The sequence below is a fragment of the Vanacampus margaritifer genome, chromosome 9 (genome assembly GCF_051991255.1).
Source record: "Vanacampus margaritifer isolate UIUO_Vmar chromosome 9, RoL_Vmar_1.0, whole genome shotgun sequence".
Classification (NCBI taxonomy): Eukaryota; Metazoa; Chordata; class Actinopteri; order Syngnathiformes; family Syngnathidae; genus Vanacampus; species Vanacampus margaritifer.
Window position 1 is genome coordinate 6077730 of NC_135440.1, and position 255898 is coordinate 6333627.

At 39.6% G+C, this 255898-nt stretch overlaps 4 protein-coding genes across 11 annotated transcripts; 1 reads left to right on the top strand and 3 right to left on the bottom strand.

The window, feature by feature from the left end:
* Positions 1-4481: 4481 nt before the first annotated feature.
* On the bottom strand, positions 4482-60853 carry LOC144058062 (zinc finger protein 516-like). 3 transcript variants are annotated; one of them, XM_077576285.1, is made up of 6 exons: positions 60608-60853; positions 26027-28250; positions 22390-23598; positions 16103-16207; positions 12900-12970; positions 4482-9062 (listed from the first exon to the last, which is right to left on the bottom strand). In XM_077576285.1, exons 2-6 carry the CDS (start codon positions 27759-27761, stop codon positions 9003-9005), a joined length of 3180 nt encoding a protein of 1059 aa, XP_077432411.1. In that variant the 5' UTR covers positions 27762-28250; positions 60608-60853; the 3' UTR covers positions 4482-9002. The 3 variants fall into 3 exon arrangements, with proteins under 3 accessions (XP_077432411.1, XP_077432410.1, XP_077432412.1); XM_077576284.1 differs by lacking the exon at positions 12900-12970; XM_077576286.1 differs by lacking the exons at positions 4482-9062; positions 12900-12970; positions 16103-16207 and adding an exon at positions 21609-21699.
* Positions 60854-90643: 29790 nt separating this feature from the next.
* On the top strand, positions 90644-145578 carry LOC144058229 (zinc finger protein 236). Its single transcript, XM_077576567.1, has 32 exons — positions 90644-90792; positions 93751-93884; positions 95196-95360; positions 95440-95618; positions 95812-95942; positions 99551-99723; positions 102573-102695; positions 102825-102992; positions 103138-103318; positions 103440-103712; positions 105892-106095; positions 106243-106375; positions 106626-106886; positions 107067-107299; positions 108296-108397; positions 108533-108675; positions 109396-109499; positions 124875-125026; positions 126366-126542; positions 129099-129414; positions 129933-130036; positions 131651-132085; positions 133166-133305; positions 133724-133955; positions 134041-134226; positions 134405-134557; positions 134969-135126; positions 135254-135379; positions 137088-137282; positions 140335-140464; positions 141967-142140; positions 144657-145578. The coding sequence occupies exons 1-32, from the start codon at positions 90741-90743 to the stop codon at positions 144776-144778; spliced, it is 5559 nt and encodes a 1852-aa protein (XP_077432693.1). The 5' UTR covers positions 90644-90740; the 3' UTR covers positions 144779-145578.
* Positions 145579-148049: 2471 nt separating this feature from the next.
* Positions 148050-168768, bottom strand: LOC144057678 (myelin basic protein-like). Of its 4 annotated transcripts, XM_077575514.1 has the most exons (7): positions 168619-168768; positions 157133-157237; positions 156968-156994; positions 155922-155951; positions 153595-153678; positions 153486-153504; positions 148050-149191 (listed from the first exon to the last, which is right to left on the bottom strand). In XM_077575514.1, exons 1-6 carry the CDS (start codon positions 168736-168738, stop codon positions 153502-153504), a joined length of 369 nt encoding a protein of 122 aa, XP_077431640.1. In that variant the 5' UTR covers positions 168739-168768; the 3' UTR covers positions 148050-149191; positions 153486-153501. The 4 variants fall into 4 exon arrangements, with proteins under 4 accessions (XP_077431640.1, XP_077431642.1, XP_077431639.1 ...); XM_077575516.1 differs by lacking the exon at positions 155922-155951; XM_077575513.1 differs by lacking the exon at positions 153486-153504.
* A 58-nt stretch (positions 168769-168826) lies between these two features.
* LOC144057677 (myelin basic protein-like) lies at positions 168827-220810 on the bottom strand. Of its 3 annotated transcripts, none has more exons than XM_077575510.1 (4): positions 220532-220810; positions 197926-197984; positions 184075-184159; positions 168827-169131 (listed from the first exon to the last, which is right to left on the bottom strand). In XM_077575510.1, exons 2-4 carry the CDS (start codon positions 197968-197970, stop codon positions 168827-168829), a joined length of 435 nt encoding a protein of 144 aa, XP_077431636.1. In that variant the 5' UTR covers positions 197971-197984; positions 220532-220810. The 3 variants fall into 3 exon arrangements, with proteins under 3 accessions (XP_077431636.1, XP_077431637.1, XP_077431638.1); XM_077575511.1 differs by having other exon boundaries at positions 184068-184159; positions 220532-220809; XM_077575512.1 differs by lacking the exon at positions 197926-197984 and having other exon boundaries at positions 184068-184159.
* Between the last annotated feature and the right edge of the window lie 35088 nt (positions 220811-255898).

Consider the following 255898-nt stretch of genomic DNA (forward strand, 5'->3'; position numbering starts at 1 on the left):
ACACACACACACACACGCACACACACACGCACACACACACACACACACAAACACACACACACGCGCGCACACACACGCACACACACGCACACACACACACACACACACACACACACACACACAAGTGGTCGGCTGCTGCCATGCAAAGCGCTGCCAGGTCAACTGGGAGCAAATCGGGGTTTAGTGTCTCGCTCAAGGACACTTCGACATGGTCACCAGGGGTGAGGATCAAACCCACAACCTCACAGATGGGAGACAACCACTCCACCACTGAGCAATGCCGCCCCAATATTCCTGTAAGTCTGTGAGCAAACGGTAGCCGTAGGTGGATATGTAAATACAACATGGGTACTCGAAGAGATGGTAGTGAATGACTTATGTCGTTGTGGTAAAAATTTCAACGATGATGTTCATGTGATGATAGACTTCCAGCGCCGAAAAGTGACGTTGCTCATGAAGAATAGTAACCATGAGCATACTATTGAAAGTTGTATTCTCTGTTATGCTGTTATTTTAGTTTTCAAAGCTTGTAACAATTCCACCTTAGTTTTTTATTTACATATATGCACATTTATTATTATTATTATTTTTTTTTAAGAAAACGGGGATCCTGTTGCTCCGAAAATTGACATGATGGCGAAAAACTGAGACCAGTTTTCAATTCCGCAACTAAAAATTAGTTGAAAACAGCTGTCACACCTACCTCTAACAAAAATTGTGTTCCCTAGTGTTAGACAATAAATGAATACAAGTGAATATATTAAGATCCCAAACAGCTGTCGCTAAATTGCATGACTCTACCAGATTCTGTGGAGATTGTCGGTGAGCATGTTGAGCATGATCTACGACTGAAGGATTATGGCAACTGGCAAAAAACTGGCTGTAAAAGTTCTGGTGGTGGCCATAATTTTTGCTCTTTTGGAAGCTGCGATGTTTGTTTGTTAGTTGTTTTTTTTTTTGGGGGGGGGGGGGGTGCAGAATGCATATGCTATGTATGCAGTCCAACACTTTTTTTGAGGAAGCCAACATGAAACTCTCATCTGTGATTTTTGTTTCTGGCATTTCAAAAAATGTTTACACCTTCTCCTTGCCATAATCACCGTTATTTCATCTTAAATTTTATAAATCTTATTGCACATCGTGAATTATTATTCTTTTTGCATCTACTTTTTCCAAAAACATGCACGTACAATGAATTGTGTGGCAATTTTACACATTTGGCAAAATAATGGGTGCACCCGTTAGTAGGTCAGCCACCACATCTTTTTGCTACAAGAGGTTTGCGCCTGGTTTTGTGAGCGCAAACCTTAAAGGGCTCAATTTTTGTGTTCAGTGCAAGTCTAGCTCAAGGTGCAGCATGAATCTGTGCAGGGGCAGGCTAGACTGGATTTTGGTATTTTCACAGACGCACACAGCTTGGTGCAGTTTGTTTAGTATTGTTCACCTCTACTGTATCTCACACTCAAAAATAGTCAATTTACCACTAATTAGCTTGTTTGACCCAATTGTCCAACAATTCTGCAAAAATTTGGTCGCACCCCCCCCCCCCCCCCAAAAAAAAAGAATTTGGTTTAGCTCGTACAAAAAAAACCCACAAATAAATGTGTTCTTTTTGTAGAATACAATGCATACAGTTTGGTCAAATTGACCCAAATAGTGGTTCGGTCAATTTTTTGACACAAATTGTGTTACTTCTGTTTTTAGAGTGCCCTTCTGAATACTTACAGAAGTGTAAAAATAACTTAACAAGGGTTAATATGAAACATTAAACAATAAAGCATCATAATTTTGATGTCACATTATGACACTATACTGTATGGTGCTGGCGTCTTTATGCATGTAATTCATGTAACGACTGTGTAGAAATTTCTTCTTCTCCACTCCTTGTCGGGGCTTGTCTTTTTTTGGGATAGGTGTTGCAAAAAATAGAAATAAAAAATAAGCAAAAGAAAAAGCAAAACGTCCATTTACATCGGACCATTTCTAATTATGGATCCATCCATCTGTTTTCATTTCCGTTCTTACTTCAGGTGCTGATAGTGGTTTGTTTGTATGTTCTTGATCTAAAGCGCCTTATTTGTTTGATGCATGCTGAACTGCAACTCATTCTTGTGTGACTTATTACTCATATCTCAAATGTAGGCCCTACACGGCTTTCACATTTAAAGATGCCATTATATACAGTATACTGCCATTGTCATTATGGCTTCAGCAGATCTTTGTAGCTTTACAAAATCAAAGAGAACATGTGAAGGATTGTTTTCTGCATCACATCTACCTGTCACATCCATACCAGACTGACATTTGGCATATTTTCCACATCATTCAGTCAGTCACCCTATTTCACTGTGCTGAGTGACAAAGAAAGGAGATGTCAGCCAACAGGTTTCAGGGAGCTCAGGGCCGTCAGAGTGACTGATGAGGTTGGAAAGAGTGACGGGCAGCTGCAGTCTTTTCTCAGCCCGCGGGCCTGCCTGGCATTAGCGTTATGTGCCATGTTCTCAGAGGGAACCCGTCACTCTGCCGTCACTCAAGCTGACAGACAAATGGTGCACATTGACATAGCACATGAAAGAGACTGGCAAAGTAGCAACAAATCCCTATGTGGTCCTTCAAAGTTGAAGGCTATGGGTTTCTCATCACTGCCGCATGGCAAGTCCCCTTCAAGCGCACGGCCACACATGGACATCAAGGTGCCAACAGTGCAGGCGCCATCAAAGTCCACATCCATCAGATGTGTCACATGCTATGAAAGGGAACAGCTTCAAGTGGAGCTTTGGTCTCATCTGTGTTCACCTCATCTACACCAGTCATGACCATATTTACTCCATTTTGCAGGTGGAGCTGACCCAACCATACGTTATAATTGTGTGGAGTCCCATCACTGCGGGAAATGATCACTTTTGTTTGCTCATGAAAACAAAGTCATATTTTCAAAGAAATATTATCCAGAGTTGTCAACTCAAGTCTCTATCCAGTTATAGCTTCACATAGGTTCACGATTTTGTGATCAGAGGTGGCAAATCCAGGCCCAGAAAGTACAAACCCTGCCACAGTTTGGCTTTAGTCCCAGGTGCTAGCTAGCTAGCTCCATTGGTACTCGTTTACCTGCTAGGCAGCAAGCTAGCTAGCTAGCTAGCATCAGGGGCTAAAGCCAAACTGTGGCAGGGTTTTTACTTTCTGGACCTGGATTTGACTCCTCTGTGATATTGTTTTGAAAATACTACTAATTTATACACTCGGCAAAACTGGGGATTGAATAAGCATGTTTTTAAATTTGACAATTGTAAAAAAAAATTATAATCTATATTTTCATTTTAAAAAAAAAATCTGATCCACAGAAGACACTTGCTAACTACGGTACAGTACTTAGTCATGTGCATAATCTAAAAGAGCTGGAAAGATATATTCTTTCCCTTTTTTTTGACCCATGTAAATCAGGACACTAATTAGCTTCCCGTTTAAATGGATTGTGACTCTGAAGGTAAATCCTCGTGTGTTTTTACATACTTGGCCAATAAAGATTATTCAGATTCGGTTAATACTAATATTGGGTCATTTTCCATAAACAAAAAAAGTAGCCTGGCATAACAAAGAGAAGACATACAAAAACATTGGGCATCAAAATGGAAATAAATATAACTTTCACATTGAATGCACTTACAATTGAATCTACTTTTGTTTTGTTCACAGTTCAAACTTGTTTCGTCTGCTAGTTTGTCACTGTTCAGCTCGTCCATCATTTGCTGCCCCATTTACATCTTGTGTACATCATTACACATAGTTAATTATTTTTGTTATTCATATCTGAGGATTCAGTCACTTCAGGTTCAAAGGGCTGGCTCGTCAATGGACAGTATGCTTTTTCAGACTTTATGCCCTACACTCACGGCTCTCAGAGAGTCAGTGAACACTACATATACAGTATGCTGATATGGAGCGAGTGTAAATCAGGAACTCTAAAATTTGGTTTGGTTTTATTGAATATATAAACTTGAAGAAAACACAAAATACATTACAAGTATAAAATATAAGTTGAAGTAAAAAGAAAAACAATAATAGGAATAAAGAAAAGAGTTTATATGTTCCAAAAAATAGGAAAAATGATTTTTAAAATGTCATAATAATGAGGTTGACTGCTCACCAGTTTAAAAGTTATGCTGGCCACAGAGGAATAGTTGTCCATGAAATATGCTGGTGTGTGAAGAAATTGTTTAATAATGTGTGCCCAGCTGATGACAGTGAGTGCTAATGGCACCAAGAGGTCCTGTGAACAGCAAAGCAGTGTACAATACATGTCATGTCATTTGTGATTCTTACATGCACTGAAAGGTTCTTGGCAAAGTTCAAACCAGAAATGTGAATAAGAATAATAAATTAAATCTGAACCTTGTTTCATCTAAATGTGGATGTGTTCCATCACAAGCGGCTGAGGAGTAATTAAATCTAGCGAGGACAACAAGATGAAACGATGGCAAGAGTTATCATTTTGTGTGTCTTTATTTTGGACATGACAGTACATGTTTTTGAAATTTACAAAAGTCAAACAGAACTGAGAATGGCTCAGACGAGGTAGAGCTTTCACGTCGGCTTGCTGGCTTGAAAATGACAAAACCAAACAAAACAAACAAAAAACACACACACACACAAAATAATGACCTAGAAAATCAAAATTACCAAACACACCTGTCCTGCCTCTGTCCTCCTGTCCTTTTTGAAGTGATAATAAATACAGATTTCAACCAAAACAATTGTAATAATAAGGTCTTGTTAGGTACATTAATCATGAGGTTCAATACAAATAAAAAGCTCACTGACACAAAAACACAATTTAAAATCTGTAATAAACCCCCAGCAAAAGGGGAAAAAAACAACCCCTGTGGGAGGCCAGACACGACCAGCTAATGACAAAAGTCCTACAATTTAGCAGAGAGACTAAAAACAAGCTCTTACATCTTCATGAAAAATAAGCACTGCTGCACCTCCACTTGTCAAACTTTCCATGAGGAAAAATTACTAAAATGGTGTGACACACACAACCATTACAAACAAGATCATCTGTCATTAAAAACCTATGCAAAAAGCCAAAAATTACAAGTATATTAGCTGTAACTGCTATAATAACATTCTCAATGTAACCTTGACTAGAATTTAACAGAATGAAAGGTTAAAGCTGTAATCTAGTCTAAGTGCACTATTAATGCCATTTGGTTTCTACTGCTGTATTTATATAAAGAGTTTGATAAGAGTGGATTACAAATAAACAGTTTATTTTACAGTCATTCCATCTTCACACTTTCACTAAGTCACACTTCGGAGTATAAATTTCTAACTGAGGAGTTAATCTTAAAGGGAATTCTGTACAATGTGGGTATTATTAGTATTATTCTATACTACAAGGCTAGAATGTCCATTTTCAAGTATTTTCACTACCGACACCCATCAATACACACGTTTGTGTATCATTAAACATAAGGTACGAAACATAGTATGCATATCTCAATAACTAGCTGGTATTACATCCATTGTTTGTTTTTGTAAAAAACTACTGAGGTTTCAAAATAGACGAAAAGTTTCGTACTCGGTATGTTAACTGGTTGGAATAGTTTATGCGTGCAAAAACGTACCCAATACTTGACAAATGACGTTCTGCTTATATCCAATGAGTCAAGGCATGGCTTACTCAATTTAGGGGTTGCTGAAAAGACACGCCAAAGTAGAGGATACAAAAAAAAAACCTTCTGTGCAAAGACCATCATTTCCTTCATATTAGCATGCTAATGTAGAGGAGGTAGGCACAAACACATGGATGGATGTTAATCATCCTTTTCAGCAGATTTTAAAACGACGTGAAACCACTTCTGTGTTAAAACCATAACTACGTTTACATGCAGTCAATAGGCCTTTCAAAAACCAGAATATAGGCAATATTTGGGTTTTGAAAAACCATGTAAATACAAGCCCCCAAAAAAAGAAAAGGAAATATGAACGGAACTTTAATTTGTGTTCTGCACACAACCTATTCACAAGGAATCTTGGTCTGAAGTACTTGTATGAGCAGCGGCCATCTTAGCCACTTTCTAAATGAGCCTAACTTGAATACATTGATTTCTCCGCAGCGTTTTTGCATTTTCTATATCTATGTTGAAAATGTCACAGTGTGTACATACACACACACACATACTGTATAAGTGTGTATACAAGTCAGTAGGTCTGGTGCACAGCCCACCAGAAACACAAAAGCAAAGGTAAACAAAAATGGCAAAACATGGCGAGGTAGGATAGAACCACCACTTAGTGTGGTGTGTGACATGATTATCTCATTGACCATAGAAAGTTAAAAGCGGAAATGACGTCCATTTGTGTAATGATGTTGTCTGTGTGTCGCGGTTTCAATCTGAATATGTGTGCGGGAGTAACTCTGTACACTGACGCATGAAAACGGGATCTTCCAAATGTTTCAAAAATAGAAATTTTAACCCGATCCTGAATATTGACTGCATGTAAACATAGTCTGTGCCTGCTCTCTAATTCAGTAGGGTTCAACATCATCATTTGGTAGCAAGGCTGCTAGACTGGCCCCTCTAGTCATGAAGTTGTAAGCATGCTCGTGGAAGATCCTGGAGCCCCAATGTGACTTTCCCCACTGTAAGACTAAGAAAGAATATCTTGTAATACGTCACTTCACCAATCTACCAGTTGAAAAATCATTCAATACAAAATGCTCTATTCTGAGAATTGCATTTAGTCTCTTCAGTTATAAAACTGACTCTGTGATCAATGGTTTTGTCCTGTGCCAATATACAGTGCAAATGGTGATAACACAAAGCAGATTAAGCTACAGTAACCCAGAACAGTTTGATAGAGGCATATTGAAGTGGCCGTATGTTGCACTGATTATATGTCCTTAACTCATTTGCTCCCAAAAACGTATTAAAATGTTCTATTTTAAATATTGTCATGGTCCCAAAAACGTATTTATATGTTTGTTTGTTTGTTTTTTTTAATGCTAGAGCATACAGATGGCTTTGATGCAGCCTCTGACCTGAAGAGGTCGGTTAAAGCAGTAGCAGTTATTACAAAAAATGGCCAGCAGGTGGCAGGATAGTATAAGAGATCAAGCAGGGCCATGTTGCAATAAGCTCTTTTTTTCCAGTGTTTTCAACAGGTTTGTGAATAATGATGAAACTTTATAATGATGAAAAATTGCTGCAAACCGGAAACAGATACAAATATACTTTTTTTTCCTGATGAAAGAAAAGACTCAAATCTTTCTTTTGGTAGGTTCCATGTTTTTATAGCACGGACGTGTCGTTTCCGTCCGTTTTCCAACACTCGCACCCCCACCCCTGCGCCCTCCAACCGCACGCCAGGAAGTCGGAAGTCCCGCCTCCTCTGTGGCATGTACCCCATTGAACACAATATTCTGTGGGCCTTGCAAAATCCGTCAAAATCCAGTAAAACAGCCGGGAGTGTAGGGGGTTGCTTCAGTGGAAATGGCTGGGAGTGCATGAGTCAAAAGGCCAAATAGAACATATTTTTGGTAGTAGACTAGAAACCTTTGAAAAAAATGTCTGATGGTGTGGGCTACAGCTTGTATCCTGCTGTCTCAGCTGTGACCCATTTGGGGGATCGGCCTTTTGGTTACAAAAATTAAAAAAAACAGCTTTTAGCACAGAGCAAGCACATTGGCTAGCATTAGCAGACATATTTGCCTCCAAAAGTGCACCAGCTGGCCTTTACTTTGTGTAATTTCAATCGGAGTCTTCAGGCCCCTCCCATTGTAGGTTTGCAGTGTAAATCAAAGTCAAAGTGTCAGTGTGAGAAAGGCTCAGTAATATAAAGGAGTTATATAGATGGAAAGTGCCGGCACTCAGCCCCTTCCTCTTCAATTGACAATAATTGTATGGCCATAAAAATGGTACACTCATTTATAATGGCTATTAAAAAGCAACTCTTTTTAATGAGCATTAGAGCAGTCTGCCTCATTTTCTCTCCCTTTCTCTCCCTTTCACTCCCTCTCTCTCTTTCTCTCTCTCTCCATTCTCGCCTCCCTGCCTCTAATCATCTCCTTCAGAGTGGTCACTCTTAAGATTTCACTAAAGAGTGGAGCCAAGTGACTTTACCCCATTTGCACATGCTGGCTCACACAAGACACTTTAATGGCTTTTAGCCCAGAACAAGAATTCTTTATGGCTGTGATGATTAGTCGATTAATCAGTTATACAATGTAGATAACATTTATCGGCCACTATATCGATAATCATATAATCACTTCAGTCAATTTTACGATGGTTTGCTTTTGTGACCTCTCAAATATTTTGATTCCTATCCTTTCTGCTCAGATATTTAAAGGGAACATCATTCAATGTGATAATCCGTTATTAACAAATTCATTAAAATAGAAAGTAATTAAAGTAATTAATTTAAAAAAAATGTTACTTACAGCAGATTATAGACAACAGCATAATGCCGTGAGCGATGAGATAAGTACAATAAAGCTAAGAAGAGGAAAAAAATAAAGAGTTTGGCCACTAAAGTAGCATGCCACAGCAGTTTCAATTTCCTATGCCACTGACCTCAGAAAACATTATTTGACCTTCAATTCTAAGAAGTGGAACAAAAAAAAAGGTTTGTGACTTAATTTTACTTTTAGTATTGTGAAGAGCAGCCATTTGTATTTATTATTACAAAACGTCTCTGTCAAAACTACAAGAAATACATAAAACCCTCATTAAAGGATGTTGCCTGAAGTGAGGAAAATGTTTCACATTGTCACCCATGAAATCCAACGTTGATCAAATCCTCCTATTTTTCCCAATTGATGATGGCCTTTTCAGTTGATGTGAGTCCCTGACTCAAAGAAAGGCCTTAATTCTGATTTTGTGAGGTTGGTGATGGTCCGAACTCTCCTGGCTCCTCGGGGCTCAGCAACAAGTTCCTTGAATCTGGATACTGGCTGTTGTCAAAAGGCATGTGGTGGACACTCTGGACATGTGTCTTCAGGTTCCCTTTCTGAGAGGCTCTGTATGGGCAGAGCTGGCAGCAGAAAGGCCTCTCTCCTGAACAACAAAACAAAACACATTCCAAAAGGTCATGTGGTGACAACAAATGATTCAGTAATATGACATCAACAATGTAAACCACAGATGAGAGCGTGGAAATAGAATAGGGAGGAAAAGACACACATAAGCCACATTCAAAAGGAAGACTTTGCATACACAATATGGACTCAAATATTGGAAGAGCTACAGTGACTGTAAATATAATAAAACATGGTCATTTATTTCTTTGCTACCGAAGTGCATTGCATTCACTTGAAAAAAACCGTCCTGCCTTTCTGACAATTTTTTTGGGGGAAGCTTTGTTTTTTTGTGTATTTTTTCCTCCTTAATTTTCTGTTTTCCTGAATATTTTTGTTCTGTTTTACTGCATATTTTTTTCTGCCATAATTTTTATTTCCGGAAAAAGAGGGGGTGGGGGGTATATTCAGAAAATCTGGATGAAAAAATACTCAGAAAAACAGAAAAAAAAACATTCAGAAAAACGGGGAAAATAGTAAAAAAAGTAGAAGAAAAAAACAGGAAAAAAAAGTATTTAAAAAAATAATATTTTTTTTTTCTCTGAAACACAGAGCACCAGCTCACCAGCTTCTGTTTTTCTGAGTTTTTTATTTTATTTTTATTTTTTAAAAACCTATGTACTCCAAGTGACTTCTTGCAGACTCGCTTAGGCTTTCCCGCATGCAATACGCATCCGTAGAAACGTAACTGTTAGCTTACTAAAATCATGCCGATTGATTGACATGTTCATATACTTCCCTTAACTGAACCAGTAAGTGATATAGTTGAAGTTACGTTGGAGGTATGCAGGAAAGTATCTGGCTGCCATTAGAGAGTCTGCAACAAATCACTTGGAGTTCAGAGGTAAAAACAAAACAAAACAGAAGCTGGTACTCTGTTTTCCAGAGTAATTTTTTTCTGTTTAAAAAAAAAATATATGTCCCCCCCTGTTTTTCTGAATAATTTTTTGCCCCCGTTTTTCATGACAGAAAAAAATATTCCGTAAACCAGAAAAAAATAAATTAAAAAAACTGGGAAAAAAATACACAGAAAATAAAGCTCCCCCCAAAATTTGTCTGAAAAACAGGTTTTTCTTCCCACAAGTGAATGCAATACACTTCTGTACTGTACTTTGTTTTAAAATCTCTTTAACTTTGTAACTATGTGAAGCATATTGAGTCACATTGATAATCAAACGCGTTACAAATCAGTGATTCTTTTCGTTTTCCTTCTTTTTCTTTTTTTTTTGAAAAGATACTGCCTAGGTACTGGTAAACATCTAAGCAATGTATCAATGTGAAAAAAAATAATTTCTTAATAATCCACCTGTGTAATAGACCCCATCTTTTTTTATTCACAACATTTTACAGTAATTAGCCAATAAAGAGGTGTCACAATACTTGTGTCCATATATATAGTGTACGTTTTATTTCACTGCAACTGCTTTTTGGAAAAGTAAGCCTCACAATTCTGTGTAAATCATCATTTTATCTCCATGTACTTTCACTCCATCAACCCAACTGCCCGATGACCCCAACCCCCCAACACACACACACCCATTCTATCTTCTAATTAGACTGACCTACAATGGGACAGATATCAGACCTCAGCAAAAAATAGAAAAGAATGATAAAAAATAAGCAACTCACACCTGAACAAAACAAATGAGATTGCCATTTAATTGCACCTAATTATCATTTTGATAAATGGATGAATATCACAGCAGGAAAACAAATGACTCGCTGTGCCCCTCCCCCAGTATCTTCCCTAAAGAAGACGTCGGGAAATATAGCAGTTATCATACATCATCAGAAGCACAAGAGATAGAAAGAAAGAGGGGTGTTTGAGGAAGAGAGCGATAACAACAAAATAGGTATAATTAATCATAAAGGAAAATAATAAAACAGCAGGAAAAAGAAGGTGAGGGTTAGACGAGCGAGGAAAGCAAGAACCTGGGCGATATCGTCCTGTGAGGAAACACGGCTGACGGGACCGCTGCACTACATTATACTAAAGGTTATCGTCACCGTAAAGCAGCGTCAACACTGCATCTAATTGGACCCCTCCGCCAGACGCCTGCGACCATCACTCATATACTGGCCGCTAAATCTCAGTCATGTGTGTATGTGTGTGATTAATAAAGTTGAGGTTGCACCGTGCACATGCGAATGTCAATGCCGAGCAGATTTACTTCTGTTTCTCACTCGGCCTCAATTCTTGTGTCTGAGTGACTCTGAAAACGGAGAGAAGGCGGTAACAAAATGAATATGTACACTCTGATATTTTGTTTTAACATTTATTTATTTGTTTCCACCTGTGACCTCCGTGCACAATAAATGTGATCATGTTGATTGATTGCCGACTTTGTATACAGATATAACATCATTTAAATAACAAACTAGCTGAGCCGACCGCTCAAGTGGCTCAGTTAAAATTAAACATTGTTGGTTGAATACAGCAACTTTAGGTTACCTCTTGCTTATACTATAAAATCCAGATAAAAAATCCAGATAAAATTGACAAATGTTCAACATCACCGTGCTTGGCAAACTAGCTTCACTTTAGTCAATATTCAAATGCATTTAAGAAAATGTCCAAAAAATTATGTAATGAATTACTTTTGTCCCTCTAAAGTAACTAAATAAGAGAATAGTCAGGTTTCCATCCACCTATTTTTATTCGAATTTTCAAGAATTGCGAAAAATAAACTGAATGCAGAAATCGTAAAGCACGGCCCAGAGAACTAAAATGGAAAATAATTTATTGTAATCATTATTGTATTTAATTTTTTCAAATTTTTCTTATTTCTTCATGTGTGATTGGACAGGGAGGCCAGTTTGTACTCAAGTAATCTTGTGGTATTTACACAATGGCGGCGGAGTTGAAATAACTTAAAAAGATGGATGAAAATTGTTACCTCAATTTTTCAAGTTGAGCCGACTTTTCAGTTTTCAGTGTTATTTATGAATATGTGTGTCAGTAATAGAAGTGGTTGTTGGCTGTCAAGATTTGATTTGGAAATTTATGTGAATTAAAAATGATTTATAGATCATAAGTGTTTTATAAAAGTTATGAACAGCATATAGATCCAGATCTCAAGAATATTGGTCAAATTTTTGGTTTGTTTGTTTTTAGTTTTTTTTATGCTAGTGCATACAGAAGGCTTTGATGCAGCGTCTGACCTGAAGAGGTCGCTTAAAGCAATGGTAGTTATTACAAAAACGGCCAGCAGATGGCAGCAGAGTATAAGAGATCAACCATGGCCATTTTGCAACAAGCTCTTTTTCCCAGTGTTTCCAACAGGTTTGTTAATAATGATGAAACTTAGCTATACGTAGTCAACAGATACAAATATACTTTTTTTTCTGATGAAAGAAGAGACTAATCGTTCTTTTGGTAGGTTCCATGTTTTTAAAGCAAAATAACACACTATTCTGTGGGCTTTGCAAAATCTGTCAAAATACAGTAAAACAGCCGGGAGCGCAATGGATTGCTTCAGTGAAAATGGCGGCGAGTGAATGAGTTAATTAAGCCACCAAAATTTGTCCAGTTTATAAGTTTGAGGCCTTATTATAGTGTATATGAAAAGCAAAACCGTTGCCGCATTTGACAGAAGTTGTGAAAATGTACGATTTGTACAAATATGATTCCACATGGAAACATCTTTTGTAAGGATGCCAGGTGTGGAGTGTGTGACATAGAATAAGAAAATAGACACGCAGCAGGGCTGGGGAGCAGAAGTTGACAATATTGCACAACATGCAGACAGGTGCAACAAAAAGACGACACATGCAAAAGCCATGGTGGAGCCGAGTGATTAGCCATTGTGCCACATACTTGCTTGGGAGCTTCAGAAGCGGTGCTGTGAGCGTCAGTACCTCTGTGGAGTCCATTAAAATCAAACCCAACTGTGGGGTGAGAAGGAGGATGGGGGAGGGGGAGGAGGAGGAGGAGGAAGGGGGCATCCGGTTAAAAGCTCTATCAAGACCCACACAAGCATTTGGTTTTCTCCTTGTGCCACCAGCCGCACAATAAAGTGCGGCGTTCGCCACCAGTGCCCATGCTAATGGAGGGGAGCTAGCAGTAATGATGATGGCGGTGGTGAAGGTGATGATGAATGGCGATGGAACTTGGTTGAGCCAAGTCGGTGATTTAATATGACGCATGTTAATAGAGGCCTCGGGGGTGGATGGCCTTTTCGATGTGTGTACGTCCATGCTGAGGACAATCGTCGGTGACAACATTAATTACAGTCTTGGCTAGTGTTTACAGAGCCTGTGTATGGGTGTGAGTGTGTTAATGTGCTGTGTGTGTGTGTGCATGCGTGTTTACAATTGGGCTTAGGGGAAGCTGAGCTTTGCATCACTTACCATTTGGCCTCTGTCACTTAGAATCACTGGCGATGCCACATATCATTCACACTCTCTGTAAAGAAGCTACTTATCTCACTGTCTGCTGTGATCACTGCACGCTCACATGATGGATGTGACACGACAGGAGAGGGAACAGAGGAGCCCGAGACAAGTGAGGTAGGAGGCAGAGGGAGGAAAGGATACAGGCATGGGAATCCAGAGGGAGAGGAAGATTATGTACAAGTCAAGAGTGAGAGATTTTTTTTGTAAGAAAAAGCAGTAGAAAAAACTGGAAAAAAAGAAACCACCATGTTTTCTTTAATTTCTTGTTAACTCTTAGCCATTTTTGTCTTCATTGCTCCAAACAAATGCAACAGTAAGCTGAAAAAACAAGGGTGGTCTCTTGATTTTTTTTCCTGTGAAGATAGATAGATAGATAGATAGATAGATAGATAGATAGATAGATAGATAGATAGATAGATAGATAGATAGATAGATAGATAGATAGATAGATAGATAGATAGATAGATAGAAAGATAGATAGATAGATAGATAGATAGATAGATAGATAGATAGATAGATAGATAGATAGATAGATAGGCTGTCTAAGGCACGCCTGTGCACTTATCATGGTGTCTAATCAGCATCTTGATATGGCACACCTGTGAGGTGAGTTGGATTATCTCGGCAAAGGAGACGTGCTCACTATCACAGATTTAGAATGGTTTGTGAACAATATTTGAGAGAAATGGTGATATTGTGTATGTGGAAGAAGTTTTCGATCTTTGAGTTCCTCATAAAAAATGGAAGCAAAAAAAAGTGTTGCGCTTATATTTTTGTTGAGTATAGGCAGACAAATAGAGAGAGAGAGAGAGAGAAAAGTGTTGCGTTTATATTTTTGTTGAGTGTAGAGAGACAAATAGAGAGAGAGAGCGAGAGAGAGAGAGAGAGAGAGAGAGAGGATAAAATGGGAAGAGAGCGGGATTAAAGAGAAATGGGAAGGAAAGGAAGGGAAACGAATGGCAAAGTACAGAAAATGGGAAAAATATAAAGCAATATCCACACAAACATGTACAAACAGGTGAAAAAAAACTAACACTATACTATATAAATCAAGTCCATATAATATGGGAATAAAGTTGGAACAACAAAAGAAAACATAAATTTACCGTAATAAAGTGGCAGTATTACTAACGTAAAGAAAGTCTCGTTACGTTATCTTCAATAACAATGAAACGCATTGTTTTGGTTCATCAGTTTAATGTGATGTAGAAAGGAAAATCACCTCTTTAGTTAAGTTTGTTCAACCGTTGATACAGAATATATCCGTCCATCCATTTTCTATACTACTTCCGTAATATGGGCTGTGGGTGTGCGGGAGCCTATTCCAAGTGATTGTGGGTAAGAAGCCAGGTGCACCCTGGGCAGGTCACCAGTCCATAGAAGGGCGCATATTGAAAAACAAACATTCACACTGGCATTCGCATCTATGGACAATTTAGTGTCTTCAGTGAACCTACCATGAATGTTTTTGGAATGTGGGTGGAAGTCAGAAGACCCAGTGAAAACCCTTGCAAGTGTGAGAAGTATTAACATGTATTATTATTATTTTTTATTTAAATTTCACGGTATTAACTGTTAACAAATAAACACAGATTTTTTTTTCATAGATAAAGAGCTGTGACTTTATTCTCATAATATTTGGAATTTCAATAGGGGTTATTGTGCCACCTGTTGCTTTGGCACAAGCTTGACAACCTGAACATTTGGCAAAGGCTTCTTATGAGAGTTTGTAGCCCAGAGTGAGGAATCATATCGTTAAAAAAAAAAAAAAAAACATGTACATGTACATGTGGATATAGCCTTCGTCACATTGTTTAATAAATGGCACTGGAGCACATGCAAATGGACTCATGAGACTGGTGTGAATAAATGATGGTCCGCTTCATTGGAATGCACAATTGCATCCCTCTAATTGACATGTGATTAATAATGTATACAATTTGTCACAGGTCAGTATCCTGAGAAAACATGTTTCAGTTTAAAAAATAGCGACAGCTGCCCAGCCCAGGGCAAGGAAGGACTCACAGACTGGCTGTCACACTCAACTGAACAAAAAGATCTGCTTTGATTTATATGGCTACATGCAGGAATGTCCGACAATGAAATATTGTTGAGAGTGTGAATCCTTCCATGCATATATTCTCTATAACTCATGGTAGTGCCTCTGAGTGGATAAATCGCTGAGAAGGTGATGATGTGTGTGCACAGGTGTCATGACTGAAAATGTGCTATCCGATGAATAATTACAAGTTGGGTGGCTATGTTACAAACTAAAGAAGGATATTGGTCTTTTCTTACTTGTTGACTCAACTTTCTGTGCTGTTCCTCTTGCTTCATGTGGGATTGCTTTTGTTTTATTACCAACTCTTAACATGGGACTAAACTAATTAAATATAAGAAACAGTATGATTAAAGTACGCTTATTGTTTACCAAAAGTTTAGTTAAATATGTTTCAACTGAGCAGCTCTGTAAAAGCACATTTTCTGCGGTATTTAACAACTAAATCTTTGACTCAAGGGTGTGCACAGTCTACAGTACAAATATGATGTGTATCAGCTCAATCAAAGAAATGGCAACCATTTATGTTAGGGAGTACTAGTGTCAAAGTATAAAGCGTTATTTACCTGTATGGGACCTCATATGAGTGCGCAGGTGGCTGGGCTGACTGAAACTCTTCCCACACTCGTGGCAGAAATGTTGTCCCTGCCGCATGAGAGACCTCAGCATCCCTGAAACAGACACATAAAAGTAATTTGTGGGACTAGCATGAATCACATAACATATCAATAGTTTATTTTACCGTCCCATTAGACAGATATCCCAAAATAATAATGGTCAATTTTTAACAGTCATAGAGATATTAAAATAACAATGTTTATTGATCTACGATACCGCTACTACTGCAAAGCATAATCCTGGATTTTGTTTTTTGGATACTGTATACCAGGGTTCCCAACTAAACCGGCAAGAGGTCCAGTAACTCCATCAGCCTAGTAGACCAGGGTCCGAACATGCAACAACATTCAGACGATAATTAATTTTTCTGTTCTTTTATTAAATTGCAAACATGCTGTTACATTGACAATAATACAACTTGTTAAACTTACTCTCTTTCATTCATTTCAGTGTAAATATATTTGAATGTAAATCACAGTGTAACAAAAATGTATTGCGCATTAATTAACTCCTATTCTTATATTTGTATACTGCCTAGAAGTGCAATACGTGTGCTCTTGCACAAACCTTAACATTGTGATTGAGTATTTCACTTAAAGTGCAACAGGTGACATTAATGTGCCTCAAAAAGCATTTCACTTATCTAGTGCAAATCTGAACTTTTTACCACAACAGTGGATTGCAAATTATTCATGTTTAACATTCAATAAAATAAAATAAAATAAATGTATTATTACCATTCAAAAAATAACTTTGGCAAGTGCAACTGCTTTCTGAACATAAGAGTCACATAAACTGCAAAACACGCTTATTTAGCTCAGTGTGAGAAATTTGCATGAGCACTGGCAGCACAAATACTTTCACCAGCTAAATGAGAAGGCCATATATCTTTTAAAACAGAAATGGCATCATATGCACAGTACATGTACAAAAAAGTCACCTGAAAACAACCCAGGAACATTTTTGAAGTATCACGTCTGGTTGATAGTGCTCATGCTTCAACGTTATTTATGAATATTATTTAATCAATAATCATTTCTGTGGAGAAAAGACATGGGCATCCTCAACAGTTCATTCCAGGGTTATAATAGTTTTGATTTTTTTAATAGTTTGTTTTTGTTTCATTTAGATTTTTTTTAAATTCAGTTAGTTTTAATTATTTTTCTAGGGCAGGATTCTTAGTTTTAGTAATAGAGCTTTTTTTAGGCACAGTGACCACTAGATGTCGCTATAGCATAGAATGCAGCCAAAGCGCATGCAGTAGAGGCACACACACTACGGTGACTCAAAAAGGTGGTTTAAATTGAATTGTTAGTTCACCATTAGATGGTACTAAATATTACACACTGGGGCTTTAATATATGGAGTATTTGTCTAGTGCAAGATAAACAATAAACAAGTATTGCAAGAAATAAGAAAATAAACTACAATTATCAAATGACTGCTAGCCTTTCTTCTTCTGAAATAAATAATTAAAATAAAATTTAAAATGAAGCCCGAAAGCTCATCTACGATATAAATTTTAGCTAATTATAGGTATTTCATAAAGTTTTATTAGATGTAGTTAACGTTAGTTTATATTGTTTTTAAAGCACTTTAATTTTTATTTTACTTTGTTAACAAAAATGTTATTTCAATTTTATTACGCTGTAAAAAACAATCGTTCAGCCATTATGTTATTGTAACTTAAGTGCATATGTTTTCACACATCAACACGTGTTTTCAATTGTTAATGTATGTTCAAAGGTGAATAACTCTTTCAGGTGAGTTGTTCAAACAAAACAGTCAAATTTGAATATGTGACTTAATGTGCTAAGTTTAAAGTAGAAGCCTGATCTTGGAACGACAAAGCTGCAAATATAGTGCCTGCAAGTTACATTTGTTATATGGGCTATAGTGGAGTCAAGGTAAAAGTAAATAAATCATTTTATAAACACTCCATCATCCTACAAGTTTTAAAAAAAAAAAAAAGGCTATTGAGGAACCTTAACCTGAATAAAAGTGGTGTCTTGGCGGAAGAACACACCAGATCAGTCTGCTATCTGCCGCTTATTGCTGGTGAAACAGTCACCTGTGTTAACATTCTGCCATTCTGTTATGTTGGAACAATTTATAATTATAACTTATGGACGATGTACAACTTTGTTTGCCTCATTTGATTAAACATACATCGGTGTATGCAAAGAACTTTTTACAGTGTATTTGCCATTTTGATATTTTTCGGTAACTACAATAACCTAGGTTCAATTCCAAAATCGTGTTGTGTTTGAGGCCAAATAAAGTCAGAGAGGTCAGTAGTGTGCACACCCTGAAAAGGTGCACATTCGCACAGAAGCATGGCTGCAGTGGTGGAGGTAGGCAGCATGAGTAGTGGACAAGTGCAGGCATCATTAGTATGTCTAATGTGTCATTATGAGCGGCTAGCTCCAGGGGCTGGACTGCTGCTGTCACACAGCATCATCTCACAGGCTGACAGCCAGACACACACACCGCATAAATTACAGGCAATTAAAACGCCCCGGCTGTGATGTGCCCGCTCCGCTGCCCGTGTGTCACATGTCAGGTGTGTGTGCCTGCCTGCCTGCCTGCCTGCATGTGTATATGTTTAAAGAATTGTATATTGCTCCAGCTCAGGTCAGTAAAGGCTCGGGCCGGGGCACACGCTGACCACCTTAGTAAAAAATGAGGATAACAATTGTCACTTAGTGAATATCAATTGCTTCCAAAGCCATCAGATCAGTTCCGTAATATGACAAGGCTTGGGTATATAGATTGAGTTGATGTATTTTCCTACATGATCTATCTTATACTGCCACTATTACTATTCAATGAAAAACAGATTCTACAAATTCCTTTTATCATCCCATGCCTCTCCATAACTGTGTGATGACCTATTTGCTGAATCAGAATAATTATTTATTGCTTTTGTTACTTGTTGCACAGCTTGGGAAATAACTGCTTGTTAACACTGTATGAAGAGACCCATAACTGGATCATGGTTATGCAACCCAAACTCAACTTTTTGGGGAGAAAGGTGGTTACGCTACAGCAGGAGTCTGCAACCTGCGGCTAGGGAGCCACATGTGTCTCTTTAGTCTCTCCTGTGGCTCCCTGTGGACATCTAAAAAAATTAGTAGAAATAATTATTTTTTTTACTTTTTTTTTGATCAAATATTCTTTAAATGAATTAATGATTAAATAAATAATAATAATAAAATATTCAAACGATGTCAGAGTCCAAATTTTTAGACTTGTCCTTAATATATATATATTTTATATATATATCTAAAAATGTCTAGAAGTGACCATAAAATCTACAAAAAGTAAGAGGAAAATTCCCATAAAATGACCATGAAATTGCAAAAAATGTCAGAGAATTTCATATACAGTAAAAGGCAAAAAAGAAAATGTTTAAAAAGCAACCATAAAATTTTCCAAAACAAAAGAAATCCAGAAAATTACCATAACATGTCCACAAAATTACCAGAAATGTCAGAAAATTTATAGCAAAAAAGGCACAAAAATAGACTTGAAATGTCCATAAAAGAAGAAGAGAGGCAGAAAATGGCCAAAAAACGTCAGAAAGTTGACAGGAAGGCAGAAAAGTCTAAAAATGTATGAAAACAAATCATGAAAAATTATATCACACACACACAAACGGAAGACGGAAGTTAATCTCAAAGTATTCGTATAGCTGCTTTTTTTAACGTTTTTATTACATCGATAAAATATTATTTAAATGAATTAATGATTACATAAAAAATTATAATTATATAGCAATGTTCGAGTCCAAGTTTTTAAATTGTCAGAAAAAGAGAGATGAAAGTAGATGATTTAAAAAAAAACAACAACCTAAAAATGTCTAGAAGTGACCATAAAATCTACAAAAAAAGGAAAAGCTGAAAATGTCCATAAAATGTCCATGAAATTGCAAAAAATAAAATAAAATGTCAGAGAATTGAATATGAAAGACATACAAGAAAATGTTCAAAAAGGTAACCATAAAATTTCCCAAAAGAAAAGAACAAATCGTGAAAATTACCTTAAAATGTCCACAAAATTGCCCCAAAAGTCAGAAAGTTGACAGAAAGGCAGAAAACTAAGTAGTATGAAAAAATTATAACACGTACACACAAAATAAAAAAAACGGAAGCCGAAGGGTAGAAGAAAATACATCTCAAAGTATTGGATGCTGCATATTTTTGCATTATGGTGCAGCTCTAATTAGCTCTTGGGCCCCCTCAGTACATTTGACAACCATAACACACAGATTTTTGGTTATTTATTTGGCTTAAAATGGCTCTTTTGACAGTAAAGGTTGCTGACCCCTGCGTTACAGTCACACAAGGCCCAAGAAGAAAGCTGCTGTAACCATGTCCTCTTCCCATTTGTTATGAGTATTTCTGCATGTTTACATGTGAGAAGCCGGACAAGAAAGTAAGGGCAGGGTGGGGGAGTAGAGGTGACGGAGAGCATCTCTGGCACCCCGACTGCTGGCTGGCCTCTGGTTACTTCACTTGGACGATGAGCTGCCAGCCCTTCTCATTGATGCATTAATGAAAGACAAGACAAGAGCTGGATGGAAAACGCAGGCAGCCGAACACACACATACAATGCGGAGGAAAAGAGAGAAAGACTTGCTGCTCAAAAAAGGTCACTTTATAGCATGTGACTCAAAGGGCTAAGGCGGATGGTGACGATATGCGCCTGGACGGGTGACAGTGATGTCATGCGTCTGCTCTAGGGCTGTTGTCTTTGACCCCTAGCTCCACACAGCCCCACTTGACCTTAGAGACACAGCTGAAAATGGGAAAATAATGTTGATGTTCGGTAATGACCATTTCCAAAGCAGCTGGTGGGGTAATTATTCTGTCTCATCTTTCTCTCTCTCTCTCTCTTTGCCTCTTCTGTTTTGCTCGTGCCCTGTTTTGCCTCCCCCATTTGCATCTGTGTGAGTCTCTCATCAGGCAGAGCCGTGACCTAAACAGTTTGTGACAGCTTTCTGGGAGAGTAGAGCTGGACACGCAGGCATGCCTCACAGACCTGAGCGCACCAGAGGTTCTCTCACGTCTTTCACAGACAAAATAGAACATTTTTTTAAAAGAATGCAAAACAACAAAATACACAGCTATTTCGAAGCGCGCATGCTGCCCCAGATGCAGCCTTTTATCATACCTCACAAACATGCACACATGTTAACGTGATCATTTTAAGACATCGTTTGGCAAAACTTTGTCAAGAATATCCGTTAATGCACCACGTGTGGTGACACTTTGATAGTGGTTCCGATATTGTCTAGTAGCTAAACATGAATATTTACCTCTTAGTAGAAACAGCTCTTTGTTAGATTTATTTAGTAGGGGTGTGTCAAAAAAAAACAATTCTAATAATTCTAATTTAGTATGATTCAAAACCAATTTCAAATGTCCCAAAATGTATTTTATTCAAGTTGCTCTTGGTTGTGTGTGCCTTTATTGGGAGCGCTGTTCATGTTGTACAGGATTTGGCCACTTAGGGGTAGTGTGGTTCCGTGCATTGTCATACACTGTTAAGTTGTAGCCACATTAGTAGAAGGAAAAAGTTACGATCAAGTTCAAGCCCTCAATAGAACCACTGTCGAGTCTAAATCCAATTCAAACATAATGACCAGTCATGCACGCTAAAAAGAGAATTGTTGACCAACTTAATTGAATTGCTTCAAATGGTAGCACATAATTGAATTAAGTTAATCCAAAATTAATAAATTGAACTCAATTAATTAAACTTAATATATTAACTTGGATTAACTTAATTCAATTGTGTGTTACCACTTGAAGCAATTCAATTACTGGGTGCGTAAGTTGGTCAACAGTTTTCTTTCTAGAGTGTAGAAAATATATATATATTTTATAGCGCTTAACCCTATAAAGCCAAAACATATCATATTAAATACAAGCGATTTGAGCCCTCGATTTTATGAGTATAATATTTTTTTTCCCATTAAAACATTGACGTATATGATCTGACACATGTATTGCACGGATAATTCATTAGAGAGCAGTATCAGGCTTTTCCATTGACCTTGGAAGATCGCCCCAATTGAGAAAGGAGAGACACCTATACTTATTAATAGTGGGAAATGTTCTTTCTGATTTTTGGAAATAATAATATGTTTGAAATGCCTGTTTAGCGTTTAGTATTATATTTGTATTATTATGTAGTAAAAAAAAAAGAAGAAAGAAAAATAGTTACTTACCAGATGGATCCAAAAGTGAATTGGTGGCACCCCAGCGGTGGTACAGCGCAGCCACTTCATGGGGACTGTAGTTTTTGAGGAAGCTGAGGATGTGATTTGGCATTTCCGGGATCTCTGAGGTTTGCTCCTGTTTCACATTCCCATGAACCTCTGAGGGCAGGAAGGATGATAAAGAAGTTTGATGTATGCCTCCATATGTCTGCATCGCTCCGTAGTGCCCCGTTGCCGAGCCTCGCTTGACGCTACTCGGCCTCGCAGCATTCGTTGGTCGCTGGCCGAGGGAGTTGGTGAGCGGTTGATGAGAGGAGCCTCGAGCTCGGTTGTACTCCGCTTGGCTACCGTACTTGCTCGAAAGCATGAAGCCGAGTCCCTCCTGAGGCATCATGTAACATTCTGGCCTTTTGCTAGCTGTAGCAGAGTTGAGGCTTGGGGCTGTGGAACGGGAGAGGGTGCTGGTGATCTTCTCATTAGAGTTGGAGGATGGCAGCAAGCTCCTCCGAGAGGAAATATCCACTTTGGGTCTGGAGCGCGCTGGGTGACTGTGAGCGACTCTCGCACCATGCGATCCTGAAGTGGATGTGGAGGGTCTCGATAGTAAAGATGAAGAGTGAAGGGGTGATGACGATGCTTTGTTCTTTTTAAGTACTTGGTTGGCCTGGGATGGGGGACGCGTGCGTTGGCCACGCACAACTGTTGGCAGCGGTGGACATTCGTTACCCTCCAAGAGTGGTGGGGGGCCAGTGCGTCGCCTGGAGGACAAATCGCGTGGCCCTTTGGTGTTGTTTCTCAGAGCCCATTTAGGCACCAGATTGGAGCTACTACTGGTCATGCGGTGAGCCACAGTTTGATGCATCCACAGGACCTCAGGATAGAGGGTAGAATGGGAGCAGAAGGAACACTTGTGCTTCGGGAGGATTTTCCTATCGAGGGTTATGGGGGCTTGGCCCCTGTGACCCTCAGCCCTCATACATAAATCCACAGGGGTACAAACATTCTCGCAGGGAGAAGAGCAAGTTGAAAGAGGAGCAGGAGGGGATGGAATATTTTCCAGACCTTGCAGAAGGGCCTTCTTCAATTTGGGGGTGACTCGAGGAACAGGGCTGGTTCTGTCTTCGGAGGCAGCTGGATGCTGGACACGGACATGAGCCAGGTACGTATGTGACTCAGTGGTAACAAAGTCACACATGCTGCAGATATAAGGCTTTTCATCTGCAACAGAGAAATGTCAAATCAGAGGTTAGTCATAAAAAAAAAAACATAAGACTTTGCTTTCAAATGTTTTAAGTAAAACAGAAAATTGTCAAATATTTCACTAACTTCTCATTACCACAATAACTTTTTTTTAAGCATTGGTACACACTTGAAACATCTAAATTCTATAAATAATAATTCAAATATTATTTTTAAAGATAACATTGGTACTGAAGTAAATTTAGACTGTTCAGGTGTGTTCTAACATTGAGTAAATAGACAACAGTAATATAGTGTTGTGTGCAGTTTTAAAATGTGTCCACTTGATGGCGATAACGCACTCTTTCTAAGAAAACACTGGATGTATAGTGGAAATTAACTCTCCAATACAGTAATTTTATTTAGCATGTCACAAAACCAAAACAATAAAAAATAACTTTTAAAAGCTAAAACACAGATACACATACACACACACATCTAGTAATTAAGACATTACACTGTATTGTCGCAGCTACAGACACACACAGGGTCACAAAACCCAATACAAGTACTCTCAGTACCATTTTCCTCTACCCTTTCTCTTGCACACGAGTAACATAACATCGGTTTTTGATTTGGCTACTTTTTGGAATAATGACCAACAAACACAATTCACACACTGCCAAAGTAAAACGCTACATTGAATTGGAAGTTTAGCAGTCTGCTGATTACATGGACATGAATTGTTTATCAGGGCAGCTTTGATTTTTTTCCCCCATATCATTTTACGTCACTGAAACCCAAATTAACAAATATAATCTTTTATTTTAACCACAAAAAGTAATTTAAGAAAAAAACAATGATTAATAAAAAAATATATATTAATAATAATAATCCAATATTGACTTGATTTGCCATCACTGCTAGTGATATTACACAGCATCCTGAAAAGAGGAGTGTTTTCTGTTTCATGGTCCCCTGTCATGTAGATAAGTAAATTATCTATACCGTACCATGATGTAATGTATTTCTACACCACGGTAAACTACATTTGTATGCTACATTAAAAATATTTTTCCATTCTTGGGTCCCCTTTTAATGATTGAAAAACACACTTATATTTTGCAACCATTCACAAGAATATACATTTCAATATTTCAATCTTATCATTTTAGGATGAATACTCCAAAGTACATACAATAGACATTGAAGTAAAAGTAGTTTTTATAATCTGATGCTTACTGGGTGTTGCTAAAGAAACTAAATCAGCGGCCATGATAGTTAAACAAAGCATAAAGAGATAAACCCAACCCCATAAAAATCCTACTAACACACAGGAGGATAAGGGGGTGGGGTGGGGTGGGGGGGATGTTTCCTGAGACAGGAAGACCTGAAAAAGCTCACAACTCAATCATGCCTGAAGAGATGTTTCTGCTATTTTTGATCATCACTCTGAGCAGGGAGGACTAGGACCAATCACTGCTAATGTCAATACCTCTTTACAGTTGCAGGCATTACAGCAAATGCATCCTTGCTATTTATTATGTTTTAAAAAGTTTAATGAGACTGCCCGCTCATATGCTGTGTACACAGAAAACATTTCATCAACATGATTAGTAGTAGAATTCGTAGAAGTACCTGCTCTTGCAAAGGATAGATTAGATAGATAGACCATTTTTTGCTTTGCAGTACAGTTTATACACTTTTTGGTTATTGATGTGACAAAAAATGATTAAAAAAAAAAAGAAGAACATTCCCACACTGCAATGTCAATAAAATGCACATAATTTCTTTACTGTTTAACTGCAAATATCACATCACAGTGATACAGAGCAGTTTATTTATTTATTTGTATTTTTTTTTTTTTTCAGAGCAGTATTTAGAGCAAACCAACAGAGCCTCTGTAGTTTTGGTATTTGGCCACATGGTGTCATCTGTTCCCACGCCACACAACCTGAAGAGCTGAGGGGGCAAAAAATCTCAAAGCCCTTTTCATGAACAGACATTTACTACCCGTTAGTGGAGTCATGAGACTGTAGTGGGTGGTTTGAAATGGGCCACAGTCATTTAATTCCAGCGTCTGCTTATGATGCTATGCCAGAAAATTAAGTTAACATATTGAGAAAAGTAGAGTGGCTGTTATAGTACTGTCATAAATGCAGGCAATAATAACCCTATATAGCCAATATTACAACATGTTATAACAATTATAATGTGATTAAGCACACACATTTATTTTGTATTCATTTTTTTTTTTTTTTTATCAGGGATGGGTAATTTAAATGCTGGAGGGGGGCACATTTTTTCATCAGTGCTATAGGGGGCCACATATAGGACCATAGACCAGTTCCTATGACGAAAAATACAATTTTAAACATGGACAAAATATGTGCATACATGCAATATATAGTGCATATATGCGCTGTTGATATATTTATATGGATTTTTATGGATAGTCATTACTAACCTGGAAACTCTCCTGAGTTAGCAGTGCCCATCTCAGATGCCTGGTCTCTAAAAGTGGAGGCCGGTGGAGAATCTCCATACCCCGGGGTAAAGGGTCGGTTTGGGGAGCCGGATTCTGGGTCACTGGTGCAGCTCCACAGGTCTTTACTTGCGCTTTTTTCCTTGTCGCCCATTGATGTCCTGCCCCCATCCTTTCTATGGACTCGCTGGTGGACAATCATCTGGTGGCGACTGCGGAACACCTTCCCGCATTCAAAGCACTCAACGGATTTAGAGGGACCTTGAGACTGGGATGGCCGTTTCCGTTCCTGGCGAGACGATGGTCGGTACTCGGAATCGCTGAGGCTTTCTGGTGTGTGGTCTCCAGAAGAAGCTTGGGTTGCCAAACCAGAGCTGCTGCGGCGACCTGTGCTGCGTTTTTCTTGATCTTGAATGTCATAACTGCGGTTCTCTTTCTCATAAACTACAGCAACTGTAGCAATGTGTTCCTCTTCAATACTTCCTCCGTCACTGGAAGCCTTGCTGTTGTCTACTGGTTCTACAACTTTTCCTTTTGTAGCTAAATGCCATGCCTGGTAGCTGCAAAGTGGATCAAGCTCTGGGATTCTTTGACCCAATATCATATCACGTTCATCCTCCTTAGCCTTTGCCGCAACAGGATGAAGGCCTAAATAGTCAAGTAAACGTTTCTTTGTGGCTGGTGAATCATCGTCATCACTGGGTTGTGACTGGTTCTGAGATATTTTTCCATAACTGAGACTGTGGACTTTATCATGAGCCCTTAGGCTCTCTTTGCTAAGAAACAAGTTCCCACATTTAGAACACATTTGGTAAACAGACGCAACAGAGCTAACAATTTCAGGATCCTGTGCTACATCATTGATAGTGGCAGGATGTTCAGCAGAATCCGATTTTGCACGAGACCGTGATCTGGTGTTGTGTGTTTTCATGTGAGATTTAAGAAACCAAGCTTCGCGGAAGCGTCTTCCACATATTTGACAGCAATGGTCCAGGATGCCAGCATGTTTCTTCATGTGTGACTTTAAAAACCAGGCTTGGGTGAAGACCTGGCCGCAGGTTTCACATGGAAAGGTCCCATCACCCTGGGATTCAAGTGTTTCAGCCACAGCTTCCTCCTTAACACTTATCTGCTCGCCTGTGTCTACAGTGATGTGGACCTTCTCAATGTGGCTCAGGAGCTGGTCCTCCCGCTGGGCCTCATAGCCACAAAGACGGCAGCAGTAAGGCAGCTGATCACTCGCAGGTTTCTCTCTTTTCAAGCTCCTCACAGTTACTTTCCTGCGACTATCTTCTGCGCTCTCTCTACTGATCATCCGATTACAAGCTGAGCTGCTTTTGGTTGGACTCGTACCTCCATCAAGACCCTCTGAAACAGTCATCTCCTCTTCCTCTGCGCCCCCCTCTTCGTCCTCATTGGAGTGGTGGCTAGAGAGTGTGCCCAGTTTGTGGCTGCGTATATGAACTTTGAGGTTGCCCTTCTGAGAGGCCCTGTGGTCACAGTAGGGGCATTTATAAGGGCGGGCACCAGTATGCCGTCTCATATGCTGTGACAAAGAGCTCAGGAAAGGGAAGCTGCGGCCGCAAACATTGCAGACGTAAGATCCCGGGATTTTGTCATCCTCACTCTCAATATCGTGCTTGGAGTTGACCTTGTTGGGAGTCAACTTTGCCCTCTGATTTCTCGCCTGAGTATCCATCATCCTGGGATTCATCATGGGATTTAATCTACCCTGTTTACTTGGCCTCTTTCAAGCAAAAAGGAAAAAAGATCAATCTACTGCTATCTGTTGTTGCACATCTAGAGATGTCAAGTAGGTCTTTGTTAGTTAATTAAAATGTTATCTGCCTGCAGTCATCCAGAGATGAAGCTGCTATCACAGCAACTCATTTAACACTGTCCGGTTACAGGAAACAATGCCAGTTTGCCATCTTCATCCATCGCTGTCAGTAAAGTTATTATGTGCTATCAATACCATTATATAAAGAAAACAGTTTTACGCCTAAAAATGTAAGCATTATGAAATCCAAATATATTGAAAAAATCGTATGTTTATCTCTGGAAAAAGAAATGCTTCAAATGTTTTTTAATTCTTCATCTCTCCAGGTACTATTTCAAAAAGTCCCAATATCATGTCCGTTCTTCATTAATTTGTTTGGCATCAGTCCTCCATCTTCATTCTTTACACATATCAGCAAACATCCACCTGAGAATGAAAGGAAAGTGGGATATTGAGGTGGAAGAAACGTGGTGCAGGAGGAGGAGATGGGGAAAGAGACAAAAAGAAAAGTCAACAGAGACATTCCCCAAGTATTACTGTACATTTGATCATTCACTTTATATAACATTTGTCTTTGTAGGGTCACCGGTAACTGGATTTTTCCAGCTGACTTCAGGAGAGAGGAGGGTGCACCCTAAACTGGTTACTTATAGTGAGTCCATTAATCAGAGGTGGGCAATTTACAAAATTTTGCTGATCCATCATTCGTCTGCGCCCTAGGCACCTGTCCGTCATTGTCAGTCTATTAGTTTTTCAAGCCAAAACAAACTGTCGTCAGTCCGTCATTTTATTTTAACAATGCTTCAATCATCACTTTGTCATCAGCTATTACGGTACCGACAGACAGAGGTGGGCATTTCATCAGTTCTCTGTCGTCTATCATCAATATAAGGGGCGTCCATCAGTGACAGACTGACAAACCTTCTGTCAGTGCTGACAGAATGCCCTTCTGCAATTATTCAATCAATTAATTAAACTAACTAGCTAGTCAAAAACTAGATCGGAGGCTATGAATGTTATAGATACAATATAAAACTGAAACAGGAAATATGTTCCAATTTTCTTTCTAATGAGTCATTGAGTTTTTTCAGTGTGTCAGATGAAAAGAAAAAAACAAAGAAAAAAACAACGTACACTCACTTCTTTAGGTACAAACTGAGCAGATTATTCATTCATTTATGCTAATCCCTTTCAATCTAACTAATCCAAGATGACTGCGCAAAAGGCAGAGGACACCTTGGATTGATTGCCAGTCAATTACAGGACACATACTGTGTTGACAAATAACCATTCATAAAGATACGTCACCACTTTTAGAGGATTCAATTAACCTAACATCCATTTTTTTCAATGTGAGAGGAAGCCCCAGTCTGTTAACTCCATGTAGGTAAAAGTAGAAATTTGAACCCAGAATCTATTGACTGTGAGGATGACCTGCTGACCACATACACAGTAAATGCACAGTTGTACTTTACTTGGTATCCACTGAGTGTGTACGAAGTGTGTCGTTGTCCATCCCTTTTAAATGTATTTACGCAGAACATCTATCTGCATGATTGTGCAATGATTTGTGCAGGCTTGGGGGGGCTCTGAAGCCACACCAGCTGAGTTGACACTTTACACAATCGTGGTGGGGGGAGGGGGGTTTTGTTGCGGTCACATCAGCAAGATCAGCAGGGCCACCATATTCCCTCCCCGTAATGGCCTCACAAACCCACCTCCACTCACATGACAAGGTTCTTAAGTACACAAAAGGAAGTATCGTTTCAGACAATTTGCCTTCTATCCTCAAACTGGAACTGGATGCTGTCACAGTGAGGGTCAAAATAAAAAATAAATAATTAGGATGGTATTTTGATACTGTGGACAAATGTGATGCCACAGTCTGTGTATTTATTTTAGGCATGGTCACTGAGCGAAATATTTTCATTATTTGCATAGTTGTGGTTGAAGTTATTTTTCTTTTTTGAAGTAATGAGACTTCTGCTTCACTTTATATGTCTATGATATTTACAACCTTAAATTAGCTCCATTAACTCTGCTGCTATAATACCTAAATCTAAACAATATACTGTACTGATGAGCAAGGTTTTGTATTGGAGCATCTCTGTCAAAATCAGGGACATTTGAAAACATGTAAACTGTTTTATTTAATTTTATTATTAACGGGAGAGAGTCTAGAAAGTTATAAGAACTTAGACTGATGCAATTGTTAAAGACCATAGTAGAGCTATTCCCAGGCTCTAATTATGAGAGGATAATTGATCTTTACCACAAGAGGATTTTAGTACTCGAACAATTGTACGTCCTTGTAACTTGCGCTGAAAATTAATACCCTGCAACAGAGCCACCTATTTATGTCGACTCTTTATTCTGTTGAAATCAGTGAAGTCTTAAAAAGGTTCATACTGATTCCTGCTCAAATCCTTAAGAATTCTTCATAAAAAGTAGACTATGTGAGTTTAAAATATACAAAACACAACAATAATAAAATGTCACTGAAATTTGATGCAAGCCCTTAGACTCATATGCTGGTGATAGCTGATGTAAAGTTTAAACAAGCTTTTTAATTCTGTACTGTAATACTATGAAGGTTATTTTTGTTTGTAGGGTTATTTGCAGTTTTGTCTCATCTTTTCAAAGGTCCTTCTCACAGAAGGTTTGTGGCTTGCCAATACTAGGGTGTCCATATTTTGATTTTCAAAAAAGAAGACACTCGGCCCAGCCTCGAGATACGTAAATGATGCTCAAAGTTTACTCAAAGATGCCATCCATACATTATAACTAACGTTTGCCGCCTCTGTATGGGTAGAAAATAAAACAAAAAAATACAACTCCCTTTTGAAGTCTTACTTGACAAATGAATACACAATGACCTAATGTTGTAAGCCCAAGTTTTTTTGGATGCCCTCTGTTTCGCAAGGCAGAGCGCTACCAGTGAGCTTAAGTTCTGGGCCGCTGACACAGCTCGGGACATTATTTGAACGCTTAGGAAGTGAGGGAAGTCAAACGCTGAACTACATCTTTCTTTAAAAAAAAAAAGAACAGAAAATACAGTACTTTTTTTTATATATGTCAATAATAACACACAAATACACAAACACACATAAAAACAACCTTCTTTTTTTCCCCCTATGCCCCTCACGATCGACTTGGAAGCGGTCAGTGGTCTACAAGTTGCGGTAACACAGTAAACTCTGCCTCTCATTTGTTGCGAAATGAAAACGGGACGTTTTCATGAATTTATTTAAAAAAAAAAAAAAGTGGACATGTCCGGACAAAAATGGACGCTTGGTCACCCTAGCCAATACACAATTTGATCTTGTCAGTCATAAGCATTGAAGGGTCTTCTTTCTAACTTCTTTTTTGCGGGGCTCAGGCTCACGTAATGTATTCCTAAATAAATAATGAGACATCTCTGACTTATTTATTGATTTCAGTAACCTGACACTCATATAATTGTTGAATACTTAAATTTCTACAAAATAATCTGGCCTCACAAAGGCATTTTTTCTATAGTATTCACTGTGTTTATCACACGAGTAAGCAAGAACAAAAGAAGCTGTGACAACATGGGCTTCATTTTTTTAGACAGGCGCAAGTGCGTTGGGAGAAAAAACTGGCGCATCTTTTCATTTTAGTGCCGGGCAAGTCTAGTATATACCATCTTCTGGAATTTGGCAAACGGCTGGGCGTTCCGGCGGGCCAAAGCCATTTTCAGGTGGTGTATCATGATTTTGGTGGATTTCATCAAAGTGCAGGCAGACAGTAATGTAATAAAATTAATAATAATATCCATTGATCCATTATCTGAACCGCTTAACTGGAACTGGTTGCCAGCCAAATGCCTTTACTGATAATAGTGAATTAATTGAATTAATAATGAAAAATCACAGGGGTTCAAGCCACCCCCTTTGATGTCTATGTGTGCACGGGCCTGCTGTGCTGTCTGTAACAGAAAAACAACGTCATCAAGCCAACTAACACATTAAATACGAGACCCAAACAGTGGTGTAGTCCAGGGTATACGCGGATATACGGAGTATACCCACTTCTTTTTCAGTCAGTATTGAGTATACCCACATCTAAATCCGCCCAGATACACACCATTCAGCCATTCACTATTTTTGTTTATTGTTCACTAAATATTGCGATTTGTTTTATGACATATACTTTGTTTGCCTCATGATAAATACATTTTACATTATTTCAGGCTGCTTGTGTTACCAAACTGTTCTTAACAAGTCATGATAATTTATTATTGTGAGCAAATACAAATGACGGATTTTTAATTCTTACATGTCAAAAAAAAAGAGAGAGCAAAGATGATGTCATGTTGAATTGGTAAGATTACCGAATGAACAATACTGAGCTCTCAAAAAATAAAAAGGTCTCAGAGAAAGTGGCCGTGTGTTTAGTCCGCAGAGGCTGTGCGGGGTGGGTCCGCACCTAATGACGTCAAAGATTGAGTACCTGCTCCTTTTGGAGGAAAGTTGAGGAATTAGCATTTTAACATGGCTAAAAGCTCCAAAAAGTTGATTTTTCACGTTACTGTTCCTTTAAGTACTCAGAAAGCTACGAGAGACATTGGTGATGATCTGTGATGCGCTGAGGTTTCATAACAACCACAGAGACATCTGATTTGAAGTTAGGGACAAAAAGACACCATGAAGAATCAAGAGTGAACCTTCTGTTTGAATGCTGACACACACCTGCACACAAGCAACTGTGGAAGAAGCAAAACAGAGGGCCCCTTTTAAATTTGCCCACACATCTTTTGGAAGCCTGTGCACACTGTGGGGTTTTAACAGTGTTCCATACAGGCAGTTTTCAAAGTGCAACTGTTTGTACAGAGGGTCGCTCACAAACTCATACACTCACTACTTGACAGAGGAGAGCATACAGTGAGGGCTTTGCCGAAAAAAAATCAAATCTTGCCTGCCTCCGCACAGTTGCTCATGAACTGGAGACACTAGCTGCTCAGAGTGGGACAAATAAAGTGGTACTGTGCCTAAAATGCAGTGACACACAAACACACATGCATAGTGTGTATTCTCAGACCAATCAATAATCCATTATGGACAAACTGCTCCTCATCCCCCGCCCCTTCCCTGCTCTAAACTACCAGACAAGGGGGTCTGCTGTTGCTGTTATTAAGAGCAAGAGAAGTAAAGCTCAGCTGGATGTATGCACACACACGTACACACATACACTTACTGCTCATCCAAAAAATATACACAGAAGAATTACAGTTTCCAGGTCAGCTGCGGAATGAAAGAGTTTATAGACTACAAAACAATGTGGATTTAGTTTTACTACGCTTCAGAATTTTTTTGTCAGCAGCTGAAAAGCAAAATCCATTGTTACATGAGAAATATAAAAATACATAAGACAAAAATAATATAACATTCTGCCTGTATTAATGTCTCTCGCCGCTATGAATTTATTCACTCGCAGCCATTTTCACTGAAGCAACCCCCTTCGCTCCTGGATGTTATACTGGATTTTGACTGATTTTGCAAGGCCCACAGAATATTGTGTTCTATTGCTATGAAAACGTGGAACCTACCAAAAGAAAGATTAGAGACTCGTCTTTCATTAGGAAAAAAAAGTATATTTGTATCCATTTCCGTTTTCCAGCAATTAGCAATAGAATATAGCTCAGTTTCATCATTATTCACAAACCTGTTGAAAACACTGGGGAATAGAGCTTTTTGCAACATGGCCCTGGTTGATCTCGTATACTCTGCTGCCACCTGCTGGACGTTTTTTGTAATAACTACAATTTCTTTAAGCAACCTCTTCAGGTTAGAGGCTGGATCAAAGCTTTCTGTATGCTCTAGCATTTAAAAAATTAAAAATTAAAAACATATAAATACATTTTTGGGACCATGGTAATAATTAAAATAGAATGTTTTTTTATGTTTCTGGGAGCAAATGAGTTAAATAGTTCCATAAACTGTACTTTAATACAATCAGTGGGTGTAGCGTAGAATTAGATTTGCCACATTAGAGAGTTACATTATGTTAATTTGAGGTAAGTAATTCATTTGGTTTCCACTTTTGCTTCATTGTGAGTCGAATTTAGGGAACTGGTGTTGGACTAGTAAATAAAGGGGTTGTTTAAAAAAACACCTTTACAAAGATAGTAAAGCTGCTCAATGTAGAAATTTGCCCCAAAATATCTTTACAATAGCCTTTTTATTTGACCATTTATGACAAAAAAAATATTAAATTAGCTGATTAACACCTTAGCTATTCACAATGGGTACTCCTGCGAGCCTCTGGCCAATAGCTTCCAGACTGGATTTGGGTTTGGATTTCCCACCATCTCAGGTGATGGCATGCATACGTTGCGTACTGAATAAAGGAGTGTGCCGTTTTATTTTTCGACCACGCGTGGCAGTAGCGGTTCAAAATCAAATTTCCTGCATTGAGTAACTTTATAATGTTCAGTTTTAATTACCACATTGAGATGAATATTCACTTCACAATCTTTGATTATTGTGGTTGCGGTTTCACAGAGGTGTAGGTGTCTATTTTTGTTTCCTTAATTACCAAAATGACAGCTGCAAAAACTATTAAAACATCTCAATTTATGATGAAGTACAGATCAAAATAAATTCCTCAAAATGTGTGACAGTTCCAAGTAGTACTGCTAATTATTCATTTGTGTAATGCAACACTTCACCTTATGAAGGTAGCTCTAATGGAATGTCAGTGTACTTATTGCTTTGCAAGTATTAACTGGCCTCAGTTTCAAGTCTGAAACCTTAAAATTCATATTTACATAACATAAAATGCATACATTGAATGAGTTTGCCTATCCTAACTAGTTTCATGTACTTCAAACTCTGGATTACTTCTCATTTACAACAATTAATCGGCTTCGGTCCCCGGACTGTCACAGTAGGTCATGCTCATAAGCAGGAAGAGCCGTGGGGGGTTTCGCAGCATTGTTGTGCTCCCCAATTCCCATACTATCCCCAGTTCTATCAGTAACCCCCCACACATTAAACCAAACCAGGACAATGAGGGGGCTGCCTCTGTTCTGTCCCTTCTCAACGCCCACCCCAACCTATTTGCGTGAGAAGGGCCATTAGATAAAGAGTCCGCTGGGTTTGTGTGTGTGTTTGTGCAGGAAGTGGCAGGTGTTTAGGTCAATACTGTCATTTTATATTTTGGTGACCGCTCCATGCTAGTGGGATTACTGGACAGGCCACAAGGGGAAAAGGATGGTTTCTCAGTCTGAGGTCATTTTGTCACTCATACAAATGTGATACATGGACCTTTCTGTTGGCTAAATGTTCTTCACGCTTCCTGATAATCACCTGCAAGTTAAACTCCAGTATCAAAATAAGAAATTGAGCAATGTGTAAATAATTATCTCCGTGTAATCAAGTAATCAGAATAGAGTACAGCTGTTTTAATTGCCATTTTATTCCGCTCCCACTTGTGCTGCATACTGTATGTGTGTTGTTTGATTGTGTATACTATAAGTGTTTATGCCTGTCTCTGTGTTGGATGTGCATGCTTCCCTCCCCCTACGTCTCAAACTCTGCCTGTTTTTCTCACACTACTCGTTAACCCCAGGGTGCTCCTGTCTACAGAGAGCCCCCCCCCCCCCCCCCCCCCCTCTATTCTATGTCCCCCTGCAGCACAGCAGCATTCTTCTCTCTCTCTCTCTCTCTCTCTCTCTCTCTCTCTCTCTACTTTTTGATGTATTGTTACACTACGCTGTAACGATACATCAAAAATGTATTTAAAATTAATTTAGACTGCTTGAAATATGCAATGATGTAAAAATAAATAAATAAATAAACACATTGATTTAAAAAAAACTATTTTACAAAAAGTTACTGTTGGTAGCAAAGATAAAATGCAGATGTTAAAATAAAAACATCTCTTAGTTATGAGTAATTCATTTTGTTAAAAATTTTTTAAAAAAGACTCCAAAAAATAGAATAGTATCAAAGTTGGTAACTAAAAATAATTATTATTTTTTAAAAACAACTATAAATCACCTAAAAACTAAGAATCCAATCAAACCAGGGCTTGAGTAAATCGCTACATCCATGTTAATCATCTACGACATTCACTTTTCAATAGTGTATATGTCAAAATCTCTTATGTAGTTAGTAGCAGGACAAGTCCCATCTGTCAAGGAGTAAACTAGCAAAAATGAGTAACATTTGGACCACTGACTCAAGCCATATATTCCAAACGTTGTGTGGACAAAGAAGTGGATTACAGCATTTCTGTTCCTCAAGATACAGTGTACCGTACCGTACCGTACCGTAGGCCTAATTATTGGTCTCCAAAGCAACTTATTGCACATGTTCTGTCACCTGGAAAACAAAACACCATCTTGTCTACAAGAAGGTTATAATACTGAAGACTGCTATAAGGGTAATTTCTCAATGAAATAAAAATAAATTGACAGATGACGACCACCAACTTCCACTTTGTCTGAAGAAATAATATTTCATATAGATAATGCGGTTCTAAGTCACCTCACTTAAATATTGTCTGAATCTGAAACGAGGGAGGTATTTTTTCTGAAATCATCACAAACTGCAGTATCAACTCTCGAGTATTGTTTGACCACAGAAAACATGAACAAACCCTCCGATTTTGCTGCCCTAAAAATTCACTTCTACATCTAAGTCCAGTGCTTATGCAATATTCACCTTATTTCTGAGGGCTCTGACGTAGAAATGATAATGTAGGCAACTTCCTGAGAAACACCGGAAATAGCAGTAAGCCATTTGTTACAGAAGCTTTTGTTTTCCGGAAGAAATATTAGTTTTTTTAATATTCTTTTCCAAACGATCATCAGTCCCCGTAGCATTTGAAAATGGCTTGGACAGCTTGGCAACTTGTGCTGTTGTTATACTAACAACCAGAAGATATTGAGCCTGTGGCTACAAGAGCAACATTTTGAACATGCACCCCGAACAAAGGGAGAAGGTTATTCTGTACAATACAATCTTCAAATTTCACTACCTACCTGGAGACGAGGGACACAGAAGGATTAGGTTGACAATCTGAATGTGAAAAGACCACCACAGAATTTTGTGACTGATTAAAAAAAAAGCCACCTGAGACGATTCACTGTGGTGTCAAATAAAGATTGACAGCAGTGTCATAATTACATTTCCTTTACCTTTCTAAAGAAAAGCAGTCTTGGGCTATGTTCACAATGCAAGCAAATGCGACCTGGATCGGATTTTTTTGCACAAATGCAAACTATATCTGACTTTTTTATGTCAGTCTGAACGGCTCAATTCCGATTTTTTCATATGCGACCTGGGTCGCTCTCATATGTGGTCCTAGTTCAGATAAGTATCTGAATTTTCGCAACGCGGCCACAGTCTGAACGTCCAGGTCACATATATCCGACCTCAACATCATCAAAAGTCCAATTGACGCAACCGCGAGGTCCGCACGGCTCGGGAGACGTACGTGGATCGGCAAAGTTGTTTCGAGTAACAGTTGTGACTATATTTGACATTAATTTAATCCCACTTGAAACGTGAAGTATAAAGATGACATTTATGGTGGTGATGTTAGTAATTTGTGACGTCATTGTTAGGGAGGAAAAAAAGGAGAGGCCTCCGTTAGATGAGGAGCTCGAACAGGCTATATTATTTCTACCTTCTCCTGCAGCACTCCTCTGTAGATATGAGACGGTAAAAATATGAGCCCCGACGACGGACTTAGAAAATTCGGTGGCCCTGACACGCTGGACCATACGTATTTACTTCCGCAAACACAGCGTTGTGAGTGACGTTGTATCCTCTTCTCCGCAAGCTGGTCACTTTGGGGACGCATTACTTCCACACAGCAGACAGACTGAGGCCGCAATTAATAGGAAGTGTGGACGCTTACGCAAAAAAAATTGGATTTCACCAAAAAATCGGAATTGAGCATTAAGACCTGCAGTGTGAACGTAGCCTTGATGCCACAATATGAAACAATAACCCATGGCAAACCTACACTCAAAAACAAGATCCTTGAATTGATTAAGTCAAGTATGTACTGTACACAGGTTGCACATGATTCAAGTATGTTTAAATAACACATTATTTTCAAGAAGAGAAAAACATTGAATCAATTCACTACATTATAATCATGTGCAACCGATGTTCAAGTACCCTTTTTCCAGACTTTTTTTTTCTCAGTGTGCCATTCTTAGGCAAAATCCTGCAAAAAGTTGTATACCAACAACTTACTGACGTTACCCTGTCTAATTAATTATTTTGAAACTTTTCAATTAGGATTTAGACCACAGCACTGCGACAGCTCTGATCAAGGTGACAAATTTCCGCCGTAAGGCAAAGTCTCACTTGTAGTTGTGCTGGAACTGAGTGCTGCCTTTTACACAGTAGACCATGTGATCTCATTTTAGAGGTTTAAGACAGGGTGGAAATCTTTGTTACTTCTCTAAACTAATTCAAGTGCAATCCTGGGGCGTACTTGGCTATAACCTGTGGGGTTTCCCAGGGGTCAGTTTTGTGTCTGTAGATTTACATGACTCTGTCACTACATCAAACCCATTAGTGTGAATGTGAAACAATTTTCTTCAGTTAAACCCAGACAAAACTGTAATCATTATCTGTGGCCCACGGAAACAGGAAAAAGTGTTATCAGTCACCCTGAGATTCACCCTCTAAAACTTAATAATCTAGTTAGAAACCTTGGGGTAATATTGGACTCAGACCTGAATTTGAACATTCACATTAAATCAATATCAGCCGCAGCTTTTTAACATCTAAAACGCATTGCCAAAATCAAAGGAATAATGTTGAAAGGAATAGTGTCTCAATTCAGATAGACTAATCCATGCAATTGTCTCCAGCAGCTTAGACTGTTGTGACAGCTTTACCTCTAAATTAACTGTAAGACAGCAGCAGTACATGCAAAATGATGCTGCTCAAGTCCTGACTAGAAAACCAGGAAATGCCAACATATTAGTCCAGTGCACAGGTCTTTGCACTGGCTTCCTGTTGCTTAGGGAATAGACTTTAAAACAGCACTGTTTTCATGGTCTAGCGCCAAAGTTAATCTCTGACATGTTAGAGCCATATGAACGTTTTCAGGCTCTGAGAACGCAGACAGCGATGTTCTGCTGGTGCCCAGTCAGGACTAATAAACACAGCGAGGCAGTAGTATGCTGATAAAATATATAACAGTATACTAGAAGATGTGAGACAGACCTAAACTCTGACAATGTTTAAATCCAGGCTGAAAGCAGTTCTATTTAGCTGTGCATACGAAAGCTGAAAGTATTTTACAGTATGTGCACACACAGGGCTATTGCATAGGGAAAAACAACATGAATTAATCTTCAGTAATTGTGTGAACTTCTAAAGCAAAGGCAAGAGAACATGATTCACAAGGAAGTTTCTTCATGAACCATTACAAATATATTGATAGTATAAATGAAAATACAAAACTAGCGAAACATAGCTTTTTTATGTGTTTTTGTATTTTCTCCATGCCCATATTAAATTTAGTTTACTGAACACAGAAAATGTTTTTTTGCTCAGAAGTAAGTTAATCCATTTAAATTAATTTTTAAAACTTAAATTTCACATGTATGTACATTTATTTCACGATACTGAGTTGTGTCCAATCAAGGCAAGGATTTTCTTTACCTGGATTGGTAAAAGGTGGGTCAAAAGGAATGTTTTAATTTGAAGAGATGAAGGGCTTTCTGCTCTGTGACATACCTCCATTTAAAAGTGGTTTAAAGTGGTAGCTTTCAACAAGTGCTTTAGGGTTACGTGACTTTTATTTTTCACCTGAATAATACACGCGATGATAGCATCACGTTTTGCTTAGTTGCCAAATTAGGCTGGAAGATCGAAAACGTGACAGTCAAAATAAGATCCAAACAGATGTTATATAAATTGCAGGATTTGTAGTTAGTTGATTAACTAATTAACTAATCAATTAATTTTGTGTAACTATAATGAAACTAGTTCAGTTTAAAGGTCACGATTAGTTTTAATGACTCTTGCACAATTGGACATACACCAGACATGAGCAAAAGAACGGTGCTTTCCTTAATTATTTTCAGAAGGTGTCTCTCTTGAATGGGGTAGTCTCAAATTTCTCATGTATTGTAGTAGTTGATTGGTTGGGTGGTCCATGCAACAAAAAAAAAAGGTTGAGACCAACTTGATTATCAATTACCTATTGTGAGTTTATGGAAATGATTGTTGATTAATTGCGTCTTAAAACAATTGAAGCAAAATTGAGTGGGCTACTTCGCTGCAACCAACAGATAGGTTGATTCTGTTTTAACTAATTTGTCAAAAAAAAACAACATGATGTCACATATGAGAGCTGCATCCCCTACAGACAACATCCATTCAACCATCAATTGTCTGTAAAGCTTATCCTCTTTAGGGTGTGCTGGAGCCGAGGCAACTTTAGGCGATACATGGGGTACATCCTGGACTGGACGCCCATCGATTGCAGGGTATATGACAACATTAATTTGATTAATAGAACACTGGCACGGAAACAGGAGTTCAGACTCTCGTATTGAGACAGAGATTCTTCCATTCTACCTGGAATAATCAATAAATACAGGGAAATGACATTTATATATTGTTGAGTGCTACTGTATACTGTATACTGTATACTGTATACTGTATGAGTGCTAACTGCATTTTGGTGACGTTAGCAAACTCTGTAACATTCCAATGCAGTTTTCTTCATTAGAATGTCTGACTCATCTGTTTTCTGGAATGCAGCAAAACAGACAATAATAGCCCTATTCTCGCGTTCCCAAATAAGTCTCTTTTTTTTTAAGGACTTGGACTTGCATGCTATTCATTTACGCAGACTCTACTGTCTAGATATATCCATCACTGGTAGGCTGTGATGAACACCAACGCGGCGTGATTCATTGACAATGAAGGCTGTCTGGGAATGCTGCAACACTGAATTTTCCTGAGACTTGTGAACATCATTGAAGTGAAAGAGGCATAATTAAAGCATACTTAAAAATTGAAAAGGCCTTACGTTGTGCATGCAGTACAGTCACGACACGCTGACAGCTCTGGCGACACATGGGGGCCAATTCTCCCATTCCCACGCAGGACTTTTTTATTATTATTAAATGTCTGGACTAGTGCACATTTAATTTACGTGGACTTTCATGTCCAGACTTCTGACACACCTACTGTGCGTAAATGTGTGAATAAGCGGCACACCCAAGGGGTGTGTGATTCATCAGGGATTTGTGAATGTCCGTTTTTGAGTGCCTTTGACATGATATGTCGTCAACTAAAATCTAGACGTGAAGTGCCAGTGACAACAATTGCCGTCAACTACGTTTTTATGATCTCAGTGTGTACCAAATACAGAAGCACAATAACATGGCGGATCTTTGAAAATCCGACCATTACAAGGTACAATCTTGTGATTGACTTAAGTGCTTGTATCGGTAAATCTACTACAAAGAGTGGCATAAATGTGAAAAAAGAGGACAGAGATCATTTAAATGACACAAACACACACACACACACACACTACTACATATAGTGTGTGCCAATACTTTGCGAAGTTTTGCAAGCGTAAAATTCTTACACATGATAGGAACAAATGTTTTTGTGATGAAGTGAGTGTAATCTTTCATTTGATATTCTCAATCTTGAAATAGTCATAAAAAAGAATATTCTGTGAACCTTGAAAGATCAGTCATAAAACGGTCTAAATAAGATGGCACTGAAAGGTTGACTTTTTGAAAACGGTTTGTGGAGCCCGGCTTGCGGAGCCCGGCCCAGCGGACGATGAGCCTGGGAGAAGTGCGCCGACCCACGGCACAGACAATGGCTACTGAAGCCCCGCATTCAACGCTGTACAGCAGATGTTGCCGAAGCACAATACTAAGTCACTCCGGAGTATCAAATTTTGGGGGAGGGTGGGAATTTATTTTACAAAAGCCGAGTCCAAGAAGTATAGAATAGACTCACTCCCAAAATCCATATTCTTTAATCATGGGTACGTTCAGAAATATGTTCCAGGCACGTACTGCTTCAATTTAACCATAGGAAAGCTGAAAACATTGTTGAAACGGTTCAAGCATATCTGCTAATTGCTTTTTAACATTTAGAAGGGGAGGATGTTCTGCGTCTTTAAACACACACACAGTGTGGTGTTAGCTTGTCAGTGAATTTGTCGATCTTCTAACTATAAAGAAAGTTTAGCATGCCATAAATAAGGTGGCTAGGGCATGACTACTTTGGTAAATACTTTTGGTGTAACACTGAACATGGATTCGTACCTGAGTATAAGTCGTATAGGACCAACCAAAGTATGAAAAAAAGACTGTGACTTATAGTCCAAAATTTACATAAAGAGATTTTTTGTTTTTGTGAAAAATTGACCATCTTGGCCAAATAGTCCCTTTACATTGATAGGAGAATACGCAGATGGTAGGTTTTGACAGCATATGAGTATATTTGAGGCTTGTTCCACCCACGCCAGTATCAGGCATGAAGGTGCATATGTGACAGAGTTGAGCCAATGGGAGAATCTTCGCAGCCAGAAAGCACAAAACTGCACATTTCCCTCTTGCACACGTTAGAATATGGGTCTCAGTAAAACGACATTCACAGTTCACACTTGTGCAAATGCACAACGATCTTGGTTATTTCCTGACAAGGATATATTGTATATTAAAGACCACAATGGTCATGTTCTATACATACAGTAAGTAAGCACATACTGCAGAGGAAAATTCAGAAATGCACTACTAAAACTACAGCTACAATATCATCAATGTTTTATTTTTTTCTATTTATCCAAGCACTTTCTTCCTAACTGTAAGCATTTGCAAAATAAATAACATGGTTAAATAAATAGGTCAAGAAAAATAAAAAAATGTTTTCGCAAATGAATGATAAAATTAACGTGAACATCAGGTAACAATGTTTGATTTCAATCTAAATTGAAATTCCTCTATCTCTTGCCACTCAATGTCAGAATGTCCGCTCCTCTCAGAACTCTCGTTACAATCTCCCTCCTGTTCCCTACGCTTCTCTGCTGTCCTCCATCCATCTGCAGTCCCAACAACCTCTGAAAGACCTAAATCAGTCTCTGTGAAGTGTAATTAAACTGGTGACCTCAACACTACCCACCACTCTTTCACACTCTCACACTGATGTAACCATTTTATTTTACTCGTCATTGCGCCAAGACGGCCCGGTCAATGCCATCAGCGAAGACATATACTCACATGCACAAGTATACACACATCTGTCCTTCACAACATTAGGAAACGGTTTTGATGCCGTAACGTGTCTTTTAGCGGGAGAATGTGCACTCTATTATATATATGTATATATATATATATATATATATATATATATATATATATATATATATATATAGAGCGCAATCACAGTCTATACCATTCTGACATGTCAAGGAAGCTGAAACATACTCAACGTAACACGCTAAGCCTAACTTCAAAATAACGTTTACCAAATACAGTAATACATTGAAGGCAATTCAAATAGCCTTAGTAGACTTTTACTTTGAAGGTGGCCCACGTCGTGGTGTGATGGCTAGCTTGACTTGCCTTTCAGACGTTTAGGATTTCTTTATTGTAGTTTTGATTTACATTGTATTTGCGATCAACACAACGCTAACCCAAACTCATGTTCAATCGCTATTTAGGATGCTTAGAAACCGCTAATTAATTACGCCGTTATTGTATGATAAGTCTCCAACGTAAGTGGCTAGCGGCTAACTGTTAGCATGACAAATGAGTGTCTGGCTGCTGGCTGGTAAGTAAGTTTGAAAGCTGTTTCCTGGCTTACCTTAATTATTTTTCAATATTCTGGACCAAGGCTACTTTGTAATTAATTCTCCATGTTTAAAGGAAGGGTATGTGCCTTAAATGGCACGTTGAGGATTTTTTTTTGTCTTCATTTATTTTCTAAAAAAATAAAAACATTCAACTCAAAATGTCAAACTTAGCCGTTTTAAATTAGAGGAACACAACTTGAAGCCGTTAATACCATGTTATTTTACACATGGACTATATATAAAAAAAAAAGAATGTTTCTGCCTCATATTGCACTTAAAGTTGTGTTCCTAAATCCTAAACGGTTATATTAGACATTCTGAATTATTATTTTTTTGGTTAATGGAAAAGGCGTTAGGGCGGCGCGGTGGAAGACTGGTTAGCACGTCTGCCTCCCAGTGCAGAGAACGTGGGATCGAGTCCGGGCTTCGGCCTTCCTGAGTGGAGTTTGCATGTTCTTCCCATGCTTGCGTGGGTTTCCTCCGGTTTCCTCCCACATTCCAAAGACATGCATGGCAGGCTAATTGACTCCAAATTGTCCATAGGTGTGGTTGTGAATGTGGATTGGGTTTCGTCTCTGTGTGCCCTGCGATTGGCTGGCAACCAGTTCAGGGTGTACCCTGCCTACTGCCCAAAGCCAGCTGGGATAGGCTCCAGCACCCCCCGTGACCCTTGTGAGGACAAGCGGTTAAGAAAATGGATGGATGGATGGAAAAGGAGTTAATGAAGACACTAACAGTACTATTTATCTTTTTTTTTTTTTTTGCTGATTCCGAAAAACGTGACTGAAATCCGTGATTCGAACCGGGACTTTTGTGATTTGTTGCACTAACATATATATATATATATATATATATATATATATATATATATATATATATATATATATATATATATATATATGCAGCAAAGTGTGAAGTGGTTGGGATGAAAATCTGCACCACCAAATCTGAAACCACAGTCCTCAGTCGGAAAAGGGTTGAGTGCTCTCTCCGGGTCAGGGATGAGATCCTACCCCAAGTAGATGAGTTCAAGTATGAGTGAGGCAGGGATGGAGGAGGAGATGGACAGGCAGATCGGTGTAGCATTTGCAGCTATGCAGCTGAACAAAAGCGAAGCTTTTGATTTACCGTTTTTCTTGTCACAAATGTTTAAAAATTCTCTGTGAAAAGAAAAACGGTTTGAGAGCTATAAAAAGGTATGAGAGAGTGTGGCAAGTGGCTTTACAACATTTTGCAACATTGAACTCAGCTTTATGTCCTCAGCTTTATGTCCTCAGCTTTATGTCCTCAGCTTTATGTCCTCAACTTTATGTCCTCAACTTATTGAGTGTTGTTAAAATAAAAGGTGATGTGGTAAACATACCCCTGTCCAAGTTGTATTGGAACATGTTGCAGTCATCAAATTCTGCAAAAAATAAAAAAAGTTTAACAGTTGGAAAATTAAATGAGAGTTGTTAGGTGCATTTAACAACAATCAGTTAATTTGAAAAAGTTAACATCTAATAGCAAAAACTTCTTTATTTGAAAGCTGGTTCATTACGGGAATTTACAATATTATGCACATACTAGACCTGATTTGAAAAATTATTAATAATGGTCAAATACAATCCAAAGTTTTTAATTTCATGATATCAGGCTTTAATTGAAAAATGTTTGAATCTTGTCTGATTACCCCAATTTCCATATTCACAACGGTGCCAAGGCTGGATGTATTTATGTATTTATATTAGATGTCTATGAGTACCATACCACATAATCAAGATGCCAGGCTGAATACAGTCAGTGAAAACAAGTGTTAAGAAAGTGTGGCCCTATATAAGACATACATATTAGTATTTAGTTTCTGGCCACTCATACTGTAGACATTAGTTACTTTAAATAGTAGAAATAGACCGATATGCTTTTTTCAGGGCCGATACCGATTATCGGTAGTCAGGGAGGCCGATAACCAATATTTGAAGCCGATATACATTTGAAGAAAAAAAAAAAAAGTTGGTGTCAACATTTTTTATAATAAAATAATAATAAAAACTGATTTGCAACATGTTAAAGGTTTTTTGTTTGCCATCAGCTTTTGCACCAACTATAATGTGACTTCCGCATACTAACTCCCAAATAGATTCTAATTTGCGGGCTAACTGTTAACTCGCGGGCTAAACATTCACCCACACGCTAACCCCGGGATAACTCCCAAATAGCCGCTAAAAAACGGCTATTAGGTTAGCTCGCATTAATTCGCAAGCTAACAGTTAGCTCACGGGCTAACCGTTCACCCACACGCTAACCCCGGGATAACTCCCAAATAGCTGCTAAAAAACAAAACTTTTTCACACTGCTGACAAAATGACTTGTCAGAATTCTTACATTTTTATAGTAGTCAAATACACAATAAACAAAAATGTATGTTGATTTGTCAAGTTTTAGATGAATGATTTCAGTTTCATGAGATGTTTTTGTATTATGAAAATGATAAGTGAGAAATAGTCCATGGTATAAATAAAATAAAATGTCAACTCTTTCCATTTGTTTTCAAATGGTAAATTTAGGTGGGTATCTGAGTACAGGAGAGGGCAAATGTTGCATCAGTCATGTTTATGTTGCTTCCCCTGGTGAGACACTTCCAATGGGAGTTACTAACTGTACAACAGGCAGGCAGCAAAATAGTCATTAACTCAGCCAAGCAGCCATTCATCCACCACAAAGACGACAGGCCCAATAAGCACTGCAGAAATACAGACTGTCATTCTCTCAACATCGCTCCAGTGGATAGCTTTACACACACACACACACACAGTTTTACTTTATGATATGGTTAATAAAAATGGGGACTTCTGTAAGTATAGGATAAATCTGAGAGTGCATCTGTCCTTCATTGTCAAAACCATGTCACAGTAATTATTTAATGGCAACAACATGAACCTTTACTTTACGTTAGAATGCTTCTCACTCTGATTTGTCTTCTGTTATGTAAATAAATTCTCATACAATATATTTAATCTTATTCATTATACTTGTTCAATTAAATGATACATTAAACATAGAGTGGTTGTGTAAGTATGTAGTGTCATAGTTTCTATGTTCCACAAATACAGTGTATATATGTATGATAAAATGATAAAAGTACAACTGCACAAGCAGTTCTTTTACCTTGACCACGTTGCATGATGTACTGTACAAGTACATTTTATTGAAAAGTGTGTGTGTGGGGGGTATCAATATTAAATATTTCAAACTGAAAATATTAATTTTGTCCCAAAAAATTTTGGGGTCTCAAATGTAAAGTTTTCTCTCTCTCTCAGGCTAAAACCCTGGATACATATATCCTGGATACAAATATCCACACATACACGCACAGCACACCAATCTCCACCTCAGATCTATCTGGGATAATGATGCCTGTGGAGACACTTGCCCAGGTATTTAAATTCTGGCCTACCAGCTGCTTGTGGGACTTGTGTCTCAGTTCTCACAATGAAGACAACATATAACATTAGGATGTGCACAGTGCCCACTCTATAGCTACGTGTAGTTAGTTCCATGAGTATAGAGGACTAAAAAAGACGACATAATGCAGACTTCATCCCCCACAGAAGAACATATTTGGATGGGGAGTTTAATTCCACTGTTTTCTATCTGAGTATAGGCTCTCTCTCGTATACGAGGCTAAATGTATGTGATTATGTTATCATAAATGACTCATATCTTACTTACAAGGGTTGTTTTGAGGGAAGATTACCTTTTACTGCCCTCCTTTGGACTACTAATTGTCTGATTTTGTTGGGTTGGTCAGGTATAATCTGATGGGATTAGCAGATATGCTCTTTAAATAGAATTCAGCAGGCAGGGATTAGATAGATGATCAGAGTTAGCTAGAATGAAAGCATTAGATTTTCATTAGGGATGCACCGAAATGAATTTTTTTGGGCCGAAACCGAAAAACGAAAATGAGAAATGCTTGGCCAAAACCAAAACGCCGAAAAAAAATTAGGCCAATTTTGTATTATCATTGCATTTATTGCAATTAATTAAAATTATAATATTATTATAAAACATTTAGGCCTATTTAACACGGGCATTTTAACAAAGCACAATATAAATTGAAATGCGTCCACACCAGACATCAGAGACATGTTGGCGAATGGTACATTAAACACCAAATGCGGGGTGAGCAACTGAGCATTTTCTGGCGGTACAATTGCACTTTATAGTCAATGTAAAGTAGTTCGCACCGGCGGTGCGGATGACGCATTTGTAGGCTATTTGGAGGGGGACACGCGCACTTAAAATCGGCACATCCACATATTCACCAACGTTTAAAAATAAATACATTTCTTCGCACCAGCCAATCGGCTTTGGGAACAGACTGCAGAGTCACACACGGCGTCCTGTACAGATGTGTAGTCACCCGGAGATAGTGCTAAGTGTTTACTTGTGTAAAACTGTTGATAGCAATAGTGCTAACATTAGCTAAAGTATTTAGCATGGCCACCAGAATGTAAGTGAAAAAGTGGAAGCGCTCGAGGGGCTTTCATCAAAGAAATAAAGGAAGGCGCTGCAGGAGAAAGAGTAGCTCACCTGTAGTGCAGTACTCTGCAGCGCTCTCTTTTTTGACACAGTTTACCAAGCGACCCTCTCCTTCTCCGGTGTGCACAATGAAGCTGCCGGTGGCCAGCGAGCAGCAAGGCGGACACTCATTCCCCGTGTTTGGTGTTTAATTCAAACAGACACTCGCTTGCAGCGAGTTTTTTTCCTTTTTTGCTTGCGTCACCACAACATCCTCTTTCGGCCATATTTTTTCAGCTTGAATTTTATTTCGACCGAATGCCGAAAATGCATATTTTGGACATTTTCGGTTGAAAATTTTTTGTGGCCGAATATTCGGTGCATCACTCATTTTCATCAAGTTTAAATGGAAAGATAATTAGATGAGAGTATGAGCTGTCAAACAGTTTTGTGTATTCCTTGAATCCTGAAAAATATATATTTTTTTGTGTTGATCAGGAAACCAAATCATCTTCAAATGTGATTTATTGGCACCATTTTTTTTAACGAGCCCCCCTTTTTTGGAAAGCCTCTACTAATAAGGGAACTCCAGTCGCAATGCAGTTGAAACGTTCACGTCAAAATTACCCAATAGAAATGCACTGTACTGCACTGGAGCTACAATACACAATGTTCAAGTGGAGGAGCCATTTGGACTGTGTAGCACTTCCACCGATTCCCTGTTCTGACAGAACGCACTCAGTAAACGCCGGTGTTAGCGATTAGCACAGAGCTAGGTTGCTACAGCTCTCCAAGAGGTGTCCACTCTCAACCCCTGTGAGAGCCAAGAGTCGAATGGATGCTGTTTTGTCACCTGGAGTGACTCCAAGCCACTTGATCTTTTGATGTGAGGCGTATTTTATTCAGTAACTCCAAAATAGCTCGTTGAATGTAACATTGATATTGTCTTCTGGTTCATTGCAGAAAAGCATGAGTGTCACTTTACAATGTGAATCCGAGAACTTAACAAAATAAAAGCATTCAACGTTGTTCAAAGGAGTCACTATAACACAATTTAGCAGTAATAAATGAATGCATATATTTGTGGGGACTGGCGTCATGTTGTATTTTACCATTTTAAAAATGTGCAGAATTTCGCAGGTTCATTCATGTAATTTTTTTTTTAGAAAGCTCTTAATATGAAAAGAACACAATGGTCTTGTCTGGTTCGTATGCAGTAAAGTTGTGTCATTTTACAATGTGCATCCGTATTGAACTTAACAAGATAAAAGCATGCATATATTTGTGGGGACTGTGGTCAAGTTGTTGTTTTTTACAATGTAAAAAAAAATTGCAGAATTTCACAAGTTACTTTATTTAAAAAAATAGTCAGCTCTTAATATGAAAAGAAAAAAGCACTGAGCTGTCACCATTGTCTTACAAACACCATTACGCCATGCAGTGACAGAAAAATGACCAACACAAATCAATGTCACAGTCGTTTTTTTACAGTACAGTACAGTACATATTTTCCAATTTAAAACAATTTTATGAATTGTTATGAACTTACTGTATCAGTGAGCAGTCAGCACCAAACTACAGTTATTTTATTAGAAGAAAATGAAAAAGAAGAATATGAAATTTTAATCAATTAGGTGGTATGTGCCTATCGAAAATAAAGTAATGGGAAAATATAAGAAAATATTGACATAAAAAGGTGGTGGTCATTACAGTGGGCCTTGCCTTGGGCTTTCTCTCAATTTTATGAATTGTTATGAACTTACTGTATCAGTGACTAAGAAATGCAACCATGTTTCTATTACGTTAACATTTCTTCCCACTTTTATGTTAACAAGAGTATGAAAAATTAGGGGGGGGGGATATTGTACATTTAATTGTAAATTAAATTAAAGAGTATTTCTGCAATTTAGTAGTGAATGACGCTCATTGCTCCAACATTACCAAGACACCCAAAGTCAGCACCAAACTACAGTTATTTTATTAGAAGAAAATGAAAAAGAAGAATATGAAATTTTAATCAATTAGGTTGTATGTGCCTATCGAAAATAAAGTAATGGGAAAATATAAGAAAATATTGACATAAAAAGGTGGTGGTCATTACAGTGGGCCTTGCCTTGGGTTTTCTCTCAATTTTATGAATTGTTATGAACTTACTGTATCAGTGACTAAGAAATGCAACCATGTTTCTATTACATTAACATTTCTTCCCACTTTTATGTTAACAAGAGTATGAAAAAATAGGGGGGGGGGGGGGAATATTGTACATTCAATTGTAAATTTAGATATGAATTGAGATATAAAATGTGTGATTAATTTGCAATTATTCATGGTTAATTAATGAAGTAATGTCATAAATTTACGATTTATATATATATATATAAAATAGAGCAATTGAAGTAGAGGAAATTACATTTTGACCTTATTTTTATTTATACTTTGAAATGGCACACTGACCAGACAGTTCTCATAGATCTTATTTTGTAATCCCACTTTTGTAATCCCTCAGTATTAAGTCACTGACATGTCTACATCAGTCCAGTATAAGGAAATCTAGAGTAGTTTTTTCCAGACATCCTTTAATATAATGAGTGGGGGAGGCAGACACACTGACTTACAATTCAAAAGTTTATTTTGTAGTTAGTCGGGAACTGTAAAAACACAGTCAAGTAGTCATGATTATTGCTTTTAGTATCTTGTCACAGCTTGTAAGGATGGTTGAGATTGTGAATACAGAGTTGACAAAAAAACCTCAATCTTTATTAAATGCCTCAAAATTTCCGCAGTTTCTTTGTATCTGTCACATAAGTAAGTACACATTAAAAGATTAAATAGAAGTGCTGTAAATTCTGCTTTTACAATGACAATATTGTAATACAAATTTTTGATAAAACAGTGAGGTAATTTAAAAAAATATATATTTAAACAGCGTCAGCGCTGTCAACCCCTCCAAAGAGTCCAGGTATTCTAGTGGGCTTTTCCTGCAATTTTTTGTAGTCACATCTTACAAAACAAGCCATGGTTTGCAGAGAGCTTTTGCAGCAACATACTGTAGAGATCTCATTGTTCAAGGGTATTAGTTAGAAGAAGGGTTAAAAAATAATAATAATAATTTTTAAAAAGCTTTCCAAAGCTTCAAATGATGCTTACTGAAAACAGTCATCAGAAAAACTAAGTATGACAGTGACAAGAACCACAAACTGGACGCACGCAACTGGTCATTTAGAATGAATTGTGATTCATCAAGAAAATGGGGTTCATTGTACTTATGTTGTGAATCCCATGGTGATTTTGCGTGAGCGCTAAGTATGAAGAGTATTTCTGCAATTTAGTAGTGAATGACGCTCATTGCTCCAACATTACCAAGACACCCAAAGTCTGCACCAAACTACAGTTCTTTTATTCGAAGAAAATGAAAAAGAAGAATATGAATTTGTAATCATTTAGGTGGTAAGTGCCTATCGAAAATAAAGTAATGGGAAAATATAAGAAAATATTGACATAAAAAAGTGGTGGTCATTACAGTGGGCCTTGCCTTGGGCTTTCTCTCCCCAGCGATCATCCTCACATCTGGATACAATGTGGGAACAGGGCATGGAGGCCAAGGGGATAGCTGAAGGGAGGGCGTAAGTGTGCTGGGGAATTCTTTAGAAAAGATTTAAGAGCCACTGGGAAAGGTGGTGGTGGTGCTGATGGTGGATGTGGGGTTGTGTGTGCTGCGGTGGAGGTGGGGAGGTGGGGGGCTTCTACTAAAAGGCTCCCTGTCTTTGGTCTCTTCTTTCCTGTGTAGTTTGACTGCAAGGCCCCCAAGCTACAGACAGACAGGCAGCTGGGAACTGGGGTGAATAGCAAAAAGCAACCCCCAAAACACAATCTTGAAGCTAAAGTATATCTTTTGTAGAGTTGTCTTGTGGTAGCTTAGATGTACATGTTTCATTTCCTTGATAGTCAGCCAAAATTGCTACATCACTATGTTCTTAAGCATTAATTAAAGTATGAAGTGTAGAAAACACAAACTGTTCGCTTATTTATAATTCTTGTTTACAAAATAAAAGTCATAATGCTTATATTTAGATTAAGATCTTGCAACACCAAGACACGTGTGGCACGAAAGCTGATTGGAAAAGATCAATGGCAAAACACAGGTGAAACCAAGTAGCCAGAGTATGAATTATACTTTGCATGCATTGTGTGTGTTGTCTTTTTCAAATGGTTACGCTTCTGTAAATTATTTAATAATCTGCATTTGCAATAGTTTTTTGGGGAGGGATTCTCATGCAATGGAATAGTTGGATGAGGTCCAATTTTTTGTTCACATGTTTTCACATATACAGATGCACTCATGCATGCACACATCCACTAAAAAGCATCATGGCAAGGTTAGGCTGACATCGGGTGCTAACGATTAGTTCTTCTGTGGACTGAATGATTAGCTGCGGTAGCCTGGAGACATTTCCAGCTTGTTTCCCTAAGTTAGTTAGACAGGCAACATCATTGGCCTTCAATCTGCACTACAACCATCTTCTTACGAGCCTAAATAAGAGAGTCGACTGAAGGATTATGGGAAGAGACAGTGTGGCGTATACTGTATTTTTTGTTTATTATGTTATGTTCATATTTAAAGGGTGACTACAGTAGTGGTAGAAGTAAAGTTGCTGTAGAAGTTTGCCAGCATGAACGCATATATTAAGCGAAATACCCAGGATACCAAGATATTCTTTCAATAATAATAATAATAATAATAATAATAATGATGATGATATCTGGTCTTAAAAACGTCCTAACTAGGACATACATATAGAGGGAGTCCTCAAGTTATGGCGGAGTTCCGTTCCTACGCTGGCGATGTAACCCTAATTTCGATTTAAATCGGATTTCCCCGTTAAAGTTGATATTTACATCAAAATACTTTGTACAGTAATTTTAAAAAACATATTTGCGCAGCCCAGAAGTGCCGGAACCAATATTTTGTGTTTCCGCACGGACATTCATTGCTGACGAAGGGAAGAGTGGAGATACGTAAATGTGACGCACCTGATGGCGAGCCGACCTGCTGATGGACACAACTTTAAAAAACGTAAAACTGGTGTGATTACTGTGGGAAATTAACGAAAAAGACGGTGCTACGGCCGAATCACAGGCGACGTAACTCGAGGACTCCCTGTATTTTCACAATAATCTTTGATTTGATCAATACAACAACAGTTCTGTAAGATATAAAAAGTGACTTGTGGTAACTTTTGCTATGACTTAGCTTTATGAGCTAGCCAAAATTTTGTTCCAACTGTCTGTATCTGTGAAATAGTGAGGCATACAACCAGTGTAAAACTGTCTAAAACAGCTATGAAACAGGAAATGGCAACCTCACTGTTGATACTTACTACTGTACATCTTCATTTCAAACAATATATTATTTATAGAACAAACGCCACATTTGTTCTATGGGCATTTTATTGATCGTTTAAAAAGTGTTTATCAAGTGCAACAAAGCGGCAGATGCAAAAAAGCGTGAGCCTCTCTGCTTAAGAATTTGTTCCTCCAACCCCCACTCACCCTTATTGCCCTTTGGGCTGCTGTGAGTTTGGATTAAGTTTAGGTGCCATGTCGCATCCCTAAGAAAGGCCATCCTAAATATATATGGACTCGTAGGCCCCCACTTATGAACAACAAGACAAAACATTGCAAAATATAATTTCATTTATCTATATGATACGCTAAAGATATAAACTGATTAGAACTTTTAATATTCTTTGTTGTGGGGGAGGGGTTCGGGAGTGGTGGGTGTTATGGGGGATCTCCACCTGCTCTTTCCTGATTGGTGGCAATCATTTTAAATATAATAAAGGACAAATAGAGCTTTCATCTAAAACATTGTGAGCTTGTTTTATTATATATTAACTAATAGTTATTTTGTGATCAGAAAAGAAAATGAAACAAAATGTATTGTTTTCAGATTCATTTTCTCAATGTAAACCGATACAGGGTCTATGCATACGTGCATGTGCAAAGCAGTGGATCAATTGTGCAAGTCCACGGCAGTGACAACTGGACTGGATGAGGAATGTTGTTCCTTCTCCTGGCCGCTCTCCCCTTCTATCGCTCTCTTTCAATCCCTGATCACAGCCACGTGGTTCTCCCCCAGCTAAGCTTATTTCTCTTCTTTAATCCTGCAGCAATCACCGCAACAATGGCATGCGCTGGTCATAGATGCAGGCTGAAATCTATTAACTATATGTCATTTAAAACTGATTAGCACGGTTAAAGAAAAAGTCAACCCAAAAATCTTCTTTACATTAATATGTTGTATTTGCTCCCACTAATCCAAACATTCTGATTAATATTTTTTGTGGAATATGAAATAAGCCGCAAAATCCACTTAAAAAAAATCCATCTAAGGAGGCGGCCCTTTTGTCACTTGCTGTTGACTATGATGTTGTCTTCATGTGGTATCGAAATTATGGTAAAAACCACATGTCGAGTAGAAAATTGCACGTGAACGCCCTCATGTCATATTTTCTACTGGACGACTGGGAATTTATTTTGACACCCGAGTTTCCGAGTTGAGAAAACTATTCAAGTTTCAACATGGCAGAGAGCGCCGAAGGATTTGTGAATGGCAAGAAATATTAACACTTATAAGGGCGTTAACGTCCGCTAGCACAGCAGGTTGTTTACGTAGCATACACAATTTTGCTAAAACAACAAAATCACATGAACAGAACAGATCGTACTTAGGAGTTTCCGAGTGGTAAGGTCCATCTTTCCCATACCACGTGAAGGCAGGGTCATCTCTGTTGCTCAGAGCTCAGGTAACGACCAATCACAGCTCAGCTTCAGAAAACAGGTGAGCTGTGAGTGGTTGTTACCTAAGCCCTGAGTAACTGCGATGTCATTTTAAGTCGATAATAAGTGGCAAAATGGCCGCCTCCTTGAGATGTATAAAAACGGGTGGGCAATTTTAAACATAAAGCAAATTTTGGGGTTGAATTCCCCTTTAACTAATTTGCTCCAAAAAATGTATGAATACGTTCTATATTAAATATTACCATGCTCCCAAAGATGTATTTCTATGTTTTTTTAATACTAGAGCATATAGAAGGCTTTGATGCAGCCTCTGACCTGAAGAGGACGCTTAAAGCAATGGTAGTTATTACAAAAAAACGGCCAGCAGGTGGCAGCAGAGTATAAGAGATCAGCCAGGGCCATGTTGCAACAAGCTCTTTTGCCCATAAAATGTGAAATTGTGAATAATGATTAAAAAAAACATGGCTATATTCTAATGCTAATTGCCGCAAAACGGAAACAGATAGTAATATACTTTTTTTCCTGATGAAAGAAGAGACTCCAATCTTTCTTTTGGTAGGTTCCATGTTTTTATAGCAATAGAACACAATGTTCTGTAGGGCTTGCAAAATCAGTCAAAATCCAGTAAAACGGCCGGGAGCGAAGGGGGTTGCTTCAGTGAAAATGGCTGGGAGTGAATGAGTTAATTAATCATTTACATTCAAATGCCTGCTCTGTGGTCACAATTGCTATTTCACTGTATGATTAATAATGTTGCATGACAATAAATAAGCAGTGTTCGTGATGGGCAATGCAGATGATCAATGTAAGATTGTCCCCTTTTTAAAATGTCATTTTATGCAATCAAATAACACAAAGTATTTCTCGTCACAGGCTGACAAGGAGCTTGCATCACAAGTTACAACAAAAGTTCATCCCTTGGAGATGTCGCAACTTGAAACAAACACTGCAATGATAAATGGGGTTGATACTTAGCAATCCACTCATTGAGGGTCATCTCCTGTTCCGTTTCCATAAATACTTGTATCTTAAGTTACCATAAATACATGTATCTCAAGTATAGCCATAGTCATAGGAGTGGAAATTGTGTGCTCGCCAGGCGAGTTATTCCATTGAGGTTATTTGTAGAGTGTTCAAACAGCAAATATGTCAAATTCACACCCACACTAAGGTGCAGATGACTGTGGAAAACATCAGCATAGCTCAAATAAGCATTGCTCACTTTAAACATACTTCTCTGTCATCAGAGGTATTAATGAGGCATACCAGTAAAAGTAAGATAATAGTAAATGGCTGTTAGGTTACAATTATATTGCACAGGATGCAAATAAAACTGGATCAATGCAGTTAGCTACAGTATAATAGGCCACATTCATTGCTTAGGTTCCTTCCTAAATGATGCCTGTTACCTACGAAAATCAACAATGAGTAGCTGTGCTCAAAACATGCATACACTGCTTTTTGGTATGTGACAGATGAGACCAAAACCACATGTTCAGACTGTGCCCTTATTTCCTAATTGATGCTGTGTTTCAATGTTTTGCATTTAATTAGTAATATTACACAATTATGAATGTGTATAAAGCTGATACGCTAATGTAGCCTTTAGTGCATTAGACAGGAATATAATTGCCAAAACACATTTGGTAAGGAATAAATAACACTGGTATTATTATTTTTTTTATTGGTTGTATTGATTCATTTGTTTAAAGTTACTAATAACAAAGATTGGTTTCTTCTCTTTAAAAAAAAAACAGGATCAATGTCCAGTTGTACTCTTACTATGCCCCTTACCCTGAGCTATGCTTCGGTTTGTTCAGACCCACTGTTTGTTTTCATGCTGGCTAGTAAATGTGATCTGTTTTGTAATTAAAGACACTTAAAAAAAGCAAATTCAGCATTTACATGTTATTTTTTGAAATTATTCTCTCACAAACGGTATAGCTGTTTTTGTTCTTCATTAAAAACTTCATAAACAAAACATCTAAATGCTGCACTAATTCCCCAAAATAATTGATAAGCATAACTCATCAAAGAAACACTAAGAATATGAACTACTCATTTTGCTCCTCCCTCTTTCATGCAGTATGAGGAAAATAAGTCAACTCATTGTTTGTACAAACTAAATTCATTTGAGTGGATTCCTTGCCTCACTGTTTAAGATCATTCCAGAGCTAACGTTCAACTTTTGGCCGCACTGACTAAACAATAGTAGTATTATCAACAATTGGGACCAACACAACACATTCCTCTTTCCCCTCCCTGCCAGCAAGTGCGAAGACTAAAATGTGCCTGTGCCTGAATCCCCGCAGCAGCTCCTCCCCTGCCACCCAGCAACTCCAAACCCTCTGCTATAATAAGCCTCTGATTACTGCATCAATTTCTTGGACTTTAATTTAGACAGCACAGCAATGCGACTTTACAGTGTACTACCTGCCTTGCTTGCATAAGTTATGCAAGGGTAGGGGGCAGATGCGACCCAAATAAAGAGATTACCTGTTAATACAGTTTCCAAAATTTGCTATCTAAGGATGATGTAGTACAGTTACACACAAAACTGCATACAGCACACACAAGTTGTAAGGTGGTAGATGCATCACATTTTCATTCCATGGCATTAAGCCGTGTTTCCCATGGAGGGCTCTTTTATTATTTAATCCAGGGAGGGTCTTGGTGCTTCTAGGTTAACGCAGTGAGATTGCCCTTTAAGAGGGGAAAACCCCACCATGCAGCAGAGGATCAATGCCATCACTGCAAAATAGACAGCAGACCTTGTATCATAATAGAGTCGGAGAGCTGTGTGGTATATATTGATGATTTTGAGGTGTCGTAAAGTGAATTTCAAAGGCCAAAACGATCAAATCGAGTTGAGATCAAGTTGAGATCAGGGACAAGTAGGGCTAGGCGATATGACCAAAAAAAAATGTTTTTCAATCAGTCTGGACGATTACGATTTTAACAGATTTTAATTGAACTAATAAACCCAACGAACATTTAAAGGTTTCATTTATTCAAAAATGATTCCTGTGCAAAATGTTCAGACAACGTATGCCAATTTTAAATCAGTTTTAACATAACATTAATTATTATTATTATTATTATAAATGTAATATATAATAATAAAAAATATATATTTATTACTATTATTATATTTAATATATTTTAATGTATATGTAATTTATAATAAATGTAAAATATTTATATGCACCTCAATTTCACAATTTAGTTAATTTTCTACAATTCGATTTTTAAAATGACGATTAATTAAATGAATTCGAATTATTGCCAGGCTCTATGGACAACCAGATAAACGCTTAGCGCAAAGTGGAAGAATAGTCATGCCTATACTGAAGTGGCGGGGATACCGGTAGAGGGAGGTCCTGAAAATGACACGCAGGTCATAAGAAAGCCTCCACACTGGTAGTGTGCTTTCTGTCCCCCTTTTCCGGCTTGAGGTCAGCAAATGCCAATGGCGCTCATTAGCAAACACACAGGTCTTGAACTAATGACACCACTGACGTAAATTAAGTAAAAACTAAATTAAAATAAGTAAAAATGATCAAAATTGTAACCACTCACTTAAAAAACACTCCCATACTTCCAATATTTAGGCATCTTTAATGTAATAAAATGACTTTTAAAGCACAGGAAATGCGAAATAGACTATTAAGTTCTCTTCTACAAGGTGACTAACTTCAAACAAATTCATTTTTTGTTAAGAAATGTGCACTTTCAATCAAGTACTTTATACAAGCCTGCATACAAGTCAATGAAATGGGGAGGGGGTTTGCATGGCTGTATGGGCTTTGATTAGGAGTCAAATGTATGCTATAGTTACCAGACACAAAGTTTGTTGGAAAAATTCCCTCTACTGTAATATCACCATAGACATGTTATTTTGTTGTCTTGCGACAATCGAGATCCTCAAAGGTAAATGACTACTGATAAAGACACAAGGTAGTAATGAATGAGTAATGAAAACAGCGGTTAGTGCAGCCGTTCAGCAAAGGGGCTGCCGCTCCGGAATGTGAGGCTCCATTCATTCACATGGGTTAAACATGCATTTCTACCATCACAAAGCCCTGCCTTGTCCTCATTGTTTCTTGACACATCACTAAAATGCTCTCTTGCTGAAAGAAAATGATATTAACTATGTAAGAAACTTTACACAGCGACAAAATGTGTTTGTGTAAGTTTGTGGGTGAGTGGGAGTGGGAGTGTTGGGGGGTGGGGGGTAGCTTTACAAAAGTCAGGTCTGTGGAAAAGAGTCATAACAGAGTTGAAAGTTCATGATAAGCCCACAAACTACTTACAAAAGACAAACGGTTCCACTGTCAAAACCGAAATATGTTTATATGACACAATAGTGGAAGATAACGTCACACATCTTTCAGGTCCACATCTTAAAACATCAAGTTGTGTTCTTTAAAAAGTTGATTATAAAACAAACAGTGGCATTGACTTTTGGTTATTAGTCAACTTGTCACCACAAAAAGCTTTAGTCGAACGTGTAATATTCCTTTCTTCTACTAAAGTCTCTATCTTCACAATGCATAACAAGCACTGTGTTATGGAGATACCTGAGAAAACAACACTGCAGGAAAATACTGTGTCCATTGTGTGTGTTTTTTTTAACTGAATCACATTTAAAGATGTAAAATATCCCAATCTAGTCCTTCACATTTTCCATAAAGCTTAGTGACTGACTAAACATGACCGTGTTCACGACTGTCATTGACTCAGTCACCTTGGCTGCGATAAATCATAAATTACTGGTGTGTCGTGTGGCAGGTTGTTTTGTGATTACACAGTGAGAGCAGCTGCCTGTCGATGGAAGGGGAAAAAAATAGCATCAAATAGTGTCTGAGATCTACATGTAATCCTGTCTACGAAGCTACACAGGCTCCCTCCTCCTTTTCTCTCTTTACAGTGACGATAATAAATAAGCCTACTACTTCTCACACCAAGTTCAGGTAAAGGAGATCACAAATAAACACGTAGGAGGCTACCGGTACTTGAATTGTTATTTTTACATTATTGTTGTTTTGAGTGTGTAAAATGCACGCGCGTATGTTGAGTGCGTGTCATAAAGGCTACTCAACAAAAATTCCAACAACACAAAAATTGGACACGCCTAGATTCTTGATCATTCTTGTTAGATTAACTGTAAAACAACATCCAGTGGAACTGCTTTGGCATGCATGCACGCGCACAAGCTTTTTATCGTTCTCCCTTCTATTTTACATAACTATTATGATAAATCTGCCCCGGAGGGAGGATGCGGCCACATAGAGTATATTTAATCGTCAACTGTTATTAAGACCTTGCATTTATTTTTAACTTGACCAAGTGTGTGTGCTTTCCTTCTGTCCGTTTGCACTATTGCTCTAATATCATAACTTAGATACACAACGGTATATACTGATAGTTTGCTCTTGTTCAGTGAAGTTCCAGTTTCCTATCAGCCAAGCATTGCTCAAAATGACTCTTTATCTCTACTGTAGTAAATGCACTTTTATTTCTCACTCTTATAGGAAATGACTTGTTAAAAGGAAACACACGCTCGAAGCGAAACGTCAGGCTAACGGCAGCAGCGCAGCAAACACACCATCAAAATAACAAATAAATATCTGCAGTCACTTCCTTACCAGTTGAAACACCGTTGAAGCCCCAACACACGCACACACAAAAAGACCGGTGCGCCGCTCCAAAAAACAGATGTCAAGAGTCCGGATCCAGCCAAGTTATACATGGATTACAGTATTATGTGTCTTTCCTTGAAGCCTTTGACAGCCTACTTTGTAGAAATCGAGCAAAAATGATTCTTATCTGTTGTGGATTCCTGTCTCCTTATGTTGTGGAAGAGTACAGGTTCCTCTCTCACTCCACTCTTGTGTGTGTCTCCCTGGTCTCTGTCGTTTCACCGGTGCTGCCTTCGCTGACCCTACGGAAAGTTCAACTTCTTCAAGTGAGCGGCAGCAGAAACGTCGAAGATACCGTTACTTGTGTGTCTGAAATTAATTGCACACTGTGTAATCGGACCGTTGATTAGACTGTGCTTGACATTAGTTATGTCGGCAAGAATTGCAATTATTTCCTCTCTTCTCTTTGCCCTCGCAGTGGGTGACTAAAAATTGTACATAATAGTATCACTATAGGCTACATCAGCTATCTAGATGTTGTTGTTCTTTTTGTTTTGTTCGTTTTTTGGTGTTGTATTCAAAGACAGTAGATTTGTAACTAAAGTTGACTTTGTGACGAAACGTTTGTATGAATTGTTGTTAACTTGAAAATGTCGCAGTTTGGAGTGAGTCCATGAATGTCTCACAAATTGAAAGGAGCCCTGAGTGAGACTTGACGCTGTAATGGAGAAGCACACAAAGTTTGTCCTCGAAGTAGTCATACTTGTAGTCGTGGACAATGACTCACTACACGTTTTGCGGGTATTAATTAATTTAAATATATCTTAGAAATGATCGGCCTGCCTGGAAAATGTACATTCACGCGTATTTTTATTTGAGAATATAGTTGCATAAATGCACGCCCTGGGTTGTTCACCATTCCAGTTAGCCTGGAACAGTTTCCCCCTAACTTGATCTCCAGGGCTCCTGAGCTAGGACAAGCCGGGACTGTACATTTTTGGTGACATATACATCATATACTGTAAATTGTAGCCTTATTTCTATGAAGATTAATTTGCCAGATCATTATGTTATCAACTTTACGACCCAGTTTCTCACCCTTTTAAGTTGCTATTCATCTTGACTTTTTTTTTTCAACCATGTTAAGATACAAATGCCTTTTATTTATAACTACAGAGTGGCTCAGCCTCCTCTTTTTTTTCTTTTTTCTTTTTTGCGTTTTATTCATTTTGATTTTGAATGGACTAATTCAGTAATTCAACATTATATGTATAATCATGTTCAAGCAAATTTTCCACCTCCATAGGGATGCCTAGGGACTTCACGTCCACCAAGTGAGCACTCTGAGGATGACTGAACAATGCAGCACCCACAGAGTTGTTCCTCAGATGGTTCTCAATTTAAGCTATACTCAGATTTGTGGCTGTGTTGCTTAAAATCCGGTATTTGTAGAATGTGTAAAAGTCGTTTGACTTGTCAAAGCCATCCTCTAAAAAAATGTGCCCAACACAGCACAATTCTGGTTTCAAAATGTGATGGAGTTCTCCAAAATCCAACAGAAGCAGTTTTTTCCCCTCAACTCCTCTGAGTTTGGCTGCTGATGCTACATTTTAAATGCAGTGCGTTGTTGCCATCAGTCATTTTTCCTGAGATGAGTGAGCATGTACTTAAATAATGAGTCACAATCCTACATCACAACGGCGCCAAACTCAAATCCGCTAATTTCTGCACGCTTTCGTACAGACCACATGGATGTGAACTTTAAACCATGTCACAGACTCATTTTATGACATAGGTTTATGCATAAAACAGTGGAAGAAATTGGATTATCGTGGAGGGATGAAGTACTTTATTTCCATATCACTTCATTCTGACATAAAATGTGTAAATGGGGAAAAATTTATTCCAACCACAACTCTGTCGTACTTGTGTGGCAGACTGTGTCCCCCCCCCCCCCCCCACCTCCCATATGAATGGTTTTGTTAGCATTAAATTGAACTATCAGCGCAAAGCAGATGTTACGTTAGGAGACGTCAAGTGCGACATTACTTTGTCTGGCTAAATCAACATCATGATTTCATTCAAATAAATACTATGTTAAAAAGATTGTGCTGCCATTTCATCTCGGCATCAACACAATCCGGTAGTGAAAATTATACAGATTTTATTTTTTTTAAACACGCACCCTTTCAAATAATTACATGCAGATCAAGGAAGGGAACGCCACTTCCTCATGTTTACTTAATGACGTAAAGACACAAGACATAATTACGTTGTTATTGTCTTTGTAGTAAAACAACATTTTGTTGGAGACTTCGAACATCAGAAACAGAATAAAGTAACTTAAGCAGAGCACCCGCTGTATTATAACAGCAATTTTTATTCATCATTATGTATGCTGCATCTCAGAAAATTTAAGTTTCCCTTACTATGTCTTACAAACTAGACGACCCGGTCGGACTCAATATTTTCACTGTACAACAATTACATGTCACATAATTTAGATTCCTGCATCCTTCATTTAAAATACTGACCATAGCTGCTTAAGTAATTTTACAAAAAACAGTACTGCTCAATTATGTTACCAGGGTCTTAAACCTTGTTGTGGAAAACAGAACTTAAGCCTTCTTCTGGTTGCAGGTCTTATATACTTTGCTTTGGGGTTCACCTTGAAAATATGTCTTTTAAGAGAACCTACCTAAAATAACCAAAGGAAGGCGATTAATTAGGTCGTTTTTGCCTCGAGCCTCACGAGAAGCAGGCAGAAAGGGGTTAAACTGACTTTCTTGGAGGACTGGAATTTCTGGAGAAACAAGGAAGATAACTGTGATAAAGTATGATGTGGAAACATGGGCTCATATGATTAAGAAAAAAAACATGTGCGTTCCCAGGCATTTAAACAAGTATTGTTGTGTTCTCCAGTGTGTCTGTGCTGCGGTGATATGTAATAAATGTCACTCCATAGGCTAAGGGGTATTTTGCAAAAGGCCTGTTTACTCAGCATGTGTGCAATGAAAGTGAGAGAGTGAGAGCCAGTGCCATGCCATGAGAAAGGCAGAGGGGGGGGGGGGGGGTGACTGCTGATGCTAGTGACTTGAGAGTCACATCTTATCAGTGACCAGCTTTTAAATTGTAACGGCAGGCTGAATGCTTCATAGCATTCCACCACACAGTTATGAATACAGTGTACTGTATATAATGCTAATAGTATATATAGTTAGCATGCTGTGTAAACAAGACTTTAGAACACATCTACAAGCAAGGCCTATACAGATCATCAATCCCACAAACAACTCTGTGATACATTGACGTCTTATGATCTGCACAAAAACACAACCACACACATCTTTATGGAATTTGCTTCCATCTACACATTCTATATTGCACTTCAACATCCATAGTTATAACAGATACTGTTCAATTGTTAATGACTCACAGGAGAAAACAACCCCACTCCCCGGAATGACAAAGGCACAAGTGTTAGTTGCATCATAGTCGATAGTCACCCAGTTCTCCATCCTTGCAGTGTGAGTCACTATTCAGATACTTCCTAACTCCTGTTATACGTGAACAGTCTTTATGGCTAGCATCTCTCTCCCTCTCTCTCTCTCTGAATGCCAGACACAACATACACTAAGGTGTCCTTTCTCTGCTTCTTTTGGAATCAATCAGTGAAGAAGCATCTCTGTCGTTAGCACATGCCCTTTTCTCTGATGATCACTCATAGTATTTTAGAAGACATACCCCGCTGGACCCCTCACCTTTATAAAATAAAATAAAATACTCCCTGAGCACTTGTCACTGCACTAGTAGCAAATATTAAAGATTTATCCATGCATTGGCACCTTTTAGCACAAAAAGGCTGCATGTGAATGAATTAAAGACACATGCACACTTGAGGGCAAATCTTTGAAAAGCTACACAGCAAATCGGTCAGTGTTAAATTTCCAGTAAGCAGTGTTATTTTAACACTGTTAGGATAAAAAGGTACACTGTCGGAGTAAATTTCCTTGAGTGTTGGGGTGGATGTTGGGTGTAACCTGAATATCACTACCTTGAGTGTTAAATTGACCACACCCTCATTTCCGGTTCCAGAAATTTTTCAGCGCAGTTGACATTTCAATAGTAATACATCCAGTTGTTGTTGTTGTTGTTGTTGTTGTTGGTGGCATGGCTCAGTGGTAGAGTGGTGGTCTCCTGACCCTGAGAGTGTGGGATCAATCCCAGGCTAGTGTGAGTATGTCAAAGTGTCTTTGAGCAAGATACTGAACCCCCAGTTGCTCCTGATGTTGTGTCATCAGTAGTCAAAGGCCACTTTGAGCGCCTTTTTAACATTGATACTAGAGCAATACACTCATAAGTGTTTTAACACCAGAGTTAAGTGTAGTTTGGCAGAATTAAATGTTTAACACCGACACTAGTGTGGAGTACTTTCAACACTACTCAGTGTTTACCAGTGTAAATTTTTAACAAAATACAGTGTTGGAGTAAGTGTGAAAAAATTAACACTTTGAAAAGTGTCAGATTTACACTCATTGGTGTGGACACATAAACACTTTTCTGTGTGTTAGATTTAACACTCTCAGTGTTAATCTATCACTGACGATTTTGCTGTGTACCTGTGTTATCAAGGCCAATAATGTGTACTGCTGCCGCACTAACAAAGAGATAACAGTACAACTTTGCATTACCTCAAAGGATCACAAAATTTACTGAGAACAGAGCACAAGCCTTCACTCTGGGTCTTGCAGCGGAGTCAAGCTCACATCACACCCATTGTTTTTGTCAATTTGAAAATTGTTTGGTCCACCAAGGTCGTCCTTTGTAAGTAGTGGTGTTCAGTTACGGAATATGCCGCTGTGACAAGCATTTTACGGTGACTGACACCTTCAGCCCCCTTGTGTTCAATTAGCTTGCAGTGCATTAGAAATTGCAGGCTAATTGTCAGCTGGCAAAGAAGTGCAAGACAAGCCCTCATGTTGATACCTCAGGGAAATGGTGAGATTGTGGAAACTGTGTGTGGGGGGAGTGCACTTTGCTGCTAACCCAGACCATAAGAGCGTGTATACAGTATGTATGCCGTGTATAGTGCATAGGACAGCCCACATCTTGGCATCCTGCATTCAATATTTATAACATATCACATTACCTGTGAACATGACAAATCATAACACCTCTGTTGCTGTGTGTGTAAGTGTGGTTGATCTGGGCAGAATTAATTTGAAATAAAAGTGTATAATTCAGTAAAACCGCAGAGCAAATATCACCTGCATATTTATGTTGTTGTACTTGTCTTGTTCCCCTGAGAATTCAAAATGTGTGTTGAAACTGCTTCTCTTTACTTCTTTGTCCATTTCCTGACTCTCTCGCCCCTCATCTTTTTGAAATGCTAACATCCCTTTTATTTTTAGCCTCTTCCCATCTCCAGTCTTTGTCCACCTTTCCTTTCCCATCTTATTACATTCCATGGGGGCGTGAGGGGAGGGGGGTGTATCCACCCACATAGAAGATCATCGTTCTATTCATGCTATTTTAGCAGTGCTGAAAAAAACAAACATCTGATCAGACAGAAAAGTTGTTGGAGCACTGAATTTTCATCAAGTCAAAAACATACATAATGACAATACATCACTGTGCAAACATAATTACACCATGCTGATAATAGCTAATTCAACAGCAGCTGGAAGGACAAAAGTAAATTGTTTAATTCTGGTATTATTCCAAAGTGTGTACAATGTGTGAAGCAGGGAGGGGTTGATGAAAAGTCTTCTAGATATAAAGCGAAGGTGAATGATTGAAATGTTCTAGGTTGTGCTCTGTTGTTAATATAGTTATGTGGCGTAATCGTGCAATAATAACATCATAATCCCATCTGGAATGAGAAACTGGGGCTGTGTTCTACAGTGATTGAGGCCATTTCCTGTGTGTGTGAAAGTGAGAGAGAGAGGGAGAGAGAGAGAGAGTGAGAGAGAGTTTGTGCATGTGTGTAGCAGTGCATTTTAAGCAGCTGTGACTGCAGGAGGCAGATACAGGATCATACTGCAGCGCTGACATTGTCTTCAGTCCTCCTCCTCTTCCTCCTTCACCCTCCCCTATACTCTCTGTCGGCACCTTGGCAGAATTATTGCTTCAAACACACACACAAACCAGAAATGCAGTACTGTATAAAGTGTGATTATATGCAGCCTCAGTCACATTCAATACATGCGATGTGGAAAAAGACATACACGTTCAAGAGGATTCATGACCCTCTGTCATGTAAAAAAAAGAAAAGAAAAAGGCAAACATACTTTCAGACTTATTTAAAGGCTGCTGTGCATGTTCAGAGAAAATTGGTTTCTAGAAGGAGGCAACAACCGCTCAGAACACACACATAGTATTACAAACGTAATGTCATTATGAAATCATGTCCTTCTGCTGGTGTAGTGCACCTTTTCATCTTAAATAAGAATGTCCTGTGTATTAATAGTAAAACAGGAAATTAGCTGTAGATTAACCTTGCCACACATGATTTATTTTACAAGTGACAATGACCCTTTCACAGACAGCTGTCACAAGGCAAGTAAAAAAAATACACCCTGGGTGATGCCTGGTACTGTACATCACACACAGGGAAGGCTCTGCGTCTCCTCACATTTCAAAGAGATTTTGTTTATGTATATGATTGAGGGCAGAAAAAGGCACCATCAGCTACAATAATTATTGTATACATTACACTCATTGGCCACAAACATAGGGTTATATTGAGTGCCTTGGAAACCTTTAAAATTGTAATCATACAATACAATTCATCATAAATGACAACTGCAATCTCTACTTATTGCATGTAAAATCATATTCATGTGTTCTTGCCATGAATGTTATGTTGAGCAACAACAAGCAATGTTTTGTTGTGGTGAAAGCTGCCATATTAGAAGAGTGTGTTTTCCGTCATGATGGTGTCATAATTAACACTGTGCCCCGGACATGTTGCCTTTCTGACATTGTGTCTGACATTGAATGTGCTGATAGACAACTGCTCAGAGGCATGTGATGAGTACGCCGGGGAAGCTGGCCTAGACTCGAGGCCATGCACCATATGATATTGATTATCTTTTGTTTGGCTATCTGTGTAGCTCCTTACCTTCAAGGATTTATCTCGTAATATTGTTTCAAATAAAGCACTGTTACTCAAATTGGCTTAACTCGCCAAGTCGTACAATGAAGTAACAGCGCAAAACTCTAAATGGCAAAGACGATTTGGTTCGTTTTAGGCAACTATTTAAAAGTGAGTTTGGGATAATGAAACTGAGATGACTGTCCCTACCTTGAACTTTTGAAACTTTTATAGTACCGGTAATTCTCAATGAATTAAATGAATGCCATGGCTAAGATGGCACTGATGCTTCATTGTATGGTTAGACCAATGTGGCTGCATGACAAATTTCATTTTGTCAGCCAGTAGTAAGTATTGATGTCTTTATTAACTCTATGGCTGCTAGCCATTTTCAGAAAATATCACCTCATAGTGCCAGCTGTTTTAGAGCATTTTGACTGGTGTTTCAAGGCCCACAGAAAATTGTGTGTTAGGACTATGCAAACTCAGCCACTACCAAATGAAAGATTGAACTCTCATCTTTCAACAGAAAAAAAGTGTCCTGTATTTTTGACAAAAAGTCTGAGAAAACAAACTTGTGAAAAAGATGTATTTCATGCACATCAGTGATTTTGATACCGTTTTTTTTTCCTTTTGTGACACCACAAACACCTGAAGAGTGCTTTCCTTCTGTAAAACACTAACACCAACAATTTAAAAACATGTGTTTTGATGGCAAATAAACCATTTAAATGCAGTAATCATTATAACAATTTGACTAACAACTTGAAAAACTATTTACAAACTAACTTGCAGTGAAAGGTAAGACTGTTGGTTGCCATCCCGCTTCATGCCAGCCAGAATTTTTCCTGCAATGATCTGCAAATACAATTTGAAATTATCACATTATATTACAAATAAATTACATTTTATATTAAATAACAGGTGTAGTCAATCAATTCAATGCATTGTTCTTTTTTTTCTTCTTTTTTTTTAAATCAATTGTGTTGTCAAAACTTAATTAAAATGAGTTTTGGGTCAATTCATGTTGGTGCAAAAGTAAGTGAACCCTAAGCTGCATTGCTTTAAAACAAGCTTGCTAGGTAGAAGCCTTTGTTCACAAAAAAGATCAAGGCTGTCCATTTCAACTATACCAGAGAGTACCTGGACAAACCTGAAGCTTTTTGGAGTCCAAAATTGAACAACTAAAACAGTCATGTTTGGTGAAAAGTCAACACTGCATACCAGCAAAAGAACATTCACCCGAGAGTGAAGCATGGCGGTGAGAATGTTTAATTCTGGGCTGGCTTTTCCTCCTCAGGACCTGGACAACTCCACATAGTCCAGGGAATCATGAGTTCAGAGGAATTTTGTGAAATCCTGGATCATAACCTGAAGCCGTCCTTTGTGAAGTTACAGCCTGGTAGAAGATGGATCATGCAACATGGCAATAATCCAAAGTATTCCAGCAATACAACCAAGGAATGGCTGAAGAACAACAAGATTCATGTTCTGGATGTGCCCAGTCAAAATTCTGACTTAAATTCTTTCAAAATACTGTGGCGGGACCTGAAGCGGGCAGTTTATGCTAGACGCCCATTCAACCTCTCTCAATTGGCTGCATTTTGCAAGGAAGAGTGGCAGAAATTCCCCCAAAGTAGATGTGAAAGACTGATAAATCACTAAAGAAAGTGTTTGGATAAAGTAATCATTGCAAAAAGAGATGCAATGTCCAATTAAGTGAGAGGTTCATATACTTTTGTACTCATGAAATCTGACATTATTATTATTATTTTTGTTCAAGTCTATTATTTTCAATGTCAGCATTGTTGATTTGGGTATGACTAAACATTTAATAAGGCTATTTTAATATTTTATACAAAAAATCTGAACATGCCTGCAGGGTTTACAAACTTTTGAGCAGCACAACAGATTTTTTTGTATAAAATATTAAAATAGCCTTATTAAATGTTAAATTAACATTAAATGTTTAATCATATCAGTTTTATGATCTTTATTGCAAAAAAACAATTTGTTTACATGAATTAAACAAGTTCATCATGGGCCTTACCTAACTCAACGGCATACTGGAAGTGGCTGTGGTGCATCTCTTGATGAGGCCTTGTCCACACGTAGCTGGGTATTTTAAAAACGACTATTAACCTCCCTCCCCATGGGGAAAAAAACTAAAATTATCCACACTGCCTCATTTGTTTAAAAAAAATAACACACACAGCCACAAAAACGCACAAAAACGGAGGACTGTGTTTTAAAGCTGATTGACATGCATGCCAAGCCTCTAGGTGGCAGTAGTTAGACAATTACTGCTCGTCTCTTGACGTCACTTCCACAATACGTCACACAAGCACGGACTGTCAGCGCAGACGACTTAAAAAAATTATAATTATAAAATAAACACATAAACTCACAAAGTGTGAGTTCATCATAAAGGAGCGTAGAGGAGAAATACAAAATAAATACAAATACAATAAGACATTTAGAGAATAGCTTCACTTGTCTTTTAACAACTTTATGGACTATGCCACGGAGAAGGTGGGACTTCCGCATTTTCACCCATCAACTTTTTCCGGTTTGCGACGTGTGGGCCGCGTCCTAGTACTTGCGCTTCCGCCTTTGTGCCTCCGTCGACGGGTGCGAGGCTGCGAGTGTGTAGTGTCTCAGTGTCCGAAGCATTTCAGATAGCCGATGAGCAGGAGCGCGCAGTTAGAGGGCGGGTGTTGGAACGCGGCCGGAAATGGCGCTGATGTGTAAAACACGGAAGTCCGTGGCATCTACCCCATTCATGCAACTTACAATAACAAAACAAATTGCGAAAGCTTTTAGGACCTGGGGGGAGATAGCTGGGGTTTACTAGCCTGACACATTCTCCTTCCACTGCTAATCAAATCACTCGCGCACATTGTTAAAACAACAACAAACAAATAACAACAACAAAACGTTTGGTGTCTGGAGCCAACGCCACAGAAACTAAGGCTATAACAAGCTAAAATTACCTGGCAGTGGATAACGGACACAGGAGCCATCTCTGACGCATTCCGCCCGCTAAGTGTGGAGCTCCAGACGGACGCCCAGGGGCTGCCGTCAGCACCGAGGCTTTGCTGTAGCCAGCCTGAAGAAGTGCTCTGTGCCTGCATGATCTAAGGAATAAGTAAGGAGGACTGGTTGACGATGAATTTCTCTTGCTGGAAGCTGAATAAAGTCACAAGAATGAACCACAGGTTGATTCATTTGAGGACATAACAAATTGGCGACAAGGATGGCGGCTCAAAACTTGAGCCAACCAACACCTTTTCTACAAACGGTCGAGGAACCGCCGGTGCCATTCAAGGCATGGATACGAACTTTCGAGAACTGCTTGCTGGCGATTTCTGACTCAGAATTGCCGGAGGCGCGTAAAAGTGCGCTGCTCATCCACTGCTTGGGTGCAGGTCAGAGACTTTTTTTTACACATTAACGGTCACTGATGACAAATACGGTACAGCGCTGGAAGCGCTTACAAATTTTTTCTCACCAAAGGTAAATGTTGTGGCTGAACGTTACCGCTTCAGATAACGGGGTCAACGCCCAGGTAACAGCACAGACCAGTTTGTTGCTGTTTTAAAGGAATTAGCTACGACATGTCAATTTGGAAATATGGAAGAGGAAATGATTAGAGACCAGATCGTTGAAAAGACTAACTCAGCACGCATATGGGAGCGTTTACTACTGGAAGTACCGCTCACGCTCACCAAAGCTGTGTCTATTGCACGTCAAACTGAAACGGCCGTATCTGAGGCTAAGGCTATGTGTGAGGGAGCACCGGACAGCGACGTACATACTGTATTGTTCAACAGGGACCTTCGCTACAGGGTAACGGAAACTTCAAGAAGCGAACCCAAATGCAATCTTCACTACCGACAGTATTAAGGAAAGCATGCAACAGATGTGGCTCATTACACCACACTGCCAGGTTCCCAGGATGCCCTGCAATTCCTGCAAAAAGAGAGGACATTTTGCCAAAGTTTGTCAGGGACGTACACAGGTGAGCGAAGATGAAACTCTCCCAGAATTGACTGTATTGAATGTGGACACTAATTGCGCTGATCAAACACGTTGCACTGTTTAAGTCAGCATTCCAGGATCAGAGTTCCATGACATTGAGTGGATGTTGGACACAGGATCAAAAGTGTCCATAGTACCAGAATCTGTAGTCCACTGGCTTCCTTCATGAAACCAAAGTACCGGTTGAAGGATTATAACGGCAATCCTATACCTGTTAAAGGTTGTTTGGCAGCCAACGCGGCATTTACAGATCTCACTATAAACGCAGCACTTTATGTTGTGAAATCTGGGTTAGCAGTTCTAGGCAGGGACTTGTTTCGCGCTGCAAGATGAAGAAGATGCAAGTGAAGGATAGTCAAGTTTTGCCCACCAGTAGGCCACCCACGTTATCTATAGCCAGTATAGATGAAGCACCCCCAAAATTGGGACATGCTAAGGGGTTTGTCCACAAAGTCAAACTACGCACGGATGTCAAGCCAGTACAACAGAAACTGTGGAGGCTACCATTCTCAGTTAGAGAAGCAGTGTCTAAAGAATTGAAAAAAATTGGTGGATCTTGATTATAGAACCAGTTGAGTCATCAGAGTGGATTTCGCTGATTGTTGTCACCACAGGAAAAGATAGACCTGATCCGAAACTGTGTGTGGACTTAAGGGAACCACATAAGTCAGTTGTTGATGGATTCCCACTATCCCACATTAAAGAAATGTTTGCAGAGTTGAGGGGAGCAACTCTATTCTCCACTTTGGACCTTCAGAGTGCATATTATCGGTTGGAGTTACACAAAGACAGCCGCACCTTAACTACATTCATCACACAAGATGGTTTGGTCCGTTTCAAAAGAGTGCCATTTCGACTGGCATTCACACTCAGCTGTTTCCAGCGGATGATGCCAATCATCCGGAAAGGTTTGAAAGGAGTGCAGTGTTACCTTGATGACATCACTGTTTAGAGCGCCACAAAGGAAGACCATGATGAAAGACTGACAGCTGTGCTTCGGTGTATACAAGAGGCTGGACTCCAACCGAATCATTCCAAATGCAAATTCAGACAGACAAAACTGTCCTTCCTCGGACACAAAGTATCCGAAAAAGGTTTACAGCCTGACGACTCCCATGTGACGGCTATTTCTGATGCACCACCACCTACTGACCTGCCCAAACTGAGGTCATTCCTAAGACTCACATCATGGTATTAAAAATTTATACCAAACTATGCTATAATCGTTGAGCCTCTAAGAGCACTTCTCCGGGGAACAGAACCTTTCAAATGGACTTCAGAGGCACAAGCAGGCTTCAAAACAGTAAAATGTCTCTTCATATGCAGCACTGGCCTCTCGATGTTCAACGCAAACCTGCAAACTATTGTTCCTACGGATGCATCTGACTATGGACTAGGGGCGGTCCTGACACAGGTTCAGGAAGATTTTTCTGAAAGAACTGTTGCTTTCGCGTCACGCACACTCACCCAGGTGGAGATGAAGTACTCAACTGTTGAAAAGAAGGCACTGGGGTGTGTATGGGCAACAGAAAAGTGGAGAACATACATGTGGGCAAGGCATTTCATATTACACACTGATCACAGTCCTCTGACCACACTTCTCGCTTCAAAAGGTCAAGGACGAGCAGGTATGCGGATAGCAAGGTGATCATCCAGATTGCTGTCCTTCAACTACTGTATAACATCCAATATAAACCTGGTAGGGAGAATGTAACTACAGATTATTTGTCTCGACTCCCTCTGTCGACCTCAGAACCTGGTTTGGATGATGACACGGAGGTGGCACCAATTAATACATTAACAGCCATCTCTGACGTTGACTTTAAAACTGCAAGTGCTTCATGTCCTGTGCAAACAAAACTACGAGAACAGCTAACGGCCGGCTGGCCAAAATAAAAAAAATGCCCTACCATCAGAGCTACGACCATTTTTCAAGATTCGGCACAAGCTCTCACAAATTGAGGACTTATTTGTGCGCGGCACGCACAGACTCCTGGTGCTGGCGAGTCTCCAAGCTAAATTGATCTCTCTGGCACATGAAACACATGAAGGCATTGTGAGAACAAAACAGAGACTCAGGGAAGTGTACTGGTGGCCAGGCATGGATGCCCAGGTCGAGGAAGCCATAAAATCATGTGTTATATGCCAGTCACATGACAAGTCAGCAGTTACTCACACAACTCCACTACAACCTGTGCCATACCCCAAAGGACCATGGGAAAAGGTAGCAATTGATGTGGTCGGGCCCTTTGATAACGCACCCCTGGACTGTCGCAATCACACACAACCACAACCAACCACAGCAAGTGGCCAGAAGTGACTTTTGTTCCACAGGTGATGTCAAAAACTGTAATTCAGTTTCTGCATGCAGTCTTCAGCAAAGGAGGTGACCCAATAGAGCTTGTGCCTGATAACGGCTCTCAGTTCATGTCACGTTCATTTCTCAATGATAGAGGGATTGTACACTTAAATTCCTCAGTATACTACCTAAGCGCAAATGAAGAGATTGAGCGTTTTAATCGCAGCTTGAAGGACAGCTTGCAGACGGCTACGCTGGAAGGAAGGCCGTGGAAGGAGTTCACAAGGGAATTCCTACATGTATACAGGTCAACACCTCACTCTACTACCCAGCGTTCACCGGCTGAACTGTTGCATGGGTGACCCATGCACACCAAACTCCATGTGGTTGGTCGTCCACTTCCAACATACAAATCACAGTCTACGAGACAGGTTGCCCTCAAAGTAAGTGAAAAGCAGAAAAAGACCAAGGCTTACACAGATCAGAAACGTTGTGCCAAACCTGTGTTCTTCAAATGTGGATCTTATGTGCGGGTGAAGAAACCTGGCATTTTGCCCAAAACACAGTCTAAGTTTTCGAAACCTCTGAGAGTGATGGAAAAAAAGAGCCAGTACACATATCTGCTCTCAGATGGAAGACACTGGAACGCCTGGTGTTGCCTCTGGACGTTGTGAACACACTAGAGGTACCAGCAGAAGCAAACGCACCACAAGTAAGACCTATCAGGGTCAGAAGAGTGCCTGTTTGGACTAAAGACTACGTGTGCTGAAATGTGAAAAAGAGTTTAGTGAAAAAAAATAATCAAGCATTATTCTTTATGTAAGTGTTAATATCTTGTTTTGTAAAGTATATCATAGAATTAAGGAAAGTGATAATTACAGGTTAAATAAAGTTTGAGTAAGCGTTACATAATACATGTGGCTTATTGAGGGGGATATGTGGTGTCTGGGTGTCACCACTAGAGGGACCTGGGAGACTAGTGTTAAAGGAATAAGGAAGAAGGCGGAGAAGAGAATAAGTAAGTATGTCGTTAAGCGACGGGACCGACACTGTTGTCTGACACAGAGCAGTTGAGCAGTACACTCGCTGTAAACAATGGCTAGAGTTGCTTGATGTATGTGCGTGTGTGATGTGTGTAGAGCGATGACGTAAAACTCAGTTTACGACTGTTTTACGTGAATGCGGATCAAGAGAAATACGCAAATCCTCACTTTGGCCAGAGTTTTTTTAAACCTTAGTTCTTAATGGGGGGGGGGGGGGTCTGGGGATGTGTAGACAGGGCCTCACAATGATGACGCACAACAGTATGTCTTTATCTATATGCTGTGGTTGGGTAGGGACATTGACAGCCATTCAACTTCCCCTTCTTTCTCCCAGCTCCCTCACAAAGCATCACTCAAGCCTCTCATTTGTAAATCACTTAAAAGCATGACAAATGCGCATTGGAAGTTCCCGAGCGTCCCCACTGAAAGCATTTGCTAACCTCCCATTCACACCCTTCTCTAAAACACAACTAAATTCTGCTAACTGGACATACATCTGGGTAAATATTCACTGTTGCTTAATTAATTTTCTCATACCCTCAATCTGTAAATGAAATATTTACTGTAACAAAGAACAAGTGACAAGGGGATGTCTTTGTTTTCTCGATTGCTTTCATGTAGAATGGTGTTTCAGTTGGGGGAGTTGCATTGTGATGTGGCTGATCACATAAAGTGTTTCTGTTTACTGGTAAGAAAGGAGTTCTGTGGTTGCAAAGTGATTTCAGAGCAGAGAAGCTGTTAGACTGAAATCCATAACAAAGAACTCTTGTCCACAGCACTAATCACATAGTAACATTTCTGCCACAGACTGGGAATTACTGTGTATTTCAACCATGTGATAGGCCATCAGCCATGGTTGTACACCGCTTGTTTTGAATCTTGGTGAGAAATAAGATATGTTTTACACTGATAATTTAGTGGGGATCATATTTCAGCATGCACAAATATGCAGGAAAAGTGGCATATTTACAGCATTCCTCTTTAAGGTATAGGTCACGACCCATTCACCATCATTTCTAAATCTGTTGCATTCCATGTCAAATTACAGTCATTCATGACATGATGTTAATCACATGGCTACCACCACAAATGTATATATATATTTTCATTATTATTTTGTTTTTTCATGCACAAATAAATAGGGTTCTTCTTTTCCTTTTGGCTTTGCCCTTCAGGGGTCGCCACAGCGAACCAGTTGCCTCCATCTAACCCTGTCCTCTGCATCCTTTGCTCTCACACCAACTACCTTCATGCCCTCTTTAACTACATCCAGAAACCTCCTCTTTGGTCTTCCTCTAGACCTTCTGCCTGACATTTGGAAACTCAGCATCCTGCCAATATACTCACTATCTCTCCTCTGGACATGTCCAAACCATCTCAGTCTGGCCTCTCTGACTTTATCTCCAAAGCCTCTAACATGTTCTGTCCCTCTGATGTACTCATTCCTTTTTTCTTTTTTTCCCCTTCTCTTTCTTCTTTTTTTCTTTTTTTTCTGGAGAGCTCAGTATTGTTCATTTGGTAATTTTACCGATTTGACATGTCATCATCATTGCTCTCTCTTTTTATATATATATATATATATATATATATTTTTTTTTTTTATTATTAATTTTTATTTTTATGTGGGTGAGTATGTGTGTGCGAGTGTGCGTGCGTATGAGTGTGTATTCATTAGTTCACCTAAAACCTACTAAAAAATCCCATACTGTTCACCTAAACCGAACACTTCAGAACCCAGCTAGAGCTGTGAGGCCGTCAGGAGACCCGAGGAAGGACCAACGAAAAGAAAGGTGATGTACTCATTCCTGATTCTATCCATCCTGGTCACTCCCAAAGAGAACCTCAGCATCTTCATCCATGCCACCTCCAGCTCTGCCTCCTGTCTTTTCCTCAGTGCCACTGTCTCCAGACCAAACAACATCGCTGGTCTCACCACAGTTTTATAAACATTTCCTTTCATTTGAACTGAAACTTTTCTATCACACATCACACCTGACACTTTTCTCCACCCGTTCCAGCCTGCCTGCACACGCTTCTTCATTTATTTTCCACAGTCTCCATTGCTCTGGACTGTTGACCCAAAATAATTAAACTCCTCCACGTTCTTGGTCTCTTCTCCCTGTAACCTCACTCTTTCACTTGGGTCCCCCCCATTCACACACGGCTTGCTACGGCTAACCTTCATTCAAGAATCAAGAATCTTTATTGTCATTATGCATGCAGAACGAAACTTTGTTCCAGCAGCTTAGGGTTAGGGTGGGGTCTGCAGCTATGCGACTAGCCCTCCTCCGCACCCTGCCGTCATATATAGTCCAGTAATGGGATAGGACTGCTCACAATTCTCTGTGCAGTTTTCACTACCCGGGACAAGTCCTTCCTGTCCTGTTAAGTGCAGCTCCCATACCACACTCTTGCACCAAGTCCAGTCCTTTTAAGCTTCCTGAGGAAGAAGAGTCTTGGGGGCCTTCTTCATCAGGTGCTGTGTGTGTATGGACCAAATGAGGTCAGATGTAATGTGGATTCCTAGGAACTTCATTTTATCCATTTGCTCCACCTCATCCCCATGAATAGCTGCTTTTCCACCAACAAGCCCGGGATCTTTGAGTTCTGGGTAACAGGAGTTCTTGGTTGTAAAAGTTCCGCAGGGAATTTAGAATTTGTGTTTCCACAGTGTCATAGAGTTCTCGGTAATTAATTCAAATGTGTTTGATGACGTATGAGTTTGCTGAGCCCAGCCGATGTAAAAACAACAACATCCCGAAATTGACCATCTAATCAGCCTTGGTCAGTGCATATGGAGGATCAAAACTGCCAAAATTGAAAATGACTAAATAAATAAACAAATGATTAAAAGTGAAAATAAAAACAGATATAAAAAATATAATTAAAACATTTTATTCAAATGAGGGGGCGGTCTTAAGTGTGTTTTGGGTGGTAGTCGTCCATTGCTGGAGCTCTCCATGTAAGCCAGCGAGACTTCCTTGTTCACCGAGCCGCTCACAAGACCAATGAAAGGTAGTTTGCAACGCGGAGTCCAACCTAAGACACGCTTAGGACCGCCCCCTCATTTTGAATAACATTTCGTCCTGGCAGAGCGTCTGCAGCATGAAATAAATAAATGTGAGAGCAGAGCATTTTTATTTATTGATTGATATTTAATTCTATTTATATATTTATTTTTGTATTTATTTCGACAATTTTTATATTTATTTCTATTTTTTATTTTCATTTTTTTACTTTTTTAAATGTATGCATATATGTATTTTTTTAATTCCATTTATATTCATTTTTTTATTTAATTTTTGAGTTATATATTTTTATACGTTTTTTTTTTTATTCACTTTTAGTCTTTTATTTATTTAGTAATTTATTTTAAATTTTTGCAGTTTTGGTCCTCCATAAGTGCAGCCCGCCCCCTCAAAGTTCCAGCCTGGCTCAGCAAGACCCTGCTACTGAGAGTACTCGGATGCCCCCTGGGGAATTTAATTATCCTGGAAATTGTTGTTGGTGAAAAAACGCGCAAACTGAATTTTACCGAAGTAAATTGAAAAAGTTCTCCAAAAGTTCCAGCGGTGGAAAAGCCCCCAATGAGGAGAGGGGTGTATTCCATCCTCCGAGATCTCCTGAAATTTACAATGACCTCCTTGGTTTTGCTGGTGTTCAAGACAAGGTTATTGTCTGAACACCAGTATGTCAGGTGTTGAATCTCCTCTCTGTCGTGGGTCTCATCATTGTCTGATATGAGGCCCACTACGGCGGTGTCATCTGTAAACTTCACAGTCATACTTGTTGGATGAATAGCAGAACAGTCCTGTGTGAAGGGGGTGAAGAGAGTGGGGCTGAGCACACAGCCCTGTGGTGTGCCTGTACTCTGGATTAATGTGGTTGATGTGCAGTCCCCAATTCTCACCACCTGAGGCCTATTGGTGAGAAAGTCTTTAAACCAGGGAGACATAGAGGAGCAGACAGTCCTAGGATGTGGAGTTTCAGTATCAATTTAGAGTGTTCAATTAACTTACCATGAAAGCGGAGGACCCGGAGAGAACCCACGCAAGTACGGGAAGAACATGCAGACTCCACACAGGAATGCCAGAGCCGGAATCAAACCAGGATGTGCTAACCAGTCATCCACCGTGCCGCCCCACATTAAAGAACTTGATCAATATACAGTAAATGAAATTAAGATTATGGTAAAGAATGGGTGTTGTAGGAAACATATTTATTTTCTTGTTGAGATAAATGAGATCAAATATTTTTAGTAGGTGATACATTTATTTTAAATTAGTCAGAAAGAGAATGTCTGAACAAACACATTTATTTTTTGATTTCCATTTTCCAAGAACACAAAATTTACGAGTTAGAAGATGACATTGTTCCTCCAGAGAAGCTTACATTACTTGTACAGGTTTAAAAGTGACAACATTTGGTGATTTTCATACCTCAATTAAAAATTACTCATTACTTCATCTGGCCTGCGGGCAAAAATGCTGCAAAAATTATCTTCCTGAAGGAACACCGTTACTGTGCTTTTGCCAGCCCTGTCCGCGCAGCGCTGTGTGTTCGCGCATGCATGGTCAGTTTCTCAGTAGGAAAGTCCTTTCACGCAAATAGGCAGATCGCTACGGAGCCTTTTTACTTCGCTGTATTATTCCTATGCAAACGTACGTTCGCACAGTGCATTCGTGAATTCAAAACACACTTAGTGCACAGTACGGCGGTAAGATGACGCCACTCTGGAGAATATAAAACTATTTTCACGCCTTTCTTTTGAGGAAAAACGTCAGCTTTTGAAGGATGGGAAACCATACCTTAGCTGCCGGATCTTCAACAAAGTAAGGGACAGAGAATTATTTGTACTTTTCACATAGAATGGTACAAAAGGACTTTGTGGATGTACTTTGATTAACTGGCTGTTTCACTTGACATGATGTTTGGCATTGCTATTGCTAGCTTGATTTTGTGAGGAATTAGGCTGTTTTACAGGGAGATATCCACTTTATTAAATTTTTTCCGGGTGTCCGGGCGGGTTTGAAATATTCAGTTTTTCGGTGTGCGGCAAATGGAAGGCGGAGTGCACTGCAACGTTTACCGTGGCTGGCAGACCGCGCACTGGCTGTTACGGTGGCCCAGAACTTAAGCTGACCGGCACCGGAGGAGAACCCAGCTCGAAGTAAAAAAAAAAAAGATCGCGGAGCAGAAAATGTAAGCCTTCAAAAGAGAGTAATGTTTTTTATTTTTTTATTTTCTACCCATACAGAGGAGGCATATGTTTAAATAATTTGAATGTATGTCATCTTGTATCTGAGTATCAAGTATCTCAAGGTCGGGCTGAGTGTCCTCTTTTTTGGGAAATGAAAATATGGTCACTGTAGGATACGTTGTACACTCGCCTGCCGACACACAAATTTGTAATTGGTGTGTGCGTCTCAATTTGCGATTGCCTGCCTACCCAAACCTAGAGCTCACTGCACGAATGGACGCTGCAATTAATTCTGTTCTCGCAGATTCCCGAACATATCAACATGTAGCAGTCCCAGAGATTGATAATGTGAAGACCTCCCTTGAGTGAATCACAATCATCAATCTGGTTACACTGCCTCGTTTGTTTGTTTTTTACATAATAAAAATTCAATTTTTAAAAATCCACAAAAACTGAGAAATTGATTTCGGCTTGTTGTACATCTTATTGGGTGTTTACACATAAATAAATGTCATTGATGACCACATTGTATCATGTTATTTGATAATGATTTTATAAATCTTAACTAGATTTAATGTTGTTATTAAATACAAACAATAATAAGTCAACATAAATCATAATTCTGAATGAGCCCCGGGTCAATTTTTACAGGAAATGTTGGGCCCCAAGGTAAAAAACCCCCGTTAAGTTCATAATCTTTGGCAGTAGACTATTAAACATCAAGTCAAAATCACTGTCGACTCAATTGAAATTGAAAGAGTAGATGAAATAACATTTCTTGGAATTGTAATTAATGCAAAATTATGCTGGAAATCTCATAAAGAAAATGTTAAAAGAAAAACATCCCAAACCCTAGGTATTCTGCAAAGATCTTTTGAATAAGAAGTCATTATTATCATTATTATTGCCTGGCATACCTGAAAGGTTCAAAAAGATAATGTTACAAAAATACATAAATCAGATATCAAAAGTTCAAAAGTTTGTGAACCCTGAAGGCATGGTCAGATTTTGTGTATAAAATATTAAAATAACTTTATTAAATGTTTAGTCATACCCCAATCTACAATGCTAACATTGAAAATAATGGACTTGAACAAAAAGAATGATAATATTGTCATTCATTATTGAGCAAAAGTTGTTGATTTGAGAAAAACTCAATTTTCGATTTAATGGGTGCAAAAGTACTGTATGTGAACCTCTCACTTAATCGGACATTGCACCTCCTTTTGCAATGAGAACTTCATCCAAACACTTTCTTTAGTGACTTATCAGTCTTTCACATCTTCCAAGTGTAAATATTAGCCTACTCTAAAACTAAGTCTATTTGGTCCCACACTAAATAGAGTCAAATTTACTCTACAGAGTTTACTATGTAGCCTACTCAATGGCCAAGTTTTTGGTGAGGGCTTGTTTATTTGCGATTCCCTCGTAGGAGGCGGTGTAAAGTTGATACTTTTGTCACACAAAATCCTCTGAGGTGAAATGCTACTGTAGACTTGCGTGCTGCCCTTGCCTGATAATAAAATGTGGTCCCTCATCCCGCCGAATCTCTCAAATCCACTTCTGTTTTAGTTCCATGTTGCAGGGAAATGAATTAAATGAAAGGTAAGGCTGCTTTAATAAAAGTTAAAATGCAGGAAGAGCATCACCACGATACAGTGGTTGTATCCGAATGTCCACCCTTTATTCCCTAACCCCTCATTCACTATATACTCATTGACTTAAATTGACAGTTTAGTCGATATTTTCCTTCAGCATACGTTTCAACTTTTGTACAGATAATTTTAACACACCTAACTGCAGTTTAACACGCAAGACACATTTAAAACAATGGTGTTTTTAGGAAATTGTTTCAATGAAACGAGTAGAACTGACAATAATATAACTTAGTTGTCACCTGAATAAAAAAGTGCATAATTGCTTGAGATTAGTTTTATAGCTGCAAAATGAATGTAAACATGTTTGAACATTAAATAAAGTGCAGTGAACACTGAACAGTTTCTGAATGGTTCTTTTCTCCCACCCACGTTTCATTGCTTCTGACTGGATTGTGTGAATTCTCGTCACTGTGTTGTTTTCATTTTCGTTTTAATCATTGACCAATTTGTCAGTCAATTTTAGTTATCGTTATCATCTCAATGAATGGCTTCTATTTTAGTTTTTGTTTAATTTTCATCTGAAAAAAAAGGTTTTGTGACGAAAAATATGACGAAAATTTGGATAATTTAATTTAATAATAATTTTGAGTGCCCTACATTTGCGCTTCCTAGACATTCAGACACCCCTCCAAAATGGTGTGACCCCTCAGTAGGGCACTATATAGGGAGTAGGGTGCACATTTGGACACAGCCAGTGGCTTTTATTTTTAGCCTGAGGCATTGTTCCAGTCGCTGTGCACTACACCGGAGGTCGCGATCCACAGCGATTGCATATTCACAGCCACAAAATGCAGAAGTGTGAAAAAAAGTCTATGTAGTGAAGCAGCCATGTCAATTCCCTGAGTTCCTCTTGCAAAATGAGAGAGCGAGGTAATTTAAAACTTGAAGTGGGGTAACGTTTGAGTTTATTCACTGACATTTTAAACAGATACGGCTAGCATATCTTACTGACTCTCCCATAAATATGCAGCTATGATAAATGAAATAGGTGTATTTTGTCAGAACATTAATTATTTATCTCTGCACTACATGTCAACACCCCTCTGAAGAGTCTGGTCACCCCCTGCTGAAGTATGTAAATTAGAGCTCCCCCCCCCCCCCACTATGTCTAAACATTGAAAGAATACATAAAAAAACTCATCTAAGCCTTCATAATAATCTTCCTTAGTACCACTTTTATATTTTCGTGCCCCAAGCAAACACATAGAACACATCTGCACAACCTCAACTTCTGCAGTCCAGGCACACTTGTTTGAGACTGTCGCCTCATCCGCATTGTCATGTTAATTACCTGTTTGCTCTGTTTGGAGTCGCTGGCCACCATCCATCAAAGATTCTCCCAGCTTTTCATTTCAAGCTACACATTTCTACCTGTAATTAGGTTTGGGTGAGAAAAAAAGATGTATTTTTCTAGCATTATACAGAGTGGAAAAGGAAGTCACTGAACTGTGGCAGTTCTGGGACTAGCCTTTAACAGTGGCTAATTGATCAGAGCAATCATGGGGATATATGATGGTCGGATTCCTGTATCCTTGTGCATCATACTTAATGCAGAAACGGTCTGGCTTTTATAATCTGCACATTAGGTATGTATGGCACATGCATATGCATGCAATTATACAAATATAAAACAATATCCTGGTATCTTCCCTGGATGTGTGTCTGTAAAAATGAGTGGGTGGAGTATTTGTTGCTTTTATTTGTGTGCATTCGGGCACTCACAGATGAATATGCGATGTAGTGCAGTAAGGGTAGACATTTTGTGCGTGTGGTTATGTATTGCATGTTGGTTTCCATAGTGGCTTAGGAGAGGAGAGGCTGGGCTGTAGTTAGAATAATTTAACAAAGATATGTCAAATTGATTCGAAGTTCAGATGATGTGACGATAAGTATTGTGCTAGAAAACGAAGAATAAAAATAAGTGATTATATCAAGCCTTGCATATCATTTTTAGTTGTGCCCAATTATTGTTGAGGCTACATTATGAAGTACAGTCTTCATTAGCACAAATTATACTAAATATAGTACATATCTCAATAGATGTGTCATTTCATTAATAATTGTAAATATACACTATCTTTCAAATCTCAGTTCTATGTGTAAAGTAGCTGTACAGTATGGATGATCATGCATTGACCTTCAGTAGCATAAAATGAAAAGAGTCCTGATGCCTCTGGTGTTTGGATGGGCTTTCCCTTCACTGAAGATGGACAGCCATGCATTATTGATTATAAAACACTCTTGCATTGCTATTTCATCTTTCAAGCCTAGCTAGCTGTATTGGGCTTTATAGCGGCTCACCTTTAGTTTGCATTAATGTATGTGACTTGGCTGTAAAGTTTTGTTGGTGTAATGCTTACTATCTCATCCCTCTGTCCCTAGTAACACCTGGTGGGAGGCTAATGGTACCATTATTTATCCATCCATCCAGACACCAACCTAACTACCCAGCAAATCACCTGAATATTATCAATTCCTTTATGGTTTGTGCATTTTCTCGACTAATCTAATCTTTATTTTATGTAATTGATTTCTTGTTAGCAATGGCTTATTGTTATTCTTAGTGTTCACTCAACCCTGCAGCACTGAAAATGTTGCCACACAAGACTTTACCTCAATGCTCCTCCCCTGAGGGGGCGGTCACAAGGGGAGCTGCCCGTGCTGACCATGGCTGTCACATGCTGTTTTCATGATGCCAACGAATGATTGGTTTTGTGGAGCTGGAGTGTGGACTCTGACAACGCAGTGGGAAATCATGCCACACCTGGGAGAAGAAACATTGGCAGAATGTGAAATCTTGGTGAACAAGGTCACTCCGAAGGTCATGATAAGATGTCACCTGTCTCTTCGCCATTCAGTATTCACAGACTGGTCTGGTGCTGATTAAATGGAGAACTGTATGGTTGAATTTGTTCTTTCTTTAAGAAGAGTATTCACATCTGTTTGGCACTTAAATATAGTAAACTAGCCAAACAAAGCAAATAATTAATACAATTAGGTTTGGTTAAACTGTTGTACCAACTTGTTCATCAAAAGCCAAGCCACAAACTCCCCCTTGTTGGCTACAAAAAAAAAGGAAACAGTCTAATTTTGGACCCAAGCAGTTGATTAATATCTCAGCAAATTTGAATTTGTATTTTATTTCTTAAAAGGGCTTAAATAAGTAAACAAACTTGTCCATCAGGCCAAAACAAACCCATCGAATGTCATGGCAATTGTATAACTCTCAAGCTTTTATTGTTTTGTTACTCTGAAAACATGTATCATTTCAAAAGTAAAATAATTTGCTTGAAGATCATTTGACATGTATTGAGGTATATTACAGGTCATAGAAATAAATGTCAACAGGAACTACTTGCTCTGCTGTAAATATCAGATTTTAATAAATAGCAGTTTGCGTGCGTGTGTGTGTGTGTGTGTGTGTGTGTGTGTGCGTGCGTGCGTGCGCGTGCGTGTGTGGGAGTGCGTGTGCGTGTGTGTGTGTGTGTGTGCGTGTGTGTGTGTGTGTGAGAGAGAGACGTATTGAAGTTATATCTTCCTCTCAATAAACAATTCTAAACAATGCCCCTTTTGTTTAGTCAATTTGCATCTCGACTCACAATCTACGATAGATTACTCAATGGCACTCTCTGCTGGCAAGTGTGAGAAATAACCCACAACCCCGATTGATGTATGGACCGGATTGGGAACATTATGTTTAAATCTAACCACCCACGGTGGGGTGGAGGACCCAAATGCAGGGATGCATGTTATACTGAAAACGATTTATTTAACAAAACCACAAACAGGGGAACTGTGTAACTCTAAATAAGCAAAACCAACAAAGTTGTGAAAAGACCAAAAATCAAAGTAACAACAAAACACCAGAGTGGTGACAGTAACAATGATCCAACCCAGACAGATGGGAGACAAGAGACTATATACACACACACTAACGACACAACAAGACACGCCTGGGGCAAGACACAAGTGGCTGAGGGCACGGATTGGTTGACACGAGGAAGGGCAGGATTACAGTCAACATGACACCCACCCTGACAAGACCTTAAAATTGTGTCCCAGATTATTATTTTTTAATTACCTCGTATCAGAGCATTTTATGGTAGACTATTTTTGTATGCAGTAGCTGTCTAGCCAGGTAGAGAGTAGTAGATGTTTGATGTAATAACAACAATGATCATCATCGTCACAATAATAATAATAATAATAATAATAATAATAATAATAATAATAATAATAATAATAATAATAATAATAATAATAATAATAATAATAATAAATAAAAGGTTTCCTGTGACTGGCTGGCAACCAGTTCAGGGTGTACCCTACCTACTGCCCGAAGTCAGCTGGGATAGGCTCCAGCACCCCCCGCGACCCTTGTGAGGACAAGCGGTTAAGAAAATGGATGGATGGATGGATGTTAGTAAGGTTTCGGGCCAACACCAGCGATACATAAAATTAATCACAGCACTGAGATTGCTCTTATCAAGGACACATGAAGCAAATAAAGTCTCAATCCTGGATATGAGTGCTGCATTTTACACAGTTGATCGTGTGATCTTGTTACAAAGGAGGACTAGGTAGAGATCCCTGATCCTGTACTAAAAGTCCTATGTTAGGGACAAGAAGTACATTTGTTCAAATTGGAAACTGTTGGTCAGGCCAAATGGCAGTGACTTTGGTGTAGCCTAAGCCACACAGCATTGTGGTTAGGTTTTTTTTTTTTTGCTTCAAAGAAAAAGTAGTTGAGGATTGGATATACATTTCAGTAGAGGTGCAAATTGCCTAGTACCTGGTGATTCGATCCGTATCACGATTCATAGGTCACGATTAATTTTGATACAAATATATAAGTTGATTATCACTTTTTTTAAAACTCAAATTTAAAAATACTAATCAGTAAACTTATACATGTACACTGTAAGATTTGTATGAAAATGTACTTATCTGAAACTTCAGACTTATAACTGTGAGCCGCTGTATTTAACAAACAATCTGTTTCATGTTCGAACAGCATTGAGATAAAATATTAAGGCTTAATGTCCATTAATATAACATTTTTCCATGCTTAAAGTGTGAACCCTAACCCTAGTAAAATTGTTATTAAAATTGATGTTTAAACATCCGTTTGGCTGCATATCGAATCAATTTGAGAATTGCGCGCTGTAATATCGCGATATATTGCCTAATCGATTTTTTTAACACCCCTACATTTCAGTATTAAATATACTACATTGGTTCTATTAAAAAAACAGACATATGCACAATTTGTGTCCTTATTTAAAATGGCATTTTTGTCATACATCTGGTTAGGAAGTATGCTATCCTATGTGGGCCCCATCTGGTTAGGAGGTATACAGTCCTATGTGGGCCCGCAGTACCGGTGCAAAATGTTTTTTTTTTTTTTTAAAGCTTAATTGCCTATCCCTGCTCTAAAACCTAAAACTCAGGCTTAGAAATGGGTAACAATAGACTCAGACTTAAACTTTAACAGCCACATTAAATCAACAACATCATCAGCCTATTACTATCTATCAAAGGCTTATGGTTTAAACCAGACTTAACAATCTGTAGCAGGTTAACTACCTGCCCTCTCACAGGACTCTCTGCTCAGATCAGACAAAAACCAGGAAATACAATCTCATCAGTCCTCTATTCAGGTCTCTGCACTGGACTCGTGTTACTCAAAGACTTTAAACAGCTTTCCTTGTGTGCAAATCTCTCCATGGCCTAAAGACAATTTCGCACATCCGGGCATTTCTAAAATTTCTGCACTGCAACACATTGTAAATGTATTGCATTGATTTTTCCTGTGACTAGTATACAAACCAGGCAGATTGTTATAGCAGTTACACAACATTTCATCACATTTTGAAATCAGAATAATCCTCACAAATCAAATTACAAGGATCCAAAGTCCAATGCTTTTCAATGGATGGCAGCCATTTTGACTTGTGACCTAACCTTGGAATTGTCAGTAGCACCAAAAAAGTATCTCTGACATGTTGGTTCCATATGAACCAACCTGGACCCTGACAACCTCAGGGACAAAAATGGGTCCATACAAATAAGTCTTATCTTAGACCCTCCATCCATCCATTTTCTTAACTGCTTGTCCTCACAAGAGTCACGGGGGTTGTGGGAGCCTATCCCAGCTGGCTTTGGGCAGTAGGCAGGGTACACCCTGAACTGGTTGCCAGCCAATCACAGGGCACACAGAGACAAACAACCATACTCACAATCACACCTATGGACAATTTGGAGTGTCCAATCAACCTGCCATGCATGTCTTTGGAATGTGGGACGAAACTGGAGTACCCGGAGAAAACACACGCAAGCACGGGAAGAACATGCAAACTCCACCCAGGAAGGCCGAAGCCTGGACTCGATCTCACGTCCTCTGCACTGGGAGGCGGACGTGCTAACCAGACAGCCACTGTGCCGCCTATCTTAGACCCACACTGCTTTAATAAAAGTCCTCAGCATAAAACCTCCAAATAAATTCTTAAAAGCTAAAGTAAAGTTAAAATGTGACCTTGTGTGTCCTAGATGCTGCATTTTTACCATGTATGTTGATTATTAAAATGTATAAAACCTTGGCCAATGTAGAATGTATCATATTTATTTAGTTTGTATTAGGGGTGTTAGAAAAAATCAATTTGTCAATAAATCACGATATTACAGCTCGCAATTCTCGAATCGATTCGATATGCAGCCAAATCGATTTTTAAACATAATTTTTTTATGGGAATATTCAACAAAACGTGTTACTTAGGGTTAGGATTCACACATTAAGCATGGAAGAATGTTATATTAATGGAACATTAAGCCTTAATATTTTATTTCAGTGCTGTTCAAACATGAAACAGACTGCAACCTGTTTGTTAAATGCAGCGGCTCAGTTAAAAGCTCGAATTTAAGTGAAAAATAAAATATCTCAATAATCAATTTATAGATTTGTATAGGGATTAATCGGTATCGACTCGAATCGTGACCTATGAATCATGATATGAATCGAATCGCCAGGTACAAGGCAATTCACACCCCTAGTTTTTATGATTGTTATTATTATGATTGATATGCCTTTTGTACATCGAGTCTGGGCTTGGGCAAATAAAATGGTTAATTTCATGAAAATACATGTGCTTTTTACTGTGGTTTTTTTTTCAACCATTGCATAAACACTAAAAAGAAAAGAATTACATAAATATCAACCAATGTAGGACCAGATTTTTTACCACTATAAACACGAAGTTAGCCTCACATGTTTTCCAGAACAATACACACAGTGAAACAATGAACACACTTGTATACATTAGACACAGAAGTATATCACAATGTCACTTCGTTGCAATTTCAAGGCACTGACAGGCATTTATAACCACATTCATGAGCCAGTCGATTAAACACACACATTAGGTGTGCAAACACATAATTGCTTTATGGTAGACAAATAAATCAGGTTTGAGCAGTACAAAAATGCAGCAGGTAAGTTCACCTGCTTTCAACCAAAATGGAAGAAGTCAGGGGAAGAAAAGTGAGGGTGAGAGGGGAATGGGTGGAGGACGAGCAGGAGGTAGCGGTCGAAAAAGACCTGAAAACGGAGGAGAACGTCCTCATAGAAGAAGAGGACCAAATTTGTCAAATGAAATTCGTTGATAATGTCATCAACCATGGATTGACGCTGAAGTAGGCTAGAATAAAGTTCATACAAATTGTAGCAGACAGTGGTATCTGTCATAAAGACCTTCCAACAAGAAAATAGTTTAAAAAAAAAAAAGATGCCAATGAGGATATTGCCTACAATTTTGATGAAATTTGCTGGTCAGATCCAACTAGGCGATTTATTAAATTTATTTTATTCTATTTTTTGTTTATTTAATTTACTTTACAGTAAATTTAACCTGTACTGCTAGTACAGTATTTTTATTTGTCTATTTTGGGGGTTTACAGTGTTGGGACACGTTTTGTTGTGATCGTCTACGTCGACTGATTTTGGTTATATATACAGTATATGAAGAGAAATTAATCCTATTTTCAATAGTGTGTACTGTGTATGATTGATCTTGTGTTTGATTAATTTACCATGTTGTAGATTTGCACTCTTTGAGTGCTTCACTTACACCAACTGCTAAAAGTTTGTTTTAAGTTAAACCTCATGAAACGTGTACAGTATTTCATATGGTAACATAAAATGGCTTATATACATGTTTATAATTTTTACAATGATTCATTTTGTACAAGATGTGAGATGTTCTGTGTATTATGTATGTGGTTTTGCTAATTGTGTGTAGTGTTATTGAGCCGTTTTGTATTTTGTGCTTGATCAAGCGTAAAAAACAAACAAAAAAAAACTAGTCTTGTGTTTGATTTTTTTTTTTACAGATGCCTTTGTTCACTAGGTTTTCTTTTTAAAGTCATTGTTGTCCTTTGTTTAATAACTGTTTTTTTTTTTGTTATTTGACTTATTTTATATTATACAGATCATTTGGTAACTCTACATTAAAGTCTTGTGATGGTGATGTTTCACCTTGCACTTGGATTAAAACATTACATGTCCGTAATCTCACATTCAGTTTAATTATTTAAATGTTTATCTCTTTGTATCTTACACCCTCCTTGCTTGTTTAGTTGGCGTTTAGAAGAGGAGCGCACATGTGGAAGCACTACAATAGGTCAAACAGTAGATGTCTCCCTCGTCGTGCAGTTGTGCGTCTTCAGGCCACTTCGCACTATAGATGACAGAGACGCCATTTTGAAAAGCAAATTGTTCATAGCACACCCGCACAGAGAACTGGAACTATGCCGCGGGGCCGGCCTCGCAAACTGAGAGTTAAAAGCAACGACGAAACAGGTAATAAGTGCCAAAATGCAGCGAATAAAAAATATAGATTTTAGTCTGTCCAAAGAAGCCGATGTTTTATTCATACACACTTCTAGGTCGTATCTAATAACACTTAAATGTAGTGTATATAGTCCCCGGATATAGTATTGCGAGTGGGTTTGCTTTGTGCGGCGAAGGAGTGATTGAGGCGGAATGATATTAATAGTATTTCAGTGGCTGTACTCACTGGCTTCCACCAGTCTAAATTGGTGGCCGAAGAAAGACGCACGGCGGTGCAGGCGGTCGAATTCTACCTGCGTACGTTGTGCTGTTGTGGTGTTTGTCAGCAATTTGCCGTTAGCATGTTTTTGCTAACTCACGCGACGTTATTGCTACAGTTAGCATAGACGCTAACTCGCTCGAAGGTGCCTGTTGTTGTCTGGATGTTGCCAAACAGCCCTACGAGCCCCGGCGAGCTGCAGATGGTTAGTTAATGTTTGTAAGAAGTTTCACCAACCACGCATCGAAGAAATACTTTTCTTTAATGTTTTGTCTGTATTCAAACAATCACATCACTGGCGAGATAACAGAACTGTTCGCAAAACATTTCAGTCGACATTTAGGACGCAGTTTTAGTGACGGGTGTGAACTGAAGAAGCATCTGTTTGAGTGCAAATGCTGACATGTATTAACATTTAACATAGTTATATGAAAATTATACAATTTAACGACCATGTCACAATCGCAGCATTGGTAACGCGTTTGGATCATAACCGTTTGATTGAATGGACTGTTACGTTCATGCACAGTGAATGAAACTACTATAATTACAATAATGTCGTATGGTCATAAAAAGGATAACATGTTGAAATTGAACATTGAAGTACTTAAAATGCACACACTCTCCCCTCATTACTGGCATGTATATTTAAAAGACAAATACGTGATGAAAGCAATGTGATGCATGTTGCTTACACCATCAGAAATTGTACATATTTTTGCCATCAGTAAGTGTCATGCGCTTTATCATAATTTTTCTGCTGGGCTTTGGTCATCGTACAACAACACTTCAGAACCACATTTGAGTGCTGATGACGTGTTTGGAATTGGTTAAATAATAGGCCACCTTTTCAGGACGAGTAATACCCAAGAAAGGGTGGGCAAACACGGTCCTTGAGGGTCGGAGTCCTGCAGGTTTTGGAAGTGTCCCTCTTCCAACACAAGCTGATTCCAATCAACAGGATCGTTAACAAGCTTATGCAGAGCTTGCTGATGTGCTGATCACATACCAGCTGTGTTGGAGAAGGGAAACATCCAAAACCTGTAGGACTTTGTCCCTCAAGGACAGAGTTTGCCCACCACTGCCCTAGAATTACTTAAATAATAGCTACACATTTGGTTCTCTGTGTCCTTAAAAATAAGTGGAATAATAATTCAAATATTGTTGACACATAATCTGCTTTCAGCATACACTTTCATGTCGTTAACTCTGGTCAGGATTTTTGGATAGATTTAGATACATTTATTTATATATCTTTATTTTCAGTCAGCACTCAGCATAACTCAACAATCAGCAGTCAAAATACATGTACAAAAAAAAAAGAATGTATATTGTAGCTAATTGAAGAACATTTAGATACATTTATTTATATATCTTTATTTTCAGTCAGCACTCAGCATAACTCAACAATCAGCAGTCAAAATACATGTACAAAAAAAAAAGAATGTATATTGTAGCTAATTGAAGAAGGTTACTGCGGAAGCATTGTTTATAATTGCCCCACCCTTATTTCCTTATTCTTCAGTTTAGTCAAATAATCCCTATTCATTGTTGATATAAGATTTTTTTTTTTTTACCCAAACATGCTACATACACATTTGCCAATACCATCATACATACGCTTTTAATTATGCCGGAATATCTAGATCCAAAAGCATCAATATCCATTCAATTATGTACATACGGGTACTTCTTACAAAAACAAAAATGTCAAAATTTATAATACAGCAATCCATATTATCCGAATTTCATTTTTGAAGTTAGTTTTTAAATGGTCAACACCTTTACTACCATTAATATCCACTGATAAACTATTCCATACTTTAACTCTGTAAAATGGTATGCACCTGCTTTTCAATATGGTACGTAGTCTTCATTGGTTAAAATTTACATTCACCGTTATGTTATAAGATAACATGCTTCATGTATTTTAAATGTTTTCAACAAACCAGTGAGACTACAATTATTTTGCATGCATTTAATCAGTAATTCTCATTCAGATTAGATTAATGTTGGAGACGGGCAGCATGATATAATGCCTATTAACACCGGGTTTAATGATTGCCTCAGGCAACTACATAATACACGAAGTTCACTGACGCTGGACCAACCAGGCCAATAAAATTGAAGACATATGATGAAATTGACAAGTTATTGCCTTTTAAATTATTTCAAATTTAATATTTTGAGTTAATCTGTTTAAAGTCATCATTGATCCTGCGCCACACAATTTTTTAGGGCACGCTAGGTTAAAACCTTTCATAAGGAATAGCTTGAACAAGATACAGCCTGAAGCCCAGAAAAAGGGTCATGTTAAATATTCTGTTAAAGTGGATACTGTACTGCAAAAAATAACATGCAAAAATAACCACAAAGAAGTAATATTTTCTTAAAGTCTGAAATAATACTGTATAAAGGCACTACATATTAAACAATTATTGAGATTTATCATATGATTATACAAGGCTGGTGCTGGTTCTGGCAGGGCCACCACCACCCAATTAATGCAGGACCTTCGAACAGTTTGGTGGTTTGGTGTCTTGCTCAAGGGAAATAGAGGCTTTAATACACAGGGTACGATTAAGAAAAATAACACGTTCCTGACACTTGAACACAACACACTGCCATTGCATCATAATGTTCTTGCAGGTTATAACTCATTCAACTGAGATAAAAATGGCTTATTTTGTCCTTCATTTTTGATGCAGATACAAATGAAAATAAGGTGGATGGTTTTGGTGATGGCGAATTCAAGGAGAAGAAGTGCACAATATGTTCACAGATATTTACCACGGATAGCCAGCTGCATAAGCATCTTCGTGAGCATGAGATCAATGACAAGGTAAGACCTAATACACTAGATCACACTGTGCAGGCCATCAGTCAATATCTGTCAGTTGAGCATATTACATTTTTGCTAAGGAGTTGTAGTTCAGATCAGTAAAATGTAACAATAAAAGCTGCAGTTTTTGGTTGTTTGTACATTGCATTCCGTGGAATTTAACCAGCTCAAATAATAACATAATACGTGTGATCTGGGATATTCTGTTTCTGATATTAAGTATGATATTGTACTGTTGCGCTGATTATATTAAATAATTAAAATGCGACTCTTGTGAGGATAAGCGGTTCGGATAATGGATGGATGCTACAACTGTTAATATTATTGCTACTAATGATGATATACTCAACAGAAATATGAATCACTTATTTTTGCTTTCTTTTTTGATGAGCTTAAAAGAAAGATTTAACTTTTTCTACATTAAAAAAGGGCCCGTTTTTCCACAAATACTTCCCGTGCAAATGTGTCTACATCTGTTAGTGAGCACTTCTCCGTTGCTGAGATAATACAGCCACCTCCCAAGTATGACATAACAAGATGCTGATTAAGACAGCATCATCATTAGACAGGTGTGCTTTACTCTGCCCACAAGAAACGGCCACTCTAATATGTGCAATTTTATCACATAGCACAATGCCACAGAAGTTACAAGTTAGTTATGAAAGAATAGGCAATTAGCATGCTGTCTACAACGGAGTTTTGGAGAAATTGGCAGTACGTCCAACCAGTTTCCAAACCTCAAACCACAACAGCCTTCACCTCAATGATCATTTGAGACTGGCCTTACAGACAGCTGCTGCTGGGTGGAATGTCAGATGTCTGGCGTTAACGAAGAAATTGATTTGTGCACCGCATTATTGGGCGCATGCTTGCTAAAACAAATGGGTTGCAGGAGCAACACAACAGGAGCAAAACAATGAGTTTGATTCTACTTAATTCAACAATTTAACAATGTACTCAAGTTTTTTTTTTTGCTCAGTCTTCGTCCACAAATCCTACGTGCTCCAAATTCACATGTCGTACGCAACCATTCACAGTGGCTAGAGGAAGCAACCAACCAGAAACGAGTATGAAACCCGCCCACCTGTAACTCGTCGCACACAAAAGGTGCACTTTTTTTTTTTTTTGCTGGCTCAAAGGAGCGGCGGCGCACTGCTGCTGAATCAATACAACGGAATAAGGTCACAACAACACATGACTTGATGAGAGCGGGACTCGAACAATAGGCCTTCATTGGAGTGCATTGCAGGGACTAAACTTCTGAAATACAAGCTATTACATAACATTTTGTTTCTCTACTTTTCTTTACAGCCTCATCGATGTGACCAGTGTCCACAGACGTTTAATGTGGAGTTCAATCTCAGACTCCATAAGTCCACACACACAACCTCTGACTTCACCTGTCCTGTATGCAATAAAAAGTTCTCTCGCATTGCCAGTCTCAAATCCCATACTATGTTACATGAAAAGGAAGAGGTACCTCCAATAACACATCAAATTGGTGAATGTAATCCCATTTATAGAGTGAATATTTACTTGTTTTGCTACATTGCAGAACCTGATCTGTGCAGAATGTGGGGATGAGTTTGTTCTTCAGAGTCAGCTCTCTCTTCACTCGGAGGACCACCGCAAGGAATTGTCCGGCATCAAGGTCTACACTTGCAAGACCTGCGGGAAGGAGCACAAGACATCTGCACATCTCAAGGACCACATGAAGTGTCACATCAAAATGAGGTTAGGAAGCTTCAACGAAAAAAAAATACAGTGAAAAGTCAAAGGAGGTGAATAATAGCAAATAGTAGTGATCAAACTGCCAACACAATTGCTGTTTTTTTGGGGTGTTTTGTTTTGTTTTTGTGTTTTACAATGGTTAAACTCATGAAAAACTCTCAAACTTTAACACGTTCATTATTACTCTTTGTTACAGGCCGCTTTCATCAAGCTCCAGAAATTACAAGAAAAATATTGATCGCAGTGCGTTTACCAACAGTTGCCATCACTGTGGAAAGGCATTCAAAAAGCCCAGCCAGCTTGTCAGACACATACGCATACACACAGGTAAGCGGCATGCAGAAAAATATTTTCCTGTCCATGATTTTGTTTGTACTAGTCTACACATTAGATAACACTTAAAAATGAATGATACTATGCATTGGGGGTAAAATAAGGTAAAATATTTTCTTTCCACAACACGCCAGTGTCTTCTTTTGCCGGTCCCAAGCCCAGATAAATACAGAAGGTTGTGTCAGGAAGGGCATCCGACGTAAAACTTTGGCTAAATCAAACATGCGAATCAAATATATGACTTCCATACCTGATCGGTCAAGGCTCGGGTTAACACCGACCGCCATCGGTGCTGTTGACCTACAAGGTGCCGGTGGAAACTGGACTGCTGTTGGTCGAAGAAGGAGAGGAGGAAGGTGTGTTCGTAGGAAGAAAAAGAAGAGGAACACCAAGAGTCTAGAGACTGAGAGTAGGGACTTTGAATGTTGGAACTATGACAGGAAAAGGTAGAGAGCTGGGCCTCGTTCAATTCTGGGTTATTTTAACCACTGTTTAACCTGTAACCGCTGATTAAATTCTTAACCCGCCGTTAACTAACCGTCCGTTAAATATGCGTTGTTCAAAACATGGTTAGTCACACTGTTTGATAAAGGCACCGTCAAAGCTAACCGTGCCGTTTACATCACTGGTTAGCACCGATATATCCCACAATTCCTTTTTTTTGTTTACTTCCGGGTCGGCAAAAGACATGGATATTATCCAAACGACCCCTGGCACTCGCTGAAAAAAAAAAGCAAGTTTTCTACTGACTAAGAAAATGTGATTCAATCAATGGTTGAAGCAATTTAGGAGTTTTTGTGAAATAATTTATTATTATCTTTTTTTTTTTTATTCATTCTAATTTAGTTTTTTTCTACTGTGTGCATATTGTGTATTTTGTGTAATATTTATGTATCTTTGCCAATATTTTTGTAGCATATAATATTTCAAGTTTTTGTCTGATTTTGTTTCTCATATTTTTGTCTAATACCATATTTGTATTTTTGACTGATATGTATTTTTTCTGTAATATTTTGATAGAATAGTTTTGAATTACTCGTCTTGTTTTTGTATTTACATATTTCTATATGTGTATTTTTCATCAATTTATAATTATTACTAATATTTGTAATTACTGTTTTAAATTAAAATTATTTTAAATTGATTATTAACGTGAAAGATCACAGGTAACCTCTTTTTGGAATCACTGTAAATCTCTGTCCATTTTTAGAACTCGTCTTGAAAACACTCGATACCCCCCACCCCCCCCAACCCCCCCCGCTCTACGCGCATCATGAAGGCAGCATTAGCCACGAACGCTGAGTTAACCACACTGTTAAAAAGTTAGCGGTGGTCCTTAGGTGTGTTAACTTTAACAGCAAGTTTACAGCCGGTTAATGTTAACAGACTTTTGAACAACAAGATAACAGTGCCGTTAAAGTTAACGGTCGGCTAAATCTACTTAACAGGGGGTTAAAGGTATAACCGAGTTTTGAACAACCGGGCCCTGGTTGACATGATGCAGAGGAGGAAGGTGGACATACTGTGTGTTCAGGAGACCATGTAGAAAGGGAGCAAAGCTAAAAGTTTAGGAGCAGGGTTCAAGTTATTCTATCATGGTGTAGGTAGGAAGAGAAATTGAATAGTCGTTATCATGAACTAGGAGTTTGTTAGGAACGTCCTGGAGGTAAAAAGAGTGTCAGATAGAGTGATGAGCCTGAAGCTAGGAATCGAAGGTGTGATGATCAATGTTGTTAGTGGGTATGCGCCACAGGTAGGATGTGAGCTGGAGGAGGAGAACTTTTGGTTGGACATTGATGAAATGATGCAGAGCATCCCTAGAAGTGAGAGAGTTGTCATTGGTGCAGACTTCGATGGACATGTTGGTGCAGGAAAGAGGTGATGAGGAGGTGATGAGGAGGTGATGGGCAAGTTTGGTATCCAGGAGAGGAACGCAGAAGGACAGATGGTGGTTGACTTTGCAAAAAGAATGGAAATGACTGTCGTGAATACTTTTTTCCAGAAGAGACGGGAACATAGGGTGACCTACAAGAATGCAGGTAGGAGTACACAGGTAGACTACATCTTGTGTAGACAATGTAATTTAAAGGAGATCAGCGACTGTTAAGTGGTGGTAGGTGAGCGTGTAGCCAGACAGCATAGGATGGTAGTGTGTAGGACGACTGGTGTTGAGGAAGACAAAGACGGCAAAGCTAGAGCAGAGGATGAAATGGGGGAAGATGAAAAAAAAAGAAAGCTTATGACAGGGTGCCCAAAGGAAGGAGGAACTGTGGTTTCGTATGATGAAGTCTGGAGAGGCAGAGAAGTGGTGCAGGACATGTATGAGGACTGTAAGACAGAGGTGAGGTGTGCTGTAGGTTGGACGGAGGAGTTCAAAGTGGAAGTGAAACTACATCAGGGATCAGCTCTGAGCCCCTTCCTGTTCGCTATGGTAATGGGGAGGATGACAGACGAGGTTAGACAGGAATCTCCATGGACTATGATGTTTGCTGATGACATTGTGATCTGTAGTGAGAGCAGGGAACAGGTGGAGGAGACACTAGAGATGTGGAGGTGTGCCCTGGAAAGGATGGGAATGAAGGTTAGCTGTAGCAAGACGGAGTATCTCTGTGTGTGAATGAGAGGGACCCAAGTGGAAGAGTGAGGTTACAGGGAGAAGAGACCAAGAAGGTGGAGGAGTTTAAGTATTTAGGGTCAATAGTACAGAGCAATGGAGTGTGGAAAAGAAGTGAAGAAGCGTGTGCAGGCAGATTGGAACGGGTGGAGAAAAGGTGTGATGTGTGATAGAAGAGTTTCAGCTAAAATGAGAGGAAAGGTTTATAAAACTGTGGTGAGGCCAGCAATGTTGTTTGATCTGGAGACAGTGTCACTGAGGAAAAGAAAGGAGGCAGAGTTGTAGGTGGCAGAGATGTAGATGCTAAGGTTATCTTTGGGAGTGACCAGGATAGATAGCATCAGGAATCAGTACATCGGAGGGACAGCACATCTTAGAGGGTTTGGGGATAGTCAGAGAGGCCAGACTGAGATGTTTTGGACATGTCCAGAGAAGAGATAGTCAGTCAGTATATTGGCAGAAGGATGCTGGGTTTCCAAATGCAAGGCAGGAGGTCTAGAGGAAGACCAAAGAGAAGGTTTATGGATGTAGTTGAATGGGACATGAAGGTAGTTGGTGTGAAAGCAGAGGATGCAGAGGACAGGGTTGGATGGACGCAACTGATTCGCTATGGTGACCCCTGAAGGGAAAAACCGAAAGGAAAGGAAGAAGATTTTCTTTCCACCTTTCAGAAATGGCATGCAACTTTGTGGTATACGCTCTGGAATGATGTTGACCCTTCTTAAAATTGGTTCACAACAATGGGATCTTGCAGCTACAAACAGGAATGGTCCTGGGCGCGTGTTAGTCTTTAACTTTTAGTATAACTTCAGCCAGTGATTTTCACATGCTTTGAAGCCCCTAACTATTAAGAAATTAAGTGTTGCCCTGTAAAGACTGTCGTTATCTTGTACCAAGTTTTTTAATTGCATACAAAAAGTATGCAATTAAGAATGCAACTTTATGCGTCCTGCTACAGTTTAATGTGTCTCACCTTATCTTTACTCAGGTGAAAGGCCTTTTAAGTGCACCTATTGCAGCAAGGCTTTTAACCAAAAGGTGGTGCTACAAACTCACATGGTGAGACATACTGGGGAAAAGCCTCATCTCTGCATGTTCTGCCCGGCATCCTTTTCACAGAAGGGGAACCTCCACTCCCATGTTCAGAGGGTTCATTCAGAGGTAAGGGAGTAGCATAATTAATTTGACATGTTTTTGAATATTGAAGGTATTGATGAATGTTCAGCAGTTGTTTTTTTTAGATGCAAATTACACTTAATCAAACAGTCTTCACCACCGTTCATTTTTTATTACAAGTCAGAACACTCCATTTTGATTGGATCAATGCATCCATCCATCCATCCATTATACTTTGCTCATCTTGGGTCAGAACTGTTTTAGTCATCCCGATTTTTTTCTCTTTTAAGTTTTAACTACCGGTATATCCATCCACATTTTTTTGACATCTGAGATCGAAGGTCAGAATGATAGGTTTTTGTGTCACATATGAAACGAAAGAAGAATGTCTGGCAGTTATGTGACACAAGATACCCCAAGAACATAAGGTGTAAAGTGGGAAAAAACACTTTGTTAGAATAAAAAGAAAATAATAAAAATAAATTATGTGCCTTTGTAGGATATAGTGTGGTAAATTAGACTTTTGTTGATTCTATGTTGTTCTTGTTCTTGTTGTTGTTGATACCAAGGCCTATTTATGTCCGTTTTACTTTCAGGAACTAGATGGCATGCGTGGTTGACAGTTTATTTTTTTTAAATAGTTGAACTGTATCCATGTCAAGTCTCTCATATGTCTATCAAGATGCAATTTCTATAAGTGCCGTCATTTCCAGATATTTTTTTAATTTATTTTTTGCAAAAAATAAAATATATGAAACAAATCCAACATTATTCCTCCATATTGTACAAGGGTCGATTAAAGATTTACAAAAACATTATTATTAATATTTTTTTTTACAAATGTCATTTTTGGTTTCCGGTGCCGTCACAGCTGTACAGCTAGATAAGAGCTTAGTTGCTCCTTATTATTTACTTTATTTATGTTCTTCTCAGTACTGGTTTAATAATGAAAAGTAAGTATGGTAAAATTCCGTAAATAAGACACATTTTCTTTTCCATAACAAATTATTCAAAATCATCCCACGGTATTGTACACGGATTATTATTATTTTTTTTTTAAAGCAAAGTATCCTGTTCCCCCCTTGCCCTTGTTCAATAGCTTATTAGGGACGCTAATAAAAGCTACTTAATTAAACTGACATTGTATTATACGACACCTGTTGCCAGCGTTTAGTGGCAGCTCTAGCTTTAGCGGCTAGCAGCATTGGCGTTTAGCGACTAGCCATGAAGCAAGTGCCTCATATAGGCTGGTGAGAGACATAGGATTACTTTACTCAAAGGCAGCTTCATTCAACTAGACAGTGTGTATGAATATCAACAGTGTAAACATTAGTGGCATTGATCTGATTCCCTGAAAAAAAGGTTTAAGATGATTCAGTATCAAAATAATGACATACCCTGCGCAGCACCATCTTGGCCAGTCACATAATCATTGTGATGTACCACGTGCTACAACATTCATTTTTGACTTGTGTTCTGGTCTTTTTTGCTATTAGAATGCCATATATGGTGTTGTAAAGTAATGTCATAATACATTTTGTACCGAGCCCGTTGATTTCCACCAATTCGAAACACACAAAGCGACATTGTGTTTGGTGATGAAACCAGGAAGCGAGAACGCTGGTGAAAAGAAACAAACAAACCTAACATAGATGAATAGACGCTGCAATTAATTCTGTTCTTGCAGAATTACTCACTGATTTCTTGTTGAATGTTGAACAGCGAGAGGTGCTGCGTGCATTTGTAGCTGGTAAAGATGTTTTCCTTCCTTTGACAAGAACGAAGACGACATTTTTATCCGTGACCGTGATTGGTCAAAACAAACATGTACAAGATGCCTCATTGTCCAATCAGCTCGAAGTATTATACAGAATGTCCCACCTTTCCCAAGCAACTCACTGTGGAGCAGTCCCAGATTGATATTGTGGAGAACTCCTTTGAGTGAATCACATTATCAATCTGGCTATTGCCAGGTTAATAATCTAGATGGCACTCCTAACTGTCAAATTTCATGTACTTTCTTCTGGGGAAAAAGAAGCCATTTAAAGCGGTAATGACTGACGAATGCAGCCAGCCTGTGAGCCTCCAAAAAGGTTCTATGAAAACGCATACGTCGGAAAACCATGCTCGATTGTCACCAAAATTTGTGTGCACATCTCTACTCATACCCAAAACATACTCTGGAAATATTAAAATGAAAGTTTCTTATTTCAGTCATGCTCATTTTATCACTTGTGGATTTTCTTACCTTCCCCATTCATACAGCCTGCATATGGTGACCTCTATTTCCTCGTAGCTTTCATCATTCTCTGGTCCAATTTAATGATTGCCACTTCTTTGCCCTTCACAATAATCTACTATATATCTGTCATTTGTCAAGAGGTTACTTGGCTGGCTCTCAATAGTATAGACATTTTTCCTGTACATGCTGACTTTTCCTTCCCTCAGTTGACACGTTACACAGTTCTGACAAGTCCTACCTCACTCCACAAACTCTTTGACATTGAAATTAAAACAAGACATTATTTATTTGATATTAGTTCGAAAAATATTGTGAATAGAAAGGGTGAGGTTTTTTGTGACTGTGTGCGTATATAAATCAACAACTACAATATATGTACGCTTGGATAATACAATGATATCCAATACAAGAAGTATATCAAATATAGTGCCATTACGAAGGTAACATATCGCTCAGTTTTGATTGACTCTGAAATAGAGCTATGACGTTATTCAATTTAACAATATATTTATTATATTGGACTGTACACAACCAAAGTGAGAGCTAGGACAGCTCACAACAATGTCCCTGGTCAGTGTATAATCCTAGTATGTGTATATGTTCGATTAGAACGTAGTTCTGTAATATATGTTGTTGTGGTATTCTTTTACAGGCAAAAGGTGTGCCATTGTTCCCCTGTATGGACTGCAGCTGTGTCTTTAAGAAGTTGGGCAGTTTGAATGCACACATTGGCAAGATGCACATCTCTGTTATTGATGTACCATCCACCACTTTGGTAATAAAGTACAGTATGTTCTTGCTGTAGTGTAAATATATCATATGTAGTTTTTGTTAGTCTGTGGAGCTTTTTTAATTTGTGTGTGTTACACTATTCAAAGCCCTTGAATCCCTGCATGTCCCACAGGAGGCAGACACAGCAGGTCCTGCCGGATCAGACGGCGGAGAGGCCGTAACAGATGTCATCCAGCAGCTACTAGAACTCTCTGAGCAAGTCAATGGAGAGACAGCCCAGCCCCAACCCTCAGAGCCAGCTGTTGCCATGGAAAGCGCTATTAACCAGGACATCCTACAGGTCAGTCAAGATCAGTCACCCCCAGACAAAATAACACTCCAGACCGAGCCACACTCATTAGAGCTCTAATCTTAGTAGCATACAGTATATAAAACTATGTTCCAATGTTGTTATTGTGTTAGCTAATTAAGATTCTCTTTTATAGCAAGCTCTAGAAAACAGCGGGCTGAGTGTAGCTCCAACTCAGAATGCTGATGCCAATGCCAGAGAGTCTCAGAACCAGACATCTGAGGCGACTAATGTGGAATTGAAAAAAACACCGCTTCTAGACAAACCTGTCCGAGAAAGAAAAAGAAGCATTTTTAAGAAACCTATACAAATGCCAGGTATGAAAACATAACTAATTTTGAATAAAGGTATGATTCAGTGAAAGTGCACGTCTTTGTTCTAATTTCTGATCACATAACCGACTGAAATGCTATCTTCATTGTGCACTTCTTATCTTAGGCTCCATCAGGGAGGAAAATGGCATCCGCTGGCATGGATGCCCTTACTGCTCCAAAGAATTTAAGAAGCCCAGCGACCTCGTTCGCCACATCCGCATCCATACCCATGAAAAACCTTTCAAGTGCAAACAGTGCTTCCGAGCATTTGCTGTCAAGAGTACCCTCACAGCCCATATGAAAACTCATACAGGCATAAAGGCGTTTGAGTGTCAGTGCTGCCTAAAGTGCTTCTCAACGTCTGGCAGCATGAAGGTACACATGCGACTGCATACAGGTGAGTATTTGCACTTTATAGAAAGATTGTGTTACTAACATAATGAGAGGTATACTTTGTAGGGCTGGGTATCGATTCTAATTTCCTGAATCAATTTGATTTTTTTTTTCACCCGATTCAATTCAATCCAATATTGATTAATTATGGAACATCAATTCTTCTTAAATATCAAGGACATGATAAAAACACAAACATTGAATTCCAAATAAAATTTTGCAGCAGCAGTAACTGGTTAAGTGATATAGTTGGTTCTCAACCTTTTTTTTTAGTGACATAGCCCCAGTGAAATATTTTCTCAGCCAAGTTACCCCTTAACCATCGCAAACCATTTCTGATTGAAAAAAAATAAGACTTAAAACTGAGTGTAAACTTAGGAACTATGTTTGTGTTTTTGTGGTCTCTTGAACTATTTGTTTACTAATAAAAATATATATAATATATATATATATATATATAATATAACTAAAAAAAGAAAGAAATAATTAATTTAATTATAAGTAAAGATTTGTTCGGATAAAAATATCATCAAGTGTCCTTCTTTGTGATCATAGTAAAGCTCTGTTCTCAAAAGCTCTGTTCTCAAAAAGAAATAATTCACTGAATTTTAAATAAAGTTTTCCAGTGATTGACAGGTGATTCTCGGTGGCATATGACATGTTTGATCGAACCATTCTGCTATAGGGTGGTGCTGGGTTTTTGGGACACTGAAATTGAATAGCCTACTGAATCAAAAATACATTTTATGAACTTATATTTTAAAATTATATGTAAATATTTCAGAAAAATATATTTTTAAATCTCACGTACCCTCTGGAGAGCTTTCACGCAACCCCAGGGATACACGGACCTCCATTTGAGAACCACTTATTTAGTTTATTAATTAAAGTAACACGTGTTATAATCTTAACTGTTACACAAACGTTGACATCAGCAACGATGAGATGAAAATATTTTCATAATCCTAATTATAAATTAAAAAGATTATGAATAGGCCTGTTTCCACCACAGGAACTTCGGGATAAATTTACGGGGTCAGCTCTGTATGTGCGTGTCTCCACTGCAGGAACCTTCCCGTCCGGGCCACATTTACAGGAACCTACGAAGACAAGCGTAAGGTCCTACTCGAGGGTAGGTACTCCGTCAGACCCATAAACTCCCGATCAGGCTCCGGCGCTGATTGGCTAAAAGTTATTTAATATAAAATATCTTACCTTCATGCTCGACAATGATGCATTCTCGACTAAAGACTCTTCCACCAAAATAGTTCTCCTTATAATCCTTTGCCTATTTTATTTCCACTCTACTGTTAGCCTTTTCGAATTCTTAATCTAGACACCGTCTCCTCTCACTCAAACATCCATCCACGCCAAGTACACAAAAATAAAACACAGAAAAGATGGCAACCACTGTTTTCCTCTTTCCTCGTTAGTTTTTTTATGGTTTGTCTTGGGAGAAACCGCCACACGGCGATTACGTGTAGATCGAAACTCGTGACGTTGTGAAACTGGGTCATGCTCCGCAGTGGCGACAGCCACGAGAGGGCCGGCTGAGAGGACGGTTCCTGTGTAAGTCCCTACCCCCCATACTGTACCTGAACATCCTAGAGTGGAAACAAGGCTAATTATCTTAAAGTGCAATAAGTCAGGTATTTCATAAATGTAAGAAAATACTTTTAAATTCATGTGAACAGTAAATTTCAAGAAAACAGTAAGATAAAATAAATGTGGCCTTTAAAATTTTATTTCCTTGTGAATTTATAGGAAAAGAGATATTAAAATAATCAATATCAGGCTTGAAAAGGCAAATCGATTCAATATCAGTTACTGTATTCAATTTATTTTTTTGAACTCAGCCCTACTCTAGTGGTTAAATAATGCTTGATTAATTTCTGACTTCTCAAGAGAAAGCTATTGAACTTGGTATATTAACTAAGGCACTTTCCGTTTTAACTTCCTCATTCCTGTTCAGCATGGTAAACTAAAGAGTCAAGAGCATTTAAAAAAAAAAACATTGACATTAAAGCATTTAATGATGCTGGATGAGATAAATAGGTGGTGATGTTTTAATGCACGTTTTAAATGCTACTTTACATAAGGTTCATTTTCAAATACAGTGCATGTGTCTCAGCCGGCGCAATTTTCAATTGTCAATGTTTTCAAAATGTAAATTATCTTTTTAGGTGTTCGTCCTTTCTCCTGCCCTCACTGTGATAAGATCTTTCGTACATCCGGACACAGGAAAACACACATTGCGTCTCACTTCAAAAGCTTACAGCAGAAGAAGCACAGGTTTCCACGAAAAACAAACAAAGCCAAAGTGTCAAAGAGTAATTTACCATTACCTGACATCCCACTGCAGGAGCCCATTCTCATTACGGATTTCGGTAAGAGCATGTGTCGAACACAGACTCATGTTTCTTTACGTCATATGTAGCAGACATTGCTCATCCTGTTTATTTTTTTGAGCAGCATGTCCTTGTATGAATTAGTATCTCCTTGCACATTGAAACCATGTGATGTTGGTTCAACAGGCCTCATCCCATCCCAGAACCCTCGCTTGGCGTTCCAACAGTACCTAGAGGTGGTGGGCAGCGATCGTCCATACAAGTGCCAGTTCTGCAATAAGGCCTATAAGAAATCAAGTCATCTGAAACAGCACGTTAGGTAAGACGAGTATGTAATATAACAATTGCTTTGCTCATATCAATAAATAATTGGTTTTAGCTGGTAGTTAACACAAAACAAATCGCAAGATTAACTTTCGTAGCTGAGTGCAACTACTGATAATGTTGTACATCACTGTTCACTTTCTTTAGCATCATTTTATTTTTGTAAAAGTAAAAACAAATGTAACAAAAGAAATATCATGGTTTGAACTAATAGTATTACTATTTTTTCAATTTGCTAAATCAAGATCTCATACAGGAGAAAGGCCATACAAGTGTGTGCAGTGTGGTCGGGGTTTCGCCTCCTCAGGGGTTCTCAAGGCTCACATCAGGACCCACTCAGGACTGAAGGCATACAAATGTGTCATGTGTGATACAACATTTACCACTAGTGGTAGCCTACGACGTCACATGACGACCCATAGTGACCTACGACCTTATATGTGCCCCTACTGCCAGAAGACATTCAAGTCATCGCCAAACTGTCGGAAACACATGAAGACACATAGGTTTGAGTTTTTTTCTGTTCTTTGTGTATAATAATGCTAACGTCAGGATGATGTGCGTGTACTGTATGTTTATTTTGAGACATTGTAATATTTTCTTTGCAGTCTTTACAGTTCAACGAAAAAATATCTTTAAGTTCTTTCAAAGTTGTCATTTTTTAATATATAGTCTTCCCAAACCAGATATGAATTGGCTCAACAACTGCAGCCTCAGTCAGCTGACGACCCACTAGAAGCTGGCACGGTGCCCCACGATATGCAGGTAGAGATGGAGGCAAACTCCCTTCAGCAACCACCCACCACTTCAAATGACCAAGAAAACATGCTGGGACTCGGCCAAGCAGAGGGTGTAAATGGAGGCCAGTCGGTGACATTGGAAGCACAATTGACAGACCAACCACTGGTGCAAGGAGAAGGTAACAAGAATGGTCACACATAAGAGTATTTGGAGTTTCCATCATCATTGAATTACTGCCACATATGTATAACAACTAGGGCTGTCGAGTACCATTGGCACCGTCTGCATGGCCGCGGTTTTGCACTCAGGCGACAAGTTCAATAAAACAAAATGTGGCTTTCATGTGGTTGCTGGCTTCCCCCAGGTTACTGGAGTGATCAATTTATTTTCTAGAACTCAGTAATATACTTGTACATGTTTGCCTCTTCCACTAACCAAACACAAAACCCTGTTTTAAATATGGATTCAATACAAGTTGCCTGGATGTTTTGTGTCCAAAACCACAAAGATGACAAGCCTGGCTGCAGTTCTCCTCGCTATCTCTAGGTGGCCATCCCTTACTAATGCAAACAGCTCATCAACCCCAGAACAGGAAGGCTAGAATAGTTTGCTAAACTACATAAAAAAACAAAAACCTTTACAATTCTGGAACAACATCTTATGGACAGATGAGACAAAGATCAACTTGTACAAGAGAGGTATAAAGAGAAGAGTTTGGGGAAAGAAAGGAACTGCTCCTGTTCCCAAACATAGCACCTCATCAATGTGCAGTTAAAACACATCTTATTTGTTTAATTTAAAATCTGTTGTAGTTGTTTAGAGCCAACAGGAAGAGAATTGAATTGAAGTCCTAGTATTTATGGAATTGACCGTAATGTGGTTGTGAAGGGGATTTTTTTGTATACAGTAATTCATATCATTCAGTTTTAACCTGACCTTATACAAGACATCACTGGTTCTCTGAGATGATTGCTCTGCAAGTTTGCAACAAATTTTAGCTTTGTTTATAATATCACTAAAAAGTAACTTTAATTTTAGATTGAATTCTCCCCACTTTGTATACATTTTAAAGTCTTTATTTATTTTTAATACATCAGTTACATCTTCAAAGTGTATTCTGAGTATAATTGAAGACTAGATTCTCAGCCTCCTATGTATCTTTTTCTGTTTACAGACTCCTATGTGACTACTCAACATGCTTTGCCTCAGAACATCACCCAATTTGAGACGCGACCTCTTCCTCAGACCACATTTGACCAGCAAGCTTTAACACAAGGTGCATTTGGATATGAGTCTTGTTTGTATAAAATGAAAATACACCGTTGGTTTCACTGGACTGATTGAATTTTTAATCAGTAAATTCTCTGTAGTCTGAAATGCCGACATTTAACATTGTATGTGGGGTTTCCAGGCTTTACCATGACAGAATCAAGTTACAATCAAAGCCAGTTCTCCACTGTCCAGCAGCTACAGGATTCCAGTACCCTGGAGTCTCAGGCTCTGTCATCCAGCTTTCCTCCCCCGAGTTTGCTTCACGTTCCCAATACTGAAGTGGTGAGTCCTAGCTTCAAAAGATGTTGTATCCATTAAACTCTGTCACATACAGTGGCTCATGCAATGCATTTTATGTGAACTAACATGTAGCTCATACAGTACAAACTAAGACAAAATGAAGTTTTTGAGTAATAGGAAAATGTGCTTGATTAATAGCTTCTTTTAATCGGGATTAGACACAAGGATGATTAGTTTGGATGACAATTATGAATCACTACATAATTTACAAGTTTGGAAAAAAAGACTTATTCAATTGGATGGAATTGGATTGAATAGGATGCAATAGAGTAGAGATAGAATAGCAATGGATTAAATCTGGAAAATGTTTAAATCCCGTGGAATTGTTTGAAGATTTATAGTCCAATGGAAAAATTTCCATCATTACTGTCTGGCACATCTTCAAAACTGTTATTTCTAACACAAAAAATTTGGGGGAGCAGTTTAACTTTAAAGTTCCCATGCTATTTTTAACCAGTTAGACAACAGACCCATGTGAAGACTGACCACTGGTATTGCTCAGTCGACAGTCCACTCGAGTCATACTTGTGTTCAAATATGAAATTCTGAAACCAAATTTGGACATAGGAGGTTTCCGCCCAGTGACGATGTAGAGCGCTATCTATTCACTATTACTATCTATAGTATTCAGTAATCAACTAAATATCTTTTACAGGTAGGCCCCTTTGCAGTTGTGTAAATTTGATGTTATTTTCAATTTAGACAAATGAGCTCCTCCAGCAGAACAGTCAGGGAGACCTACAACTGGACACGGAGCCACACGACTATCAGGAGGACTGTGAAGACAACAGCAAGAGAGCATACAGGTTACAAGTTACATTTTTTGGCTTGTATATTCTGTTATTAATAGCACGTGCTAACCTCTTACAAGGCAGAGCACACGGATCGGTGAGAGCAAAGTGCGCTAAATGCTTTGGCTGAAGTTGCCGTGAGGTTGTGTGAACCTGTTGAGTTCGACAAATATATAGACAAAACAATGTGACCGTGTTCTGTTATTGGAAATTTTGTGCTGCAGTCTGCCTTAATTTGGGTAGAAGATCATCCTGTATCTTGACAGATATCCAATCGGATCCTGCAGCTCAGTGCCCATTAAATTTATTTGTGTCAACCTCTTGACAATTTTTTCCCATAAAACTCAGGATATTTCAAGATATTCAAAATTATTGTTTTACTGGGACCAACATCAGCAGTGATGGCCTGTTGCGAGAGGCCTTGCTTATGCAACTCAATAATCGGAAAGTGTTCAGAGAGGGAAAGCTTTTATTACCTTTGCCATCAGTAGGTCATGACTGTGAATACCCGACAGAAAATAATACTGAATTCACATTCTAACTTCTGCACCGCAGATTTTGCATAGTGTCTTTTGTGAAGTGTTCTCGAGCTCTCTGCCTGTGAAAGGAAAATAAATAACTGACAGTTCTGAAATAAAACAAAGTTGCAGCATTCCCAGATTGCAGTTCATGTTAGCTTTTTCTTCATTTATCATATCACTACAAGTTACTACTTAATAATTACTACTACTACTAGTAATTACTAGTAATAGTTAATTACTTTGTAATTTTTACATAATTTATCCATCAATTTCCTTCATAAGCATTCATCTTAGCATTCAGCTATTAGCATTCAGCTTTCTGCATTCCCACGCAATTTGTGCAGAAATTGCACTTACCGTATTTTCACGACCATAAGGCAGGTATTATAAGGCGCAGTCACAGTTACTGGTGCTATTTCGGTGTCTAACACACACATAAGGCGCACCACACTATTGGGCGCACGCACGGTTAAACATACGCTAGCTCAAAACATATGGTAGCATGCTATTATGCTAAAACATGCTAGTGTTAGCGCATGATTTTATAAAGGCAGCGATCGAAACAAAACTGAGTTCGATTGAAGTAATGTAAACAGTGAGTTCAGTTGTACTTGAAGTATATAATAACAATGTACTCACGTTGTTTTTGATTAATCCTAGTCCGCAAATCAGTCATAGTCCTCATGATCTTCTGTATCAGAAACAAACAACTGAATAAGTTCACCATCAAACACGCCATCTTATTGTCTGAGTCAATCTCGTTGTGTCCTCGGAAATTATGTCTCTATGGCTTATGCGTTCGCCCAAGCATGCACGATCCATTGACAAATCGTGGCATAGTTTGCACGGTGCTGCCTTCCAGTCTTGGCAAAGCTGTGTTTGCCAGCCTCCTGGAATAATAACAAGCTCTGCGTTCATTTGCCGAACTTTATTTTTCACAGCGGCTGAGAGATGTGCGCATTTGAGTCACGGAGATAAGGAAGGAAAGGTGGGGATGCGTGGGGAAAAAAACAATCTGGTGTCTTTAGTATGTGGTGTGATCTGATTAGCTACACTGTGTAGACTTGCTCTACTTCAAAGTGACTTTTGCGATGTCTGTTGCTGTAAGTGCACTTTGTTCAATAAAGCATTAAAAAAAGAAAAAAAATGAAACTACACTACTGTATGTAGTAGTTTAGCCCGGACACCCCTTTGCATTTGGTACGTTCCATCTCCCTCACTCCCTGCGTGAACAGACCTCTCTGTTTTGGAGAGAGCTGTCAATCAAACAATTAACTTGTAAGTGGCTCGTTAAGCTCTGAAACAAGCAAAAAGAAAAAAAGAGGACCCATGCTCACTGAACATGCATGCTTTAGCGCCATTGCATAAGTTTGAACACAAGTCACGCTTGGCAGAGCGAACACGTGGGGGTGGGGCAGGGGGAGAGGAGGGTCTGGAGAACTCTCCACCAAGTTGACTCTTCTGTGCTCTCATGTCTGTCCTCAGTCAGGTCTGCCTTTCTTGTGTATAAGCAATGTGTGCGGAAAGTCCTCTCACACAGTCAGATTTTGGTCCTTGGTCCACACACAAGGCGCACCTCACTATTAGGCGCACCGATTTTTGAGAAAATCTTAAGACTTTAAAGTGCGCCTTATAGTCGTGAAAATACAGTAGTCTAGTTATACTTATTGTGGGAATGCTGAAAAGCATTCCCACATATGTTATTGTGATTATTATTCTCCTCATTATTTTTTGCCGAGAAACAACTCAAAAATCAAAAATATTTTCGCGATGGTATGGTGTACCTCTTGTCGGCTACTTTCACAAGGTGTTTAAACCCCGTGAGCTCCACTGTAGCATGGGAGCTATATCGTTAGCTAGGTGGTAGGCTATCGCGTTGGTTATTTCTACCCACCTCTTCTTGTATGGTGGTAAGGCTGTTGCCCCTGCAAATGCCTCCGTCATGTGCTGCTGTCTGGGGCTGGCACTTTTTGAACCTTGCTTCACACTTAAAGCTTTTCGCACATCGTCGACCTCAACAAGTTGTGCCGTGGGTGGTGAAAAAGCTTGGTTGTGTTGCTCGGGGTGGTTACGACTGTTATCACTTTCCAGACACACTTTGCATTTTGTGTTCTTTTGCTTAAAATCATCTTTATGGAACCCAAAATATTTACAAACGACAGATGTTGAATTTCTTTGCGGGACAATCACATCTGGATCAACTTCGTCTAACGTTACTTCCGCTGTGTTTGCCGCTTCTTCATATGAACCACCCGCCATCTCTTCACCCTCTGTTTACCTTTTTGATCAGACTGGATGGGTGGAGTCACGTGACTACACACGCTGAACACTGTCTTTAAGGGGAATGAACATAGCCTACCAAGCACACACACAGTCAAAACAGACAAAAATACTTTTCTTTTCTTTTTTTTATTAAAACACAGCATTACCGACATGGGCAAAATTACATCATTTATTGCAGTAAATTTTGGTAACGGTAAATCTTCGGTTAATCGCCCAGGCCTATCTAGCGGTTAAAAGAAAGGGCTGGTGATTTATGTACCTGGGTGCGAATCCAGCTTCAACCACTCTTTAGTACAAATTCAATATTGAATACTAAACATTGTCAAATTATTTCACAGCCATTCCTTTTGATGTCAATCATCATTATTAGGTTTTTATTCCGTTTTATTCTCAAAATTCAAAATCAACGCAAGCTCAGTATATACTGACATAATCACTACAATTATATATAATGTCACAGACTCTTCTATATGGCAGCAATGGGACAGTGATTTGAGCATTTGCCTGCCACACCAGAAGACCTCAGTTTAAACCCTGCTTAGACAAGTCTTCAGCAAGTGAGTAAATGATTGGAGGGTACTGCATGCCTAGGTGGCGGTATTGAGTTTTTTTTTTTTTTTTTTCATTTTTCCATTGGATATCATTAGTTCCAGTTTTCCATCTAAATGAATGGAGGGTACTTTCAGATAACACTTTTCATAAGCATTCAGCTTAGCATTCAGCTATTAGCATTCAGCTTTCAGCATACCCCACGCAATTTCTGCAGAAATTGCACATAGTCTTGTATTCTAAACTCTTTCTCTATTACTTGTAATACATTATATATATGGCATAAAATAAAGTGGTGTCATCTGCAAACAAAAGACATCTTAACAATTTCGAAATGGTTGTAATATCATTCACATAAAAAAATAAAGTACTGGCCCTAGAATTGATCCCTGGGGCACAAGTTACATAACTGTTTTGATTTCCTACTATTGAATTTAACATATTGTTTTCTATTTTTTAAATAACTGGCAACCCATTGATGTGCGACACCTCTTCTACCATATTTAAACAATGCAGTAAAATTTCATGATCTAAGGTGTCGAGTGCTTTTTGTAAATCCACAAAAACGCTTACTAAAACATGTTTTTTTCCATGGCTGTGCAAATTTCTCCAGTTAACTCTATTAATGCCATGGTAGTTGAGTGATTGGAGCAAAACCTATATTGGCTATTAAAATGTTATACTTGTTTATGAATTTATTTAATCTTATTCGCTTTTCCAATATTTTCGAAAGCTGTAGGAGTAGAGATATGGGTTTATAATTCCCAAAATAATAATAATTTCCTTTTTTGAAGAGTGGATAGAGGAGTGGGTAAATCTTTATCTTAATCTTTAACATAAATATAAAAACATTCAAAAGTGAAGCAAAGGAGATAAATTAAAACAATCTTGCAGAATCCTTTTTTTTTTTTTAATGAGGAAATGGGCAATGTCAACAAGCAAGGCAGCGAGGAGCGCCGTGGACTTTGAAAATAGGGCTGAGATCAGTTCATTTGTTAGCTTAATGGCTTCTGTTCTGTTGCACTCAATCTAACTCGTGTTCTCTATTGAGATTAGTTTCACTGCGATGGCTCCTTCGCGTGCAGACAATACACTTTCTTGCCGGCCTTTTTTTCCGGGGAATAGCAAGTATATACTGCAGTGCGTGTTTGGCCATGTTGCCATCAAGTCTACTCTCAGGATCATGATACGGTGACATTACGGTGGTGTTACGTCTGGCTTCCTCATTGTCCTTCACTTCCTATACCGGGTGGTTGATCCATCTTATCCGCTCCATTCATGGTGGCATCGTAGTGCATAACCAGTGTCTTCTCCGTGATCAGACTGTACCCACTCCTCCGATGAATATGCATTGGACTCGGGGCACTCTTCGTCGTCCGATTGAACGTTCGCCTGAGCAGAAGTGCTCGGTTGTGCTCCGCATTTTCCGGCGTTAGCATCGCTAGCCGGTGAGGCTTTATGACGTGATCATAGCCGCCGCGTCAACCTCGGAGTCACCTTCATCATCATCGTCATCATCAATGGGCTCTTTAGCATTGGTCGATGCTTTTCGTCTTTGAAAAAAATGCTCAAGCGTGAGCTGCTTGCAACCGGTCGCCATTATGGCTTCCTCAGCCACTATCCCCTCAACACTCTAGCTCCGCCTCACGTCTTCTACTGACGCCTACCCAATCTTGTCCAAAGAAAGTCATCGCTCCCATCTAGGGGCCAAAAATAGGCATTATACTAACTAGATCTGCTTGATACATTCAGCACAGCTGGCCAAGGCTTTCCTCCACCCGTTTCCCCAAAAAAACAAAAAAACTTGGTGAACGTCTTTTAACGTCTTTGGTGGTCCTCCGTAGGTTTTTACTAAACATTATTTAACGTTTTTGGCAGTCAAAGAGTTAAACTCCTTCTTTTAACGCTTCCTCCAAAGAACAGACGGTTGTTGTATTTGGCAGGTTTATTACAAAAAAGGTGTGAAACTGCAATAAAAAATATAGAAATATATTTGGTAAATAAAGGGTTTATGACTAAGACAATAGCATACGCATGCATTCTGTATTTTCTACTACACAAACACATATAAAACTAAAAATGCTCTAATTATTTAGCAATGTAAAATGAGGCAAATATAGTGTCTAATAAAGTTGCAAAACGATTAAACTTATTCATATTGCCACTCAAAGGGCTAGACAAAAATGGATGGAATTGAAATGAATCTCTTCTGACTTCTGTGCAAACATCTAGACAATACACGCTTCCTGGTACATCACTTCCTGTTATAAAAAAACCTGAATCTACAACCTACAGATCACCAATGCCCTCTAGTGGTCAACAACTGCATGCAAAAATGTTCCAATACAGCTTCTGTAATGCAAAGTAATGTACAGCCACAAATTTTATTATAAAAAATATGCCCTCTAGTGGTCAACAACAACTGCATGCAAAAATGTTCCAATACAGCTTGTGTAATGCAAAGTACTCTACATCCATTTGTTATAAAAAACAAACAGAAATATTTCATGTTAAGGAGTATTTGATGACGTAAGATGTCAGCATTGTCTTAGTCTCCCGGTCCAATTGCCGACATCCCAGAAGACCGTCTAAAAGATGGTGCTTATTTATGTGCTGATGGGATATGCAAATCACTGTTGTGAGTCTGGTTAGAACTCCAATAATGAGAGTCTTGGGTTTGCTTTGCTGATGTTTAATCAAGTTTAATCCACAGTAGACAGTACCTGCTTACTTACTTACTTCCTACTACGTCACCCGGAGCTCTAAGCCCCGCCCCCTAAAGGAGCCATCATCATAGTCTTTTAACTCTTTGACCGCCAAAAACGTTAAATAATGTTTAGTAAAATCCTACGGAGGACCGCCAAAGACGTTAAAAGACGTTCACTATGTTTTTTTGGGGGGGGAAACGGGTGGAGGAAAGCCTTGGCCAGCTGTGCTGAAAGTATCAAGCAGATCTAGTTAGTATAATGCCTATTTTTGGGCACTAGATGGCAGCGATGACTCTCTTTGGACAATATTGGGTAGGCCTCAGTAGAAGACGTGAGGCGGAGCTAGAGTGTTGAGGGGAGAATGGCTGAGAAAGCGAAAATGGCGACCGGTTGCAAGCATCTCACGCTTGAGCATTTTTTTCAAAGACGAAAAGCATCGACCAATGCTAAAGAGCACATTGATGACGACGATGATGATGATGGTGACTCCGAGGTTGACGCCGAAGTTGGAAGCGTTGACGCAGCGGCTGTGACCACGTCGTAAAGCCTCACCGGCTAGCGATGCTAACGCCGGAGAACGCGGAGCACAACCGACGTCCGGTTGCAAGCAGCTCACACTTGAGCATTTTTTTCAAAGACGAAAAGCATCGACCAATGCTAAAGAGCACATTGATGACGACGATGATGATGATGGTGACTCCGAGGTTGACGCGGCCGCTATGACCACGTCATAAAGCCTCATCGGCTAGCGATGCTAACGCCGGAAAACGCGGAGCACAACCGAGCACTTCTGCACAGGCGGACGTTCAATCGGACGACGAAGAGTACCCCGAGTCCAATGCATATTCATCGGAGGAGTGGGTACAGTCTGATCACGGAGAAGACACTGGTTATGGACTACGATGCCACCATGAATGGAGCGGATAAGATGGATCAGAACATCTCTTACCACCCGGTATAGGAACTGAAGGACATGAGGAAGCCAGACGTAACACCACCGTAACGTCACAGTATCATGATCCTGAGAGTAGACTCACTGCAGTATATACTTGGTATTCCCCGGGGAAAAAAAGCCAGCAAGAAAGTGTAGCGTCTGCACGCGAAGGGGCAATCGCAGTGAAACTAATCTGTTGTGCAAATCCTGCTGCGTCCCCTTGCACGCAGGGGAGTGTTACAAAAAGAAAAACTGTATTTGAAACATCCACATTTGGGTGAAACTAACCATTTTCTATTGTTGATTACTGAAAAACTGAATAAGGTAGAAACAAACTTTTTTTCTGATGAAAGATGAGAGATCAATCTTTCATTTGGTAGTATGCAAGGGAGGGCTGAGAGCTGGACCTGGTAGGAGGAGCTGATTGAGGTTCTGCCCTTGGTACTGGAATGAGCAGTTGTACACGACCCAATTTCCCCCCATTATGTTGGACTATATGGTGGGGTATATACCACGCCTCTGCATTACTTTCTACTTGGTGGTCTGCCAACTTCATGGCATAGCCAGCATCTATACAAGCTTCTCAATCTACCCTTGATAGGCAGCAGCTTGTTCTGGAGATTTGGCTAGGCACAAGAGTGGCAACACTGCTTCTGGAGTGGCTTTGAGGAGAGCCATGTTTTTAACTCGAACAAGGGGTGTGGCATAACGCTCAGTGCCATTAATATTGACTCTCACGGTTTACTCTTGAAGGATTTTAACGGCCTGTTGGTCCTGTCTTGACCTAACTGCCAGCTTCTTGCTACGGTAAGGGAGCACCTCCATCTGCCATAACTTCTCAACACATGAAAAGAGCTCAGTTGGTGATAGTGCAGATGTGAAAAAGCCTAAGACCTAAATCAGGGCTTGACTTGATGGCTTGAGCGTTTCCACCCGAGGCATGTCTTGGTCCCACTCTGACTGGCTCTATAGGTGTAATGAGGTGCGTGTAGTCAGAGCCAATAAGCAGCATGGGACGGACTCTATTCAATGGCAGGAGCGGCAAACCTGACATATGTTTATACTTCTGCTGAAGTGAGCCAACTGGTTGGGAATGCTCTGTTAAACTCAATTGCTCGACTGTGAATGCATTCTGGATACTGTACATCTTTATTTCCTTTGAGACAACTATTTGGCAGCAGAATGGAGCAGTATTGTGCGTTGAGGACCATCGTCTAAAACTGCATATGTCTCCAAGGACTCCTCAGGAAGACTTAACTGATCTTCAGCAGTACCTTGCGGTTGTAGACTGGACATCCACATACAGGACTTTGTTAGTACAAGGCAGCTTTCTGTTGGTGGTGGAGTGGGTTCTCGTTCCCCCTCCTCCTCTCTCTCATTTACCTCATGCATCACACCCAGATGTTTCCTGCCACAGTCCTTACAGGGTGCTTTAAGTGTGCACTTCGCAGCTTGGTGATTGCATCCACGCCAGCACTTATTGTTAACTTTAATCAACGTCACCTTTTGTTCCCTACTCATGTCTTTAAAGTTAGAACAACTGTTTAGGAAAGGCTTGTCATTATCGCAGTTGGGGAAGGAGGCTTTTCCCTTTGCAAACTTTTTCGTCTTGTCAGCTGACTGTTCAGTGTTAGGCGATGCGGCTGCACTGCTTGATCCTGAGACTTTCTCAGTACTCAGGAGAATAGCAGCGGACTTACTTGAAGACTTAGTGGTGCGCTTGTTGTCATGCTTCTTGTTGGACAACTTTTCTCTCTTAGGGGGCGCCATGTTGTCTTCTTGAACTTCTAGCTCATATTCTAGCCAATCAGCAAATTCCACAAGGGTCGGAATGACAACTCTGAGTGGATGGATAAATCTCTTAAAGCTGGCATTGAGGTCATTGGGGAGTTTGCTTAACAACCTCGATACATGAGAGCCACAGGTCAACTCTACCTGGCCTTGTTGTCCCAGCTGTTCTAACATGCCCACTAATGACCGCACATTGCGAGCGAATAAACCAAAGGATTTAACATCACCTCTACGTATGTTCGGGCCGTCCATCAACTCTGTGATTCATCGCACTGCAAACTTGTGGGGCTGTCCGTACATCTTGGTGAGAGCCAGCATTGTATCTGAGTAAGGTTGCCTGGAATTACAGTAGGAGTCAGCCACAAGTGAGGCTTCTTCCCACTTGAGGTGATCAATGAGAATCTGGTACTTGTATCTCTCAGTGGCCTTATCTGGCAGCAAATTCTCTAAAGCAATCTTCATACGGGCGAACTGTCGTGGGTCTGGTGATGTAAGCCTGGGAATGGTGGGCTTCGGTCCTCGGTGTGTGCGGTCTCTTTCTGTGGAATGTTGGCGGAGGGCACTTGGGAGGGCTCATGGGAGAATGATGAGTTCCTGCCAGCATATGAATCTCAATATTGTTTATTACTAGCTTGAAATGGTGAAGCTGGATACCTTTGGCCAGACAAGTCTGCATGAGGCGCACTCTGCTGGGGTGCAGCTGCTTAACATGAACTATAGCCTTTCGCTGTGGGTGGTTGTGAAACTTGATGCTATGAGGAATCTTCTGGTAGGTTTCGGTGTAGGCTGCGTGTGTAATGGTGGAGGGGCTGGAGTGTTCGGCTGACTTCTGCTTGGATGGGGGTAGCTTCCATCATAATCATCACTGCATGTGCCTGAAGGTGGAGGATGAGTGGTCTGTAAAGCAGTCATCAGGCTCTGAAACTGTTTGCGGAGTTCAGCATTCTCTTGGCGCATCTCTTTGAGAGCAGCATTAAATTCCAGGAGCGGGTTGATCTCCTGTCTCCCGGTGGCTTGCATAGTAAATTGCTATTGCTTGTTCTTGCTCAACATCCCTCAAATTCACCATATCAAGGCCTTGACTAATTTGTGGTGATGGAGATCTACTAGATGAACATTCTATGGCTGCGTGCTCCACTTGTAAGGCAGGAACACCTGTTTTTCTCAATTTATTGAGATTCCCTGGCCCACTCATCTCATAATCAGACATTTGGAAAGGCACTGATAACATTCGCTTCGGTTTGGTGCCACCTGTTGTTAACTCTGAGTCCTGCATCTTCAAATAACAACTTGCAATCCGGCTTAAAGGACCATTAAAAGATGGCGCTTATTTATGTGCTGGTCGGATATGCAAATCACTGTTGTGAGTCCGGTTAGAACTCCAATAACGAGGATCTTGGGTTTTCCCTTGCTGATGTTTAACTCTTTCACTGCCACTGACGTTTAAAGACGTCAAGTAAAAACCTACGCTTCACTGCCAATGACGTCAAAAGACGTCATCCAATGATTTTTTATTTTTTTTTTGAAACGGGTAGAGGAAACCCTTCCGCATGTCTGGTGAAAGTTTCAAGTCTGTCTGTTGTGCCTAATGACTATTTTTGGCCCCTAGAGGGCAGCGATGACTCTCTTTTGACAATATTGGGTGGGCGTCAGTAGAGGCGGAGCTAGAGCGTCGAGCAGGAGATGAGAATGGGAGACAAAGGAAAAATGGCGGCCGGTCGCGAGGAGCTCACACCCGAGACGTTTTTTTCAAAGACCAAAAGCATCGCTGAAAAAGCACATTGTTGACGACGATGATCATCATCGATGATGAAGATGAGGGTGACTCCGTGGTTGGAAAGCATTGACGCGGCAGTAGAAGACGTTAGATGGAGCTAGATGGAGGAGGGAACGGGCAATGGCGAGCGTTTGCAAGCAGCTCTACACTTACAAGACGAAAGGCATCGACCAACGCTAAAATAGTACATTGATGACGACGGTGATCATCCTCGATGATGATGAAGGTGAATCCGAGCTTGACGGCGAAATTGGAACCGCTGACGCGGCGGCTATGACCGTGTCGTAACGCGGAGCGCAACCGAGCACGCACAGGCGGACGTTCGATCGGACGACGGAGAGTGCCCCGAGTCCAATGCATATTCATCGGAGGAAGTGTGTACAGTCTGCTACTTGCTTTTTATTCCCCGGAAAAAAAGGCCGTCAAGAAAGTGTAACGTTTGCACGCAAAACGGACCAATGTGAAAGTGAAAGTAAACTGTTGTGCGAGTCCTGGCGTCTCCTTGCACGCAGAAGAGCGTTACAAAAGGAAAAACTGTATTTGAAACATCCACATAATTGTAAGTAGTACCACAGTTGCACACATTTGTAAATAGTTTGCGAAATTGTTTTGTCAAATTGTTACACTGTTGAATGGAAATAAACGTATTTTGCAATCAAAAAACACTTTTTCATTGTTGGTGAAAGCGTTTTACAGAAGTAAAGCACTATTTAGGTGTTTGTGGCATCATTCATGGACAAAAAGAAGTGTACAATTCACTAGAGTGCATGAAATAACATCGTTTCACAAAAAGCTCCTTTTCTCCGTTTTTTGTTTCAAAAGAGAGAATTTCGGTGAAAGTAACCATTTTCTATTGTTGATTACTGAAGAACGGAATAAGGTAGAAACAAACTTTTTTTTTCTGATGAAAGATCAATCTTTCATTTGGTAGTATGTGTGTTTCCATAGTCCAAACACAGAATTTTGTGTGGACCTTGAAAGATCAGTCAAAATGCTTAAATCGGCTGGCAGTGGGGACAACCCGTTTCTGAAAACGTCTGGCAGTGAAAGAGTTAATCAAGTTGACTCCACAGTAGACAGTCTCCCGGTCCAATTGCCGACATCCCAGAAGACCATCTAAAAGATGGTGCCTATTTATGTGCTGGTGGGATATGCAGATCACTGTTGTGAGTCCGGTTAGAACTCCAATAACGAGGGTCTTGGGTTTGCCTTGCTGCTTGTTTAATCAAGTTGAATCCACAGTAGACAGTACATGATGCTTCAAGTCAACTGTGGTTCTACAAACAAATAACAATAATGTACCAATGTCTAAATAATAGATATCATAACAAACATAGGTAGATGAGAGCAATATCAAGTTCTTAATACAAAAAGAAACCCACAATGATAGCTCTCCATTAAATGCTCATAAACAACGCATGCTAATGATTAGCAGGGAAACAAGCATTTGTACAACGGGTAAACAGCGCTTTTCAGCATTATAAACTTACTTGTCTCATGCACAACTCAGAAGCAGGATAAACTGTGGACTGAGGCTGAAATAAACTAAAACTTGATAGTGATAACTGGCACAAGTCTTGTGTCTCGTGTCTCTCTCTCGCTACTGTATTTCTTAGTTCCTACTACGCCGACTGGAGCTCTAAGTCCCTCCCCCTTAAAAGACTTTAAGAGCCTTTTTCTACACCGTCCACATTCCATGTCCTTCAGATTCTGGTCCAGATGGCTCACATGTGGCGGACAGTCATCGTGGGTATGATGGTCCACTCCGATGCTATTGGGAAGAGTAATTGCATGAGAGTCACTGGCGAGTAGAGCTGTGCGATACTTGAGATTTAGGTATCGATTTATACCAAGTAAATACTGGTGCCAATATCGCCGATGTCGATACCGATACCAAGTACTTTAGGTTAATCAAATATTATGGTATTTTGAATCATTTGTCCTATTAAACTAGACTAAGTGCAATTTCTGCAGAAATTGCGTGGGAATGCTGAAAGCTGAATGCTAAGCTAAATGCTTATGGAGAAAATTGAAAGATGAATTATGTGAAAATTACAAAGTATTACTTTTAGTTGAAATTGAATGATAAATGAATAAAAAGAAAACTTGAACCCTCGCCTCCTATTTACTGGTCAAAGGTTCGCTGTAGTAGCCTTTCCAATGAGCCACAGAGGACTTGCTGTCATCATTGTAGTGTTTTGAAATGTAATGGAAGGATATCTTGCTGAATGCAAGTGAATATGTAATTGAGAATGAATGGAGATTTAGTGGGTTTATTATGTCAAAAACACTTCATGTCAAAAGACATTTAATAAAATGGATGCTAAATTATTGGACAATGACTATTTCAGAAATTGAAGTTGGAAAAAAATAAAAGTTCCAATCTGGATTTGAACTCACTGGCATGGCTGAGGAATGGCAGGCCCAGTACATGCCTATATGGGGTGGGGATGATTAATAGTATTGATTTTTGATTTTTTTTTTGGAATTGACTAAATTCTGATGTGAGGTATCGGCCCAAAGCTTGCAATAATCAGGGCCAGTGCTAGTTCTGGCAGGACCACCACCCGAAAAGGCTTAACCCTTAGCTGCATTAGCTAAAGCATTATAGCACCCTTAGCTGCATTAGCTAAAGCATTATAGCATAGTGTCGGCCACTTGATTGCAATGTTGAAACTTGTTTTTTCTGAGAGGAGTTTTTCCGTAGTGGAAGTGGCTGTGATAAGTGAAGCAAAGCAAAGCCCCTCTTGCCTGTGTACGCAAATGAACCGCCATGTACACTCCGGCAGTGAAACCCTAGTGAGTAAAGCGAGGCGAAACGCTCCCTTAGCTTTTGGTGTGAATGTAGCATTATAATTAGACTCCGTACCGTACCTTTCAAGTTTTTGTTTCCACTGAGTTTATGCAGTTAGTCAGAATGGGGAGTGTGGACGTGTTTCTGTAAAATGGGTAAATGTGAGTTTAACAAGAATTGGCTTGAAAGTACATAATTTCCCAGCTGGTTGGTAGCAGGCAATAGGCACTAAGCTCGTTGCAAAGTATGCAAAAATAATAATAATAATAAAGTTGGAGACTTTGGGCGTGAAGGCTCTCTAGTCACACGCGAAAGCCGGAAAGCATCAACTTGTTATGACTTGAAGTTGGTCTAAAATGTTTCTCATGGTCTAAAAAGGTCTAAAAAAAGGTCTAAAATTTAACTTAGTGATTCCTGCAAGAACCCTGAACACTTCAATGATGACACCAAGTCCTCTGTGGCGCAATGGTACTCCAGCGGAGCTCTGACTGGTGAACTGGAGGCAATCTGTAAGTGGAAAATCCCACCTACAGATTGCAGTTCAAGTTTTATTTTTATTCATTTATCATTCAACTACAATATACTACTTAATAATTACTACTACTAGTTGTAATTAATCCTTAATTACTTTGTAATTTTCACATAATTTTCAGCTTTCAGCATTCCCATGCAATTTCTGCTAAATTGCATTTGGTCTAGTATTTGATTGCTATTGAGTTCCATCTGCAGCCACTAGATATTTGCAAACTGCTCAAAAGTAGATGCTGTAAAACATGCAAAGTAAAAGTATGCATCATGTTACTAGACTTAATACAAGGGGCTTAACTACATTTTAAATAGCAATGTTGTTGCTTTCGAACCTTTGAAAGTTATTTACATGAAGACATCAACTTGTAAATCTATGAGCGTCGGTAAATCCCGTAAAACAGTATGAATTAAAGTGTGATGCTGTATAGTATTCTTACTTTCAGGTGTACATGGAAGTTAACAGACACATACGGCTTTGTTTAACTGATAATTTAAAGAACTTTGGAACACTGTATTATTGTCTTGTATTAGACAATTGTGGACATGGGAATTAACAGTAAGTATGGGTTAAAAAAAATCTGAAAGGTTGTTCCATATCTCCATATTTTCTACACAACATTTTTAAGGGTTTTGAGTTAATTCAGCCCATTGATCTGAATATATGAGTGGATAGCCGATAGCCCATACATGCAGCCATTGAAGTCACAGGGCGGCCATCTTGCTCCTCCCATTTCACGAGTAGACTACTGTATAAACTATACGGTATACGTACAGATTACACATATACAGCTCTTGGTCATAAGGCCGGGGTGGGGGTTTGTGGCGGGGTGGTCACTATTTTTTACGTACAGATGAGACATATACAGCTCGTAGGCAGTTAGTATAAGGCCGGGTGTATGTGGCGGTGTTGTCACTATTTCTTAACAAGTAAAAAAAAAAACAAGTGGACGGTATGTGCTGCTTTGAAGACCCCCTTTTTCTTTTATCGCTCAGTTCCTAAGACCCCACTATTAGATTTGGCAGAGGCATCTTTTGTTTAATTACAGTTATAATTCTTAAATTAAAATATATATATATATGAGTTTCCTCCTTTAAACATCATTAAGCATATAATTTATACATTTATTTAAGGCAAGTTGTAAAATGTCTGAAGTCCTCTTGTTTATGTTTAACAAATTTAAAACATCATAAATCATGCTTTTTCTACAAAGTACTCAAATGTTCTCCAATTTCGATACTGTAAATGTATAGGATTGTATGCCGAGAAACTTTCTTCAGAGAAGCAATATGGCGGCCTCGCGACTTCAAAAGTCAATCAGCCATTCAGTCATATATTCAGATGAGTGATTAACAGTTAAGTTAACACAACACAATACCTTTTTTTCATACTATTTTTTTCACATTTATTTTAAATACTGAACAGCAAAATATATGGAAATGCGTGGTTTTGTGAAAGTTTTCTAACTGATGGGACTAAATGGACACATTTTTTTAAAACTCTTTAGGTGCAGTTGGTGTAATAAAGGCTTCAAAAAGTCTAGTCATCTAAAACAGCATTTGCGCTCCCACACCGGAGAGAAGCCTTTCAGATGTCACCTCTGTGGAAGAGCTTTTGTATCAGCTGGGGTGCTGAAATCCCATCTGAACACACACACAGGTAAATGTCTAAAGAGCGTTGAGAAATGTTAAACTGTCTGATTTGAGAAATTGAAAATAGTGATGCACCAAATCTTCGGCCACACAAAATTTTCACCCGAAAATGGCAAAAATGTATATTTTCGGCATTCGGCCGAAAGAGGATGTTGACGCAAGCAAAAAAAAACAACACACAGAAAACACTGCAAGCAAGTGTCTGTTTGAATTAAACACCAAACACGGGAGTGAGTGTCCACCTAGCTGCTCGCTGGCGTTTGCGAATACCGGCAGCACACCGGAGAAGGAGAGGGTTGCTTGGTAAACTATGTCAAAAAAGAGAGCGCTGCAGAGTACTGCACTACAGTTGAGCCACACTTTTTCCTGCAGCGCCTTCCTTTTTTTTCTCTGAGAGCTCCTCGAGCGCTTCCACTTTTTCACTTGCATTCTGGCGGCCATGCTAAATACTTTAGCTAATGTTAGCTCTATTGCTATCTACAGTTTTAAACAAGTAAACACTTCTATCTCCGTTTGACTACAGATCTGTACAGGATGCCATGTATGACTTTGTCCGTTCCCAAAGCCGATTGGCTGGTGCGCAGATTATTTTTTTTTATATATATATGTTGGTAAACGTGTGAATGTGCCGATTTTATGTGTGCCGCACTGTGTCCTGCTCCAAATAGCCTCCAAATGCATCATCCGCACCGCACCACACGAATCCGTGCCCACCGGTGCGAAGTACTGTACATTGACTATAAAGTGCAATTGCACCGCCAGGAAATGCTCAGTTGCTCACCCCGCGTTTGGTGTTTAATGTACCATTCGCCAACATGTCTCTGATGTCTGTGGTGTGACGCATTTCAATTTATATTGCTAAATAGGCCTAAATATTTTATAATAATATTATAATTTTAATTAATTATAATAAATGCAATGATAATACAACATTTGCATAACTTCTTTTCGGTTTTTGGCCAAGCATTTCTCATTTTCGTTTTTTTGGTTTCGGCCCCAAAAATTCATTTCGGTGCATCCCTAATTGAAAAGTTATTTAAATTGGAACATTTAAATGTATTATCTCCATGTTAATCTGGCCCACTCAATGGTGCTTCAGTCTTTTTTTTTCTTTTTTTCTCTTCTTCCTTTGCAAAATCTGACATTTAATTTGAAAGTTCCTGTCCGGTAATGTTAGACCCCATTGATTCCCAAAATCTGTGTATTCCTGGAAATAAATCTTATCTTTTTTTTTTTTTTTAAATATGCTAGAATATATCATAAATCAAAGTTATTGGTGTCAAGTGAAATATAAACACATTTGCATTTAAACACATCCTTTTTATGCTCTTCATCCCCAATGACAGGAGTGAAGCCCTTCAAGTGTAACCTTTGTGATGCCTCCTTCACAACTAATGGCAGTCTGAACCGCCACATGATTATCCATGTCAAGTCATTCAAATGCTCCATGTGTGATGAGAGCTTCAGGACAAGCCTGCTTTGTAAAAAGCACATGAAAAAGGAGCATGCAATAGAGGGTCAAAGTAAGTAATCTGGATCCACAACATGGCCACTCAGTTAGGCAAAAAAAAAAAAGAGAGAGGCAAACTATAGGTATGCATTAGTTAGATTGGTACTGCAACAGTACCTGTACATACTGGTGCCTTTCATGCAGATGGCGTGGGTTTCATTTCCGGCCAATACCCCAATGTCCCCAATACCAAGCCACTGCTGTCACAAACCCGGATAGAAAAAAAGACTAAAAAAAAAAGGGTGGTTTTGATCAGGAAGGGTATCAGGCATTGAAACTGTGCTTAATAAAGAATGCCAATGACTTGCTGTGGCGACCCCTGATTAGACAACCTGCTAAGTCGTAACAAGTTGATTGAATTGAAGTACTGTACTGTAGTGATTATAGTGTTGTCACGATACCAAAATTTGGACTTCGATACTGTACCTGCATAAAAATACCTCGATACCGGTACTGAAACGGTACCTCGACAAAAATCTAAAACAACAGCAAAAGCAGCAAAATTAAAACTAAGAAAAGAGCTTCAAATTATTTTTTATATTTTATTGATTCAAAATATTAAGATTTACATGTTGGTTTATGAACATACTGTATTTATGTATATACTATGTACTTTCACAATGCATTCCATATTCTTGAATACTGTATTTGACTGCATTTGATGTCATCTGTTTTAAATATTGGTACATTGGCACTCCAATGACTCAATGCAACATTGCTTGAGTGTGCGTGCATATCTCTGCTCTTCTCCATTCCGCTCCCAACTAGTTGAATGCGTAATCAAATACTACAAACTAGGAACAGGATAATTCACACTCGACTTATTTTTTAAGGGAAGTGTCAAAAATACGTCACAACCTGTCGCTCTGTCAGTCGTCTGAGCTTTTTCTACGCATAACTGTGCTTTCCTACTGTGTGCCTGTTCATTGAACGCACCTTTCGTCCACTGCAAGAGTGAATCGCGTGATTGTGGCTTTTTCTTCTGCTTCTCCGTGAATAATATTTGCTCTTGTTACAAAACGTTTCTAAAACTGATGCTTCTCAACAAGGAGTGGACGGCCAGCGAGCGCTACACATAATTAGCATAATTAACGCGTCATGCTTCTCAACAATGAGTGGTCGGCCAGCGAGCGCTTCCGTGTTCAGTGCGTGAAGCCTATCTTCCTGCGCCCTTTCGCACACACCTTGAAAGAGGTGTGACACTTACTTAAGTCGTTTTCCACATATCGGTAAACAGGCGGCCATGCATGTATGTGTACCCGCCTTTAAAGCAGAGTTGGCAGGCTGTCTGGTTTTAATTTTTTTAAGTACCGGTGCTAAAGAAAAAAAGATACAGAGCCGTTTTTGACGCTAAAACATCGAGGTACGGTACTGGTACCGGTATCCCGTGCAACACTAATTGATTTGTGTTAAATATGCCTTTAGGAAACCTCAATCTAAGCTTTGCATGTCTGAATTAAGCATTCTATCTTTTTTTATTTTATATTGTGTCAGTATAACTAATGTTATACGACGGCGTATTAGGGCCACGTATATAAAAAAAAATTCAGAGGGGGGGTAATATTCAGAGAAAAAACATTATAAAGTGGCAAATTTGCGAGAGAAAAAACATGACAAATACATGTAGCGTAGCAATAATGTGAGTTTAACGTTATCGTTGGTGGTTAATGGGACACTGTTTATAAAATGAAAAGGCAGGATCAAGACGGATTTATTCTTAATTTAAACTTTACTCATCATACACGGCAGCTAGAGCGACAACACTTCCTGATCTCCTATCAGCTGACTAACACTAACCAATCAGAAGCTTGTATACTTTAGGTAAATGCAAGTGAATGTCAGAGAGCAGCAAATTCGACACATCAACTTATCTACTTGTACTAAAAAAAAAGAAGTATGAATGTGTAAATAATAATTCTGGAAACATAAATGTACAAGTAAATATACATTTTAATAAATTAACTTAAATGCTTGATCCTCAGGGTTTGGACCTTCGTAAAGCGAGGCGTCTTAGTCACTGGCAGTACCCAATACTTCAAAGAGTGAATGCTTAAAAGGAACCCCGACTGTCATGACAGGCTTTCTCTATATTATTTATTTGGTTACTAACATAACTATTAGTTTCATTTTTCAAAAATCATTTCCAGTTAAATACATTTTCTAGAAACTTTATTTGGACGTACGCCACCATTGTTATTTACGTTGCAACGCATTCAGTGCGTAGTGACGTAGAATGGCAGCTGTCTCTCTACAGAGCAATGTGAAACGCCTATAAAAGTAGCAAGGTAAGCCTCTGTTACTATCACAACTCTTGAATGTGTCTGGTGAATGATGATAGGAGGGCGTGGGAGAGGATGACTCTCGATTCAATGTTGTTTCTTTAGGAATGCTAAGAGGCTTACCTTGCTTTCTTTGATATTTGCGAGTTTTTGCCTCAGAATATTGCCCCCACCCTCTAAAAAATTATTATTTTTTCATGGCCCTAATACACCATCGTAAATGTTGTTCCTAATGTTTATTTGTAAATTAGTTTGTGCTGGAACTCATACACTGTCTTCTATTGCCCCAGTTGCTGGTTTGGAAGGTCAAGATGTGGAAGAGGATGAAGATGAAGATGATGAAGAAGAAGATGAAGGGGATCAAAAAACATCGAAGAGGCGGGGAATGGAAATCATCACTTTCACAGAGGAGCAGGCGGCAGAACTGGCAAAGGATCCCGGTGAGGAGGCATCCGTGTCAGAGCGAATCCTTTCCCAATCTGCAGCCGAGAGGGATCGTATCAGTGAGATCAAAGACAAGGCGGTGGTGTTGGAGACAGAACCCAAGTTTGCCAATTGCTGCACTTTCTGCCCCAAGAGCTTCAAGAAACCCAGTGACCTTGTCAGGTAATATGAGCCCCGTTTTAATACCATGATACAAATACTAGTGTTTACTTGTGACACTGGCCCACAAGACAACTGCAATGTAATGAACAAAGCATGAATTGAATCATAATTTGAAATCTCTGTGATTGGCTGGTGAGCAGCGACCAGTTCAGGGTGTACGCCGCCTCTTTCTAAAAGACAGCTGACATAAGCTCCAGCAAAACTGTGACCTTTGTGAGGTTTGTAGTTGAGTTTGTAGGTAGGTAATGTGCCAGACAGAGTATGCTAGTAAACCATGGCAGGTTGCACTTTCTAATTACAAACAACGTAATAGTTTATTAAGATTGGCGTACAATGCGTGCAATGCAACAAAGTGGTTTGTGAGTACACCTTCAAGCGCTGCTTGTTCTTATTTTTTTCACTTTTTTTTCATTGTTTGTTTCTAAATGTTTACCACGGTTTATTTTAAGTGGTGTGTCGTCACAACGGTAGGAAGAACCCAGAAGCACACCTCTCTAACCTTTACCCATATTGTCTAGGCACATTCGAATCCACACAGGAGAAAGACCATATAAGTGTGATGAATGTGGGAAGAGTTTTACGGTGAAATCTACTCTGGATTGTCATGTGAAGACACACACTGGTTAGTCTTGATTCTCTTTACTTCTTTATGTAGTTGAGTAAATTATTTGTATCTTTTTGGGAGGAGTTGCTGTGAAGCTTAAAGTTTTACTCAACAGGAAATCAGACTCTTGCTCCACCCCTCACCAAGATTTGAAATCGGCGCTCAAAAGGGGTGTTGCCTGGAGGACAGTTGGGTTGCAAATGGGAAGAGGGTTGGGCGTGGTCTGGCTGTGATTGACAGCAGCAACTCGCTAAGAAGACGTTTAAGTAGGCGTGTACGAGTCTGAGCCGGTGGGTGGCGGGGCGACTACGTCACAGTCCACAAGTGACCACCACTTCTCATTTAATGAGAGGACAAACAGCCAAATTGTGTTTAATCTTAAGATGGCACCAAGCACAAAGTTTTTTGTCACAAATTCAAGCTTTCAGCAAACATGCATTAAAATGTCAAAATAATAACCAGGACATGTACAGCATTATTAGACACCAGTTTGTACAATTTATCAGCAACAAAAAACGTTGATTTAATGTTGAGTACACCTTTAAAAACACATGTACACTAATTTCTGGACTATAAGGTGCACCTGACTATAAACCGTGCTAGCTAAATTTGGGGAATGCTCGAGTTTGTTACGCATATAAGTTGCACCCGACTATAAGCCGCAGTCGTTTTAATGTTACCGCACTGGTATATAAGGGTTCCCGCTACTTTCTTTTCCATAATGAGGACGCAAATTGTCTCGCTCTTGTTCTCTCTCTCTTCTACTGTATTTGGGCTTACTTGGTTTGTTTTGCTCTGCCTGACACTCTTGTGCTTCCTTTATAGTGCACCCCCTTGTGATCTGATGGATAAGCCGCACCTTTGTATTATCCGCAGGGTCGAATGCAAGTGCAAAAAGTAGCTGCTTATAGTCCAGAAATTACTGTACATAAAATATTTTTAACCTACTAGCATAATTGCCCAAGTCATTATTAAAAGGGGAAGTCAAGTAAAAATTGTTCTTTAGTACTATGTTCTTTCTGCCCCCACATTCTAAACACCGAATTCTGACTAATATTGTGTTTGTGGAATGTGAATTAAGCAGCAAAATCTACCCATTTTTATTCATCTCAGAGGGCGGCCATTTTGTCATTTGCTGTCGGCTAAAAACAGTTGCTCAGGGCTCAGGTAACAACCAATCCTGGCTTACCTGTTTTCTGGGTTTGGTCATGTGATGTTTGCAAGTGGAGACCAAAGACAATGGATACAAACGGGTGGATTTTGCTGCATTTAATTTAATTTCATAAACACATCAGAGTGCCATGTTTAGACTAGTGGGGCTGCAAACAACATATTTTAAAGAAACAGGAAGTAAACTCAGAAAAGTTTAACAGTCACAATATTAATTTTAAAACAAAAAATAGCACTGTGCTTGCCCAAAAAATAGTTTTTTCCCCCCCAGTCATACAGGTCATGGTAATCTACAAAGGTCAAGGCAACTAGACTTCTCTTGTTGGTGAATTTTGTTTTTTTCTCGTTTTCTGAAAAACAACTTGGGCAGTTACACTATTAGGCTACTGATGTACAAAACAGAGGTTGAGAACGGTTTCAGAACTTCATATTCACTTGCTTCATTTCTTCATATTTTCACAGGTCAAAAACAGGTCACCTGCCACATGTGTAACACTTCCTTCTCTACAAAGGGTAGCTTAAAGGTGCACATGCGACTCCACACTGGCTCCAAGCCTTTCAAATGCCCCTTCTGTGATCTTCGCTTTCGAACTTCTGGGCATCGCAAAACTCACATCCAGTGCCACTTTCGGGCTAATGGAGAGAGCCGCAAGTCCAAACGGCCTTCCTCGTCTTCTGCTCAGACCAGTCATAATGAAGACACGGAGCATGCTGGGGCCTCCGGACAAGGCCAGCATACAACAGTATCAGAGGCACTTCAGACTGTGGGGCTGTTACAAACCTCCAACTCTGACAACATTTACCTCCCAGCAAACCAAGTGTTGACTGGGCAGTTTGACCAGAGTCTTTTACAGTCTGGCCTGGTGGGACAAGCAATTCTCCCTGCCTCAATGTCAGGTATCGGTCTGCTTTCACACCACATGCACCTAAACCTTTGTCAGAGTGTAGTATTACGGTCACAAATTGAACATTTGTTTTTGATAGTCATATTGTGTTAACAGACACATTTTACTTTTTCTTTCTTGGTTAATGTGAGTTCAGTGTCACTTAAGATTTATTTAAAGTTTCAAAGTAATATTTGAAAAGGTTGAGTCAAACGTTTAAACACAATTTGTACAAGCTGTTGGTAAGTTTGTTTCTTAGGTTAGGCGTTATAGCTGGATGTCGGTTGTTCCTTTTCAAAATAATGTGAGCGGGAGATGTACATGTAAGTATACTTAGTTACATATTTCAACTGGCAACAACTTGGGCCTTTCAAAATGATGTTAAATGAAGTCATGCTTGTGGAACTGACGTTCTATAAGTATCAGCAATTGTAGACAATTGACCAGAATCTGGCACTAACTTTGCTGAATAGCTGCAAGCCCAATGTCTGATGAGTCTATTCTGGGCGTGAAGGAAGGTGGTTTATCGCCACAGAGTCACATCTATAACCCTTCTTCTCCAGCAATCAGCGTTTGATTGTTAGATATATTACCTTTTTTAGAACCAATGTCAGACATCTTTTGACTAGAATGTAATCTTAGCGTTGCAGTGGTGCTCTGTCTTCTGAAAGTAACACCTGCGTGTACTTTTACAGGTTCTTTATTTAGCTATAATGGCTGTTTGAAACTGTACACTTAGATGACATTTAACTTAACTCAGAAATTATCTCTTTCAACAAGAACCCTTAAGGAGCTTGTAACCAGGCATTACTTTTATTTTATACATTATACATACACATACATTACTTTGATTTTATTGATGCACGATAACGGTTTTATTTTCCACCGATAATCGATAAATTCTCGCTTCTCAAAACCAATACCGATAACCGAATTGTTTTTCTTTTTTGTATACTACACATAACACTATATGTATATATTTGTATATACACTGTATAAGTACTTTTATGTCTTTATATATGTATAATATGCACAAATACATTTGAAATGTAAAAGAACGTTGTCTTATGTATGTGCGTGTGCGCGGTTGCAGGAGATGTGAATGTGTCCCTATCAGATGGGCTGACAACACTTGAAGGGATTCACCTCCAGTTGACTCCTGCCAACTTGGTGTGCCCTAATGTTCAGATCACTGGCATCGATGCAAGCAACTTAAACAACATCACACTGCAGGTTACGCACATTTCCTAGTAAACCTTGTATTTTTGTTCACATTGATTTGTTTCGTACAGCTGTGGCTTTGCTCACAACTCTACAACTAGTAACGCATGATTCATGTATGCTCAATTATGGATTTATTTATTTCCTAAAATCATCGGAATCTTCAATTATATATTTTAATTTAATCCTATATTATTGATATTAGGTCATGCGTATAACCTCATACCATGTGCACATGCATACCATCTTCAATTATATATTTTAAATTAATCCTAAATATTGGTATTTGGCCTCGGTTATACCCTCATGCCATGTGCTCATGCATACTCTTTTAAATGTAAATGTAATAATAATAGATGTTAAACTAATTATAAATCGTCAAGAATGATTTAATTCCCAATCTCATGCAACCCCATGTGTCTTCGTGCAGATCGACCATGCCCTTCTCCAACAGACCCTACAGCAGGGCGGCCTCCTCTCACAGCCTCTGAGTGTTGACACTGGTCTAGTCCTCCATTCTGGCAGTCAGCTCATGTCTACTAATGATCCGTCTGTGTCAGCCAATGTTGTCCTCCACCCCCTGACCAGCTTGGGCCTGCACTCCTCCACCATCACACCTGCACAAGTCACAATGGCTGGCCTCTCTGAGCAGGACGCTGCAGGTATGTTCCTTACTTGTTGACATTGTTGACAATATTTCTTGAGCTGAATAATGAGTGGTGAACTTTCCCATCACTAACCATACAGGCTCTCAGGACCTAAACCATGTCATGGGCAGCACTGGCTTGGTGAGTGGAAGCACGGGCAGTCAAGAGATTACACTCACTATCAACAATTCCAGCCTCACGCATGCTCTAGCGCAAGTGCAGGCAACAGCTTCTGGTTCCAACACCTCATCAGGAAACCCTCAAGAGATCACTCTCACAATATCAGGTATTACACAGCAACATGGCTTGGATCTTTTGGAGCAAAATGACTGAGTGCATTGTTGGATTACTGCTTTATACACTGTTGCTCATATTCCGTTCTATTATGTATACAGCAGTTGCCAAATAAATCCTGATCTACACCAATTAACCTATAGTTCCACATTTATTCCATATATTTGCAGGTCAAGATTTACTCCCCCAGCACAGCAATAACACAGAGATGAACAGTGGCCTCAGATTGGCATCACCACTCATAGGCCATCCAACTAACGCCACCCTGACTATCACTAATGACCACCTCCTCCCTCAGAACCCCACCAACACTGGAATGGCTGGTAGGACTTTGTATGTGAAGAATATACTTGTTTGTAATGTACGCCAACTAAATAGAATTTGTCGTTCCAAATGTTGACCAACATTCTAATACCTTGCTCTCCTTGTTACTTTTCCCTTCTTAGTTAAAGTGGAAAACAATTCCATGATGTATCTCTGGCCAAAACAAATTTATATTGTTGTTTAATGTGTAATGTTAGAAATAAATGCAAACTACATGCATCGACAATACTATTATTTTTACTGAAGTAAAATCCTTGGACTGACTAAATGTCATCACTCTCACATGATATTAAGATACATTTCGTTTAATTACAAAAAATATAATAAAAACAGTACCCATTGCCATGAAACTTTACAGTTTAGCAGAATGAAAATCTTAAAATACGCATCGGCCTACATTTTTCTTACAGTCACCAGTATTCCATCAAGCACCTCGCTTTCACACACGGCTTCATCTCAAAGCCTAGTATTGTCACCAGGAAGTGTGGCCAATGATGGTAGCGTTACACTGACCCTAGCAGATGCCCAGAGTATGCTGGATGGCGTTACTGTAAATCTCAATTCACAGGTAAGACATTAATATTTTATTAATTATTATTGTGCTGTTGTAACAACCTATTTTCCCCAAGCTCTAGATTCTGCAGTTTTCCAATTAGCCAAGAATTGTTGTATCTTATTGTCATCCTTTGGGTCAGACATTCCCTGCAGTGCTGAATGACTCCAATCTACAACCTGGGCAACCAGCCATTGCAGGCCAACCGGTCATACTGGTCAGCCATCATTCCCAATCTGTGATGGGAACCTCTGACAATGGATATAACGTAAGTCCATAAATCAGCCAGGGAGACCAAAACAGAAGTAAAATTGGTATATGGGCGTTTGTGGCTCATTTGGGGATGGGATGCTACTAATATTTGTCAACTGTGGGCATGTGAAACCCTTTGAGACTTTTTTGTGATTAAGGGTTATATGAATAATCTTGACTTGACTTGGCACTGAACCAAAATTGCCTTCAGGTCGGCATTGTAAATGAGAAACAGTTCTTAATTGTCTTACCTTGTTAAACAAAGGACATTATTATTATTGTTATTATTTTTTTGTCTGACATTTTTGTTGAAGCGTATAGCACAAGGATGGGCAATTTAGATACTGGAGGGGGCCACAATTGTTCATCAGTTCTATTCGGCCACATAGGACCACACTCTTCCTTACCAAACGTATAACAAAAACAAAACACAGTGTTCCCTCACTTCTTCCGGATGTTGCGTAACGTTCGACGCCAAGCTGTGAATTTCTGCGAAATAGTGGCTGTTAAAAAAAAGTGGTAGATAATGGATGGAGGGTGAATGCTGATATATATTGAGATTTCTGTTTACAAACAAAGATGACGTAATTTGGTTGCGCAGCGCTATGGCAGAAAGGACATCAAAGTGCATTAATATGTACACAAGCAGACTATAAATGACAGCAAAAATTACTTTTAAAAACAAATTTTGTCAGATTGAAAGCATTTTACCGATCCTTGTGGGATTACAGAGTGGGATGAAATGTCCCCATGTCCAGTGGCGAGATATACATCTTAAAGTAGTGGAGACACCGAGTGTTTACACTCGAGAGGAACTGTGAGCCTACTACTGCGTGATGTGTGGTCATGTATAGGCCATACAACATCGGTTTTCAGAGTTTTGTATATTACAAGCGACATTTTGCCAAGACAATGAAGACACAAAACATTGATTTATGGCGCTTGGACCAACTACATCCTCATGGCTACCTGTACTTGCATGGCAGGGTGATTAACATAGCCAACTAGTCTGCTAGTTTGTTTTGTTGCTTGTTCTATAAAAAGCAACTGAGAATCGCGTCACATTGTTGTGATGACGATCTTGGTGGAACATCATTAGCCTGTATACCTCACTGAGAAGTGCAGGCTTGCGAGGGTGCACACACAGAAAATAGCTTTTTAGGCAGTCTTTGTTCAATGTTGCAAAACGTTGCAAAGCCACTTGTCACACTCTCTCTCAAACTCTACATGTTAATGCCCTCGAAAAAAATGTTTTATTGTCGCATTAGGGCGACAGAAATACGACAGAAAATGCCTAATAATACTCAACATTTCAAGACATCACACAAATTCTATCTTAACGACAAATCAACACTGCCACACATGTATGTATGTCTATGGGCTTTTTGCCGCAATGCTGCGCACACAACCTTTGATGACAGTTGATGTTGTAGGCTGGAAAGGGTCGATACATATCCACAGATGGACACCCGCAAATTTGCGGATTTTTGTTTTCATTTGTTTTTGTTTTTTCCCGTCATTTCTTTTCTTGGGATTTACCCCTGGGATTTATCCCCTTTTTTCATTGAAAACGTACATTGAATTTGTATCATTTTGAAGACTGTTTTGCACTACATTTGAAGTAATACTGTCTGTTGTAGTATTTTTGAATACAATTACAAATGTCTTTTTTTTCATGATGCATTGATAATTTATGTACTGTATATTTTGGGTTTATGTTCCAGATTGGAAATGATAGCCATAAGGGTAGGAGGGGTCACCCTACGGAGGCTGATAATCAGTACAAATGTTTCTACTGTAATCTCTTATGCCCAAATGCCAACTCTCTACGCCGTCACTGTAGACAAAGTCATAGTAAAGACCGATGCCACGTCTGCAGCATCTGCAACAAAGCTTTTAAACGAGCAATGCATCTTAAGGTAAGTGTGTATAGCAGAGCAGACACTCTTACTTAGTTGACACCGACCATTACAGGGTTACCGTATATCCTTTAAAAGTCTTAAAAAGGCATTAAATCATTAATCTAAAAACAAGGCCTTAATTGGCATTAAAATGTCTTTATTAAATTTTTCAAAAGTCTTGAAAAAGTAAAAAAAAAAAAAAAAGGTAAGTATGATTATTTGACTGTAAATACTCAAATGTAAAAAATTATCTTTTCCGTCCGGCTTTTCCCTTCAAGGGTCGCCCCAGCGAATAGTTTTCAAAAAATAAATTTACCGAATGACTCGTCGTAACATTGCACAATTGTAATAGCTGAACAAAACAGAGTGATGTGATTTTAGTCAGGACTCTTAACTCATTAAATTCCAAGTACTCGTCTATTAGAATCAAAATATTCAGTGCCAAGATCATGTTGTGTGATATGCTTTTTCATTGGGATATGGGTCTGAAGTGATTACCCTTTAAATTGCAAGTTACTTGAAGAGTGGTAATGAGCCAAACTGCTAGCAGAGTTGAGGTGCACCATTTTAGATTGAAAATCACCATTGTTTGCCAACTACTTACAGTAGGGGCAGGAGTACTTCACTGTCTGTAAAGTGACGTGAAGTCTGTCTCTACCTCCCTCCCTCTCTCTCTTCCTCACAGCGCGATGCACTGTAATGTTCACATTTCCATGCAAGTGAGCTTTATTTTGCATGGCTGATAAAGTAAGACTAATGCGTCTTCTGTCTCGCGTATTTGATCGCTGGGGTGACTCCACACCATCGTTGCTTCAAGCGGAAAATCAGAGGGTCTCCTCCTCCGACTCCCACAAAAAAATAAAAAGTTTTAAGGTTGCTACTCAATCTGGGCCCGGTCAAAACTTTATGTCTTTAACCACTGGTTAAGTAGGTTTAACCAACCATTAACGTTAACGGCACTGTTATCTTGTTGTTCAAAACTCTGTTAACTTTAACCTGCTGTTAACTTGCGGTTAAAGTTAACACACCTAACCGCTAACTTTTTAACAGTGTGGTTAACTCTGTGTTCGTGGCTAATGCTGCCTTCATGATGCCCGTTGAACGCAAGAAAAAGAGTCTATCGAGGGCTTGGCTTTGACATTGATGATTATTCTGATGAAGAGTTATGCGCACGCTACCGCTTAGCAGTAATACAATGCCAAGTCTTATGTTGAGTCAAAAGAGAAAGAATAAAAATTTGTTTTTTAAGATGAGTTCTAAAAATGAACAGAGGGGGCTTGCTCAACATTTAGTGGGAGGTGATTCCAAATAAAGGTTACCTGTAATTTTTCTTTATGCTTTCATGTCAATAATCAAACAGATAACAACGCTGTGAATAGTGGCTAATTATTTACGTTAAATTAATATTAATATTTTTTTAATTAATTTTAGGTATAAAAATACATATTTGAAGTATGTGATTACAAAAACAAGACATATAAAAGCAATTTTATAAAAAATACTACACAAAAAATACAAATCAGTCAAAAATACAATTCCGTTAGACAAAAAGAAACGGACGAAAATATTAGAAACAAAATCAAACAAAAACATGCAATATTCTATGCTACAAAAATATAAAAAATATTACACAAAATATTCACTGAAAATACACACAGTAGAGAAAAAAAGAATTATAATGAATTCTAAAATAATAATAAATGATTTCACAAAAACTTGCTTCAATAATTGATTGAATAGCGTTTGTTTGGTTGGCCGTTTGGATAGTATCCATTCCTTTCGCCGACCCGGATGTAAACAAAGGAATTGTGGGATATATCTGTCCTAACCAGTGCCGTAAATGGCACGGTTAACTTTAACGGTGCCGTTAACTAACAGCTTGACTAACCATGTTTTGAACAACGCATATTTAACGGTCGGTTAGTTAACGGTGGGTTAATAATTTAACCGGCAATTAGGGGTTAAACAGTGGTTAAAATAACCGAGAATTGAACAACCGGGCCGTGGGGTATCTTGGTTGATAGTTCAACAGCTGTAAACAAAAAATCCACTCACCAGAAACGTACGCCAACTTCCTCGCGCTCCATTATCATCATGCTTTTTTATTTATTTATTTTTAATCAAGGTATCAGCCGGAAAGGAAGCTGGCTGTGTTCAACAGAATATAATGATATTGTCCGACATTGTTTTAATTTTTTAAATGTTTACATTTATTTTATGTACAGTATAGACAGTATACAGTATGTCTATACTGGATATAATTTCATTGTATTTAATTTGTTTAATTATTTTTTATTTAATAAAAAAAAATACATATTTTTTTAATGTTAACGAGACTTACAAACAATTTGACTTATGAATAGCCTCTTGGAACCCATAATATTCAGAAGTTGAGTACTACCTGTATTTCATTAGATTGTGAGCATTACATACTGTAAATGTCAAAGCTTTAGACCTATCCAGCATACAGGAGTCACCAACCTTTTGTAAAGTGAGAGCTACTGTACTTCTTGTGTACTGATTAATGCAAAGGGATACCAGTAAGAAACAGGAAATTTTCTCAAATTACCTTAAAATGTTGTTATTAATGATTTATGATTCATCCACAATATATAAGACAGAATCATGTAAATTATTTAAACAAAAATAGGAAACAGATACATGCCAATATGCAACACTTAACTTGTAGAACTCTCTGCAAGTTATTATATTTTCAAATATTAACAGAGGTGGCAAATCCTAGTCCAGAAAGTAGAAACCCTGTCACAGTTTGGCTTTAGCCCCAGGTGCTAGCTAGCTAGCTCCATTGGTGCTTGTTTACCTGCTAGGGAGCTAGCTAGTTAGCTAGCATCTGGGGCTAAAGCCAAACTGTGGTAGGGTTTTTACTTTATGGACCTGGATTTGCTACTTCTGAATGTTAATGTATACATTATTCCTAGAAAATCACAATGTCCCTTCTCTGGTGAGCTTTCTTTTTTTTTTTTTTTTTGGCTGGAGCCTGCGAGCACCAATTTGGTGACCCTTGCTACATACTCTATCATTTACTTTGGATACATTGTTCTCTTACCAGGAGCATGAACGAGTGCACCAGCCGGGCCCATCGCCAAGCTCCCTCAAACCTCGAGTCTTCAGCTGCTCCTCATGCGGGAAGGCCTTCCCTAAGCGCAGTCAGCTGGAGAGACACAACCGCACACACACAGGTGATTTGAGGAAATGTGTCTATTTGTACACGTTAAGCAGCTGCTTCCGTCTGTGAAAGCAAGTACTGTGGCCAACTTGATTAGCTCAATAAAGCATAGAGACACAGTTTTCAACCCATTATCATTTGAATAGGCTCATAAAAGTATATTTGGACACCATCATACAAATTCTTCAAACCCTTATGGCCTCTTGTCCTCTTTAATGTAGAAATTGTGCAACATTGCAGCAATAGTGCCACTATTACACCGCTTTTCTGGTCATCGAGGCTGCTGAAATGGCTACCGCAGCCTGAGACGTTTTATAGAAAGCCGTAATCGGGATGGTGCCAACAACATTAGCATTTTGAATTCGCTGCTGTCCTATTTACACAAACTGTGCTCAACATAAATTAGTAAAACTCTCCATTAAAATACATTTCTTGAAATTTTAGGATGATTGAACTTGTTAGTATGTAATCATTTTTGAAGCATTGGAACATTAAATGATTTTATTAGAAAAAACAATGTTGTTGCAATGAATGGCCCGTGGTAGAATTTAGGGTATGCCATAGAAAACATTTATTCTCGAAGGAAACTCAAGATTTTCAAGCAAATCTGTCAGGCGGTGCAATTTATGTTGAGAACTGTATATTGATGAGGGTCTCCTAATGTAACTATGTAGCTGACTAACAGGCATAACATTGTGTGAAGCTTTTCCATCTCTTTGTTGTCAATGCAGAGCAGCTTTGGAATAGCACTGACCTAAATTTGTGAGTGTTTGCTGTTTTGGCAAACTAAGCACATTGTGAAAGCTTTGAATCTCATCTAACAGGTTCGGGAAAGAATATCAGTATTCTCTATTCCCGTTCCATTTAAAATGTAGTGCGTCTTTCAATAAGGTTTTCGGCACCTCCACATGCTTTTATGGAAAGCCCTTTTGAGCATTTATTCGTTATCCTTGAGACCCAGATTAAAGTTAATATACTAGTATTCTTTTCGTCATCATGTTACAACAATTCAGGATATCATGCACATTTATTAGATATCATATTGTCATCACACTTGTACAGGCATGGGCAACTTAAATGATGCTGGGTGCCACAATTTTTCATCATTTCTACTGCGAGGGCCGCATAGGGCCACACACTTCCAAACCAGATGGATGACAAAAAAATGTAATATGGAAAAAATATGTGCATGCATGCAAAATATGTGCCTTCAATATATTTAATTTTTCATAATAGATTTCTGAATGCATGTATATAAGAACCAGTATTAATCAACAAATGATTTGAAGCAAACAAAATAACCACATACTGTGATTCCCCCGTTAATTAATCAAGGGACCAATCAGAGTGTGGTCAGCAGCCCAACAGTTGCCCATCCCTGCACTAGTGCACAGACCTTACATGGATATCATTGTCCAATACATGCTACAAACAACCATCCATATGCATCATGAGTTTTGGAAGTTGCCCTTTGACATTAATGTCTTGACACTGTTTGGTCTTGTTGCCCTATAGGCGAGCGTCCCTTCAAGTGTCCTCAGTGCGACAAAGCCTTCAACCAAAAGAGTTCTTTGCAAGTGCACATGGTCAAACACACGGGAAAGAAGCCCTTCAAATGTGAAATATGCAGCATCCGATTCACACAGAAGAGCAACATGAGACACCACATGAAAAGAGCCCACGGCTACAGTAAGCAATCTCGACATAGTCGCCTACATGTTGCCAAGATTATTACGATCCAATTTTAACAATGGCGGAAATTCCTGACAGAATTACATGACATTCAATGGTAATCACACACTTAAGATTGAAGCACTGCGGTTACACCTCTGTGGAACGTCTTTGTGTCATAGACACGATCAGGATACAAAACGTCGTCCTCCTTGAATTCGCGGTTACATGCTGAATGCTCTATGGCACAGCCTTGGTTTTCAGGACTGTCCTTGCTTTAACATGATAAACTTTAGGCAGGATTTGGTGGCAATGGTTAAGGTGTGTAATAAAACTAGTTGAGTTCTGTGTACAGTAGTGCAGTTTAAAGGCTTATTATACTGTGCTGTAAGTAGATACTTGGGAGTTGTGGGTGAAAAATCTCTACACACATAATAGTTTCGCTTTTGCACTAATTTGTACTTTGCTTGTACTGACAAAAAAAATTAAAAAATAATAATCATAGACCCAGCTTTGCTGCAGCTTAATTCCGACTGTATAATTAGGACTGAACTGACAATAGGTCCTACATGAGCAAAACAAGGTGACAAGACAAATCCTAAATTACTAATGATAACAACTGGGAAAAAAATACACTTTACATGTATGTGTTTTTACAGATGAGATGAAGAATTTTTGCACGCCAGAAACCTTACATTTTTAGCAAGACATACTGTACTTTACCTTCGACATGTTTTCAACCCAAATCATTCTTGGAGCCAAAGCCAGAAGTTATCTTTAATATCTTGGTTTCCTGAATGTATTGCATCATTGTTTTAGTCTTCAAGAGCCCAGTCAAGCAAACAAAATCTCAACACCGGTTGACTCTACCGATCTCGCTTAGGAAAGGCTGATGTATGGAGAAAAACATTTTCTGCTTATGATCCAAAACACAAACTCATCTGTGAAGCAGGGCTGGTCAAAATTCAGAATTTCAGAATTCAATTAAATTCAATGAATGAATTTGAATTGACTCTACCTCCATTGAATTGAATTGACCCCACCCAACAGGATGTTGAATTTAATTTGAATTTTGAATAGCAGGTAGTGGAATTGAATTAATTGCGATTTGGAGAAATTCATTCTCCTCTATATTATCAGTGGAAATGAGACTTTTAACATAAAATTTTCTTCCAATTGGAAGTACGGACACTAACATTATGTATAAATGTCCTTAAAGGTGCATTGTGCCCTTTAAAAAGGTAATATTAAAGCTTTTTCTACATCATGCATGCTCCACCAATGCCCAGATGAGTACGAAGAGCCCTGACTGTTTTACTCTGACTGCACCAATCAGCTTTTATCTTCCCTTTATAGTAGAGCGTGCGGACCCACACATTCCACGGTTTCTTTGGAGAGGGGAGTGGTGGAGTTTTTCTTACCTTATTTGAAGTCATGTCTTCATTTGTCAACTGTGGCTGTCCCTTTAAGATTGTGCACACCATGAACGAGCCTGAGACAGATGCTGCAGTTACGGTTTGGGCCAGAAGTGGCAGTCGCAAGTAAAAAAGTGACCAACTGCACAAATATCCTTTAATGTAGGAAAGCTGATTTCAAAGTAATGTGAATAAACAATATTGTTGTAGGGAATTTCGGATGGCCGGTACCGTACTTTTTTGGGCCGATAGCACCAACCTCCCCCTCAAACCCTCCCCAATCGATGAATAGTCTTCGGCGGCGCAGTGAATAGTAATCGCTGGGTGTCTGAAGTCTTGCATTAACACATCAAGATGTAAATACCATAAAATAAAAGCTAGCACTTTGGTCTTTTGTCTCATATTTATATTTTGATATGAAGCCCAAATATCCTTTCAGTATACTGTACAGCCAAAACAAAGGAGTTGACCTTGCCGTTCCAATACATTTGGAGGTGACTGTATATGTTTTCTAGAGAGTTTCTACAAAGAGACCAAAAATCCATTCCTGTACACAGTTCATTTCCCATGTCACCGCTATCTGTGTTTTTGTGACAAAATGTGGTTCCGAGAACAGAACAGACTCCTGGTAGCAAATTCAAACAAACCATCTGTGGCCTAACATCTCCAATATGTGTTTGGGCCAGAGATGAGACACACACCTTTGAGTTAATGCTCCCTGATGTGACAGCAAACTAAAATGGGATTGGAAACCATGTTTGGTATTCACTGTAGCATTTTATTGCATGAAAAAACACTAAACCCTCTAGTCGAGTCGAGGCATGTTGTTTCAGGGAAACATTTGCAATGTTGTTTCTTTTTAAATACCAGCAAGCTGTGCCCGCTTTTAATGGCAGCCAAATACAGTTAGTGATACAGTTAGTTTTGCATACTGCATTCCTCGTGCATAGTACTTCCATGTGAAATAGTATAAGAAATGAAAACAAAATTGTGAAGAATGTAATCAGTCTTCTCAATTTCTCTGGATAAAGTAAGACATGAAAGCTTGTGGTTTGTCTTTTGTCCTGGATTTGAGTCACACCTTTCATTTATTTATTTATTTTTTTCCCATCTTCACAGGTCAAAATCAGGATGTGACCCTGCGCCAAGAAGAACCAGCCACTCAAGTCACAGTAACCGCCGAACTTGACCTGGAAGTGGTCCCTGAGTCATCTGGAGATTGGCAAAATGATTTTCCATGAGTCACCCCAGATCACACAAATCCCTAACAAAATTCTGTGCATTGTTAAGAGTTTGATCGCCAATTAGCTAACTTTTGCCAAACATCTTCTTGCCTTTGAAATGACCCCGAACCCCCCACCCCAACACACACGCACACACACTTGTCTCTACACATTATTTTCTGTCACTGCTTCCCTCAATGTGAAGCTTTGAACAGTGAGTCACCACAAGAAAATATATTTTTTTTATAGCATTAGAATTAAATAATAGTACTCGTTTTGAGGGGGTCAAAATTACTTAACGTGTGAAGGGTTCATTAATGAACTTCTATAAGCCCCTTGTGAAGCTTGTTTTGATAAGTATAAGTATCAAAGACAGTTAGGAATGACAATTGGCCTCTTAAAGGACAAAAAAGGAAAAGTGCAACGAAAAAAAGCCTCACAGAGAACGCAAATTTTTATTAGAGGGCTGCTCGCTGGGACGAATGCAGTCAACGGCATTTCTTGTGTGCTGCTTGTGTGACTTCCAAGGAGCTTTTTCTTTGCCCAACTGTTTATTTTATTACTTAATACCATCTCTAGTATATATAGTATAGATTCTATACTCATATATTTATGTTAATAATAGATGTTTATATTGTACATATTTTGCATTTTCCTGTAGCTCCTGTAAGTCGTGAATTAGGTTTGTTAATAGTTGATCATGCACATAATGGAGCCTATTGCTGTGCTTATTGTAAAGCAGAAATATTTTTTTCAGTTGTTTTCTATTGTCCATAAGAAAAGATGCAGTAAAATAATTTTTTATTCTATCTAAAACATTTCGTGTCTGCATTCGTTTTAAATATGTTGTACATTTATTTCCCTTCCCCCTCCAAAAAGATATGCACCCTCTGAAGCAGGTTGTCATCCTGGATGCAGTGCTAAAATGGATCTCAAACCTCAAATTTTAAAGACAAAAATAATGTTGTGTTTAAACAATCAAGAAAAGTGCATAGCAATACAGTTTTTGGTTGAAACGAAATATTTCAACAAAAATACACCACCCCACCCATTGTCTTAAACAAAATTGTTTCCTCCAATTCCTTGGCTCTGATCACTCTACCTGTACAAAACAGTACGCTGCTTTCAATTGATATGGTGTAGTCATGTTGTTTAAACCAGGATAGGCTTTGTAGCACATTTCAAGCTTCAACCACTCGGTATCAACACGCTATTATCATTACCAGTCCTCGTTTTTGCTGCATTTAAAGGGAAAATCAACCTAAAAAAAATTGCCTAAACATGGTTTTGTGATTAACTAATTCACTGCCTTTGACGGCTATAGATGTCAAAAATTCATTTGAACTATTTCTATTAGTTTAAAAAAAAACAAACACTTTTGTTAACAAGAGTATGAAAACCTAGGGAATATAATATTGTACATTTAGACCAGATATAAAATGTGTGATTAATCGTGAGTTAACTATTGAAGTCATGTGATTAATTACATTTTTTTTTTAATATCGCCTCATGCCCTAATTTTTAATAATCTTTATTTTTTATTTTATTTATTTATTTTTTTTTTAGAAAAGGTTATTAAAAATTAGGTCATCAGGCGATTAAAAGTTTTAATTGTAATTCATCGCATGACTTCAATAGTTAACTCATGATTAATCACACATTTTATATCTGTTCTAAATGTACAATAAAAACTTTTTTCTAGGTTTTCAAACTTTTGTTAACAAAAGTGGAAACATTTTAAACTAATAGAAATAGTTCAAATGAATTTTTGACGTCTAAAGCCGTCAATAGCAGTGAATGAGTTAATATTGTGTTTGTGGAATACGAGTTAAGCAGCAAAATCCAACCGTTTTTTCATCTCAGGGGCGGCCGTTTTGCCACTTGCTGATGACTTAAAATGACGCAGTTGCTCATGGCTCAGGTAATGACCAGTCACGGCTTACTTATTTTCTGAAGCTGTGCCGTAATTGGTCATTTTCAGTTGACAGCAAGTGGTAAAATGGCTTCCCCTGAGATGGCTGTCAGGTGATTGAAATTGTTTAATCGTAATTAATCGTATGATTCAGTAGTTAACTTAGGATTAATCACTAATTTTTATATCTCTTCTAAATATTTTTTTCCTAAGTTCTCATACTCTTATCATAATAGTGGAAAAAAGTTTAACTGATACAAATGTGGCTGCATCTTTTAGTCAATGATGAAGTAATTTCATAATCATTCATAAAATTTAGATAAATTAAAAAGATGTGTTGTACTGTAAAACACGAATGATATTGATTCGTGTTGAGGTAAATTTTCTGCCACTAGATGGCATAATTGCATTTGTAAGACGGTGACAGCTAAGTGCATTTTTATTTTCATATTATTTAATATTTCAAATCAATTATCTAATCTTTAACATGAAGTAACTTGTGATATTCTGCACATTTTAAAAATTATAAAATACAACATGACCCCAGTTTCCACACATATATGCATTATTACTACATTTATTACTGCTAAATTTGGACATCGAAGTATCTGCTGCATTGCCACTGGAATTCCCCCAGTACAGGCTTTCCAAGTAGAAGGTGATCAGAGGCGTGTTTAAAAAATTTGATTACATTTTTTTTTCAAATTAGTGGCGTTAAAGGAACTTTAAATTAATGCAATCATTTTTACACCCCTAGTAAAAACAGGTGCATTTTGCTGCTTAGCTCGTATTCCACAAACGCAATATTAACCAGAATGCTGTTTTTAGACTAGTGGGGGAATATACAACATAATATTGTAAATAAATTGTTGTTAATTTGTATATAGTCGGTTCCATAAATATTTCGACATAGTCACTATTCTTCTTCTTTTTCTTTTTTTTTTATTCTAATTACACTGCAATAGATTTGAAGTGAAATGAACAAGAGGCCCCTCACTGAGTTTTTCAAAAGGAGTGATTTCCTAATATGACGAAGATGGTGGGTTGTTGCTGAACGAAAGAGGTCTGCTTCTGCTTTTCAGTTGACTCAATGTAAGATATAAGTAGGGGGTACTATGAGTTCTCTCGCTCTCGCTCTCGCTCTCGCTCTCGCTCTCGCTCTCGCTCTCGCTCTCGCTCTCGCTCTGTCCGTCCTTAAATCTAGACAATGAATTTCTATGCATTTCTCACCATAACCTCAGAATACACCAGGAGTCTTTATCAGATAGCTTGGTCTAAATAACATGCTAAGAATGTTTGTCTGCCCACCTGCAAAGACACACAAATCCATTTGCTTTCATTCATGTTTGCATAAAGCATCACCCATTATGCAAGATGTAGGGCTTTTTTATTTTTTTATTTTCAGGTACGGTAAGTCAATTTATTAAAATAGGAGGGGCTTTACATTCGTTCTAGGGTGCATTGGATGTAGATTTACAGACATACACATTGTAGATCGATGCCACATTTAACACACACACACACACACACACACACTTGCATTTTAATTCATCTGGAATAAGGGTGACCTGTGATGTCTTCTGTAAGCCATTATTTGGTTTCTGACATTCGGACAGAAGCGAGTCCACGGAATGTAACACTACCGCTTAGTTAGTCAGGGAGCACCTTTTTGAAATTTTGTTTTTCCCAGTAATCCACAAAAATGAAACAGCAGTTGGTTTGAGCAGGCAAGAAGAGAGACTAAGAAAAAGCGGACTTTTTAGAGGCAGTAACTGCACGTTCAAAAACGAGCAATACGCACCGAGGAAAACTTAAATGTGCTGTCAAATCTAAGTTACTGTTTCAGTGATCATTGTAAAAAAATATTACCACAAATGGTCAAATGACAAACATTGAAGACATCACGCTTAGCAGACAGACAGGGAGTTGTAATGAAAACAATAGGACCAAAATGGCTTGACACTGTAAGTGTACTTCAATATATCACAAAATCAAAACACAAGTTGCTGTTTATGTGCACAGCGAGAGTGTAAGGACATGACATAGACATGGTGACAAAGACAAAGACAAGGAGCAGCCTGGTCCTTTACCACGCTTAAAAATTGGCAACAACAGACAAGTTTAGGACTTCAAGTTGGGCTTTCCTCTCACAATCCAGATTTGATTCTGCTCAGCAACCGTTTTTGTTGTTGTTTTTAGTCAACTCAAGCACATATACAGCTGTGGCAGGTGTCAAGGGGTCATTCAGGATGCACGAGAGCGGCTTCAAAGTCAGGTTCGGGAAATAACGTAGGCAAGGCAACAGATTGTGTGGCCAGTGACGGGGAAGAGACAACACGGCAGAAAATCTTTTCTTTTCTTTTTTTTACAATATTATGTGTTATCACAAAGGTGAGTTTTAAAGGTCACAAGGTTTTATTTTCTTCCTCTCCTTGCCCGCATTACGCATTGTTGTCCTTGTCTTCTTCTAAGGGGATGTGGAAACTTCAGCGTCTGGCTGGAGAAGAGCTGCGGCTTCCCTGTGCGACAGACAAGACATGAATGATGAGTATGGTTAAGGTGTGACAAAAAGTTCGGGAAAAGATATTTTCAACCTACAAACTAACAGTTTTCCCCTTCTAATTGACCAAATAATCAACGACACTTTAAAACAGTTGGGTCAGAAATAACCCAACTATGGGTAAAAAATGGACTGATCCTGTACCCAACTTTGAGCTAAAAATTGGGTCATTTTCTATAAAGTAACTTGTAATGTGACCCAACTTTTTTCCCCCACCCCCCAAAAAAAGGGCAATTCTGTACAAAACAACCAAGAAAGATGGGTCCGATTGTCTACTTGGGGTCAATTTGACCTAACTTTCTGGGTTTTGGGGGAAATAAAACAACTATGGGTAAAAAAAGGACTGACCCTGTACTTGGGTCAATTTGACCCAACTTTGAGGCAAAAATTGGGTCATTTTCTATAAAGTGTCATGGGTAAAGTGACCAAACTTTTTTTTTCTCTAGAGAAAAAAAAAGGTCTTTCTGTATAAAACAACCCATAAAGTTTGAGCAAGTTTGAAGTTTCTACTTGGGTTATAATATGACTCAACTTTGGCTCAAAAAATTGGGTCCTTTTGTATAAAACAACCCAAAAAGATGGGTCAGATCTTCTTGGGTCATTTTGACCTAACTTTCTGGGTTTTGGGGAGGAAAAAAAAATATTGGTCAAAAATGGACTGACCCTGTACTTGGGTGAATTTGACTCAACTTTCAGAAAAATTGGTCAGATCGTGTACTTTGGTCAATTTGACCCAACTTTCTGGGTTGTCTTTGAAAAAAGGGGTAATTCTGTATAAAACAAGTTTGAACAGATCAATTTGTCCCAACTTTGCATAAAAAAATTGGGTCATTTTGTATAATACTCAGAAAGTTGGGTCAAATTGACCCATAAAGTGGATCAGTCAATTTTTGACCCATAATCGGGTTACTTTTGACCCAACAGTTTTTAGAGTGTAGCTTGTACACAAAGAAATCCTTGCTTTTTCACAGTTTTTAATTCAATGCACGTGAAGAGGCGATAGTTGTAGCCAGACAAATTGTGGCTGCTTCACCATGACTGCGCACTTGTTTACAATGTTTAGAGCAGTTGACAGTTCCTGACTGGCAAGACCATTGCTGGGCTGGAGCAACCTCCTTACTCGCTTGACCCGCACCCCTCCTTTCCAAACTGAAGAGGGTCGGTTGACTCAGAGTGGGGAAGTCCGTCAGACTCCAGAGAGAATGCTTGGAAGGGGAAAACTTGTAGTTTAGATGTGAAGGTTATCTTTTGGACACCAGTCCTGGAAACTTTCTGACACACTGGAACTAAACAGAAAATAAACTGTTGCTGGCTACTACTGTTAAGTGAGCCAAGTCATGTTGTGTTCTTGCCATTTGACATGATTGAATCTGGCATGACAACATAAAAATTGGCACATTTTGGAAGTAGGTGAAGGTGTTGTATATATTGTTTTCTTTCCTACATTTTCAACATGATAGGGACAAAATAGTACTATAAACACCTCTACACTGCTACAACCACAAAAATGAAGATATATTCATATCGTACACTTTCAATCCAAATTCACCATTTTGGCAAGGCAGAGGTATGACCTCGTCTACAAGCTGAACACTCTACCAAATGACTCTCAAGGCTGCTTTGAGTTAATTATAATGTGAAACAAACATGTTCCATATGCAGCAGCTGTGTTCTTCCCTGGCAGTAACATGAATAAATATTCATTATATAATAATTTCACATGAGATGGATAAGCGTTACTCGTACAGACGGATGCATGCATGGAAGGATGAAAAGATAATACTGAAGACTTTTGCCTTTCAGGATTTAGACTGAAGTTTTCATTTAGTGTTTCTAATATTGGTTTAATAATGTCTTATGTTCCACATATAATATTGGCTAGTTTTTTTTTTTCAGTTTTCCTTTTTTTTCAGTGACAAAGGGTTGTCATTACGAAAGCAACTTTGCACCTTTTTTTTTTCCTCAATCCAATGAAAACTTTTTATAGCAGCAAATGAGGTTACACCTTTATCGAATAATCTTGTTTTTCCAAAGACCAAAAATCAGAGTTTGTTTTGGTTTTGTTGTCAATGCTGAATCTTTATTACACTTTACTTTTCCCACCTAATGCTTTATTTTATTTTTTATCAAAAAGTGTATGGATTGCTTGTAACGGAAGTCCTCTACATGTGGCTGGTGTATCTCATTATTCTTGGGACAGAAGAAAGACCAGGAAAATTGGAATATAAATATAAAGGAGAAATGAATTGAGACATATTTAAAAGGTAACTAAATTCTATCATAACCCTGCTGGGATTTCTTCAATTCGCCTACGCAAAAGAGATGGATAGTGTGATGCTAGTGAGTCAATGCTGATTAGACACATTATACAAGTTTGTGAGCGATGTTTACACTCATGTAGCTTAATTGCAATTTAGCATCTGCAGATCAGAATGTACCCCCCAGGGAAATTTCATTCCACTTATAGCAGGCGCTAAGCTAACTAAGGTACAGTAAGACTGGCTGACTAATTAACACTTAACACACACAGTATGATGTCAGGGTCTCCCAAACACCCTTTTTGTGCATTTATTTGATTTTGTTCATTTAATTAAAAAAATAAAATAAAAAAACAGAACATAGTACAACTTTTTTTTTTTTTATGCCACCTGGGCGAACCCATGTAAGCATGCTGAGAACATGAGAACACTCCACACAGGAAGGCAGAGTGTGTCGTAGATTAATCGATCACAAGAATTCCTCCTTTATAAGTCATTTTAAATGATGTCATGAGAGAATTCAGTACCTTTTAAATTCAGAAATGGCGAAGAGACAGTGTAGAATTTAGTGACATCCAGTGGTAAACTAATAGAATGCAATGACCAACAAAGCGCGCACACTACGGTGCCTAAGAGAGACCACACTTCTCCTTCAGGTATCCGTAGCAGAAAGATGTCCTGTAAGGTGTGTTACAGATTAGACCTACAATTTTATATATATATATATATATATATATATATATATATATATATATATATATATATATTAGGGGTGTTAGAAAAAATCAATTTGGCAATATATCGCAATATTACAGCGCGCAATTCTCGAATTGATTCAATATCATAGCCGAATCGTTTTTTAAACATTTTTTTATGGGAATATTCGACAAAACGTCTTATTTAGGGTTAGGATTTATACATTAAGCATGGAAGAATGTTATATTAATGGAACATTAAGCCTTAATATTTGATTTCAGTGCTGTTCAAACATGAAACAGACTGCAACCTGAATTTTCAGATAAATAAATACATTGTCATACAAATCTTACAGTGTACATGTACAAGTTTACTCATTAGTATTTTCTAAATTTGAGCTAAAAAAAAAATCACAATAATCAATTTCTAGATTCGTATCGGGATTAATCGGTATCAAATCGAATCGTGACCTATCAATCGTGATACAAATCGAATCGCCAGGTACTAGGCAATTCACACCCCTAATATATATATATATATATATATATATATATATATATATATATATATATATGTACGTTGATGTGATAGATCATTATTTATTTATTTTCTTTTGCATAATATTGAAATTAAGAGTTTTAAAATGAATGAACATAGAAAAATCAATTCTACACACTGTCCCTTTAAGAATGTTTATTATTTTAATTTGTCCCTTATGCAGTTGGAGGCGATCAAAATGTGGAAAATTGCTTTGTTTAATGCAAGAGAAGAGTTAGACCGATGTTATCTACAACTCCATTAACAAAGTCTGACATGAGTATCAAAACTGCATTTTTTCTTTGTGAGGACATCATTTATAACACAGCTCTTCTTTTTTTTATCCCATTAGATTGGCATTCAACGTTTACAATGAGTATCGTTAGACAATTCAGTCAAATAGGAATATGTTGCTTTCCAACAGAGTTGTGAATAATTTATGAAGTAAATAGTTACATTACATTATTTACACAATGTGTTTGCTCGTTGTGATGAAGTTAGCGGCTATGTTAGCCACGTAAGTCAAAGGGGAATTTTTTATTTTTTTTATTTTTTTAAAGAACTTGATGATAATGCATAACCACATAAAATGAGTGCCCATTGTTGTGGGCCCTGCCATGAGAACCGAATCTGGCATCTCCAGCGGGATTAGATAAGCACTTGCACAAAGCAATCGTAGGTCATAAAGCTGCTGTGGATTTAATGCGATTAGGATGTTTTCTGAGCTTTTCAACCTTGAACACAAGCAAGTTAGTTACTCACGCTTATGTTGTTATCATCACTGAGGTAGAAACAAAGGATAAAAAAACAATTTTGGACTCTGAGAATAATAATAATTTGGCAACTAATTTAAGAATTTTTTTTCCAATACCATTTTGAAGATCCTAGTCAGGGAGCCTTTGCCGTCTCCTCCACTGGACCTCTTGGCTTTAGCAGACTGTGCCTTCTGGTCACCCTGGAACAAGGATAAAAGGAACCGGTGAGGATGAAGAAGTTTTGTTATCTTTCGTACAAATGAATTTCAGATTGATGAGGTATCAAACAAGCTTGTTTCTGCTACTAAAGAATGGAAAAAAACTAAAAGATGACATTGGGAAACGTTGTGATGTGTTAAACAATTAGACCTACACATCCATCCATTTTCTATACCACTCTACACCATACGTTTAGACTTGGCAGACATTGGGGGGGCAAATTAGACCCTGCACCGGTTGACAGACAATTGCAGGAGTCATGCAAGGCCTCTCTGCTGAAACCATACACTAGCAGAAACACTGGGCAGTACAAGAGGATGATTATGGGATATTAATTAAAAGTTCACTTTCTAAGCGAACTTTTCAAGAATAACGGGATGTTAATGAGAATATGAGGATAGATCTGCCAACACAATAGCTGGCTGACTTATTTTAACTTGTGAAAGGCTTTATTTGCCACTCCCAGAGTAGCAACAACTAGCTAGCGTTACTCAACACAGCTAGAAAATGTTTGGAGTTGATGTAATGGAGGATAATGGTTTAACTACTACTGTTTCTTGTTTTATGGTATTCTTCCTCAAATATGCAAACTGTCTCCATCTCTCTGTAGTGCCCGCACAGTTGGGCTATACTATGTTTCTCAATGTTATGTTACAACATGTAATACAATTGTGTTAAGAGGTGGAGTCAAGTGAAAGCCCACATCTGAAATGCACCGCACGCCACTGGGACATATAGCATAGCCATAGACAAAAACAAAACAAAAAAACTGTCACTCACATTCACTGCTATGAACAATTTAGAGTCTTCAATTAACCTACCTTATTCACAAGTGTCCCTATACTTCTGACAAGTTTTTATATAAAAAGATACAGTACATGGTCTTTTGATTTGATTTTGTGGAATTACTGTTAAAATGTTTAGTGTATCTTCTTGTGATAATGAATACGCTGACCGCTAGCCGACACCGACAGCATGAGAGAAAAAGAAAGAAAAACAATACTAATCAGCTCACAAGGAGTCTGTTTTCTGTTGTCATGACAGCCTTTTGTGTTCATTTCCTGACACATTTCAGCTAAGCACATTTGATTTGGGCAACATTTCAATACCCAACTGATTGCAATTCAAAACATGTCAAACACAAAAATAATTTCCAATTAAATTTGCACGCATTCTCAGGGCTCACATCAATGCACCAAATGTAAATGCCAGGATTCAAATGTTTCTTGCCATTTTATAATGGCATAACCTGATCACCAGACTTCATCTAAATGTTCCAAAAATTTGCATTTACTACAAATCATGTATCTCTATTCTTCTATTTATGTCAGCGATATATAGTGAAAGGCAGATGAATTCAACACTTTTCCACTAGATGGCAGACAGTACATTCTTAACCTGATGGATAGGCACACCACATGCGTGCGTATACACTCTAAAAACAGTTGGGTCAAAAGTAACCCAATTATGGATCAAAAATGAACCGATACACTTTATGGGTCAATTTGACCCAACTTTCTGAGTTGTTTTATACAAAAGAACCTTTTTCTTTTCTTTTTTTACCCATGTAAAGGATTTGACATTTGATATCTATGGGTTGTTTTACGCTGACCCATTTTTTGACTCAAAGTTGGGTCAAATTGAACCAAGTAGAGGATCGGTCCATTTTTGACACATAGTTGGGTTATTTTTGACCCAGCTGTTTTTAGAGTGTACTGTACAAGCAATGTGTGATTTGTCAAATTGCTCTGTCTTCTGATAGCTCTATACAGCACACAGCCACTGCGGGGGAATTTTATGCTGTCATGTGCTGTGATGGATTATCAGCATTACGCCCCCAGATAGTTTATTCAATCGGCATTTCAGCTCACTAATAGCATTACTCATTATCAGCAAATTGCAATTTCTAGTAGATTTAACTGACATTTAGTTGCAACCCTTTGGTACCATGTCTATCATAATGAATATTCGTTCCCCCCAGCTATGTGTGATTTACATAAAGCACAAACAAGCATTCTCACATGCACATATGGATTGGTTAAGTGGGTGCAGATGGTCAAGACAGGAAGTCAATTAGGCAGAATGGCTGAAGTGTTCGATGTAGACTAAAGGAAAACAGATTTACAACATCATGTGTGAAGGCTTGATAGGATGACCTTGCCTGACCCATTGGTTAAATGAGCCATGATACCACTGTGATTTTTGGCGTGAACAAAGCACCTACCAGACCTATCTTGGCTGCTAGTCCCCTCCACTGGACATGCCCAGAGACAAGAGACAAGGACAGGACAGGAAGTAAAAGTGAGAAGGAAATGTTAGAATTGTCTTAATTAATGAAAAAGTCTGTCTGAGGAGAGGGAAGAAATCACAGGGCCATGCGGGGTGTGGATGAGAAAAAGACAATGGGAGAAGGGGCAGAGGAAAATGAGAACAAAGTGGAGGCTAATGCTAAAATGGACACACTAAAACTGACAAAAGAGAGGAAATGTCTTCACTGTATCTAAAATATGTATTTAAATTAGGGGTGTCAGGCGATTCCATTTTTTAATCATAATTAATCGCTGACTTCAATAGTTAACTCACGATTAATCGCAAATTGTATATATGTTCCAAATATACAATAACATATTTTTTCTATGTTTTCATACTCGTTAACATAAAACTGGGAAAAAAAATTAAACCAATAGAAATATGGCTGGATCTTTTAGTCATTGATACAGTAATTTCATAATAATTCTTAAAATTGAGTTACAATTAAAAAGACTGTACTGTAAAACAAATGAAATTGATTTGTGTTGAGGTGATTTTTCTGCCACTAGATGGCATAATTGCATTTGTAAGATGTTGGTGACAGGCTGACAGCTCATTGCTTGTGAAATTCTGCACATTTTTAAAATTGTAAAATAAAACTGGAACCCAGTCTCTGCAAAAATCTGCATTATTATTACATGTATTACTGCTAAATTTTGACGTGCGAGTGTCTGCTGTGTTGTGACTGGAATTCCCCTAGTAGAGGCTTTCCAAGTTAGAGACGGTCATTAATCACTCATTAAAGAAATTAGTGGCCTAAATTAACTCAAAATTAACGCCCTAATTTGGACAGCCCTAATTTAAATATTTACTAGGCTATTTCTTAAACTTAATGCTCACATTTTCAACTTTCAAACTTGAAATTCAAACCTGACAAGGGGGCCAATGCTTCGCTAATTTTTACATCATAATCAATACTATCCATTTGGTGTAAACTGTGTGTGACATTTGAAGACTCACCCTTGACTTTGGGGGCGCTGGAGAAACCTGAGAGGGATTTAATGGAAGAAAGGGAAGTGTTTGGACAGAGTTACTGAGAGTGCATACAAAGTAGTTGAGTTTCAAGGAGACAAATGTCTCGTCAAAGTCAATCAGGAGAAGCCATCAGAGCTGCCCTTCACTCACGATGGTGCGGAAGAAGTGGACAACCGCATTCTCTGGCCCCCGCTTACGAGGGGACGTGGCAGAAGCTTTCTGGGGTGCGGGAGAAAGGGCACCACGGAAAGAACCCTGAGAAGAGACAAAAAATGTTGGGCAAACAATGATAAAACTGTTTGCCAAATGTGAAAGGCTCACAAATATCTAATTTCTTGGTTTCGTTAGCAACAGTTCTGTCACTTTCACTTCCGATTTTCAAAGTCATACTTTTACTTTTTAGGATCAAGTTTTGTTTATCTTTTAAGGCAAAAAGACAACTTCTCGGCCAGGGGTCTGCAACTTGCGGCTAAAGACCCAGATGTGACTCTTAAGTCTCTCTCCTGTGGCCCCCTGTGGATCTCTAACAATTTGTAGAAATTATAATTTTTTATAGATATTTATTTTTAGATAAAATATTATTTGAATGAATTAATGATTGAATAAAAATGACCAATTAAATATTCAATGTCACAGTCAATTCTTTTAAGTTGTCAGAAAAAGATGAAAAATCGATTTTAAAAAAGTTTTTTTTTTTTTTTTTTTAAATGTCTTGAAGTGGCCATCAAATCTTCAAAAATAGGAAAAAGCTGAAAAAGTCGGCAAATTGAATATAAAAGGCATAAAAGAAAATTTTCAAAAAGTAACCATAAAATATCCCAAAACAAAAATCCTGAAAATTACCATAAAATGTCCACAAAATTGCCAGAAATGTCAGAAAATGTATTGCAAAAAACACATAAAAAATAGACACAAAGTGTCCAAAAAAAGGGGAAGAAGAGAGGCAGAAAATTACCATATGTCCATAAAATGGCCAAAAATGTCAGAAATTTTACAGAAAGGCAGGGAAGTCTAAAAAAAAAAAAATTATGAAAAATTGTAACACACACAAACACAATATCCAAAAACAGAAGACGAAAGGTACAAGAAAATCAAAGTATTGGATGCTGCATATTTTCCCCATTAGGGTGCAGCTCTAATTAGCTCTTGGGGCCTTAGGGGTCCATTTCTCACAGCAGGTTCAACAAACACTGAGAATAACCCTGAATAGCGAGTTGACATACCCTCAGAGAGGAAACTCTGTTCCATGACAGCTGATTTGAGGTAGTTTCATCAACGCAGAGTAGTTTTCCCTGGAGTTGCCACCACTAAAAACACTGCATCAATGGAGGCCCTATTCGACAAGTCACCATGGTAACGCGGGAAGCAGAGGGCGCCGCGTTTGTGTAACTGGAAATCTTAATGCGAATTTGAACATGTCTTTAGAAAAAAAGTGCAACACCGCAGCTCCCCATGGAGGAAGGCGGCGTGGGAGGACATGGCTGTGCGGGTCAGTGCGTAAATTTAAATGTAGTCCTTTGCAATCACAATAATATTACAGGGAAACCTGCTGGAATGGTAGCTCATTAATTTATTTAATTTAGGTGCAATCCTGCAGGAGAGAAGCCCACTTGACTTAAGATTAAATATAAAAACATTAGCTTATATGCTAGAGGGGCTAGAGCAGAGGTGGGCATCGAGGGCCGGAGACCTGCAGGTTTTGCATGTTGCCCCTCTCCAACACAGCTGATATATAATCAGCTCATCAGCAAGCTCTGCATAAGCCTGATAACGATCCTGTTGATTGGAATCAGCTTGTGTTGGAAGTGAGAAACCTCCAAAACCTGCAGGACTTCGGCCCTCGAGGACCGAGATTGCCCACCTCTGGGCTAGAGTTACCTCTTTTTCTCTGGTTCCAATTACCTCCCGTTCTGGAACGGAAAACGTAGAGTTTCCCACATTTCAGGGTTTATTGATTCAGGATTCTCAATAAACCTGCTTTGTGAAATGGACCCCTGTACATTCGACAACCATAACACACATTTTCGTTCATCACAATGTTTAAATGTTTTGCGGCTCCAAACAGATTTTTGCTTATTTATTTGCCTTAAAAAGGCTCTTTTGACAGTAAAGGTTACTGACCCCTGTTCTAGGCACAGCATTTTCCCCAGTCTTGGATTCCTGTGACATTATTTACAGACACGCATCTGTACTGCTGTCACCGGAAACATCACAGTTCTCAGATTCATCTCAGATGTTAAGTCACTTCCTCATCATCCTCTTCTCTGTCCGTGTGGCCTGTCTCAGTCTTCACACTGTTTTATTCACTGGCATATTTCCAAATCACTACTTTTGCATCATACTTACAGTTACATGTGACACTCAAACCAAGCAGCAATTTGAGCCTTAGGATCATTTCGTCCTGTCACTTCTCAGAGTGAAGGCTGAGATGAGGAAGAAGGCTTTTCAGTTCTCTGCTCCTTCTGACGGGAATCACATCAAAATGGGTGAGCTAAGTGTTGGAGAGCTCTTTTAAATGGATGTTGGTCAAATTAGAACAAGACTTTGACATTTCTCTTGGCTTACTGATCTGGTCCATCCTAAATGAAAGGGCAACATCATGGAAATCCCTTAAGTGGATAGAACTGACTTGACCTTTACTTTCTGGGTTGCCATGGAAGCAAAGGTTTGCTGGTCCTTGTGATGTTTAATCACAAAAAATTCAGCGTGCAAGCACTTTTAACAGGGGTGTCCAAAGCCGGTCCTTGGGGGTCACTATTCGTCAATACACCTGGTTCACATGATAAGGTCACTAGCAAGCTCTACAGATGCCTGATAACGATCCTGATCATTTGAATCAGGCGTGGTTAATGAGGAAACCGTCCAAAACATGCTGGTTGCACCTGATTCAAATGATCAGGATCGTTATAAAGCTTCTGCAGACCGTCATATTGAGCTGATCATTTGAATCAGGTGTGCTAAAGAAGGAAAACATCTAAAACATTCTGTTTACACCTGATTCAAATAATCTGGATTATTATCAAACTTCTGCAGAGCTCGATGAGCTGATCATTTGAACCAGGTGTGACCAGCATGTTTTAGATGTCTTCCTCCTTTAACACACCTGATTTAAATGATCTCAATATCAAGCTCCTGCAAAGCTTGCTGAGCTGATCATTTGAATCAGGTGTGTTGGAGGAGGGGAAACGTAAAAAACATGCTGGTTAGTTCCATTTGAATCAAGTGTGACCAGAAAGTCTTAGATGCTTCCCCCTTTTTACACATCTGATTGAAATGATCTCAATATCAACCTTGATGAGCTCATCATTTGAATCAGGTGTATTGGAGGAGGGGAACCATTGAAAACATGCTGTTAGTTCCACATGATTCAAATGATCATTTCAATCAGGTGTGACCAGCATGTCTTAGATGTTTTCCTCCTTTAACACACCTGATTCAAGTGATCAGCTCAATATCAAGTTTCTGCAAAGCTTGATGAGCTATCATTTGAATCAGGTGTGTTGAAGAAGGAGAAACATTGAAAACATGCTGGTTAGCTCCACCTGATTCAAATGATCAACATCACTATCAAAGGTCTGCAGGGCTCAATGATGAGCTGATTATTTGAATCAGGTGTGTTGGCGGAAGGAAACATCTAAAGCATGCTGATTAGGGGCCCTTGAAGACCGTAGTTGTTGACCCCTGATCTAAAACATGCAGGTAGTATCCCGTCAAGGATTTGGACACTCCTGAGCTAGAACAGCAATAATGGTGAATTTCAGAATCAGCCAGGGTTTTTGTTGATTTTTTTTCTACTGTTGTTGTCACTAAAGTACACACAGTTTTGGGGGACAGACAGAGAGTGTGTGGTGGTGGGGGTGCGGACGATGTTGCCTAGGCTGCCTCCGTCAATATACATCCGCTGTTTAATGGGCTGTGTGCCCGTATGTCTAAGACGGGGGATTGTTTGGCGGATGAAAGATTTTGCTGGTTGATACACGTCTTGGGTACTGTCTACTCCAGGGGTGGCCATGTTCGGTCCTCGAGAGCCACTATCCAGCCTGTTTTCCATGTTTCTCTCCACTAACACACCTGATTTATGATCAGGATCGTTATCAGGCTTCGGCAAAGCTTGCTGATGAACTGATCATTAGATTCAGCTGCGCTGAAGGAGGGAGACATGGAAAACAGGCTGGATTGTGGCTCTCGAGGACCGAACTATGCCTTGTGTAAAAAAAAAAAAGCCTTTCAGTTGGTGTGTGGGCTAAGAAAACATCTGCAATCTAAAACATTTGTTCCCAGCACGTCGGTTAATAACAGCAACATAATTAATGAGCTTCATAAAGGAATTGAAGATAAAAATGATCATTTGGTATAAGATCATTATTGCTGTAGGCGTTAGAGAAATTAAATACTTTCCACCCAGGCAGTATGTTTGTGAGTCATCCTTTTCTCTGACCTCATTAATGTAACAATCATGCTTGTGATTAGTGGTGCTGTGTGGAACAAAGAGTGAGCAGACCACACATTAGGAGATTATCATGGTTTATAAAGGGCTTTTGATGTGCGTTTTCATCGTGTATTTTGTTTGAATAGTGCACCCACATATTGTCGAAGCCCTGCCAGTGACCTCTTTATGATGTTCTCTTAAAACTGACGTTTATCAAATGTACCTACAGATAATGAGGTTGTACACGTGCGCACATCCTCTTAGAACTCGGGGTGTGGCTGTATTTAGAAATTATCACATACACCATGCAACACAGTGAAAACAGAAGAAAACTGGCAATTGAGGCTGACCGCAAGATTGAAGGACTGCAGGAATTTCTGGAAAAAACTTCATGTTTAATACAGGTGACAATAATTTCACATTTTCTTCTTATGGGATGTTTGGGCTATGTGGTTGGGTAGCAAAGCAGAAGCCTTATCTTACAAAGAAAAGAAAAAAACACACTTGAAATATCCCAAACGCATGTAGGAAATTGTGTTATGATCTAATGAAACCAAGGTTTATTCATTTATTTGTTTGGCCACAATTCTACAGCAGTTCTCATCAACAAAACCACAACATACTGTACTTAAAGTAAAGCCTTGTGCTGACAGCATCATGCTTTCGGGTTGTTTTTTTTTCAGATGTGGCCTTACACAATTGAAGGGGGATAGAATTAGGAAGCAATACCATTCAGTGCAAAACCTTCAGGCTTCTTCTTCAGGCAAGGAATAACAGGAAAAACCTAGTAAAACACCTGAACTCTATTTGGCCATCAATTACTCCTATTGAACATGAGTTTCAATGTGATTGATTAATTCTAAAGAACAACCACATCCACAGTTATACTGTAAGTGGGTGTGCACACTTTTGCAACCACATTATCTCAGTTGATTTTACTTTCTGCAAAAAATATACTGTACACACACACACATATATATATATATATAATATATATATATATATATATATATATATATATATATATATATATATATATATATATTAAATGTAGTTGTACTGGTTATAGTTCACAACATGGTGGAGACAGTTTTGAAATGATTAATCTTGGTTTCTTATATAAATGTATTTATTTTTCATCCGTAGAACCTGACATTTGAACAGGGTGTAGATCTACTGTGTGTCTTTTTTAAATAAGGTAAAAAGTAATGATAAGTGATAGTTTGCTACAGTGGCATCACAGAGTATTCGACAAAGAAATTCTATTCTACTGTACTTAGCATCCAGGTTAAAGATCAAGTTGCGTATTGTAGCATAAAGGAAAGGGCAGGCTAATGATCAGGTTGGAGGCCACCACGAGGTCACACATACCACTTTATAATACATGAAGTGAATTCAGCATTGAGAGGCCATGAATTACAATTCACATAACTCATTCGTGGCTAACACGATACCTTTCCTATCTCTCCTATTCTTTTACTTTAGGACCATTTGAAAGATGACACATTTAAAAGAGACTGACATTCTCCAAATTGCTCATTTCTGATCTAAAATCACAATCACATGATCTTTATTATTATTTTATTTTAAATCCTATTGACATGTACTGCACATTTCAAGTGACACGTATCACCGAATACATAACTAACCCAAATTGCTACTAATCTCCACAAATGTCAACACTGTGCAGTGGCCAGACAAATAAATAAAAACAAATAAATAATACAAATATTATATAGATTAGTTTTCTTTGATTTAAAGCAGTTATTATTGTCTTAGGCTCAATATCAAGAACGCAAAGTACGGTCTTGTGAACTCACCAAATCCGGCCTTCCGAAGAACGTGCTTGAGAACGTACTTCCTAACGACGCGAGTCTCTGTAAATTGGAACAGCTGTGTTCTTGTGAAATTTCCCCTGACTGGCATTATATTCATGATAGCAGGACGGAATGCATCATGCAATACTGTGTTTTCCTAACCGAGCCGTTAAAGCATCCAACCGATGTATTAAGCTAACAATCAAAAACAACATCCGGGTATTCCGTGCGTTCTTGATTTATGCGAACTTTCAACTAGAACAGAACTTGGGCTGTGTGATGACAATTCACAAGATTAAAAGGACGTAAGAACCGACAAAAACGCCAATTGACAAATGGTTAATCTCAATTCACACAGTTAAAAACACATACAAATATAGAATTGTTTTGATTTAAACAATGACATTTTGGAGTATGTTGTGCTCAATTGTGAAGCTTTAGGGCTTTATTAACAAACAATCCAAGTGCGCTCGAGCGTAAAAACTAGCACTAAAAAAAAATCTGGACTTTTCATGCCGGTGCAAAATCTCGTTTTGACGAATTTGGCAGACTGCTCGGCGTTCTGGCATATCAAGGGCATTTCCTTTGACATGTGCCTGCTGCACCGGATAATTTAAATTCATCTGCTGGACCAACGTCTAGCTAAAACGGTGCCCAGTGATGCAATTTGGCATCCGGCATAGACATTGCCTATTGCCTGGCATAGACATTAAATGTTCTGTCTATTTTTAAAATTAGTTTTAAAACACATGTTAATTCTATGGCTTTTGACTTGCCATGAGACTCGACAATAGTTGGGTTTCCATCCACCCATTTTTATATATTTATTTTATTAAATGCAAAAATAAAACTGAATGGAAACGCTAGAAATGTGAAAGAGGGCCCAAAATTCACCAAAAAGTTTTTACGCTTAGAGGGGTTGGATTTTATTGCACTTTATACGCAGCAATTGTTGTTTTTAGAAATGGACAATTTTAAGGAAAAACGCTATAGTGTGATATAGGGCTTTCTTTAAAATGAGGTATCGTTACTTGGTATTGGTATTTGTGATTATCCAAGGTTTGATTATTGTATTGGTGAGTACCGGTAATAACTTGAGCATCTTTGTTGCACCAGAGGTTGACCTGAAGAATTTGGAGTTGCTGCACCCTGAAGAGTCTCAAAGCGACGTATGTGTTCACTAAAAAAATTTTTACAGTCTGCAGCTGTTCAATGCAGATGAAGCAATTAAGAACCAAACACCTGCCGGCATGTTGCAAAGGATAAACTCCAACCCTGCATCAGGTACACCGTAATATACTTCACAGGTGCATCAGAGATTGCACTTGAGTACATGTGATTTTATGAATCTTACTGTTTATATTATTTCTAATTTTTAAATGGTACATTATTGCTGTCTGTGACTGATAATATTCAGATATGTTACTAGCCACCATTTCCTCTACATAACAAATTTGTCCCTATGTTGAGGATGAAATGTATGAAAAATGATAACTACACAAATAGAACAGCGTGTTCTGGTGAGGAGACATGACAAGTTGGGCACCACATCTGAACAGGACCCAGTTTCCACGATCATGAATGCAAAGTGAATAAAATGCCATAAAATATCAAATGCGGTTAGATTTGGTTGTTTAGGTTTAGTGCACACTATTATCAAATTAACATAATCATTTAATTGTTTCTCTTCCTCCAAATACAGTGGTGTGATAAATTAAGGGCTAGTAGTGAAAGGATTTCTCAAATTCTCTTCAGACAACTGAAATCATTAAATCATCTTCATAGACATTTTAGAAGTTTTTTCTATTAACTACACTATGGTATGAGAAATGACATAAAGCAACTTTGTTTTTCATTATGGGGTAATCATTGATAACGCCTTTTGTTCTGACTTGAGCCTTAAAAGACACTCACTGATCATAAAATATACACAAAGGTATAAACAGTGTTGGAACATGTTTTTAAAGGTGAAAATCAAATGCCTATAATAGGTGCTTTGCTTAAGAACAGTGTGAAAGTGTTACATGTTTTGCTTTGATAAAGTTACTATTTAAAAAATAGTGCAACACAGTTATTTTTTGTCAGTAGTTAGAACACAAGGTTAAAAAAAAGTTAGGCTATTCTTATTTTAACAGAAGAACATGGAAGACAATCGGATAGCAAAACAAAACAAGCAAAAAGTTATCACGGTGTTGTTAAATATTTTTAATCAAGCAGTAATTCAAAAGCTGAGGACACGATCAGGTTAGGAACAGTTGACTGGTCACAGCAAGCAAATACAGTACAAGTATCCACTGTGAAGTTGACACTCAAAGACGTGAACCTGAGGCAAGCGACTGATGTGAGGGAGGGAGAGTGTGCCTCTGCTCCCTCCTCCATCCAAGACACTAGGGTTAAAATACAGTCTCATTTGGGTGTGAAAGTGAACTCTTTTGCTATAACCAGATTCAGATAACCACTGCTCAACAGGACAAATTTTTTTCTGCTATTCAAGTCTTTCTTTTTGTTAAAAGCTAATATAATGGCTTCTCCCACTGTACATTTAGCGATAAAATGCAAAATTTTCCTGCAGCTGACAAGAGGCCAGTTTTTCACCATTTTGCAATGCACGTTATATGGCCATATAGAGCAAATCGAAGTTGCAAACCCTTCGAATTAAAGACAATGGGAAATAGTTCCATACTTGCAAACTTTTTGTCAGTAAACAGACATGGATATTTAAAATCCAAGAAAACATCTAGACAAATATATCTTACACAGGCTAAAGTCTGATTTAATGTTTTTGTGCAGTAATTATATCCCCAAAAAAATCTTCGTACTGAATCATTGATGTGAATGAGAAGTTACAGCAGAAAGTGCTGCTTCCTTTGGGCTTGAGGCAACAGAGGTGGGCCAACTGCATCTTATTTGAAACATATACTGATTATATGAAGGCAAACGCTTGGTGAGAACATTTATATCAATATCTCCATGTTTTGTTTTGTTTTTACTGCAAAACTCTATGCAAGTTACATAATGAGGAAAATCCAACCAATATTGCTGCAAAAATCGTATGTTGTCTAGCATGAAATTCAGTGTGTTCCCTGACAAGGTTATGATTTTACCAAAGCGGGGGGGAAAAAAAAGAAGTCATTAACAGAAATGAAAAAATGATCTATGGCAAATGTCTAATAATTGCTATCCTGACTATTTCCCAGAATACTTGTTGACATCACATCATTAGGTGGCAGGGAAGATTATCTTTTCAAAGCATACTGATATGTGCTCTGCAGGGAAAATAATTAACCAGTGGGCAGCAGTTGGTGGCACAATTACTCCCTTGTAATTGTAAGTCATCATGTTAAAAAAAAAGAAAAGAAAAGAAAAGAAGAAGAGGCAAACAATGAGGCCAATATCTGTGTCCTCTTTCTGACTGAACTACAAGAGGATTGTTTAGGATTCAGCTTCAGTGCACCACAGCTGTGGTGTCATAGCTGAGGACAGTGAGGAGACATCGGTCTGTCATGTTTGGAACTGGAAACTCGTTAATGCTGCTAACTACTGTAGCCAGAAAGACAGCCACTAAATGAAACAGTTTTGCTATTTACCAAACGACGTACATCATAATAGTGCAACATTACTGATGGCAAAATGTTGGGATCCTGACAACACACGACCGCAGAAAGTCATGCTGACTGAAATACCGTGTAACAAATACACTTTGGTACAGAAGTATTTGGATAATGATTTTTGCCTTTCCTCCTTTCACCATGGTCTGGACTTGGATGACATGTCATGGTTACAATCAGTTGCGCAATAAACTGAGTCACCACGCGAGTAAAGTAGTAAAGTGGTTGGCTGTTTTTCATTTCATCATTTTATATTTATGGAAAACGCGAACCCTTATAGGTCAAGCCAAAAGGAAAAGAAGAGGATTTTATATTTATGAAAAACAACCATTCCATCTCATATTTACACCTAAGGCCAATTCAGTCTTCAATGAACCAAACTCTTTGAATGTGTGAGGAGGGCGGTGTACCTGCAAAAACACAGGCAAAAGTACGGAAGAGGATTAGGGCCAGTGAAGGCAGGGGGGAAAAGGCTAACAGGATTCTCACTTCATTCTCAGAAATCTCACTTTAAAGTCAGAATTCAGAGATACTTTAAAGTGCGAATTCTCACTTTAATTCTGAGATTAGTCATAATTCTGACTTTAACAGTGAGAATTGTGACAATTCTCACTTTAAAGTCAGAATTCTGTGAATAAAGTGAGAATTCTGAGAATAAAGTCATAATTCTGACTTTAAAGTTAAAATTTTCACTTAAAAATCAAAATTCTGACTACAGTAAAGTCAGAATTCTGAGATTAATGCCATAACTTTGACTTTAAAATCAGAGTTCTGAGAATAAAGTGAGATTCCTGCCAAACTTTTTTCTCTCTCTCTTCACCGGCCCTAATCCTCTTCCATACAGAAGTGCTAATCTCTTGTCCGGTGTACTGCTGTGACATGAATCACATTTCCAAATTCTGCCTATGAATCACATAAATTATAAAATTGGAGGTCAACTGCATAAAATGGTTGTAGTTCATCAATGTAAATGCCATTTTTTTGTGAAACCTCTTGAATATTCAATTCCATTTAATCATACTGTATATTAACATGTTAAGTTCCATTGTGATGGTACGCCAAGGCAAAAAATATTCAAACACTCTCATTGTCCAAATACTTCTGGATGTATAGTATGTTATGGAGTAGTGCATCATAAGATATCTAATAAAAATCATGCTTCACCAAATTTTGTGATTTGTTACGTCCTGGGGGGAAAAATAGACAGGTAATACCAGCCCACAAAATTTGGTGCTTTGCTTTTATTGGGCTGCAACATTATGTTCCTCAGGTTTTCAAACTTCAGCTTTAAAAGTTACTAATATTGGCAACAAGTTAAATCTTTCACAATTTTGTGAAATCCCAAACATGTAGTACGTTGGCTCGTAAATCCAGATTATAAAATGTTTAAATAAACAGAGGCATTGCAATTATATCGCCTGTACATTAACTAAATACAAGCAAACAATAATACCACAGATTTGAGTACCATTCAAACAAAAGCACTATAACATAGAAACATATCCGTAAATGATTCAAAATCACAACATTTGTAATAATAATAATAATACAGTAAAAGCATTACAACCAACCCCAGCCAAAGTTATTTCAATGAAAATTCACATATCAAAGATAACAAACGGACTCTGAAATTGAACGGAAACACCAAAGATGATTTTCTTTGCACCAAATTATTTTGAGATTTGTTAAAGCGCCAAAAGTAAAAACTGTTTCTGGAAGAAATTGATTGAATGAACTGAGATACTTGGGAAGTTTTCACTTAAACTCTCCCTGCACCCTCACCTTGCTCTTCTTCTTTTTGTCGGCTCCAAAGAATTTCCCAATCTGATCCAGAACGCCGGGGTTCTTCTTCCTGCGGCCCAACCCGAAGGCGGCCTGTGCGGAGCTGCTTGCAGATGCCATACTTGAGAGTTGGAATTAGTGGTGATGTTGACAGAAGTGAGGCTTCACGTCTCTCAATGGCGGAGATGGAAGAGGGAGGGAGGAAAGGCTAGTCTAGGTCCTGCTCAGGGCTTTCCGACCCGCACTCTGAAGCCGCTCCGCTGTGCTCCTGGATAGTCTGCAGCTCGTCCGATTCTGAGGGTCGGTCTTTGAAGGTGTTGTCCTCTCGGCCCGGGGCATCTCGGGAGAAGAGGCGGGCCAGGTGGGGGCGCGGTGTGGCGGCGTCGGCGTCAGCGTCAGCTGTGCTGGCAGAGGTCCAGGCTGAGCGGGGGCCCTCAGCGCCCGTGGAGTCAGTCACCGCCGGCTTCTCCGAGATGCAGCCATTGTTCTGGTTGGCATCTGTCTCACCCGTTCCTGCAAAGAAACAACAGGGGTCACTTATGGGCTTGGGCCTGCATGGCACCCAGCACACTGCAGTATCACAATGGGCTCTTTTGACGACACTAAGGTCTTCCTGCTGCTGGGTTAAGAGGTCCAAAAACATCAGCATTTGAATTTGAATGAACCTTGCCTGACCTCCTTTTTCTCAGTCTGATCTTAACTATACAGCGCCGTGGAAAAGCATTTGTCCTCTTCTCAAATTATTACTTTTCCCCTCCATCGTTTCCCCAAAAGGTTTCAGATGAAATAAATACAAATATCAGACAACGATAACCCAAATAGACATAGAATATAGTTTTTACATGGTGATTTGATTTATTAAAGGGGAAAATCGGATTCTAAGGTACCCGGTCTGTGTGAAAAAGTACTTGCCCCGCTTGTTAAAATGATGAATTAATTGTGGCTAATCATGTTTTTTGGAAAGCTGAGTTCATTTTCACTGACCAGCCTGATTAACTCCAGACCTGTTCAAGTCACTGGCCCTGCTGAACCAAATTTAGACAGCCTAAAGATCTCAAAAAGGTTTGATAAAATGCCACCATTTAAAATAAATACAAAAACAGGTGAGAAATAAAATAATTGACATCTATCAGACAGGAAAGGGTTACAAAGCCATTCCTAAAGCTTTAGGACAGGCTTTCCCAATCCTGGTCCTCGAGGGCTGGAGTCCTGCAGGTTTTAGATGTTTCTGTCCTTCAACACACCGGATTTATAAAATACGGTAAGCTCATCAGCAAGTTCTGCAGAAGGCTGATAACAATACTGATCTTTAGAATCAGGAGGACCGGGATTGGGGAAGCCTGCTTTAGGGCGGCCAGCAATTCATCACAGAGGAATTGCTGGCCGCCTTCGCCTCAGTTACAGTCAGTGTTGATGGGTCAACAAAAAGGAAGAGACTGGACATCCATGACAAAGTCCCAAACAGAAAACCACTGCTTACCAATAAGAGCACAAAAGCTCATCTTACTTTTGCAAAGAAAACATTTGATTAATTTCCAAGATTTTTGGGAGAATATTCTAATGGACTGACAAAATGCAAGTTGAAATTTTTGGAATGAGTGTGTCTCGTTACATATTGCGGAAAAAAACATCATACCAACAGTGAAACATGCTGGTGGTAATGTGATGGGCTGGGGCTTCTTTGATACTTCAAGGTCTGGACGATTAGCTATAATTGATGGAATTTTTCTGTTTACCAGGAAATCCAGAAGGACGATATTTGGCACTAAGCTTGTGACCTGAAACTTAGTGCACTTGGGTTCTACAGCAGGACAATGACCCAAAGCAAACCTTACTCATCAACCTGTACATTGTATGTTTTTGGACTTTGGGAGGAAGCAGTAGACCCCACACAGAAAGGCCCAAGATAAGATTTGAACACATAACCCTTTTTCTGTGAGTGTCACTAATGAACAATGTGGATATTTGATTGTTTGCTGGACATATGCTAGCTCAGGGCGGGGTCCTTGGCAAACTGATCCCCGGCTACAGAAGCTCGCTCTTGGGGACATGGAATGTCACCTCTCTGGCGGGGAAAGAGAAGGATGAGAAGTTCCGACAAGACATAGTCGGACTTGCCTCCACGAACTGCTTGGGCTCTGGTACCAGTCCACTTGAGAGGGGATGGACTCTTTTCCACTCTGGAGTTGTCCACGGTGAGAGGCGCAGAGCAGGTATGGGCATACTTCTTGCCCCCCAGCGGGTGAGGGGACAGGTCTTGACTGTTGGAGGAGTTCAAGTATCTTGGGGTCTTTTTCACGAGTGAGGGCAGGATGGAGCGGGAGATCGACAGGCGGATCGGTGCAGCGTCTGCAGTGATGCAGATTGCGTATCGGTTCGTTGTGGTGAAGAAAGAGCTGAGCCGAAATGCAAAGCTCTCGAACTACCGGTCGATCTACGTTCCTACGCTCACCTATGGTCACAAGCAACATCCCGGATACAAGCGGGCAAAATGAGTTTCCTCCCTTAGAGATAGAGCGAGAAGCTTGGTTATCTGGGAGGGAGTCGAGCTTCTGCTCCCCCGCATTTAGAGGAGCCAGTTGAGGTGGCTCGGGCATCTGGTTCGGATGCTTCCTGAACGCCTCCCTGGAGAGGTGTTCCAGGCATGTCCCACCGGCAAAAGGCTCCAGGAACGACCCAGGACACGCTGGAGAGTCTATGGCTCTCGGCTGGCCTGGGAACGCCTTGGATCCCGCCGGATGAGCTGGTTGAAGTGGCTGGGGAGATGGAAGTCTGGGCTTTCCTGCTAGAGCTGCTGCCTCCACGACCCAACCCTGGATAGGCGGCAGATAATGAATGGATGGATGGATGGACGGACGCTTGAGCAAGGCACTGACCGGCCGGTAGAAGCCACATCACTCTGACAGATCCTATTTGATTGGATCATGTTGGGCATGTAACCAACTTGAATTATTCCCATGGGTACATACAAGTAGATTTGAATCAAATGAAAGTTGAGCGCTGCTAGACATGTCCTACTATAGAGGACATCCAGTGCATTGCTGCCAATGAGACAATATACACACTGTACTGTGGAGGAATATGCATGCTAATATTGAGTGAACAATGGCACATTGTCAGAGCTGCATAATTATTACAAAGGGACAAAGGGTCTTGTGTCACTAAAATAACTCCTATAAGTATGGATTTCAACATGGTGACACTTACAAGATTTGGGGACTCAGAGCCACAGGGCTGCTGACACAAGCTGTTATATTTTAGCTAACTACTCACACTAGGATTATGTGATTATGACTTGTTAGGTTCTTCATTTTAAACTTACAGCATTAGGAATGTTTTATATGCTCTTTTTCATGCATGTTCTTACAAAGTCAATATCTCATGCAGAAAGTTATTTATTTATTTATTTACAAATCCCATGCATTTTTGAGAAAATGGCAAGTCTGCACAACACATTCAATTGTGATGACCGTTACATTTTTTTCCCTTCCTAATCTGGTCGGCATAGATGCAGTTGGTTGTAGATTCTACTAGTTATTGCATGTTTTTTAGGATAAAACCGCATTTGACATGTGCCACTTATAGTGGTGCATAATACATCATATAAGAGATGCAGCGTTTAAGTAGGAGTAGTTCCTGCTGTGTTAGTTATCATCAAAGTTTAGCTGGGAATAGCAGATGACATACCCAACAATTAATTGAGACATGGCATCTAAGGAGGCCACTAACTGAGGAAATTTTTATGAATCGTCTTGTAATGTTAGCAACCAGGACTATTTTGTAGTACTTATGTACTGTACACACATACATACATGCTTTTGTTAAGAAACTTGTCTGATGAGATAGTAATTTGTCAAAGCATTTAAATACAGCGTGCTTGCCGCGCAGTAGAATCGGGAGGTGGAGGGTGCAAATCTGTGCCGTGAAGAGGGCACTTTGAGACACCACTCCCCAAATAGTTTGTGTGACTAACCCCATAATTGCAGGATGATTAAAACAAACCAAAAAAGAACACAACACAATGATTCAGATGGTTTGATGCCCGTTGTTCACACATTTATGAATGAAATACGTCACATTAGACCAGTGGTCTACCCTGTGGCGATGCTAGACATGGTCTGAGTTTAGATCTACTTTAGATAAGATGTTCTAAGTACCACAAACAGTACAGCATTTTCCAAGTATTTTTATGCGAATGAGAGAGGATATGCAATTCGTAAATGTCTTCTGCCCACTTTCATTCCATGTCAACAAAATATAAGTCACTGTTCTGCTAACAATCTTGAAAATACAACAATAACTACCAAACAATATTAAGCTATTATTAAAAGGTAACAGTATTCTGTAATTTGCTAAATTGCCAGTATGGAACTACTATAAATGCATCAAGTAAAGCAGACAAGGCTGGATACTGATGCTGACAAATTTCATTGATGGCTTTTGATCATTAATTTTTAAATAATGATGTATCCACACAATTTTGTCTCATATTCCAACTTTTAGGAAATCAATAAGCAATTTTCTGGAAAAATGCCTTAAAGTGACTACTGTAATCACAGAATGCCACCCAAGCATGATGTCAAAAAGGTCAGACGATTTGTGCTAAGCTAAGAAATAAATCAGACCTTTTGCTTATTTCTAGGATTTTTGCAAAACTTTTTTTTAAAAATACCCCTTGTTGAGGATAATCTAAAAGACAAACATTGACATAGTCATAGAACATATAAAGACTGGTGCATTTTGAAAATTTTAATTGTGCTTTGAATTTAGCTATTTGTATAGAACTAGCCCCCGTGCTGTTTTAGCACTGCCAGCTGGCAGTCGGGAGGGAAGAAATAGAACTAGCAACATGACAAGTGGCCACCATATTTGTGAAATGTTTGAAAAAAAAAGAAAACATGGAATGAGCGCTTGACATGCGTCTAAAATCCTCCAGAGCTCAGTGACATAGTGTTCTTTTCTTGTCTTGTTGGTGCATCAACCTGTGTCAAAAGTAAGAATTACAATGCAGGAAAACTTTAAGCTGGCTGTTTAATGCTAAAGAAATGGCCCATGGGCCCTCTACAATATTGTCACGCTCACGTCTTTTGATCAGATCAACCTGGCTTTTGTGTACCTCACCCTCAATGGTATGACTCTCGTTTGAATTTTTTACTTAAACTGTTTGAAGTCAAATAGTCAGCTGGAGCCTCTCAATTTCAATATGAAAGTCGAAAGATGTTATCAGTGTGAATTCATTGGAAACATTAAGATGCTGCTTGAAGACGTGATGAGAGCAGGCAAGAATATGAATCAAATGAGAAGCTGTGAATTCAAGAAAAACTCAACAACTGTCCGCCTGCTGCAGCCATCAGTGTGAGGACGCTACTACAGCAGAAGCAGCACTACATGCAAACAAGAACTTAGGGCTAATTATCCACTAGTCTGGTGGCAGCAGGTGTGTTTTGAAAGAGTGCCCCTTCCATTAATACTGGATATATTCACCAGTTGAAATTTGCATGAAGTGACAAAGACATGACCATATTGGAGAGTCCATGAAACTCTGTAGAAAATACCTTCTACAAAATATATCTTAAATAATGTGTAATTTGAACTAGAGTATTTTTTTTACTAAATAGATTACAACTGTTGACGCACTTTTTCTGAAGATGCACAAAGACTTAAGTACTAGTGGTAGTCAGTTGTAGAGATATAGCGTTAACTGCAGGGGCGTAGCCAGAAAATTTTCATTGAGGTGGCCAGGGTGAAACCATGACTCATATAGGGGTGGCCATAAGTTCATACCTGAAATGTATAAAAAATGTGTTTTTTAACCATGCAGCCATACCGTTCGCATGCTGACTTTGGACTGCGAGTGCCGATGTGTGGGCTGCATAAAATAATATGTTATGAATTCAATGCATTGGAGCTGTTACAACTGTCAATGAGTTGATCAGTTACAATAGAGCTTTCTGTCACTTGGCGGCAATAAGGCAAATGTCAGTTACTGACCTGTACACCATAAGTAGAAAAGGAAACCAAATAGCGAAATTCACGACTAAGTATTAAAAACAAAACACTATGTCAATTCCTTACCTCACCAAAAGACGACTTTTTTTCTATTCTTTTACCTGTGGTAAAATCTATTACCTGTAGTTAATTTTGTGTTAGTAAACAGGACTCAAGACTCTGAATTTAACCCTGGAGAACCCACGGGGTCAAATTTGGCCATTATAGATTCTGCTACTCAAATAACAAAGACCTTTTTTTTTTTTTTTGAAATTTGACTTCAAAAGTCCTGAGTGCCACTTCTGACCCCTGCATGGGGCCATCTAGTGGATGAATATTGCACTTACATGAGCCAGAGTGGTGGTGACAAGATGGCTGGCAACATGCTGTTTTGTTGAGCTGGAAATCAATCCAAACAAAACCATCTTCCCAGCAAACCATCAGATGGTAAAACTGTGTTTTTTTTGTTTATCTATTTCATATCATGTTGGAGAATGCCTAGGAGTATGTTTTATATATACTGTATATTTTGATAAATTAGCAACTGAGCTAGTTCAAAAAACAAGGGTTAAAATTGAAAAAACATATATTTTGGTGTTTAGTGAACTTATAGCAGTCATTTAATGTATAATTCATAATTTTCCAAAGAAGAAAAGGGTTCTTGGGTTCCCCAAGGTTAATTTGATGCAGGAATTCTTTGCCCGTTTGGCATCTGGTTGGATATTAAAGTTCTCACATTAATAAATGTATTTTTGATTATCACATTGTTTCATGTTATTTTATATTGTTACAGCAATCATAATATCTGAATGGACCATTTTGTACAAGACATACAGGTTAAAAAGAACCCTTGGAATGTTTTTATTATATTGTTTTCTGTAGTTCTTATTCATTAATTGTTTTATTGTGTCCTTTTAAAATATCAGCTTGTTCCTACTATACAAGATTGATACATCAAATTTCTTCTTTTTGTGTATATTTTTACACACATTTATTTGTTCGAAACACTGAACATAAACATAAAAATAAATTACAAAAACTAGTAAATTACCGGTATGCCTTTTCATGGACTAACATAGCACTACCTACTCTTCTGTGTGTCAATTTTACAAAGCATTTTCACCTTACGTGGACTTTAATTAATTACTGTACCTTTGCATGCAAATTTTTAGATCATTGTTTGCAGACATCAACACATGCTAAAATCAATCCATTTTCAACAACACTCATCCTCTGATATGCAAAATGTTGCTTTAAGTACGAATCTGATATACAGTGTTCACTCACTTTATAATACAATAATTCGATGCACTTTTGTTTGCAATGGCGTTACAGTGTATGTAGCGATGGACTTGATGATGTTATAGATCCAAATAAAAATCTGCGATAGAGTGAATTTGCAATAAGTGAACCGCGAAGTAGCGAGGGACCACAGTACGACTTAGATTTAGGCCAAAATGTTTAAATATTTAAAATTTCGTATAGCGTGTAATGAGACTTGAACTTGATAAACACTTCACTGATCAGTTCAATTCAGAAGTTTAACAAGATCAACATCTTGATGGTTCAAAGTATGCAAAGAGTGGGATCTAAATCTCATCAGTTTTCCTCCTCTTCCTCAATGTGAAGAGGATGTGAAGCGGAGCATTGTGGGACTGTGGAACGGAAAACATTCCTTTGAACAAACACTAGGAATGACAGTATGTGGCTTTAGACCAAAACTCCTACCCAGCGGTGAAAACCCCTCTGCTACGACATTCATGCTGGATGTGAAGCACCCACAATGCAAGAAAAGCCGCTTCACTGTCTCCAAAACCACATTCAGCATTCAGGACTTCAGACGTTCAGCGATAAGACTGACAACGTTACAGAACAACAAGAACATTCTGCTTTCCTGGCAGGCTCCTTTAATGATCCTGACCTCCCATTTCAATAATGACTTTAGATGAAGGATGTTGCTCCAGTGTTAAAAATGCACTTTCTATTCAGATAGCCGACATGATGACATCACATTAACACTAGGCAAATCATACGAGGTTTGGGCTTACTTAAAACATAAAGTCGGGTTTGTTAAACTAAAGTGAATGATCTGATCCGGGCTCAAGTATAGTACACTTATTAACGTTAACTGCCACTTTTGCATTAGAGAAATTAAAAGAACAATTTAGAAAAAGGCACATCAAGAAAATTTCAGTCAGACAGCGCCCATGCTTAAATCTCATTGTACATTTTTTGTTTGTATAATGACAATAAAAGCTATCTCTGAATTCAAGACTTTAATGAAGTGATGTCACAATCAACGGGGACAGGCAGTAGTCCAAGAAAATCGTTTTACTTTAATGTTCTTAATTATAATCCTTCAGGGGTAAATTCTTGGTCCAGGAGCAACCAAATGATTGAAAGCTCTGCACTACAGCATGTTGATTTTCTCTTCCTTTCGATGTAGCTAGTAGGAACTCGCTGTTCTATGTGTTATTGAGGAATAAATCAGTGCAGAGATATCAATCTGCTACTAATTTAAAACCTCTAAAGTAATTAATCTATGGCAATGTGTTACTGTAAGAGAAAGCTCAATGTGATGAGTGTGTATTTAAATCATTCAATCCCAGCCATTTTCACTGAAGCAACCCCCTTCGCTCCTGGCTGTTTTACTGGATTTTGACTGATTTTGCAAGGCCCACAAAATATTGTGTTATATTGCTATAAATACATGTAAACTACCAAAAGAAAGATTAAAGTTGATTCTTTCATCAGGAAAAAAAGTACATTTGTATCCGTTTCCGTTTTGCAGCAATTAGCATTAGAAGAGCTTGTTGCAACATGGCCCTGGTTGATCTCTTATACTCTACTGCCACCTGCTGGCCGTTTTTTGTAATAACTATCATTGTTTTAAGCGACCTCTCCAGGTTAAAAAAAACATTTAAAAAAAGTATAAATACGTTTTTGGGACCATGGCAATATTTAAATATGTTTTTCTACGTTTTTGGGAGCAAATGAGTTAATCAGTGCAATGTAGCTGTAAGGGTCATCGTTGGTATTCTCTCAATTACCCATCATTCCCTCATCTTGGACTCTTAAAGCCCAAAACACACAGATACAAAACACACACACTTTGGATAATTGTCCTGCCAGCTGGTCAAAGCCAGATGACAAGTTCAAGAGGCCACACAGATGCACTCCGTCTTACACCGTGGTGCCACAAACACACAATGCATAGAAACATGGTGTGTTGCCACATGAAATGTAATCTGAAGAGAGGAAAATGAGTGCATCTGCATAAACAAGGACGCATCTGGGGCGAACTAAAAAGTGAAAAGAATTTTTTTTAATTCTGCAGCCAATTCCTATCAGCTAAAGCTCATCCTTTTGTGAGTGAAAGTGAAAAATCTGACAGAAAAGAAAAGAGATCAGAGGCGAGAGAAGGAGCTGAGAGGAAAGGAAGAATGTGAACAATGGTGTCAAAGCAAAAGACACTGTTTCAGTGATGGATGTTTCCCTTTAACAATCAGAGCCTTTGAGGGGGATGGAGGGGCTTCATAATGGCAGTGACGGGGCTTGTGTCACCCTGTGTCTGACACTGTCATGGAGACAAATTACTGAACCACAGGACTTGCATGACACAAATGTAGAGCAGGGCTTTAATGCACTTACTTACCCATACATACACACATTTGAGATACGATAGTTTTCAGCATTTATTGCATGGTACTTGACCACATACCACACATTACGGATTTGAATCTTCCTATCACTCGCTTCAAATAAAATCAAATTTTATATAATTAGAGTCAGAACTTCTCACTGGCTTGGGCTGTTAGTTCACTGCTGATTGAACCTGCCCGTGCTGATTTGGCAGCCCAAGTACATCTGGCACCTTCACTGGAACTCTTACAGTAACCACAGTTGTTAATGTCGCTAACTTAGATTGGACGAAGAAACCAGGACATTGTGAGCTATCAACGTATGATATTAAAATAAATGATAAGTCGTAATTATGCCAAAACAAGATTAAACTGGTACTGTACCGCAACCGCCAATTTATGTGTCAGAATGAAAACACACACTCGTTTTCTGTTCCTCTCTCCCCATCTCTTGACTTCCCCAGCCAATTTAAATCACACTCAATGTGTTGCCTTTAAGGACAACGTCAGTGCTGCGGGTGTGACAATTTTCAATGATTACTACAAAGCAAACTTTGAGAATCACTAGACCAATGGGCGACATTATATTTGAACAGAACACGGAAGAATCACAAAACTTGTTAGTGGACGTGTGGCGAAACTACACGCTATTCATGTTTAAAATAGATTAAACAAAACACATCAATTTTCCAGCCGTTGGATCCCACTAGTTTTCAATGAAAGTATGGTAGTCGGCTACTAACCGGTCTACCCATACTGCACCACGTGGCCAAGATGCACACTTCGCTTATTGTGCACAGCATATGTGCAGTGCATCTGTTATGAATAATGGTACATTACACCGCTGAGCATAATGTCAACAGGAAGTGAAACTTTTAGTGAGACTTTTAACAAGGTTTCAGTGTATGTGTGGATTTTTTTGTCCAATCATCAAGAAGAACATTTTTTAGGTCAGAAGTCACCCGCATTGCCTGAGTGCGCCTAACTCACCAACTGTTGCTCTAGTTGAGATGTCGGGTAAGGTTAAGGTCAGGACCCACAAATGCCTTTTGGACCTTGATTTTTACACTGTCATGACAGAACAGGAAGATTTTATCTGAACTAAGGGATCTCTTGCTGACAATGTAAATCCTGTATCTGTATGTTTTAGCTCTGCCGCTTTTCTTTGAAAAAGCCATCCCAGATACTAACCTACTAAAGTTTGACAATGCATATCACAGATTTAAAATGGATTACTCATTTCATTCTACTGAATCATTGTATGTATGTATGTATTGCTTATGTAATAGGAACATATCAGTGTTTTGCTACTTTGTTTTAACTGATTATTACTAAATGACACTACTCTGCACATGTACGATAGTTCTACATCTGACTGGTTAATCAGACTGTGCATTATCTGATCTAAAAAACATTGTACTTTTCTCCTCAACTCTGCTGTGCTTCTATTCTCCAATGCATATACCGTTATTCAGTCCCCCTCAGCTCACCCTGCCATGCGAGACAAATGGTTACGCAGCATGGATCAGCAATAAAAAGACAGAAAGAAGGGGGTCTGCTTTGCTGAGTGGATGCCTGCTTCAGGATGGTCCAGGTAATGGAGCCATTATGGGCTTTTAACAGCCACACAGCTGATGGTGGTGTTTGCCTTTCGGTGGTAAAGCAGCACAAACAGGAAGTGAGCGAAGAGGCACCCCGAGACACGGAACAACATGGGGCGTGCCAGGGTGTCTGCTGCACTAAAATAGGAACCAATAAAGTTGAACAAACTTCACTGTCAAACATTGAACAATGGACAATTTGAATTAAATTGTGAAAGATTTGTTTCTAAATACATAATAATGTTTGGAGATAATTGCTTAAAACATTTACAAAGACTGAGAGCTATGTAGAAGTGATTTATGAAGATATGACGAGTAAACTGTTTTTACCAATCCCGTGTTACTGATTTTAAGGGTGTGGCTAAAACGGCTGCCTGGGAGCGTAGATTGATTCACTAACTATATAACGACATATAACTTATTGGAGTATATTGACAAAACTTTCTAATGAAACTGTTTAATAAAGTGACTAAATATGTTTGGTTTGTTAAAGATGAACAAGCTATAAGGGGCTAATGTTAACTCTTAGGTTTTGCTCGATTAATACATATTGTCAACTCATACTTCCTATGGGCTCAACACCTGTGGGAGGAGCCAAAGAAGTCAGGTGCATAGAGAGCTGGTTGGCGGCCGAAGGGAGGGACCTCGGCTACAGAAGCTAGCTATAGTGAATGTCACCTCTCTGGCCGGGAGGTAGCCCAAGTTGGTATGTGAGGTTGAGAAGTTCAGAGAAGTTCCGACAACTGTCGATAAGAGTCGGGCTCAACAACACACGGGCTCGACAACACACGGCTTGGGCTCTGGTACCAGTACTCTTGAGAGGGGTTGGAAACTTTCCAGTTTAGAGTTGCCGACGGAAAGAGACGCCGAGCAAGTGTGGGTATCGTGCTTGTACATTGTAGCACCCCTCCACCTTGAGGTGCCGAGCGAAAGTGAACCACCGGTTCACAAAACTCACAAAATTGCTAATGCTTCCTTTTCATATCACTACGGGGTGCACTCCAATTCCCCTCCCCTCCCCTCCAGCCTTAAAGGAGGGGCAGTTAAGATTTAGGATCGGCGGGCCGCTGCTGCAAAATGATTGTTGAGGAAACATGGCATCTGAAGCATCTCAATACAGAGCTATGATCTATACTTTCCACAGAATTAGCAAACTAGAACGCTACAATGACTACAGTAAAATAGTATTCAGTATTTGATCATTACATCTGTGGGAGAAAAACAAATGATTGGAGTGATAGGAAAAAATATTGACCAAAGGTCAAAAGGTGGAATCAAATCCTTCAAGCGTTAACATGTATCGTCACATCTAGAGTAACCGATCGCATCGCAGATAACAGAGCAAAATACGAGGATGCATGAACGAATGCTAGATAATTAGGGCTGACTTGGAGCATTATATTACTGGGAACCACTGTGGATTAAGCCCACTCCATCCTGATCAATGTTCAAACCAAGCAACCATAATAACCCTAGCAGCCTATTGGGATGGAGTCAGATCAATCAGACTAAGTCTAACTAGTTAATATCACTGAAAGCACAAGAGATGCTGCCACTGTAGCTAACAGCTTGACTGCTAGTTGCACTGCAAGTTGTCACAGTCGGTTGTTTTTGGACACCAAATATACAGCCATGCACATATCAAACTTCAAAATTACAGTTAGCATCACCACTGTGATCTGTATTGACTGATTTTGTGTTTGTTCTATAACCAATCAATACCTCATTAACCTGACACACACAGCAAACCCCAAATGTCCACATCTACACACAGTGTAAAGTATTGGAAACGTGAAGCAAATCCCCGTATTTAGCTGTAGACTGAAAAAAATTGGGTTGGGTTTGACATCAAAAGATGAATATTAGACAATGAGACTCATCTTTATTTCCAAATTCCAAGTATTTACATCTGAATCTGAACCGTAACCGAGAGGATAGCATATTTTGTTACAATCCAACCATTTTTCATGAGAGCAGAAGTTCAACAATATGTCAAATGTGTTTTCTTGGCCGGGTGTGCCCTATTACATCAATCAGGATAATTGCAACAACATCGAACAGAACCTGTCCAACCATTTGGAATGTGCTTAAGAAAAACAAAACAATACACAAAAAAATAAAATATAAAATATAAAACACTGAGCGTACTATGTAAGAGACATGGAACGGGGAGAGCAAGAAAACAGCAGTAGCTGATGACAAACATTGTGAGAGCTATAAAGAAGACCCCTCTATAAAACTTTCTAGCTCTTCACTTGTTTTGAATATATTATTGACACATCATCAAGACTAGTACAAGTTATAGATTAAAGACAGTCCGCGAATAATAAGATGGTACACTTACTTAACCCTGCGAGGCAGCTGTAGTTTTATGCAACTTGTTTCAGTACAGTTGATATGAGCCAGCAGGCATCTCTTATGTAAATGAAAAATGTTTCGCTATCAGTTGTATGTACTTGTTTTGCTCGGAATGCTCAAATCAAACCCCATCCGATGATGAGGTATTAACAATGAAATTGATTTGAGGTGGCAACTGAAAGTCTGTTATAGATGCATTAATCAAATATACAGCCCACAATAAAATATGTTCAAATTTGTGCTGAACATGTGTAATAAACTTTGCCCTCATCTGCCGGGTTGCAGCGTTACAAAAGCCCTTCCATCTGTTTTGTATACAAAGTATTCACATGACGTCACCAACCCCACCTATCGACCCAGCAGCCATTTGGTGGGTCAAACAATTTTGTGGCAAACAATTGTGGCCAGCGAGACAATGCAAGAAAATGCTGAGGAGTGCTCATGTTGCTTACTACAAGTTACTTGATTCAATCATGTGTTCATTCATTCATATTTTCACAAACTACTTCACAATTGTACACACGTGTGCCATTCACGGGTGCAATAATAGGACGAACAAAGATTTGAAATGAAGATTCTAGATAGTATTCACATGACGTCATTTGCCACACATTGTGTGTCGCTCACAGGTCCATGGAATGTCGAATGGGAGCGGACAAAGAAGTGTCCGAAATTGCAAAGATAAATAGAAAGGATTTCCATCCGACAAAGTCTACCAAAGTGTGTTCTGACCATTTTGATTGTCAATGTAAGATGGTAATAATGCTTTAACCACTATGCGACTATAATATATGTGAGCTGCCAGCCGCGGCTAGCTCTGGCTAAAAATAGATCTGGTGGTCAAGATGTTCGATTTTGAGATCTCTCCCAATACCTTTCTTAAGGTCTTTTATTTTCCTTTCCCAGCAGCCCAAAAGTTAAAATTGTTGTTAAAGTGTAGAAAAATAAGTGATGAAGGTTTTGTTGTTGTAACATGCTAGCACTAGTAGCTAGCGCGATCGGGGAACTAGCTAACTTGGTTTAAAAATAGATATAATATATATATAATAGAAATAGATATTGTTCACATAGCAACCAATAAAAGTATAGAAGACGCAAGAATGTCCGTGTTTTGGGAGCTATCCAGGCATACGTTGCCAATTGCCATGAAGTCCGGGCAGTAACGTCGGCAAATGCTTGTAATCCAATCGATTCCACTTATCAGAATGTTTCAACATGTACCGCTGCTACGAGTGTTGAGCTAAAACTTACGCATACGTCTTGCTTACACAAGTGACGTTAGAGGAAGCTGGGTGTAAACACAATAGAAACACAGCAGAGTCCGCTGGAAAGTTGACCCACCACTCGTGATCCCGTGACGTCCGTGAATATTATCTATAGTGCTTGTGCTTGCCCTCCTTAAAACAGGAGAGAGCTGGAGTCTATCCCAGTGAAATTTGGTTGGGAGGCGGGGTACATCTGGACTGGTGGCCAGCCAATCACATGGCACATAAGGACAAGCAAACATTCAGACTCAAATTCACACCAAATAAAACAGTATAGAGTCGTCAGTGAAACAGAAATGCATGTTTCTGGAATTGAGAGAATGCCGGACACAGAAAATCCACTCAAGAATGGGAAGAACAGGCAAACATCACAAAGCAAGACTAACCACCTAGCCACCGTTGTGCTTCATTTTCTTAAACCATCCATTTATTATGTCGTACTTTATTAAGATTTTTTTTTTTACTATTAGAGTGACTGTGCTTGTTGCTACAACAATTTTACAGTATAGCAGTGTTACTATGAGTTCCCCCCAAAATTGCCAACACTCCAATTCACTTTTTACATGCTGACCCCAAATAAATATCGAAATGCAAACCTCCTACCAAAGACTTCATCTTGTGTTTCAGGTTCCTCTGCTGCTGTGGTTGCCGCTGATCCTCTCTCATCTTTGGTCTCAGGTGATAAGGCCTTGGGGATAGAAAAACAGGTTTGGAAGGTGAGTTACCATGGAAACAGCAGAGCAGGATCAATGATGAGAAACAGTCACACCCACTTAATTTATTTGCTTTTTCAAACTGAGAAGCTTTGTGCGTGTTGTTTCGTCATTGTCAATGTATTGTCCTGCCATTTGTTAACTTTATTTAAAAAATTGACAAGTTGTTTGATTACAAATTATTGAATGAGCGTGCCTGCTCAACATCGTTCTGTAATACTAAGCTCATCTGACTCCATAAGCTTGTGAACATACAGTACAGTATACTGTAGACATGAGGCCACTAGAATTGCCGGGGTAGTTTCAGTGTTAGTTTTGCACCCAAGACCAATTACTTAATTTACATATCTGTCAATGCACTACAGTACATATAACCTCTTACAATTCTGTTTAATGTTTAGGATGATGTAGCTTTCAAATAGGAACCAGTAGAATAAGTTTGGCATTTGTATGCAACACTAGTTACACAGTTTTTTCTCATCTAAAATGTACACAGACTAAAAGACAACTATTTGATTTGACACCATTTTACCGGTCTCGTGTTGACTTTGAAAGGGGTTTATTTATATGGTCAAATTGTACCTGAAATCTACCTACTACTTTAAAAACGAATCTAAAAATCTAATTATCCTGTACTCCTCACACTGTGCTGTAGAAGCAGTCTACTGTATGTTGGCCATTTTTACTGAGGGAAGAAATTGTACTCCTTGGTCAGCAGCTCTTAGCATCATATCACACCTTCCCACCTCTTGGGGCAAAATTTACATAGAGCTTGGTGCTACAGTAGGTGAGGTATCAAATGACCCTGGCATGTCAACAAGCAGAACAGAATGATTCTTCTTGCCAATTATTCCTGTTATTCAGAGAACCTTGCATTATGCTGAGCTCTTTGCTTGTGACCTCTAAATTCAGAAATTATGCTAATTTGTAGCTGCATTTGAAAAAAATACAAGTGTACATATTACCCTTGATCACTGATAATTTACATAAGCATCGCTTCTCTATAATGGTGACCATAAACAGTGGCCATCTACTCTTAAGGGTCATTTATGCTTTATGTTAGATACACATACACATATCGCTGGCGTTGGGCCAAAACCTCCCATGTCAAAATTGGGTAAATGTAATATTTTCCCACAAATCTATACTATTGATCAGTCACCTGTTTGTGTATGCTATGTTTAAGTACAGTGTGCATTATTTAGTGCCATTGCGTGGTAAACTAATAGAATGCAGTGATTTTGAAGCACGTACACTACGGTGCCTCAGAGAGACCACACTTCGCAAGGCCACCACCAATTACTATACCAATTATTATTTGAAGTTAGCAAGCGAGTGAGCAGGAACAGCAGGAAGCAAGAGTGGCTGGCAGGCCCCTGCTGTGGACTCAAGTGGTTGTAAGCAGTGGTTGACCAATTGGGTCCCACACTAGCTGCAACTACCACCTGAGGCTAACTATGTTTGTAAATAGGGGGTGATATGGCTTAAAAATTATATTACGATATTTCAAAGAAATTTGCGGTGACTACATTTTTGACAATATTGGTAATAATTACTGAACAATAGATTTGTGTTTGGTACTTCTGAATTTTTTTTATTTTATTTCACTAAATATTTAAGCCACCTTTTTCCCCAATTGAAAGTGCAAATGTAGCATAACTGTAAAAGAGAAATGGGGGTGGGGGTGGGGGAGAAAAAATGTCTATTGTTTTCCCTGTAAGAATTAGAACTAATTGTAACGTAACTGCTTAAAGCTTAATGAATAAATACAAAGCAAACACAAATCTTTAGAAGTCAGTGGGCCCCATACCCGTTGGTTTTCTCGCAAATTGCATGAGTCAAGAAAGTCCATTATTTTCTCCTGTGTGATTGATCCTCGTGTCTAGAGGCAAGAAACTTCACCTTTGGTAGCAGCCAGCTCGTGACGTAATGCTTTGCACATCGCAGGCATACGTGTCGGATTTTTTTCTTCACACCTTACACAGTGTGTATTTTGCTGTGACCGGCAACTCTCGTGCGAGCATTATTTGGCTATGAATGTCTCTCATTGGTCATTTAGAAGAGCTAGAAATACATGCCCTGCCGTTGAATGCCATGATTGCTTGTAGAGTGGCTATGAATAACGCAAATGTGCACGTAGGCAGCTGCGCAGTCACAACATGCACGCCATCTCATCGAGCCGGACACACCTCGCATGTCGCGAGCACTTTTAGCTTAGCGGTTCATTGCAAAGTCACGTCAACTCGGAGGCGAGTTGACGGTCACAGCAAAATAACCACCGCGGATTGTTTATCATGGCCAAAACATACGCAGCCACTTCCATATTATGCAACCGCCATTTGCTTTTTCGAACACGAACAACGCAAACTGTTTTTGTGTCCTCATGTGTCTTTAGCCTGTGCATATTCTGTAGCTTTACACTCACTGTTGTTATGCAGCAGCGAACGCGCGGTTATGTCCAAATGGAAAGGCGAAGACGTGATGTTAAAGATTACGTCATCACGTCAATTTCGTGATCTTTCAGATTTTTATCACCCAAAAAAATACACCGGTAATATCGTAGAAGGTATATGGAACACCCCTATTTGCAAAGTTATTTACCTTTGGGTATCTGTAGCAGAATGATGGCGGCAAAGCATGTCAGCCTCCTGTAAGGCGCGGCACAACCTAAGTAATATGATTAGCGATTACTAGACTGAAATGTACGTTGATGTAATTTAGTGATATTCCTTGTGCAACTCGCGGCCACAGGCAGCTCATTTAGCTTTAATTGGCGGCTTGTAGCAAGTTCTAGGCATGTGACAGTTTTGACGATATTACCAAGGGGTAATTGCCTTCAAATATTTTTTTTCTCCTGAAGGGAGCGTACACGGAGAAGGGGGGAAGAAGAAACAGGGGTTGGAATTAGTGATAGATACACATAACTGGCCGTGGCAGTTTGCATGGTCCTTACAAAAAAAAATAATAATAAAAAAACTTTTTTTTAAACTTGAACATGTGCCAATGTGGTATAATTAGCAAAAGGAGTAGATGGGGTCTGTTCTAAAAAGAGTTAACCATTTGATGGGACTCTGTAACCTTCTAAGAATAATTTAAACATAAGAAGGTTGTAAACATTTATTTAAACTTAACATGGGACATGTTTGTTAATGTAACAAATATTCTATTATATATATATATATATATATATATATATATATATATATATATATATATATATATATATATATATATATATATATATATATATATATATATATTTTTTTTTTTAAAAAAAAAAGAAGATTGTGTTTAATGGGGTTTTTATTTACCCAAATACTGTATTTAAAAAAAGGATATTTTAGAGCTGAAATTTTAATATTGTGATACCATAACACAAAACTATTTTTGCTCACTGTTATCATACCGTCAGAATGTATTATCAGCAACATACCTAGTGACAACTTAGAACCATATCAAAGCACAGCCGATACAATTTTTTAATATTCAGCTACAAAAATATATAGCAAGTATTATGAAACTAAGAAGCAAATGTCCACATTAAAAGTTTCCTTTCATCTCAATGAATTTTGTTTTCAAAAAAGAGGTAACTGTCAAACACAGCGTGCTTCTGTCGTTCCAGCTTTTTGTAGGGAACGGGGTCCAGTGATTTGATCTATATTGTTGCTAACGTAGCTCACCCCTTGACTTTTCAATGCTATCGAGTTCTTGTGTAAAAAATTGTGAGTATCACTGATGGGATATATTTTTTTTTGTGTGCATATAATTTAAATTAATAGTGGGTTTTTAAAATGAATGAGTTATTAGTTCACCACTAATACATAATGCCTCTTTACCAAATTATTGACCAATCTAAAAAAGTGTTGAAAACGGCTCGCCGTTCTCTCTTCATTCGAAGACAGTGTGTTCATTGAATGTGCTGAAACCACGACCCACTTAACTGTTAACTGTCAATCAAATACTTCCACTACGACCTCCACAACTGGAGGATTCTTATTCTAGCATCTTTCTTCTTACTTCATTTGAAAGATCTAATTTGGGAATATATTGAAATGCAAGAGACCCACTCATGGGATCCTACACATGCAGAAAAATAACTGAAGTTGAAGGAGCCTTTGAAATGAATCCTCCAATTCACCTCAGTGAAGGATATGTCTCTTGAGTTGAGATGCACATCAAAAGCAAAACGGTTGGTATAGGACAGTATGTGAACTGCTGAAATTTACACAATTGTGTCACCAGAGTTTAAACGAGCAGAAGGCTTACACCCCACAGCAAGTCGTTGATGCCTATATTCGCATTCATAAAATCATTTTTGTACAAATAACTTCAGTCACAATGAACACTCTAAAATTGGACTAAGAGGTGTGCAAAAATGTTCAGGTTTTAGTCAGCAAGACAGAGATGACAACAGACGGACAAGCATCTCCTGCTAATTGTGAATCATAGAACCAAAAACAGCAGAATTCAATTTCCCAACACATTGTGACTCATAAAAAACTGAAGAATTTAGATTCCAACCAGCCAAAAAGGGTGGCGCCAAATGATGCTTCTCCCCCAGACATCCAGTGAACCCCTAGCTCCTGAAGAGCCCGACAGTTTTAAATCTTTGGTGGTGATGTGTCTGATAAAGAAAGGGTGAAGTAGGGCTTGGCCATAATTAATTATCAATATATATCACGATAAACGTGATCAATATAGCAATACAAATGCCTTCAATAAAATGTTTGATAGAAATAAAATCAGGAAGCAAACCCTGACCCCAGCTTTGTGTGTGTTATTGACTACAGTGTGCCAACTGTGCCGTTAGATTTAGGCCACAACATAAGAAGAGATTTTGAGCACAAAAGTGTTTTGAGCGAAGCCAAGTCCTTGTCTGCCAAGTGTGGACACGAAGAAGAAGCAGCTGACTCAACGAAGAAGAGCACACGCGCGCGCTTGTGTCAATGTGGCATACACACTCCGAACAAAAGTGCGGCTTCCTTCAAATAAATGACCAGTCGACTCAGTACAACGCTAGCGAAACGATTCTATTGTGCATGCCAACCCAATTAGACACCTCCAAATAGGATGCGTGGTATAGGAGCAAAGGAGTTCCCTGTCTTTGACATGCTAGCTCCAGTCTTAGCTAGCTCAGACCCTCAGCATCACACTTAAGTCACAACTAGGCAAATAAAACATTAATGGACTATAGCAATAATGAGCCCACTAAAAAGATAAAGTAGTCCTAAGACTGTTGGTCAACTGTAATGCATGCACTCAAAGAGAGAATTAGTTGGGGTTTTTTTGTGTCATAGTACACTTACATTGCATGAACACTGAATGGCGGTTAAACTAATTGCATCAATCAGCCAAATCTGGAGAAGGTTACAAGTGGAGAATATAAATTTCCTGTTTGCTTGAACTGCTGACACACGTGCACATCAAAATAAAAGCAGTCCATACATTGCGTTTTATTTTGACTTCATAAAGGCTGCGAGAGCCGGTCAGAAATTGTCGAGTGTAATTTGATCTAATGAATCAAGCATTAGTATAGTTAGATCAGATGAATTCGGGACAAACCCTGACAACTCTGACGATGTTAACAGTGGTTATTTTTAAGACGTCAGTGTCACAACACAACCCACTCAGAGAGACAGGAACAAGCTGAGTGGGTTGCTCACAAGGCTCAAATTGAGAACAGTGGCGTGTCAAGCTGAGACTTCGGCTCCCTCATCTGGAGAGTTCATTTGTCACTCAGTCAGTTTTCTCATTTCGTGTCAATATTTGGCCTCCTGATGAGATTTCATTAAAGGATGACATTTGACAATTTCTGCAATATTTAATTAGGCAAGTACTGCATAAACATTTTTGCTGAATCCTTAGTAGTAGGTTGTTAATTTGCCTTTTCCCATTTTTTTTCTTTGACAGCCATTGAAATGCAGATAGTATTCTCACCTCATGCCAGTGTATTTCTTCTGATAAAATGTGGCTGGCAATCTGACACCCATGCATAGTAAAATATACTGATTGAACCAGTTAACTGTTTAGTATTACAAGAAGCACAGTGAGTCTGAATGCACAGTGGCCCCATGGCCTCGCACCACATCCTGCAAGTACATGCTGATGCTGAAAGCGCAGAAAACCAAATCCTTTTTACAGCAACTCAGCAGGAACAATCTTGATGTGATGTGTCACAATAAGGCAAGTGTGTGCAATACAATGTTGACTATGTCTCCTCTGGAGATATATTGTACGGGAGTAATTGCTATAGCAAAAACAAAAATCTTAAGTAAGATATAATTTCTTAAATTTAACCTATATTTGTTTATTTTTATTTGACAAGTTATTTTTTACTTAAAGTGAAATTGTCAGGCAAGATTATCGTGATTATTTTAAGATACTTATTACTTAATTATCTTATTTGATCAAGCAGTCTTGGCATTGAGTGTTAGACAGTTTTAAGTACTGTGAGGATTAAAACAGGCATTTCCCACATTTTAAGATAACTAACCAACATAAATGGCCCCGAACTCGGGTTTCATGAGTTTTCTTGTTTTAAGATTTAGCATAATCTAGTAATAAGATAAATGGAAAAAAAATTCATATGAAAACAGACGACTACAGTATGGTTCATTTCATTTTCCTTGTTTCACTACCAGCTCAGTGGTCTAGTGGTAGAGTGCCCTACCCTCAGACTTGAAGGTTGTGGGTTCAATTCCTGGCTAGGTCATGACAAAGAAAATGGGACCTGATACCTCCCTGCTTGACACTCAGGCAAGTTATCCAAGCGTAAAAAAAAAACAACTCATGTATTTTAAGAAAATAGCTTTATTTATTACAGCTCGAACAAAGTCGACATGACTTGTTTTTAGTCTGAAAATACTATTTTCAAGACCGCAGTGGATGATATGGGCGTAGTATTTCCTTATTTTTCAAAATCTTACAGGTAAATTTAAGTAAAATCGTCTTGTTCTGCTGGCAGATAATTTTGCTTATTTGAAGTAATAATTTTCTTATTTTACTGTATTTTTTTCTTAAAATGTTTACAGTCCCTTTTGCAGTGTGTTTCATACATTCTAGTGGCACCAAATCATTCAGTGAACTACAAAGTGAAGAATTGAACAAAAACAGAGATGTGATGAGGATATTCACATATTCCTAATTGGAAAGAGGATCACAAATCCTACATAACAAGCACAAAAATAAAACCTATGTCACTCTGTCATGCTCTGCTTTTGTCTAATTGTTGCTATGACTACCAGTTGCTTTGCAAGACAGCTATTGACTTAGATGTTACTATGGTGAATCCAAAAGGAAACAAATGAGAAACTAAGATGTACAGCAACCAGCTGCCACTTTATGGCCACTTACACAATATAACATCCAATGCAAGATCTACAGCAAATATTCCACAATGTTCAGTTTTGATTGATGCTGTAAGAGAGATATGCACTTAACAATATAAACCTCTATATTGTTTAATGTGATTGTGACTGTGGTATGCTCCAGCTGTGACAAAGCCTCTCCTAGAAGGTTTACACTTGACACAATATGCTTTTAACATTCACTGTCTGTACAGCTTAATCTCACTAGGCTCATTGGTGTGCTGGCGCCGATCCCAGCCAGACAATCACAGGGCACAAGTAGACAACCAACCAGCTGGGCACTTCCGTTAATCGTCAATTCCTCTCATTGACGATGCTCACCTTCCACAGAGTGCTTTCGCATAGTCGGCAAATGCTTTATAATGCAAAACCTCGCAAAAATGCAAAAAAAAGCACCAATCAAAGGATATAAACATGCTTCAGTCGATGCTCAGTCCGTGTGTTTTTTAGAGGCTTCACTGCACTCGCCAAAAGGTGGACGTCGTCATCAATGGAAAGTGAATAAGTGAATAAATGGAAGTGCCCAGCTCTGCAAACCATTCTCACCCAAGGACAATTTAGTCTTCAGTTAACTCTTTGACTGCCAGACGTTTTCAGAAACGGGATGTCGCCAGTGCCAGCCAATTTAATAAGCATTTTGACTGATCTTTCAAGGTCCACAGAAAATGTTGTGTTTGGACTATGGAAACACACATACTACCAAATGAAAGATTGAACTCTCATCTTTCATCAGAAAAAAAAAGTTTGTTTCTACCTTATTTCGTTCTTCAGTAATCAACAATAGAAAATGGTTAGTTTCACCGAAATGCTCTATTTTGAAACAAAAAGCGGAGAAAAAGAGCTTTTTGTGAAACGATATTTCATGCACTCTAGTGAATTGTACACTTCTTTTTGTCCATGAATGATGCCACAAACACCTAAATAGTGCTTTACTTCTGTAAAACACTATCACCAACAATGAAAAAGTGTTTTTAGATTGCAAAATACGTTTATTTCCATTCGACAGTGTAACAATTTGACAAAACAATTTTGCAAACTATTTTCAAATGTGTGCAACTGTGGTACTATTTACAATTATGTGGATGTTTCAAATACAGTTTTTTTTTTGTAACACTCCCCTGCGTGCAAGGAGAGGGAGCAGGATTTGCACAGCAGAGTAGTTTCACTGCGATTGTCCCTTTCGCGTGCAGACGTTACACTTTCTTGACGGCCTTTTTTTCCGGGGAATAGCAAGTAGCAGACTGTACCCACTCCTCCGATGAATATGCATTGGACTCGGGGTACTCTTCGTCGTCCGATTGAACGTCCGCCTGTGCAGAAGTGCTCGGTTGTGCTCCGCGTTTTCCGGTGTTAGCATCGCTCGCCGGTGAACCTTTATGACGTCGTCATAGCCGCCGCGTCAACGCTTCCAACTTCGGCGTCAACCTCGGAGTCACCATCATCATCGATGATTATCATCATCGTCATCAATGTGCTCTTTAGCGTTGGTCGATGCCTTTCGTCTTTGAAAAAAATTCCCAAGTGTGAGCTACTTGCAACCGGTCGCCATTGTTCGCTTCCTCAGCCATCTAGCTCCGCCTCACGTCTTCTACTGCCGCGTCAATGCTTCCAACCTCGGAGTCAACCTAGGAGTCACCATCATCATCGATGATGATCATCGTCGTCATCAATGTGCTCTTTAGCGTTGGTCGATGCTTTTCGTCTTTGAAAAAAACTGCTCGAGCGTGAGCTGCTTGCAACCGGTCGCCATGTTCTCTTCCCTTCCCCAGCCATTGTCCCCTCTAGCTCCGCCTCACGTCTTCTACTGACGCCTACCCAATCTTGTCAAAAGAGAGTCATTGCTGCCATCTAGGGGCCAAAAATCCTCCACCCGTTTAAAAAATAAATAAATAAAAAATTGGATGACGTCTTTTAACGTCATTGGCGGCCCTCCGTAGGTTTTTACTGACGTCTTTTAACGTCCATGGCAGTCAAAGAGTTAATACCAATTAATTTTGGCGGAGAATTAATAAGGAAACCGGAGTACCCTGAGAAAACCCACACAAGCACAGGAAGCACATACAAACGTCAAACAGGGAGGCTGGATTTCAACCTACAACCTCTGACTTGTGAGGCAGATGTGCTAGCCAGTCATTCACCGTGCTGCTGAGGTATTTTCAGGCAAATGAAAAGATGAGCCAAAACAAGTCTTCCAGCTTGTTTGGACTCCCCTTTTCCCAATGCACTGACACAATCGCTTTGTCCATTAAACCACAGCCAGGCAGCCAAATAGAAGCACAAGTACATGGCCCACGACATAGGAAAATGCTTTTATGACATCTATTTCTCCTTTCCTTTTTTCCTTACTCACAATAGCCTACACACAACAAGCCTGTAACCTTTGCAAAGCTGATAGGCACCTCACCTCTAATGGCCCACACTCATTATAGCTTCTCTCATTTTGAAAGGCTGTGACAATAAGGACTTAAGCAAGGCTCTGGTTAATTATATACTGCCATTAAATTGCATGTGTTCCAATGTTCCTGTTTCAAGATGACCCCCGATGCACTCACATGTACAGTAAGTGTCTCGCCTGTAGATTCTGCAGCTAACGAAACAGAAAGATGTTCCAAAGGCAATGTTTGTCCAATTTAAATAGATCCACCTTATTCCTATGCCCCATTAGCCTTTGTGCGAATTAGGCTTTTGGGCAAATCAGTACCCTCACAATAATAGTCGGTCGCATTTCATTCGGAGGTTCGACGCAGTCTTTTTTTTATATATATTTTTTAGCTTAAATCAGATGTAGAAGCCAGCCAACCCCACTACTTCCCACTGCATGTACATTATCGGCCGGGGCAGCTGCAGATGTAAACAAGCTTCACACACACTTGATGTCATAAGCTGCAATCAATCAAAAATGCTGCGACGGTTTTAATAATGCCAGAGGTTTAATACTAAAGTGCTATGTCTCCCATATACATAAAAATCATACCTGATGATGTTGGCACCCGGTGAATCTTTTCCCATGGCAATTGCCATAAAGCAAACGGGTTCTATGTGCACAAAATGAAACGACTCGTAGGTGGTTGATGTGGGCTTTTCAAATAAAGATTCTCAGATTAATTCCTCTGTGACCTTCAACCCACTGGAAGGCACTGGAAACTAGCCTTTTTCACAACAACATTCTCTCTACCTCTCCGGTTGCAGTTCAAAACATTGCTTTTTTTTCTAGTCACAGATTCAACTTCTTCTTCTTTCTTGTTCGTACAAATGGCAACAACGCAACAAGTTCCCAAGTTGTGAAAGTAATTTTTAAATGCAACGGTGACTTAGGATTGTTTTAAAAAGGGGGGAATAAAGACATCCAAATAAACCGCTCCGTAACACGACACCTGCTGTAACAAATAGCAAAATTCTGGCTGGGAGGAGAAGTTGGAAGCAGAATCGTTTTCGCATCAGAGTCCTCAGGAACGAGGTGGATATGTTCTCTTGAACACAGGCAGGCACACTAGTGCACCTTCATTAGTAAATCGAAATGCCTACTGGGAGGTGTTTAATTCTTTCTCAATTTGCCACAAAACGTTAACCTTGAGCCCTTCAAGAATACTTAATATTTCAACAAAAAAGTCTTGACAAAAAAAATACCAACCACCAACCATAGTATATAACTGCTTACCTATACAAACCTTCTGATATAGCAAAACGCTGACTCAAAAAAACTTCGGCAGATCAGAATACTTCAGCTGACTGGACGATGTGGCATCTTGTGCACGTTTGTTATTACCAATCAAGGCAACGAATGAAAATGTCACGAACATCTTTACCAGATAGAAAAGCACGAAGCACCGCTCGCTGTTCAAATTCAACAAGGAAACGGTGAGTAATAATGCGAGAACAGAATTTATTGCAGCGTCCATTCATTTGTTAGATTTGTTCATCATCACCATTGGTTTTGCCCCACCCTAAACAACGCCTTATTGGCCTGACCTAAAAAAGGTCGGCTGCAAACGTATCAACGGGAGCGGTACAAGATGTATTATCCAGAGTTTGTGAACTCACAAATACCGCGAGAATTTAGCTTGCTGGCAAGGTTAACTACATTTACATACAGTCAATATTCGGGTTAAGGTTAGGAATACGTTTTCTGAAACAAACGGGGTAACACGTTTACATGCGTGGCGAGTAACTCTCATTTACATGGTCATTTGCGCTCGATAATAATAATAATAATAATAATACATCATATTTATATAGCGCTTTTCTAGACACTCAAAGACGCTTTACATTGGATACATTATTCATGTGCTCACACATTCACACTCTGGTAGTGGTTAGCTACTTAACTCATTTTCTCCCCCAAAATTATAAATACGTTCTATTTTAAATGCTTTAGGTGTCCCAAAGATGTATTTATACGTTTTTATGGGGGTTTTTTGGTGCTAGAACATACAGTAGGCAGCCTCTCAACTGCAAAGAGCGGTTGAAGAAATGGTAGTTGTTAAAAAAATGGCCAGCAGGTGGCAGCAGTTCCATGTTTTTAGAGCAATAGAACACAATATTCTGTGGGCCTTGGAAAATCAGTCAAAATCCAGTAAAAACAGCCGGGAGTGACGGGGATTGCTTCAGTGAAAATGGCTGGGAGTGAATGAGTTAAGTAGCCACAGCTGCCCTGGGGCAGGCTGACTGAAGCGTGGCTACTAATGTGCGCCTACAACCCCTTCGACCACCACCAAACAGTTGCACCTTCCAAACACCAGTGTGAGCAGCACTGGAGGCAATGTGTGTGAAGTGTCTTGTGCCAAGGACACACGACAACGCATGTCTTGGAGAGAGCGGGGATCGAACAGCCAACCTTCCGGTTACTGGACACAATTGGAATATCCCGCGATGCGTGGACAACGTAATTACGTACATAACGTCATTTCCGCTTTTAACTTACTAAGTTCAATAAAAGACATTATATTTATATCACTCACCACTTTAAATAAAGTAGTCTGTTTCCTCCTCGCCCTAGAAGTGTGGTTCTTTGTTGCAAGCATCATATTTGTTTACACCGGCTTGGGTATTTCCGGTGGATTACACGGCAGAAGCACGGACTTCACTTCTAAAACAGTTGGGTAAAAAATAATGCAAAAATGGACCGATCCTTTACTTGGGTCAATTTGACCCAATTTTGAGTCAAGAAATTGGTCTTTTAGTGTAAAACTCATAAATATTCGTCAGATCCTTTACTTGGGTCATTTTATATAAAACAACTCAGACAGTTGGCCATAAAGTGGATCGGTCCATAATTGGGTTGCTTTTTGACCCAACTTTTGACCCAACTGTTTTTAGAGAGTTGTATACACAGTATAGGCACAAACTGTGGCGTTTTCGCCGTAGAGACACAAAATAATGTGAGAGAAATCTGAGAAATCAATGTATTCAAGTGAGGCTCCTTAAGCGAGTAGGGATGGCGCTTCGCATACAAGTCGAGATTACATAGACCAAGATTCCTTGCAAATACAAATAAGCGAAGAAGAATAAAAGTAGATGAAGAAAAAAAAAAGAGAGCATGCGCACAGCGAAAAACAATGCGCCTTTCAACCGAGGTATTCTGAATGTGTTTATATGCACAATAATTCGGGTTATGAAAGGGGTAAACCAGGGATCTTATTCAGATCTTTAAAAACCCAAATAAGCTCAGGCTCCTGACACACGAGTTTATATTGTTGAACATACGGGCTCCCCAACATGTCTTCAATGCACCGGGAAAGTTGTGGCACTCAAGGAATTTGACATTAAAAGACTGGAAATGCTGAGGAGTTATGAAAAGTAGGAGGGAGATAAAATAGCTGATCATCTTGTTCACTTTCTGAAGAACTGTTTATGTTTGGAACTGTTATAAATAAAGATCGAGAAGATTGAGCTAGTTTAGTGTAGAAAAAGCTAGCTTTTTTTTTTTTTTTAAATACTTGAATCCACCACTTGTGGTTCGCCACCCAATTTGTATATTTGCTAAAGTTTTTTCAATGTATTTTTTTTTTTTTGGGGGGGGGGGGGGGGTGTTTTTTTCCCCAGGATTTATTTTCTTTCTCTTTTTTTTTTCCATACAAGCACTATTTGTGGCAAAATCTCAAAATCAACACTTTTGTCCAAACAATCTAGCAGTCTATTTTTTAGTCCAGCACAAAACTAATGCTGCCAACATGCGGATCCTTTTGCCAAAGCGGGTCACATATATATTATACTCTGCTCTGTTAATTGAGGGGATTCGAGAAGTTGACTACAGTTAGTAAATTAGTGAGATAAAGGAGCATGACTGCTTGTACATGATCAGTCCAAACTCCAACTAATAAAAGCTAATGTTCACACTGACATACAGGCACCACAGCACCTTGAGGGATTCGTACCTGGTTGTCTGTCGGCGATTCTCTCTTTCCTAGACGTTGCCCCATGCTGCTGACAGAGGCTGCGGGGAGGGGATAAAAAGCAATGACAGACCAATAAAAAAACAGTGCTTTATTTAAATAAATAAAAAGTGTCATAGCAGATTTATATAAGCAGAAGAGTGATTACTTGGTATGAATAATATACACACAATATATAACATACAACACAAGTAAATATACCCAGAAGGTTATACACTACTGAGGATAATAATCTAATGAAAGCATTTTCTTTGTGATTGCATCCTAAGAATAGATGCAATATATCTTTATATCTATGTAATGTGCTGTAAAACACGGAACACAAATGAGTAACACTTTGCCCAGTAACATCGACAGCTTTGATTCTAATTAAGTCCCTTGCCAGTTTCAATAGTGATTTTACTCTGCTGTGCTACAACGCTGTTGTATGATGGGTTCTGATTAGTTGTACAAGTTGTACTAAATCGAATAAAACACAAGATGGATTCCTGATGAGACTAGTGCCTTCAAAAAAAATTATAAGCCAATATCCATTATAAAATTAAGTAGTAATGAAAATGGTCATTTGCACCCCCCATTAAGTGGTATGGAGCTGTTAGGGGAGTTAATTTTGGGTTGACATTTACCTTCGTCAGAATGTTGGTTTCACAAAATCAACTTAGAAAATACAAAGCTGGAGATTCACAATGTATTGTCTGTGTTTGTAAACTAATTCGGGATGGTTAATGCCACTTTTTCTCACACCGATACCAATATGAGTACTCAAGAAACTGTGGAGTGTGGCATGGGTGGAGCATGCAAAAAATGCATGTACAAAAAATCTTTAACAATAATATTTTAAACTCCGGAATGCACTTTTAACTAACAGAATTATCAGAGTTCTCAAAGTTCCACGAATTGTCTAATCAGTTCTGCCTTTAAAGATGCTTAATGCAGGAAATTGAATTTTGAAACGCTACTGCCATGTGTGGACGAGAAATGAAACTACACACTCCCTATTCGCGTACACACTGCGTGCATGACATCACATCTGCAGACAGACGCCGGGAAATTTGTACCCAAGTCTAGTCCGAAAACTATTGTGTTGATAATATGCATATAGTCCCACCACTTCCTTTCAAAGTACCACACAGATCTGAACATCAATGAGCTGACTGCTTACCAGAAACTTAGCCTAGCATTTGGCGCCTCCACAGCAATGTGTGAGAATTTATTCTCCACTGTGAGAAATAAATTTTTAGACCACGCACAATGCTTCATAAAATATAAGCCCAGCTGATGGACACCACTGTCACCATTGCAGTCACATAAAAAAAATACAGAGTACATAGCCTCAACTATTAAGCTTAAGATAAGATATGCATTTACTTATTTACTTAACACCTCTTATTAAAGTACTGAATGATATAAGATTGAACACTGATACAAAGAGGGTATCGGTGCTCGTCTTCTTAGACCTTAGCGCAGCATTTGATACAATTGATCATAATGTACTGTTGAATATGTTGGAAACTTGGGTGGGGTCTTAAAAATGGTTCAGGTCCTACTTGGGGGCACTGGCAGAGTCAGAGGGGAGGCCAGGGTGGCACATGCCCATGCTCAAATGTGATTGGACCCCGCACAAAATGTTAAAATCCACCTCACTAAGAGTCTGAAGAAAAAGAATCTCCCGAGTCCAATCAAGATGACAAGTTTTTGGCAACGTCATGTCGGTTTCCTCGTGAGACGTGAGTGACTATTTAAAATAACTTTTCCAGTATGTTCAGATAGATTGTTTTGGACGGACGTCAAAAAGTTAACATCGTGTTGCTCAAACTAAATGATATATAAATACATGAGCTGAATGACAAACAGAGACGTGAAACAGGAAACAGAACTACGGAGCTGCCTTCCAAATTAAAAGCATATATTTCAAAATAAGATATTGAAACATCACACACAAAACAGCTTGAAGAATACTTAACACTTAGTATATATATTAGGAGTGGGAATCTTTTAATGTCTCACGATTCGATTCGGATTTTTGGGCCTGCGATTCGATTCAGAATCTATTTTCGATTAAGAACGATTTTTGATTCAAAATGATTTGATTGACAATGATTTTTTCTTCAATCTATAGATGTGCAAGGAATTGTAATGATCTACTCCAGTCTGACTCGCTAATGCTAATTAGCGCGCTACTCGCGGCACTTTTATCACTCAAAAGAACGGCTGCACACTGCAAAAAAACAACTTTTATTGGAATAACTTGATCGTGACTTTTTCCTTCTACTCTCTAATGTGGCTACAACTTAACAGTGTATTAGACGGCGTGGAACCACACTGCCCCTAAGCCAAATCGGGTACAACATGAACAGCGCTCCAAATAAAGCCACACACAGACAAAGGCAAGACAGTATAAAATAATTTAAATGAAAGCGATTTTGGGACATTTAAAATCGATTCTGAATCGTACTAAATGAGAATCGCGATTCGAGAATTGATTTTTTGGCACGCCCCTAATATATATGCCCTAACGTTTTTAGTCTAGAATTGGGGTATTTAATAACATTAATAACATTATGTGGCTGTAAATAAAGTCGTAGTATGAGGAACATTTTTTTTTCATAGGCTGTGTGGAAAACGAAATAAGGGGACAAAGTGTGACTTGTTCCTTAAACGAATTAAACTAAACAAGTGTATGCGTTAAGATTTCATTCCTGTTAAACACTGATGTTTATTATTTCATAGACTTTGAATGTTTTTGTACATTGTTAATAAATAGCACATTATGTGCAAAAATCTCCTGCATGCTTAATATGTACCTAAATATATTTCAACATTTAGAGACTCCGATTGAAATTAATTTATTATGAAACAAATTTTATGTCATAATCTTTGGATACCCTGAAGCAGCGTTGGCACCCCGAGGCACCCCCATTTATAAGTCTGGCTCCGTCAGTGCTTGGGGGAAAGGAGTTACTTTGTGAACATTGGAAATTTTGAATCTGATTGAATGGCCATAATATGTGGGGTCCCTGATGGGTCAGTCCTTGGACCCTTGTTGTTCAGTGTATGTTACCTTTGGGTCAAATGCTTCAGAACGCAAATGTTGACCATCAGAGCTATACAGATGACACACAACTGTATTTATCAATGTCCCCAAATGACAGCAGCTCAACTAACGTGTTGTGTCACTTTCTAGAGCAAATTAACTGGATGAACCAAAATTTCCTTCAGCTCAATCGAAACAAAATGGATATCATTATTTTCGCAATAAATAAAAGAGGATTGCTGTGAGAAAACATTGTCCAAAGACCAAGTTCGAAATCTTGGGGTGTTGATAGACTCAGACCTGACTTCAGCAATCATATCAAACCAATCACTAAAACAGCCTTTTACCAGCTGAAAAACATCCCCAGACTGAAGGACTACATGCTCCAAGCAGACTAAGAGAAGCTTATCCATGTTTTTATCTCCAGCAGGCACGATTATTGCAACGTTCTTCTGACTAGACTATCTCAAAAGAACATTAGACAGTTGCAGCTCATTCAGTTCGCTGCAGCTCGAGTTCTGACCAAAACAAAGAGATCAGAACATATCACTCCAGTCCTTAAGGGGTTACACTGGCTCCCAGTCAGCTGACGAATATATTTCAAAATTCTGCTACTGGTCTATAAATCATTGAATGGTTTAGGTCTTGAATATATTCCATAAATGCAGATTGAATACAAACCCAGTAGGGATCTGCAGGCAAGGGTCAAATTAGTAGAACCCAGAGTTCAAAGTAAACATGGTGAAGCTGCATTTAGCTGTTATGCTGCACACAAATGGAGCGAAGTGAAGTCAGCCTCGAGTGTAAAAATGATCTTAAATCCAGGTTAAAAACTTTGCTTCCCCCCCTATAACTTTAAGGTTTTTTAAACATTTGTATCAATACCCCCTTGTTAAATTGTTTTAGAAAACTATTCTCATTTCTTTGCTTTACTCTCAAAGTTTTTAAAGTCTGCTGTTAACTCATTCACTCCCAGCCATTTTCACTGAAACAATCCCGTTCACTCCCGGCTGTTTTACTGGATATTTACTGATTTTACAAGGTCCACAGGATATTGTGTTTTATTGCTAGAAAACATGGAACCTACCAAATGAAAGATTTCTTTCATCAGGAAAAAAAAACATATTTTTGTATCTGTTTCCGTTTTACAGCAATTAGCATTAGAATATAGCTAAGTTTAATCATTATTCACAAATCTGTACAGAACTGTGGGTAAATTAGCTTTTTTCAACATGGCCCTGGTTGATCGCTTTTGCTCTGATGCCACCTGCTGGCCGTTTTGGTAATAACTACCATTTCCTCAATCGCCCTCTGCAGTTGAGAGGCTGTATCAAAGCCTTCTGTATGCTCAAGCATAAAAAAACCATTTATTGTTTTTATAAATACGTCTTTGGGACACTTACAACATTTAAAATAGAATGTATTTATAGGTTTTTGGGAGCAAATGAGTTAATGTCAAACAAAAACAAATGGTTCCGAATGTTCCCAGGGTCAGCAGCATCTCTTATAAAGTTAACTGAAATTTTAAATAAATAGTTCCCTGACAGTAAAATGGTTTTAAATTTACTTTTTATCGGCCGTCCGATTAAAAAAAAAACGCGATACAGATATTCGTAAAAATGCCCAATATTGGCGCCAATTATCGGCCAGGCCGATTATCGGTCTATCCCTATAGAAAACATGAAATTCCAACGTGCTGCATTACTTCCCTGCATATTTTGGGCGTTATTAGATGCAAGATATTTGCGTGCGTCAAGAGCAGCTCATTCAACGGAGGTTCCGCAATGCTGTTTCTAATTTTGGAACAGCCTTGTCGGTTGCGTTGACAGCAGCATGGCTAAACAGAATCCAGAGGAATATGAATGAATTTAGCAATATAGTAATGGGCAATATTACAGAACATTTTTTCTACATGGTGAAGTGTATCTTTTGCCCATTTAGTCATAACTGTTTTAATTTCCTCATTTCCTCAGTAGAGCTTTGTTCTGCGGAAGTATCCTTGTGAGTGTTATCATAATTTCTGCCAGGTGCAGTCATGACTGAATAACCTCCTCTATTCCTCAAATGGGCTTTGGGTTTGAATGATGACCTTGAGTTTTATCTCATGTCCGGTCAACTCCGGTTGAACTGTTTACTGGAAACTGTGTGGTACCGCCCTTCAATATAGTATAAGAATATTGTAAGTCCTCTGTAATCTTCGCACTTGTGAGAGGCTACAGCCATTGTTTGTAACTCACTTGTGCCCGGAATATTCTGTAGAAATAAAAGCTTTGAAGGAACTGTTCATCGATCTCCAGCCTGTATTCAGATAACCAACATTCTCACTACCCGAAGGAAAATGAACATGCGGAGGAAAAGATCTACTCCACAACAACGGGGAGGGGTGAAATATTCGGTTTTAAAAATACCCTGCTCCATGTGTACAAAACCTCAATTGAAAGCTGCCTGCGCCTACGGCCCGGAGTTAGAAAACTGAAATTACTTTGCGGCCTACTAGATGGCAGTCGCGGCCCAACCTGCCAGATGGTTAAGAATCACTGGTGTAGAAAAACATTGAGTTACCTTGTGTATGAAATGTGCTATAGGAATAAACTTGCCTTGCCCTAATGCCTACAATTTAATCACTTCCATTGGAAAACTGACAGTAACTTGACCATAGCCATGTACTGTAGATAGCCTCTTCAATTAACTTTATACAAACGTGAACAAAATTAAGTCTGTAAATATTTAAAGGTTCACAAACTATAATGATTGACATATTTTCGTAAACAATGAATGACTTTGCTGCCTATTTGTTTACCATATCACTGCAGACAGTAGACAGCCAGAACACAGCACAAAGCAGAAGAGACGGATTTCAGGAATTCCGACTTGCAACTAAATAGGATTGAACTGCAGTCTCAGTGTATATCTGGTGGCGGATTAAGCATGCTGCCTTCCCGTGAACATGCACAACTTTCTTTTTTTTTCTTTTCACCAATCAATTCGCAGCCACGTGCGTGCCGAACCATGCATGGAGAGTAATCCATATGGGTCACGGATCAAGGGTGATCCATTGTACTCACCAAAGAGGCAAGCTAAGCTGCAGTGGTGGCGTTACTGGCCACAGCTGAAATTCACCGCATTTGGCAAATTGCTAGGTGTTAATGTCAAGCCCTGAATACACTGCTTTATTATTATCATTACTATAAATGTAGACTTCTAACACTCACACACGATACCAACAGCTGCCTAGCTTATTGAGACACTGGCTACCACAAAAAAATTGGTTATCAGAATTTTATTATGCCAAATATCAGAATCAGCATCGGCATCAAATAAAAGTATATTGGTCTGTTAAATAATGGAAAGCCTAAACTTTGAAGTGTAAAATAAATTATATCAACAAGTGAGGGACTAAGGATTTTTTTTACGGACAAATCAATGGGTGGTTTCTTGGTAAATGGACAGTGACTTTAGTAAGCATCCTATAATACAAAATTGGTATAAAGAATTGGTATAAAAAGTGTAGGTATTTTTTTTTATCTGAACAAAAAAAAAAATTGTGTACTGAATGTTTTAGAACAGAAAGACTCGGGAAGCACAATCAAGCCACCCAAAATATAAGGCCTATAACTTATGCATGAGGAGAACATTACAATTGCCAAAGGCTGGGTCTTCAGTTTAGTGCTGTACTCAAAACTTACAGCAAACCAAAATGTTTTGGTCATAGAAAGAGCCACTTTCATTCTAGAATGTTACACAATCAGCTGTGATCAAAGACTAGCAAGAAAAAGCTGTTGCATAATATAATGGGAAAAGGCCGAAAAAGCGTTTTTGTTGTTTTAAGCGGGGGGTAGGTGTGATAAAAGCCTACAATTACAATTCAGAAGCATTACTTCTCAAATGAAAAAACACACACGCAAACACAATGCGCTGGCATTTCCTCTCCCACTCAGTGTTCTGTGATTTAGAAAGCCATATGGGAGGTGTTAAAAACATGCAGCAGGAGAAAAGCTTTTCCCCAGTCTAAATTCTTACAGTGAGCTTTCACTATATCACAGTTTACAGACTTATGCTATCGTTTCGTTTTTTTTTGTCAGGTTCACATACATATGCAGGTTCATATACAGACAAGTCTAAATTTTATTCAAATCAATTCAATTCCAATTTTTTTCTATAACACCAAACGACAAGTTTTCTCAAAGCACTTTACTGATGGAGCAGTAAACCACACTCCTCACACATTAAGAGACTAATCCAGCGTATATGATGTGCAACCTGCTTCCACATCCGGAAAAACATGTAAGACCACTTCCTCCTTGCATGGGTGAATGGCAACGGGGACCATGAAATAGCACCTTTAAATGTCTACTACAACATCTTTTACACAATATGTCACCACAGAACCAAGAAAGATAAAATTGCTAATGTTTAGTCTTTGTTCCCGATTACATATATCATATGACTCCTGTTTGTATAAACATATATTTAACATTTGTCCGACACCACCCATATTGAAATTCAGATTCAGCACTGAGCTCAACTGGATTTAGATGCATCTTAATTAAGAGCAAAAAGATAAGGTCTCCTACTTAAGCTGCAGTAATAGTCAGTGTTGCCACAGAGCAAAGAGAATATATATGAGCACAGGAGTACTGTTGTAAGATTTATTTGTATGTGATGCTACTGTGATGCTATGTGTTTTAAAGTGGAAGTCAACCTTAAACATTTCTTGACAATAATATGTTATATGTGACCTCACTAGTCTAAACATGACATTCTGATTAATATTACATTTGTGGAATACGAGTTAAGCAGCAAAATCCAGCCATTTTTGTCCTTCTCAGGGGCGGCCATTTTGCCACTTGCTGTCAACTGAAGATGACATCACAGTTGTGCAGGGCTCAGGCAACAACCAATCACAGCTCACCTGTTTTCTGAAACTGAGCTTTGATTGGTTGTTACCTGAGATACAAACAACTGTGATGTTATTTTCACTCGACAGTAAGTGGCAAAATGGCCGCCCTCTGATAGTGCTAGAGGCTTTATAGTGGCCTAATATATAGTGCATTCCTTTTGTTTGGCGATTTGGACAGCCAGCTCACTACTTTCTACTTGTCGCATATCACGTGACCACCGTACCTGTTACAACGCACCGGCGCATAAATTATAGCGAATGAAAAGGTTTTAAAATTGTATTTTATTTCCTTTGTCTTATATATTTTCAACTAAAACAAATTAATTATTTACATAGTAAATATTTAAAGCAACACTAAGGAACTTTTAGTTCTTGTTGATTATGACTGCGCCATAGGTTCAAAAGCGGTAATGTGCCTGAAGGAAGACCACATTTCTCCTGAGGGTAAGTGCATAGCGTCATTTTACAGCTCAAATTGACTTCCGCACTATATAGGGAGAAACAGCCAAAAACTGCTACTTCACTATCGCAATAGTAACCAGAATATCGTATTTAGACTGGTGAAGGCTTTTAAAAACCAATACCTATGCTAATTTAAATAAGCATTTCTACAGTGTTTTGCACTATGCGTTACCATTAAGCTAGCAGACTTTTTTTTATATGGTTTGGTTGAACAATTTTCAGGATAAGGATTATAAAGACATTATTGTTCCCTCAGGAAAATCCTTCTTTGAAGTAAAGCAACTGCACTTATACTATATGCATACTGTTCCACACACTATCATTTATATAAAAAAAGAGTACATACATACTGTATGATATGGGGGTCTTACCTATTACTAAGTGTATAAGTTAGGGGTGTCAAACTCATTTTAGCTCAAGGGCCACATGGAGGAAAATATATTACCAAGCGGGCCAGATTGGTAAAATCATGGTATATAATAAATTTTGAAATTTTTGAGCCGAAACCGAAAATGAGAAATGCTTGGCCGAAAACCGAAACGCTGAAAAAAATGTCAATTTTTTGCTATCATTTATTGCATTTATTATAATTAATTAAAATTATAAGATTATTATAAAATATTAAGGCCTATTTAGCACGGGCATTTTAACAAAGCACAATATAAATTGAAATGCGTCCACACCAGAGACATGTTGACGAACGGTACATTAAACACCAAACGTAGGGTGAGCAACTCAGCATATTTTTTTTTTTTTTGGCAACTCAGCATTTTAATGTGCAGTAGTTCGCACGGGCGGGCACGGATGCTTGAGGTGCGGTGAAGATGGCGCATATGTAGGTTATTTGGAGCTGAACACCGTGCGGTGCACTTAAATCGGCACAGTCACATACATATTCACCAACGTTTGGAACTAAATAAATAAATTTCTTTGCAATCTGCTTTGGGAACAGACTGCAAAGTCACACACGGCATCCTGTACAGGTCTGTAGTCAACCGGAGATAGTGGTGTTTACTTGTTTAAAACTGTTGATAGCTAAAGCATTTAGCACGGCCACAAGAATGCAAGTGAAAAAGGGAAAGCGTTCGAGGGGCTCTCATCAAAGAAAAAAACGAAGGCGCTGCAGGAGAAAGAGTGGCTCACCTGTCGTGCAGTACTCAGTACTCTCTTTTTTTGACACAGTTTACCAAGCAACCCTCTCCTTCTCCGGTGTGCACGATGAAGCTGCCGGTACTCGCAAACGCCAGCGAGCAGCGAGGCGGACACTCACTCCCATGTTTGGTGTTTAATTCAAACAGACGCTTGCAGCGTTTTGTGTGCGTGTTTTTTTTGCTTGCGTCACCACAACATCCTCTTTTGGCCAAAATCTTTCGGCTTTAACTTTATTTCGGCCGAATGCCGAAAATGCATACTTTTGCCATTTTCGTCCGAAAATTTTCGGTGGCCGAATATTTGGTGCATCACTAGTAAATAACTTAAAAACAATTGCCGTCCATTGTAGCCAGATTTTCGCTATTTGTGGGCCAGCCCTTCATTATTGGTCTCAACTGTAATTATATTCTTCCACACAAAAAAAACACAAATGCAGCAACACTTTGCCTGTATGAATTCCGGATGTGTTGTAGCTACCTGTTTTGCATATATATTGTTCCCGGAATGCAATTGTGTGGCGCAGTTAATGAAGTTAAGGATGTCAACCCTTGTAAAACGTTTATCAGTAATTGTACCAGTAATTGAATTTGCGTCGTATTTAACACGACTATGTCGGTCTATGATTTATTTTTATTTTTTTAAACTAACCGTAACTTTAGGGTGTGTGTAAAATATTGACACCCAGGGCAATTCCATGTACAAGTTGCATTGCTCATATGAGGAGTGCTTGAGAAATAACGTATTTATATATTTTGATTGTAGCCAGCTGATTAATTGGTCCAGCGACTTTTTTTTTTTTTTTTACTTTACAAAATCATCTCGCGAGCCGGATTAAACCCCTCTGCGGGTCTGATCCGGCCCACGGGCCGTATGTTTGACACCCCTGGTATAAGTGTTTATATGCATCGACTGCGACAGCAACTGAATTTTGTTAGCGATAATGCATAATTTATCTTGGTTTCATTTTTTTTATTTCACAAAAACCTGGCATTTGAACATGGATGTGTAGACTCGTTTTACACTGTATAAAACAGGAACCAAAAGTATTTTTCATACAGTAACAAGATTTCAAGAATGTACAACATATTTTATTTAGTTTTGTTTTATTTTTTTCTCCAACATAGTAGTAAAGCTATATAATGAAAGATTTGAGGTCACAGGTCCTCAAGTGACACTTTTCCCACTGCAGCTTGTCATCTGGTGTTTAAAAATATATAATGGATGCAGTCGCCATTAATATGGTGCTCATTGGTGCTGTTCAAATATGCACTGCAGTCTTCATTATTTGTGTAAGGAAAGTATACAGGAGATTGACTGAAACACTTCATTATGGAGGGGTGTGCAGTCACACAGCACAAACAACACATCACACATGAACACATGAATATTCATTCATGAATATTTCCAGGTTAGTCGGGAAGTCTCACAAAACTCTCAAGGTTAAACGTGACTTCAGAGTATACAAACATGGCGGACCAAAGGTGACAGTTTGTGGAGGGTTTTTAGCAGGAAAAAAAAACTCATGAAAAGAAAAGACGTTGGTCGAAGGAGTGGAAACAGCGCAAGCACGGACTTTTTGTTGCGAAATAATTGTTTTGATTTTGGATTTCGCACTATCCTTCCTTGCTGCTGATTGGCTGCACGTCACTGTCAACGGGTTAACGCTGTTATTTTGGTATTGGAGTTATTCCACTTATTCACATGTAATAGCTCAACAGCGAACCCCCTCTTGCATGCAGCGAGTATAAATAACTGATCAGTTCACCTGTGTTGCTGAGGTGAGCTGGAAGCACTGTGCACTTGCTACTTAGCCAAGAATGCTAATTTAACAATTTAGTTTGTAGTATGCTGAAACTGCCAATTAGGCCTTGTGGATTGACCGGTGCATATCGTGTTTGAGCAGGAAGTAAACGATGAGTTAACAAAAGTCACGTCTCCTGTCATTAATTACACAACACAACAGAATATTTGAGCTCTCCACCAACTATAAATGGGTTACACATACTCCTTTGTCCTTGGGGCACACCACACACGGAGAGAAGTCGGGCCAAAACAGTGCAAAATGTTGAATATCGGAGTGGCCCAAACGACCTGGGCACTAATGGCCACAGATGGAATCGGGAACCAGCTAATCTGGAAGCCACTTGAACCATAAGAACTGGACAACCTAAAAAAGGAGCAGGAATGGGGGCCGAGATTAAGTAGGCAGCAAACACAAACACAGGTCGGTAACCAGATTGACTAGTGACGTTCAAATGTTGTTGTTTTTCTGTCAGAGGACGAGGAGACTTTCCTCCACTCTCTTGAAGCCAGGTGTATTCACCCCCGCGACCAAACACACATAGCGTGTGCTTCTTTCAGTCATCAGCAAAACAAGCGTCTGTCAGTGATGGACTCATAAATCCGTCGGTACTGACCCGGTTAGTGACAATTCCGGTGACAGACGAAAACCCTCTTCCTTCAGTGCACAGTCCGTCAGTTTCCAATCATTCAGCTAAACAGGCATTCATCAGTGAGGGACTGACAGACCACACGTCAGGACGGACTGCCCTGCTATGATACTAATAATACAATGGTTTTACCACTCTTCATGAACATGGTATAAGTTTAAACTGCATTATAACTTAAAAGGGGTACGCTTTCTATTGAGGGCTGGTTGCTATGGCCAGGCAATCACGGACCCATCGCCAAGCCCACACATACAAAAAAAGCACAAAAAGAAAACGCTCAGCACACCTATGGAGTAAGATCACTGTCAAAAGGATGTGTGTGTAATTAATGATTATTTTCCGTAATAGTAACAATCCGTGTGTTTTCAATGTTTCCGTGAGTACAAGTCAAACTTGTGAGGGTTTGAATTTCTTTCTTATAACTACGAATCTAAAACCTTTGAGTGCAAAGTATTTTCAATACAACTCTCATTTCTATGGACTACGAAGTTTCACTACACATAAGTTCACGGCTGTGCACGAATCTCTTCTGTGGATTGCCTTTTACGAGTATGAATATCAACACGCAAATTTGGATGACGTCACGTCTGGATACAGCCAAGTCAGAGGGGAAACTAGTCAAGCACCGATTCTTCCACCCACGCATGCGTCAAATAAAGTACAAAGATGGCGGACGCGAGTGATCGGGATGGATGGAGCTTCGCACAGCTTCAAGGTAGCGTCATCACAGCAGGTAAAAGTTAACAACATGACTATCCAATTCATTAGCAATGTATTTTTTTTGAAATATGTCCTTTTTCAAATATTCTGGTAGTGATAAATAGCACCATTTATATATTTACATGTACAGTATTGCTATTATTTCAAACCATTCTCCTTTAGCCAAGTTGGTGATTAGTTAACACACATGTATATACCAGCATTTCTATTAATGTATACAAATTTACTATTGATATTTCTACCGTAGGTCAACACACTGGCGTGCAGCAGGAGGACAAAGTACACAAGTTATTAGCTAAACTGCCTATACAGCATACTGTATATCAAACGTGACTAATGTTGCAAGTCTGATTTTCATTATGTCTTCCAGCAGGTAATCATTGGCACACACACATCAGCACCTGTCAACATGACAAGCGGAACACAAGGTACTGTATTTATTAAGTATCACAATGGTAAAACTGAATAAAAATATTCATTTCAATATCCCCTGACCACGACACTGAATAGTGGTGGCAAGAACACCTCGTGTCCGCAACACAGCCAGGACTCCTGAAGGTACACAGTAGTGGTGCAACGGATCACAAAAGTCACGGATCGGATCGTTTTTCGGATCAGCAAAAAAGAAAACAGAAAAAGATAAATAATATAGTACTTTGTCTTCATTTATTTTGTAAAGCGCTTTTTCGGTTACATTTTTTTTTTAATTCAAATTGCCTAATATAGCTGTGTAGGATTTAGTGTCTTCATTTATTTTGTAAAACACCTTCTTCCATTAAATTAAAACAAAAAAATCAATTCATAATGTCTAATATAGCCGGATTTAAGAATAAAAATTGTAAGTGCAATATGAGTCAGAAACATTCTTATTTTTACATGGCTCATGTGTAAAATAATGGCTTAAAGTTGTGTTGTAAGATGACATTTTGAGTTGAATGTTTTTCTTTTTTAATGGGTGTAAAAGTGTTTTATAAAATAAATGAAGACAAAGTTCTATTTATTTAATTTTATCTATCTATTTAAAGTAAAATAATACAAAGTAATCTTGGTCCAGAAAATTGAAAAATAATTAAAGTAAGCTGTCAAACTTACTTATCAGCCGGCAGACAGACACTCAGTCATTGGTCATGCTAATACTAATAGGTATCCGCTAGCCACTTTCGTCGGAGACTTCTGCCGTGTCGTACGTGACGTAATTAATTAGCGGTTTCTTAGCGTCCTAAATTAGCGATTGAATATGTGTATAATAATTAATTATATTAAACAATATCAGATCTATTATAGATTAAAGGGTTTTAAGATAAAGGCAAATGAAGCGTTAATATCACAGTTTTTTCTACTACAATTACAGTTTCATGTTTTATAGTTTCAAAGTACAATTTACCACTTCTACATATCCAACTTTTCATGTTGCATGAAAAATGACATGTAAACACTGAACTTTTTAAACACTGCATTTATCAATACATAAATTCAATATACATATTTAAAAAAATAAAACTTAGAAATCTCCAGTCAGTAAACTTACACATGCTAAAGTGTAGGCAAAGTAAAATCAAACCTGATTATGACGTAACATTTTCCGATTTGATTTAAAAAAAAAACACCAGCATTCTGTAGCAATCCTTGTGGGAGGGTCGGGGGTTGTGTTGTTGGATTTTTTTTTATTACTATTTTTGTAATTTTGTGTATTAGACTTTGAGACACTTTTCCACCCCAATTTAAAAAACAAACAAACAATGTTTATATTATATTAGTACTATTGTATTTTTCTTATTTAATTGCAATATGTTTAAAAAAGTGTGAAGAAATTTTAAAAATATTGTTAACACATTCATGTTTGTGATTGTAAGATGTTTGGGGGGGGAGGGGAGTATTGATTTAGATTTAGGTATGATATTTTGGTTATTGTCAACATCAAGAGATGTATTTATATCCAGTGGTAAAATAATCATGAGTTTAGTGTTAACTGAAACCTTTTTAAAAGTTCCAAAAACACATGATGTAAATTGTCATATCCTGGAACTACATCACGGTAAGGATCACAGGTTAAATTTGGTCCCTGTTTTAGACAACCTGATTTAACATTCAATTTTGACAACTTTAATTTCCTTTGATAAAGGTTTGTTGTGAATATAGATTGTAATGGCTGAATATCCTCAAGTTTCCTTATATGTTTAATAGACGTCTATACGACGTTCTGGAATGGAGCTTAAATTTGGTATATATTAGCGGTTATTCAAATATCTAATCTTAGACGAGGCGTATATAATTAGTGTAAAAATAACGTTTAGCAAACAGATAGACGTCTATTAGCGGTTATTTAAAAGTCAGTCGTCTATTAGACGTCTATTCTAATCTTAGGCGTCTAAAAACTACTTTCATTTTTAGACCAGTTGTAGGCCGTTTTTAGCCTAGACGTCTAAGGACCATTTAGACATCTTTTAGACCAAAAAATGTTCGGTGGGAAGCTATGTCCGTCACGCTAGCGTCCGCCATCTTTGTACTTTACTTGACGCATGCGCAGGTGAAAGAATTGCAGCTCGACTAGTTTCCCCTGTGACTTGGCTATATCTGGACGTGACGTCATCCAAATTTGCATGTTGAGATTCGTACTCTTAAAAGTCAATCCACAGATGAGATTCATGCACAGCCGTGAACTTATGTGTAGTGAAACTTTGTAGTGCATAAAAATGAAAGTTGTATTGAAAAGACTTTGGACTCAAAGGTTTTAGATTCCTCATTATTTATATTTATAGTTTTAACTTTCTGGACCTGGATTTGCCACCTCTGTTGAAAAATGAATCTCATATATGTGTTAGTAACATCCAAATAAATCATATGGAGCAAACTTTACAGTCGGGTTTCCTTTTAAGAAAACAATGACGGTTGTTTAAACATATTCTATATAAATAGAGTTGAGTTGACTGATGGAAGTCAGCTTCTGAACTGCATGATTTGCAATGATAAGTTGAGCAATTCTAGTCCAGAACAACCAGCTATCTCGCAAAACTGAAGAAGCACTTCCTTAAACTGCATGTAGATGGGAAATACAAGAACACAACGCTCTCTGAATTCAAAGTAAAGAGAGCCAGATGCAATGAAAAGGCTACTCTCCTTGTTCATTTTGTTCACCAGTAAACCCGATACCTATATATCTTGAATTTGAAAAAAGAAAAAGAAAATTAATTATTTTAATTTTTCAATTAAAAAAAAATAAAAAGTTTGGTTAACGTTCACAGAAAATTGGTGGGGTTCAGTACCTCCAACAAGGTTAAGAACAACTTTTATACTGCCTAATGCTGACTGGCAATAACCTGCCAATATTGCCAACGACCACCCAAAAACGACTGTACAGTAGCTCTGGAGCTGTTCAGACTATATGCAATGTGACTCAACCTGTTGACTGAGAAGAAGTACAGACGGGGGAGGAAGACAGGACGGAAGTTGACTCAATATACAGTATCCCCCCTCCCAACACATGTAAATTTGCTAAATGCTCTCACACACACAAATTTACTTTTTAGAACTAGGATCAAATTGGCTATTAACTGGTATTAATGTGCCTGTTTTTCAAGGGAAAGTAACGCATGCATTATATCCTGTCTTGACTCCTTTTTTTTTTTTCTCCTGTCTTGACTCCTAAAAAAAATCCTATAAAATTCAGAGCGATGCAGAGGAATGCATTCCTGTGGATTTCCCAGCCAAGTAGTAACAGGCAAACAGAGTTTTAGTCTTAAACTATGTGAAGGTTAAGCTTCAACTTCTAGCATTCTTTCTTGAATGCCAGTAATCCAATCCAATTACACAAAATCTATTTGTGGAAGGGCCATCAAAAAATGCTGTGAATGTGTGTTCATCAGGTTTTCATGCAACCTGGATGACTTGTTGATGACTGGGAGTCCAAAGCCAAGTTTATATAAGTCTAGGTTGAATTGGGAGTCGGATCTCTGTGTTGCAATTGATGAGCATTTATGAGCGGATCATCAATGCCTGATATAGACTGACAAATTATAACTTCCTACACCAGTTGTATCTCACTCCAGGAAAACTGCATTCTTTTAAATCTACTTTGTCACAGACTTGTGTTTCAGATGTAAATTTTTTTTTATTGAGGTTGGCTCCTTTGTACATTGTACTTGGAATCGTGTCAAGGTAAGGCACTTCTGGCATGATATTTGCTCCATTTTTCAACACAATTGTACAAATTACTGTTCCGCTGGACCCTGAAATAAGTTTATTGGGGAATTTCAACTCAATTAGTCATTCTATTAACAATGCACAACTTAAGTTTCTTAAGATTGCTTTATGTGTAGCCAAAAATGCATTGCGATAACTTGGAAATCCGACTCCCCTCCTTTTTTTCTGGTGAAATGAACAGCTGTGTGCTCCTGGAAAAAAGTATCTCATATCATTGTCAAATGCTTTCTTTCTTTTTTTCTTGCTCTGGGGGTATTGTTTGTTGGGTTAAGGTTGTATGTTTATACCTTACCCGGATTGTTGTGTTTGTACAAATTGCTGAAAAATCCAAATAAAATATTCACAAAAAAAATTCTCTAGTTAAATGAATTTCAGGGTCACAGCCAACTGGATGTGAAATAATAATTTTTTGAGCATGCATTGGAGCAACAAAGACCAATTTATGCAAGGAATCAAAATTCACCTCAAACAATATGTTTAATTTCCCTATAATTAGGGATGAACCAAAAATTCATCCAACCCAAGATTTGTGCCCAAAAGTATATTTTGGATTCAGTCCGAAAGTCTTTTGTCACTCAAACAGCATGGACGAAACAAAATATTGTGATGACAAACGCATGCACCAACGACCTGCTGAACAAGCAAAGGTAATGCCTTAACACAACATGAACCCAGAGCCCAAATTCTGCCTCCACGCTGCCTGGAGAAGACTACCCGGCCGCTGAAGATTACCTCTCCAGTGGTCGTGAAAGCATGCGCATCGAATGTGAAAGAAGTGGTGAGGTCGCACTTAGACTACCTTCACATTGCAGTGACATGCATGCACAGAAATGAGACGGTCGTCTCGTTGACATCATTTCCCCGAGACCAAAACTAAAGATGATGTCAGGTCATCGACTGATGTCACTAATCAACTGTCCCGTGGCGCAGATTATGCCATTTTTATGCTTTATGTTTGAAGCGGGATTAAATTCAAGTCAAATATGATTAACACTGTTATTATAAATAATTGCAAACATTGTTAGTGGTCCATGCTAAGCAGGCCTCCAGACGCTCCCCTATGGCCCTCACGCACAGCACATATTTGGAATGACTCGTCCATATGTATAAAGTGTTGATATAATGCTTATGTTTTTCATTGAATGCACACAAAAAAAACAGTGTAGAACTATCATGCTACATTTTTTTAAATCATATATACATTTTTAATTTTGGTCAAATTAATTTGAGAAAATAGCAGCCTAATTATTACAAAGCTTAGAAACATGGTTGGTTGGGCTTTTTGTACTTTTTTTAAGCATCTTCATTTTACCACTGACTGTTTTCTAATCTGGCATTGCTTTTGGCGCCTATCTGATTTGTTGAACAATTGTGACGTCTGTCGCCTTTTGATGATGATGATGATGATACATCCAGACGTCACATCGGATACATATCCGATTTATATCCATGTACGAAAAATCTGATTTGTCCCATTCATATTGACATGACAGAAATCTGTTAAATGACACACTGGGCAGTAATAGACCGAACAATAATAATTTACATAACTTTAGACAAATTTGACAAAATGCACAAAATTATCTAGTCATGGATTTTTTTAAATTTTTGGATGGTTTTAAACTATAGTCTTGCAGTGTTTCCGTTGCATTGCTTCCCTTATTTTCCGTTTTGGCTCAAAATTGTCATTTTGTTGCATCCCTGTAAATTACTACATATATTTTCTAAAATGTTAATAGATTTAACTTTGAATATATTTCATTTATTTTGATACCCACCCTAACCCGGATGTTGTAGTCCGCTGGGCAAATACTGTGCAGCGTGCTTATGTCTCTTCTCATGCTCTCGCTCTCCTACTCCCTTAGCGGTGAGTGAGAGAGATGCAATTGACGCAAGAAATTCAATTCAATTAAAAGCATTCTACAACTTGCCAAGGGTGCACATGGAAAATAGACTTCCTTTGTTTTTAAAACAGCATAATACCTGAAGGTCGTATTAGGAAATGGCACTTGGTTTAACAACAGTACGTTTGCATAATGTACAGGTAGACAAGCAAGCCACTTTTAATTTTAACTCATTTTTGGAATGAATGTTATTGTTAACAGTGTTTGTATTTACAAATTGAATGTGTACTTTTGATGAGGTAGCATTGAATTTTCTATTTGTATACATTTATAGTAACAATAAACATATGTGATGACTTCACTGAGTATTACTATTTTGGACTATTTAAAGTAACAGTGTGCAATAGTTTACTACTAGATGTTGCTCTATCATAAAATACAGTCGAAGCGCATGCATTTCGTAGAATGCACACTATGCTGGCTCAGAGAGACCACAGTTTGCCAGCCTATCTCTAATTCTTATTTTGTGTGAACGAACGAGCATCTCGGCGAACGAAGGCGACTTGGCAGCCGGTGTGAAGCCTGGCAAGCCAAAAGACAGAGCGAGCCGGATTTAGCCAGAGCAGCGAACAAGAGTGGCTAGCAGGAATTAGTCGGAGCCATAGGCTGGAGTGGCTAACGAGTGGCTAGCGAAAGAAGCTAGTAAAAAAAAAAAAAAAAAAAAAAAAAGCTACTAGTCAGCCTCTTGTAAGGTGAGGCTCCAGCTATGTCATATGATTAGTGATTACCGGTATTTTATTTTTATTTTTATTTTTTTAAATGTACGTTGATGTGATAGAACATGTTACGTCACTGCAAATTGCTGCTGACCAGTGCTTTCAAGTGATGCTACATTAAATTCTATACTAATTGCGCCTAATTTGATTTAAAAATGCATAAGAAAGAGAAGGTTATTTCCTGAACCCTGACCAAAACAACAGTACATTCATGCCAAAGTTCATGAGAAATCACAACCAGACTGACTCACCAACAGGAAAATGTGGTGCTTTTTATTGTGACCTCCGCCTAATGCAGAGTGGCAGGCAGGCAGGCAGGCAGGCAGGCCGACCTCTTTGTATAATGTGTACGTTACATTCAACTTCAATGTGTCAGTAGTGTGGTACAGGAGTTGTCAGCTATCATCAGACTTGTAACATACCGCATTCGCCATTACTGTAGCAGCGATCATGTTTAAATTCTTCCAAGATTCGACAAACACTGCACTGTCCCCTTTACACATAGCTTATCCCTTATGTTGGTTTATACTTTTTTTTTTTAAATATATATCAGAATTGTCTATGCGCTGCATCTTTAATTGTTCAATGCCGATTGACCATATCAGTAGGGTATTAATTTACAGTAAGAATATGCTCAAGATTAATATCAAACCACAAAAATGAACATATCATTCCGTTATCATTTCTGTCTGATTCTGTCAATCGAAATAGAGTTTTATCATCTTTGAAAAGACACCATTTTGAAATGGATCTTGTATTTGCTAACTTTACATTGGTGAGGATATCATGTGCTGTGGTCAGTTAGGGCACAGGGTGGACGGATAGGCTTTAGAATTTGCTTATAAAGCTTTTAGTATCACTCACCAATAACGAAAACAAAGAGACAACACTAATGGGGATTTCTGTACAAGACAAAACCTTGAAGAACACTAATTTTCAGAGAGACGCCAGACGACATCCCAAAGTTGTTAATCCTGTCCTTGGCCATTTGCGTTGAAAATAAAGATTTACTTTCATCATCCCATGTAATAAAGAACATAGAATTTCTTTCACCCACTTTGTATTGGGCTAAAACAACAGTGTATTTTCATATTTCACTACAGCTTGTGAGCTATCACACCTCACAGAGATTCTTTCACATGTACTTGTAAAGCAACACCAACTTGTTTTTTTTAGACATGAATCATAAGTGGTACTGCAAATGGATGTATGGTTGGATAATATACATTTTATGTGTTAGGGATGAGAACTTCTCACCAAGTCAGTAGAAGGCTATGATTTTAGTCTATTACATTTTATTGATTGCATCACCAATAGATGCATTGTTTAATGTACAACATTCATTTGTTCTTATTGTGTGGTGATTGGTACTGTATACAGTATTAATAATGACCACTATTACCATTACTAAAATAAACTGCAGATTGATTTACTTCCATCATCTATTATTTAAACGAATAGAAGATGTATAAATTGCAATGTTATGCTATAGTGTTAAATGTTTGAATTAGGCTCCATGTCCTATCACACACACAAATCAATTTACACATATCTCACATAAATAGCAAAGAGTGTTTATGCTGTAAAACTACGTCATTGATGTGTCGGGTGTTCCTTGCTCAGAGCTACTGAATAATAAACCTGAAGTTAATATTTTTCTAGTTTAGCTGGTTTTGCATCACATGATGCAACTGACAGACTTAAATATACATTCATTAATTGTGCTAGCTTCCCTACATTGTCCGGTGGGTGCAACACTTCACTTAAAATGCATTCATTTCAACTTTTTCATTTTGTCAGCATTAATTATTTATTCATGTTTTGCTGGTATGCATTAATCAGTTCAGAATCCTTTGCCCCACCCATATGTACAATCACTAGCATACAATGACGAAATTTATAGCACCCATTTAAAGGGCAAGTCAATCCCAAAAAAATAATCTTTATAATTATGTTTGATCAGCCCCACTAGTCTAAATAAATCGAAAATTGCATTTGTGGAATATGAATTAAGCAGCCATTTTCCCCAACAGCTGTCGACTGAAAATGACATCACGGTTGCAGGAGAAAGGCAGGTGGATTTTGCGGCTTAGCTCAAGTGCAATATTAATCAGAATGCTGTGTTTAGAATAATAATCGGTCTCAGACGAGTGTGGGCCCACACAACATACAGTATAAGGATATTTTTTGATTGTTTCCGTTTGAACAAAACATTGATAAGATTCGGGCAATTTCACATTAGAGCAGGTGGAAGGAGAGAAAAGTGATGATGAGACAAGGGCCCAAGACAGACAGGGACCAGAACAGTGTATTTTCCCATTTGTGGCATATACTGTAAGTGGTGGGGTTAAAAGTGATATTTTTCACATTTGTCAACTCTCTGACTTACCCTAACAGTAGTAGGCCTACATAAAGTCCTTCATACAAAAGGTAATGAATTTGGGGATACAATAAATGAGGTAACATGTATTAGATGTCAACATAACCGTGACATTAAACATGTGTACTACACTCTAAATAGTAGTACTTTAAAACTTAACTTATAGGGGGGAGGGGAATATTCAATGATACAATTGTGTGAACTAGTTTGATACTCGAAAATAAGTGGATTACAGCTTTCGTAGGGCTATGTGTAAGCCGAATTAATGCAAATCCTATAAAAATTTAAATATCAGTTTGGGTACTTTTCTAGTGCATTTATAGTGGAGTTGCCAGCAGGGTTAAATTATAAGATTGGTTAACAGTGATTGGTTTTGTCAGTGGGAAGCGTGACTGATGGTCGTAGTAAAGTTGCAAAAATATGAATATGATTGGGAGAAAATGAATAATCTGAAAACGGCATTCATAAAACATGATTTGTTGCGAAATACGACGTACGCCAAAGCGGATGACGTGTTTGTCATCCACAAACGCACTCGCGCGCAGTTTAGTTGCGGTCGAAGTATGCAAACACAACCACATCTATACATTATCGCATTATCGTTGTGTGTCCTCACTTTACTGTCTTGTATCAGTTATTGTGGCTAAGAGCAGGGCTGGCGTGCACGTACCCTTCTCTCCGGTTACACCGTCAACTGCATCCACAGCTGAGCCTCGCCGTCAGTCCCTTCAGTGGTCGTCAACATCGAAATGTCAACCCTTCAGCTCTTTTTCCTCGACGCGCTGCTCTCATCAAAATGTGTACGAAAACACAAGGCAGAAAATAAAACAACGGCGCGTGTCAGCGCTTCCTGATTTAGGTACGCTGGTAGTGGTGATGATGTTTGCAAGGGGTGGGGCGGAATGCGGCTTGGCGAAAGCTAAAACACGTCCGTGCATGTTTTTTTGCGTGGAAATAGGTCGCTGCAATACGGATACTGTGGTTGGGAGGGGTTAAATATTTACTGCGTCAAATCAAGGACTTGCATGCATGAAATTACTTTGACAGCATGCATACTTGGTGTGCTGTACCTAAATTATCTCTAAAACATTTACCTGAAAATTCCTTAGAAATGCTGTGTGCATCACGACAGTAATGCCTGTTAATTTGAAGCAAATAAAGTGGTTTTGTTTGGACTCGCTGACTCATTGTATGTTGAAGTGTAGAGCAAAAGCCAGACGTGAGGTGTTGTGTTGCGTGACTTGTGTCACACGCTATGTGGTACAATGCCTCATACTTCTCCGACCACTCCACTTCCTACATGCGTGTGGAAGCCACGCCCCGTGTCCGCTTCCTCCTTGCCCGTGATTACCTGAGAAGCAGGTGCGTAGCAACTAGACGAGAGCGCTGCAATCAGTATTCGACTTCACGTACCAGCTGTAGCAGTGATTTAACACTTGTTAATTATTATTTTTTTATTTGAAGAAGCTAAAAAATTATTAGTTTCAATTTCTTTGCAATTAGGATATCACGGTTCCAGGTTAGCATGCATGGTGGCGTGTGACACACTGATATATATAACTGGATAGCCGATAGCCCATACACGCCCACCGTGCAAGCTGTTGAAGCAACAGGGTAGCCATCTTGCTCCTCCCATCTATCGAGCAGACTACTGAATAAACTATATGGTGTACGTACAGATTAGACTGCTTGTAGGCAGTTAATTTAGGCTACTGTGGTTGGGAGGGGTTATAAATAATAAGTGGACGGTATGTGGTGCTTTGAAGATCCCCTTTTTCTTTAACCACTCAGTTCCTTAGACCCCAATATTAGATTTAGCAGAGGCACCTTATGTTGAATTACAGTTATAGTTCTTTCATAATATATATATATATATATATATATATATATATATATATATATATATATATATATATATATATATATATATATACACACACACGTTTCCTCCTGTAACATCATTAAGATTATAATTTATACATGTATTTAAGGCAAGTTGTAAAATATGTGAAGTATCATAAATCACGTTGTTTCTACTAAGTAGCCTACTGTCTCAAATGTTCTCCAATTTCGATACTGTAATGGACCCAAGTGCAGGGAATCAAGGGAGGTGTACCCCCCCATAAAAAACAAATACAAATTTGAAATTAAACAAACAAACTAAAGGAAAACAAAGAATGTGGATTAATCAAAAATATAAAATTAGTAAAGTTGGGGGTGGGGGAAATGCAATCATTTATAAACTATGTGACAGTCTGCTGTACTAAATGACAAAATAGATTATCTAGATGGCTAGTCGAGGAGAAATAACTTGGTTATCGATGGAATGAAAACCGGGGTGTGTCGTATCCTTGATAACGTTCCGAGCTCTGGTGAGGCACCGGGGGGAGTAAATGTCAGCCAAGGAGGGGAGGGGGCAGCCAACAATCTTCTGTGCTGCTTTAACTGTCCTCTGAAGCCTTATGCAGTTGCATACTGTATTGATCAATAAATCTTTTATGTTCTCAGAGTGCCATGGCTGATATGATTCCTTTCGAACTTGCTGTATAAATGAACCTGGACGAGGTAGAGCCTATCATTGGCTTTGACTCTGGATTTGACATCTTAGACAAAAGAGGACCCAGACACCTGGAGTGGTAGGCTAGCTAGAAATGCAGGGTGCCATAGAAATAAACCCCCTGCCCCTGATAAACTGATAAATTAACATGGCAAACATGAAATCATTTTTTGTGACCAAAATATAATCTTTAGCTAAAACAAGAACACATTCTTAGTTTACCATAATACAATGATGCTGATGGTGACAAGTGAAATGGCATTGTAGCCAGTTCCAGTAAAGAGTAGTCGTGGTTGTGTTTGTGACTCCTAATGGAACTTTATGAAAGGAAAACAATGCTGACACACCCCAACAATTTTCTGGAGAGCTCGGCCGCTTGCAGAGAAAATGACTTGTCATTGTCAGTCATAAAAAACAACAACTCATGAGCTTTGAGCCTGGACAGATTTCAACAGAGATAAGTGAACTTGTTTCCTTGGCAATAGCCAGACCATGGTCGAGGTCATGGATTATCCATCACATATCACAGCAAAAGAGTAATTGATTGTTATCAACAGTGTGAATTTTTGTCAGGAGAAACTGTCAGCAAGATGGATGCCATCATATTTTCAAATAACTATCATTGTCATCCTCATGAGGAGCCAATTTTCTTCAAAACTATATTGATGGACAGATGGGGAATTATAGAACAAGGGGGGAAACACCAGACACCCTGCTGTTTTCATGTTTAAATGTATGACTAGTGGATACTTAAGTTGATTACTAGCTGTGTGTGGGGGGGTTACCATTTTCCCCTCATCCGTGTTTGCCTTAGATGTAATTAGACTGATTGAAAGTCCCCATTCATATTAAAGACAAATGGATTTTCTGTTATCTGAATTAGATATCAGATATTAAAGAGGTGGTTACAGGGTAACAGGTTAGCACGTCATTTAAAGTACATGACCAATTCCTAGTTGTGAATTATTCAAGGTGGAATGCATTACATTTTAAAACATAAGTCAGATTTACATTTCTAGGAATGTAGAGAGCTGGTGGAGATTTGCACACAACTGGTATTATTCAAGTTATGCATATTTCTCGCTCTACTTATCTAAACCGGAACACAAGAATACTCTCATTTGTTCAAGGAAGCATATCAGTGTATCAAACATTTGGCCAGTGTCAAACTCAAGGCCCGTGGGCCAGATGACATTTTCTGATGCTAAAGCTTACTATAATTTTTCCTTGACTTCTGTTCAAACCTAGCCATAAAAAATATACTAGCCAAATGTGGCAGCAAGTATAGAATACGATGAGGCGATGATTGTGGCAGCCGTGGCTCAGGGTGTGGAGACAGTTGTTCAGTAACCAGAAGTTCGGCTGTTTGATCCCCGCTCTCCCCAAGTTATGTGTCGTTGTGTCCTTGGGCAAGGCACTTCACACACATTGCCTTCATTGCTACTCACACTGGTGTATGGAAGGTGCAAATGTTTGGTGGTGGTCGGAGGGGCCGTAGGCGCACACTGGCATCCACGACTCCGTCAGCCTGCCCCAGGGGAGCTGTGACTACTTAAATAGCTTACAGCCACCACAGTGTTCATGTGTGAGTGCATGAATAATGTATCTATTCCATTGTAAAGAGTCTTTGAGTGTCTAGAAAAGCATTATATAAATCTGATGCATTATTATTATTATTATTAGGATTCCAGCACAGAACACATTATGTCGATATATTACGTAGGTAGGTATGTAGATGTTTTTTTTTTTTTTTTTAATAGTACAGTATAAATGCAACTTCCAGTGACATTTAAACAGCCTTTTCAGATGGAGTCAAAGCAATAACAAATGTCATTTTTTTGGTGTTTTTGAGGCATAACAATTCATACTGTTTAAAGTTAACTGTTGCGTGTCTGCAACCTGACACAACGAGGCTGTTTTTGGACTCAGACGCAGAGGAAGAGGTGGAGGGTAAAGCAGCTTTTAATTAACAAAACAAAAGCTCTTCAATGAGAGGGAAAAAATAAAGACTATACAAACATTAACTGAAAGCGCTCCAAAAGGGAGGAAGTTCAAAACTACATTCAAAAACAAAAATCACTCTATGACTAAACCAAAACTAAGCTATACAAAATTACAAACAAAGGTTCTCTCACGAGACAAGGCAATAAGGCAATTGGGTATCAAGACTGTGGTCTATGGCAGGCTTCAGTGGCTCAAACGAAAACACTTCGGCACAAAACAGGGAAAACGCAGACTATTTAACACATGAGGGTAATGGGGAACAGGTGGAAACAATCAGGGATCAGGGTTGACACAGACACCACACGAGGAAGGGCAAGTGACCTGAAACGAGAGGAGTCAGACTTTTCACAATAAAACAGGGAATGACAAGACACCCTCACCGCGGTGTGACAGTACCCCTCCCACTAGGGCCGACTCCTGACGGCCCAGGCTGGTCAGGATGATCCCTAAAAAAGTCTTCAATTAGAGAGTCATCCATGATGAAGCGGGAAGGTATCCACTGTCTTTCCTCGGGCCCATACCCCTCCCAGTCCACCAAGAACTGCCTGCCCCGGCCCCGCTTGCGGACGGCCAGCAATCGCTTGACTTTGTAGACGGGCCCCCCATCCACAATCACAGGAGGCGGCGGGGGCGTAGGAGCCGGAACCAGAGAACTCTCCTTGACTGGCTTGACTTACGTGGAACGTTGGGTGAACACGCAGGGACCGAGGCAGGCGAAGACGGACCGCGGCCGGGTTGATCACCTTGGAGATGGGGTATGGGCCAACAAACCGAGGCGCCATCTTTTGGCATGGCACCTTTAAATGCAGATGTTTGGCTGACAACCACACTTTGTTCCCTGGCTGGTATACTGGAGCAGGTCTCCTTTTCCGATCCGCTGCTCGCTTACCTCTGTCCCTCTGGCGCTCCAGAACCTGCCGAGCGGCTGCCCAGACGCGATGGCAACGACGGACCAAGGCATGGGCTGAGGGAACAGAGGCCTCAGACTCTAGGTTAGGAAAAAAAGGAGGGTCGTATCCAAAAACGCATTTGAAGGGGGTGAGTCCAGTGGCAGAGGTGGGCAGGGAGTTATGGGCAAACTCAACCCAGACCAGGTGTTTGCTCCATGATGCCGGGTTCTGAGATGCAAGGCATCGTAAACCGGTTTCCAGCTGCTGGTTGAGACGTTCCGACTGACCGTTAGCCTCAGGGTGGTACCCTGAGGTTAGGCTGGCTTTGGCGCCTATTAGGCGGCAAAATTCCTTCCAAAAGCGTGACACAAACTGGGGCCCCCGATCCGACACAATGTCTCTAGGGAACCCGTAAACTCTAAAAACATGTTTAATCATGACCTCAGCCGTTTCCTTGGCTGAGGGAAGCTTTGACAAGGCTAAGAATCGGACCATCTTAGAAAATCGGTCAACTACTGTGAGAACGGTGGTCTTTCCTTTGGAGAGAGGAAGTCCCGTGACAAAATCCAGGGAAATTTCTGCCCATGGTCTAGAAGGAATGGGAAGAGGCTGTAGCAGACCCATGCGTGATCTGGTGGATGTCTTGTTTCGAGCAGGCCTCGATGTACTCCCGGACCTCCGGCTCCATGGAAGGCCACCAGAAACGCCGGGAGATGGCGTAAATTGTCCGTCGAACTCCCGGATAGGATGACAGGATAGAAGCGAGGTGTGACCCCAATGGATCACCTGTGGGCGCAGCTGCTCTGGAACAAATAGTCTATTCGCCGGGCACCCTTTTGGTGGGGTTGCCTCCCCGTTGGCTTGTTTCACTTCCCTCTCGATTGGCCATGTCACGGCTCCAATCACACAGTCCGGCGAAAGGATGGTCTCTGGTTCCTTAGTTACAGGCTCAGGATCGTAGAGACGGGACAGGGCGTCGGGTTTGACGTTTTGAGACCCCGGCCTGTAAGTGAGAGAGAAGGAAAACCGATTGAAGAACAGTGCCCATCTGGCCTGGCGTGAGTTGAGTCTCTTGGCTTTGCGTATATATTCCAGGTTCTTGTGATCGGTCCAGACCACGAATGGATGCTTTGCCCCCTCAAGCCAGTGCCTCCACTCTTCCAGAGCAAGCTTGACGGCCAGAAGCTCTTTGTCCCCAACGTCATAGTTCCGCTCGGCCTTGGATAATCGGCGTGAAAAGAATGCGCAGGGGTGCATCTTTCCATCCTTCTCTGCGCGTTGAGACAGGACAGCTCCGATCCCCTCATTGGATGCATCCACTTCCACCATGAATTGCCGCTGTGGATCTGGTACTATGAGGATCGGAGCTGTGACAAATCGTTTCTTGAGTGCTTCAAAAGCGGCTTCAGCCGCCGGTGACCAACTGAACCTCACCAGAGTGGAGGTGAGGGCATGCAGAGGGGCAGCTATTGTGCTGAACCCTCTGATGAAGCGTCTGTAGAAGTTTGCGAACCCGAGGAACTGCTGAACCTTCTTGCGGCTAACAGGAGTGGGCCACTCCGTCACGGCCCTAGTTTTAGCCGGGTCCATCTGAACCCTCCCCGGAGCTATGACGAAACCCAAAAAAGAGACGGCTTCAGCATGAAAGACGCATTTCTCGGCCTTAACATACAGTTTGTGCTCCAGCAGTCTTTGAAGAACCTTGGAAACATGGATCTGATGAGTGGCTAGATCTGTCGAGTATATGAGTATGTCGTCTAAATAAACATATACAAACTGGTCCAGAAAGTCTCTCAACACGTCATTGATCATGGCCTGGAAAACTGCAGGAGCGTTAGTGAGTCCGAAGGGCATGACCAGGTATTCATAATGGCCACTAGGTGTATTGAACCCTGTCTTCCACTCATCCCCCTCTCGGATCCTAATGAGGTGGTAAGCGTTGCGCAAGTCCAATTTAGTAAAGATCGTGGCTTGTTGGAGATTTTCAAAGACGGAGGACATGAGATGAAGAGGGTAGCGGTTCTTTATCGTAATGTCATTAAGGGGGCTATAGTCTATACATGGCCGTAAGGAACCATCTTTCTTCCCCACAAAAAAGAAACCTGCTCCCGCTGGTGATGAGGAAGGACGAATCAGTCCCACCTTCAGAGAAGTTTCGATGTAATCCCTAAGGGCCGCCTTCTCTGGTCCTGAAACAGAATATAGGCGTCCCTTGGGAATGGTGGAACCAGGAATCAGTTCTATGGCACAGTCATAGGCACGATGGGGTGGGAGCGACATGGCCTTGGTCTTGCTGAAGATCTCCTGGAGGTGATGGTAGCATGGAGGCACGGTGCTCAAATTCGGGTATTCTGCATCTGTGAAGGATTTGACAGAAATGTGATCAACCATGGTGATGTCTACTTCTCGGTTTGGTGAACCAATCCCATGGCTCACACAATTCTTTCCCCATCCCAGAACTTCACCAGTTACCCAGTCTACATGGGGATTGTGTTCACACAACCAGGGGTGTCCTAGGACCAGGGTCCGTGAAGGAGACTGAAAAACGTGAAAAACTAGGTGCTCCTTATGTTTGCCGACTTGGAGCTGGATGGGTTCTGTGATGTGCGTAATAATGAATAGTTCACTTCCATTCAGGGCCCTAGCCTTAATGGGCTTGATTAACGGCTCAGTCTTGGCTCCTAAATGTCTCACCAGCCCCCAGTCAATTAGGCTCTCGTCAGCCCCATAATCTATCAGGGCATAGAGGTCTGTGGGAGTGGTGTGATGGTTGATCCTCACTGACGTGAGTCTTCGTGGAGCCGCCGCCGGAGTCGTGACTTGACTCACCTCTTGGGTCCTTTTGGCTGGGCAGGCAACCACGAGGTGATCTCGGTTCCCGCAGTAGAAACACAGCCCTTCCCGCTGTCTACGCCGTCTCTCCTCCAGCGAGATCCGCGCTCTGCCCAGTTGCATGGGCTCTTCCTCTGGTTGCGCGGGAGCTGGTTGGCGCTGAACTGACAGGGATCCGAGAGGAGCTGACCCCCCTGATGTTGGGAAGCGCGGGAAGCCCTCCATTGTCCTGGTCCGGCGAGCGCGGCTCTGCGTCACCTCCTGCAGCCGATGATCCGTCCGTATGGCCAGGGCGATGAGGGAGTCCAAATCCGGTGGAAGATCGACTGCGATGAGAAGCTCCTGGATGGACGTTGCCAGGCCCTTGAGAAAAACGTCGTAGAGCGCCGTGGTGTTCCAGCCACTCTCTGCCGCAAGAGTGCGGAAGCGTATGGCATAGTCACTCACGGAGTCCCTTCCTTGGATCAGACTGCTTAGCTGCCGGGCCTTTTCCCGGTCGGAACAGGCTGGGTCAAAGACTCCCTGAAGAGCGGCTCGGAATTTCGGGGCGGAGCTGCAAAGTGGGGAACAGCGGGCCCACTCTGCCGTGGCCCAGGCTCTGGCTCTTCCAGTCAGGTGAGAGATCATGAAAGCCACCCATGAACGATCTGTGGGAAAAGCCTGGGGGGAGTACTCAAAATGAATGTCACAGTCTGTTAAAAAGGCCTTGCATTGTCCTGGCTCTCCAGAGAATCGCTCAGGAGAGGCTAACTTGATCCCTGATCCGGTACATGGCACGGGTAGGATCGGCAAGGTAGCTTGAGTCTCTGGCTTGGACGGAGGGCTATTGGTGCGACTTCGAGCACCCAGAATCTGAGCTGAAAGCTCGGTCATTTGCGTTGCCATGGCGGTCTGAAACTCCTCCTGTCGGCATAGACGGGCATCCTGAGCCCGCAAAGCTGCGATCAATTGCTCTCTCTCTGCTGAGTCCATGCTGGCCGAAGTGTTCTGACACAACGAGGCTGTTTTTGGACTCAGACGCAGAGGAAAAGGTGGAGGGTAAAGCAGCTTTTAATTAACAAAACAAAAGCTCTTCAATGAGAGGGAAAAAATAAAGACTATACAAACATTAACTGAAAGCGCTCCAAAAGGGAGGAAGTTCAAAACTACATTCAAAAACAAAAATCACTCTATGACTAAACCAAAACTAAGCTATACAAAATTACAAACAAAGGTTCTCTCACGAGACAAGGCAATAAAGGCAACAAGGCAATTGGGTATCAAGACTGTGGTCTATGGCAGGCTTCAGTGGCTCAAACGAAAACACTTCAGCACAAGACAGGGAAAATGCAGACTATTTAACACATGAGGGTAATGGGGAACAGGTGGAAACAATCAGGGATCAGGGTTGACACAGACACCACACGAGGAAGGGCAAGTGACCTGAAACGAGAGGAGTCAGACTTTTCACAATAAAACAGGAAATGACAAGACACCCTCACCGCGGTGTGACACAACCTTATACTTCCCAAAAAGAAGGCAAACTATTGATCTCAACCGAACCTTCAACTTAATACCAAAAGTACACACCAAACTGATACAGCATTTTCATATTTCGACAAATGAAAGAAAAATTGCACTTAGCTCTTGCACATTTTTATTTACTCATTTATTGGTAATGTGGTCTGGGTTACCGGTTCAGGCAAACCGAGCAGACAGCTTTGCTTGGAATCCGACATGCATGACATACAGTAGTTGCAATTATTTTCCAATGACACGCCTCAAAATGTGCCCCTTTTGTTGTTGTTGTTTTTAGCCAGGCTGGATTATTTCTATCGTCATTGGTTGGATCCAATGTTTAATTTAAAACTGGCTATCAGAGTTGATGGCTCGTTAAGTTAGTTAAATATCACTCTAATCTCATATTTTCAAAAAGGTAAAATTAAACATGAAGCAAGGTCATTAGTGTTTATTAAAGGTCTCATATTATTCACCCTTTCCACATGCTAAAATAGTTCTCAAATGTGTAAGACATGTCTGTGACATGCATTTGTCAAAATTAACTGTTGATCTAATAGTTTTGCTGTCCCTAAATCAGCAAAAAAAAAACCACTCTGTTCAAAACAGCCTTTTTTAGGAGCGTGTCACCTTCATGTAAATACCGTAGCTGCACCAGGCCACGCCTAGGCCATACCCTTCTCTCTCGAAGGGGCAGTGATTTCGGTCATGGTAGCCATGTTTTAATGTTGTGAATGGAAACGACTGGCCATGGGAGCAGAAGTAGTTGAGACGATGCACTGCTCCTTTCATTCTCATTTCGGAGGCTGAACAATTCGGACTTTGAACATTCCGCAGGAAAGAATTATGTTCAAACTCCGAGGTACCACTGTATGTGGAAAAGTGGCATAAAGTTTTACCGTAAGAAAAAGTAGCATAACGTTACTACAGAGACTATGTTGTAGCGTTAGTTTGCGATTGTTTAGGCAGTGGTTATTTTGCCATAACCGGCAACTCTCCTACGAGTGTTGTTTTGCCGTGAATGTTTCTGATTTGCCATGAATGCTTGTAGACATTTACAAGCGGTTATGAATTACACAAATGTGCACATTTAGGTCACTGCGCGGTCGCAACATGCAAGCCATCTCGGAAGTGTGTGACATAAACCGGAAATGGGCGTGATCTTAACCGGAAGTGTACGTAGTTTGATTAGAAATGAGTGGAGCTTACATTGATTCAGTAGCAAAAAAAAAATCTATTTCACACTTAAAAACGTAAAATAAAGTGTGAAATTGATAAGGATTGATAAAAAAAAATGCGATAATTGTTTTTTTTACTTGAAAACTATTGCCAAAACAGTCTAATTAAGATTCAAATCTGTGCTTTTGATCACAAAGGTAAGAACTATTTTTTGTACAAGTTTTTTTTTTTTATAAACTCAGAAAATGTGTATGAATAAATATTTACTGAACTGTCTGAGAATTGGGATTCATTGTTTTGATCACAATAATAAAGGAACTATTTAAGAACAAGTTATTTTATAAACTCAGGAAAAACATTTGAAAATAATATGTAATACTGCTGAATACAGCACATGCAGTAGGAAATAAGGATGAACTACGCAACATAGCTTTTCTTTTTTAATTGTTATTTTATTTTCATTTTTGTTTTTACTAGCAGAAATGGGAAACGTACTAACATTCTGTACTTGAGTAAAGTACAGTTACTTGTATAAAAAAAGGAATTTGGTAAAAGTAAAAGTACTCATTCCAATAATTAAAAGTTTAAAAAAAAGAAAAAAGTACAGGCTCAAAAATGTACTTCACGAGTAAAAGTAAAAAGTATGTTTTCCCCTCGTGTCGTATAATTTGAAGACCATTACATTTAAAATATCATCACTTAAAACTCTTAGATCGCCTCATGAAGCCCTTGCAATATTTTTTTTTAACTCTTCTAGATGGTGTTCTTGGTTTAAAGATGCAATGGAAATTAATTAAGTTCCCACTGCATCAACCAAGATTGCCATTTAGAGCAGTTAAAAAATATCACAAGTGCTTGTCATTAACCCCTTCAGGCCCATAGATGGTTGCAGCGGACATGACATATCCGCGTGGTTAAACCAATAAAACGCATAATTTAAATGATGTCAACAGACTCAACACTTCTGCTTCATGATTGGATCTTACATAACCAATCACACTGATGCGAGTCCATAATGTTGACAACGTCGACACTCTACACATTGTCGCTCATGTTGCTTCTTAAAAAGTGGCGGCCGGGAGCTATGCTACATTCAGACCAACAAGGAAGCATCGCGTCTACTCACGTCATTTCATAGTATCTCAAGCGGGGATGGATGTCGGGGACCGTGTGTGTAACGCTTCATATGACTGGCTGAGTCAGGAACATTGACAGCAACATTTGAGCTCGGTGGTCTAATCTCTTTTTTAATCGTTGTCATACATGTAAAACAAAAGTAACCTCCCTCTGTTTTGAAAATGTATCGAGTAGAAGTACAGATACGGTTTTTAAAATGAAATGGATAAAAGTGAAAATGATTCAACAAAATAAATACTTCGTGAATTACGAAGTACTGGAAAAAAATACTCAAGTACAGTAGCAAAGTATTTGTACTTCGTTACTTCCCATCTCTGTTTACTACCAAATGTTCTTAATTTAAAGAGAAAGAAAGAAAGAAAGAGAAAGAAAGAGAGATGTGTGTTCGAGACATGTGTTAAACATATTTTCTATTTGTTACAAATAGAAAATATGTTCAACACGTGCACATTGAGCACTTGTAAAACATGAAATACAAATAATTTGTATTTCATGTTTTACAAGTGCTTAATGTGCCCACGTACAGTCAAGCCGGTGATATTCCTCCACATTCCAAAACGCAACAAGATGTTGCTGCGCGGGCATAAGGCTATATGAACATTAAAACATCAATGGCATCTGACACCCTGAAAAAAAAAACTGTCAAAATGATGACATATCATGGACGCTGTCATATTGGACTTTTTTTTTGAGCTATAAAAATGCCTATGGCTTCATCAAGTAGCCTATTGACATAATTTGACAGAGCAACCTTTCTTCCCGATCGTTGTTTCCCCATTTTTCTCCACGGAGTATGCAACCAGAAAAAAAAAGGAACAGCCAGCTTCTCGAATTTCTGCGGATGTGACAAACCTTTACCAGAAGCGGTGCCAACAACCTGAGAGGGCGGGGTCGAGTGCACTTCCGTGTCTTGTTGACACCACCAAGTCACGGAAGTTTAATCTGCCCGTTTGAAGCACACTATTTAGAAAGAAAGAGAAAACTGAAGAAGTCGCGGACGGACTTTTTTTTTTTTATACCTGGTTGGATTGTAGACAGGCCGGGGATGCATATTATTGATAGAAAACCCCACTAGAGTGCATTTTCATTCTATAAGACCTTTAAGCTTGATTGGGAATAGGCCTTACTGTCATCCTTTTTGTCCAACTTTTTGTTTTAACTCAAGTCTTCTGTAACATTAATAATGAACTCAAAACATGCGTTGCACGTAATAATATTACAGATTTCCCACATAAGAGGTCCAGTGAGTTGTTTTTTTTTAACCTGTCAATTTCCTGACAAGGCTATGTCACAAAAATGAGCCAAACAAACACACATCATCCCTCTTTTTCAAACTATGCTCACAGAAATGGAGTGCTGTATGCATGTTTTTGAAAAAGATGGTCCCTTCACAGACAAGAGGATGGAAGAAATGCACTCAAGCTCTGTTTCTTTAGAAAGACCTTGGTACCAGAGAGAGTACTGTGGCATAACAGGCAATGCAGAGATTCAACTTTAAAACCAAGACTTGTTGTCGTGCTATATACTATGTAGTGATTGTGTTGTGTGGCATTGGTTTACTTTGCCAAGAAACTGCAACTGAAAATTTGCTTTGACTACATGCTCAAGAGTGCTCCATTTTGTATGCGCTACACACAAACGCTCGGCTAAAGCATCAAGCATGTCGAGCAAAATATGAGAGCAGAACAAGGCTGTCAATTAAGTAAAATACACGGTGATGATCAGAAAAACACCAAAACAGTGGAGAAAATTCCTGACGTGGGCAAAATAAGTAGTAAAATAAAAATAAATAATGAGGAAAAATATGTAACAGCTGTAGGAACATGTCAAAATCAGAAACATGCCCAAATTCCATTCGATCAAAATGAATGGGAACAACATACACATTGAAGTACTACAGGAGAAACCTGACACCAAAATGATGCTACATTCAGCTAAATACAGCAGTAAAGACCTGGTAATCAGTGGTGTAGTGGTCCCTGGAGAAATGGGTATACTCTCAATTTTCACAATTTTTTGAAAAAAAGTAGTCCAGAAAAACGTACTCTTGAAGAAATGGTGACATGTAAAAATCAAAAAATCGGAGAAGTTAAAAACTGTTTTGTAACACAAGCAGCCTTAAAGAATGTAAATGTATTTATCATGAGGCAAACATAAAGTATATGTTATAAAACAAGTTACAATACTTAGTGAACAATGAACAAAAATAGTGAAAAACATACTGGTTTGACTTCAGTATTGTTTTGTGCTAAATCTAAAAATATTTGTCTCCATTCTTGTGTTTTAACTTACCGGTACTTAAAAAATTAAGTACCAGCCTAGCTACTGTAAAACTTAACTAGAGCACCCCCTACTCTGCCTCCGACTGGCTCTTCGGTCCTCATGCCAAAATTTTGCCAATTTATTCAGGGTAGGCATGGGGTACCAGCCAGTTAGAGGCAGAGGAGGGTAGGCCATGGCTGAACAGTGTGCATAGGGGGGATTTAGAAGTGAGTATACTCAATACTGACTGAAAAAGAAGTGGGTATACTCCGTATAATGTTGCACATGGTGGCTAAATCAGCTGATGCTAACCGTTACCACACAAAATGTGAGGGAAATAATCTGTTTAGTTAATTTGTGCTGCTACTGCTATTTAGCGAAATTTTGCATGCATTTTTTTACAGTAATGTGCCCATTTTATACAATTTATGAAGGTTTGAACATTGAGAATGTTTAAACAAGAGAAAAATGTGAGAAAATGTAAATGCCTCGATGAGAAATGTGTAATAACTATGTGGTAAGGGGTTTTAGAGCCTAAAAACATTTATAATATATGTAAAACAAAGTTATAACTACTTCATGGATTTAATTTATTGCGAGTATTTTTTGGAATCTATCCCCAGCGGAAAACGAGGGAACTCAGACTCGCGGTTGTCATGTTTATTTTCAGTCTTGTTTACTCCCTGTCATGTTTTCCTTGTGTTTTCCCCTTGTCTTGTCATTTCCTGTTTTATTGTGAAAAGTCTGACTCCTCTCGTTTCTGGTCACTTGCCCTTCCTCATGTGGTGTCTGTGTCAACCCTGATTGTGTCCACCTTTCCCCATTACCCTCATGTGTCATCCAATCAGTGCCCTCAGCCAGGTGTGTCTTGTCATGTCATTAGTGTTGGTGTATTTAGTCGGTTGTCTCCCCCCTGTCTGTGTCGGTTCATTTTTGCTGTTGCCACGCTCGTAAGTCTTTTGCCACGTCACGCTGACCTCTTTGCCTTATCCGGATCCATGTCATGTTGTTAGTCTCGCCTTAGTTGTTTTTTTCATGTTTTGCTTCATGTTTTGTTAGTTCAGTTTATTTTGTATTTTGAAGTTAGTTTTTTTTTGATTAGATATTAAAACGTCCTTTTGGACTACACCTCTGCCTCCTTGCCCTGCCTTCCCGCATCTGGGTCCTAAAGCCCCCACCTTACTGACAGCGGTCTGTTTTTATCAACAATAAAGTTTTGTATGGTTTATAGATCATGTTTTTGCACTAAATGGTAAAAAATATCAATAAAAAGTCCAACTTCTTTTTGACAATTTATTTCGTTAACATTACCATGTTTTTAACCCATTAAGGCCGGGAACGCGTGACCGCACTTCTGCCTTTAAAGCCGGGAGAGCGGATAAGTCATTTGGTTTTGTTTTGTCGAATTCTTGGTCTCTTCCGATTAAATTAATCAGAATATGCACGAGAGGCTGATGTGGGCCTCGTAGCATGTTCTGGAATTTTATTCAAGCATTTATGGTTGACGCAGATTCGCGGGAGTTATGAAATAAATGACGCGATTGGCAACCCCACGCTGTAAAAACTCTCCCTGCTATGGAAACTAGACTAAGGAACGAAAATCTGTTTTCTCCAGGACGCCAAGCCGCCGGACCTAATGACAGGGCCACCTCAAACCTGCAAGGGAAGGTTTCCCCCGATGCGCTGGCAGCGAAGCGCCCCACCACCCATCCTCGTCCCCATCCTCATCCCCATCCCTATCCCCATCATCACATCAACCTCCTCTCCCCCCTTTGCTCTGCGACCTTGAACATCTTCTCTCAGAACCAGCCCTGCGCCACCTCTCTTAACTCTCCAGACTCCACATTTCCCTCGCTGGCCTACAGGAGGTTAAGTGGCCAGTGAGACCACACTTGGCGACTACAAGATGCTCTGGAGTGGTGACGACAACTACCGCATCCAGGGAGTGGGCCTTGCAGTTCATTGCCGGCATGTTGCTTCCATCTCCTCCTGGAAGCCTGTCAGCCCTCGTCTGTATATGCCCGCCTGAAGCACTCGTTTGGCTCTCTCACCATCTTTGTTTGCTACGGACGCAGCAGACGAGCAGGCCAAGGCTGAGTTCTACCAGTCACTTTAGGACAAGCTGCTGTCATCCTGGTTCTGGGCGACATAAATGCCACTGTCGGTGCGGAGAGGGCTGGCTATGAACATATCATCGGCCCCCACTCTTCTGTCGTCACTAACGACAATGGTGAACGAATGCTGGAGCTCTGCGTCACCCGCAACCTGAAAGTCTCCTGCACCTGGTTTGAACATTGCCAGCTCCATAGCACCACCTAGTATTCCAACACTAGCAAAAACCATCGACCATATCCTGGTCTCCGGGCGCTGCAACATCATCTTGGACTGCCATGTGTTCAGGAGCGCCGAGCTTGGACGCACTGACCATCGCCTCCTTGCCGCGACCCTGCGCCTGCACCTGTGTCGCTCCACACCTTCAGTCAACTCTGCCCGCCCTCCAGACAATGACAAACTCCATTCTCCAGTCTATTCCCAATACTATGCAGTCCAGGTCCACAACAGGTTCGCTGCGCTCACCGAACCCGACCCAATTGAGGAGAGCTGGTCACAATTCTCAAACACCCTACGCACTACTGCCACTGAGGTTCTTGGCCTGAGACACAGGTCACGCAATAACTGGATTTTACCGGACTCCAGAACTTCGTGGAGCTGTGTCGTGAGGCGAGGCTCCAGGGAAACACCCACTCCTATCGGACCCTGAATTCTCAGCTCAGGAGAAGCCTCAGAAGGGACAAGGCATCCTGGCTGAACAGCATCGCGAGGGCAGCAGAAGAAAACTTTTATAGAGGCAAAACAAGATCGCCCTTCTTGAATATCAGGAAACTTTGCGACATCGGCCTACGGTATCAGTCCTCTCCATTCCTCGGTCTCCATCATAACCGAGGCCCCCGCAAAGCTGGAGAGATGACGTGAGCACTATTCAGTATCCCTCAATAAGCCAGCGCCACAACCCTCCACCTCCTTTCAGCAATTCACCAGTGCTGGGACGGAAACGGATACCATCTCGCTAGACCCCCCCGTCCATTCAAGAAATGGAGATTGTCATCAAGACTCTCCCATCAGGCCGCACACCCGGAGCTGACGGGATCACTGGCGAGATGCTGAAGGCATCACTGCCGTCCTCCGCCCCACGGCTGCGAGATCTGGGCAGCCGAGACAAGAGGAACTCTGTTAGCTACCGCCCTATCACCCTCCTGTCCGTCCCTTCCAAAGTGGTAACAGCAGTGATCCTCAGACGTCTTCTGCCATACCTCGTCTCTAAGCGCCGCCCACAACAAGCCGGCTTCACACCCATACAGTCAACAGCAGACAGCATCCTCGTACCAACAGCCTCTCCTTGCGGCATACATTGATCTGAAGGCGGCGTTTGACTCGCTTGACCGCAAAGCCACCTGGCTCCTTCTACAGGGCATTGGAATCCCTTGGAAATATACCACCATCCTGCGGGACTTGTACACGGACGCTACATGTACGATTCGAGCAGACGGGCTAACCTCAGTGCCATTCCGCACCAATTCAGGTGTGTGCCAAGGCTGCGTAGTTGCCCCTAATCTGTTCAAGGTTGCCGTGGACTACTGGGTCAGCTCGTCCCTCGCTCGCTGTCCGGAGGCGCGTGTCCACCTTCACTCAACCCAAACCAATTTGGACTACACCGATGACATCGTAATTCTCGCTTCCCTCCTGGATACTCTCTTGGATGCACTGGTGAAATTCTCGGAGGAGGCCTCCCCATTAAAGCTGACCATCAACTGGGCCAAGACAAAAATACAGTCTCTGTCCGACTAGGCGATGCCGCGACAAGTGACCCTCGCTAGCAGCCAATAGGTTGTGGTCGTCAAGGAGTTTGTGTACCTCGGGTCAAAATTTGCCTCGAGTAACTCACTTCAAAACCAAGATACTCCGCTGTCTTCAACTGGCCCGCAGTGCATTTGGTAGCCTTTCCAGGGTCTGGCTAAGCTCCTCCATCCGTTTACACACCAAAATCTGTCTCCTCAATGCTTTTATTATTCCCGTTCTCCTCTACGTCAGCGAAACCTGGACGCTCCTGGCAGCTTCGGCGTCTCGACACATTCCATAAGCGCTGCCTGCCCTTCATTCTTGGTATCCTTTGGTACCACTTTGTTAGCAACAGCGATGTCTATGCCAGGGCTTGTAGCCCCACACCCGTCTCGACCATCATCAAGAGACCCGGCCATGTGGCCCGCCTGGAGGACTCTGTACCGGCCAAAAACAGCTCCTCACTGACTCTTCTCGCCCACCTCCTCGCGGCTGGCGTCGTCCCTGGGGCTGCCCTAGTGCTTAGCTGGTCATCCCAGGTGTCTGCTACCAGCCCACTTCCTGCTCTTCTGCTGCTCACCCACAACAGAGATGCGTTCCGGCACCTAGTCGCTACAATCGGCTCACATCGGTCATACGAAATTTTGACTTGACTTGAAACCAGCGTCCGGCTTAGAGTTGCGCAGGATGCCGGAAACGTCACTGAAAAGTAGGACTGTCCGACCACACAGTTGAATTTATTAACTGGCCAACACCATAAAGAAGACTTTTTATGGTATAAATGATGGCGACCGCGGCCAATTCAGCAGCTACTAAGTTGCTAATGTACATAACACTGCAAGATTTGTGTCAAACACCAACTTTAATGGCATTTTGACCACACATAAAGTTGAAATAAATCCAGATTGTACAAACTTGTAAAACCTTTGTATGATCAGATTTGAAAGCACTCACCGGCAAGAGAGGAGGTAATTTCACGTAGCAGGGTTGCCAAGTTGAAAAAAAAAAAAGCCCTCCTGACACTTCATCGGCAATCCAACATGTCCACCTCGCGCATATATATCATATCCTTTTCATCAAAATGACTGTCAATGCTCCTGGGCGGAAAGTTGACAGATAAACGCTAGTTTTTCGCCCTCCATGCCGTTTTAGACCATTAATGCTGCACCAATGCTTTCCTGCCGCAGGGGGGCGCATTTAGAGAAATAGTAATGTGAGATCGGGATCTTTATTGGCTTCATGGCCATCTTGGGGAAGATCTTGTGATGCCCTTGTTGGTTTGCATCCATTCTCTGGATGTGACACTGTCAGTGCTATGCGGGTGGGGAAAACCAAATCTTACAAAAAGCTCACTTCTCAGATACAATACATCAACAGAGGTCTGCAAGACAATAGAAGCTTTCAGGTGTAACCTGTATGATCTAGAGAAGATGGATGTTAATGAAGTAATAGTTAAGCTGTTCAAGTCAGGAAAGTGTTCTGAGAGAAACCTTTCTCTAAACAAAGATCCCTTGCACAAGCCCATCCAGCATGCTGACTACCAGGCTGAAGTCCACAGAAGAAATTATGGCTGGAAGATGGCAGAACATTTCTTAGAAGTGGACTGGTTCACTCCAGATGAAATACTACAGCTGCTACATTGCAACTTTTACACAAACGAACTGTGTTAAGGGGAGCTACACCTGAAAACTGCATTAGCTGCCAGATATAAACCTGTGCCAATAGCCACAGGTCATTTGAAGAGTGGTTGCACCATGGCCAGGATGAGATGTTCACCCTTCCCAACAAATAGTAGTGAGTGAAAGAAAATATGGGACATGATGGATAAAATATTTTTAATGTCTGTTTTATTGTCTTTTATTTCTTGGAAGATTCAATTGGTTTGTGTGAATATGTCCGATAGAAGTCAGAATCGGTTAACTGAAAATGTATTTGTTATGTTTTGGTTTTCAGCTGTTTCTGATTTCTCCCTTGCAGTTGCTGGGGAAACAGCTGAAGGGTGGATCCTGCCGACACACCTGCTGCCCATTAGTTCATCAGGTCGAATTAAAAGCCTGGCAGCAACAGAGAGGAGTGTCGGGTTATTGCTCTGTGACGCTACTCCACATACAGTACCTTACATACCATACATACGTTTTGATACTGCTACTGCTACCTTTCTAGCGGCAATCTTTCTTGGTGTTGTGGACACCACTAGTAATTAGACTAGTAGCATTTTTCTTCAACTTTGTATGCTACACTCCTCTCTGTTTTATCCGCCCTCCAGCGTGATTTTCTGTTTTCTTGTTTTTGCCCACGATTTACACCTTTTTGTCATCGTCGCCTTTTGTTGAGCAACCTTTTGTCCACGTGCTGTGCGCTTTTTGTTGGTTCATTAAAATTGAGTGACTTTCGCCCTGGCTGGGTCTGCTCTTTTCTTTTGGGGTCCAACAAACACAACCCAATAGTGACAGAACAACCCGACCAGAATGGAACCCGCAGACCCCAACAGCCTTTGACAGGCATTGGCCAGCCATGGCCGCTTACTTGGACAGCACGAGCAATACCTCTGTGAACTGAAGGAAGCCATGTAAGCTAACCGCCCAGATCAGGTCTCTTACCTTGAAGGTGGAGCAGAGATCGGACTCCACGGCTGCTGAAGGATCACGACTAGCTGGGGCGTCCCCTGTCTCCTCCGCATTCGCGGTGCAATCAGCTGGTAAGTCTGTACTTCGGGAACCCAATATTCCCCATCCTCCCCGCTACTCCGGCGACATTCATTCACCAGTGTAGTCTGGTTTTTGATCAGCAGCCGCAAACTTTCCCTAACGATGCCGCCAAGGTCAACTTCGTAATGAACCTACTGTCCGGCCAGGCGGCATTATGGGCGATGGCAGTCAGTAAAGCCAATCCGGAGCTCCGAGCTTCATTGCCTGCTTTCCTGACGGAACTCAGGAACGTCTTCGACCACACGGCAAAAGGAAAGTAAGCAGGCAGCCGCTTGCTAGACCTCAAGCAAGCCAACTCGTCAGTTGCAGAATACTCTCTCTCGTTCCCAGAGCCGTAACGGCAAAGCGGCGCTGTGTGGGATTTTCCGGCGGGGCCTCAGCCCACGTATCAAAGACGAGTTGGCTGCACGGGACGAAACATCCGGTCTGGAGGAACTCATCAACCTGGGCATTCGTTGGACAACAGATTACGGGCGCGGCAGCGGAAGGAGGAGCGACGACCTGCGGCAGCAGACACGGCTGCTCAGCTGTCTTCAAACTCGTCTGCGGGGCGCTCCTTTGGCGCCTCGCCTCCCGACGCTTCGTGGCGATGTCCTCCTGTGGGAGATGACATAGAGCCTATGCAGCTGGGAGGAGGATGACTCTCTGCGGCGTAGCGCAGGAAACGGATGAGGAATCGGGCGTGCCCATATTGCGGACAGCCCGGACACCAATTGGCCACATGTCGAAGGCTGCCTGATAGACGTCTGGACGTCGCACCCGCTCCAGCCACAACTGTTCAACCCCAACAAAACAACCAATGTGAATACTCCCAGCCCGCGGGATCATGTAACACAAATAGCAACATAGACATTAAAAGACTACAATTGTCAGGAGAGATGACATGGGGTGGTGGGAGCATAAAGACAGGCACTGGATCCCAGCACCGTCCTACCAGCCGGGACAGAGGGTGTGTCTCTCCACTCAGGACCTACAATTGGGCCCCGGTTCATCGGTCTATTTGAAATTGACTCTGTGATCAACCCTGTGGCAGTTCGGCTCAGCTTGCCTCACACGCTCAAGGTGCACCCGGTCTTTCACACATCCTTACTCAAGCCTGTTTCTGCCAGCCCATTGTGTCTGCGCCCCCACCGCCTCCCCGGGTCATCAATGGTCAGCCAGCTTACACGATTAGGGCCATCCTGGACTCTCGAAGGCGTGGCAAGGGGATGCATTATCTGGTAGACTGGGAGGGGTACAGTCCCGAGGACCGCCAGTGGATCCCCCGCTCCTGGGTTCTGGACCAGTCGCTGATCTGAGACTTCCATTCGTTGCACCCTTCTCAGCCAGGTGGTCCGCCTGGGGGCGTCCGTTTGTTGGGGGGTACTGTTATGTTTTGGTTTTCAGCTGTTTCTGATTTCTCCCTTGCAGTTGCTGGGTAAACAGCTGGAGGGCGGATCCTACCGACACACCTGCTGCCCATTAGGTCATCAGGCCGAAATAAAAGCCTGGCAGCAACAAAGAGGAGTGTCGGGTTATTGCTCCGTGACGCTACTCACCATACCTGACGTTTTGATACTGCTACCTTTCTAGCGGCAATCTTTCTTGGTGTTGTGGACTAGCCAATCGGAGGCAGAGTAGGGCAGGTCATGTCGAGAAAAACAATCCTTCAGATGCTCACGCAAGTGTCAATGGCGACCCAGAAATTTAGCTCAAGTGAACTGATTTGCCCTTGTACACAGGAAACTTGATTGCTACGTGGGTTCGATTCCCAGGATGGACGCTGCTGGTTACACACTAATGCTCTAGTTAAGTTTTACAGTAACTAGGCTGGTAATTAGACAAGTAGCGTTTTTCTTTAATCAACTTTGTATGCTACACTCTTCTCTGTTTTATCCGCCCTCCGGCGTGATTTTGTGTTTTCTTGTTTTTGCCCACGGCGTACACCTTTTTGTCGTCGTCGCCTTTTGTTGAACGACCTGTTGTCCACGTGCTGTGCGCTTTTTGTTGGTTCATTAAAATTGAGTGACTTTTGCCCTGGCTGGGTCTGCTCTTTTCTTTTGGGGTCCAACAAACACAACCCAATCGTGACAGTATTAGAATCAAATAAAATCACCAGACTATTTACATTACGTTAACACTGCTAAAATACAATCTATTAATGAATTTGTAACATCAATTTAAGTCTCCCACGGTGAGTGTGTGACTTATAAAGCTCATATTGGATGATGCTGGACAACTATCAAATTAACACCCGCATTAAAAAAAAAAGGGTTTTGTTCCACACCATTGGATGTGAATATCCATCCAATGTAAAATAATTTAAGAAAAATAGTCAGTGATACTGAAATACGGGCTCAGGTCTGGACTAATAAGACCGAACATTAGTGTCAACATACAAAATTTGATTTTAAACTGAAAATATCCGTGACCTCTCGTTATTTAAAAAACTAAAACGAAGCCCACTGTCTAAGAGGAAGAAGAAGAATATGAGAGAGAAACATGCTATATTCTCTTAAAATGACCTTAATTCTGAAATGTAATCTTTCTTTTCTTTTAAATTTGTCCCCTAAAACTCATGCAGAATAATGAACCTAACCCTACCATTTTATGCACTGCGCAGTTCATCTCAGGACATTTTCAAGCAGTTACCTTATCTGTACACTTTTCGTAAACGACCTGGGAAGCTTATGGGTATTAAACACTTTTTGTTTTCTTCTTGTTTCATCACATGGAAAGGGGATAAGGTTGATAACATCTAGAAGGCAGAACAAAGCCACAAGCACTTTCCAACAATTGTAGCTGCAATGTTATATTTTGGAAATTGGATAGTTAAAGGATAGTTATCAGTGACCCTGAGCAGGATAAATGGCATCGAAAATAGAAGAATAGTTGTATGGATGGATAACATTTCATAAAGATGCCAAGAACACTATAAAGACCTCTTTTTCAAAACAACATAATAGCCAAATATAAAATAAATGCTCTTGTCGTACCTTTCAGTGTGTAGAATATTCATGTCTGTAGAACATGTTCAGACTAACTATTTGGTGTATAGGATTAAATTATTGCTTGTAAAATGTGTGTCACTGCCTGCTGTAGTGGTTCATTTTTCCCAACAAGGCAATGCAAACAGCATGTATTCACTCTGTGACAAGATGAATGTGTGAATGGTTGTTTGTCTACAGTATACTGGATTTGCTCTAATGGTGACCAGTCCTCTGTGTATTTTGTCACTTACCCAAATCGATACGCTCCAGCTACCCTATGATTTTGAACAGAAAAAGCAGATGGAAAAAGGGATGGATGGAAAATGTGCAGTTGTAGGTGTATGAATGTTTTTTTTTTTATGTTGCAAAATAATCCAAATGGATTCATAGCATTTTTGAAAAGAGTTTCAGTTACCAAGGTCGGCATTTATTATAATTCCTGTGAGAGGTGCATCTGCTAAGAAAAGTGGTCTAAATCTAAGGCAAAGTCTAAATATGATCACTATTTGATGATTCTGACATAACACACAGGAATTTGATTCCAAGGGTTATCCTGTATGTCCTATTAAAAGTACATAGGCTAACAACCAATGAAAGCCCTTTTTACAACACCTTTTTTCTCATTTCTACACCACGCCATTCACTTTGTATTACCAAGACAAACACCCACGCACTTGCTGAAAAGGGACTTTAACCTGATTTTAATGACTCAAGTGTCAATGTTATTATATACATTATATATATATATATATATATATATATATATATATTATAAATCTAATGTTCGATGAGATGACTGACAATAAAGCAATGGTTCCCAAATTTTTGTTACAGGGTTACCTTTTTAGTATATCATATTTGAAACATGCCTCTGGGATTTAGTGGTTTGGAGAAGGGCTGAACAATTAATCAAATTCACATTGCACTGTAAGGGGTGTCAATTTTTTATTATAATTAATCGCATGACTTCAAAATTTGACTCACGATTAATCGCAAATATCCATCCATCCATCCATCTTCTACCGCTTATCCGGGGTCGGGTCGCGGGGGCAGCAGCCCAGACTTCCCTCTCCCTAGCCACTTCAGCCAGCTCCTCCGACGTGATCCCAAGGCGTTTCCAGGCCAGCCGAGAGACATAGTCTCTCCAGCGTGTAATAGGTCGTCCCCGGGGCCTCCCGCCGGTGGGACATGCCCAGAACACCTCTCCAGGGAGGAGTCCAGGAGGCATTCAAACCAGATGCCCGAGCCACCTCAACTGTTCCTCTCAACGCGGAGGAGTAGCGGCTCGACACTGAGTCCCTCCCGGATGACCGAGCTTCTCACCCTATCTCTAGCCTGGATACCCTGCAGAGGAAACACATTTCGGCCGCTTGTATCCGGAATCGTGTTCTTTCGGTCACGACCCACAGCTCGTGACCATAGGTGAGGGTAGGAACCTTTTGGCTTAGCTCCTTCTTTACCACAACGGACCGATACAGAGTCCGCATCACTGCAGACGCTGCACCGATCCGCCTGTTGATCTCCCGCTCCAACCTACCCTCACTACACTCCAAGATACTTGAACTCCTCCACTTGGGGCAGGATCTCATCCCCGACCCGGAGAGGGCACTCCACTCTTTTCCAACTGAGGATCATAGTCTCGGATTTGGAGGTGCTGATTTTCATCCCAACCGCTTCACACTCGGCCGCGAACCGCTCCAGTAAGAGTTGGGGATCACGGCTTGAAGAAGCCAACAGCACCACACCATCTACAAAAAGCATAGATGCAATGTTGAGGCCACCAAACCAGACCCACTCAATGCCTCGGCTGGGCCTATAAATTCTGTTCATAAAAGTTATGAACAGAATCGGTGACAAAGGGCAACCTTGTCGGAGTCCAACCCTCACTGGAAACGAATTTAACTTATTGCAATGCGGACCAAACTCAGGGGACCAAACAGCCCGTATAATCGCAAATATATATTTTCTAAATGTACAATAAAATATTTGTTTATATAACATACAATAGTATTTTTTTTTATCAGACTTTATTTGCTATAAACAGCCTTTGTGATCACTCTTTTTTCTGGACTGTCTTCTCATTTGCACTAAAATTTTCCAAGCTCAGCAGCGACATTGAGGGGGTCCGGTGTGATGACCTCAATATTGTGTCATGTTTGGATTCTGTTTTCCTTGTGTGTCTTCCTTGGTCTTGTTAAGTGTGATCCTGCCCTTCCTCGTGTGATCCAATCAGTGCCCTCAGCCACTTGTGTCTTGCCCCAGGTGTGTCTTGTTGTGTCGGTAGTGTCGGTTCATTGTCTTTCCTAATGTCATGCTGCCCGTTTTTGCCTTGTCTTTTCCCCATGTCATGCTGCTCGTTTTTGCCTTGTTGTTCCCCCCATGTTTTGGTTCATGTTTTGATTTATCTTGTAATTTGGAAGATCACCTTTTGATTGTATAGAAATTAAATCCCTCTTGTGACTGAACCTCGGCCTCCTCGCTCTGTCTTCCCGCATTTGGGTCCTCAAGCTCCCCCATCTTGACAGAATGAACCGACCTGAGAAGGACCCAGCGGGAGCGCTGAAAGCCACGTTGTGGAATCAGGAGGCACGCCTGTCACGCCATGAGGAGTTCCAGCACGCCATGGCCACCCAAATGGTCCTACTTTCGTCCTTGATTGAGGGAGTCGGGCGTCGTTTGGCTTCAGCTGGTGGCGCTCGGAGTCGCCAGCCCCAACCCCCCGGAACCACGTCTGCCGCAGCCTCAAGTCCCCGTGCCAGGTCTGCCGCCTCCACGGCAGCCTCAAGTCCCCGTGCCAGGTCTGCCGCCTGTCAAGATGGGGGAGCTTGAGGACCCAAATGCGGGAAGACAGAGCGAGGAGGCAGAGGTTCAGTCACAAGAGGGATTTAATTTCTATACAAACAAAAGGCGATCTTCCAAATTACAAGATAAATCAAAACTTGAACCAAAACATGGGGGGAACAACAAGGCAAAAACGAGTAGCATGACATTAGGAAAGACAATGAACCGACACAGACAGAGGGGAGACAGCAGACTAAAAACACAGACACTAATGACACAACAAGACACACACAGGGCAGGATCACACTTAACAAGACCAAGGAAGACACACAAGGAAAACAGAATCCAAACATGACATATTGTCATCTTTATGTAGATTTAATGTTTCTGTTGGCTAAATTAGGCCACCGCCTTCATCCTCAGTGCTCACTGGAGTGGTTTTCAGCCAAGTGTGGAACAGCTGGGATGAGAAAATCCCAATTTGAGATCTTGACCTTTTACCAGAAAAGGGTTAGGGTTCTGGGTTTTGTCCTCTCCATTTTGAGGATCAGATTACGTCCCAAGTGGAGGAGTTAAAGTGCCTTGGGATCTTGTTTATGAGCGACTGAAGAATGGAGCATGAAAGAAGCCTGATGGACACTCTGCTTTGGATCTGTCTTAGTAGAACTTCATCGGTCGATTAAACTTTTTTTTCAGACCCATGCCAGTACAAGTACTCGACTCATGAGTAGTCATTGATATCGATACAAAAAATTATACCACTAGTACTTTTGATAAATAAAATTTCCCCCCAGAAAAACAATAGTTGGGTTTCCATCCACCTATTTTTATTTGAATTTTCAAGAAATGCGAAAATAAAACTGAATGGAAACGCTAGAAATGTGAAAAACTGATAAAAATTTGCAAAAAAAGTTTTTACGCTTAGAGGTTGTGGATTTGGAAGCGTATTGAAAAAAGGAAACTGCAAATTTTGGCTCTGGAAACAGGTTTTGCGAATAACCGCTTGCAAGACCGGATACAAGTCACACGTTTTACGTCACACGTTTTACGTCACACGTTTTACGTCACACGTACGTTTGTAGTCCTAAAGCAATGTTGGACAATGAAGTAAGGTATGTTTAGGAGGGGGAGACGAAACAGAAATCATTTTGGAATTAATTAGAGAAGCGAATAATGCAATTTTAGATGGAAAATGTTATGGTAGTGATTCATTGCATGCGCGAACTGCACAGTTTTTGATATACTGTATATATATATATATATATATATCAAAAACTGTGCACTTCTCACATGCCGGATTTAAAGGGAAAGAGAGGAGACACTTCCATTGGTGTTGAAGCTAGTCAGCTGTGTTCACGCCCACATCGGCAGAAACCCTGTTTGCTGGAACAGACGGATGAAGAGGGGGGCGTCATGGATAAACGGAACAAGATTAATAGATGGATTCTATCCTAAACTGTGTATCATTCTAAACTTAACCCAATTAAAGTGCTTGACAGGCAGAAACTTCAAAGGATACTGTATCTACATGGTTACATGAACATGCACACACACACATATCCACAGTAAAAAATAACAATACAGCTTCTGAGTGGAATAGCAGTCCATAATGCACCAGTTGTCTATAACACTGATTATAACAGGAAAAAAAATATTGACTGAGCCACAAATCATAAAAGATTGAGACAGACTGGGTTTGAAGTTACTGAACGGGGACCTAGGTGCAGAGAGAAGCTGGGAGAGAAGCTGATTAGCGTGCAAGTTCTCATTCACTCCCAGCCATTTTCACTGAAGCAACCCCCTTCGCTCCCGGCTATTTTGCTGGATTTTGACTGATTTTGCAAGCCCCAAAGAATATTGTGTTCTATTGCTATAAAGACATGGAACCTACCAAAAGAAAGATTAGAGTCTTTTCTTTCATCAAGATAAAAAGTATATTTGTATTGGTTTCCGTTTTGCAGCAATTAGCATTAGAATATAGCTAAGTTTCATCATTATTCACAAACCTGTTGAAAACACTGGCAAAAAGCGCTTGTTGTAACATGGCCCTGGCTGATCTCTTATTCTCTGGTGCCACCTGCTGGCCGTTTTATGTCATAACTACCATTGCCTTAAGCGACCTCTTCAGGCTAGAAGCTGCATCAAAGCCTTCTCTATACTCTAGCATTAAAAAAAACATATACATACATCTTTGGGAGTGAAGAACAAAGTATTAAAAAACATATTTATACGTTTTTGGGTTTGAATGAGTGTTAATGAACAATCAAATGCAATGAGCAGAACATGGGGGTTGAGTCCAGACAGGGAACACACGGTCCACAACTACGGGGCTTCGGTAGGAAGGAAGGTAGGAAGAGTGCAGACTTGGCTGGTGCAGGAGATCAAGGCAGGTATCAAAAGGCGGATCAGAACAACATTTTGAAAAAAATGCAAATACCAGGCTAGATGCGACTGACTGTGTGACAGTAAACGATGATCTGGCGCTGGGGTGCAGTCCAGGCCTGGCTTTCATAGGCTGGTGATGGCTGATTGTTGCACCTGGTTCCTGCTGCAGCTGAGCCTCCTCCAGCTTGCCAAGCAGCACATACACACAAACACACACAGGGGAATAAAAGGGGCCCTGATATAAAGCACTTTTATACAAAATAATTTGTGATTAAAAGTCAATTTCTTTAGCATCGTTTTTGTTCAGTGTCTGCTTTTTAAATAATAATTTGGTGACCAATTAGTACTTAATGTAATCATGTTCCACCAGATGGATGTCTGTTGTTCTTATTCTTCCTGCTCTTTACAAGATCATTCCTGTTTGTTGGGAGACACAGCAAAGAAGGAGTTGCATCAAGGTTTACCCTAAGCAGAAAAATGCTGAATTATTACATCTTCTCTTTTCAGCTACTGTGCGATTGCTGTAGAGCACAAAGGATATGCTCCTGTTTCGTTTCCTTATACACAATAGTCCAATGAAACCCTACCCTGTAAAAAGGCTGAAAATTGAAGAGTAGAAGAACACATTTCTGTCATGGCAACCAGTGTTTGCAGTGGAAATGTTATGCAACCATTACTTGTCATCGTTCCAAAGCAACTTTTTCCAGCATACACTGTAAAAAACAGATGTAGTATAACAAAAATTTTGATGAATGATGGATTTTACAGATTTCCCCCCGTATTTTTAAAACATTATTTAATTTACAAAATTAGACTGCGATTTTACATATTAAATGCAAAATAACTTGAAATCCCTAATTATGAAAACACTAGAGCTGTCAAACTATTTTTTTTAAATCATACTAATCACAACTTAATTTTTTTTATCAATCATGATTAATCACTATGCCTTTTAGCAATATTTTTTGCCCACCAAATTTGAAGATAACCTGTTATGTGTTAATTCTTTCTACATTTTATATTTTGAGGATGTCTTCCCCATTTTTTGATCAACTGCACACTCTTACCCTCCTCTCTTTCTTATAAGTTAATTGTGCATAATTTAAAATGGGAAAAAAATGACCCCGAAATTTTGACTAGAGCAAATATTCTCAATGTCATGGGCAGTATTTCATTTTGAAATGGCTTGGTCAGAACCATTAAAAATCCCAAAATGTGTCACAATAGTGCCTAGGGGTTTAATGCATGTAGTTATGTTTATTGCTCAAACACAACCTGTGCTACCTTAAACGTAACCATCCGCTGACAAGCTAAAGGATCATCTGAGGTAAAAAATAATGGTGTAATGAATATGCATTAATACATGATTAATACAACATTTTTGGGTGATTAACCAATGAGTTAACGCTTTAACTTTGACAGCACTAGAAAACAGACAATATTTCTGTTCTTTACAAATAAAATAAAAACATTAGAATACATATATTTTTTGTTCAAACACGTTCACAAATGAATATTATCTAATTTCACAAATATTTGTCTTTTAAGGGAATACAGTAAACTGTAAAATGGAAAGGAAAAAAATCATTTTAATCATTTTAATTTTACGATAAATTATCTGTTAATTGACTAATGTCAATGTTACAATCTTCCCATAGGCTCACCACCGGTGGGAGGGGCCAAAGGGGTCGGGTGCATAGTGAGCTGGGTGGTAGCCAAGGGCGGGGACCTTGGTGGCCCGATCCCCGGCTACAGAAGCTATCTCTCGGGACATGGAATGTCACCTCTCTGGCGGGGAAAGAGCCAGAGTTGGTGTGTGTTCAGGGGTTCTGGAGAGGAGGGTCCGTCGGAAAGTCCAATCTCGGATTCAGGAGGAGCAGTGTGGTTTTCGTCTTCGACTGTGGAACAGTGGACCAGCTCTACACCCTCGGCAGGCCTCTAGGGTGCATGGGAGTTCGCCATACGAGTCCACATGTGTTTTGTGGATTTGGAGAAGGCGTTCGACAGGATCTCTAGGGTAGGGTTTGGGGGGTGCTTCGGGAGTACGGGGAACCAAGCCCCTTGATATAGGCTGTTCAGTCCCTGTACAACCAGTGTCAGAGTTGGTGACTCGGCTTAGGGGGGAGGTGGATGCACACTTATACTCCCTTCAGTTTGCCTACAAGCGGGGTCGCGGCACTGACGATGCTATCAACAGCATCACACATCTGGTCAGCAAACACCTAGACGGCCCGAAAGCTTATGCACGTGTGTTGTTCGTTGACTTTAGCTCAGCGTTCAACACAATGCAGCTGCACCTGCTTTTGGGTAAACTGAAGGAGATGAATGTGAACCCGTACATCTCGAGGTGGTATCACTCCTTCCTGACAGCGCACACAGTAAGTCAGGGTCAACAGCTCCCTCTCGGAACCCAGATTGATAGGCACAGGCGCCCCACAGGGCTGCGTCAGCTCCCCGGTCCTCTTCACGTTGTACACAAATGATTGTGTGACATCACACCCAGAGAACTTTATCATTGAGTTCTCTGATGACACAGCTATCGTCAGCTTGCTGCAGGCCGGCGGTAGCCCACTGGACTATTTCTTAGAAATAGAGAAATTTGTCCAGTGATGTGACCAGAATCATCTTGTGCTCAATGTGGGGAAGACAGAGGAGGTGATATTTGATCCAAAAACTGTTGGTGACCACAGGCCAGTCATCATTAAAAACAATCACATAAGCCAGGTGGGTTCATACAGGTATCTGGGGGTCCACATTGACAACACACTCAGCTGGAGGGTACATGTTGGAAGTCTCTGCTCCAAACTCCAACAGCGTCTCTATTTCTTACGCAGACTTAGGGTCTATGGAGTGGAGCAGAAGATCATGCTGTTGTTCTACCGGGCTGCATTGGAAAGTATCATCAGATACGGCATTGCGGCCTGGTACGGCAACCTGACTGTGCAGTCAAGGTCACAGATTGCCGGTCTGGTGTGGACTGCCATGAAGATCATGGGGGACAGGAATCATCCTTCCCTACAGATGCTTTATGAGAGGTCCGTCACCGGACTGGCACAGAAAATTGTTAATGACCCGACTCACATTCTGCATCATGAGTCCCAGCTACTGCCTTCCGGCAGGAGATTCAGGGCCCCCAGAACCAGGCTGAACCGCTACAAAAACTCATTCCTGCCGACATCCATCAAACTGCTTAACAACCGACATTAACTCAGTTAAGATATATGGTGCAATGTTGTGTACATATTCATGTGTGTGTATATATATATATTTAGGAGTGTGTATATGTGTGTGTGTATATGGGTGTGTGCAATGTACTTCTCTACACGTGTATACTTCTGTGAAGACTCTGGGAAGTCTTCTACTTATTGCTGCACTTCTTATTTATTTAATTTTAATTTTATCTCTTTCTATTCTGTTGTTTTCTCTTTACTGTTAACTGCAGCTGGACGGAGTCCAGGAAAAAGTTCCCCACGGGGAAAATAAAAGTATATCGTATCGTATCGTATCAGTAAGTCGGATTCGTTTCCAGTGAGGGTTGGACTCTGCCAAAGTTGCCCTTTGTCACCGATTTTGTTCATAACTTTTATGGAAAGAATTTCTAAGCGCAGGCGTTGAGGGGGTCCGGTTTGGTGGCCTCAGCATTGCATCTCTGCTTTTTGCAGATTATCTGGTGCTGTTGGCTTCTCCAACTCTCACTGGAGCGGCTCTCAGCCGAGTGAGAAGCGGTTGGAATGAGGATGAGCACCTCCAAGACGGATCGGTTTGGACGTCTGGGCTTCCCTTCTGAAGCTGCTGACCCCGCGACACAACCTCGGATAAGCGGTAGAATATGGATGGATGGATGGATAACTACAATTACTGTAATGTCCTAGATCAGGGGTGGCCAAGTTTGGTCTTTGAGAGCCACTATCCAGCCTGTTTTCCATGTTTTTCTCCACTAACACACCTGATTCATGATCACGATCGTTATCAGGCTTCTGCAAAGCTTGCTGATAAGCTGATCATTAGATTGAGCTGCGCTGAAGGAAGGAGACATGGAAAACAGACTGAATAGTGGCTCTCGAGGACCAAACTTGGCCACACCTGGCCTAGATGGTAATATTCATTGACACTGTATGAACAATTTTTTTGATAGGACATCTAAATCGACATAGGGAGAGGGGAAAGCTTGAGAGGGTGAACAAGATGCAAAGCAAATAAATGGCGTTGAACTTAAGGATGCTGGCTCTGCATATGGAGCATCAACATTACCAACTATATGTATACATTTCATGTGATGTAAAATTACCAAAAACAGCGGTAGTTGTCTAGTATCACTTAGGTTGTGGGTTTGATTGCCTTTGTGACCATGTTGAAGTATCCTTAAGCAAGATACTGAATCCATACTTGCTAATGAGTAGTCAAAAGCGGTTTGAGGACCTCGTAAGATGAAAAAGTGCTTTATAAATGAATTACCATGACAATGAATTGTTGCAATTTTAAACCCAATATTTAGTTTTACAACAGTTTTTTGACATGTTTTGAAAGATTAATCACATAATTTTTTTGTATCAATATATATATATATATATATATATATATATATATATATATATATATGTCATGTTTAGAGTCTGTTTTCCTTGTGTGTCTTCCTTGTCTTGTTAAGTGTGATCCTGCCCTTCCTCGTGTGATCCAATCAGTGCCCTCAGCCACTTGTGTCTTGCCCAGGTGTGTCTTGTTGTGTCGTTAGTGTCTGTGTATTTAGTCTCCTGTCAGTGCCAGCCAATTTAAGCATTTTGGCTGATCTTTCAAGGTCCACAGAAAATTTTGTGTTTGGACTATGGAAACTGTTATACATTAATAACATTTTTAATTCTTTATTTCATATATTAACCATGTTGAAATGTTTTATAGATGTGAAGTAGGTAAAATAGTGTTTGAACTCAGTATAATTTGACCTTAAACTAAGATGGTACACATTGTTTGGTCTAGAAGTTCCTTCTCAGTGTTCTGTGCGAAAACACATTATTTTGTGAGAGAGAGCGCGCACTCCCACAACTCTACTACATTAGGAGCTGTCCAGTTCAACTTGTTTGTGAGATTTTGTTATGGGAAGAAGTACGAGAAGTGCCCTGAAAGTATATTTTGTCTTGAACACAGGTGCAACTGAGAATTCTGTTTTTGTAATCTGTTTTCGTCTCTTATATAACATATTTACTTATTCATGAGAGGAGGAGGAAGAGGTATTTTTCTTTTAGACTTGATTGTAATAAAAAGCTGGCTCTTCAAAGGAGGAGGGGCATTATTGATCTGAAACTGTTTGAGTTTGATTCAATGATGTGACTGGAGATCTCCGGAATAAATCATTCTGCGCAGGGACTCATGTCTTATCTCATCATTTGATTTATTGGACACGCAAAAGTATGGATTTTTTACATACACCCTTCAAAACACACATACTACCAAATGAAAGATTGAAGATGAAGACTGTCACACCGCGGTGAGGGTGTCTTGTCATTTCCTGTTTTATTGTGAAAAGTCTGACTCCTCTCGTTTCAGGTCACTTGCCCTTCTTCGTGTGGTGTCTGTGTCAACCCTGATCCCTGATTGTTTCCACCTGTTCCCCATTACCCTCATGTGTTAAATAGTCTGCGTCTTCCCTGTCTTGTGCCGAAGTGTTTTCGTTTGAGCCACTGAAGCCTGCCATAGACCACAGCCTTGATATCCAATTGCCTTGTTGCCTTTATTTGCCTTGTCTCGTGAGAGTACCTTTGTTTGTAATTTTGTATAGCTTAGTTTTGTTTAGTCATAGAGTGATTTTTGTTTGTGAATGTAGTTGTGAACTTCCTCCCTTTTGGAGCGCTTTCAGTTAATGTTTGTATAGTCTTTATTTTTCCTCTCTCATTGAAGAGCCTTTTGTTTTGTTAATTAAAAGCTGCTTTACCCTCCACCTCTTCCTCTGCGTCTGAGTCCAAAACAGGCTCGTTGTGTCAGAACACTTCGGCCAGCATGGACTCAGCAGAAAGAGAGCAATGGATCGCAGCTTTGCGGGCTCAGGATGCCCGTCTACGCCGACAGGAGGAGTTTCAGACCGCCATGGCAACGCAAATGACTGAGCTTTCAGCTCAGATTCCGGGTGCTCGAAGTCGCACCAATAGCCCTCCGGCCGAGCCAGAGACTCAAGCTACCTTGCCGATTCTACCCGTGCCATATACCGGATCAGGGATCAAGTTAGCCTCTCCTGAGCGATTCTCTGGAGAGCCAGGACAATGCAAGGCCTTTTTAACAGACTGTGACATTCATTTTGAGTACTCCCCCCAGGCTTTTCCCACAGATCGTTCAAGGGTGGCTTTCATGATCTCTCACCTGACTGGAAGAGCCAGAGCCTGGGCCACGGCAGAGTGGGCCCGCTGTTCCCCACTTTGCAGCTCCGCCCCGAAATTCCGAGCCGCTCTTCTGGGAGTCTTTGACCCAGCCTGTTCCGACCGAGAAAAGGCCCGGCAGCTAAGCAGTCTGATCCAAGGAAGGGACTCCGTGAGTGACTATGCCATACGCTTCCGCACTCTTGCGGCAGAGAGTGGCTGGAACACCACGGCGCTCTACGACGTTTTTCTCAAAGGCCTGACAACGTCCATCCAGGAGCTTCTCATCGCAGTCGATCTTCCACCGGATTTGGACTCCCTCATCGCCCTGGCCATACGGACGGATCATCGGCTGCAGGAGGTGACGCAGAGCCGCGCTCGCCGGACCAGGACAATGGAGGGTTTCCCGCGCTTCTCAACATCAGGGGGGTCAGCTCCTCTCGGATCTCTGTCAGTTCAGCGCCAACCAGCTCCCGCGCAACCAGAGGAAGAGCCCATGCAACTGGGCAGAGCGCGGATCTCGCTGGAGGAGAGACGGCGTCGACAGCGGGAAGGGCTGTGTTTCTACTGCGGGAACTGAGATCACCTCGTGGTCGCCTGCCCAGCCAAAAGGACCCAAGAGGTGAGTCAAGTCACGACTCTGGCGGCGGCTCCA

Coding starts and splice junctions, on each gene's coding strand:
- LOC144058062 (XM_077576284.1), bottom strand. CDS start 27,761: ATGATGAATCCCAGGATGATGGATACTCAGGCGAGAAATCAGAGGGCA. Junction 16,208..22,389: donor TTCACTTTTGGATCCATCTG/GTAAGTAACTAT, acceptor TGTCTGTTTCAG/GGATGCTGAGGTCTCTCATG. Junction 9,063..16,102: donor TCATATGAGGTCCCATACAG/GTAAATAACGCT, acceptor TTTGTTGTTCAG/GAGAGAGGCCTTTCTGCTGC.
- LOC144057678 (XM_077575513.1), bottom strand. CDS start 168,738: ATGGCATCTGCAAGCAGCTCCGCACAGGCCGCCTTCGGGTTGGGCCGC. Junction 155,952..156,967: donor CAGCGCCCCCAAAGTCAAGG/GTGAGTCTTCAA, acceptor GGGCATGTCCAG/TGGAGGGGACTAGCAGCCAA. Junction 153,679..155,921: donor TAGCAGCCAAGATAGGTCTG/GTAGGTGCTTTG, acceptor TCCTTGTTCCAG/GGTGACCAGAAGGCACAGTC.
- LOC144058229 (XM_077576567.1), top strand. CDS start 90,741: ATGCCGCGGGGCCGGCCTCGCAAACTGAGAGTTAAAAGCAACGACGAA. Junction 95,619..95,811: donor AAGTGTCACATCAAAATGAG/GTTAGGAAGCTT, acceptor TCTTTGTTACAG/GCCGCTTTCATCAAGCTCCA. Junction 107,300..108,295: donor ACCACTGGTGCAAGGAGAAG/GTAACAAGAATG, acceptor TTCTGTTTACAG/ACTCCTATGTGACTACTCAA.
- LOC144057677 (XM_077575510.1), bottom strand. CDS start 197,970: ATGGGGCAACGTCTAGGAAAGAGAGAATCGCCGACAGACAACCAG. Junction 184,160..197,925: donor AATCGCCGACAGACAACCAG/GTACGAATCCCT, acceptor TCTATCCCCAAG/GCCTTATCACCTGAGACCAA. Junction 169,132..184,074: donor AACACAAGATGAAGTCTTTG/GTAGGAGGTTTG, acceptor GTTTCTTTGCAG/GAACGGGTGAGACAGATGCC.